The sequence below is a fragment of the Hyperoodon ampullatus genome (assembly GCF_949752795.1).
Source record: "Hyperoodon ampullatus genome assembly, chromosome: 1".
Classification (NCBI taxonomy): Eukaryota; Metazoa; Chordata; class Mammalia; order Artiodactyla; family Ziphiidae; genus Hyperoodon; species Hyperoodon ampullatus.
The window spans coordinates 202,031,462-202,315,380 of NC_136914.1; the positions used below are offsets into that span (position 1 = coordinate 202,031,462).

At 46.3% G+C, this 283,919-nt stretch overlaps 8 protein-coding genes across 22 annotated transcripts in view; 1 reads left to right on the forward strand and 7 right to left on the reverse strand.

Annotated features, from left to right (window-relative positions):
* Positions 1-7,197: 7,197 nt before the first annotated feature.
* POLL (DNA polymerase lambda) lies at positions 7,198-14,696 on the reverse strand (the record flags this gene model as incomplete). Of its 3 annotated transcripts, none has more annotated exons than XM_079709554.1 (8): positions 7,198-8,054; positions 8,486-8,654; positions 10,686-10,814; positions 11,385-11,558; positions 12,527-12,844; positions 13,203-13,365; positions 13,529-13,823; positions 14,561-14,696. In XM_079709554.1, the coding sequence occupies 8 exons, from the start codon at positions 14,670-14,672 to the stop codon at positions 7,690-7,692; spliced, it is 1,725 nt and encodes a 574-aa protein (XP_079565680.1). In that variant the 3' UTR covers positions 7,198-7,689. The 3 variants fall into 3 exon arrangements, with proteins under 3 accessions (XP_079565680.1, XP_079565678.1, XP_079565679.1); XM_079709552.1 differs by having other exon boundaries at positions 7,198-8,099; positions 14,561-14,687; XM_079709553.1 differs by having other exon boundaries at positions 12,803-12,844; positions 14,561-14,672.
* A 1,005-nt stretch (positions 14,697-15,701) lies between these two features.
* DPCD (deleted in primary ciliary dyskinesia homolog (mouse)) lies at positions 15,702-36,418 on the forward strand (the record flags this gene model as incomplete). The annotated part of the gene is made up of 6 exons (XM_079699028.1): positions 15,702-15,765; positions 20,219-20,299; positions 25,919-26,043; positions 26,388-26,521; positions 34,768-34,870; positions 36,105-36,418. 6 exons carry the CDS (start codon positions 15,702-15,704, stop codon positions 36,207-36,209), a joined length of 612 nt encoding a protein of 203 aa, XP_079555154.1. The 3' UTR covers positions 36,210-36,418.
* Positions 36,419-37,064: 646 nt separating this feature from the next.
* FBXW4 (F-box and WD repeat domain containing 4) lies at positions 37,065-121,318 on the reverse strand (the record flags this gene model as incomplete). Its single annotated transcript, XM_079717382.1, has 9 exons — positions 37,065-37,816; positions 38,017-38,158; positions 38,675-38,815; positions 47,865-47,930; positions 93,917-94,011; positions 100,402-100,534; positions 100,971-101,156; positions 104,423-104,518; positions 120,606-121,318. The coding sequence occupies 9 exons, from the start codon at positions 121,316-121,318 to the stop codon at positions 37,697-37,699; spliced, it is 1,692 nt and encodes a 563-aa protein (XP_079573508.1). The 3' UTR covers positions 37,065-37,696.
* Positions 121,319-184,845: 63,527 nt separating this feature from the next.
* Positions 184,846-190,450, reverse strand: FGF8 (fibroblast growth factor 8; the record flags this gene model as incomplete). Of its 4 annotated transcripts, none has more annotated exons than XM_079708126.1 (6): positions 184,846-185,136; positions 185,975-186,081; positions 189,268-189,415; positions 189,673-189,759; positions 190,288-190,324; positions 190,419-190,450. In XM_079708126.1, the coding sequence occupies 6 exons, from the start codon at positions 190,448-190,450 to the stop codon at positions 184,846-184,848; spliced, it is 702 nt and encodes a 233-aa protein (XP_079564252.1). The 4 variants fall into 4 exon arrangements, with proteins under 4 accessions (XP_079564252.1, XP_079564251.1, XP_079564254.1 ...); XM_079708125.1 differs by having other exon boundaries at positions 189,268-189,448; XM_079708128.1 differs by lacking the exon at positions 189,673-189,759.
* A 5,377-nt stretch (positions 190,451-195,827) lies between these two features.
* NPM3 (nucleophosmin/nucleoplasmin 3) lies at positions 195,828-197,815 on the reverse strand (the record flags this gene model as incomplete). Its single annotated transcript, XM_079705298.1, has 7 exons — positions 195,828-195,983; positions 196,154-196,189; positions 196,285-196,406; positions 196,762-196,855; positions 196,963-197,082; positions 197,323-197,408; positions 197,698-197,815. 5 exons carry the CDS (start codon positions 197,813-197,815, stop codon positions 196,294-196,296), a joined length of 531 nt encoding a protein of 176 aa, XP_079561424.1. The 3' UTR covers positions 195,828-195,983; positions 196,154-196,189; positions 196,285-196,293.
* A 2,369-nt stretch (positions 197,816-200,184) lies between these two features.
* OGA (O-GlcNAcase) lies at positions 200,185-224,581 on the reverse strand (the record flags this gene model as incomplete). 4 transcript variants are annotated; one of them, XM_079706274.1, is made up of 16 exons in its annotated part: positions 200,185-200,998; positions 202,440-202,599; positions 203,823-204,015; positions 204,297-204,382; positions 205,075-205,179; positions 206,132-206,217; positions 209,626-209,800; positions 210,192-210,805; positions 211,852-212,010; positions 213,773-214,057; positions 215,725-215,823; positions 217,009-217,180; positions 218,753-218,883; positions 220,425-220,522; positions 220,982-221,033; positions 224,383-224,581. In XM_079706274.1, 16 exons carry the CDS (start codon positions 224,579-224,581, stop codon positions 200,862-200,864), a joined length of 2,751 nt encoding a protein of 916 aa, XP_079562400.1. In that variant the 3' UTR covers positions 200,185-200,861. The 4 variants fall into 4 exon arrangements, with proteins under 4 accessions (XP_079562400.1, XP_079562402.1, XP_079562401.1 ...); XM_079706276.1 differs by lacking the exon at positions 213,773-214,057; XM_079706275.1 differs by lacking the exon at positions 211,852-212,010.
* A 4,722-nt stretch (positions 224,582-229,303) lies between these two features.
* Positions 229,304-246,810, reverse strand: KCNIP2 (potassium voltage-gated channel interacting protein 2; the record flags this gene model as incomplete). Of its 7 annotated transcripts, none has more annotated exons than XM_079717397.1 (10): positions 229,304-229,769; positions 230,987-231,049; positions 231,184-231,288; positions 231,474-231,581; positions 231,703-231,773; positions 231,942-232,011; positions 232,419-232,543; positions 233,201-233,254; positions 234,155-234,265; positions 246,738-246,810. In XM_079717397.1, 10 exons carry the CDS (start codon positions 246,808-246,810, stop codon positions 229,614-229,616), a joined length of 936 nt encoding a protein of 311 aa, XP_079573523.1. The 7 variants fall into 7 exon arrangements, with proteins under 7 accessions (XP_079573523.1, XP_079573525.1, XP_079573524.1 ...); XM_079717399.1 differs by lacking the exon at positions 229,304-229,769 and adding an exon at positions 230,645-230,692; XM_079717398.1 differs by lacking the exon at positions 229,304-229,769 and adding an exon at positions 230,645-230,692 and having other exon boundaries at positions 233,201-233,299.
* A 3,547-nt stretch (positions 246,811-250,357) lies between these two features.
* Positions 250,358-283,919, reverse strand: part of ARMH3 (armadillo like helical domain containing 3) — a gene marked incomplete at its 3' end in the record, with an annotated part of 562,435 nt that continues 528,873 nt past the window's right edge. Inside the window, exons 25-27 of the mRNA XM_079715021.1 lie at positions 280,153-280,231; positions 252,651-252,767; positions 250,358-250,450 (exon numbers count right to left, since the gene is read on the reverse strand). Coding sequence (XP_079571147.1) covers positions 250,358-250,450; positions 252,651-252,767; positions 280,153-280,231 — 289 coding nt within the window. The remainder of the gene's footprint in view (positions 250,451-252,650; positions 252,768-280,152; positions 280,232-283,919) is intronic.

Below are 283,919 nucleotides of genomic sequence, written 5' to 3' on the forward strand. Positions count from 1 at the left end.
TGTGTGCAGGGACATGTGTAGGAGCTGTGGGGGACAGGCTGGGCATGTGTAGGGATAGATGTGAGCTACAGATCCAGGACCCTTGCCTCTAGCAAGGCTGGAGTTTGAGAGTCAATGACCCCACATCACTAATTCCCTGATGGAGGTGGGAGGTTAGGGGGTCCCATCTCAGGGCAAATGGGCATTTGCTGATTCAAAACTCCAGTTCTCAGGGGCAGGGATTGTGTCCTTCAACATTAGCATCAGGAACCTCCACAGACTCTGAAAAGCTCAGGGCTCTTTGCTTTGTGGGAGAAGCAAAGGGAGAGAAGTTAGCAGACAGCCCAGTTAGATCTGGGCTAGAGCCACTTCCATAGGGGGAGCCAGGGAAACCAGCTGGGCTTCCTTGGGTCACAGAGATCTGAGAATGAAACCCAGCTGTTCTCACATGCTGTGTGACTTAACACAAGTGAATGAATCTCTCTGGGCCTCTCTTTCCTCATCTGCCAAATGGGGATAATAGGGCTGTTGGGAAGGTTACATGCTATAGTCCATGTGCAGGGCTGGGTTAAGGGTAGACTTGGCAGGCTCAGAGTCAATCAATAAATGCTGCTGGAATAAGCCAGAAATATGGTGCAGCTAACCCAGGTCTCCTAAGTGGAGACTCTTTCCATAGCTTGCAAAATGTCAGTTGGTCTTCCTCAAAATCCAATGATGCTGGGACCTTCCAGTGGGAATCAAAAACATCTTCCACCAGCACCCCCCCAGGACCCATGAATAATTACTTTTTGAAAACTCTAGTTTGGGGGGAAGGGGAACTCTGCTTTGAAAGTACATTAAATTATCAGCCGTGCCCTAACCACATCCTAGAAGCCTCTGCCTACGCCAGTTCCATAGAGGCTCCTCCTGTCAAGGACCCATTCCTGTGAGGTGAGCTTGCTACTCCTCATTACCCAGGGGTCCAGACTCCACCTGGCAGGAATCATGAATTTAAATGCTTACAAGCGTTTAGTCCCAGGTGAAACAATAGGGAGTAATGAGAACTTTGGCAACTAGGGAGCAGCTCCAGTCAATTGTTGCCATGTGGGAATATGGTGGTGTTGGTTGGGGTGGGGGGAGTAGCATTAGGATAGAGCCTTAGACCTCTCCCAGCTTCATCTCCCTCCCCCATTGTAGGACCCTCCTAAGATACCCTTCCCCTAAGTCCTGCATATTAGGTTTCTATTCCTGCACAACAAAAGTGATAACAAATCACAACTTAGCCCCTAAAAACAAGACCCATTATTTCACAATTCCGTAGACCAGAAGTCCAGGCAAGCTCAGCTGAATTCTCTGATTAGGGTTCCACAAGACCTAAATCAAGGTGTTGGCCGGGCTGGGCTCTTATCTGGAAGCTCTGGGAAAGATCAGCTTCCACACTCATTCTCACTGTTGACAGAATTCAGTTCCTTATGGTTGTAGGACTAAGATCCCCATTTCCTTACTGGCTGTCAGCTGGGGGCTGCTCCCTGGTCCTTGCACAAGTCCCCTTCCATCTTCAAAGCCAGCAAAGGTGTGCTGAATCTTCTGCTTTGAATATCTCTGCTGCCCCTTCTGCTAATAGCCAAAGAAAACTGCTTTTAAAGGGCTCACATGATTAGACCAGAGGCACCCAGACAATCTTCCTTTTGCCATATGAGGTAACATATGGTAACACCTCATCAGAGTTGAAGGCTTTACCCACACTCAAAAGGGAGGGGGTTATACAAGGCAAAAGTCACTAGGGGTTTTTCAGAGAATCCTGCCCACCACACCCAACCTTCAAGATGGGGTAGAAACAGCCCCCGCCCGACCTAGATCCCAGACGTCTGTGAGACATTGAGTCAGTCACCTCCCATTTCTGGTCCCGTTTCCTCACGTGTAAAATGGGGTAACGTGGTAGATAAAATCTAAATCCCTCCCAGGTCTCACATGCTCATTATGAGGCAAGAAGACAGAGAATCTGACCCTTTGGACTGCAGAGGCCCCACTGCTCAGGAACTGCATAACCCTTCCAGAAACACCCCCTGCAGGCCTTCGAAAGGGCCTTAACAAGAAAAGCAGTACAGCCACACAGCACAGCCAAGGTGCTTAGTGTAAGAGGCCCAGCCACCCGGCTGGGCTGGGCTGTAGGGAAGTGGCCACTGCTGTTGGCCAGAGACTATGGGCGCCTGTGAGGCCCCACAGACTAGAATGGGTCCCCCCTGGAATCTGCACAGGGCAAGATAGCCTACACCTTGTCGGTGGGGAAGTGGGGCAAAGACCAGGTCCCCTCCCCCCACCTCTCAACTAGAGCCATCTCCCAAATCCATCCTGTCTGACCCCAGTCTCAGCCTCTGGGTACCCAAAAGGGCCTTCTCGGCCTCTTCCAGCCCCTCCCACCCAGACCTAGCTGGACAGGGGTAGTTGATCCTAGCATCCCGGACCCTCTGGGCTGTTCCTGCCCAGGGAGGGGCCAAGGGTCTCAGGAGTCTCTCATCTGGGAGTCCCAATCAATCACCCCACATTCCCCACCCCAGCTCCCCCCACAGTAACAGAGGCCTCTCTTCCAGGCTCCCCTCCAGCCCTCCCAGGCTCTACTTTCTGCTCTGCAGGCAAGCTCCCCTGCAGGGGTCACCACCCGCCAGGCTTCCACCAAGGCCTGGCAGAGAGGCTGGAAGGAGACCCTCCCCAGCTCCATCCAAGCGCGGGAACTGGGTAGGAGGCGGGGAAATGAATATTAATTTATCATGATTAAGCAAATCTGGCAGGGAGAGCAGATTCCGGATGAGGCTAAAAAGATGAATTTCAGCAATAAAATTAAATAAGGACGGACGGGCGGCCCCTCCTCCCTCCCGCTTTGCTGATCTCTCTCTTTCTTACAATTTATGAGGCCAATTATGAAGATGAGGTTGGAAGTTCCTGGAACTTCACTAAATGCAAACGGCGGTCCCTGCTGTTCCCATCAAATTAATTAACCGCACGCTATTGATGGCCGCTCAAGGCTGACGCAGGCGGCCGGCCCTGCGGCCGCCTCCAGGACACGAGGACTCAGAGTCCGCAGCCCATTGGGCCTCCACCACCTTCTGCAGTCCCTGCCCAGCACCACAGGGGACTCCAAGGACTCCCCTTCCAGCCCCAGGCCCTGCCTGAGCCCTTGATGACCCTGGGGCATGCACACCGAGGTCTAGATTGGCAGACACACTGACACACACCCAGGATGTCCACACACGTGTGTAGATGCAAAATCATGAACCCGCAGCACACAAACACAGGGCCAGGGATGTACTTTAGGCACACAGGCAAATGCCCATGCAGTCAGACACAGGCACAGTGGCAGCTGAGCTGAGGGAACCGGAGCCTGGTGGGTGAGGACAGCAGGGCTCAGGGAGTCTCGCTGTGGGAGGAACATAATGTCTGGGGCCATGGGCCAGCTCCATCAGCGCCAGGCCCGGGTCCAACAGAGCGAAGGGTCAGACAGGTTCTGAGCAGTGGCCCACTGCCTGGTGCCCGTACTGCCCTCCCATGGCATTCTCAGAGCCCTGCCCACAGTCCCTCCACTGCTGGGTCCTCTCCTCACCACTGGGACATTTTTCAGTAGTGTTCCCTCTAGGTATTTCACTAGGGCTCAGCTTCTGCACTGACCTCCAGTGTGGGGGACCAAGGCTTGCAGAGCCCCTGGTTCAGACTATGGGGATGAGGCCTGGCCCAGAATCTCAGGCCAGTTTGGGGACTTCAGCCCTGAGGTTTCCCCTGTTCCAGAGCTCAGAAGCAGGGCTGCCCAGTGGCTCAGGCGTTCTGGAAAACTATCTGGCTGGTGTCCGGACTGAAGGGCAGAGTCGACAGAGGACCAAAGGCCTGGGGGCTGAGCCCATTCTAGGCCTGGTGCAGCTGGTGTCTGCAGCGTATGGGTAGCAGCAAGTGCCCCAACAGCTGTAGCTGCCATGTGAGGTTGATCTCTGGGATGGTGAGGAGGGCCTGGAAAGGGGGTCTTTCCTGTTGGGGAAGTGAAGAGAGGAAATGATGTCTTCTCCAAGCTGTCATTCCTAGTCCTGGCAAGAAGCATCCCATTCTGTTTAAAGGGACAGGAACTCATAACCCTCTTGTGGAGAAGCAGGACAAAGGGCCTGGGTTTCCCATTCCCAGCCCTTGGGTCCTGGAGGGCAGGACATGGCTGGGCCTGTCCACCTTGCAGCACCCACTCCAGGCCTGGGAAACCCTGGCCCTGTGCCCACACCTGCTCCCCCAGGAGCAGCCAGAAGCCAGGAGGAAAGTTTGGCCTGGTCTCGTTCCCCTTTCAGTGCAAGTCTTGGGCCAATGTTATCAATCCAGGCCCTGGGAAAAGATGAGGCTCCCGGGTTGGCAGGGCTGGGGCTGCGTAGCCTGGAGAGGATTGTACCTTAGGCACAAAGTGCAGGGGGAAACGGGGAGGCTCCGACTGAGCACGGGGCAGCCAGTCCATGAGGACTGGGCTCCCGGCTTTGCCTACCACCTGCCCCTCCCCTACTGCAGCCATATAAGGAGGCCCCTCCCTTTCCCCACACCCCACTGCACTTCCAGGGACATCCTCCACCTCACAGCAGGGCCTGCTCACACCCACCATCCCTCTGCTCACTTTGTACAGGGAAAGAACAAGACACACCCTGTCTGTTGGTCCTCTATCGCTGCAGTAACAAATTTCCATACACTTAGTGGCTTAAAACAACGCAGTTATTACTAAACAGTTCTATTGTTTAGAAGCCTGACACAGGTCTCCCTGGAATAAAACTGAGGTGTTGGCAGGGCTGCGTTCTGTTACAGAGGCTCTAGAGTAGAATCTGTTTCCTCGCCTCTTCCGGTTTCTAGAGGATGCCCACATTCCTTGGCTGGTAGTCCCCTTTCTCTGTCTTCAAAGGCAGAAACATCACATCTCTCTAACCTTCTTTTGTCACCTCTCTCTCTGATTGTAACCGGGAAAAGTTCCCCACTTTTAAGGACTCATGATTAGATGGGGCCCACTGGCTAATCTCATCTCAAAATCCTTAACTTTAATCACATCTGCAATGTCCCTTTCTTACCAAGTAGGGTAACATATTCACAGGTTCCAGGGATTAGGCTGTGGACATCTTTGGGAGACTGTTACCCTGCCCACCACACCTGTGGTCTGGCCAGAGACCACTGTGGCTCAGGGAGAGAGTGACGATGAGCTGAGCTAGGGGCAGGAAGTAGGCCTGTGGGGCCCTTCCTCTTTGTTAGGACCAGGTGGTGAGTGGGTGGTAGTTTTGGGGGGGCTCAGTTGCTAGATAGGAGGCCGATTCCCACCAGGGCTTCAAAATTCAGCCTCCCTTTTAGCAGGATGGGGCACTGGGTTGAAAGCCCACCCAGGAACCAGGCTCAGCTCTCAAGTGGCTGGGGAACCCCCCAACACACCCTTTGCTTAGTTTGGACTCAGAGGACTGTCCCCTCTGCCAAGCTGGGCAGCCTTCTCAAGACACAGAATCCCTCCACTAGCTCTTCTCCCGGGCTCCTGTGCCACATTGAGCAGCCCAGAGGACACCACCCGCAGGATGGGTGTCTCTGGAGGGTGTGGGCACTCTCCTTTTTAACCCATGATTTCCTGTTGCCCTTGCCAGGACGTGGGACCAGGAATTTGTACCGTTTGAAGGTGGTCTCCAGAATTCTGAGTCTCCTGGTGGGGGTGGGGGGGGTCCTTTCCCTCCTTCCCACAAGAGATGGCAGGAAAGGGGGCCAGGGCTTGGTACCAGATCCAGAAGTCAGCACTATCCCTCCCTATGGTTCTGAAGACTTCCTGTGTGTAGGGAGGGGTTAATTGGCCGAGTTATCCTGTGACCCACTGGTTCCCTCTTCTCCTAGCCCTGGAGGCCCTACTCCTCTGGGTCTGGAGACGCTGCTGAGCAGGCCGGGGCACTCAAGTGGGAAGCGAAAAGAGAGGAGCAGCAACGTCTGGACACGGACACCCCAGGCTTTGGGCTTCTGTCAACTCCACCCCTTACTGGGGATGGTGGCGGGCACAGAGGGCCCAGTTGAGTAGACTAGCAGAGCTCCTAAGGGGGGCTGAAAGCAGCCCTAACACCTGGGGGGCCCAGAGATGTCCCAGCTCCTCTTTCCACTCCAGGCCCGGGGCAGCCACACCTCCCTGGGAGCAGAAGCTCCGAGGAGAGGCTCGCCCCTCACGAAAGCTTCTGGCCCTTTGATGTGGCTTCTCTGGTGCTGAGCTGTGAAAGGGGGCCTCCAGACTCCCACGGCTTTTGATTCCTTCCCTGGCATGACCCATGCAGGCAAGGCCCCACGGCTTGGACTTCAAGGTTCTGAACTAGAGTTGAGGGGCCCATTCTAAGGTTGCTGGGATCTCCTGACTGAGACCAGGCCAACAAAGGCCAGCTCTGGGACTCTGCAAGTTACCAACAGATGCGGGACTCGGCACCCGCCCCCTCCCTGCCGCACAGCCGGCACACTCAGGTGGAGCCCATCTCTGAGGCCGGGCTCCTTGGTGCTCCTCCCACGCAGCCGCCTTCTCCTGCCTCTGAGATTCTCTATATTGTTCTTGCTGTGCCCAGACCGTCCCAGTGCTCCTCTGCCCTTACCAGATGCTTCCTGTCCCACAAGGGCCAGTCTGCGAAACCATCCTGATGCCACTAGCTGGACCCTCCTAGCTGCTCTATCAAACTAAGCCCCTCAGCTTGACTTTCAGTCCTCTACCAGCCTGGCCTTCTCCCGACACCCAGCACATAGCATCTCCTCTAAAGCAGGTTCCTTAGTTGTCCCCAAACAGAGCTGCTTACCCGTCTCAAATAGGCTATTTCCTGCCAGGCTGCCCCTCGCCTCCTCCAGGCAGCCTTCCCTGACTGCCTCAGCCCCATCAGTGTCTCACAGGTCACCATTTAGTTCTTCCTAATGAGCCTTGCCACCTTTGTTCATGTCCTCAGATAACCTGTTCTAGGGCAGGGTCCACAGGATATGCTGATGGGTAGACAGGTGTTCCTAATTCCCGACTCCATGAATTCTCCCTTTTAATGTCCACCCCTGCCCCCTTCTGAGTTGTTCAGAAGCTGACTCAGGCCCGGCCTGTTTGGAGAACAGTTAACTGGCCTCTCTGGGTTCCCATTCACCTCCTATCTCTGTCCCCACCCGGGAGAAGAAAGGCAGGCAGAGGCTGCAGCAGCTCACAGACACACCAGGCAGGTTGAATGTCAAGTGCACTTTACTGGGTCCCTGGGCCTTCCAATGCTATCCTCATCGCGCCTGGGGTGCCCCTTCCCTACACAGCCAGCTGCACAGGAAGTGGGGTGGGCGGAGGGAGCACACGTGGAGTGGCTCATTCTCCTGCTCTGAAGGGTCTTGGGTAATGTTGGGCCTCAGCTGTGCGCCTCTCCCCTGCAGCCCCCATCCCATGCTAGACCCTCCTTGGGGTAGAGAAGGGGGATGCCTGGGCCTTCAGCACAGGAAGCTGGCCTCAAACCAGGCACCAGTTCCTGCTTAAAATGGGGCAGGGGGCCATGTGCGAAACTCTCCCAGGGGCGATGGTGAGGCAGAAGGGGCAGCACCCTGTTCCTGTCAGGGAGAGGGCTGGGTAGCCCTGGGAGCCAGGCTGGCCTTTTCCATCAGGCCCAGAGGAGCTGTTGGTTGAAAGAGTGAGGTTCAGCCAGCTGAGGCTGGAGGAATGGCCAGGAGGGGCAGCCGGTCCAGCTTGGCAACCCCTCCCCCAGCCGTGGGTCACCAGTCCCGCTCAGCTGGTTCTCGGTAGGGCAGGCCTAAGAACCTGAAGACATCCTTCTCAGTGGGGGTGGGCAGTACTCGGCCAAGCCCCAGCTTGAGGCCTTGGGTGTCCCGGACCACAGCTGTGCTGAGCGCATGCTCCGACAAGCTCATGCCCTTGGTCTTGGCCAGAGCCCGCATGGAGCGGTTGAAGTGGGCAGAGCCAGTGAAGTAGAGCAGGGCACAGGCAAACTCGCTGTAGGGAACTACAATGATGTCCAGTCGTCGGTGCCGCCGCCCTGGCCCTGGGAGCTGGCATACACCCAAGTACTTCTGCTGCTGGCCGTTCTCCTCCTGGCTCACCAAGTCATCCGTCAGGAACCCTGGCCCAATACAGGAGGGCTGTTGGGAGGGCAGGGAGCCAGGCCCTGGGCTGCCCAGCCCAGGGCCTCTCCTGATTATCCTTGGGTCCTCTAGTCCCAGCTCATCTACTTATTTGCTGGGCGACCTTGCCCTCTCCAGGTCTGTGTCCTTTTCTGTAAAACATGCATAGTAATTCCTCTCCAAGTCCTCCACAGGGGCACAGAATGATCAGAAGAGGCACTCAAATTGCAGCTATTACTGAGCACCTCTTGGGAGGTAGGGGAAGCTGATTCATCTCTTCCCTGAAGTGGCTCTGGCCACAGGAGAGAGGTGGAATTTTCATGAAGCAGCCTTCCCCTGCTTCCTGCCTAGAGATTGCCACTTTGAGGTTCTCCTTCCTGGGGGCCACTCCTCCCCTGCCCCCCTGCTCACCCAGGGGTGGGGCTTATACCTCGCTGCCGGAGGCTGTCCAGGAGGCGGCTGAAGATGCCCTGGTGAGACCGGCCATCCGGGTGGGTGACCAGCACGTCCACATCACCGCAGGTTGCCTTCCCCCGTCGGTACGAACCACATGCCATGCACAACAGCCCAGGGTTGAAGGCCTGAGCTGCTTCCCGGACCTGAGAAAGGACAGCGAAGGGGGTGAGGGCTGTGGGCCTCAAGCCCTGCCAGGAATTCATCTCCACAGCAGCGCAAGGGCCTTCCCTGACCCAGGAGCCCACACGCCCCCTCGTGCCCCAAGCCAATCCCTGGATGCATGATCCAGCCTGAGGGAGAGAGCCCCAAGGAACAGAGGCAGAACTCCACCCTGGAGAGTGGCAGTTCTCCAGCTTGGCTAGGACAGAAGAGAAGAAAACGTGTTCACATCACCGGGGGTGGCCTGAGGAGATGAGAAGATGAGAAGATGTGCTCGGATTCTGAGCGAAGGCACCGCTCTTCAAAAGCAGAGAGACCTATCTTCTCTGGGCTTCTGTCCCAACCCATGCACCCAGGTCTGTGAAACTCCACTGAGGACAAAGGGCCAGGTGCCGAGAAGCCCTCAGCCAGGTCTCCACAGCCCCAGGTATCTTTGGATTTGGAGCTAAAGGCAGAGTGTGTGAGTTGGGGCTTGAGGCCTGACAGGTGGCTGGCAGGGCACCCCGGGCCCAGGCCTCGGGGGAGATGGAGCCTAGAAATACAGCTGCATGTGTAACAAAGGCAAGGAGGGAAAGCAAAAGGGAAGCACTTCTGAGCTAATGCCCACATCCTTACTTGGAGGAATGGGGCTCGGTGGGGAGGGAGCTGAGACAGAGGGAACTGTAAGCTGAAGGATCATCCCTCACTGAGAGGGGATAAGCCCATTAGCCTCCACCCCAGAAACACTGAGGTCTTTCATATGCGGATATCACACACACACACACACACACACACACACACACCCGCTTCCACCCCAGGACACTGAGATTTCTGGGGCCCTGGATACCTCAATTCTCCTGACAGGCAGGCTTCGCTAATCCCCTCAATTCCCTTCTTGAGCCTCCCAAGAGGATGGAGGAGGCCTAGGATGAGTAATCCCATCAAAACCTCCTAAGTCTGGAGACCTTAAATGGGGAGAGTGGGCCAGGTGGGGAGCCACTTCTGTTCCAGTGGGTCAGGGCTGGAGGCTCGCTGGGGCATTCTCTATGCCCAGATACCGTGGCTGAGTGACAGGTCATCACTAGCACCAAGGCCTGGTGATGGGTGGACAAAGGGGCTTGCCTGTCCCTCCCACACTAGCCTCAGAGTCCTGTGGCTGGGAGTAGAGCTGGAGGCTAATTTCAACTAAGCTGGGCCAGAGTCTCCAGGGGGTCCTACCCTATCAGAATCATAGACCAAAGTAGGAGCAAATCAGCCCCTACTCCTAATGCCAGCTGAACGAATGTACCCTAGTCTCCCTCTAATCTAGGTTTTATATGAACTGAATCCCTAACCCAACTCTACACCAAACACTAATCTTGGCCGAACCTTATTTCCAGGACAATCACATATTTTAACTAAAAGCATCCAACACTAAGAAAACCCTACTCCTAATTCAGGCCTAACCTTAACTCAGCTCTTGATCTAGCTTTCCTCTAACCCCAAACCTAGTCCTACTGGCACTGTGCTTCTACACCAACCCTAACCCAAACCCTGAACCAGCCTTGGGTGACCTGCAGAAGGTGTGTACTTCTGGAGATATAAGACTTTGTACATTTTAAAAAATTTGTGGAGAGAAAGAGTCCATGGTTTTCATTAGGTTCTCAAAGAAGTTTGTGAATCAAAAAATGTTAAGAACCTCTGCCCTGATCACCCTAACATAGCCCAGTTCAGATCCCAGTATCCTCGAGTAGTTCTGACCATAATCCATCTCTAATCTAGCCGTAACATTAACCCAGTCCTAACACCATTCTAGCACCTAAACCAGTGCTAACTCTGCCCGATACTGAGAACCCTACCGCAGAGAGCTAGTGTTGCAGCCCTTCCCTACATAAGCCAATTGCTCTTTCCCCACTAGTCCCAGTCTCTGGCCCCGCATAGCTTCCTCTGCCTGCTGGGCTCCCCTGCTGAGGGAATCAGGAGTTCTTGGCTTTGAGCCAGGCCCTGACGTTATAGTAGGACCTGGCTCTCCTTACTGGTCTGGGACACCTGCTTACTGTCTGCTCAATCTCTGCAGCCTCCTCCCTGGGCATTCGGTCCAGGAAGTCATCATAATGCTTCAGGCCAATGGCCTGCTGGGTAGTCAGAGAGGCCTGGTTTCGGATGTCTTCTAGGCTCCGGAAACCCTGAAAAAAAAGCCAGAAGGGAAGGCTATGAGGATCCAGGACCAATGAAGAGGCAGTGAGTAAGCACACACACAAGGCTTCCATCACCCCCAGACTCCAAGGAAAGCCTGAGGCAGGACCAACCCCAGGAGCGGTTGGGTCTGTAATCAGTGGGACTTGGGAAAGGCAGGGGGCATGGAAGACACACCTCAGTCCAGCCCTGCCACAATCCTAAAACACTGGTTCATGACTCCATCGATCTGGGGGTGATTCTGGGCATGGCTGGGTTTGGGAACCACTGTTCTGGATACTCAGCCCAGAGGCCTGGTCTCCTCAGGAAGGCCCTTGCTGGTCTGGGGGACAGAGAAATATACTTCTTGTCTCTGCCTACACCGCAGATTAAGCCTCAACGATACCAAGCAACAGGGCAGTTCTGAGCCAAGAGAGGGATCTGCATGGGCCCTGCTCCCTTTGAGAAGTGGTCTCTCTATAGTCTGGGTTCATTGTCATCAAAGCACAGCGTAACAGGACTGTGGGACAGGAGCTCTAAGATACAGTAAAACTGAAGTGGGGGCTGGGACAGGGTGTGACCTGGTGGTACCACATCTGGGCAGTCTTGGTTCCAGCTCCCCAGATGTTGGAGAAGAGCTCTAAGACAGGCACGCTTTCACTGATGTGGTCCAGCTTCCGCAGATGCCCGCTCTCCAGGATCTCTACGATCTTTTCAGCCATCCGCTTTCCGATTCCGGAGATACTGAAGGCCTCCTAGAGGAAGGGGAGGCAGAGGCAGGAAGGAAACTGACTCCTTTAGCAGATGTCTGAGTAAAAGCCAGTACGGCCGGTGGGCAACTGATAGCTGTATAAAGCTTGGGCAGAGTTGAAGATGAGAAGTTTGGATGGAATGGGCTGGGAAACTTATCTGCTGGTTCCCAGGGGGATGGAGATCAGCACAGGAAGCAGAGGAAAGGCAATAATGACGATACTAGTCACCACTGCCATCATAACAGTGGAGCTAATATTTATGAGGCTTTACCCTGTATCAGGTCCTGCATTACAGGGGTCATCTCATTAAGTCCTCATGGGAATACTGTGTCTGTTACTATTCTTAGTCCCTTTTTACTTTTGAGGAAACTGATGCTCAGAGGGTTTAAGTAACTTACTTTAGGCAAGTTACAGTCAGTGAACGATGGGAACCAGAATTCAAACTCTCGTCTGTTGACCTTCAGAGCCTGAACTTTTTTTTTTTTTTTTTTTTTTGCGGTATGCGGGCCTCTCACTGTTGGGGCCTCTCCTGTTGCGGAGCACAGGCTCCGGACGTGCAGGCTTAGCGGCCATGACTCACGGGCCCAGCCGCTCCGCAGCATGTGGGATCTTCCCAGACCGGGGCACGAACCCGTGTCCCCTGCATCGGCAGGCGGACATTCAACCACTGCGCCATCAGGGAAGCCCAGAGCCTGAACTTTTAAAAAACTTTTTATTATGGAAAAAATTCCAAAGTAGAGAGAACAGTGTACTGGACCCCAAGTACCCATCACCCAGCTTTTATAATTATCAAGATTTTGACAAGCTGCTTTCATTAATCTCCCTGTTTTTTTGTGTGCAAGTCCCAAATATCAGAGAATCTCAATCACTCCACCTGATCCCCACTTGTGACTGGTGCTTCCACCGACCTCTGGCCAGTAAAGAGAAGACCCCCCCAGCCCCCCACATACCCTCCCCTGACCCCCAGGTACCTGGTAGGAGGTGACAGGCTTGTGGAAGCTCTTGAGGGCATTAATGGCCTTGGCATAGCCCAGGGCCCTCCACTTGTCCCCCTGAACACTGTAGGCTTTGGCCAGCACTTCCAACTTCTCTGTGATGTGGCGGTTGTAGTTGGTCGCCTTCTGGCTCGAAGGCTGTGCACAGACCCACTTATCCAGGCCCTCAGGGGCTGGGCTAGGCTCACCATCTCCCTCAAGGGGGGTTGGGTAGCGGCCGCTGATCAGGGCTTCCAGATCAGCTGCGCTAACCTGGGTCTCTTCCCCATCACTGGTTTCACCACCAGGGCCGGGCTTGACATAGGGAAGGAGAAGAGACAATAAGTTCATGCCCCCCATGAGGAGGGCTCCTCAGAGGTGGGGGCTGAGTTTCCTAGTCAGACCCAAGAAGGACGCTGGGTCTTCTGCAGCAGATTTGGGTTCCACGTGGCTTCCCCGAGGGCCCAGCCCTAGGATCCCCAGTGATATGTGGTGGATATGGCCTGGGCAAATGCAGGAGTGATGAGTGTTGAGAAGAGTTAAATGGCTTCACAGTAAAGAGAGTCCTCCTCTCTCAGAGGCCTGGGACATTCTGAACAACCACCAGGCTCTCCCTGTTTCTGTGATCTAGTTCCCAGGAGAAGAGAGCTGTGGGGCCTGGGAGGCTCCTCACCTGTGCTTGGAGGCTTGCGACTTCCTCTGCCCTCCAGGAGGGAGATACAGGTCTGGTGGGAGGAGGGGAAGGAGAGAGGGCTGTCCTGAGCTGAGCCTCAGTAGTTCCAGGAGGAGCAGAAGAGTCTTGGTCTGCTTTGCTGAGCTGTGCCTGATCCAGGTACCTGCAGGATGGTGATGGGAGGTTAAGACACCAAAGTCTCACGCTATCTCTGTTCCCAATCCTTCTCTACTCTGAAATGGTGGTTTTTTAATGTGTCCAGTTAAGACGATGAGAGTTTAATAGCTCAAGAAAACATCTGAGGAAAGACTATAGGACCAGCCTACCTCTTGGGGATGAAGATGCTGAATCCTGCTGTGTCCACGAGCCTTCTCTCCTGTAGGCACGAGCTCAGCCAGGCTGACTTCACCAGCTGAGCACCTGGGGGCAGCCAGGGCAGTCTAAGGAGGCGGAGGGCTCGCTCACAGTCCATGCCTTCATCCACCACAATGTGAGTGACCCCTGGGGCCTGGGCAGGGCATATCTGGCCACCATGCTGGACAATCTGCTTCTCAAAGAGTTCTGCCCGGGCTCGCCCAATGCCAGTGGGTACAACATGCGCCCGCACGGAGCTCAGCCACTCTGTGGAGGGGACATCCAGATACCTACTGTCATACTTTCAGACATGATCCCAATGAACCCTTCACAGTCCCCTCTCCCCAGTCGTTTTCCTCCACCCAGACAGCCTGCCTTCTGGGGATTCCACCACAGGCACACAGTTAATTTCCTATGGGCCATCACTTGATGTAAGGGGCAAGGATTCTGATACGTCCTGTTTTCTGATATAACCTAGAACAGTGTCTGGCACCTTGTAGTTACCCTGTAAATCACTTCATTTGATCATTTATTCTTTCAACACATATTAGTAGACACTTATTATGTATCAGGCACAAAGCACATGTTTTGCCATTATAAGCCTCACAGTCTATTAGATTCCCCTCCCCCAACCCAGCCCACCATGTAAGCTTTTGCCATCTATTTGTGAGTTTGGCTGCAAAATAACTTATAAGTCTGGGGACCTGAGAAGGACCCCCTCCCCGCAGCAGCAGGCAACCTCCTAGAGAGCAAAGGATTCTGCCGGTCATTTCCTTAGGGGCCAGGGAGTATTTTCTGATTTATGGAGGTCTCAGGGTGGGATAAAAGATAAAACAGCAAGTCTCCTGTCAAAGACTGGGGACCAAGCCTAGGACAAGGCAGGTAAAAACAAACCTGCAGGCTCTGGGCGGGCAGAGTCAACTGCAATATCTGATTCTGGGCATGAACGATGTAAGAAGCCTCAGGCTCAAACACATGAGGGTTCTGAGGCTGGGTCCACTCACCTTCTGCTTCTCCGTCTTCCCTCTTGGGAATCTTTGCAAGTGCTTCTGATGATGGATTGGTAAGAATTTTCTTCCGCTTGGGAAATGCCTTCAAGATGCCCCTGGGGTCCATTGAGGTATGGCTGGAGCCTGGCCTTTCTGTTGGAGGGTTGATCAGGGCAGCTGTCATATGGAAACCCAGAACTGAGGCCCCCCAACCCCTTTGACTATGAAGGTGGGGTCTCCATTGACCAGGCCTTGGGGACAGTAGCCAAGTTCCCAGGAGTCTCCCAAAACCCAACTGAACTTGGGTGGTTTAGCCTAGCTCTACACTCACCACTTTCAAAGTCAGAGTACTGGGGAAAATAAGGGGAAGAGTGGAACTATTAGGGGAACTTTTGATGGGTACCAAACGATATCATTCCTCAGGGAGTTGCTCTGAAGATTAAGTGTGCAGTGTCTGCTCCTGCTGCATCCCACTTCCAAAAGGCTTTACCAAAACGAGATGCCAGGCTAGGAATGGAGCTCCATCTTTAGGAAGGACTTGGGCTCCCAAAATGAGTGGAAACTGGTGGGGACCTGTATATAATCTTTCTCTACCCCCATCACACACCCACAGAGGAAAACCGGGGTAGGGGGATGGCAGGTGGAGATTAGGAGGCGGGGTGGGGGAACGCCCTGCACCTGCCCTGGTCTCGGACCTCTCAGCACGGGGGGCGCGCAGGCCCGCAGCTGCAGGGAGATGCACGACTGCAGCAGGTGTGGGGCTCCTTCCCGGATTGGGGGAGTCTCGGCCTCACAGCTGGGGGTGAAGAAGACGCTGGCAGGTGTGAGGCACCCGCCGCGAACGCAGCTGGCGCGCTCCCGGGACTCCCAGCTGGGGACCAGGCGAGGGCTGGACTGTCTGGATCCTTCCCTGAGGGCTCCTCCCCACTCCCCAGGTTCGGTGCCGGATGGGGTCAACTTCAGGCCGGACGGGTCACCGGGGGTGGGCAGGAGTAAATTACTTACCAGAGCAGCCAATGAGAGCAGACGAGGGGCGTGAGGGGTTGCGGGGTGGGAACAAGCAAATGTCCAGAACTTCTTCCGGGTCATCCGGAAGTGACCGTAGGCGGAACGGTTGCCGTGGCAGCGGCCGGGCACGCGGCTGGGCTGAGTGAAGATGGCGGGGACGGGTTGGCTGGAGAGTCTGCGGGCGGCAGAGAAGACGGCGCTGCTGCAAGACGGTAACTCGAGGCACCCCGCGAGCACCCTCGTCCTTTCCCCCAGCGTCCGGCCCTCCGCTCTGGCGCCTCCGGAAAGGGCCTCAGCCCAGGACGGCAGGGCTGGAAGGTCGCGGCCTCCGCCTAGGGCAGTTACTGCATTTGCAGATGAGGAAACTGAGGCCCAGAGAGATGAGGTGACTGGAACACACGTCTCTGGACACCCTAGTTTCCTGAATCCGCTCTGAGTTCTGTTACTAATAAATAATAATTCTTTTCACGTTCACCGTCATTTGCTTCTCACCGCTGCCTGAGAGGTGGTTGGTTTTGACCCCATTTTACAGAAGAGGAAACTGAAATCCAGGATTTTAGATCGGCCCCAGCTCCCCCAGTCAGTCATCTGTTGCTGAAAGCAGGCTGGTATCATAGAGAGGCAGGACACCTGGGTTCTAGTTAACGACCCTGCCTTTAATTTACCGTGAGCTTCCCAGTCGGCCTCTTTACTTGTTTGAACCTCATTTTCCTCATCTGTAAAATGAGGTGGATGGATTACCTGTGTTGTCTCTGAGGTCCTTTCCAGCTGTAATGTTATGTTTGTAAGTGAACCTCTAAATGTTCCCTGGGTCTTTAGAGGAGACAAAGCAACCCCCTACCCCCACCTCGTGCTGGTCCTGGAAGAGGTGGGCACAGAGGTATGGATGGAGTTCTGACTTTCTTCCACCCTAGGACTGGCCAGTGCTTCAGGGTCCCTTCCTGGACTCACTTGGCAGCCAGAATGAATTCGGTCTGAATTCCTGTAGCTTTCAGGAAACCAGAAGGGACTGACATCCACAGGCAGAGGCCAGTCAAGAAAGCGTGGAAATTGAAGTCAGCTGGTCATTTGCTCATTTATTCATGCAGTATTTAGGGATGCTTTTTACTGTGTGTCAGGTTGTGTGCTAGAGCAGATAGAAAGAAAAAGACATGTCCCAGGAGTTCACATAGTGGTCAGGAAAAAAATGTAAATAAACAAAAGCGTGTGTGTTAAATAGAGGTTGGACTCTTCTATAAAATGCTATGAGAGCACAGAGGTGAAAATGATTATCTCTTTGAAGGAGGACCTGACAGAAGAGGTGATGTTTATGGGTCCTAAAGGATGAATAGGTGTTTGCTAAGTGGAGAAGAGAGGATAGTTATTCCAGGAAGAATGACTCACGTGTAAAGGCACAGAGGTGTGAAAGTATATGGCTGATTACTAGGGGCATAACAAAACATTTAGTGAGGCCGAAGCATTCACCCAGTCATAATATCTCCCTACACTGTGTCAGGTACTTGGTGCTAGGATGCAAGAGTGAATAAAAGAACGCTTTTCTCAAGCAATGAGGGGAAATGGTGGAAAATGAGGAGAGATTGCAGATAAATTGAGGTATGTTGTGATGGATCTCCTATGCCAAACCAAAGATTCTGAACATTATCTCATAGGACAGTGGGGTTTTGTTTTTATTGTAAGAAGTACATAACATAAATTTACCATTTTAGCCTTTTTTAAGTGTACAGTTTTGTGGCATTAAGTACATTCACATTGTTATGCCACCATCACCACCATCCATCTCCAAAACGTTTTCATCTTCAGCTGCAACTCTATACTCATTAAACACTAACTCCCCAGCCTCCTTATCCTCAGCCCCTGGTAATCGTCATTCTACTTTCTGCCTTTATGAATTTGATTACAGCAGGAACCTCATATAAGTGGAGTATACAATATTTATTCTTTTGTGACTGGCTTATTTCACTTAGCATAATGTCTTCAAAGTTCATCCATGTTGTCGCATGTGGAAATGAGGAAATGTCACATGTCGCTTGAGGAAATTTTGATTTCCTCCCTTTTTAAGGTCTGAATAACATTCTTCCATTGTATTTATATACAATATTTTGTTTATCCACCAGTGTGTCGATGGACACTTGGGTTGCTTCCACTTTTTTTATTGTGAATAATTACTGCTGTGAACATGGGAGTACAAAATATCTATTCTAGTCCCTGCTTTCACTTCCTTTGGTCAAAGGACAGTGTTTAAACAAATATTTCATCAGTCAGGACTTCGTTAAGTTTTTTTGTGAGTAACATCACAAAACAACATTGTTAGTCCCCCCACCAAACCAAAATCAAAAGAAAGAAAACAAACAAAAAAAGCCAAAGGTGTGTATATGCCTTGTCAAACCTCTCCTGTAGACTTACCCTCCTAATGTGTGAGTGGGCGTAGGATGCTACTAACTTCCCGCCAAGAATCACTTCTGTTGCTAATGAGAACCCAATACACTTCTTTATAAATAGTTTATGTTCATTGTGGAAATAAGAAAAATAAATAAACAAGTCGCTGGTAATCCTACCATGCAGAGATAATCACAATTGACATTTCCATACAGAAACGTCCATATTTTTTCCATGCATACAAACTCATACATATATATTTTTTTCTTTCACCAAAATATCATAGTAATAAACTTAAAATTTTTTATATTCACATACATATGTACACATAGAATATGTACACATTCTATGTGTACATATGTACACATATGTACACATAGAATCTTGGGTACGGGAAGATATTCTAAGCACAACTTCTGGATAATAACCACAAAGGAAAAAACAATTGACTATATAAAAATTAAACACTTGTTTGGGAAAACCCACCTTAAACATAGTTAAAGGGCAATTAAAACTGAGAACATTTGCAACATATATGACACGTGCTTAATATATACAAAGTTCAATCAGATTAGTAAGAAAAAGATGAATACCCAAATAAAATAGGCTAAGGCCTAAACAGGTAATTCACTAGAAACATGAACAATAAACCCTTGGAACATTGTTCATCCTTATAACCTTAAAGCCATACAGATATCCTAGTATGGTTATTACAGGATCAACTTTGGCCTCAAATGAGTTTAAGCCTGGGCTGTCATTTCCTAGCTTTATGACCTTGGACAAGTTACGTGACCTTTAATCCTCAATTTTCCTTACTTGTGAAATACAAGTACTGGAGGCACATAGGATTATTCTGAGAATAAATGCAATAAAACGTGTAAAGTGCCTGGCCCATAGTAAGCACTGCATCCTGCCTGCACTTAAGACTGGACTCCAGGGGAGAAGAGAGTCAGGCCAGACACCCTCAGCTACTCACAGGGAGCACCTTATACCCCTGTCCTGTCAGGTTGTCCTGACAGGACAACCTCTTACAGCTCTATGAGCCAAACAAATGAGTAAGGGTGGTGTAACCTAGGGGCCTACTGAGAGGCCCTGCAAATTTGGGGGTGAGTTTCCCCAGAATACTAATTCGGAATGACTCAAGGGAACTACGTCTCAGAGGAGTGAATGGACAGTGAAAAGCCTTGGTAGATCAGATAACAGTTGCAAGTTTTGGCTAGTGACTCCTTTAGCTGGTTAAGGGCCTTGGGACTCTATTCATCAAGCATACGTTAGGTACCTGTCTACTGGGCATTGGTATTGTTATTAGTCTCACTGAGGAGCCTACCTATATCTACTTACCTATCTGTAAAAATAGGGGAGATTATATAGCCACTTTTAAGAAAATGCTTAGTATTATATTACATAGGTGGAAGAGCTGGTCTAAGAGACGCCATTGGGTTCTTCTGTTCTTTCAATGAAAGGTGAAGCAATGTTCATTCACTCTCTCAATCAGTATTTAGTTGAGCTCCTAAAATATGCCAAATACTATACTAAGTGATAGGGAAACCATAGGTAGGGGGGATAAAACCCCTCTTACCTTAGTAGAAGAGACAGGCAATAATCCAAAAATCACACAAATACATGTAAAAGTCATACCAAGGTAAACGCTGTAAGGAAAACACACGGGGACTAACATTGTATGGCTGTGTGATAGGGATGGCCTAGAGATGTACAGAAGAAGGCAGAGTGAGGGCACGGCTGGAGGGAGGCCTTGGTCGGGAAACCCAGTTCAGTATCCTGAGCACATAGGCTTGGTTTAAGGAACTGGGGAGAGAAAGATAAATATGATATCATTCTTGAAACAGATGCTTTTAAAAGTATAGTATGTGATAAATGCTCCACTGTGGATATGAATAAAGCACCAGGGAGGCATAAACAAACAAGTGATGAATTTTGCCAAGGTGGTTAGGGGTGATAGTTTAGGAAGATTTCACAGTGGAAGTGACATTTGAGCTGGATTTTGAAGGGCAAGGAGGAGTTCAGCAGTTGGGAAGAAGTTTGGAGCTATTGCTGGTAGAAGAATCAGCAGAGTAAAGACATGTTCAGAGAAAGCTTAGAAAGGAAGTGAGTCCCAGGACATGTCCTAAAGTGGTGGTGGGCGATGGTTGGCAAGGAGTTCGTGGGAGGCTCTGGGAAGGTTTTTTAACATGCCCAAGGCTGTTAGTGTTTCCCAGGTAGATCTCTTGACCTGCAAGGCCCAAGGCAAGAGGAGGCTCAGGGGTAAGACACCCTCTGTTTTGTGCCTAGGGAGAAGGAAGGTGCACTATTTGTTCCCAGATGGGAAGGAAATGGCCGAAGAATATGATGAGAAGACAAGTGAACTACTTGGTAAGTGACGGGGCCCCCAGCGGGCCCTTAGGAACACTTGGGGTGACCTAAGCACAGGTAAACACGCATAGCTGAGGCTTCAGGGAGGATCCCAGCACCACATATGGAAGCTCAGGGAGACTGAAGCCCTTGAGGCAAGACTGTTCCTGAAAATAATCTGAGGTCAGGGCTGGACACCAGAGATGGAGTGGGCATCCGCTTGACCAGTAAACCTCACTCCACCCCCAGACAAATGAGAGCGTGAGTAATTCTTCTAAGGTGGGAATGGGCATGTAAAGAAACCGTTGGGAAAAAGCTTTACAGAGAAGGTGGAATTGGAAGTAAGCCTTGAAGGCTGAGTAGTGGTAAGGGCAGGCTTTCCCTGCAGTTTTTTTGCCTGTTTTTTGTTTTGTTTTCTGAAGCCACATCGGGAACAAACAAGTATCAGTGGCGCAGCTTTTGACCTTGCCTCAGAAGTGGCTCTATTAAATATGTCCCTCGTTTTGGAGAAGGTCTGAATCAAAGGGAGTAGGAGGTAGAAATGGTGATTTTGCAGCATTGTCACTTTCATTCCTGCAGCACTTTTCCTCTAAGAATACGCTCATGAATAGGGGCCGTAGCTCAGATTTCTGGGAATTATTTGATTTGTTCATTCTCTGTTCTCAGGTAAGCACATCAGCATTAACCAACTTCCCACAGCTAGGTGGCTGGTTCTCTGACCCAGGGCCTGAGGCTGTCAGCAGTGGGAGTTGGTCTCTTTATTAAATTTCACCTGAAACGCTAAGACCAATGATGGAATCATGGGCTGGGTTATTTTCGTGTCATTATTCTTGACTTTAATTTCTTCCTGGGCCTGATCGACAGGTAGTATTGGCGAGGGAATTTCTTTTTCCCTTTTTCTGACAGCTCATAAATGTCTAGAACCGACAACACGGATTACACTGGTTTGCATTCTCTTAGTCTCCAGTCTTAAAATATGTGTCCTGTGCATGTTCAGCCGCAGAGTGGAGTCTTGATCCCTTCTTATTATGAGCTGCTTGGGTTCCAGTCCCAATTGGTTTAGTCTGGTGCTATTAAAAATCTTGATGTGTTTAGCATATGACACTGATTTGGTGGAAACCAGTACAGTAGTAATATCCTCACAAACCATTGTAATTTATAGCGCTCCCAGGGGGTGACAGCCTTGGAATGCCTAACAGGGGTGAGCTTATGAAAGCAGAGGTCACGTGGGCTGACCACCACCATCACCAGGCCGGGGACTAGTGGCAGCTCTTCTCCCCCAGCCCCCAGCATCACCTCTCTTCTCCACACAGAGCAAATAATACAGCTGTCGGGGCTGTGGCTGTAAAAACAAACAAATAAAACCCAAGGCCTCTTAGTTGTGCTTGGACATGAAATTAAAATGAAAAAAAGTCCAGGTCCCTTCATTTGTAGCATCCCACATGAACGTGTCATTTTCCCTCTTGGCAGGTGGAGAATAGACAGTGGCCTCCAAACTCCTTTTTCTTAAAAGTAGAAATGGAGGTTCATAGGAAAACGTTGTCTGACTAAAGTTGACCTAATGATAGCAGTACCGTAACTTTTATTGGGCGTCATGCTAAGTGGTTTACACGAACCAACCACATTACAGCCCAGTGTGGTAGGTTACTGCTGTCTTCATTGAACAGTCGGGGAAAATGGAAGCTTCAAGAGGACAAGCACCTTGCTCAGAATCACACAGCTGGTTAGTTACAGAGCTAGGATTTAAGCCTAGGTCTATCTGATGAAGAACCCATGCTTTAATCCACAAGAACATTCTGTTGGGAGTTGAGGTTATTTAATCCTGTTTTCTTTTCTTACTAAATCTTGTTCTCCCCAGAATGACCTGGGTAGGGGCTGGAGGGAGCAGGACAGAGATGGGCGGCAGGGAACACCCCACTCAAACCACTGGGCCCTTTGAACAGCTGATCCTTTTCTTACCCGTCTCCAACCACCCCACCCCACCTCCACCAGCTTGCAAAATACTGTTTGTTTTTCATTTTTAAGTATAAATAATCCCAGGACCTGAACTGACTTTCATTTGCGCATTCTTTGAAGCAAAATATGGACGGGGTTTTTGTGGGTGTAAATGGGAATAGTTTCCATTTTTTCAGCTAATTGTACAAACTGGATAATTGGCCAAACTGGTTTTCTGTCCGAAAAACCCAGAAAGTAATTTACAGAGAGAATTACCAATAGTACATCTGTCTGGGTCGGAGCTCTTCCGGTTGGTGTTAATAAGCATAGTAGTGTCATATTTTTTTTCTACCCTCTCAATGCTATTCATTCCCACCCCCCACAGTGAATGCTGTATGTGTATTCATAGAGGAAAAAACTGAAGGGCCCCATAACAATGATCGGAACATCAAACCAGCCCTAGAAGAACACAGCATGTCCAGGGGGGCAGAGGCTGAAGGGCAGGCCGTCCCCCAGCGATTACATTCGGATTACCGGCTTAATCTGCTTTGGTATTTGACCGCCAGCCTAACCACCCCAGGCTGCATTTGGAGGATATTGAGCACTTTCATCCCCAAGCACTTCACCGGCTTTATAAATGACCCACTCGATTCCCTTCAGCCTCCTCAGGGATGGGACGTGGCAGCTGTTTAATAGCCACATAGCAATGTTGCAGTGTTTTAGGGCAGAAAAGAAGAATCCTGCATCCAGTTTAAGCTGCAGGGAGTACTTAGGAGAGGGGAATGTAATTATCCACATTGGAAGTGGGCCAGGGCTTGGAGCTCTGGGGAAAGAGGCCTTTAGGACCTCCACTTTCTAGCCCACCTGAAAGATGGGGCCTCCTTTCAGCAGTCTGGGACATCAGCCTGCTTCCTGCTGACTTAGGAAAAAGGCCCCAGGCGCTGCCTCCTTCATATATTCCCCATCAGACCCTTTACAGGGTCATTGAAAGTCTTCTTTCCAAGGACTGGCCCTGGCTCAGCCGGGAAGATATGACAGCGTCCCAGGGAGCTGCCTTGCACACACCAGTTTGAGTTTAACATATAATCAAATCAGAGTGACAGCAGGTGGAAACAGTCTTCTGTTGCCGCAGGAGCTGTCCTTGAGTTCAGGAACAAAGACAGGACAAGAAAGACAAGACAAAATGTATTTGCATGTGTGCATTCATGCCCACGTCCATGGGAGAAATAACAAGGGCGTCACCGATTCATTTGTTGGATCTTACCTCACAAGGGAATGAATATGGAGACTTTCTTCATATTCTAACAAAGAATTTAATTCCAAGGTGTTAAAAAAAAAAAAAAAAAGGCAAAACAGCCAAGGGGCCAAATTTCTGTGACCTGAGTGGCTTTCAAGGTCAGCAGTAAGGAAACCAGTAGCTGACTTTCCTTCTCCTTAGGGTACTCCTTGGGAAGGTTTCTGTTCCAAACCCAGTATTCCATGGATAAAAGAGTAGACAGGAAATCCTGGTATCAGAATTGCCTCTCCTGGCCACACTGGCATCGTGCCTCTGGATACATGATTTAACAGGGTCCATGATTACAGGACGCCTCACTTATCCAGCCCCAGATAGTTAGGTGTTTTTCATAAATTATCAATACATTTTCAAATAATTGAAGTTTTTCCTTTAAATGCTAAAATATAAAAAAGAAATAGAGCTACATTTTTTTTAAAAAGTGAACCTTTTAAAATATCATATACGCTTATTGAATGTTTATAGAATACAAGTTAGCCTTTTACTAATGATTCAAATTCTGGTCTTGAAGTTAGGAGACCTGAATTTTAGCTGTGGTTTTTGCAAGTTAGTGTATCTTTCTGAGCCTTGGTAATTCTTCATACTCTCCCCTGGAGAGCGGTGACAAGGGAGCAGGCAGGGAGGAAATGCTGTTTCCCATTTGAAAAATACGGGTATTGGACTAGATGCTTTCTAAAGGAACCTCACCTTTAAACTCTGTGATGACTGTGTTCTGTTATATCGTGGTCCCGTCAGGGTCTAAGGGTGTTTGTTTGTCCTCACACCAAAGGGTCCCACATCCTTTTTAGTTCTGTCGCTGCCCTTGATGTGAGCTATACCATCATGCTGTTGTCAGTATGCCTGGGAAAAAAATAATTTCCTGCCTTATTCTACACATAGCATTTTATACATGTCTGAGTGAGAATCTGGGAGTGATCTTTCCTACAATAAAGAGTGAGATACATGGGCCTTGTCACAGGAAACCGCCACTTAGAGGCATTTGTCGCTTCTGAATTTGCAACTGTGAACACCGCAACCCAGAAGGCTGGCTTCCAGTTAAGCGAAGTATTACATGAACAGATTTGGATATACTTCTGGTCACAGTCCATTCACTTAAGAGAGAAGAAGTATTTGTGAGAAAAAGAAAAAAGTTGCCTTTAAAGCATATTTCCAAGTTTTACTCTTCCTTATTAATTTGCATTGTAAACTTGGAAATGTGTTTCTAGGGAGAGATTTTGGCCCTGAGACGTAATAAAATCACACTGCAGAAGGCACCAGACCTTATAAAAGCACATATTAAAGGGAAAATTCGAATTGTGCAGCATACTGTTGTGTTCAGCTTGTGTGCCTTACTTAGAGCAGTGAGGGTGTTTGGGTTTGGCACAGCTGCCCAGAAGGTCTCAAAGAAACCCATCCTGAGAATCGCATTGCAGCTCTCATCCCCCGGCCCAGAAAAAGGAGCAACTGCGACAGGATGCCAGGCACTTTCTGAGTTGTTTAGCTCCTCACAGCAGCTTCAGGAAGGCTGCTGGCCTGGAGCAACGCTGGGACTGCCACCTGGAAGACCCCCATTGCTGCCGGCAGGGAAGGAACAGAGGGGTCGCACTCGGGAAAACCCCCTGTGGCCGTGGGCGTGCTGACAGCAGTCACTGTGACAGGGCTGAGCAGGGTTCCTGAGCATCCCAGCAGGGGCTTTCAGTTAGTGTCTACTGAATTAGTCTTTTCACTTAGAATTTCCATAAAGTGTGTGGCTTAATTGAAAAAAAAAAATCTTATGCAAACATCTGGGTTGTAAAATAGAGATGATTATTTGCATTATAAAAGGATGATTCCACTCTACAAAAAAATGTACATTAGATCTTTTATAAATAATGCATTTAAAATATGGTGTGTACCTAAAATTTCCTGTAAATACAACTCTGGGGCTTTTGTTTTAAGCCATGTGCACCTGAGATGAGTGAATTTCTATATTTGGGCTTTCTGAATCATGAGACAAATCTGCCTATCAGCTTTCACCCTCTTAATTCATTTTTCCTCTGCCCATTTTTAGAGGGAAAAATGCATGTCACATTTTTGGGGATCCACATTTTCCCTGTTACTCGTAGCTACCCTTTTCCTAACATTCACATCTTCCCTTTGCATGAAGTCACACCTGGGGGTTTCTAAACTCCACTTGGCACCTTTCAGAGCTTTGTTGTAATTCCTTTTGTCTGGGCACCCATGATATGGGCTTTACAAGTTGTCTAATACTGAAATACTCTCCTGAGATTTCAGAGGTTGTGAGGTCCCTGCTCAGATGGATAAAGCCAGTGTAAAAGCCTGTAGCTCCCACTTTTATCCTGTTCAGTTACCTAATGTGATATCGATGATTCAGCAGAAAGAAGCAGAGTGCCTTTCTTCCCCATAATCCCACTGCTTCCTTCTCTCCTCAGTGAGGAAGTGGCGTGTGAAGAGTGCCCTGGGCGCCTTGGGCCAGTGGCGGATTGAGGTGGGAGAGCCAGCACTCCCAGGAGCAGGGAGCCTGGGGCCTGAACTCATCGCGGAAAGCAATTCCAATGTATGTCTGTCCGTCAGGTGTCTTGGGGAGGCCGGGGGAGTGGGCTGCTGGCCCTCGGGGGCAGGCGCCATGTCTTGTACACCTCCTCATCTCCAGTGTACCCACCTGGACGCAGTGCTCTAGAAATGTTTGCTTGAATGAGTACCCGAAGGGTTTTGGCTTAGTCATCCCAGGGCGAGGGCTCCAGGCCTAGAATGTCACAGCAATGGCAGTATCAGAGGGGAGCTGTGGGGAAGAGCTGAGGGTCTCCCATTGTGCCCCTTGGTAGAGCTTTGTGGAGGGGGGAGCCATCCTTTCCCACCCCCCTCCAAGAATAGTCCTCAAGTTGGCTTTGCCTTCTGCAGCCCATCTTCATGCGCAAGGACACCAAGCTGAGTTTCCGGTGGCGAATTCGAAACCTCCCGTACCCTAAGGATATCTACAGTGTCTGTGTGGACCAGAAGGAGCGCTGTGTTGTCGTCAGAACAACCAACAAAAAGTAAGTGGCAGCTACAGTAATCAAGACAGTATGGTACTGGCACAAAAACAGACATATAGATCAATGGAACAGGTTAGAAAACCCAGAGATAAACCCATGCACATATGGTCACCTTATCTTTGATAAAAGAGGCAAGAATATACGATGGAGAAAAGACAGCCTCTTCAATAAATGTTGCTGGGAAAACTGGACAGCTACATGTAAAAGAATGAAATTAGAACACTCCCTAACACCATACACAAAAATAAACTCCAAATGGATTAAAGACCTAAATTTAAGGTCAGACACTATAAAACCCTTAGAGGAAAACATAGAACACTCGTGACATAAATCACAGCAAGATCCTTTTTAGCCTACCTCATGGAGAAGTGGAAATAAAAACAAAAATAAACAAATGGGACCTAATGAAACTTAAAAGCTGTTACACAGAGAAGGAAATCATAAGGCAAAAAGACAACCCTCAGAGAGGGAGAAAATATTTGCAAATGAAGCAACTGACAAAGGGTTAATCTCCAAAATATACAAGCAGCTCATCCAGCTCAATATCAAAAAATCAAACAACCCAATCCAAAAATGGACAGTAGACCTAAATAGACATTTGTCCAAAGAAGATATACAGACTGCCAACAAACACATGAAAGGATGCTCACCATTACTAATCATTAGAGAAATGCAAATCAAAACTACAGTGAGGTATCACCTCACACCAGTCAGAATGGCCATCATCAACAAATCTACAAACAACTGCTGGAGAGGGTGTGGAGAAAAGGGAACCCTCTTACACTGTTGGTGGGAATGTAAACTGGTACAACCACTATGGAGAGCAGGATGGAGTTTCCTTAAAAAACTAAAAATAGAACTACCGTTCGACCCAGCAATCCCCCTACTTGGCATATACCCTGAGAAAACCGTAATTCAGAAAGAGCCATTTACCACAGTGTTCATTGCAGCTCTATTTACAATAGTCAGGACATGGAATCAATCTAAATATTCATCCACAGATGAATGGATAAAGAAGATGTGGCACATATATACAATGGAATATTACTCCACCATGAAAAGAAACAAAATTGAGTTGTTTGTAGTGAGGTGGATGGTCCTAGAGACTGTCATACAGAATGAAGTAAGTCAGAAAGAGAAAAGCAAATACCATATGCTAACAGATTTATATGGAATCTAAAACAAAAGTGGTTCTGAAGAACCTAGGGGCAAGAGAGGTTTAAAGACACAGACATAGGGAATGGATTTTAGGACATGGGGAGTGGGAAGGGTAAGCTGGGATGAAGTGAGAGAGTGGCATGGGCATATATACACTACCAACTGTTAAATAGAAAACTAGTGGGAAGCAGCTGCATAGCACAGGGAGATCAGCTCAGTGCTTTGTGACCACCTAGAGGGGTGGAATAGGGGGTGTGGGAGGGAGACTCAAGAGGGAGGAGAGATGGGGATGTATGTATATGTATAGCTGATTCACTTTGTTATAAAGCAGAAACTAACACACTGTTGTAAAGCAATTATACTCCAATAAAGATGTTAATAAATAAATAAAACAAATAAATAAACTAACAAATAAATAAAAATTTTAAAAGTAAAAGAAGAAAAAATAAACACCTAATCCCATTAAAAAAAAAAAAAAAAAAAAAAAAAAAAAAAAAAAAAAAGTAAGTGGCATGGTGGGCACCTGCCTGCTTGTGTATGAGCAAGGTGGGGGTGGGGTTTGACCTGAGGTTAGGGCTCAGATGGCTCCCCACCTCAGAGGGCAGAGAAGCCTGCTGTCCAGCTCTGAGGGAGGCAGGAGGGCTTCACTAAAGCCCTGTAGTAGGTGCTAAAAGCTGCAGGGCTTTCTCTCTGCAGGACCAGCTTGAATATTGTAATCAGTTCCACCAGGGCAGGGAAATTTGAACAATGAGTATCTGGCCCAGTACTTGGCACAGACTGGGGCTCAATAAATATTTGTTGGATGAATGAGGATGAGGGAATCACCCGGCCATTGCCTTGTGATCTTAAGTGGTTCTACTGTAAGGTTATTGTGCCTTGACCTCTGGCTGGATCCAGTCCATGATGAACTTGGCCTGGTAACATCACTGTTGGAGCTGGCAGGGAGCCATGACCTGGAAGGTGCACCTGTCTGAGGTGGCAGTTACCGAACTTTAAAGTACTGGTCTGGGAGCAGCAAACCTATCCCTCCCTGAACTGAGGGACAGTGAGCCGGTGCTTTGGCCTCTTGGAAGTCTCTTGCATGAAGTCTCTTGCATTATGTTTCAAAGGGGTTACGAGACTTCCTTTTGCTCCTCTTCTCATGGTCTGCTAGGGGAAGGCAAAATGTGGGGTTGAGGGGACAGAGGTGACCAAAGTGGAGATCTAATCCTGGCAGGGCTGCTTCTGGGCTGATCATCTTGGAAATGCATTGAGCTCGTTTGGGTTTCTAGAGCTCGGACTGATCACAGGTGAAAAGAGCCCTGTGATGACTCGGTCGTGACCTGAGTCAGAGGGATTGCAGAATAGGACCGACTCCCATGAAATAGATTTGGGGCATTGAGATGGGAGGTTTTATGAGTTACTGGTCCATAGACTGTGAAGCCACCCAACATGTCTCATGGGGTGCTAAGCTTAGGCCAGAGGTGTCCCCATCCATCCACTGGTTTACAAGCAGTAAGGAGGACCCAGCTATTTGTCCATCTCCTCAGGTGGTGTGGTGCCAGCCTCCCGTCCCATCTCCCTCAAGGTCCATGATGCCCATGGGGAAGCAGCGTGCCTCCCAGGCTCCCCTGGTGCAGCCCTGGGTTCTGCCCTCCTCTGTGACCCCCACACCCTCTCACTTTGGCAGGGTTAAGTGGTGGGGAAGGGGTAGAGATGAATGAATTAATTTCAGGATTATTGCTGTACACGCAGCCAGCAGCCCCTGAAGTGGGCCTTGTCTATAAATACAAAGTCATAATAATAAGGATTTGCATTTATAAAGCACTTTGAAGCCCTCAGATAAAAGACAGTTTATTCCTGTTATTGTTCTCATCATTAACAGGAGTCAGTGCCTAAAGTGGAATTTAGCAATTTCAGACAACAGAGAAATTGCCTTTAGGAAAACAAACTCCATGCTTCAGCAAACATTCCCAGGCGTAAGAGGCCCTGGGTCCAAACTAGGAACAAAAGTGCTTCTGATAGCACTTGAATCTGCAGCCCAGCAGTTTGTGGAGCTGGCTGCTGCCTCCCTTTTGTCCCCCAGAGGTCACTGTCGAATACGGATATCCAGCAGAAATGTGATTACCAGGGAGTGAGAAAAGAGAGGCTAGCTAGCTCACCAAAAAATTCATCTGCAGGCAGATCCTCTGGGTCCCATCTCCTGTGCGTATTCAGCCATAGGTGGCGCTCTTGGCCAGGCGCTCCGTGGCCAGAGGCCCACTCCGGCGCCCAGGGCAGGGAGAGACCTCTTTGAATTGATGGGTAAGGCCAGGTGGGATGGGAGTAGTGCCCCAAAGGGAGCAGGGCCAGGATTGGATTCCCAAAGAGGGGAGAGGAGTATGTGAGTGCCCACGTCAGAGCCTACAATGAGATCTCAGGTTCAGTGGCCCAGCCTGGCTCAGCACAGCCTTCCTCAGGATCCTCTGCTGGGAGGAAGGTGAGAGAGGCTGCTAAACCCCTAACAGGCTCTTCCTGAGCCTAGTGGCATTTTCATCTTCTACCTGGAGTAGAAGATGTCCTATACCTTTACTACCCCTAAATATACAGAACTCAATAGCTATTCCTTTGAGCAGTGTTCAACTTTTTCAAGATACTTTAAAAACCTGTTTTCTGATCATCACACCATCCAGTGGTGGACAGGGTATGTATTTTTATTCTTGTGCTATATATGAATGATTATGTATCTATAAAGTCAGCATGATGAACTGACTTACTGAAGGGATAGTTAGTGATGGTTTCAGTGCCCAGGCGTCTTCAGTTTCCATCACACTGTGGCTTTTCTGATTTGACTTTCTTCATCTGGAGGTTCCATGCCTGCCCCGATTCTGATATTCTGGATTATGGTTACCAGTAAAAGCCAGAGTTCCTTTGTCTATACCTGCCTTGTCTCTGAACAACTGGGTTGGCCATTTCTCTTGAAGGAATTGATTCCAGTGTATTATGTCCTTGGCCCCAGGTAATAGCAAGGGATGAATCAGGAAAGGAAGAAAGTGCTTTTCCAGGATCCCACTGTGGCACCATCTATTCCCAATAAGAGTGTTTGTGCAGAAAGAAGGTTCTTAGCCTCAGCCTAGAAGCTGGCAGCTATAAGTGGAATGAGCTAGGATGTGGAGTAGGAAGATGTCCTCTTGAATCTGGCCTCTGCCACGTATTACCCATAGCATTTGGGGCAAGGGTTCCTCATATATCATAGGAGAATACTCATACGTATGTCACAGATTATTTTGGAATTATGAAATCGTATATGTATACTCAGCCCCATGCCCGGTCTGAAGCAGGCCCTCAACAATTCTTTGAAAATTAGAACCTGAGGAGAGCTTGGCTGATTTGACATCGGTAATACTAACACTGTGGGAGTGTTAATAGGCATCTCTAGAAAAGAGGATTCTGTGGTCAAATAACTTTAGGAAACTCACTTTGGTAGGACTTCTGAGTGCCTTTAGTATGTGAATGTGCCCTGTGACTCTCTACGAGGGGCTACTGTAGGCAGGGGTGACCAGTTTGCCTGGAGTGTTGATGTTTAAGAAAGAAGGGGAGATTTGCCGACTGATTCTCTAAGGGACGGACTGGCTAGAGGCTTCTCTCAACCACTCTGGCCGAGCCTGTGTGCAGGTGTGCACAGCACCCACTGGAGGTGTGAGGGGCGTGGCCCATGTGACTCCACAGCCATCCTGCTTCTACTTTCAGCCTCCTCCAGAGTCTCCCTCTAAAGGCCTGGCCTCTTGTGCCCTTTCTCAGTTCACTAAAAGGGAGAATGGGTTGGGAAAGGACTGGGAATTGGGAAGGGGAGACAGCAGAGAGAGAGCAACAGGGTGCAGTGGATCATTTCTGAAATCGCCAAAGTGAAGGAGCTGTCCTTTCGGCACAGTCTTGAGAGAGGTAGAGTTGACCTGTCCCGGTCCCTTTGACAGTGACGTAAAGTTCATCTAGGGCAGCTCCTTTATTTTTAGAAAGGAATTTGGAGGAAGAAACTGAGGCCCAGAAGTTAAGTGGCCTGTCCAGAGTCACAGGACAGGGCCAGGAGTCCTCCTGAGAGCCTTTGCTTCCACATACATCTTTTGGACACTTTTACATTCAGAAAGGAAGCCCACTCTGTGTTAGAGGGAGTGCCCAGGAGACCTGCAGGGTGGCTGGGTTCTGGGGGAGACCACCCCCGCATATCTGCCCCCTCCTTGGACAGACGCAGGGAACCTAGACAAGGTAGTCTGTTACTTTGAGGTGAGAATGTAGAGCGATGGGGGGTGCGTCAGGAGATTGGGGGGATTATCACTGTAATAAGGGTATCTCCCTTTACCAGTTTTATGACTTGGGCAAGATACCTAACTTTCCTGTGCCTCAGTTTACTCTTCTGTAAAAGAGGATAACAGAAGCAACCAACCTGGGAGGGTTGTTTTGAGGATTCAATATGTGTTGAACAGGGCCTGGCACAGATTTAGCATTCATAAATGTCACCTTTCACTGTGTGGCTGAGACCAAGGACAGTGAAGGCAGGTGAGAATGGGGGTTGTTGTGCATCAGCGAAAAGTCCACCACACTATAAAGGCTTAGCTTTCAGCAGAAACACAGGGTCTCCTAGGGCAGCGATATGGCCTGTTTCTTCTTCATCCTTAAATCCCCAGCTCATAGCTCAAGGTCTGGGACACAGTTGACGCCTAAGAAATGTTTGCTGCCTACCTAGGGCTGCCTGAGGCTGAGCATTTGGACTTTTCCAGAAGCACAGTGGGTCCCCCTCTAGTCCAGGTGCTTGTGAGAAAGTGAAGCATGGTTCTTCTCAGGGCAAACCCCAAGGCCAGGGATGGAGATAAGGGAGTGTGGGCTGCTCCCTGAGGAGAGAAAGCACATGCCCCATACTCCCTTGAAGACTGCCCATCAGAAGCCCCTGAGGAAAATGGTTTAACCTCAGCCAATAAACTAAATCCACTAGAATAGACTCATAACAGAGCTGAGCCTCCAGACCTATTCTGCCTCCATCCCCCCACCTCGTGAGAGGTGATGGGAGTAGAACAGGGAAGCTGGGGTAAGTCATGCAACTCAAGTTCCCTTTGATCTTGTCATTGCTGTTGGGACCAAGCCCTGGGACTCTTTTTCCAGTCCTACTACCCCTGCCTGGGGAATGTGCCTTGACAGTGCCCCTCTGAGAGTACACAGGTGTGTCCCTGTCCCCCCTCCCCGGCACATAGCCAGGTAGGCAGAAAGGATGTCCCCACGTTCTGCGCGCAGCAAGGCCTTACACAGGCCCCCTGGGTTCAGCTGAGCTGTGTGTGCCCGGCTGCTTCTCTCCCGGTTCTGCTTCTTGTGTATGTTTGCAGGGAAGATGTTAACACTTCCTAACAAGCCTTTGTGTTCATCTAATCTCTGCTGTTTAACCTTTGACTCCCTCCCTATTATCAGTGTCTGCCACCTTTGCTGGCCAGACCAGAGGCCCCAGAAAGAGCCCTCAGCCTGGGCTGGCTAAGAAGAGGATGAAGCCGACATTCCACCCCGGTTTGTAGGCAGATGGATCACCTTTCCCTGGGGCAGAGTTTGGAAAATAAAGCAAACTTGTGGTGCCATTAGGATCCCCCAGCCCCCACTCCTTTTGAACTGTCAGGCTTTAAGTAAACATTCTTTTCCTGCCACGGGTCCCAGCACCTTGGCGGAGAGTGAGGAACCTGGAGGATAGGGGCCCTGAGAGCCTTCACTAAACTGAGGGATTTGGGCAGGGAGAGCAGGGCAGAGTGCTTGCATTGATGTCAACTCTCTTGAGTCCCCAGGGCATCAGGGCTTTTGAAGTGGACTGGGGGTACCTGCCACAACGACCAGGCCCCTCTGACATATTAAAAGCCCTATTCTCTCCAGGCCCCTCACTTGAGTTTGTCTGTACCTGTCTGCAGCGTTTCCCTGCCCAGCCCACATACCCTTGCAGCAGCAGCAGTGATGCCATGCCCAGGTGATAGGCCTGGTAGCCACTGGCCAGGGCCTAGGTCATACTTCCACCAAGGAAAATGCCAAACAAACAGTCCTATTGCTAGAGGTGAGGAGGCCATTGCTTGTGCTCCAGTGTAATAAGCACCAGACCAGGATCAGGGAACTTTAATCCTGACTCTACTGACAACTGGCTGTGAAGCCAGGCGAGATATTTCACCTCTCTGAGCCTGAGTTTCCTCTTTGGCAAAGGAGGTCAAATTACAGACATTATGGGTTGGATGTATCTGCGTTTGTTTTTTGTTTTGTTTTGTTTTTTAGTTTTTTGGCTGTGCCGCGCGGCATGTGGGATCTTAGTCCCCTGACCAGGGATCGAACCCACGCCCCCTGTATTGGAAGCGAGCAGTATAACCACTGGACTGCCAGGGAAGTCCCAGGGTTGTTTTGTTTTTTTACTAAAAGGGATCATTAATTTCTGGACTGTCACCTGCCGATGAGGGGGACCGAGTGTGGTATGTGAAAATGGAGGAGTGGGGTCTCAAGCCCAGCAAAGTAGTCCAGAGCCCCCAAGATCCAGCTTCCTTGATGAGTCACATGGCTTGTTCTCTTAGGGATATTTCTCCTTCTGGATGTACTCCCCTCTCTGGCCTACAAGTAGAGTCAGGCTAACAAGGCCTTGAAAGACCCCAAAGGAGGAAAAGGTAGCTGAGGTCCTCAGTAAAGTGCCATGTAAGTGCCAACTGTCAGTCCCCAGCTTTCAAGGACAGCCCTAGATGCCCTTATTCTGTTTCTTGTTAGCACACATATCCCATTTTCTTCGGGTGCTGAGGAGGTAGGGCTTGCCTGAGCCAATTGTGTATTCCAGGAGGCTTCTTCCACGTGTCTTTGGGAGGACTGAACTTGAAGTATGAGTCACTTTGACCCCTGGTCTAATCAAGGAATTATGACTGGCCCTGTCCCATTGCTGGACTGGCCATAAGGCCTTTCATTCTTTTTCTTCCAGGACCACTAAGCTTTAAAGTACTGGTGTTCTAACTGGCTTCCCTTCTTCCTCTTTGGCTGTGTGGGGAGAATTGTATAGAAGTTTGGCGTCAGAAGGCCTGATGCCCAACTGTTGGGGTCACTTTGTTGGGTGTTCTCATGGCCTCTTGGTGTCCCCACAGGTACTACAAGAAGTTCTCAATACCTGACCTAGACAGGTATCAGCTACCTCTGGATGATTCCTCGCTGAGCTTCGCTCATGCCAACTGCACCCTCGTCATCTCCGTAAGAGTCATTCAGGCTTCTTGGCCACTATGTCAGGGAAGGGCTCCTTCTTCCCCTGCCCACTTCCCATCCTACGGGAATCCTCAGTTCCAGCCCCAGCTACTCCTGGGCTGTGCTTGCTAGAAAACAGGCCTGTCTGCCTCAGCATGGCGTGAGCCGGTGAGGGCTCAGGAGGAGGCTGATTTTAAAATCATCGCTGGAAGAGGACAGAGGGTGATGGGGAGGGGTAAATCCACAGAACTGGGGTTCTAGGTGATCCAAAGGCCTACCCCTACCCAGCCATGTGACCTTGAGCAAATCATTCAACCTTGTAGGCCTCAATTTCCTCATCTTAGAATAAAGCGGGTAGAAGGGGCCGAGAGAGAGAGAGAGAGAGAGAGAGAGTAGGGGGAGAGAGAGTAGGGGGAGAGAGAGTACGGGGAGAGAGGGAGAGAGAGAGTAGGGAGAGAGAGAGAGAGAAGGGAGAGAGAAGGGAGAGAGAGAGAGAGTAGGAAGAGAGAGAGAAGGGAGAGAGTGTGTAGGGAGAAAGAGTGAGAGAGAGAGAGTAGGGAGGGAGAGAGAGAGAAGGGGGAGAGACAGAAGGGAGAGAGGGAGTAGGGAGAGAGAGAGAAGAGTAGGCAGAGAGAGTAGGGGGAGAGAGAGAGAGAGAGAGAGAGGGAGAGAGGAGAGAGAGAGGGAGAGAGAGAAGGGAGAGAGAGAGAGTCGAGTGACAGAGAGTAGAGGGAGAGAGAGAGAGTTAGGGGGAGAGAGAGAGGAGGGAGAGAGAGAGAAGGGAGAGAGAGAGTACGGAGAGAGAGAGTAGGGAAAGAGAAGGGAGAGAGAGAGTGGGGGAGAGAGAGGGAGGGAGGGAGAGAGTCGAGGGAGAGAGAGAGTGTAGGGAGAGAAGGGAGAGAGAGAGGGAGAGAGAAAGTCGAGGGAGAGAGAAAGTCGAGGGAGAGAGAGAGTAGGGGAGAGAGAGAGATTAGGGAGAGGGAGAGAAGGGAGAGAGAGTAGGGAGAGAGAGTAGGAAGAGAGAGAGAAGGGAGAGAGAGAGTGTGTAGGGAGAGAGAAGGGAGAGAGAAGCGAGAGAGGGAGAGAGAGAGATTGTAGGGAGAAAGAGAAGGGAGAGAGAGAAGAGAGAGAGAAGGGAGAGAGTGGGGGGGGGAGAGAGTGAGAGAGAGAGAGAGAGAGAGAGAGGGAGAGAAGGGAGGGGTGATGTGACTGAATCATGTCCTGTCCTTGGGTCCATCCACAGTACCAGAAGCCAAAGGAGGTCCTAGTAGCTGAGTTAGAGATCCAGAAGGAGCTGAAGAAGGTGAAGACAGCACACAGCAGTGACGGGGACTGCAAGACTCAGTAGCGGACCCCCGAGGCCTGCACTTCCAGCGCTGAGTGTGGGTGAGGCTCTTCCCGTAGAGGCCTCTGAGACTTTGAGGCTTGGGCCTTTCAGGCACAGGGGCAGCCTCTTTTCTCCCAGGAGCTGTCCAGGCTCTGTAAGAACTGGGCCTCAGGGCACTCCTAGCCCCTGAGTCGTGGTCTTCTCTCCTGAGTAAAGTAATTCTGAGTCACTGTGGGTGCCCTGCCCTCTTGTCCACCTCTGATGCTTCTGTCCCCAGGGAGGGTGCTGGTGATGACATTTCCTTCTCCTCTAGCCTAGGGACCTTCAATATAGAACCTTCCACATAAAGGGAGGTATGGTTCTTAGATGGAGAAGTGGATCAGGGAGCCTGACCCCAGCAGGACAGGGCGTCTTCCCCAACTTGTTTGCATAAACTCAGAGAAAACCAGGCTGGAAGGGCCCCGTGCTACCTTACCTTGTAGACCCTAAGTGAAGGGTGAGTGAGGAAGAAGTTTTTAAACTGCAGAAAACCTGGAAACAGCCCAGGATATTAAGACGCTGTGGGTGTAAAGCCAGCCTAAGGGTTGCAGCATTGTGGAGCGCTGGAGTAGGGTGAAGGAGGTCACTGCAGGCAGACAGCAGCTTAGCAGCCAGGAGCCTTTCCACAGTCCCCCTCCATACCCCACAGGCGACACCCGCCCAACCACCAGGGCCAAAGGGGTGGAGGGGTTAATGAGAGGTTTTCCTGAAGAAAAGAAACGTTTGTTCTTTGAGACACTGAGCCACGAGATCTTACCCTTCCCTAGCATGCCCAACCCCAAGTTTAAATCTGTTGTTCCTTTTCCCTGGGGTCTTGCCAGCCAGTGAGGAACCAGATCTGTGAACAATCAAGCTTTATTTCTACAAAATGAACGTTTTAGCATGTCTCAACAGCTAGCCTGAGGTTGGGCTGGCTCAGAACTCATTCAAAATTTCGGGGTTCCCTTTGTCCTTTCTTGATTTCAAAGCAAGACCAGGCCACACAATACCCCAGGAATGAGTCCCCAGCCCAAGAGCTTGGTCAGGGGTGGGGTCTGACTGAGGTGGAGGCTGGTGTCACAGCATATTGGCAGCCTCCCCTCTCCTTCCAGGGAAGGGGCAGGAAGGGACCAACTGGGAAGGCTGGAGCACCTCACCTCACTCTTGTGGCGAGCTGGCCCGGCTCTAAGAAGGGGTGGGCCTCTCTCCCCAGGCCAGATCCTTGCTCTGGCCAACAGGGAAGCGAGGTCCGGCTAAGTTCAGCTGAGCAGCAGCAGGTCCCTTCTTTCCACCTGGTTCCTGAGAGGGATTGCACCCCTGGGTAACCCCAGTGCCCAGGAGTCAGCAGCCTTTATCTTAAGGTGCCTGAGTACCATGGTCACAGGTCTAGGAACACAGGCGGGGCCGGGGAGGAGGTATCACTGCACCCTGCAGGCAGCAGAGGTCCCTGAGTAGCTGGCTTCTCTGGCCCACAGGCTGGGGTGGCCCTGTCACGGCGTTTGAAAGTCCAGGCCATGGAGGTTATAAGACAGTGCAGCGTAGAGGTGCCTGGTGGTGAAGCGCAGGCAGTACACAGGACTGCTGAGGGGCGTCGACGTCAGAGGGAAGGCCTGCACGGGAGGGACAGGAGTGGCGAGAGTGTCCCCACTGGGAGCTGGGGGAGCCCAAACCCAGGATTCCCAGGCCCAGTGCCGGGGGACAGGGGCCACTGTAGGCTTCCTCCCACCCCCTCCAGGCACACCCGCTCCCAGCGCAGCCCCCAATAACAAGTCCTGGCATCCAGGAGGCCTGCGGTGGGCAGGATGCTTACGTGTAGGCACGCCCTTTGGCGCCGGTCCCACAGTCGCACGACACCGTAGTAGGAGGAGCCAGTGGCCAGCAGGTGGTTCCCGTCCGTCTGCAGGCAGTACAGCGTGCTGTCGTGGGGCTCTTCCCACTCCATGACACACTTCCTGTCAGGGAGAAGGCAATGCAGGGGGAGGTTTGGGGGTGCCCTCCACCTCCACCCCAGCTTCCCCAGAGGCCTTAGGGAGCCACTCTGGCTGGGAGAAAGAGATGCCGAATCACCAAATTCCTTTAAAACCAGACTTAATGGGGGAAAGCCTCCTCAGTAAAGATCTCTTCCTCAGCAAGTCCCTGGCCCCAGGCAGGTTTATGTCTCGTTTGCGCATCACATGGCTGATGTGTGTCACCAGACTTAAGAGGCAAGAAAGGCCTCGAGAAAGCTGGGACAGAATGCTGAGGGACAGCACCCTGATGGCTCCCGAGGCCCTGGCTATGGTCTCCTGGGTCACAAGGCCAGGGCCGCCAAGGTGGGGAGTCTAAGCTTGATCTGACCTTGTCAGCTGCTCTCTACCAGCCCCTGATACAGAGTCTCTGTCCCTCTCCTTTGGGCCCGCCAGGACTGGAGGGAGGGCCAGGACTGGCGTGGGGTTCTCACCACCCGTCCTCCTGCCCGGCACACTCACCGGACACTGGCTCGGAGGTCCCAGTAGCGAACGTAGGTGTCGTAACCACAGGACAGGAGTGTGGAAGGGGACTCGTACATGACGTCCAGCACCCCCGCCCCTGGGGGAAAGTCACCGCCCAGGTGCGTCATCAGCTGCCCACTGGGAGGAGAGGCAGGGCAGAGGATGAGAGCTTGTCCCACCCTGGCCCACACACATTCTTCTAACCTTCAAATGGCATCAGTTCCTGGGGAAATGCAGCTCTCCTTCCTGAGCTAGAATTAGATTCCCTTAGGAGGGAGGCCAAAGGAGGAGATGCCCTAGACTCCCACCCCTCTCCCCGCTTCCCAGTCCCTGCCTCTCCCCCAGCTGAAGGCCTTAGTCAGCCACCAGCAGCCCCTCCATCACACCTGCACGCTGGCTGCTTGCCGCCCAGCCACTCCTCCTCGGGACGATGAATGGGCCTTGCTGAAGGGGTCGGCCCCCCTCACACACACACACACACACACACGGTTACTTTATACGCCTTGATCCCACAGGTCATGCAGTTCTGCGCTGCCTGAGTCCAATGCCTTAATTCCTGCCTGTAATCTGGGGCTCAAACCTCACTGGGGATAAAGACCACACAAAGGGAGAAGGGGAGTCCCAGGAGATGTTAAAACAAGTAAACACCTTTGTGTCTGGGGAGAGAAATCGCTGAGAAAGCAGCTTAGCAGGCTGGTCCCTGGTGTTCCTGGCCCGGCTGGCCCCCGGCCCGGGGCTAGCACGCCTCTGTGATCACAGCCACCAGCCTGCTGGGCTCCAGCTTGCTCCCCCCACCCTTGCCCCTCTCGGTGGCCGAGAGCAGATTACCGAGAAGAACAATTTCTTTGTGACTGTGTAATTCCCTCCGTGACCGCGGCAGTGGGCAGACCCCTCGCCCCGATGCCAGACCCCTAGCAACCACGTAGGGGGGCCTCCTGGCCCTAGCAACTACCCCTCAACATCAAGTGTACCCGCTAATTCCTGTGGCTAGGGGACGGGTAGAAGCGGTGAGTTTCTGCAGAATAACGGGGGAATGAAGGGCACACGCTCCAGGCCAAATCCCTCAGCTTCATCCAAGAGATGCTGGGCTCTCCCCCGTGACGTGACGGGAGAAACTGGGCTGTGGACACTTCACAGGGACACCCAGGTGAGAGGCCCCGGCACGGGTGAGGGAGGACTTTGTGGTCTCACCAGCCCAGCTTCGGCCCAGGCCAGTTTCACCAGAGAGCTTGAGGCAGATGAGGCCACCAGCCACGTGTATGAACGTGGACCTTAGCTCCAGTCCTTCTACCTCACACAGACTCTCTGACCCTCAACCTCCCTTCTCCTCATTGGAGCCGCCATCTTCCCTGAAGGAGTAAAGGAGGAGGCTGTGGGTTCTTTTCTGCCCAACTCTGCCCACGAGTCCTGGGCAGTGCGGTGACCCCCAGCGAGAGTACTGTTGTTCTCCAGTCAGGGCGGGGGGCGGGGGGTAGGCCTTAAGTCAGGACCCGTGTCCCCAGCCTCCTTCCTCCTCTGTGTGCTGAGGGATCAGACAGAAAGCCTTCTCCCCAGATCAGCATCTCCTAGAGATCACTAACCTCAGCTCCCAAGAAGGCCCACCTTTCCAGATGGGCCACCAGCCATGATTCACCACCCCTGGGCAAGCCAGAGCCCTGAGAGGGCCTGGGGTCATATTCTTTCTGTCTCTGTCTGTCTCGTCCACTGGGTCAGGGCTATTTTGCTCCACAGTTCTCCCTCCTTCCAGATTTAGGGGCCCTGCCCCCTCCATTAGTGAGGCCTTCAGGAATGACTGAGGAGCTCTCCCCTTTAATCTGCAGAAGTAATTTCATGTTTGTCTGTTTGAAATAGAAGATGAAAGGCAGTGGAGATTGGGGGGCGTGAAGCCCAGCATGGCTCTACCTGCCCACCCCTGGTCCCAGGGTTCAGAAGGAAGGAGAGCTGGGCACCCATGGACTGAGGGTCGGCAGCAGAAGGGCCACACCCAGACCGAGTTGCCACCCTGGGCCCCTGCCCAGGCAGGGGGACATCTGAGCCACCGCTGGAAAGTGTCATGCCAGCGTGTGCAATAAGAAACACAGAACTCTACCCTCTGGGGAGACCCAACGGCCGAGCGAGCACCAGCCGCTGGAGGCCAGGACAAGTCCCCAAAGCCCCCTGTCTGCCAGCCCAGCCTGGCCCAGGCCTGAGGAGTTTCTGCCATGTTAGTTCTCTGATTCTCTGAAAGGGCCACACACACTTTAAATGGGCCAATAAAAAGATACAGTTTCTTTTGCCTCTGGGCCTGGGACCCTCGAGGCTCTGTTGTGCAGTGCCTGTGAGGTTAAGTTCAGAGCATAAACTGACACACCAGGCTCTGGGAAATGGCCCGTCTCTTCAAATAGCAGCCCAGCGGTGCCATAGGAGCCCCGCTGGGGCTTTGATTTGGGAAAACAAACAGAAATGGCACCGTGGGCCCTTCGTGGCCCCCACCACAGGACCAATTTAACCAGAAAACTCTAGCTCAACTGCTTTGGTGGAGGAAGCAAGATGAGCTCAACAATAGCCCCAAACTTTGGGGGGAAGGGGGACAAAACAAGCTGTTTGTCTCCTCAGCCCCTCCTCCGGGTTCCTTTTCTTACTGCAAGTGTGTTCTTGTAAAAACGATTAGATTGCAATTTGTATAACGTGGTGACCCCCAAATTCAGACGTTTCACCCCTTTTCTCTGGAAAGAATGTTAAGAATGCCTCTCGGCCTCTCACGGTGGGGGGCGCAAGGGGGGGCGTGCAGAGCCTTGGCTGTCGCACAACTTGTGTGGGAAAGGGGCTGCCGCTTAGAGCCTCAGGCCAAGACAGGAGCAAGGGCCAGCTCTGTCACTATAGAGGGCCAGACAAAAAGTCCATTCCCTTGCAACTCCTGCGCACAAAGCCGGGGCCTCCAGGAGCCACTGAGGGCTGGGGGGCCTCCACCCCAGCCTCCCCGCAGCCTGACTCCAGCAATTCTCTCTTGACCCAGGGAAAGATAAAGACAGATGGGGCTGCCCCTGTGAGCCTGATGAATGAGACACAGGCCGGGGAGGCCTGGCTGTGTGTGGCTTCCCCCAGGAGTCCCCAGAGTACCTGGGTAGGAAAAGCAAGCGGAGTGTGGCCTCATCCCAGGGACCCTTGAGGAGGGGATCAGGTGAGGGAATTGGCGCTCCCTGGCCCATCCCAACCTGCTGCCCAGGCAACTCCACTGAAGCTGGAGGGAAGTGAGATGACAAGAACTTCGTGACAGGGAGGAGGAAATTTAAATAAGATACTTATACCCACCCCCCATCACCATTTTTGTGGGGACAGCTAACTGGAGGTAGGCACTGGCCTTGAAGACCCAGATGCCCTGTCTGGGAGGGGCCCTAAGCACCAGGCTGAAGTTAGGCACAGAGGGGCAGTCCCTGGAAGCCTCCCTCCACCCTACCCCCAGTCTGGGTCCTGCAGGCCAGGGAAGCCGGGTGACCTGCGCCACTGCCTTCCTCCCTCTGAGTTCCCTCATCCCGGCCTCCACACACCTCCCTTGCCTGGCCTGCCTGAGCTCCCAGCACAAGCCGTGGCCCATAGAAAGTCCTCCTGTGCTAAACTGCCCTGAGGTCAGATAACCCTGGCTCCACCTCCTCACCCACATCTAAGAATGCCCGTGGCCCTCACACCATTTACAGCCACTGTGAACACACTGGGTTCCTGATGACGCTCCTTGGAGACTCTATGGGTGTTCATTCCTGCGTCTGTTTGGGTGTGAGGATACCCCATCTGGCACGTGCAACTGCAAAAATGCAACGATGGCTTTTGGTGAGAGGGTGGAAGGGTGGCAAACACTCCACCTTCCTACATCTTCTCTGCCCCCAGGGGACAGGTGGCCTGAAGGTATAAGCTGGACCCAACATGGTCACTAAGAAAATAGGAGGGTTTTGCTCCCTTCTTTTCCTTTCCACCCTCCCCTTCCCTTTCTTCCTTTCTTTGATCAATAACCATTTACTGAGCACCTTCTGTATACGAGGCATTGTGCCTAATAGATACTGCAGGGGGATGTGAGATGAGGCTTTGAGGGAGACAGTGTCCCTTCTTCAAGGAGTTTTCAGTCCAGGGAGGGAGAGAAGTCTGTCATCTATCCAACTAACAATACAAGGGGTGGCTCAGTGGGTACCAGAAGAGAGATGAAACAGAGTTTTATAAGGGGACAGATAAAAGAACATCTCTTCAGTGAGTGACAGGATTGTGACAGGCAGTGACAGGAGATGGGGGACCGCTCAGGTGAAGGGCCAGCAACAACAGAGGTGCAGGGCTGGGGCACCTGGCTTGGCTGGAGGCGTGGGTATGTGAGGGGCACAAGCTGGTGGGATCTGGCTTCCCGACCACGATGGGCCTCCGGGTGCTCACTGCTCAGCTGGCATGAGAGGAGGGAGTGGTTGTCCTCGTCCAGCCCCCTGGTGGGGAGGGGGAGGGAATCAAGGAGACAGACAAGTCTCACATACAACCACAGAGTCCGTGGAGACCAGGAGAAGCCCACCGAAGCTTCGCCTGCCCCAGTCCCATCAGGTGAGCGGGAAGGGCCCTTCCCAAGCACAGGCCTCTCACATGCATGCGTGTGCGCGTGCACAGCCCCAGCACCTGCCCATGCACACGTGTTCAGACACAGTGGCTCAAAGGCCAGGCAGCCGGGCAGCCCACTTTGTACTGCTAACAAGAGGACCGTAATTACAGGAAGGGGCAGCCGGGCAGATAAAAGGATACAAAATTTCAACATCTGTTGCCATAAAGGGATAAGGAGAAGTGAAACGCAAAGTATCAGTTTGGTGTCAGCAGGCAGAGAGCCAATTTCAAAGAGCTGGGGGGGGCGACGACGGAGGGGACAAGAAAGAAAAAGGGAAGGGGTGGGGGGAGAAAGAAAGAAAGAAAAAGAAATTACAGGGTTCCTCAAAGAGGTAAAGAAAAAAGAAAATGAGAAAAGCTGTCAATAATACTTTCAAAGGAGAAGGCAGGTACTTTAAAGAGGGGCAATTCCCATAATCACCCCGACTGAGGGCCAGGCCCCCTGCCCCAGGTGGAGGTGGAGGGCGGGGGCAGAGACAAAGCCACACCTGGGTGGGATGGGCACTAATGGTGCCCTCAGAGTGGCCCAGTCTGCGCTCAGGACACCAGTTCTTTCTGCAGACAGAAAGGGTTGCAGCCAGGCGCCCCTTGTCAGTCCAAACACCATCAGATGTCCTGACATATGTCTCCCGTGTTCAGTCCAGGGTTCCAAGATAAGTTCCCAGCCTGAAGGGAAGCTATACCAGGCCACATGGTGGCCATCAAGGGGGCCCTATGAATGCTCTAAGGGTCACCAGCTCCAGCCACAGGGGTGAGGATCAGGGAGGGCTTCATGGTGGAGGTGCTATTTATGCTGAAGAATGAGCAGGGTTTCAGTAGGCAGAGAGGGGGTATCCCAGGCACAGGGGTCAGCTAGAGCAAAAGCTCAGAGGGGAAAAATATAGGGTGTCTGTCAGAATATGTGAGAAGCTTCTTTGCCCCTGCCTTTGCTGAGAAAGAGGAGATTTAAGGGCTAAGGATGGAAATGGAGGAGTCATGGGGAACTGGGGATGATGCGGGCCTGAAGGGGAAGGGGAGATGAGGTGGGATTATGCAGGGGCCATGAACATGGTCACACACATACAGAGCAGCGCAGTACCTAGCCAAGGACTCAAACCCTCAATGCCCTAGGAGTAGCCAAGTCACCAAAATCCACCCCTACTGACTTCCTTACCCAACAGTCCCCAGGCTGCCTTAGGACCACAGCTGGACCCACTGTGACATCTCCAACGCTGAGATCACAGGCCTCCCCATCCTGGTGCCTGCCTTCCCACTGCCACTGGGGTTGCCCGTTGTGCCCTGGTCTCAGGGCACCAATGGTAGATCCAGCTCAAATGTACCTTCGCAGAAAAGGTAAAATCCACAGCAAGGGCAAACCCAGGAGAAGATCACTGGCTTGATGTGTTGTGAAGCCAGTCAGAACCGCCACCCACCCCCGGGGTCTTCCAGCAGCGGGAGGCATGCCCCACACAGATAACACCTTCCCTGGGGGTTGAGCCAAGGGCCCTGATCAAATGCAGATGGAGAACACAAGATGGGCCTTAATTCCTCCAGACCCAAACTCAGGAACAGGATGGCTTTGGCACAGTTCCTCAGGGCCTAGCTAGGGATACTTCAGTGGTTGGCTATCTGCACAGTCTCTCAGGATAGAGCCCTTGGGGGCCAGGGACTGGACCTGAATGCCATCTATCCTCGGAAGCAGGAACACTCTAGCACATCCAAATTGGGTGAAGGACTCCATCTTTCTTCCCATCTGATTTAGACAGGTTAGAAATCCCCTGTCCTTTGGCCTGTCCCCAGCTCTAGGAGAGACGGGCAGGAAAGGAGGAAGGGAGACGGGGACAGCCAAGTTCCTTACCATCTAGGCAACGGCTTTGTGCCCACGGCTGCTCTCAGACCTGTGTGCTCCAGCTAGCACCTCCCCATCCCTAGCCCAGAGGGAGAACAGAGTCTCTAGGAATCCTGATGAACAAAGGGCTGAGGGAGCCATGGTGACCTTGAAAGAGGTCTCCAGGCACTGTGAAAAGCAGCCTGAGGACCAGTACCCGGAGAGACACAGATGAGGGTGTGCTGGTGCCCAGCAGGCTGCCTGCACCTCTGAGCTGCGTCCCAGCCCCCACCATCATCCCGAGGGCAGCTCCTGGAGGGGCGATGATGCTCTGAGCAAAACTGCCCTTCCAGTACTCCTCCCCCGCAAGTTGTAGCACACACATAAAAGAGAAAATCCCAGAACTCCTCAAGTTTCAGCGGTGACAGGTTAAAAGCAAAGAATCCACACAGCACCAAACACCGCCCCGCAACTGAGTCCTGCCGACCATGTTGCTCCACCTTCCAGATTGGCCTGTCAGTCAGGCTTTGGCGTTATTGAAAGATCAAACTCTGTCCTGCCTGTTCATTACCTTAATCCTATTTTCTACATGGCTTTATTATCTGCTTGGGCTTCTCTGGGAAAGACAGCTACAGACGGTCGTCCTGTCCATCCGTTTCCTCCCACCGAAAGCAGATGCCTCCACCAGGGCATCTTTCCCTCAGTCCCTGCACCACTGGTCCTCCAGGCTTCCCTGGGAATGGAAGAGATGTTTAAGCAAGGCCTGGCTCCTCAGTGGTGAGGAGGGGAGTCTGGGAGCTAGAGAGAAGGGAAAGCCAAGTGAGGCCCAGGGCGGCCTTGCCTCAGGCTGGCGTAAGGGTGCAATGGCTATTTGTTGTCTGGCTTCAGTGAGAACTGAGGCCATAGCTGTCTTGTGCCCATTTTCATTTGGGTCCTTTCTGGGTTCTGTAAAGACCCAGTGTTTAGGGTTAGTGAGGTCTAGGGATTTCATAAGAGAATGCTGTTGAGGCAGCTGGTGCCTTAGAACGCCATCCTGACCATAAATCTGTGCCCAGAAGCATCCCTACCAAGGCAACCACGGGCAGAAGAGGCCAAAGACTACTCAACCTTCAAGATAAAGCTGGGTCACGGTGGGGTGGCGTACACCCTCCCTGCCCCAGCTTGTCCGCCATCCCAGGCCCAGATCAATATTGATGCCAAGCATAAGGTCCAGCTATGTGACTAAATAAAAGTGACTTTCAGCAGAAATGCCCATCTCTGCAACCTCAACGGTGACAAAGCAAACAATCCAGTTAGAAATGGGCAAAAAACATGAGCAGACATTTCACCAAAGAGAATATACAGAAGGCAAATAAGCACAAGAAAACTTGTTCAACATCACTAGCTATTAGGGAAATTCAAATTAAAACCACAATTAAATAACACATCCATTAACATAGCTAAAATAAAAAATAGTGACACTACCAGATGCTGTTGAAAATGTGAAGAAACTAGATCTCTCAGACACTGGGGTCAATATAAAGTGGTAAAGATACTCAAAATAGTCCGGCAGGTAAAAAACTAAACACACACTTACCAATGACTCAGCAATTGTATTCCCCCACATTAATCCCAGAAAACTGAAAACATATGCCCACACAAAAGCCTATACGCAAATGTTCATAATAGCTTGATCTGCAATAGTCAGAAAATTGAGAACAACCCAAACGTCCTTCAGTGGGTGAATGCTGGTCGATGGGGAAAGAAACTTTGGTACATCCATACCAGGGAATACTACTGAGCAATAAGAAATAAAGCACGATTGACACATGAAACAACTTCTGTGAATCTCGAGGTAATTACGCTCAGTTAAAAAAAAAAAAAAAAAAAGCAAATCTCCAAATGTTAGATATATTATTTCGTTTATATAATACTTTCAAAATGACAGAGATGAAAAACACCTAAGTGGTTGCCAGAGGTTAGGGGCAAGGAGCAGTGGAGGAGGGGAGGAGGATGGGTGCAACTATAAAGGGGTACATGAGGGGTGTCTGTGATGGAACAAACAGTTCTTTATCTTGACTGTGGTAGCAGTTACATGACTCTACACATGGGACAAAACTGCAAAGAAATACGTACACACACACACACCACACACAAGTACAATCAGATAAAGGTCCGTGGACTGTACCAACGTCAACTTCCTAGACTTGATATTATGTAAGATGTTACACAGGTGCCTTGCCTTCCTACTTTTGTAACTTCCTGTGAATCTATAATTATGTCAAAATGAAAGATTAAAAAAACCCCAACAGAATGGCAGGTAATCAGATGGGAATGTGTCAAGCCTGCCAAGGCAGAGAATTGTGAATAAAAACTGGATATATTTTAACTGTTCTGTATTGTTCTTCTTACGGATCTGTAGGCCACTTCCAAAATTTCTTTATTTTAGAGAAATCATCTCTGAGGATAGATGGGATTTTATATAGCCACATAGTCAGACACTCCTTAGAGAAGAAGTATCATACGTCCAGACTGTTGTTGTTATCATAAATTCTACATGAAATTATTTACCTATTATAAATTACTTCAACAGTCTCCTCAAGCTAACAAATGATTCCATGTGCGAAGGTGCCACAGCGGAGGCTGTCAGTGGGTTTGGGGGCAGGGTCCTTCCAGCATCCTCCTGGACCACTCGGCCAACTGAACCAGGGGCTGGCTCAGCCAGCTTTCCTCTGCTTCCCAGCCGCTCCAGCCCCACCCACCCTGGAAGCCATGGTGGGCTCAGGAATCTCTTACCTGTTGAGGTCCCAGATTCTTAGGGGTGAGAAGTGCCCACAACAGGCTGTCCCTGTCACAAAGGAGCTGCCAAACAAAAGGAGAGCAGTTAGGTCTGGCTTGTCAGAACTTGTGGCGGAAATGGCTATACAATTGGAAGTGCTGTGCTCATTCTCCAGGGGATCATGGGGTTAAGCCAGGATGAGAGAAGCAGCCAAGAGAGCCATCAGAGAAGTTGTGGGAAAACCATATGGAAGCACAGTGAGGGCTGTAACCTCCCAGAGCTGCTTGGCCAGAGGACCCATGGATTCAATAGCTGAGTTTACTGCTTAGACCTGGTTGGGTGGTCTCTGCCCACCATAAAAATGGATCTCTAGATGTGCAACTGAGGCCAAGGGAGAGCAAGCCTGTTGGGCTTTGGTTGTATGAACACCAAGTTCACGACGCCACACCACAGAAATGGTCTCCTGGGAATAGGTCGCTGGGCGCCAGAAGGGGATGCCCTGGTCAGAGGTGAGGGAGGCTGCGGGGCTTTACCGAAGGTTTTAAGAGCTGGGGGAATATGGTAACATGGTACAAGCACCAGGCAGGTATAAAGGCACCAAACTGAGAAAAGGTGAACTATGAAAGATGGGTAACAACGTGAAAAGGTGAGGGTGGGAAAGTAGGGAATGTTAGGGGCCAGGCAGCCAGGACTGCTGTGGAGTGGGATAGGAGTCAGACAGAGTTTAAAGGATAATGACAGACACTGCCAAGAGGCAGGAGAGAAGGAACACTCAGTATTTCCCAGAGTCTCTCTTAAACCCCTAAAAAGTTCAACATATACAATCTGCAGAGTTTCATTTTAAGTGGAGGCCCAAACCCAGTGAGAAGAAATCTGTGCAATGAGCCAGGCTGGCCATAGTGCTAGGACTAGAACTTGAACCCACATGCCAGACCACTCCTTTGTTAGAGGATTTGGAAGGGGTTGGGAGGGGGAGCCTGCAGGAACCCTGGGCTTGAAAATCTAAACTGGAACAAGAGAGCTGAAAGCAGTTATGTCACTCAGGAGCCCTGGGGCAGGGAAGGGCCATGTCTCTACACGTCTGGGCATGGGGGGAGGAACTGGACATACTAATGACATGTTAGCAATGTGGGACAGCAGTCCATTGGCCCTGGCCTTGCCCAGCACCTGTGGCTCTCTGATCCCAAGCACGTCAGTGGGGAGGTGGATTTCCGCAGTCAGGGCTCTGAGAAGTCGATGGCTTTGGCTTGGCGGGGGGTTGGCCTACTAGTTGCTGATGGGGAGACGTTAGGGCAGGCATTGGCCAAGCCACTGATTTACAATCAAAATTGCAGGGCAGGGATCTATGTTTCAACCCCAGGCTGACAAAAAGGCCACATGAACCACCCTGGAGCATCCATGCCTCAAGTCAAGACTTCTCTAGGGACATGCTCGGTCTTCCCAGCTTCCTCTCAACCCATAGGCATGCCAGCAGCCACTAAACTAGAGCGACATGCTAAAACAGCCATTCCATCATGCCCCAAGTGACTCCCAGCCTGGGAAGCAGCCACTGGACACTGAAGCCCCAAACTACAAAGCCAGGTGTTATCCTCACTTCCCTCCCCCACCAACATTTTTCTCTTGAGGGTAATCCATTAATAACTGGTAAAGCCAATTACTTTGGGTTGGAAACATAATAGCCACTTAGAAATCATTCGAGCGGGCAATCGGGCTCTCCAGACTTTTGAGGAGTAGGGGGCCAGGTGAGGGGCGCCAGAACAGACATACAGACAACTCTTAAGGAGGCCTGTGGCAGGCCTCTGACAGGCAACAGGCCTAACTTAGCGTCAAGGTAAGTCAATGGAGAGAGATGGGAGGCACCCGGAAGCTGAATCCCTGCCGCTCCCACAGCTCTGACCCCCAGCAGGCCGGGCCGGGGATGGGAACACCTGGCCCTGGACTCCTGCCCTCTGTCCCTGCCCACCCGGCCCGGCCCCGGCCCTCTGCCTCCAGGAGGAGGGGCTTTCTTGACTGCCTGGACATGACGGCCATGAATATTTCTTTCCAGAAGCTGCCCTTTTCCCTTGCTTAACCATGTGAAGCAGGGAGGAGGAGCAGGAGGGAGAGGAGAGCGTCTCCCTGGCATTTATGAGGGCTTAAGAGTTTAATCAAATATAACCTCAGTAAAAAAAAAAAGAAAAAAAAAACCACGTATGCAACAGTCAAGCAGATTTGGAGTCAGGTCCTGCTTGGAACGTTCACCAAGTCTCACATCCAAACCACAGGGACTGTCCAGGGACAGGGATGACAAACCTGAGCTAAACAGGCAGAGGCAGGAGCTGCTGGCTGCTTGGTGGCTTGACTGGCCTTCCTCTTAAGTCCTGCCACACCCTGATCTCACCTTCATGAGACAAATGGTATTTGGGGGGTTATCTTCCCATCTTCATTTTGAAATCATGGACTGTCTGGTGGCTCTTGTGTACTCCAGTGCCCAGCACGGCTCCTGGTCCCAAAGAGGTGCCCCAAACAAACCTGTGGGCCTCAATTGAAAGGACCTTCCAGAGCTCACAGCCAACAAGGCTGGGCAAGCTAGTCACACGAGCTGCGGTGGCGGAGGTGGTGGTGGGGTCCCTCTACTTCTTAGAGGAGTAATTCCCAAATCACCAGACTCAGACCTGAATGACACATGACACAGTCATACATCGTTGGAACAGTGAAGTCCCTCATGAGCAGTGCAACCAGATAACAGATGAGAAGTACCAGCAATACCTAAAAATGTCAACACACGCACAGACACACATGCTCTCACACAAGTGCATGCACTCTCTCACCCTGAGGGTCTAAAAGTCATTCTGACTCCACAAACTCTACTCTTTTTGGACCAGAAAGCCCTTACCAGAAGCCAGCCTTCTACAATTTCTGGTCTGGGATCTAGTCCCAGACCTGCCCAGATCCCCAACCTCCCGTACTGGCCTCCTGGCCCCAACTCAGGCAAACCTGGCATCACAGAGATCATCATCAGGCCCAAGAAGTAGACATAGGAGCCCTCACATCAGAGAGACCAGGAGAGTTAGGGGTTCTGGTACTCAAGTTGAGGAATAGAAAATAGCAAGATACAGAACAGAGGAGAGGAAGGTATGAAGGAAAATTAGTTGGGTGTGGGCAGGGCAAATAGAAGGTAGATCCTGCTGCTTCTGCCTTAGTTTAGACCCTCTTAATTACATTAGGAATTGACTGAGCACTTGCTGCGTGCCAGGTTCTTTTTTTTTTTTTTTAATAGGCTCTCAGCCATTTTACTTAAAAAAAATTTTTTTTTAAACTTATTTAATTTATTTATTTTTGGCTGCATTGGGTCTTCGTTGCTGCACGCGGGCTTTCTCTAGTTGTGGCAAGCAGGGACTACTCTTCCTGGTGGTGAGCAGGCTTCTCACTGCGGTGGCTTCTCTTGTCGCGGAGCACGGGGTCTAGGCACGCGGGCTTCAGTAATTGTAGCACGCAGGCTCAGTAGTTGTGGCTCGCGGGCTCTAGAGCACAGGCTCAGTAGTTGTGGCACACGGACTTAGTTGCTCCTCGGCATGTAGGATCTTCCTGGACCAGGGCTCGAACCCATGTCCCCTGCATTGGCAGGTGGATTCTTAACCACTGAGCCACCAGGGAAGCCCGCGTGCTAGGTTCTGAGCAAGTGTTTCAAAAGCGATTCCCTGTCTAATCCTTGTAACTCTATGTAGCAGGTAGCACTTTCCCTATTTGACAGACGAGGACACTGAGACACAGAGAGGTAACGTAACTTGCTCTAGCTCACATAGGGAGCAACTAGTAGGACTAGAATTTGAACCCAGTTAGTCTTAATTCCAGAGCCCAGGTGATTTTACACCCCGTGCCCCATAAGTTCTCTCCCTAGCACCTAGCATCATGCCTGACACATACTGAAAACTCAAATGCTTACTGAATGAACAAATGGACAAGTGAACAAACGACTCCACCTGGAAGAAGAAAGGAGCGACTGTGGGGCTCTGAGGAGGGGCGGCAGAAGGGGCGTGCTCGGCAGCTGTGCCCCGTGGCTGGCCTGGAGCTGCCCAGCTGGCCCAGGCCCCAGCCGCCTCTGAGCTGGGGCTGACACACTTTGGCAAGGGAGGCCACCAGAGCTGTCACATCATTCACCAACATGCCCATCAAGGGTATTCAGTTCTCTTCAACCCGCATTGGCATTTTAATTACTGTTGGGTAAACTAATTTGTACAAATGAAGGCCGGGCTGCCTAATAGAATATGCAAGCTCTCTGACCTCTGACAGGCACTGACACGAGATACAAAGGCCGCCGAGGAAGGCTTTTTATCTGAGCCTTATTACTCTCTATTACTCCAATTAGTCAGGCTCCAGTGCTCCTAATTGGAGGAAAAATTGCAATTAAATCAATTTTTGATGGGCTGCAAGTGGGCTCCCGAACCGCCCTGCTTGTGAAACACTGATATTATAGCAGCAAAGGTCACAGGCTTCATCGGCACCTGGGGACCCCCGAATTCCCTCGGCCCCCTCCTAAAATGCCTCAAGGAAACCTCTGCCCCTCCATCGGCTCGGCCAGCAAGGGTGGGAAGGAGAGAGTCATTAGAACATGTCAGGTCTCATCGCTGTTGCCGCCATCTGCTAACCTGCGCCACTGACATCATTATAGCGGCTAAGTCCCAAAGCATGAATGCAGTGCGAAGGTCACACAAACTCACTGGGTGAGAAGAGGCCAGGAGCAGAAGTGCAAGTGACAGCACTGTGAGGGAGGGACCAGTGGAGTGGGAACAGGAGGTCAACAGAAGTCAGGAAGAGGAGAGACATAGTCCAGGGCAGGTGAAGGGTGAGGCAGCCAGTTCCTAACATCCAGCCAACAGGGCACCCCAGGCCACCCAAGGGGAAGGGAAATAGATGTACTTGGGAAGGAAAAAAAGAAAGACAAAGGAATCTTGTTCTTACCGGCAAACATCCTACCTCGCAGTGGGGAAATATACACCTGAATGCTGTCCACAGACCAGAAGGCCGAGAGTCACATCCGTGATGGGGGCAGGAGCACACTGCGGGGCCTACCATCTATAGCAGTGCCTGCCTGTGACGGCTGGGGAGGGAGTGCATAGAACTAAAGCTTAAGAGCAGGGAGGGGAAGGTAAACACAACTTCATTCATCAAACTAAAGGATAATAAGACCAAGAAGCCTATCTGAAGCTTGAATGAGTAAAGTTTAAGGCAAATGAAAAGAAGTTCCATTTCACATAGCAACTGGCATACCACTACCTCAAAGAGATGGTGCAGACAGAAAATATAAATTCAAAAGAAGGTTAGCCAACTTCATGGGTGATTGAATCGAAATGGATTAAAAGGGAAAGAAGGATGTGCCTTGTCTTCAAGGGGTCAAGACCAAAAACTTGTTGAATAAATGATGGTCCATCTACTTAATGGAATATTACACAAATATTTAAAGTGACGTTCCCAAAGAATACAGACAAGATGTTTATGATACTATTATAAGAAAAAAAAGTAGGGTACAAACAGCATTAACAGAACTATTTTAAGAATAGCTTGTGAGGGGAAGGTAAACACAACTTTGTTCATAAAACTAAAGAATAATAAGACCAATTTTTTTTAATTACAAAGGAGGCAAGAATATAAAATGGGGGAAAGGACAGTCTCTTCAATAAATGGTGTTGAGAAAACTGGACAGCTACTTGCAAAAGAATGAAACTAGACTATCCTATACTATACACAAAAATTAACTCAAAATGGATTAAAGACTTGAATGTGAGATCTGAAACCATAAAACTCCTAGAAAAAAACATAGGACATAAGCTCCTTGACACCAGTCTTAGCAATGATTTTTTGGATCTGACTCCACAATAAAAGCAAAAATAAACACGTGGGACCACATCACACTAACAAGCTTCTGCACAGCAAAGGAAAACAAAATGAAAAGGCAACCTACTGAATAGGAGAAAATATTTGCAAAGCATACATCCAATAAGGGGTTAATATCCCAAATATATAATTTTGGATATATATTTATATTATATATATTACATATATATAAAGTTGCAATTTTGGATTTGGATATATATATATATATATATATATATAGTTGCAATTTTACAACTCAACTGCAAAAAACCAAACAATCTGATTAGAAAATGGGCAGAGGACCTGAACAGACATTTTTCCAAAGCAGACATAGAGATGGCCAACAGGCACATGAAAAGATGCTAAACATCGCTAATCATCAGGGAAATGCAAATCCAAACCACAAAGAGATATCACCTCACACCTGTTAGAATGGCTATTATCAAAAAGACAAGAGATAACCAGTGCTGGTGAGGGTATGGAGAAAAGGGAACCCTCGTGCACTGTTCGTGGGAATGTAAACTGGTGCAGCCACTATGGAAAACAGTGTGGAGTTTTCTCAAAAAAATGAAAAATAGAACTACTATATGATCAAGTAATTCCCTTCTGAGTATTTATTTTTAAAAAAACCCCAAAATACTAATTTGAAAAGATATATGCACCCCCATGTTCACTGCAGCCTTATTTACAATAACCAAGACATAGAAACAACCTAAGTGTGCCTTGGTGCATAAATGGATAAAGAAGATGTGGTATCCGTATATACAACGGAATACTACTCAGCCATAAAAAATATGGAATCTTGCCATTTGTGACATGGATGGGTCTTGAGGTATTATGTTAAGTGACATAAGTCAGGCAGAGAAAGACAAATACTATATGATTTCACTTATATGTGGAATGTATAAAAAACAAGCAAACAAACAAATCAAATCAAAACAAAACAAAATGAAACACCAAGTTCACAGATACAAGGAACAGACTGGTAGTTGCCAAAGGGCTCCGAGGAGGTGGGGGATGGGAGAAATGGGTGAAGGGGGCCAAAAGGTACAAACTTCCAGTTATAAGATAAGCCATGGGGAGGTAATGTGCAGCATGGTGACTACAGTTAATAACACTGTGTTGCATATCTGAAAGTTGCTGAGAGTAAGCCTTAAAAGTTCGCATCAAGAAACAAATTCTTGTAACTATGTGAGATGACGGATGGTAACTAGACTTATTGTAGCGATCATTTTGCACTGTATACTAATATCAAATCATTGTGTTGTACATGTGAAACTAATATAATGTTATATCTCAATTTAAAAAATAGCCTGGGTGTAGAAAAGGAAAGAGTGGAAGGAAACACACTAACATGCTTTAAGTGACTGTGTTTGGGCAACAGAGTGATTAGCAATTCTTTCTTCTTTTAAATTTTATTTTCCAAATCTTCTTTAATGAGCATGTGCCACTTTTTAAAGGGAAAAGCATATTATTTACATCTCGTGAGAGAAAACACAACATAACCAGACATTCCTGCCCACTGACTCACGGCCAAGAACAAGTGGACTCGATAATGAGCTGCCTGCTGGAGCAGGTGTCAGCAATGGTGGTCCTGGCACACCTTGGGCTGAAGCTTTGGGATGGACCAGTAGCCTAAGGTTAGGACAGGAAGCCCCAGATCAGAAGGGAGGGATCTTTCTCCCAATTAGGTGCCGGCCAGTAGACAGCGAGACTGACTCCTGATTCCCACAGCGGGCAGAGGCCTGGAACACCTGTCCCAGTGTCCGTCTGTCTGCCTGCCTGTTTTGTCTATCTGTCTGTCTGTCTCACACACACACACACACACACACACACACACACACCCCACCCCACCCCCAGGCCCCTCTCAGCCCATGTGCATCTGCACAGGATGGTGCAAGTAAGCCACCTAAAAGGTCAGGCTCTGGAAAGAGTGTCCAGAGGCTGGGCCTCCCGAGGCTCACCCTCCCACGGCAACTCTAACAAACAAGGGCAACAAAGCAGGCTTTCTGCTGCCCCACAGAGGAGTACAGTTCAACAGCTGGGAAATTCCTCTATAGAAACACAAAATGTTCATTTTCCATTTTAACCAGTGGTAAAAGGGCAGCCTGGCCAAGCATATAAGACCCTGGCCCAGGCTAAACAAGTGGAGGCTTGAGGTAGCGGCTGCTCTTCCCAAATAAACCAATTCCACTCAAGAAGCAGAAACTTAAGGACCTCCCTGCTGGTTCAGTGGTTAAGAATCTGCCTTCCAATGCAGGGGATGCAGGTTCGATCCCTGGTTGGGGAAATAAGATCCCACATGCCGCGGGGCAACTAAGCCCACACGCCACAACTAGAGAAGCCGACGCACTGCAACTAGAGAAGCCCGCATGCCAAAACAAAGACCCAGCACAGCCAAAAATAAATAAATAAAAATAAATAAATCATTTTAAAAAAATCAGAAACTTGAGCAATGGAAAGGCAGAGTTAATAAAGAGAAAAAATTAACTACTTTAATTAAAAACAAAGACTCACAGTACAATGGAGTAACATATGTTCATTCAATCTATTGAATTTAACAAGATATGTTGGAGAAGAGTTTCTACACTCTATTTTCCATCTATATGGCCTCTAAACACAAGCTTCATCCACTCCCAAGAAGAAGAAATGGCAATATGTTCCAGTGCTAAAGGAAAAACTGACCGGGTCAGACTTCCTGAGAAATGATGAACATTGATTCACAAAACTATGTACCTAACAAGAGGCATGGAAAAAGTAGAAATACATATGGTCTTTATTTGCAGACACTATTAACTGTCTACCTAGAAAATCCAAAAGACTCAACTAAAACTATTGCAACAAATTCCAGAGTAGGATGAGGTGGAGGGCATGCTGTGGATGATAGTGGAAAGGAGTGCAGCCTCAGGGCTGCTGTCTCTGCCACCCAGTAACCATGTGATCTTGCATGAGCAATTTAACTGGGCTCTAAAGCCCAGTTTCTTTATCTATAAAACAGAAATAATATGAGGATCTAGGCACAGGCTTACTGTGAAAATTATATGAGATAAGATGCTTAAAGCAGTGTATGGCACACAGCAAATGCCCACAGATGTGAGCTACTATACACCAGCAATCACCAACCAAAATGAAATTAGAAATCCATTCACAAAAAAGAATTACTTCTGGGCTTCCCTGGTGGCGCAGTGGTTGAGAGTCCGCCTACCGACGCAGGGGACACAGGCTCGTGCCCCGGTCCGGGAGGATCCCACATGCCGCGGAGTGGCTGGGCCTGTGAGACATGGCCGCTGAGCCTGCGTGTCTGGAGCCTGTGCTCCACAATGGGAGAGGCCACAACAGTGAGAGGCCCGCGTACCGCAAAAAAAAAGAAAAAAAGAATTACTTCTTTACAATTTCTTTGTAAAATAGCCAAGAATAAATCTAACGAAACACAACAAAAAACCAAGACAGCCCCATATGAAAATACTCTGCTATATCCTTTACTAATGGACACAGAATTGCTGCATAAGTGGAGAGATATATCATGTTCCTGGATGGGAAGCCTCAAGATTATAACTGTCAGTTCTCCCCTAATTAATCTATAAATTCAATACAGTCCCATCCAAACAAGATTTTTTACTTAATCAGTTGATTCTAAAATTCATCTGGAAGAGAAAATGCACAAGAAGAGCCAAGAAATATTTTTACAAGAACAATGAGAATCAAGTCACTTGACCATGATATCAGTGCTAGAATAGACAAATAGATCAATGGATCAGAATAAAGAATCCAGAGTCATACCCATATATTTGTAGGGTATCAGCAGATCCTAAATGTGGCATTTAAAGACAGTGGATGAAGGGACTTCCCTGGTGGTCCAGTGGTTAAGATTCCATGCTCCCAATGCAGAGGGCGGGGGTTCGATCCCTGGTCAGGGAACTAGATCCCACATGCCACAACGAAGAGCCAACACGCCGCAGCTAAAGATCTCACATGCTGCAACTAAGACCCGGCACAGCCAAATAAATAAATATCTATTAAAAAAAAAATAAAGACAGTGGATGAAAGATGAACTAATCAATAAATGGTATAAAACCATAGGACACACATTTGGAAAAAATAAAATTAGAGCCCTACCTCAGAGCAGACATCAATTCCAGATGAATTAAGGACATAAACATTTTTTAAAACTACACAGAAAACCGATAAATGTGTTAGAAGAAAATACAGGAAAACAGTTTTACAATCTTGAAGTAGGATAGACATTCATAAGACAAAACAAAACTCTGAAGCCATAGGGCAAAGATAACAGAATTAACCTCCAAATTACAAAAACTTCTACACAACAGCAGACACTGTAAACAACAGGCTGAAAGGAATTACCAAATACATGTAGTAGTCAAAAGATTAATACCCAGAACATATAAAGATATCCTATAAATCGCAGGGGGAAAAAAATAGATGAATGAGCAAAAATTTTCAGTGAGTAATTTATAGAAAAATATATATACCTGGCCAAAAAAAACACATGAAGTAATGTTAAACCTCCTAGTAATCAAAAAATTGCAAATCAGAAAACAATGGCTGGATCCCGGGACCCCGGCAGTGGCGGGCTGCACGGGCTCCCCGGAAGTGATCCTAAAAACCTTCCACATCCTTTCTTTTGATACGAAGACCAGAGATCAAGTGGTGGACAATGTGTCTACCCTATCTTCCCAGACAGTCTGCCAGCAAACCATCACTAAAGCTTCAGCTTAGAAGACATGATCCAGTGAAGAATTGGGAGGGAACTTGTTATTGCAAGGAGAAGTAAAACCAGATTATGGACATTTTGTTTTCCTCGCATCACCTTGAGTTAGTGTGCCGATGATGCAATTTACTTAAGATATTTTAAAAAGGAAGACTGAATTATCTCTTCGAAGAAAATGATTACACCCATTCTTTTAATTCTGAGATCCAGAAACTTACTTATTAGTCGTACTAAGCTATTAATAATTTGAACCACTATTTTTATTACTGCTTACTATTCTTTACATGGGGTCTACGATACATTTGGAAATCTGTTGTACAGAGAGTGTGATAAGAAGCCAATATTAATATGCAAATCAATCAATGTGATAAACCATATTAACAAATTGAAGGAGAAAAACCATATGATCATCTCAATAGATGCAGAAAAAGCTTCCAACAAAATTCAACACCCATTTATGATAAAAACCCTCCAGAAAGTAGGCATAGAGGGAAGTTACCTCAACATAATAAAGGCCATATATGACAAACTCACAGCCAACATCGTTCTCAATGGTGAAAAACTGAAACAGGAACAAGACAAGTTGTCCACTCTCACCACTATTATTCCACGTAGTTTTGGAAGTTTTAGCCACAGCAATCAGAGAAGAAAAAGAAATAAAGGGAATCCAAATTGGAAAAGAAGAATAAAGCTGTCACTGTTTGCAGATGACATGATACTATACACAGAGAATCCTAAAGATGTTACCAGAAAACTAGTAGAGCTAATCAGTGAATCTGGTAACGTAGCAGAAATACAAAATTAATGCACAGAAATCTCTTGCATTCCTATATACTAATAATGAAAAATCTGAAAGAGAAATTAAGGAAACACTCCCATTTACCACTGCAACAAAAAGAATAAAATACCTAGGAATAAGCCTACCTAAGGAGACAAAAGACCTGTATGCAGAAAACTATAAGACACTGATGAAAGAAATTAAAGATGATACAAACAGATGGAGAGATATACCATGTTCTTGGATTGGAAGAATCAACATTGTGAAAATGACTATACTACCCAAAGCAATCTACAGATTCAATGCAATCCCTATCAAAGTACCAATGGCATTTTTCACAGAAGTAGAACAAAAAATTTCATAATTTGTATGGAAACACAAAAGACCCCGAATAGCCAAAGCAATCTTGAGAATGAAAAATGGAGCTGGAGGAATCAGGCTCCCGGACTTCAGACTATACTACAAATCTACAATAATCAAGACAGTATGGTACTGGCACAAAAACAGAAATACAGATCAATGGTACAGGATAGAAAGCCCAGAGATAAACCCACACACATATGGTCACCTTATTTTTGATAAAGGAGACAAGAGTATACAATGGAGAAAAGGCAGCCTCTTCAATAAGTGGTGTTGGGAAAACTGGATAGCTACATGTAAAAGAATGAAATTAGAACACTCCCTAACACCATACACAAAAATAAACTCAAAATGGATTAAAGACCTAAATGTAAGGCCAGACACTATAAAACTTTTAGAGGAAAACATAGGCAGAACACTGTATGACATAAATCACAGCAAGATTCTTTTTGACCCACCTCCTAGAGAAATGGAAAGAAAAACAAAAATAAACAAATGGGACCTAATGAAACTTAAAAACTTTTGCACAGCAAAGGAAAACATATACAAGATGAAAAGACAACCCTCAGAATGGGAGAAAATATTTGCAAACGAAGCAACTGACAAAGGATTAATCTCCAAGATATATAAGCAGCTCATGCAGCTCAGTATCAAAAAAACAAACTACCCAATCCAAAAATGGGCAGAAGACCTAAATAGACATTTCTCCAAAGAAGATATACAGATTGCCAACAAACACATGAAAGGGCACTCAACATCACTAATCATTAGAGAAATGCAAATCAAAACCACAGTGAGGTATCACCTCACACTGGTCAGAATGGCCATCATCAAAAAATCTACAAACAATAAATGCTGGAGAGGGTATGGAGAAAAGGGAACCCTCTTGCACTGTTGGTGGGAATGTAAATTGATACAACCACTATGGAGAACAATATGGAGGTTCCTTAAAAAACTGAAAATAGAGCTACCATATGACCCAGCAATTGTACTACTGGGCATATACCCTGAGAAAACCATAATTGAAGAAGAGTCATGTACCACAATGTTCACTGCAGCTCTATTTACAATAGCCAGGACATGGAAGCAACCTAAGTGTCCATCAACAGATGAATGGATAAAGAAGATGTGGCACATATATACAATGGAATATTACTCAGCCATAAAAAGAAATGAAACTGAGTTATTTGTAGTGAGGTGGATGGACCTAGAGACTGTCATACAGAGCGAAGTAAGTCAGAAGGAGAAAAACAAATACTGTATGCTAACACATATATATGGAATATTAAAAAAAAAAAAAAGGTTCTGAAGAACCTAGGGGCAGGACAGGAATAAAGACGCAGGCATAGAGAATGGACTTGAGGACATGGGGAGGGGGAATGGTAAGCTGGGACAAAGTGAGAGAGTGGCATGGACATATATACACAACCAAATGTAAAATAGATAGCTAGTGGGAAGCAGCTGCATAGCACAGGGAAATCAACTCAGTGATTTGTGTCCGCCTAGAGGGGTGGGATAGGGAGGGTGGGAGGGAGATGCAAGAGGGAGGAGATATGGGGATGTACGTATATGTATAGGTGTTTCACTTTGTTATACAGCAGAAACTAACACACCATTGTAAAGCAATTATACTCCAATAAAGATGTTTTAAAAAAAAGGAAAAAAAAAGAAAACAATGAAAAATAACTGCAAACACATATAGCATCTACCACATACCAGGTACTGTTCTAATCACTTTATATAATTAGTTCATTTAACCCTCAAAACATTCCTACAGGGACTTCCCTGGTGGTCCAGTGGTTAAGACGCCATGCTTTCACTGCAGGGGGCACGGGTTCATTCCCTGGTCTGGTAACTAAGATCCTGCATGCCAGCCAGGGTGGCAAAAAAAAAAAAAAAAAAAAAAAATCCTACATATTTGATGATATTTTTCTAGGTATGATAATGGTATTATAATTCCATTTTAAAATCATCACTACCTTTTAGAATATACACCAAAATATTTATTTATATGCCTGATATCTGCTACAACATAATATGGGAAGGGAGTGTGTGAAGCAAAATTGGCCAAGAGTTGATAATTATTCTACTTTTGCATATTTTGAATTTCTGCATAATAAAAAAAAATTTTTAAGTCACTATGAGGTATGTACTACCACTATCATCCCCCTTTTACAGATGAGGAAATTGAGGAATAGAGAGGTTAAGTAACTCTCTAAGGTCACACAACTAGCATGTGGGAAGACTCATGATTTGACCTCAGCCAGTTGGGCTCTAGAGTCCAGTTCTTAATCACTATTCTATACTCACTCCCAAAATTAGATATCATTTTTTACCCTCTAGAGAAACAAAAAAAAAATTTTTTTTAAACCTGATGTTATCCAGTACTGATAAGTGTAAGAGGAAATAGGTATTTATATACTCTGTTTGTGGGGTATATAATCTGATATAATCCAACTGGAGAGCAATGTGGCAGCATCTAAAAACTTTTAAATGTACTTACCCCTCAATCCAGCAAGTTTTTTCTAAGTATCTTTCCTAGAAAAATATCTGACTATATGTACAAATAGGCAAGTACACAGATGCTTCCTGAGGCACTGTTGGTAATAGCAAACCACTGAAAACAGCCTAAGTGTCCATGAACAGCAGGATGGCTAAGTAAATGATGGTGCATCTATATTATTCTGAATTAGAATGCAGCAGTAAAAAGAATGTGTTCTGACAGCAAAGGACCTCTAAGCCACATGGGTCTCATAGGAAGAATTCAAGTTGCAGAACGAATGCATATTGTGAGCCTAAAACAAAGCAAAACCACGTATTTGTATGTGTATACAGATACACATACACACTCATGAAATTATATGATGTCTGATGTTCGCTTCAAATTAAAAGATCTGGAGTGACATATACAGACTTCCTACAAAAAAGGGGAAGGATGGGGGGAGGGGCCACAGGAAGCTGAAGAGAATTTTAATTTTATTATTTTTTTTTGCGGTACGCAGGCCTCTCACCGCTGTGGCCTCTCCCATTGCGGAGCACAGGCTCCAGACACGCAGGCTCAGCAGCCATGGCTCACGGACCCAGCCGCTCCGCGGCATGTGGGATTTTCCCGGACCGGGGCACGAACCCACGTCCCCTGCATCGGCAGGCGGACTCTCAACCACTGCGCCACCAGGGAAGCCCCGAGAATTTTAATTTTATATTCTCATATACATTTATATAATTCTATATAATTTATATATTTTTAAACTGAACTTTTTACAATTGGAACATATTTATATATTACTTATCTAAAATATAAAACAAAATAGAAAATGAGAAATTAAAAGGAGGATGGTAATAAGAATTTCATTTTTAAGTTGCCTGAAAGAAGAGTTGGGGACTTCCCTGGTGGCACAGTGGTTAAGAATCCGCCTGCCAATGCAGGGGATATGGGTTCGAGCCCTGGTCCGGGAAGATCCCACATGCCGCGGAGCAACTACGCCCGTGCGCCACAACTACTGAGCCTGCACTCTAGAGCCTGCAAGCACAACTACTGAGCCCGTATGCCACAACTACTGAAGCCCGCACGCTTAGAGCCCATGCTCCATAACGAGAGAAGCCACTGCAATGAGAAGCCCGTGCACCGCAACCAAGAGTAGCCCTCACTCAACGCAACTAGAGAGAGCCCGTGCACAGCAACGACGACCCAACGCAGCCATAAATAAATAAAATAAAATAAAAAGAAAGAAGGGTTGCATATCACTGGCACCTGAATTCAACGTGATTCCGAATCTCACACAAACCACACAGTCTCATGGCTCCCTCCTGAACCTGGCTGACGCCCTTTGACAGAGACCCTTCACCTGGAGGGCTTCTGAGTGATTAAGGCCTAGAAACAGTTGCCTATGAGAACTCCAGTTTCATCCCTGCTCTTGTAGTATGTACTCCCTAAACTTCTGCTTCACAACCACTCTCTCTGTAAAGAGGTTAACAACCAGTTTCTTCAAACAGGTGAGCTACTTAACTCTGCTGGGAGCCCATCAGGGGGTCAAAGGCATGGCTTACCCCACAATGGTGCCCTGCACTAGGTACTCAAATGACTGCTGCTGCTCTGGCTAGCTAAGCACAAAATATATTTCCAACTTCAAAACGAATCCAATTTTTCCTTTTAGACAGTCCATTTTGTCATCATAGTAGTGGTCATGCCCAAGGCCTGGGTTATCAGGCCGCTAATGTCTTCTCCTGGGCATGGGTGGCCCACATGGTCTGGTGTTACTGGGGAGACAGAGGCCAGACAAGCTCTGGTGCTTTTTCAGGTTTCTTGATGAACATCAGTGGCTGGCATTTGAATAGGGGCATGAGATGGAAGGAAGACAAGAACCACTAGAACCAACTGTGGCCCTATAAACAGAAAGGAAAGTAGAGCTCAACTGGACAGATGCACAGATAACCCAGATACCAACTCAACAATTAATTTTAAAATCTGATTCTTCCTAAACATACCCACATTAACAAACCACAGAGGGACCCTGAGATTCAGACTTGATCCAGATTTGGGCAGGAGCATTAAGTGTTTATAACACAAATAGAGAAGAGAGATGAGGACAGGTCAAAGAGGACTCTGTGTGACCTACGATCCTGAGGTCCTATGTCCCTGACCCACTGTCACATTTAAGCCCAGCAATGGAGTTCCCTAGAGATTGACTGGCCTGGCTCTTATTTTTATTCTCAACATTACATAAGCACCAATGTAGGGTATTTTCATGTGGCAAGCATCAAAGTATAATCAAGACCTTCTAGAATGAGGTTCTCTCTGAGGAATCAAAGGGCAGGAGAGCCCACCCACACTACCCACCACCTGACTGCATGGCCTTCCTCATCCACTGGCCTCATAACTCTGACAGGGCTTAAAGGGAAAGAGCCCCTGATGACTTTCCAAAAAGAAGCCCACAGTGACATCAAGCAAGCTGAAAAAAGGGAGGCAGAGGGTGTGAGTGTTGACCTATGGATTCACCACCACCATGTACATCCCTGGATCACTTCTCTTCCATCAAAACAGGGGGAGGAGAAGGGGAGATGAAGCTCTGTACTCCTCAACCTGGTCTGATTGCTGTCGCATTTTCCACCATTACCCTGAAGGCTATTAGTGGTAGAGGAGTGGTCAAGGAGAGGGAAGCGGGTGTCATGGAAGTTGATAGGCCAGTAGGGCCTGCTATGCATCATAAATTATACACAACAGGGCTATAAAAGTGGGATCCATGAAAAGAAGAAAGGAAAAAAGAAGAAAGGAGAGGACCATGTCTATGTACACAGTAGGAAAAACCGAGCCCTCAAGAAAGAAGGTCTCTATCGTAGAGGAGGACCACCAGCTTGGTGTGAAAATTCAACAAATAACTCTCCTGTCAACTCCTTCCCTGTGATGATAGACACCAAAGGCCCCAGAGTCCTCATGCTGGCACAGACTGAGGCTCACTGTACAGGGGGAAGTGGAAAAATCATACAGCTGGAGATAGTAGAAAAGTAAGAATACTGAGGTCCTTTCCTGCAAGACTTCCATTACAGGGCTTCTCAGGAAGGCGAAGTTCCAAGGAACTTCCTTGTTTCCAGATTAGTTGGCAGCACCAGGAATCCTGAACTTGAACTTTGTTCCTCCCCAAGATTTCCTGCCCTCTCAACAACGGCACTGAGGAGGAGAGAGGCAGGAGTCTCTGTGTTCCATCCTGTTCTGCTGGAGTCCTGGAGCCTAGTGCAGGCCACCTGCTAGTCATTTTCCTCTGGAGGAGGCTCATCCAGGTCAGGTCTGTGCCATTCCAGGACTTGGCTCCAGTCTCTCTCTGCCCCACTGGGAGGGTCCTGGGCCACTGCTCATTTGTCCAACTTACCGTGTCTACTGTCAGGTTCTTTCCCCTATGCATGTCACGTGAGGGAAGCGGCAGGTTTTTCTAAGGACACCATCAACAGCTTACAGAGGCGGAATGTCTACGCAGCAGAGCAGTAATGAAGTGAGAAAGGAGGTAAAAGGCTGTAGTGCCACAGTTCCCTCCAGACTGACTGACTGTGAGAGCTGGCGGCCAAGGCTCTGAGCTCAGTTACCATCCACATACTAGTGCCATCCACCTAGACACTTTGGGACTGGATGTCAAGGAGTAATTTGCCCTTTATGAAAATACCAGACACTGATTGTTCTGTCTGCGCTATATGCTCTCTCCATACAGGTGATCCCTGAAAGACTTCCCATGTTCTTACATACTCTCCCTCCCTGGCCACAGTTAACTGGTCAAGGGGTGGGCAGCTGACCCAAGCAGGGCCACTGAGTCTCTGCCCTAGGGTTTTTGGATGCCAGCCACTCTCCATGACCTAATCTACGAGCTGCCAAACTCAGAAGCTCTTGGCAGAGAAAAAGGAAGGAGCTGAGATCAAAGAAGAAACAGAAGGAAAAAAAAAAAAAGAAGAAACAGAGATGAGCACCCCAGAAGGGTAAGTCCTGGCAGCACTGTGGTCTCTGGGTCCAGATATTCCTGAGCCCTGCTGCATTTGTGCTCTTCCTTTGGCTTGGTTGCTCAGCTTTGCCCTTGGATTTATGAGCCAAACATTCCTAGTTTTATTCAAGTTAATGTGAATTTGGTTTCTGTCACTTCCAACCAATTGGTCCTGACCACTACAGAACCTCTATTCAGTAGTCACTGGGCTTCTCACTCACCTGAATGCCCTCACTGACAGATGACCAAAGGGCCTTGCCAGGCACCTATGGGACACCTTGAGGCCTGGCTAAGAACAGACACCTCGACCATGAAATCAACAGCTGGTGGGTCTGCTAGGAGAGCAGATAAACAGGGCAACACCGTCTGGCCTGGAACTTCAGATGGGGGATGAGGTGTTCTCTTATACTTAGGCCCAAGGAGGGCGCCGGGGAAAAAAACTACTCTCCCACACAGCGGTGGGTGGGGAAGACAGTCTATACAAGAGCAGATAACAAGGATGCTGCTTGAGGGATGGGATTACAGTTTCTAAGGAAGAAAGCCCTGATCTTCAGAGATCTGACCTCTGGGATTCCTTTTTACAGACTGATGAGAGTGAAAGTTCTGCCTGAAACCACAAGGCTCACTCTGACAGGACAGAGTTTGGTCCACTCTCAGACCCTTCCATTTTCAACAACTATGGTGCAAGGCATCTGAGAAATAGGCAGTTTAATGATACTTTCCAGGCACTTACCTGACTTGAATAAAGACACACAAAATAATTAAAATAGTGATGAAAACATAGGAGTTAATTTTACTACACAATTATAAGTTTAAAAATACACACACCCAAAATTAAAACTTTGTAACCCCAAGCAATTCCTTTGTTACACCTTCTTTTATCTCTTTCCTATCTTGACCCAGTACCAATGGTACCAAAACCAAGGGAAAAATAAATCTGACCCTGTGAGCAATCTCAAATATTCCACTGCTGAATCCCTCTGAGTGACAAATACCAAAAAATGAAGAAGGAACCAAGCAGAAAGTTCACACATAGGATGTAAAATTTTGTTTTTCTTAAAAAACAAAAAATAAAACCAAAAAACACACATTCTGTCATACAGAGTGAAGTAAGCCAGAAAGAGAAAAACAAGGACTTCCCTGGTGGCGCAGTGGTTAAGAATCCACCTGCCAATGCAGAGGACACTGGTTCGATCCCTCGTCTGGGAAGATCCCACATGCTGCGAAGCAACTAAGCCTGCACGCCACAACTACTGAAACCCGCGCACCCTATAGCCTGTGTGCTGCAACTACTGAAGCCCACACGCCTAGAGCCTGTGCTCCACAACAATAGAAGCCACCACAGTGAGAGGCCTGTGCATCACAACGAAGAGTGGCCCCCCCACTCGCTGCAACTAGAGAAAGCCCGCGTGTAGCAACGGAGACCAAATGCAGCCAAAAAACAAACAAACAAAACAAAAACACAGACACACACACACACACACAAACACAAATGATAAGCCAGAGAAAGATTCTAAAAAAAAGAAAAAAAAGAAAGAGAAAAACAAATACCGTGTGCTAATGCATATATATGGAATAAACAGTACTGATGAACCTAGTGGCAGAAGCAGGAATAAAGACAAAGACACAGAGAACGGACTTGAGGACAAGGCAGGCAGGGAAAGGGAAGCTGGGATGAAGTGAGAGAGTAGTATTGACATATATACACTACCAAATGTAAAATGGATGGCTAGTGGAAAGCTGCTGCACAGCACAGGGAGATCAGCTTGGTGCTTTGTGATGACCTAGAGAGATGGGATAGGGAGGATGGGAGGGAGGTTCAAGAGGGAAGGGATATGGGGATATATGTATACATATAGCTGATTCACTTTGTTGTACAGCAGAAACTAACATAACATTGTAAAGCAACTGTACTCCAATAAAGATGTGAAAAAAACCCCACATATACCTAAAGCAGTCCCCCTAAAAACTCTCTCACTCTTTTTTCTTTCTGGCCGCAGTGTGGCATGCGGGATCTTAGTTCTCCAGCCAGGAATCGAACCTGTGTCCCCTACAGTGGAAGGACAGAGTCCTAACCAGTGGACTGCCAGGGAATTCCCCTCTCTTACTCTTTTTTTTTTTTTTTTTTTTTAACTGAAGCTGGCCCTAGGTCAGAAAGACATTTGAAGTCATAAATCAGAAATTAAGTATAAGGAAACCAGGGCCCGTTCATGGCCAACCACATTCTGGAGCATAAAATAATAAATAATATCAGATGTTATATAAAAACGCTATAAACATATCACTATATATTGCATGAATAGACACATGTGTACATGTGTTTATGTGTATCTAGCTATATACACCTATAAAAAATTTGAAGCAAAACATGACAAGCATTTGAGCTTCAGGTTCCTCCAAAGACCCATCTCCTTACAGGTAGTTACTGTGTGGAGCCAGACACAGTGAGCAGCTCCCCGTTCCTGCTTCTCTCCGAGCTATTCCACGCCCACCCAAGACCCCCAAATTCCACCCAGTCCTTGCTCTCTGTAAAACCTCACCTCCATGCTCCTGCTCAGGACTTTGTCAGCAGCCCTCATCTCCCCACAGCCAGCCTGAAGGCACCAAATTCTACCTCCTAATGTCCCTTACTAGGCAAATAACTTGGCATATTTGTTTGCTGGGAAAAGTCAACCCCTCGATGTTTCATTTCACCTCTTTGGAGCACTGGAATAAAGGCCAAACACATCAGGAGCCACAGGGAAGCGCTGGGGCCAGGGCAGTACCTGACTCAACGTCACGCCCACCATCAGCACCACCAGAGCCTCCCTTAAAGTACCAACATGTGGGCTACGGTACCTACCTACCTATGCCACCTGTCATCTGTGGGGACACGTGTGCATACACACCTATAAATTACCAAATTACAGACTTCTGACGTATAAGTCTACTGCCCTCCCCAGATAAGATAAAATAAGATCACCTTATCTTTCCAAATGCTGCTTCTCCTTGGGGAGAAGAAATTTGAGGGGAGGGGTTTTGCCAACTGGAGAGTCCCACCATAAGCCATATCAGTCACGCCAGATACCAAGAAAGCATGTGCCAGCCCAGGCCACTGATTCCTTTCCTGCTGAGTCACCATACCTCACCCCCACCCAAGCAACATGAAGAAGAACACTGAGGAGATTAGCAGGTCCATCCTTCACCACCTCCCCCCAGACCATTCTCAGCCCAGGGCCAGTAGGTGGCTGCCGGCCATTCAGCCCTCAGTTGCTGACTATCCGAGGTGGAAAGCTATGCTGTGGCTCGACTCCCAGATGTAGGTATTTGGCTCCTGGGAGGACAGAGAACATGGGCCCAGTCACAGACTTGGGAAGAGGTGCATGCCCAGCTGGGTTGTCTTGGCCTTGCCCTCCTTTGCCGAGAAGGCGCACACAAGTAGACACACACACACAGCCTGTGTTTGCTCCTTTCGGTAAGGGGGCACCCAAGATGCCGCACACATAATCACACAGCTGCACCCACTGCTTGGAGTTTCCACTCCTGATGAGAGGAGAGCAGTCCGTGGGCACATGCATGCCCCACACATATAAACCCCTATGTCCCCACTGCGCCCTGCAGGAGGAGTCTCTCTCCTCAATCTTCCTGGGTACTCGTGATTTTTAGTCGGCCCAGGTGTTAAGCCCCGGCCATTTTCTACCCCCTTTGGCCTGTCTCTGTCCCTCCCTCTGCCCTCCCACGGTAAGTGCTTTCAGGCCACACAATGAGTGGGAGGAGGAGAAACACTTCTATTGAGGAAGGCGTTTTGTTGTTTCATCACTAAGGGGGGGCTGGGGTAGGGGAGGAGGGGGGACCCACAAAATTTCTAATAAGCAGTTTCTCTCCTCAAAGCTAAAATGATTTTCTTTAATTGCTCAGTGGGCCAGTTTATTGGGGGGGGGTCTCTGCACCCCCCCCAGCCTAATTGACTTACTGAAGTTTAACAGGGGCTTTCACCTGGAGAGACTGCAATTATTCCCCCCATCCCACATTCGTACCTGGGCTCTCCCCGCAGGGGGCCTTTGTTCCCCCTAAATACAGCAGTGACACAAATGTCCTCAGCAGCAGGGGAACGCAGGGAAGTGGTAATTTTCAGCCCAACGCAATTAGCTGAGGGCTTTTCAGCCTTCCCCTTGAATGGTGGGGAAACTTCGGCATGTGGGAACGGTGAGCTGGGGCTGCTCGGTGCAAGTCAAACAAAAGAGGCCTCTGAATTGGGCCCTGTGGTGAGCCAGACCAGGGCTGGTGGGGGCAGCTGGGACTGGGGCCTGGACAAGGGACCTACATCGTCACCCACCCAATCTGTGTCTTCCAATCAGGGCCAGTGGCCCCAAATAGCTTTCTGGGAGGCAGAGGCACGCAAGACGGTTGACTTGTACCTGGCACCACAGATCTGCATTTACGAAGCAAAGAAGAAGGAAAAGGTGGTGGATTGAGCTGGGGCGGGACAAGGGGGGCCAGAGGGCCACAGTGCTGTGTCTGTCCGGCTTTCTCCAGAGGTCCTGGGGCTGGAGCTCACATTACGTTTGGGTCTTCACGGACAGCCCTAAATCAGGAAGCTTTAGGGAAAGAGACAGGCTCCCCTGGGAGTGCAGAGACGGGAGACCCAGGGCTCCTCTAACACTTAGGTCTACTGTTGCCGTCCCAGCAGTCCCTACTGCCCAGCTAAGCAGAGGAAAGCGAGTCCTCTGCTTAGGGGTGGCCCTGAAGCTAGGGAGGCACAGGGTGAAAGCAGCTTGTGGCTTACCTGAGGTCAGTGCCAAGGTATCCAAATATGGGCTCCAGCATTGGAAGTAACCACTGAGCCGGCAGCAAGCAGGCCTGCCAGCCTCTCACTACCAGCCCTAGGAGAGCCCTGACCCCAGACCCAGGAGAGAGAGAAGCAGTTCTCCTTGAAAGAATGAAAAAATGAAAACTAGAAACAGAAGGGCTGGGTGACAGATGAGCTGTGCATGGGTGAGGAAGAGAATGAGGAGTTGAGATCCGTGCCAGGCAAGAACACAGGCCTGGGCAGGCAGCACTGTGGGCACTGGAAAGGGCCCGGAGCTGGGACTCAGCAGGCGAGCTTTCAGTGCCAGATCGGCTGCTCACAAGCTGTTTGACCTTGGGCAAGCCTGTAACCTCCCAGGGCCTCACATTTCTTGTCTGTACAATGGGAAACAGTTGTACCAGAGCATTGTTTTTAACTTTTTATAAAAGCAACAGAAAACTTTTGTGAGTTAGCATCTCTAATAGATGTATAAAACAGGAACCAGAGGAGCTGTTCCGGTTGAGCACAGGTGAGGGGTGGGGGCCGAGCCACACCCACGTGGCCTCCAACCTTCCTGCCTTTGATGCAGACCTCAGAGCCCTGCTGGGAAATGCCAGAACCTGAAACCATCCAGGACTACTGTACTACTAACACTCCACTAAGAACATTACGACCCAGCAGAACCCAGGACTCATGAAAAGGAACAAAGCTGAGCTTCCCGTAGCACAGGCCACTCTCTACGGCCCTGCCTCCCAGCTGCCCTCGAGGCACACCAACAGAAGTGGGATCGTGCCCCCATTTGCCATCAAAACCCTCACCACACACGACAGTCTGTGAGAGCCCAGATGAACTATATTCAGGGGCAATTATGTCTGGGGCACCTGGAGCAGTTCCGCATGTGGCTGATAGGCAGTGGTCAGGTCAAACTTTTAACCTCTTTATCCAACATTGAGATCTGGCCATAAACACTACTACAGTATGACATGCTCCCCCCACCCTGCTCCCTCACTGGCCTGGACTAGCTCTTAGGAACGACTGTTCCTGTCCTCACCCCACCTCCAGCCCTGCCGAAAGAGGTTCAAAGTGATTCCCTGCAGAGGAGTCTATAAAGTAAAGGGTGGCTAGTCCAAACACCCACAGTTCAGAGACGTGAAAGTGGACCCTCCCCTCACGCCCTGCCAGCCCTGGAACGGCCTCCTCCTTCTGGGAGCAGCCCATACTGACCACCTGCAGGGGACAAGCAGGCCTGTTGCGCAGAACAGCTGGCTCGGCTCCAGTCACATCGGGCCTGGATTCTGTCTTCCCACCTTCTGCTGCCCCTGCATCAGCCTAATGTCCCACCTGCACAGCCACCTCCCCCTTCAGATGGATGCTCCTGCCCTGGGACTGACCACCACTCTCATGGAACAAGGCCTTGCCTGGGCAATTCCTGAGCTGGAGGCAGGCAGAGATCGGGGCCTCATTCTTTCAACAAGTACCTGAAGGCTATCCAAGCCAGCCCTGTGCTAGGAGCTAGGATGTTCAAGAAAATCAAAACTCGGCTTTAAGGTCCAGCCAGAGAGTTAAGTCTTCAGTTCATTTTTTTTTAATTGGAAACAATTCAAGACAATCAACAAGTTCTAATCCAAAATAAGAGCAAGATCCCTGTGGGCTGAGAAAGGAGACAGGGTAACACAGTGGTGAAAAACCATGAGCTCTGGAGTCAGATGCCGGGACTCAAACCCTGGGTGCATTAATTACCAGCTGTGACTTTGAGCATGTGAATTAACCTCTCTTAGGCCTCAGTTTCCTTGCTTGTAAATTGACAATGGTGACGGTACCTGTTTGGAAGGATTGAGTGAGATATAATTTCATCATTATCACCATCATCGGCTAGGCATTAGAGAGGCACCGGGGACCCTTGATCCTGAAATGGCCTAGTAAAAGGAGCCTGTATCATTCCCCTCCTGAAGCACCAGGAACTGGGTAAGCAGAGAGACCTCGGGTTCCCTGTCCCTCCCTATTCTGCAGACTACTTCAGAAAGCTACTGTCAATGCTGATGACAGACAGGACGAATTTAACCTGGCCAGGGACGCAGGAGATCTTGAGCCAAGCGGGGGCCTTAAAGGGGCAGGCCGGAATCTGTGCCCCCTCAAACTAACCACAGCCCCCTTGGCCTTCTCCCTCGCTCCAGCTCACTCTCTCCCACCAGCCTCCTGGCTGGAATGCAGGGGCCCCTGTGCCAGAAGGCCCAGGCTAGGCAGGAGGCCGGGAGGCACAGGTGGTTCTCAGAGGAGATCCCTGAGCTCCAGAAAGCATTTCCCCCACAGGCCCAACAAAGCTGGGGCTTGTTGTTGGTCAAGACGCCTTTGCTTGTTTGGGCTGCTGCCCAGACGGTGAGGCGGCTGGGGGAGGCCAGGGGACGCAGGGCTGCAGGGCGTGTGTGTGGCAGCGAGGATCGGCCAGCCCTTTTGGCACCAGCTCCCTTCTTCCCTGGGTTTCTCACTTTGTTCAGCACGGCAACCCAAAGGAGGCTGGGGAAAGCACTTCTCACTACCCAGCAAATAAAACCACAGGGAGAAGAAGAAGGATGAAAGGTTTGGGGGGTTTTTAATTTGGTTTTGGGGTATTTAGGTGGTTTTAAAAAATAATAAAAGGAAGTTGCTTCTGCAGCCCAATTAATTTCAAACCCAGGATTCAGATCATGGCCAACAGTGATCTCACAGCACCTGACACATATTATCCCTCTTCTGAGACTTGAAGTCCCAGTGGAGCCAGAGTTGGTCCCAAGAGGCCAGGAGGGATGTTTTCTACCTCCTGGATGGGAGTGGTTAGGGATGGGGCACAAGCATGGCTTCAATCAACCCTCCTACAAAACTCTGGGACTTTCAGCTCCCCAGGTCCACAAACACCCATGCAGTCCTACTAGTCATGGGTATGCATGGCTTTCCAAATGGAGGTATGACACCAGAGGCTGCCAGAGCCCACTTATTCTTAAGAATCATGTCCTCCTAGCCCCAGGCCTTGGCAATGGGCAGAGGAGATTCCAATGGGGACCTTAACTTACTGTTTCCTTCATTATTTCCAGGAAAGGAGCCCTCACTCACAGGTCATTCTGCCTCTGTTGGCTCTCTTCCACTGGGCCCCAGAGCACTGACTCCAGACCTTCCTTGGTCCTACTACCTTAGAGAGAATGAGGGGAGGGATTATTCACACTGGGTCTTTGACAAAGGAGAGCTTTTCACACAGGAGTTTAAGGAGACGCTGGGACTGGGAATTCCTTCCCTAAGCAGCTGCCTGCCATCCCATCCAATTCCTCAAGTCTAGCTCAACCCACTCATACCACATGCCCAACACTTGCTTTGGAACAGATTTTTTCCTGGTGGCATGTTTTTGTCATGCATTTTTGAAATCACAAACTATAAAAACTGTGGGTTTTTCTCTTTGGAAAAACATTAGGATACCAAAAAGCTCATTTGATTGGAAGTTTCCTTTCTTGCCCATTAAGGCACTTGGGATGGGATACAAATCTTTCAGAAGAATAAAAGAAATGACACAGATTTGCAAACACACTTGACAGTGCTGGGGGTTCCTGATTTACTGGCTGGGTGACCCACCTCACTTCAGGCTTTCATTGCTACACAGTACCTGTGCCGCATACTGGGTACTGTTAGCTGTGGCTAAGTTGAGGTATCCTCAGGTCAAAGGTTTCTAGAGAACCCACTTCCCATCCACCTCCCTGCTCCTTCTGTGGAAAAGCCAAGGAGTTTAGACCCTCATGATAAAGCTGCTCAGAACCCTCGGGTCAGCTGCCACCAGCACAGGCCTGGGCCTCTGCCACTTCAACAGCTCCTGCCTCTTCTGTGCTCAGGCCCTGCATTCTCCCAGACGACCACAACTACCCACTGTGACTTGCTTGAGAAGCACATATCTTCTTCCAGAAAATGACATTTCCTTTCACTCCACCACCAATAGGAGGAAAATTCACAGAAAAGGGGAGTCCCATAAAGAAGACTGGGCAAAAGATAATCTGGAGAAAAATATAAGACCTTCAGGAAACACAGTGGTTGCCAGAAACTCAATAACCAGGTCCCTAGCTCCTCCTCCATGCTCTAGGGAAGAGAAAATGATGAAACCCAGTGGCTTTAAGAATCCACATATATGTACACTCACTTATGTCGAGCTGTCTTCTTGAGGTGACCCCGTCCCAGGAGAAGCAGTGACATCAACATAAAGTAATGAAGGTTAAGGCAGAGGATTCCATGTGGATCATCTCAGGTTGTTCTTGCTTGGGGGGAGGGGCACCCAGAGACCAAGGAACCTGCCTAACACCCTGACACACACTTTACAGATGCCTGGGCTCAGAGACAGGTGACAGATGCATACACAGAGAGCTGCGGAGAGAAGGGCACAGAACCTGTGCCTGAAAATTAAAAACCCAGCATTGGCTATCTATTATTCAGTTAATTTTCATTAGGTGCTAATTGCTTCCTCTGATCATCTCCTCTCCTTTTCTTTGGAGAGGTAGAAAGTGCACAAAGGGATACTTTTTCCTCTTTGTGGGGAGAAATGGGGGAAAATTAGAGGGGTCAGAGAGGAAGATAGAAGTAAGCTGCCTCATAAGCACCTGAGAAATAAGGTGCTCAGTGAGCTCGTAAATCTCACCCAATCACCTGAAGAAAGGGATCAGGCCTCCATCAGGGATTAGGTCTACCCACCACAGGAAGACATCCTGTATATTTAAAGTCCCAGGAACCTCAAGGAGGTCGAGCTAAGTCAGAGACCTGTGGATTAAAAGCAAAGGATGGTTTGAGTGGGAAAAAGCAAAAACTCTAGTCCTTTGATGAAGTCACAAGCAGCACTGATTCTAAATGAGATTTTTTCGAACTACCATACGAGCCAGCAATCCCACTACTGGGCATATACCCTGAGAAAACCATAATTCAAAAAGAGTCATGTACCACAATGTTCATTGCAGCTCTATTTACAATAGCCCAGAGATGGAAACAACCTAAGTGTCCATCATCGGATGAATGGGTAAAGAAGATGTGGCACATATATACAATGGAATATTACTCAGCCAGAAAAAGAAACGAAATTGAGTTATTTGCAGTGAGGTGGATGGACCTAGAATCTGTCATACAAAGTGAAGTAAGTCAGAAAGAGAAAAACAAATACCGTATGCTAACACATATATATGGAATCTTAAAAACAAACTGTTCTGAAGGACCTAGGGGCAGGACAGGAATAAAGATTCAGACATAGAGAACGGACTTGGGGACACGGGGAGGGGGAAGGGTAAGCTGGGACGAAGTGAGAGAGTGGCATGGACATATATACACTAACAAATGTAAAATAGCTAGTGGGAAGCAGCCGCATAGCACAGGGAGATCAGCTCGGTGATTTGTGACCACCTAGAGGGGTAGGATAGGGAGGGTGGGAGGGAGACGCAGGAGGGAGGAGATAAGGGGATATATGTATATGTATAGCTGATTCATTTGTTATAAAGCAGAAACTAACACTCCATTGTAAAGCAATTATACTCCAATAAAGATGTTTAAAAATTTTTTTAAATAAAATAACAAATGAGTTTTTGTACCCCTGCTCTTAGGACCCCAGCCATGGGAAAAAAACTCTCCCATGACAAAACAGTACCTTTTCTCAGCTTCCCTAAGAACACTGAACACCAGATAATCTGACTGACTAAACAGAACCTAGACAAGTTGCTTCTTTGAGCAAGCACCCTAGATCAGAGTTTTCTTGGGGACTGATTGTACTTTAGACATGAGCCCTAGGGAAGCAGCAGCAGGAAAAGGAGTCAGAACTTTAAGGCCAAGCTCATCTGACTGACTCAGGTAATCATCCATGGACAGGACCAGGGAGCCCCTGACTGGACAGAAGTTAATATGCATCCCAGCAGGCCCAGTTAAAGGCCATCCCAGCCCAGCCCACCCCTTCCCTGGTCCCAAAGGAGAAGGGCCTATGCTTTCTAGGAAACAGCAGTTGTGTTAGACCATTGCACTGCATCTGAATTCCTCCATTTTGTAATCTTAATACAAAAGTTAAGATGGTCAAATATCAAGTCTCCCAGGATGGCAGGCTTTCTGATCAACATTTTTCTGGTCATTCCAAATTCTTCAATCTTAGTTCCAGAATTGAGGTGCCCACCCCCACCAGGGCTTTTTCACCATTTACTGTCAAGGAATGAGGGTGGACTCTAAGCAATCTCCACTGGTCCATCGCTCCCTCCACCTTGCTCCAAACTCTGCCTGAAATCCCTGGCGCTCCACAAAGTTAGCAAGAGCAATTCCTTCCTCTTCTTCCAGCTTAAATACAATTATACTTTTAAAAGGGAAAAAAACAGCCCAGGGAATCCCCAAAGAGGCCTGCTGCACTCTTCCCCCTTGTAATGAAGCTTAATAATGAAATGCCCCATGCTCCAATTAGTAAGAAATGCTCATTTTCTCCAGCTGAACACCCCCTACAGATACGTCTAATTTGTTCCCATGCTTCCATCTCTCTCCTCCATCAAGTTTGCACTTAAAGGTTATGATCTGTTGGTGCCTCCCAGCCAGGCCCTGGCAAGACAACCTTGGGGAAGAGACGGTGTTTTCTATAACCTTGGAGCCCCAGCCTGACTATCCCTGATACCCCTTCCCTTCATCATCACATCCATACACATAATCTGTCTCTTTCAGGCTCTTTATGAGTTGTCCACAAAATGGAAGAGAACAGAAAGGAGAAACAACATTTGGGAAAGTTAAGGGAAAAGAAGAGTAAAAGAAAAAAAGAGGGGGTGGGTATTGCTGTGAGTGCCCATTTCTCAATGAAAGAAATGTCTTGGCCACGGAGGGACCCAAAACAGGAGCTGCTCTTTACTGGTGGGCCCCTTTGGAACTCAGGTCCCTCAAAGGTCTTGGAGCTCCAGCTTCTTTCCCCTCATCAGGCCTGGTGTGTGACTGGCACCAATTCCTGAGACAGTCTGAAGGGTGCCAACAGCAGCACAGAGGAGCCCCTGTGCTCGGGGAACCCTGGTGGGATGTCTCTCCCAGGCCACCTCATCTCAGGGGCCAGCCTGCATCTCTGCTTTCTGATTGTATGGAAAGTGAGGACACAGTCCCTTTCCAAAAACCTGACTCCTGGGATGAAGGCCCCACCCCCAGCACCACACCAGATGCCAGGACCATGGCCTGGCTATAGGTGTGGGGTGGGCAGGTCCTCCCTGACTCAAAGGTATCCCTAGGTTTCTCTCTCCCCAGAAGTAGAGCAGGCCACAACCAGGCTGATGCTCCCAGAGTCTTCCTCTCTTCAAATCATGCATAATGCATCTTCTCTCCAGCCAGGCTAGGGGCCCAGAATGGGTAAAGACACCTTCTCCCCCGGCTCCTGGCACAAGGCTATACTGCAGCGAGGCAAATGGTAAAGACCGAAGACATCCTGTTGGACCATGCCTAGTGGGTCTACCTGTTACGAGGCCCCAGTTCTTCTCACTGGGGAAAATGCCTCCCCTTCTGTCCCTGGTTTCTAGGGCCTCTCCCCTTAACTGCCGGAGATGAGCATTTGAGATTTGCCGATGCTCCACCAGACAACTTTGCCGCTTTTCTGCCTGGTCCTGTTCTCCCCTGACCCTTACCAATTGCTGGGTAGTCATCTGCAGCAGACTTGTGCTCTCCCAGCACCCCTCCTGCTTGCCTCCACCTCCTCCAACCCCTGGAGACAAGGCCCTGCCCTGGCTCCCTGAGACTCACAATCTGTGCTCCTGCCGTACTCAGTCACAAGGGGGATATAACTCACTTCAAGCTTTACGTGGTAGAACTAACCGTCCCCCTCGGGGGTGGGGAGGGGGGCAAGCAAGCGTGTGCCTGAGCAGCCCAAGGTGCTCTTGTTTTCCAGGCACCCCGTCGTAGTCTATGACAGACGCACGGATGGGGGAATCCTCTGCCAGCCAGAGTTGGCATCTCACCCTATCTCTCAAATCTGCCACTAGCCTCCAGGGCTGAAGACCCTCCAAGAAGAAGAGGCCCTGCAAGACAAAGACCTGAGGCCCCCAGCCTGGCCTCCCAGCCCAACACAGGCCCGCATTAAAATCAACACTCCGTGAACACACAAAACTGACAAGGCAGAGGGGGAGCACACATCGGATACAAAGATCGGGCTCTCGGGAGACGCGGCCTGTTGGTCTCCCATGTTAGCTCCAAGTGACTAAGCGCAGGGTGGGAAATAACGCCATCGTGGCCGCCAAAGCTCCCGCCTGGGCTCCAGGTTGGGCAGCCTTTTCACGGGGAGGATGCCTCTGCCGGGGGGAAAAAAATGCAAGCATTGTGTGGGAGCCATTAATGCGTGAGCCTCTGCATTCCTTCAAGAAGCAGGAGCACACTAGTCCCTGAGCCCCCAGCCCTGTGCCCCAGCAATTGTACAGGCTTGGAACACACTGCACATGCCACCTGGTCCCTCCCCCCAGGCCCCTGGCTCTGTGAGCGGTGGGGAGGGCCCCGCCAAACACCCTGGCTTCATTGTGCCCCAGAAAGAGGGGACTAATTACTCGCCTACACTCTGGAGCGCCCAGGAAGAAAACAGAGGCCAGTGGGGTGGAGAGGGTGGGAAACGGGGGTGGGGGGGTTTGAAGAAGGGAGAGAGAAAGCCACAGGATACATTTCAAAGTTTCTCTAGCAATTTGGGGGTGGGGGAAAGAAAGCCTGGTCCTGATGTGAAATCATACAGAGGTCAGGGCTGGGTCTCCCACCCTTGTGAGAAAGTGGTGAATCGAAGACGGTTTATCAAACGATCATTTTTTTCTTTTGAAACTGGGAGGCAGCAGCTTGGACAATTCTGCAGATGTGCTTGATGAATTAGGGACAAAAATGGCCCTTCTCTGCCCCCCTCCTCCCCTCCTTCTATAAGGGCTCCCATCGGGGGTTGCTTCTCCCTCCACTGCCTCCCGGGCCCTCCCCTCCCTTCTTCAGTGGTCAGCTGAGACCCCACCCACTGCTTGCTTTTGTACTCTTGGCCTTTGGACATACTGACAAGGGCCTTTATGAGACCCCAATCAAGACCCCCATGTCACAGGTACCTAGTAGAGACACCAGACCTTTTCAAACAAGGGACAACAAGGAGAATCGGCGGGCCCATTGTCTCTCCTCTGTGCTAAGTGAGATGAAAGGGGCCCGCAGCCCCCTCCCCACCGCCCGCCTGCCAATCACCTCTAGTTATTAAGGTCACAATGTGTAAATTCTTTTGACCTGCACCTAATCAAAGATTCACCGGCCCTTTCAAACCCGAATGGGGAGGAGGGGAGAGATTCCCTCCCATAAACCCAGCAAATTCTCCCTCAATAAAATTTCTCTCTCTGATTCCTTCTCTGCTTCCCATCTCCACCCCTTCGCTTCTCTTCACTCCGCCCTCTTCACCACTAGCTTCAAACACAACTGACAAGCCCCATGGAATTACTACCCTCAAAAACCCAAGGAGGATTTGAAAGTTTCTATTTAATTCTCTTTAAATAAAACGTTTTTGGACAGGCATAGTTGCCCAAGGAGGCCCAGAACCTGGGCAGTCCCTGGGCTCTGATGCCAAATCTCTCCAAATGGCAAAGTGGTCGACTGGCTTTTTTCTCTCTCCTAAATCAGCCTCTCTTGCTTTGCCCAGGATACCATCATACATGGAGGAAAAAACTGGGATGAATGCTACTCCCTCACATTGTCACTTAGCATCTCTAGCTCAGTTGCTGACCCTCCAAAACCCAGCTTACACTGAGTGGTTTTGTGAACTGAGGTGAAAAAAATTACCAAGCCCAAAGTAGGCAACTCTCAAAAAAAGAAAGAAAACAACCATAAGGTAGAACAACAGAGAACAGAATAGGAGCCAGAGGAAAGAACTTGAGAGAAAGCAAAACCTAGGATTTTTTGTGGTTTGAAAACTACAAAATGCTTAAATCAAGCAAGGAGAATAAAATGCTTGCCAATCTCCATCAATCAATATCAAGCTACGCATTTTTCTCTTACCTATCTTATCTGTCACTTAGAATAGGGACAAGGCATAACAAGCAAGGTAGTGATACTTTATGTAAGTTGCCCCCAAATCCTCATTTGTCTACTGTCTGCTCTTGGGGATGCCTCGCTCTCCCTTTACCTGTCTCTCTCCTTCTTTCTCTCTCTCTCCTTCTCTCTCTGCTCCTACTTTTCCTCCTGCCTCTGTGATGGTACCTTTTGCTTCTTGGTTTCTCCCTGCTCAGCTGTCTTTACTTCTCTCTGAGCTTCCTTTTGGTGCTAATCCCTCATGTTATTTCAACTGTCGTCTCCATGCCGAAGCCCTCCACATCTCAACCCTGTGTCTGAGCTCCAAGCCACCACTCCTGGCTGTCTCTGGCCATGGCGACCTCACTGTCCCTTCACTGCCTCAAACAGAACTCAGTCTTCTCAAAGCTAGGGCCCCCTTCTGCCATCAAGCCTAGAGAGGAACTCAGGCAGGTCTCTCCCCTCTCTCCCCCACAAGCAGTCATGACCACCTACAGACTTTTTCCTGTTTCTCCTGCTGTCCTCAGGAATCCAGTCCGTTACTGCTAACAAAGTGTACTCCGGAAAAGCATCCAAACAGTCTCAGTCTCCCCCGCTCCAAAGTATCCTACACACTGTGCCACCACATTAATCATTTAAGTGCTTCAATCTGGCCAAAAATCTTCCATGGTTCCCTATTATTCTCAGATTAAAGTCAAACTATGCTCTTCAAAGCCCTCCAAAACCAGGCCCCAAAGCTCCCCTCCAGCCACATTGCCCACTACTCCTTTACACAAACTTGTCTGCTCTGAACTCCCAAACTTACCTGCTCTGAACTTCCAAACTTACATTGAGCTTCCCTATCCCTTAGTATGTCTTTGCTCATACCACTCACCTGGCCTCAAGTTCCTGTCTGCAATTTAAATAGAACCATCTTTTAAGTCCCACTTCAAATTCCATGTCATCCAGGAAGCTCTCCTTATTTAACAAAAAGACTACTGCTTTCCTCTGATTTCCTATCCATAACCTTGACAGTTGATGGCACTCACACTGCATATATACAGTGTTGTCTGAGTACATGCATTATTTTCCCAACTGGAATATAAGCCCCTGGATGGTAAAAACTGTCTCTTGTGCTTCATATTCCCCATGCATCCTTGCACACAGCAGTATTCTTTTTTTTTTTTTTTTTTTGCGGTATGCGGGCCTCTCACTGTTGTGGCCTCTCCCGTTGCAGAGCACAGGCTCCGGACGCGCAGGCTCAACGGCCATGGCTCACAGGCCCAGCCGCTCCGCGGCATGTGGGATCTTCCTGGACCGGGGCACGAACCCATGTCCCCTGCATCGGCAGGTGGACTCTCAACCACTGTGCCACCAGGTAAGCCCACAGCAGTACTCTTGATACATCTATAAGGCTGGCACTCAGAGATATGCATTACATAGAAAAATAGTTCTGAGTTTGCCTTGCCTTTTTAAAAAAATTTCAGTATTAACTTTTTTCCCACAAAAGGTCCCAAGTATGAAACCATGATTAATGCTGCAAAAGCAAATGTAAGGAAGGACCTTTTCAGGGTGATGGAAATATTCTAAACTGAATCATGGTGATGGTTGCACAACACTGTAAATTTGCTAAAACTCATGGAATTGTACACTTAAAGTGGGTGAACTTTATAGTATGTAAATTATACTTCAATGAAACTGTTTAAAATAATAAATAAAATAATAAATAAATGTAGGTCCATGTATCCTTAATTTAAATAACTGTAAGGGAAAAAGGAAGGGTTCTCTCTACAGTTACCTGGTATTGAAATAGACATTTAAATGTAATTTATATTTTTTCTATTAATAAAAATAGGCTCATTATAAAAAAACTTAAATACAAAAAAGGAAAAAGAAAGTAAATGTCAGCAGAAATCTACCACATAAGAAATAATTGAAAAGACAGTCAAATAACTATCATACTGCTTTGTGACCTTTTATTTTTATTTTTTATTTTTTTGCGGTACATGGGCCTCTCCCTGTTGTGGCCTCTCCCGCTGCGGAGCACAGGCTCCGGACGCGCAGGCTCAGCGGCCATGGCTCATGGGCCCAACCGCTCCGCAGCATGTGGGATCTTCCCGGACCGGGGCACAAACCCGTGTCCCCTGCATCGGCAGGCGGACTCTCAACCACTGCGCCACCAGGAAAGCCCTGTGACCTTTTTTCATTCAACACTATGTTATGACATTTTTGGGGGTCAATAAGTATGTACATCTATATCATCCTTTTAATGGCTATATAGTATTCTATTGGGTGAATGTAAAATATTTAACTAGACTCCTACTAATGGATATTTATGTGTTCTTAATATAAGTCTTTATGTATACATCTTGCATACTTGTCTGATTATTGCCTTAGGATAAATTTCTAGAAGAGGAATTTATGTGTCAAAAGGTTTTTACATTTTTATTTTGATACTCACTGCCAAACTAATGTAATTTTAAAACTAACTTTTCCTCTCTTTATTCTTAGACTTACCATTACCAGCCTGCAAAGAGGGATTTTCCTGGCCACAAACCTCTAACAAGTGAAGAATCCTTTGAATAATCTTTATTTTTTGTGTTAACTTTTTGTTTTTATTCTCAACCACAGCTTACCGTGGATGCTAGTGAGACTCAAATTGGCCAGGAAAGTAGAGTGCTTCAAACACATTAACCCGTGTGTCCCTCTCTCTCTGCCAGATGTTACGAACCTCACCTTCATGCCCAGCTGACCCTTCTCTTGGGTCACTTACCATAGGACCCACTCCAATCACTCACTTGGTCTTTTCTCATTCAGGCCCAGGAAGAAAGAGGCCCAGCCTTGGCCAGGACAACTAATGCTACCACTGCAACAAAGCAGAAAATAACAGGAGAAAAAGAAGCATTCTGCAAGAGTAGAGCCCTCAGGAGAAAGAGACAGTGGGTCACATGCTCTGAGCTAGGCCCTCTCTGTAGCCCCTGAAGGCCGCGGTGCAGTGAGTTCTGGGTGAGAAGCATGTGCTAAGTGACGGGTGAGTGAATCTGGACAGCGTCCTATATGGAAACTGTGCTCCTGAGACTCCACAGAGTTTTGATCAGGCAGCACAGGACTGATCCAGGGCAAGACTCAAGCTAATCTCTCTCAAAATCCCCCAGTCAACAAAGAAAGGAGGAACGGACACTTATGGTGGCCTCAAGCAGAAAGGGGTCCATTTCACTTTACCTTGCACATCTCAGCTTTCCTTCCCTCTCTGTCCAGCCAGCACATGTCACATGTGCAACAAGCCACACACAAAGGAGGAGAAGTAACCCCCACCGTTGCACGGTGGCCTCTACGACTGGCGAATATTTATACTTGGAAAGCTCATCCTCCACACTGCCTTCTGGCCTCTCTTTGTGTCCTCCTGTCTAGCTCAGCTCCTAGAAAGAAGCCAGTATGAAGCTTCACACCTGACCACTTGTTATGCCAGCATAATGAAAGTGATGCCCATCCCCTGCCTATCCTCATCTCCACCACCACCGAAGCTTCCAGAAGCAACATAGACATAGTGTCTCCAGCCTGAAGCCAAAAGCCACACCTCTCTAGGTGGGGCAGACAAAGGCCGGAAAATCAAGAACAAGGCCTGGTGACCCCACATTCTGCTTCATCAAGCCTGCCCATGGTATTAAGAGGATCAGAGAAAGCAGAAGACAAAGGGCCTTGGCCTTAATGCCTTCTCAAAGCAGGCAAGCTCCTGCCTTCGGGAGGTGTGCTCTTTAGCCCCCAGGACCGGTGTGCACATTGTCTAAAGTGCACCAGCTTTAGACAGGGCTGCTGTTTCCAGCCTGCTGCGAAAACCAAAATACTACACCATGACCACCATGGCCACTGTTCGAGAAGCTGGATTATGGCTTTGCTGTAGGAAGGTGCAGAGGAGGAGAGAGCAGTGCACGCTGAGCAGGGCTGGAGACCAGTGTGAACACAACAGCATAGAAAAGGTGTGTGTGGTGGAGGAGGGAATCACAACAAAATATGAGTTATAGGTTTGTTGTTGTTGTTGTTGTTGTTGCGGTATGTGGGCTTCTCACGGTTGTGGCCTCTCCCGTTGCGGAGCACAGGCTCTGGATGCACAGGCTCAGCGGCCATGGCTCACGGGCCCAGCTGCTCCGCGGCATGTGGGATCTTCCAGGACCGGGGCTCGAACCTGTGTCCCCTGCACTGGCAAGCGGACTCTCAACCACTGCGCCACCAGGGAAGCCCAAGTATAGTTATTTTAATCTCCTAAAAGTTTCTCTCTCAATACTTGAAATCCTCTTTTGCAAATTAAGGCCCTGCTGAAGATTCTGGATGTTATCACATACCAACTGGCACCCCACCTGCCCCTCCTATACTTTTCTGTGCCCCATTCATGTTTTAAATTTGCATTGCAAACTATGAAAAAGTAAAGCTTCCGCAGAAAGCAATTTCCTGGGCCAGCAGCTCTTGGACTAATACTCCCTTTGCAGTTACCAGGGATTCTGCATGCACGTACTCCCTTCCCTCCTCCCGCCAGCCCTCCCCCTCCCCCCACTCCTCCCTCCCTTGCCAGCACCTTCTGCCTGAGCCAAGCCTATCTGACAGGGCACTACAGACAGTGTCACAAACTACCCCCTATGAAAATGCCCTGGACAGAAAAAGGAGCAAGAACCAGCTGGGAAAGAGGGGAAGGATTTGGGGTAGTCAGCTTAACAGAGCACCCCAGAGGCACAGCGGTTTGTCTGTAGTACAAGGCTCATAACTTATACAAAACAGGAAATAAAACCCCTGCCCCCAAAAGTTCACAATCTGAAACTTCAAAAAAATTTCACCACCAGGGAAGTCTCTCACAGAATCTTTACAGGCAGTTTTCCATACCAATGGTGTCAACATCTGTCACCGCTAGTGGTATACAGGGATGTCTACTGTCTTCCCTGATGGTGTGAGGAAAATGTTCCAGTTCTTGGATCCCAGGCTGCTAACCCCCCAAAAGAAACTACTACAATAATGAAACTCACGACACTCATGGATGCAGGGTAACTGTCATAGACAGGAGAATTCCTGTTCTTGGGTCTTAAGGCCATGACCAAGCTGAGCCACATGTGACTGTCCTGAACTCAGAGAGGGGAAGAAATACAGCTGACTCTGTGGACTGCCACCTGGAGGCCCCTGGGACCAGGATTCTGGTAGATGGAAAGGTGGTGGGGAGGAGAAGACACCATTTCAAAAAATTTCATTTGAAATGAAAACAAGGAACTTAAGTCTTGACTCCAAACTGATGTACTGAAATCTGCCCCAAATGGCCTGAGAGCCACCTAATGACAGGAGGATGGGGTGATCCTTCCACCTCTGACATGACCCCCCAGTATACAAAAAACACATTATGCTACTAATCCAGCCACACATTGCCTTTTTCACTCGGGCCCAGTACAAAGGCCTCTCCACTCCCCCACCCACCCCGTCTACTTACAAGAGTGAGCTCCATTGGCTCAAAAACCTAAAAGCACAGATATTTCATGAAGATCCCTCTTTTGACTGATCTGAGTGCTGCAGCTAACAGGTGGGGAAATCTTAAACATACAAGTGTTATCATGACAAGACCACTGGAACGGATCGGTGCCATAAGTCAGACAGGGCTAGAAGTTTCCGCCCCACCATCAGGTTCCTCTTTAGCCTTGACAGATCAAACTCAAGCCGAAGCAGGCTACAGAGATCAGTTCAGTCTCCGAGCCAAAGGTCTTCACAGTGAGGGACCAAAGCTGCCCGGGCTGGGCCTCTGCCGGCCCGTGTCCCAGATTAATCACCACCAGGAGGGGCTTGGACACCAGGCTGCAATCTGAGCCCAGCAGCACCTGCACAGGGGTCACCCCGGCACCTCCCTCACTCCCTCAGGCAAGACTCCAGGGCATGAGGGTGTCCACCTGTTGACTACGCTACTTGGAACAGGCAGGCCAGACGCTTAGCCATCTTCAATCCTGCAGATAAGTCACAGGTGGTTTGAGTTAGCGCAGAAGGTGGAAAGATATGGTGACTCAAGGAGTGAAGCCAGGGCTCCATGAGAAGGAAAATTCTCAGCCTCTGAACAGAAAGAAAGAGAGAAAGGCCTCAATGCCCCTCTCACCACTGTCTAGAGAGAAAATCTAGCTCAAGACCAGCAGTGAGTGAACTAAGCCCTCAGAGGTTATGAACTAATGAGATTCTCCCTGAGTGTCTGGGACACATTCTCGTCAGCTGCAGATCCACTGGATGCTGACAGGAAGGAGGGAGACCAGAGCAGGGATTTCTTTTCAAAACACCCCCAAATGCTGCCCATACACCTGTGTGAAGGAAACGTGGACATAAATTCACTCTGTGAGGGTGCAGGAGAGCTTCCTCTGAAGGCCAAGACCTTGGAGAACAGTTTCCTCAAATGATCTACATCAGTAAGCGATTTCAAACACCTGTACACATAGAGCTGGTGACTATGTACGGTGCATGTACATGTCCGTCCATGCTAGAATGCACTCTTCAGGACCAATGGACCCTATTATAAATTCTTCTCAGATGGCAATTTCTTTTATATTGTTGCTTCTCTAAGTCTACTAGAGTAGGAGAAAGTATTCTTGAGACAAAAAAAAAAAATCAAAAGGAGGAAGATATGCATGAAGATCTGTATCTTCGAACGCTGTGTCCCAAGCACTAACTTGTGATATAAGGAGAAACCACTCGGATGGATGCACCCTTTTCCACCTGCCTCATGCCCCAGGGAAGGAAGGGTGGGAGGGGTCCGAGTCAGATTGAAGTGTGTGTCCCTTGAAAGAGCAGAGAAAAGCACAGGTCAGATAAGAGGAGAAAGAGCTCCTACACAGCGCCTTCATTTGAGGAGGAACACCCACATCCTGACTGTTACACCTTGTACCTCCAGAGCTCCATCTCCAGGAATTCCCTTTGAACTCCCGGCTGCAACCCAGAGTTAGGATAGAGCAGTGGCTACAATTACACACTTGCTTGTGGGGGGGTGGGGGGATGCTGTATGTGACAGGCCATGAAAGGTCCCTGCCTATAAAACAGACTGGAAAACAAACCCTTAATTTAAATGTTAATGAAAGTGCTGTGGAGACATCAGAGGCTTCCCGGCTGCTCAGAGAATAGCTACACCAGCCACAGAATTTATGGCTCCCCTTCACCCTCCTGCCTCCCTCTCTGCCTCATCACCCACTGAAGTTTAAAGAGTGTAAAAAAAAAAAAAAAAAAACCAACTAATTTTAACATTAACTCCATGCTTCCACCTTGGGATGTGATTGCTAAATTATCTGTTGGCAGAACACTGATCAAAGGTGGAAAAACACAGGCACATTGCACACACAACCCAGAAAAGTCAGCTGCAGCTAAGGCAGGAAAATTACCTTCTCTCTTCCTAATGTGGGAAGGGTAGAAGAAATAGCGGTGCAGGTAGGGCCTGGAGCTGGGAGGTGCGGGCAGCAGGAAGAGGAGGAAGACCCTGATCTCCCATGTGTCGGCTCCCCATCTGAGAACTTAGCATACCATATTTGCTAAGTTTGGTCTGTCTCTCCATCAGACTATGCTGTCTAGTTCACTGTTGTTTCCCCAAGGTCTAGCATACTGTAATGCTTAAGAAGTATCTGGAGAGAGAAAGAGAGATAGGGATGGGAGGAGAGATACAGAAACAGAGACAGAGTGGAGAAAGAAAGAATTTAAACAGAGACTGAGGGATGGAAATGTATCCCTGTAGCAAGGGCACGGTCTTGAGGCACGGACTCTATATCCACAGCATCCCGCCTTCCGCAGCAGCACTCTCTGCTTCTAGTTGTAGTGCTTTATTTAAGTCAGTTCTTCCCAACTAGCCAACCTTCCTGGCCAGGGAAGGAGTCGCTCCCACAGATGGGGTCTGGGCCAGCCAGAGCTGGTTGGGTTGCAGGTCTCAGGCCAGCAGCCCAGTACGTGAGCTTCCCCGTGCCCAACATGCCCTGGGTCGTGGCAGAAATCCAGGGTCTTGAGGAAGTGAAACCCACCCCTGTGGCATTTCGTCCTTGCTACTGATGGATATGTCGGCCGGAGAGGCTTGGCTTAGCACCAGCAATGAACTCTAGGGTGGCGGGCGCTGCCCTGAGATTCAGCAGAACCAGACTCTGATTCAGTTGTATCTCTACACTGATCTCTTTCCAATCTTAGGTCATTTTAGGCTGGACCAGTGGGCCCACCTAGCATCATACAGAGCTTCCTTCTTTCTCCAGGCATCATGCAGCCCCTTCCAGCCATGCCAGCCTCTGGTCCTTCCATGCTGTCTTTGTGCCCCAGACTCTCTCATCTAGGGCCACCACATGCAGGAGACTCCCTCTAGTGTGGTCTTCAGCCTGGCAACAGGGGACACTGAGCCACTCCTTGCCTAGAGAAGGTGTCCTTTCCCTAGACAAGCCCCTGACCCTGGGAAGGGAGAAGAGACAGATCTTGATAGCTGTGGGCCAAACCATCAGGATGAGCAGCTACAATGTGAAGCACGACAAAGTCATCCATCAGAGTCTTTCTTCAGGTTATCAAGGTTAGGGATCCCCTTCAGGAACCAGCTCTTTATCACCAACTAGAAAAAGCAAAACTCAGAGGCACAACATTTACTTTTGATTTGTCTTCCCCTAAAAGCACTGAGTGAGTTAGGAAGCCCAGGGCCAAAGAGTTGCTGAACCACTGGGAAGCAAAAGAATCTAAACTAAAAGTTGGCTGCCTCCTTTTTCCCAATCTTTCAAACCTCTCTGTCAGAGAAAACTCCAGATGCAATTACCTTTCACTAAAGAAGGGCGTATTTCAAAAGGCTGGTCAATGTGTCTGCCACACACACAACACACAGTAAACCCTGTAGCCACTGGGAACAAACACCCACTCTCCCCAGAAATCCACCCCCTTACCAAACAGTACACAGTGATGGCTTTCCTTCCAGACTCTCCCTCACCTCTGGGAGAAGTGAAGCAAGAAGGGGCAGCTCCTCCATCAAAACCCCCAGAGGCCACAGCTCACTTTACAAATACGAATCGGTACATTTCAGGCAGACTTGGACTAATCCCCCCCAAAACAAACGGGCCATCACAGTGAGCAAAATTACACTAAATTATATTGTATATTTAATAACACAGTTAAGTCAAGTTTCTACACCTATACCACTCATATGTTTCCCTAATGACAGAGAGAAGGGATTAAAACCCAAGGGTCCTGGGAAGCCTTCCTGACCACACTCACTCACATGATAGCAAGTGATGCTCGGAGATGGGGAAAGGATTCTTCTGAGCACGTCCTTTTTCTTGGAGGGCAATAAATATGGTTTCTGCAGAGGAAGGAGGCGCTGTGGGCTCCTCTCTCTTCCTCTCCAAGGAAAACAGGGCTCCAGACTCATTTCACCATCAAGGCACCCCCCCAGCCAGCTTGGAAGGGCCCTGCAAACCAAAGATCTATGTGCACTGGCACTCCTGGGATGGTGTAAGCATTCACAGCTACACGATATAGCCCAGGCCTTGATTACATACTGCCTTCCTCCCCTCCCCCTCACTATCTCAACTCTGGCCTCCAGAAAGAGAATGTTCCCAGATCCCCACAGAGGCTTTCAAGGGCCACAGCTACTGTCCAAGATTCTGGTGGATGAAGGCATTGCAGTGACGTAAAGGCCTGCCTCGTGGCCCTCCCTCAGCACCACAGCATGTGGCAATAAGCTGGAGACGTGAGCCTCTTCTGCCCCATCCCACATGTGCCCTTCTCTGAGCCTCAATTTCTCCATATGCCAGGAGGGGAATGACCCTCTCCCTTCCTCAACCAGAGACAGACTAGTTTCAGGCACTTAGTATCATCTGGCAACCACTACAGTTGTGCCCCCATCTTTCCCCCACCACTGAATAAGATCCTCAGGAGAGCTACCCCACAGCAAGTGTTCAGTCAATACACAGGGAGCACAGAGGAAAGGGAGTGAGAAAAAAAGAGATGGAAAATAGAAGGGATGAAATCAAGTCTTTAACAGTTCTTCATTTCCTTACTCTGAGTATTTACTAACTTTATTCAGCTAAAAATAATCTTTTAATGGCAATACAATGTACTGCATGTTTTAAAAATTCTGCTTTTCTGTGATACTTATGGAAAAGTGCTCAGAACTCTATGTGACCTCAGGAGATCATATCCTGAGATCAGTTAGGACCCACAATTACACCCAGACGTGTGCCCTTCTACCTCCAGCATCTCAATTCAGTTCCATCTCAACCAGTCCTTTCACTCATCAAACAGCTCCCAGTTGGGCCTCCTCTACAGGAGGAAGGCTACATCTATAAGTCATAAATCCTAAAAGCAGAGTTATTAGTGTTGGGGCAAGAAGATGGGTTGGAGGGCACATAGGAGGTAGAGGGCAAGGTCCTTGCCTGCCACCTTCCCATGAAGCCTACTGGTTTTCCTTCCGTTTTTTGAGTACCTAAACATGCCTCTAAGCACATGACTGGTATTAAATATTATCCTCCAAGAGTGTTTACAAACCAAGAACTCAAGGTCAAGAAAGGAAGAAGAGGTGACATTTGGACACAGGACAGAATACCTGCTTTCTCCCAGTCATAAACACCTCAAGTTAAGCCTAGGGCTTGAAGTTTCATGTTTCATACTACAAGTTTCTAAGTACACACATATGAAAAGAAGGCAGATAAGTCCCAGCATCAAAGATAAATACGATGAATAGCTCTGACAAATTATTTTAAATAGAAGAAAGAGACTGAGATGTGCCAGGTCTCCCAACTGTCCAGGTTCCTTGGAGGACAGCTGCTGCCCACCCACTCTCGTGTTTTTCACAAGGGGTTCACGGCCACGTCACATTAGCGACACTGACGACCACACTCAACAAGAAAGGTGGCAGGGAAGGGAACAGAGGCAGCCATGGAGGGCAGGAAAACCACAGGGGAAAAGGAGAGGAAAGAGATTCCTGCTGAGTCCCCACCTCAAGAAGACTGAAAAAGAGCAGTGTAACTCCATGAGGGACAGGAGAAGCCCCAGGGAAGGGTGGAGACGTGAGAGCAGCTAAAGCAGCTAAACAAGTGCTTTATCAGCTGGGAGAGATTCTGGCTGACACAAGATTCTAGCCCTTTTAGCTTTGTAGAGTATTTTCATATTCATTATTTCAGATCATCTTCACAATAACCTAGTAAGGACTATCAAAGAAATAGTATTCATATTTGACAAATGAGGAAACCATGGCTCCGAGGACTTACCCGAGGCCACCCTGCTGGTTGGTGGCAAAGCAGAACTCTAGTTTCCCAGAACAGACCCTACAGGTAGGAGGCAGTGTCTTCCAAGATTGGGAAAATGGTTCAGTTTACTGAAAGGTCCAAATTCATTGACACAGTGATAAGAAATGGATCTAATGATAAGATGAAACGTTTCCTATCCCAATATATTTTTGGGGTAAGAGAAAAAGAAGCAGAGAGAACACCAACATATACTCTGGTCATTTAGTGTAATGACAGAATCCCAAATACAAACTACTTTTTTAAAACAGTCCAAGACACCATTCGTGGACTTGGGGAAAAGGTCATCTCAAATAACTGTGGGTCATGGAGCTAAACAGCCAGCCAACAGTGAGTGAAAGAATCATCCCAGGGGCAAGAAAGTACACCAAGAAGACATTTAAGGAGAATGTTAAGAAAACATGAGACCTAGGTTTTCACCAAAGATGGGGCATATCAAGGACTTAGCAGAGGGTCTGGCATAGAACATATGACTAATAAATGTTAGCTGCTGGTAACAGTAGTAGTTATAGAGCAGTGCTAGTAATATTAGGAAGCTAGGTCCTTCCTCAAAGCCAGCTTCCAAGTTGTGGCCAAAAAAGCCCCAGAGTCAGTTTATTGTGATCTAAACTGCTTCTCAGTGATGAAGGCAGACACTGTCCTCAACCTTTTATTGACATCATCTTCAACAGCTGCCACGCTCTATTCTGTTAACAGGTAGCCTAACGCATTCCAGAGGAGGTGGCTGGAGTAAAGGAATATGAAGATGGGGATGCTGGGAGAGCCTGTATGTGTCTTTAGCCTAATTCCATGTGCAGGAAGCACATGGACCGTCTCCAGCCTTAAGAGCATCCCTCCACCACCGACCTCACCCCAGGCCACCCCAGTCTCCTGAAGCCAGTGGGAGTCCTCAGGTAACCACCAAGATGAAGTCACCAGCCTACCTGTCACCTCCCACCCTTACCCATATCCAGCACACAGACACCCAAGCTTGGCTAACTGGCTTTAAAGGGGGCAGCATTAGGAAGAAACTGAGGAGGGGCCAGAGCTCAATGGCTCCATTTTCCACCCTCTGCTCCCACACACTTAGGCCTCTCTACTCCCTGCTGGTCTTTCCTTCCCTTTTTCCTAGGATTGCTAGAATGATTTGTTCTGAACAGCGACAGGTTTATAGGTTAGCCGACACCTCCGCTCTGTGGAATTTTAATTAACTTCTCCCATCGTCAATATGCTAAGGAACGGGGTCTCCATTCTCTGAGGTCAGCAATGTGTTTCAGGTCCTGCTATATCAGCCGTCAAATTGAAGAATTAATGATGTGGCTAATCGGCTCTAATTCTTTAGGAAGAAAAAAATTTGAAAGAGAGTTGTGGAAGGGGCAGGAGGAGGGGTGCAGGCTCCTTGGGGTGAGAAGAAAAAGGCTGAAGGGGGCTGAGCCAAGAGGGGGGATCAACTCTCTCATAAAACAAGTGACTGACTTAAACCCGATGTTGGAGGGTAGCAGCCCTACAGCTTTCCCATTGATCATTTGGTGGGGAGTGAGGGGTGAAGGAAGTGGGAGAAGACACTAAACACTCTGACAGAGCAGGTGCAGAGAGGGTGTCTATGTACTCTGCTGGTGGGGAGAGAGGCCCTGCCTCAGTTCAAGAGAGCCTAGAAAGCAGAATTCAGGATGCAAAGCTCATTCAGTCACAGGCAAAACTAGAGAAACACCAGTCAGACCAAAGGGTAGGGTAAAGCCATCATCAAAATTGGCACTTCTGCTATAATTGTCAACGAACCTACTCCACATACATGACTTTGCACGAGGGCCCAACTGGACATGGGCCCCAAGCCTCTCCTGATGACGCCCACCTGACCTCATAAAATAAAAGCATTATTACATGGGATAAAACCATACACCAAAACATCTCCCTTACCTGTGCAATGGGCTGATAGCAATGGACCAGACTCGGTCTTCAGTCTGGATGGTGTGTAAGCACTGCCCCAGCCGGCCTGAGGCCAAAGGCCATACCTGGAAACAGGAGAGGAGATGCTCTCGTTGGCGTTGCCTGGGATCGGGATGAGGGTTGGAAAATGCACCAGGTGGAGTCACTGTTCGTAGGGTGGGTGGGGAAATGGAGAATCCTTTCTATCCTGTACACACAGAGCTCTGGGTAGCAGCAGAGGGACCTCTCCAGCTTCTGCCTTGCCTACTGCCCAAACAGACGCTGGCTCCCAGTCCTAACCACCCTTTCACATCCACCTGAGAGCCCTTACACAGCAGCCAATTGTATACCAGTGAATCAGAAGTTCCACGTTCCTCAGCTGAGACCTGACTGAGAAGCGTGAGCAGGTGAGGCTTGCCTCTCTCAGTAACCTCCCCGTGTTTGTGGATTTTCCTTCTCCTATCTCTCACCAAGATTTTACTTTGGGGAGGTAGGGAGAGGGAGGAAGATCAAGGCCCAGTATGAGAGGACAGAGATAGAATTAGATTAGAATTAGAGAGAGAGGAGTAAAAAGAAAGATCCAAGGGAAGGAAAAATGGAAGAAGAGGACTTCAAAGTGGGAAGGTGGTGTGTTGTTGTTTGTTTGTTGATAATGCCCAGAATCCAGTGCTATTCATGTCAGCAGGGAATTTAGCACCTAGTGTCACCAAAAGTAGCAGAAAAGCTTAACTCTTTTAAGCTTCCATATCTCCTACTGGTTAAAAATATTGCTTGGAGCACATTATCTGGTCCCTATCAGTCAGGAATGTACATTAGCAGCCACTCTGGGCTTAACTCTAATCAACACTCACAGAGCCCTCTCAGCGGTCAGTGCATTTAGAAATCTCCCATTAAGTACAAGGCCCCCTCACCTCACCCTACCCCAGATGACACACACAGGGGACTAAGCCTCTAACCAAACAGAGAGGAAACCTCAAATGTACAGGGCTGTCCCCAGACAGCAGCCAAGGAGGGATCCTGAGGAGGCCAGATGGATCAGTGACCTCTCAAGGTCCCTGCAGTGCTATAAGGGGAACACAAAAATGTCAGGCAGGACCTTAGATGGAAGAACTTTCAGGAAACATTCCTTGAGTTTAAGGGGTAGGTGATGGAGTGGGGGTGGTCCTGACTTCTTAGAATCACATGATATCTCTTCTCTATAAAAGGAGAAAGTGTTTCTTAGATTTTGTGTGTCTATGATAGGGGGAGAAGGGTGTGAGTTACTTTTCCCAACACTGGGAAAAGAAAATAAATTTAACAAGAAGATCCCGAATAAGGAAGGGCAGAAAACAAAGGAAAACACCACAACTTTCCTGGAATGCCAGGATTCTGGCTCATTCTTCTGGATTAGGTCACTTTGGTAGTAACTAGATGCATCTAATGTCCTCTTTCAGACAGCCTTGGCTTGGAAGAGAAGTTTGTCTTTTCCCTGATGCAAACTACCTAGGAGGCAGTTCTTGTTTGGTGTGGGTGACTAGAGACTCTGATTACAAAATCTCTGGGGGCAGCCCTAGGCCTGAATTCACTAGTGTCCTCCACTGAACGGGCTGGTGGATCCCTAGACTGTGAAAACCACAGAACAAGGTTCCTGGTCTCCAGGGGTGGCTCTGGAAGCATGCTGCCAATTTCCCAAGCACGATCTGGGGAAAGTGGCCCTCTTGACCTGCACCAGTAGCACACCATCCGCCAAAACATGAGTATGCTGATCACATCTTAACCTTCAGTGATCAAATTCAAAACAGACCCAACCCTGGAGAAGATATAACTCAGGGGAGTGGGCATTTATACAGTCCTTTTAAAAAGCAGTTGGCAGGCTTCCCTGGTGGCGCAGTGGTTCAGAGTCTGCCTGCCGGTGCAGTGGTTGAGAGTCTCCCTGCCGTTGCAGGGGACACGGGTTTGTGCCCCGGTCCGGGAGGATCCCACATGCTGTGGAGCGGCTGGGCCCGTGAGCCATGGCCGCTGGGCCTGAGCATCCAGAGCCTGTGCTCCACAACCCGAGAAGCCACAGCAGTGAGAGGTCCGCATACCACAAAAAAAAAAAAAAAAAAAGCAGTTGGCAATATGTATCAAGATCCTTAAAATAACCAAAGCCTTCGACTCAGTAATTCTATTGCTGAGACTCTATCCTAAGAAAATAATCCTAAAACGAAGAAAAACCTAAATGATAAAAATATTCCCTGCAGCCTGCAATAGCAGAAAGAGCATACATGGGCTTTAGAATTAGACAAATCTGGGTTTGAACCCTAGTTGCTACTTATTTATCTCTGATGTTAGGGATATTTTATAACTTGTTAGCCTCAGTTTCCTCATGTATAAAATGGGAAATAATGCCTATCTTTTAGGGTTGCAGTGTGGAAAAATGAAGATAAGTATAAAGCACCCGGCACAGCAGCACAGTATTTGGCAGACATTAGGCATCAATAATGGTGGTCCTTATTACTATAGGAAAAAAATAGATACAAACATCCACCAATAGGAAAAATAGTAACTAAATTATGGTAAGTCCATTGTGAAGCCATTAAAGATGACACAAGTAATTTGCAATAATGGAAAACCTTATAAAATAAAGTAGACACAGCAGGGTATATTGGGTATATAAGATATATTATGAATGCAAATCAAAACTACAATGAGATATCACCTCACACAGGTCAGAATGACCATCATCAAAAAAAATCTACAAACAATAAATGCTGGAAAGGGTGTGGAGAAAAGGGAACCCTCCTACACTGTTGGTGGGAATGTAAATTGGTACAGCCACTATGCAGAACAGTATGGAGGTTCCTTAGAAAACTAAAAATGGAACTACCATATTATCCAGCAATCCCACTCCTGGGGCATATATCCAGAGAAAACCATAATTCTAAAAGATACATGTACCCCAATGTTCATTGTAGCACTATTTACAATAGCCAGGATATGGAAGCAACCTAAATATCCATTCATGGAGGAATTGATAAAGATGTGGTATATATATACAATGGAATACTACTCAGCCATAAAAAAGAACAAAATAATGCCATATGCAGCAACATGGATGGGCCTAGAGATTGTCATACTGAGTGAAGTAAGTCAGACAGAGAAAGACAAATATCATATGATATTTCTTGTATGTGGAATCCAAAAAAATGGTACAAATGAACCTCTTTACAAAACAGAAATAGAGTCACAGATATAGAAAACAAACTTATGGTTACCAAGGGGGAAGGCGGGAGAGGGATAAATTAAGAGATTAAGATTGACATATACACACTACTATATATAAAATAAATAACTAATAAGAACCTACTGTAGAGCACAGGGAACTCTACTCAATACTCTGTAATGACCTGTATGGGAATAGAATCTAAGAGTGGATATATGTATATGTATAATTGGTTCACTTTGCTGTACAGCAGGAACTAACAAAATATTGTAAATCAACTATACTCCAATAAAAATTCATTTAAAAAATAGATATACTATGACCATAATTATGTGGGGAAAAATTACCCTAAAGGATAAAATGAGGAAATGAATAAATGTAAAGTGCTTATTAGCACAGTGCCTGGTTACATTCTCTGTTATTATAAAACAAAAAAAGCAAACCTATGCACTGAAAAACACCTAAAAGAAAAAAAAAAAGTTCAAATGTTCCCTCCTTCATAAAATCTCCCCTTCCAAGTCAAATGTGATTTCTCCACCCTCCAAACTTTCTGACCCTTTCCCTAGAGCCTTACAACTTCATAGTCCTGGCCACTTCCAACCAGCTTCATAGCTTCATAGCTAGTGCATGCAGTTTCAACTCCCCTTAAGGAAAGGCTGTATCTTCTTCCCCTTTGAAGGCTCACATACAGTAAGCACTTATCAGAATGAAAGAAAGAATAAAGAAAACGGAAAAAAATGAAGGAATGATCAGACCTGGCCCTGGCCCAGCAAGAATGTAAGCTACCATCCTATCACATCTCAGGATGGGGCCAGCCTCACCAAAGCCCAGAGGGGCAATCCAAGCTAAGTCACAGTAAATCTGAAACTAGGATTGGGGGCAGGGGAAGGAAGCTCTCTGGGCAGTCCCTAGCTCAGAAGTTTTGCAAAGAAAATGTTTTGTTTCCCTTCACCCCAATAAATCTCTTTCCTAAAACATAGTCCATTTTGGGGAACTCCCAAAAAACAGGCTATAGATGTTTACAGACAAACATGACTAAGTTCTTATGTAGGTTCAGGTATTAGAAACCTGTACAAGCAGCTGGAGAATTACAGATGCCACCAAAAAGAAATGGAAAGTCAGTTATAAAAGACTAAATGTGGGTAATGTGAAAATGGTCCAGGAAGATGAAGACAGCTAAATGCAAAGACAACAATAGAAGAAGGGAACAGAAGCAGCATCCAGAAAGCCAGAAAAGATGAACTGACCTGGAGGTCACTGGGAAACCACAAAACAGCTGACTAGCTTCCTGGAGTTGAAGAACCAGGGGGGAGAATTCTGTCACTGACTAAAAAGAAATGCTCAAAAGGAATAGGATCTACTGCAGTGACAATTCTAGAATTAGAAAGTACCGATTTTAATGCTTAAAAACTCTAAACCAGTAAATAATTGTACTTAAAACATGAAACTAACCCAATATCCTAAATAAAATTGCTGTCAATCTTCAACGGTAAGCAGTCTATAGCCCTGAATTGCTACCTGTGGTCATAAAGCTTAGCTGTACACTGCTCTGGGTGTCAGACCACAGAGAAATGGATAGAAGAGATGTCACTGAAGGCTTCACGGGGAAGCTTGAAGCCGTGACAAGAAAATGCTAGAATGAGATGAGAATATCTAGGTCCCACATGCACAAAAGGTTTCTGTGCAAATTGACTTCTGAGCAGTGTAGCAAGTTAAGGTTGGTCTCTTTACAAGGAATGGTACAAAGACAGTGACCAATCAGAAACCTGAAGTAAGTATGGGGTGGGGGATTCGGAAGCAAGAGATAGGAAATTCAGTTTCCATGTTGGTTCAAAAGATTTTCTGGGGTGAGATGAATTGGGAGATTGGGATTGACATATATACACTACTATGTATAAAACAGATAACTAATGAGAACCTACTGTACAGCACAGGGAACTCTACTCAGTGCTCTGTGGTGACCTAAATGGGTAGGAAATCTAAAAAAGAGGGGATATGTGTATACGTATAGCTGATTCACTTTGCTGTACAGCAGAAACTTAATGCAATATTGTAAAGCAACTATTCTCCAATAAAAGTTAATGAAAAAGAAGAAACCTTGATTTTAGACTTCTGGCCTCCAGAACTGGGAGGTAATAAATTTCTGTTGTTTTAAATTAAAAAAAAAAAAAGAAGAAGGTTTTCTGAATTTTTCTCAGGCTCCCTGTGCTGATGCACACATCTCTCTGACAAAATACAAAGTGTAAGGAAAAAATTAGCAAAGGGAGGAGAAACTTCCATAAATAAAAAGGAACATATTTAGTCCTTCTTTTTACATAAATTAGCAACATTTTCACATGAAGGTGTAATCACTAGAGGGAACATGGAGCCAGAAAAGTTAGTAAAGATTGCAACTTCTCTCTCCCGAGTCCCCTCCCTATGTGTCCTAGAGTCCCATTTGCTGACATGGTCAAGCATTTTGCTCCTATTAGCACTGTGGAGTCTCCAGATGCTGGGAAACACACAAGCAAGAACCCATCGAGCTTCCTGCACCATCAACTGAATTATCAGCAAAGTTCCCACAGCAGTCTCAAAGGATCAGGCATGTGTGGGCCCTGGCAAGGGCTACTGGACACAGGGATGGAGAAAGTTCTTCTCTGCCTCATGGGTGAAAGCCTATTTGACCCAGACGTGGAGGAGTTGAGTCCATAAAGCAGGGGTTACACTACTTTATCAGTCTCATTCTGTTGGGCCTTGGCAGATGTCTGACTTTAGACCAGGTAACTTGGCAATGACACAACGAACAATGCCCTCCTCTAGTCGTCTTTCCACTGCTTACTGACCACATCACTCTCCAGAGAAGCAGTAAAAACACATTTTAATTATCAGCCCGATTGCTTATAAACAAGGTGGTAAAAAATTAACCTTCTCAAACAGAGAGTGAGCAAAAGGAGGGAGATTTTAAAATAAAATATTGGGGTTAGAACTCAACCCACAAACTTGAGGAAACTCAGCTCAGGGAGGAAAACCTGGCCAGGCCCTCTGTTTTTGAGTTCACGCCACATTTCAAGTGAGTGGCAAGCTTCCCAGCCACTGTCCACTCCTTTCCCAGGCCAGCTGGCAGGGACATAGCCTGGCATGGCAAGCTGCATGCCAGAGGCACATAAGTGAGTTCTTTATTGTGTCGTTTCCCCCCCTGCCCCAACTCAGTGCCCTCAGCCAATCCTGAGACTCAAGGTCCTATCCACCCTCTCCCACCCCACTCCCTATAGACAGTAGGAAATAACAGTATGTAAGGGGGAGACCACCTCACCTTGGCCGTCCTGTCTCTGGAGCCACTCACAATGATGCCCCCTTTGCAATCCACACAGTTCACCTCCTGTTCATGGGCTGAGTACTTGACAGTGAAGGTGCTATGAATCTTATGAACGCCAATCTTCCCATCTCTACAAGAGAAATAAGAAGCCAACCCCCGAGAGCCAGTTATTCTCTCTGTAGGAAAAGAACAAGTCTACAGAAACAGCCGGAGTCTCCAATGACTTGCAAATTTGCTAAGCTTTAGACAATTCAGCCCAATAAGGTGCTGAGTTTCTAGATACCTTTACTTCTTCAGTATACTTGGGGCTGAACAGAGCTGAGAGACAAAACAAATTTCCCACTTGAGAGTATCAAAACCAGTTTCACTTTTCATTAAAGGCTCTTCCTGTTTTCCTTCTCCAGCTAACCCTATGAAGTACCTGCTTTAAATGGAAAAAAACACTACCCCTTCTTCTAGTCTCCCTACTCATCCCTTTGGAGTTGAGACAGAAAAGTCAGAGGCAGGCAGAAGGTCTCTGAAGAATACTGAGGAGGAGGAAGGAAGGAGAAGCCTGCAGCACTTACCCTCCTGCACTGATAATATGCGAGTTGGCCAGCACGAAGTGGCAAACGTCCTCATCATGCCCGGCAAAGACTCCCAGGGGCCTCCGGTTCAAGCTGGCACCATCTGGGCGGAACTGATAGGCCAGGATGAAATTAGCCTGGGATATGTACAGAGAATCACCCTCTAGCTGCATCCAGGGCATCTGACTGCAGAGATGGAAAACAAAATTTAAGGATCATCAAGATATAGCATGAAGGGACTTCCCTGGTGGCGCAGTGGTTAAGAATCCGCCTGCCAATGCAGGGGACACGGGTTCGAGCCCTGGTCTGGGAAGATCCCACATGCCGCGGAGCCGCTAAGCCTGTGCGCCACAACTACTGAGCCTGCACTCTAGAGCCCACAAGCCACAACTACTGAGCCCACGTGCCACTACTACTGAAGCCCACGCACCTAGAGCCCGTGCTCTGCAACAAGAGAAGCCACTGCAATGAGAAGCCCACGCACCACAACGAAGAGTAGCCCCCGCTCACCGCAACTAGAGAAAGCCCGCACGCAGCAAAGAAGCCAAAAATTAATTAATTAATTAATTAATTAAAAAAAAAAAAAAGAAGAAACCTCCTCAAAAAAAACAAAAAGATATAGCATGAAAATTCAACTTCAATCTTTGGAGAGGCTGACTAATCCCCAACTTAGCAATAACCTGCAAGGTTAAGTCTATACCTCACTCCCCTCCTTCAAAACTACCTACCCTTAGGCTACCTTTAGAAAACTAGAGTTATTGAGCTTTGTGGTGACCTAATCTTCTTTGGACTTTCTAAAAGAAAGTCAGAATAAAAGACCAATTAAATATCACTTTTAAATGGAGAATGCTTGGGAGTTCCCTGGTGGTCCAGTGGTTAGGACTCAGCGTTTTCACTGCCATGGCCCTGGGTTCAATCCCTGGTCAGGGAACTATCCTGCAAGTTGCCCATGGTGCGGCCTAAATAAATAAACAAATAAATAAATAGAGAATGCTTAAGACTTGAATTACTGGCTACCTATACTTCTTGTGGGTAGGCAGAGCAACGAAAATGCAATGATCGAGGGGTGGGGAAGGGCAAAAAGAAACCTTCCACCCAGATGAAGTAATTTTTTCATTCTGTGTCCTCACTGATCTGAAGTTTAAGTGATAAGTTTCAAGGTTCCAGGACCTCCGTACACACCTCTTTCCCAATAGATCAGTTAGGGTGTGATAGAGAAAGGAAAAGAGTGAGCCCAGGGAAGCCCCATTCCCTTGTCCTACTAGAGCAAAAGGGCCTTTTTTTTTTTTTTTTGGCTGTGTTGGGTCTTCGTTGCTGTGCACAGGCTTTCTCCAGTTGCGGTGAGCAGGGGCTACTCCTCGTTGCGGGTTTCTCATTGCCGTGACTTCTCTTGTTGCAGAGCACGGGCTCTAGGCACGCAGGCTTCAGTAGTTGTGGCACGTGGGCTCAGTAGTTGTGGCTTGCGGGCTCTAGAGCTCAGGCTCAGTAGTTGTGGCGCAGCATGTGGGATCTTCCTGGGCCAGGGCTCAAACCCGTGTCCCCTGCATTGGCAGGCAGATTCTTAACCACTGCACCACCAGCAAAGCCCAGAAGGGCCATTTTTAAGTGAAAGGAATAAAGCCATTTAGGAAAGGATGTTAAGGTACTGATTAGATTCCTAGATCCTCACAGAGGATACCTACATTTCTGTATTAGAGGGTAAGTGTGGCAATGGAAAAACATAGCTCCAGAGCAGTCTACTACAGTTCAGAGACTACAGAGAAATAGTTGGCTCTCACAGGCAGCTGATAAAAGAAATATACAAATAGTTAAAGATTCCCTCTACAAACTGGCAGGAGGAAGAAAGGTTAGAAACCACAGGCCAGTCCCATGGCACAGAGTGAGCCTTAAGAAGAAAGAAGACTCTGCCAGACACCATGCTCTCTGGTGGGGACTAAGCCCCTTGCACAAGGTACATCCCAGCAGCCTGTCCTACATCACATAGGGGTCCTAGAGCTACCAGGTCCCAAGCAAAGCATACGGACAGATGATTCATCCCCATTTATAGAGACACCATCTCCCACTGCCAAGCCTGTCTGAGCAAACTGGGCTGTGTTTCTTCCCCAGACTCCTTAATACAAGTGTCATGGGAATGTGGAAAAGTTCTGCAAAGATGGACCATTAAATGCAGCTTGGACTTTGTGGTAACTAGTTTCTGCACATGAGGATTTTACAAGTGTGTGCAAATATTATATGGAACATGTGTAGAGTGTGTACAGATGCCTGCACTCTCTTTCATTATGCACATTCCTCTTCAACATCCCCTTGCACGAGTTTGTGGCACACTCAAGTGGGCAGCAAACAGAGGGGTTTGGAATTCGTGTGTTTAGAGCCATCTGGTAAACAGCCATTGGCCCAGGACAAGAAACCAGGTTCATGCCAGGTGAACAGTGGAGAATCACGGGGCAGGCTGGTAACCATTTTGTGTATTTATTTACCAAATTGCTTGAAACCAGCCCAAATAGAGGTCAGGAACAAAACCTTGTTAGAGAAATAAATTCTTCTTTCTGGTAATAAAAGGCAAAAGTGAGAAGCAGAGGGTAAAGCCTTTTGTCATACAAATCCATCTTTCTACCCTGTAGTTGCTTTACCATCATCACCACCACATAATTTGCAGTAACCCGTGTCAGTGAAAGCAGCAGAAATTGTATACAAGCAAGAGAAAAGGTCATCAGATGAAGAAGCCTGCCTGAACCTATCAGCACAGGTCCAGGTCCGCTGGAATGTGGAATCATGATGTTCCCTATCCATTCCAACCAATCAACAAAGAGCACTTTTTTGGTGGGGAGTCAAATAATAACTATGAAATAATTCAGCATCAATGAAGCATAAAATTTGTGGCATTAGCAGTGCCAAAGCCATTATCTAAATTTCCTGCCATTTTTTTCCAAGCTCTACCTCCTGTAACATACATATCCAAACCTTCAGATCCTATTTTGCTTTTTAATAAAAGTAGGGGAGAGGGCTACAGGAAGCCAAGAGTGAAGATGTAACTCTCTAGAGTAGAAAATTTTAAAAAAAAATTGTAAAACAAGATGAGTTGAAATATTGGCTTCATTTATTTCTTTTGATGAGGTGCATTAACAGAGGTTACCTCTGAGTGGTAGGATTATAGGTAAGTTTTATTTTCTTCTTTAAGCTCTTCTATGTTTTCAAATTTCTACAATAAACATTTATTATTTTTATAATCATAAAAATATGGGATCTGTTAAAATAAATTACATTTTTTATAATCTTTTTTTAAATGTGAAAAATAGTTGTCCCTCCGATGCCCCTTTTGTGGTATTTAAAGGATCACCAGTGCCCCATCACCCAAGACAGGCACATTTATACTCCAGCTAGGACTAGATTTTTCTTTTCCCAGCATTCTTTAATGTCCCAGGTAGCTTTGAAAGAGTCAAGAGGCTACTTACCTGCATTTCCACTTCAGCAGAATCCCCTCTCGGCAGCGCCCCAACCTCCAGTTCTGAGATATCTTCACCCGTTCCTTCACTGGTACACTGGCCATCCTGTGTCCAGACAGAGCAGATAATCCAATCACTACAACTCATTGCCAACCAGAGAAAATTCCCTGGACTTTTTTACAAGTCAGGACTCAGAACATCCAGAAAATATGTGAATATAAGTGAACGGGTTAGGAGACAAGTAAGAAATAACTCTTCTCCCTCCACACTAGGATAATCAAGAAAGCCAAGGAGAACAGCCTGTCCTTTAGAGTGTCCATAGTGATACCAAAGCTATCTAACAGAGAAGGGATGAGAAAGAGTACTGGGACCACTGGTTAACCATGTGGAAAAAAATCCCTACCTCACACCATACAGAAAAATTAATTCAAAATAGATCACAGATTTAAACATAAAATCTAAAACTATAAAGCTGTTAGAAGAAAAAATATAAAAATATCTCTGTGGCTCAGGAAGTAGACAACAGTTTCTTAAGACACAGAAAGCAATAACATAAAAGAAAAATCCAATAAATTCGATTTTATCAAAATTAAAATTTTCTGCTCATCAAAATGAATACACAAGCCCAAAAGTATGAAGAAATCCTCCCTGTACGTGTGTGTGTGTGTGTGTGTGTGTGTGTGTGTGTGTGTGTGTGTTTGAATAAGGAACTCTCTTACATTCTTGTGAGAGATGAAAATGGTACAGCCATTTTGGGAAAAGGTCTGGCAGTTAATTATAAATCCAAACATATACCTATTCTATGACCTAGCAATTACCCAAGAGAAATGAAAGCATATGTCCACAAAAGGCTTACTCAAGACTATTCATAGGAACTTTAGTCATAATAGTCAAAAGTTGTAAACAGCCCAGGCATCCATCCAAAGGAGCATGGATAAACACACTTCGGTGCATATTCATACAATGGAATACTACTCATCAATAAAAAGGAAAGAATTATTGATACACACAATGATGTGGGTGAATCTCAGAAACATTCTGAATGAAAGAAACACAAAACAGTTCATATTGTATGATTCCATTTATGTGAAGTTTGATTAGAAGAATAACTAATGAATGGTGAAAAAATCAGAACAGTATTGACCACCAGGGTGGAGATGGGAATTGACTGGGAAAGAATATGTAGAAGCTTTCTGGGGTAACACTTTATATCTAAATCTTGAAGGAATTTGGGTCATGCAAGTGTGTATGCATTTGTCAAAAACGTATCAAATGATAAACTTAAAATTTGACCATTTCATTGTATATAAATTTTTCTTAAAAAAAAAAGAACCATAAACCAATATACTCTAGTCAATGTTATGCATGCATGCAAAACTGTTTAGAGGTGAAGTGTATTGATATCTGCAACTCACTTTAAATGCATGATAAGGCAAACATAGTAAAATGTTCACTGTAGAATCTAGGTGGTGGGTGTATGAGTGTTCATTATACAATTCATTCAACTTTCCTATATGTTTTAAATTTTTCATTCAAAAAATGTTGAAGGAGAAGTGTCAGTAGTACTTTCTGGGTGAAGGAAGTTGGAGCAGTAAGAGATGAGGGAGCTCAGCAGCAACAAGAATGGCATAGTTTTGGGGTGGGTTGGAGTGGTAGCGGGTAGGGAAAAGAGCTCAAGTCCCTTGTGAAAGTGCACATTTGGACGGAATTCTGAAACTGTGGGCAAGAATTTGAACATTCTATTTCAGGCCCCCATATCTCCCCTGTGTCTCCTTGGCTTGCTCCACTGGACAATACAAGGTACACTGCTTGGGACACAGAGTAAGTAATAACTTGTCATGTCTACCGAGAAAAGGAGAGAAACAAACATTTCTTCCAGTATCTACTATATCTTCACATTTACTACCCTTTACTAAAAGACAGCAAGCAAGTCCTGCTTTCAAGATTGTAAAAGATACAAAGTAAAATTTCAAAGTAAGGAAAGAAATCACTACTTAATTAGTGCTGTTGGGTTTGTATTACATGTCCCAGCTTTATTAGAAAGAAGGGAGGGAAGAAAAATATGCATGCCTAGAAAGAACACTAGAAGATTTCCAGACTCTAAAATAGTTAACTGTGGATAGCCAACTTTGGGTGTTTTAACTTTCTTCTTTGTGTTTTAATGTATTTCCCAATTTTTCTACAATGTAATATTTTGGTAAAGATAAAAATACTCATCAAAATAATAATAATGCTTTTGATAAAACTGGATATCACTAGAGCAAAAAATTTTCATTTCATATCACAATAGATATAATAAATTCCCCCAAAATAAAAGAGTACATTTAAAAGTTTTTTTAACTAAAAGGATTTAAAGTATTTAAATTTTAAATACTGCATAGAAGAAAAAAAGAGATTAAAAAAGAGATTAAAAAGAAAGCAACAGAGCAGGGGAAAATTAACAATTAATGTTATGGGTTTTATCCCTAAAGTTTTATCCCTAAAACTTTTAGGGGACTGATAAAAATCTATCAGGATAACACTCTGTTATCCATATCGAATAGCAGATAAGAACAGTCACATAGGGGCTTCCCTGGTGGCGCAGTGGTTAAGAATCCACCTGCCAATGCCGGGGACACGGGTTTGAGCCCTGGTCCGGGAAGATCCCACAAACCGTGGAGCAACTAAGCCCGTGCACCACAACTACTGAGACTGCGCTCTAGAGCCCGCAAGCCACAACTACTGAAGCCTGCATGCCTAGAGCCTGTGCTCCGCCACAAGAGAAGCCACTGCAATGAGAAGCCCGGGCACCACAACGAAGAGCCGCAACTAGAGAAAGCCCGCAAGCAGCAACAAAGACCCAACTCAGCCAAAAATAAATAAATAAATTTATTTTTTTAAAAAAAAAAGAACAGTCACACAGAGTTCCCATGATAAACACTGGGGAAACATCCCAAAACAATAATAGTTTACAAACATGCACATTAAAACAATTAATATAAAGTATCACCTCACATCTATTAAGTGGAAGAACCACATACTAGCTTTGGTTTGATAAAAGGATTTGGGTTTGTTTATATACTGCTGGTAACACTCTGGTATAGCCTTTCAGAAAGGCATTCTGTCAAGAAAAGAAGTTAAATGATAGCTTCTGACTCAGCATTCCTAACACTATATCACAAAGAAATAATTCAAAAGAAAAATATTTTTTACAAAGATATTTATAGTTGCAGCTGTATATTAGAGCTAAAATCTAGAAATAGCCCAAATGTCTGTCTGTGGGGGAGAACGGTATATTAACACAATGGAACATATTGCTATTAGAAACGACAAATGTAAGCACTGCAAAACATTTTGGAAATTACTGTAACAAGTAGTGGTAATTTTAAAACAAAGTCAAATTTATAAAGGTAAAGGTGAGGCGATACTACATAAAATTATGTCTCCATAAGTAGCTCAGAAGAGGTAAACAGATGCAGTTTAGGAAGTATTTTTTTAAATATGTATCATATAACTGCTGATACTTTGGTCTTTTCATTTACCTTTAACCTTTTAATTTACTTTCATTTAAATAATAAATTAAATGAAGTTGTGAGAAAAGCACAGAATGCAGACATAGGAAACTCGGATCTGGGCCCCAGTTCTGCCTCTTACTAATGATACAACCCTGGTTACCTAGCTTTTCTAATTGTCCATATCCGCACCTATGAAATAAGGATAGTATTTCACACAATTATGGTGTTTTAAAATGACAACTAAAACAAAATACAGGATAAGTTATAAATCACTTGAAAAAGGTTAATTATTTTTACATAAATATAAATATAGTAGTAGTTTATATTGATGAATAGTGACATCACTAAAGCTAATCTAATAATCATTTCTTTTTCTTCAAACTAATTTAATTATAACTCTTAGAAATTGTTCTTCTAATGTCAAACATTAGCCCTCTTTCAGGCTGAGTGATTAGGATTTGGGTACACACATGTTAAAGCTAAAATATATTATTGAATTCTTCCACTGGGTGAATGTGGTCCCCAGTTTCACATTTCTAGAGAGCGACCTACACTACTAGATGGTTAGAAAACCGAGGACCATAAAAGACAGTCAACAGGATGGACCAAAAGAATTGAACTCTTAGTGAAAAAGATTAGACCCACTATCAAATCTTATCTACAAGTCCCTCCCAGATATAAAAGAGGAGATTGTTCATAGTTAACCTCTCCTCTTGAGTTAGGTCTAAGTTAGTAGGTGGAGGTGAAACCAAAAATTGAATATTCTGGATCATAGCAGGAAGGAAACAAGGGAGAAAGAATCAATATATTTCCTGAATTGGGATAAGGACAATACTTCTCTCATCTCCCTGGTCACTTAACTGCCATTTGGTGACACTTTACTAAGGGTCAAAGCACTGCCCTGAGGGCCTGATCACAGAAGCAAGAAACGTTCAAAGTTGAACTTTAGATGCTGCTACCAAGCAGCAGGTGCAGGCATCCTCTCCCTCAACCAACACCATAATCAAAATACTTGGCTCTGGTCTTTCAAATCAAATTTCAACTTTTTAGAAACATTCCATTTGGCTTTCACTTGAGAAACAGTTACACTTTGTTAAAAGCAGCTTAACAACTCAGCTTTTTTTTTTAATCCCTTTTGTTTGTTCAGTTCTTTCTGATGGTTAGTTTCCCTAGCTGGTGGTCAAATCATATCTATATTCTTATTGGCTTCAACACTTGAAAAATCAGAAGGAATAAAAAAAACCCTCTCTCTGAAGACAGGTATCCCTCCCTCCCTGTAGGGACCTAGTCCCTACAACCTAGTCAAAGGGAGTTGGTAGAACAAGTCCAAAGTGCCTGAGAAGACAGGAGCAGGTGCCCCTGGGAATCCAATAAAGACTCTTGCTCCCATCCTTGAAATGCTCTCAGCTTAGCTGTTTCTTCAACAGTTACTGGTATAAAGTGGGGGTGCTTCCCCCCAAAATGATTAGTGCCCTGTAAATAAACCTCTGGCACAGCTATTAATGCATGGAGGAATCTCTAACCTGGCCTGTGGGCCTGGTGGAACTTCCATTTTCCCAGCCCTCTTTCTCTTGCCTCAGGCTCATTTTTCCACTTGGCCCCCCTCCCTCTCAGCTTTCCGGCACTTAGTCACCATTATAGTTTGACTGCATTCCTGGGTGCATGACCTATTTTAAACAAAAACAACACAACATGCACCCACGGTAAGCTATCAGGCCCCTTAAAATCTTGGCAACAGTGAGTCCAGAGGGACAGAAATTAATCTAGGAAGTTATCTAGAGTCCCCTTTCATTTCACCTCTCCTCACTCACACCCCAAACCAAAAGCAAATAAATAAACCGAATTTGAAGAAAAATGGCTGGGGGATGAAGGAGGGGAAGTGTAAGTATATTAGAGAGATATTTACCTGCACAGTCTCTGAGATCAGAAACCTCCTGGATAACAAATCAATTTCCCTCTTTGCCCCATCTTGAAGTTTGATTCCCCTTGATGCCGCCAATGCTGCCTACCTGTGTGACTGACATGATTTCCATAAGCATAACTTCCTGCTGCCTATTCAGTAAAGGAGGGTATCTATCCACAAGTGTAGAACAAGGCCATCTCAAGGGGAAGTGGGCTAAGGACAGGAGACAGGCCTATGCAAAATGATACTTGGGGGCTTGGAGTTTTAACTCAACACTGTCTCGATTTCTTTGATCTTCTTGCTCACCAGAAAGCAGATTTCCCCCCGTATTGGCTATGCCCATCAGCTCTGCTACCAATACTACCAAATCATATCTGTATTCTTATTGGCTTCAACACTTGAAAAATCAGAAGGAATTAAAAAACTCCTCTCTCTGAAGACAGGTATCCCTCCCTCCCTCCCTCCCTGTAGGGGCCTATCACAACCTAGTCAAAGGGAGTCGGCAGAACAAGTCCAAAGTGCCTGAGAAGACAGGAGCAGGAGCCCCTAATGTATGTGTAAGTATTTAAACAGCCCAAGACAAGAAGTTTCTAACTCTTCATTTATACACGTGTTAGACTAAATCCTCCAATGGCCTCAGGAGCAGAGGTCTATAATTAAGGTTCAAAATAAATCAGTGAAAAATCATATATTGTGTTAAACTGCCTATCCTTCTGGCCAGGGAATAGGGAACAGCCTCAACACCCAAGGAGAAGTGAGATTACAGGGAACAGCCCATCATGAGGACAGGACCAAAGGCAAGGAGAGCATGAAGCAGACCCACATCTCCCTTGAAAGGCCTCCAATGTCAGCTCCCTTTACTCAATTCAACCTCACCTCCCATGGCTCCACACTCCGCAACTGAACTCCAACGAAGCCATCTCTCTTTTACATTCATTCCTATCCCCATACCTTCTCCTATATTGCCAGAACCAGCCTACCTTTATCCCTGACAAATGCATGCTTCCCCCTTTGGGCACTAGTCAAATTCACCCAGTTTTCTTCAAAACCCAGTTTAAGCCTCTACTTCCCTGACTCCTCCAAACACTCTTCTCTCACATGAACCCTTAGACTGAACCTACCATAAACTGAGGTACTGTTAGCTTTTCACAGCTGTATGTCTTGTTTGTCCAATACAGTCATAAATTCCACAGGATTGAGTCTTAAAACTCTTAGTACTTCTAAAAGTGTATCTCAACCAGTATGCTGCAGAGCAGTGGTATACCAGGAACCCTGAATAAGTGTGCCATAAAATTTTTAATGATTTATAGACTTTATTTTCATTCAACCAAAGATCCACATTTTGAAGAAGATATCTGTCAGACAAACCACGGAGCCACAATATGGCTCATGACAGAATTTGCTGAGAAAAAGAGAAAGATTGTGTGTTCAGAGGAACATATATAAACTTTACCTCAAAAGTTATAAGAGAACAAGGTCAGGGCAGTAAACAGTTCTACTCAAACAGTAACATACCAAAGAGTGAACAAGTAAATGGACAGGTTTTCCAACTTTCTGAAACCTGCTTTTTTTAAAAAAAAGACATTCATCTTTTAATCCTTTAATGTACTATCAAAAGTTCTAACATCATACAAAAATATGTCTTAGACACAAAGGTAAGAACTGTGGTCCTAGCATAATAGGTATTCTGATAGATACTGCTTAGGTATCTATCAGAAATACAGTTCCCCCTTTGGCAAGTCACACTTTCAACAATATCTATAGATTTTCAGGAGCCTAGACACAGTACCTTCAAGCTCCAAAGGTCCTTCCTAAAAATGTACAGTATACCACATCTTCAGAAATTCAACCAAGCCCTCCAAATTCTTATGCTAGAGAGGCTCAAGGGAAGGAATCTGAACAGATGAAGTATCTTAATGTGGCACCCACATGTCAAAGCTGTCCAAAGCAGTTTCTGACGCACTGGGCATAACCCTTATTCTTTATGTGACTTTAGGATTTAGGGCCGTGTTCACATTCATTTCCTCCTGCTATTGGTCAAGTTCTATATTTGCAGGGCACTTGCCCAGTGTATGTATTCTGCAAGAGGTTGAGATATTAAGCAGGAGAAAAAAGAATTTTATGGTCAAAACATTTTGGACAATACTGAAACAAAATTAAACAGGTCTCTCTAGCACAGGACTTCTCTGAGCCTTTAATTTACCAATGGGCACTGTGAATCCCCAAGAGAAGGGATGTGGAACACAGCATTTCCCACACTCATTTAATCACAGAATCAGTTTTTCAAGAATCCCACAATACAGCTTTCAGAAAGGCTGATGTAGGGGCTTCCCTGGTGGCGCAGTGGTTGAGAGTCTGCCTGCCAATGCAGGGGACACAGGTTCGTGCCCCAGTCCGGGAAGATCCCACATGCCGCGGAGCGGCTGGGCCCGTGAGCCATGGCCGCTGAGCCTGCACGTCCGGAGCCTGTGCTCCGCAATGGGAGAGACCACAACAGTGAGAGGCTTGCGTATCGCAAAAAAAAAAAAAAAAAAAAAAAAAAAAGGCTGATGTAGCACTTTCTGAGAATAAACAACAGCAAGAAAGATGCCACTGTTTTTTGTGAACAGGCCATCTTCTGAGTCATGAATCAGGCACTACCACAGACTCAGAAGTGGATTTTGTTCTCATACCTTCAAAATGACTTTTCCCTGGGCTCTCCATCTGAAATATGAGGAATAATTATACTGCTCTGCTTCTCAGGGTTGTTTTTTATTGTTTTTAATCTTGCAACTGTGTTTCATATTAATCACCAAAGCAGGTTCTCAGCCCAAGTGGCCAGGCTTCAGAAATCCCTGGTGCCCTTCCAGCCTGGATGAAGAGATGGAGAGAACATGAACCAGATGCCACCCAGAAAGTTTTTACTCGTTTCTCCAGAAATCTCCAGTTTCTAGGCCATTATGATAAAGTCAAACCACAGCAAAGATAAGGGATGAATGAGAGGTTCCCCTTTAGTAACTCACTTCTGGAGGGAGGCCCCTTTTAATCACACACACCACCTGTATCTGAATCTTGACTCACCTTTTCAGTGTGGAATTTCTAAAGGAAATTCTAAGAAACATAGGAGATCAAAGCTGGATCTACAGGGAAGAAAGAAAAAGAAGTACTGGAAGAGGACTATTTCCCTTTCTCCACAGAGAAAGAACCAATTACAGAGCTAGTGAGCAGGGGAAATATCATTCCTTTCAGTGAAACAGCTTTCCAGGAAAAGTATCTCAACATATTTACTATAAAACAATTTAATTTCCCTGTCCCATCACCTGCCACCCCATCCCCATCCCCCCCCAAAAGCCCACAGGTTGTGGATTTCCTCTCATTCTTGGCAGAGTTACCAGAAGAAATATAATACCCCCTTCGGACTGCTCCCAACAGCTGCTGGAACAAGAAGGGGAGCTGGAGGTAACCTTCCAAAGCTGCCTCTAAAAATGACCATTCCCCCTGCCAAACCATGTAGCCAGTGAACATAAGACAGCTCTTTTTCTACTTCCTTAAAGGGGAGACCCCAAAAGCAACAGTGTCCCCTAGACCAAAATACTTGCCTCCAGCCTTTCTGTTCTCCTTAACTTGACTCTAAGCTGAAACTTCTAAAACCTATTTCTTCCCTAACATGCACTTCTTTTTTTTTTTAATATTTATTTATTTTATTTATTTATTTTGGCTGTATTGGACCTTAGCTGCAGCATGCGGACTTTTTTTTTTTTTTTTTTTTGGCTGCGTTGGGTCTTCACTGCTGCGCGCAGGCTTTCTCTAGTTGCAGCGAGCAGGGACTACTCTTTGTTGCGGTGCTTGGGCTTCTCATTTCAGTGGCTCCTCTTGTTGCGGAGCACCGGCTTTAGGCACGAGGGCTTCAGTAGTTATGGCACGCAGGCTCAGTAGTTGTGGCTTGTGGGCTCTAGAGCACAGGCTCAGTAGTTGTGGCGCACGGGCTTAGCTGCTCCGCGGCATGTGCGATCTTCCCAGACCAGGGCTCGGACCCGTGTTCCCTGCATTGGCAGGCGGATTCGTAACCACTGGGCCACCAGGGAAGTTCCCCTAACATGCACTTCTTAAAACAATCATCTACTACTTCACAGGACTAGCATTTTTTATTTGTTTGTTTAACCCACCAATATCCAAGTTAGGGTTCTTATCAAACTCCTATTCAAAGTAATTCCTTGTCTCTGTCCACCTCCCCAATGCCACATTCCTCCTGTGCGTGCGCGCGCACGCACACACACACACCCTCCTTTCAGGTCAAAAGCCTTCCTAGAGAAAAGTCTAGGAACAAATTGCACTGGTTGCACCGTACCCCGGCCCTTTTCCCCTTCCCCAACATCATCATACACTAAATGCACCTCAGTTCTGTCTAGAAAACCCCCTTGCCAGGCAGCAGAGAGACTTCCAGTTAGCCTACAGCCTCTCAGCTGAGACCACCAACAAAGAAGTTCACGAATGTCAACTGGGGGCACAGGCAATATCTCTCTTTGCCGAGGAGAAACTGGACAGAGCCTCCAGCATCATTCCCCAAAGGTGACAGCCGGGGTCGAGTGAAGACTGTGAAAATTGTACAAGGGCTGGGGGAGAAAATATAATGTAAGGAATGATTTGGAATCAGGGGCAGGAGGAGGCGGAGGCATGAACTGGCTGACCCCAAATGTCTTTTCCATCTCTAACTCCTATGATTCTTTGACCTCCAATTTTGTGCTGCGAACAAGGAATGGAAAGTCAACAGACATGGTGATGTTTTGAAAGAGCCTGGCAGTCTGCTCTTGTCATTTAGTGGCCTTTGCATGTATTTTTTAAGGTGTCTCCAAGCCCTGTCTTCATTTCACAGTTGTCACCTTTCTCAACAATTTGAGCTCATGTCAAACACCAAAAAAGAAGGAGAAGAAGAAAGAATGTACTGGCAATTAATTGTCGGCTAAAGAGGGGCAGGCACAAAGGCCCATTGGGTGGCCCAGACTCCCAGGGAGGGCAATGTGGACAATTTGGATATAAGGAAGAACTAACTCAAAGTTGAGACAAAGGAGCCAAACCTCTAACAAGAGATAAATTCTTTCTCCAGATAGTCTCATAGTCAGTTTTAGATACAGTTCAAACCTTTACATGATTCAAGATTCATAAACATATTCTTAATTAGCATAACCATCTTGCTTCTACTGATTACACCTGGAGTTCCATCTGAAAGCGGTTCAAATCTGGGCAAGATTGCTGAATAGAAAGGACTTTCCTCAAGGATAAACCAAATCTTTGGATTCTCAACCTCATCTGATGGTTGACACACACACCTGAGATAAATTCTGGAGTTTATCAAAAATCTGTTTCTGTAGATCAGAGTGGGGGGCATGTCAATTTTCACTGGAAATTCAGAACTCAACTTTTTCCTCATTTTTCCAAACAGCCAATCTCGTCTTAAATTTTCAAAATTTATTGGAGCCTGGCCTCAAGAAGAGTCTACCTGAAAGTCTCCCTATTCCATGGTTATAAGTAAGGACCAGAAACTAATCCAATGTCAGAGTCAATCCAGAGTTAAGGTTAAGTTGTCACACAAAGGTAATTCTTTTCTATGTAAAACACTCAAAAATAATTTTTTAAAAAATGTGTATGCTTCATCAGTAACCTCACTGCCAGTTTGATTTCAAGCAGCTCAAGCACAATCTCTACCTAAGGTGAAACGGCTAGACACAGAAAACTGAAACTAAGAAAACTGAGAGTATTGAAGTATTTTCAGAGATTTCATTCAAAATAAATTGTTTATCTTGTAGATTATGAGGACTTTGGATTTCTCCATGATTCTGCCTTGAAAGCTAGGAAATCATCCCCTACTATTCAAGTTTTACAAGACTGGAAAGGATATAAGCAGCTTCCATATTCTCACAGTCTTGGAGGAAAAGGCCTCTTGCATTCCTCCAGTTTGCATTTGGAGGTACTGACTGTACTAGACCATTTCCTGCTTCCACAGGTGTATTGTTTCATTTATTTTAAACACGTAAACTGAACTCACTTTTATTAACTCACAAAACCATTAAAAATAAGGCCTTTCCAAAACAGTTGAAGATAAATACATCCATATAAGAAACCTTTCAATGAACCAGAGAACAAGTAAGTGACTGCTTCCTAGGTAAGGCAGAAAGGTGAAGGAGAGAGCCAAAGCTACTTTAAGTTGCTAATTGTTTTCTGAAAATCACTGTTTAGGCCCTAAAAGTAACCAGTGAGCAATGCCTTCTCTGTTCAGAGTTAGGAAACTTTATGCTTTCTGGGTCAAAAAAATGCTCTTAGGTGCAATCATTTTAAAACAAACAAACACACTCTGCTTATCTGTGTCCATCTCACCACTCTGGACGTTAATCATCACTGAAATAGATACCCCATTCCCCTGGCCTCAAAGAGCTCCAAGCCTACTAGACCCTGGCTGAGGAATGAATGTACATGCCAGGGCAAACACCTCAGAGCCTGACTCCCTAAACACCTATTGTTAATTCTACGCAAATCTATCACAGGCAAATGCAAGAGAGCACCCAGGTAATGCTCAAAGGATATTTAAAATAAAATTCAAGTTTGAAAACATACAGGACTTAATTTAGGAGGAAGAAGATGAAGACTGCAAAAGTATTTTTAAAAATAGATTTACATATATGGATATACTTTTTTCTTTCCATTCTTTGCTCTTGTTAATTTTACAGTATCAGAATTTACAAATAGCACCTTTGCTCTTCCACCTCTCATACTTTCTAACTTCTTGCATTTAGCCCACATTATAAACTGACGGAGTTAAATTTCACTGTTTTGTTCTTGAAGACTGAACTAGCTTAGTTTTGCCCCTACTGTTCAGGAAAAACTTAAAAGACTGCTATATGAAACATTTCCTTGATTTTTATATTAAAGATATTTCTATTCCCCCAGGCTTCATTAAACTTTCAAATAAAACTGATTTTAAACCAGATGACTGACTCAAGCTGTCTTTGTGTCCACTTAAAAAAGAAGTTCAGGATACCTACCAGTGCTCACTGTTTGGGCAGGAGGCCTAAAGGGAAGCAAATTATTTGTTTGTGGTTTTAAAGTGGCCAAAATGCCTTCAAGCACAAGTATAGACCATTAACAAATCACAAGGAACCAAAGCAGTTCATCTTACTCAACAAAGCTATGATCAGTTAGGAACAGCCAAACTGAATGGGACTTGCCCTGGGCCGGAAGGTCAGTAAATCTTACTTTGTGTTTCCGAGAATTCATGAGGCTCTTCGGCAGGGAGTGCAGACCCCAAAGCCCACAGGTTCTGCTGTCATGTTGCAAACATTCAGGACAGGTGAGAGAAGCTATGGGTGTGTGTGTGTGTGTGTGTGTGTGTGTGTGTGTGTGTGTGTGTGTGTGTGTGTGTGTGTGCGTGTGCGTGTGCGTGTGTGTGTGTGTGTGTGTTCTCCCCCACCTCCTGTCTTTAGGCAGCATCTCCAAGTCAAACCATCTTCACTTTTGCTATATAGACTGACTAGAGGAGAAGCCAAGCAATTAAAACGTTCCATTTTACACCAATTTATTGAGTGCCTACTATGTGCTGAACACTGTGCTATCACTTACACATCACAACATTTAAGTCTCATTTTACTGGATATGTTATTCCCATTGTTTATAGATGATAAAACTCCGGGGCAGTGAAGTTGTGTGGCTTCTGATAAAATGCAGTTTTGTGTTGTGCTTATAAAAACTTATCCTACTGTCCAGTGTGCAGTTAATTAGCCCAAAATATGAACTACAGCCCTGCCACTATACAAGCAGCCGTACGTTCATTGAACTTTGGGCCCAAGCTCCCTGATGCCCTAAGAGGGCTGGGGTACATGCCATCTCCCTCCAGGGATGACAAACACCTCTCTTGGTGGCTTATCACATCTCTGCAGCTGTCCAAAAACAGACCACACTGGTAAAGATTCTCTCCACCTGCTGTAACACGCATAGCTTTTCCCCTCAACTCAGAAAACACGAGCAGTGACCCTGCTCTTTATCAAGTGCTGTGGTAAAACAACTTCCCTAGAAAGTTGGAGATACCACATCCTAGGACATAGGCAAGAAATCAAAACACACATGGCTAATAAGTAATAAAGCCAAATCACTTGGCAGTCTCAAAGCACTTTATACTATAAACTCATTTTCATTTTGTTATTATTGCTTACAGAATGCACACTCATTCACATTATCTCTCTTTTAGAGCATTTGAAAAGGAAAGAAAAATAAACATAAATTCTTTCATTTGTTCATTCAATCTCTATAAACAAGAAAGCCAAATTTTGCCATGGCTGACTTGGGTTTCGGGCATTTTAGACAACTTCTCTTCTAGGTCAACTGACATGTTCTTTGAAAGAGTTTTTCTTACAAAAAATGAAGGTAATAAGACTTGCATGCCCCCCAGATCCCAAGGAATCATTATCATCAACAACAAAATCATACTAGAAACAATAAAAGTTAAAATTATCAGGTTCAAAATTTCCAAAAGATTGTAGCAATCCTGGCCATCATTAATAATACCCAACTGGAAAACATACTGAAAAAGAGATTGCATTCACAATAAAAACAAAATGAATAGCGTATTTAGGAATACTTAGGAATAAGTGTAACAACAGACACGTAGAAACCTTATAGTGAAAACCACAGAAACTTTTGAAAAGGCACAGAATTTCTTTTTTTTGTTGTTGGGGTGTTGAGTGAGAGTGAAGACGTCACACACATACAAATACAACAAGGATAATCTAAACCTAACAGATATTAGACTGTCAAAAGGCAGCAATATTTAAAATAGAATGGAAATGGAAAAATACATCAGTGGAACAAAATGGATAGTTCAGATATAGATCCAATATATATACATATATAATATGTATGTATGTGTGACTGTATATACACATAGCTATATAAACTTAATATCTGGCAAAGTAAGCTTTCTAAAACAAAATTTTTTTGTCTTTCTAAAGGGAAAGACAAGAATTATTTAACAAAAAGTGTAGTGGTAACTAGGTAGCTGTTTAGAAAAAAAGAAGGTTGAACTCACCCCTTATACCAAAACAAAAGTGATATTAATGAAGGTGTTAACTATTTTTAAAAATCAAATTTTAGGAAGACCAACAGAATATCAGAGAAGACTTATCAGGTCTGTGGAGAAATCATAAATTTCTCGGTTTGCAGAGGTGGGGGAGACTTAAAAATCACACAAAAACTTACAGATTCTGATATATTTAAATGTAAAACTTCTATAGGCTAAAAACAGTGAAGTAAAAAGAACAAACTGGGAAAAATATAATATTTGCATCAAAGATGACATACTAGAGCCTAATATCTATGACCCACAAGGACTGGAATCCTTTATAACAGTAACTTCAGGACCCCAATAATAAATGTGCAAAGGCTAGGAAAAGACAATCTCACGGGTGAAACAAACACAGGGGAAAATATTTATGCTGGTCAGTGGTAAAGGAATGCAAAATAACAAAATTTTGAGATACTATTGTATGTCCACTAACATAGCAAAGATTTTTTAAATTCTTACATGAAATTGGCTTAATAATTTGTTGCTATTGTCACTGTAACTTGGTACAACACCTTTTTAGAAACCATAACCTTTGATCCAGTAATGCCAATATTGAGAATTTATCCAAAGGAACCAATTCAAAAAGACATATGTATTATACAGTATGTGACATATCTCAATAAAGCTGCTACCAAAAAGTGCACTAAATTATTCATTTCCTTGTTATCTGTGATAGCAAAAAGATGCATACAACCTGAAAGTCTAATATTAGAGGAATGTTTTTAATCTCACGGTACAGCCCACAAACATTTATTATGTACCTATTCTGTTAGGATCAGTAGGATAGCAACTAAGAGGAGGAAGAAGTGTGCAAATGAAAAGTAATTTTTAAAACTGAATAGTTATCTAGAGGTGGTGGTATTATAGCTTTTTATGTTTTAAACCAACTTTCTTTAATGTTGCTATACTGTATTAGAACTACCTTTTTTCTTTTTTAACCCAAATTGGATGGAGTTAGGTGCAACCTGAAAGCTTTTACTCCCCCAATTCCACACTTTTTTTTTCCCCCTCCCTATTAACTGCTTACATGGTTAAGTTTTTCATTCACAGGTCTCAGATCCTACCAAGTACAGGCCAAATTACAATACCACGCCTTCGTGTATAGTCTATACTGTACTCATCCAACCCCCTGCCATAAGCAGGCACCCTTTTTTGTGTCATTCTGCCTCCATCAAGTCATAATATGGTTGACACTTGGACCAAGGGCCTTCTTTTGGGGTGTGAACTCTTTTCTCCATATTCGATTTTATCCACGCCCTGAAGCTTAACAACCCTTGGAAGGGGGTGAGAGGGTGAATGTCCACAAAAACGTCCTGAAAGGCCACATAGTGGATATGGGTCCTACACCTGGACGGGAGGAGGCCTCTAAAGCCACAGACCAGCCGGGCTCCTCTGGAGCTGAGGAACCCAGGCGGTCAACGTCTGAGAAAAGACACAATTAAAAGCTGACGGGAGTGCTTAAGATGGCTAATTGTCAGGAGCCGCCCACGGGGAGGGTGCTGACTGAGGGATGCTGTTGGGAGGCCTCCTCGGATGGGGGCCTCTGAGAGGAGCAGGGTGCTCGGGGAGGGATCGACGGAGGCCGGGTCCGGGCCTCGGAATTCGGGGTGCGACACAGCCCCAGGCCGACCAGGCCGCGGCGCCCCGCCCTTTCCCGGGACGCGGGCCGGCCCGGGGCGGGGAGCGGGTGGGCGAGCGGGCGCTTACAGGTCGGTGCCGAGACGCGTGAAGCCGGAGTTGAGCGAGGCCCGGGCTATCCGGCGCCAGAGCAGGTCGCAGTTGGTGAAGCGCCGCAGCCAGCGGCACACCTGAGCCAGGCGGCCGAGGGCCTGCATGTCCAGGTAGGAACAGATGAGCAGCAGCAGCTCCTCCGGCAGGCGCAGGAGGGCGGGCCCCGCGGCGGGGCGGCAGGCAGGCTCCCGGGCTCCCGCCTCTTCCTCAGCCGCCGCCGCCATGGCCGCCCCTGTACCAGCGAGGCGGCCCCAAGCCTGACCCCCTCGTCCCTGTGCTCTCGCCGGCCTGGCGTCCTCCCGCTGTCCAGTTCTGACCCTCCACTCCTCCTCCTTCCCATCATATCTGCCTTTAGCCTCCTTCCGCGCCCCTGCGCTCCCCTCATCTCCCCTGACGATCCTTCTCGCCCCTTCCTCTACGCTTCCGCCTCCCTCTCCTACCTTTCCCAAGCCTGCCCTCTCTCCCGCCTCGGCCCCCAGCCCCGCTGCCTCCTTCGCCTGTGGCGGCTGCGGCTTCCCTTCCGCCCCGCTTCCTCTTCCGCCTTGCCCTGCTCCTGCTTTCCCCTTCCCCTTCCCTTTCCTCCGCTTTCCCCTCGCGGCTCTCCCTTCCTGCAGTTTCCTCGTCTCCCCGCTCTCGCCCTCGCCGGGCCCGCCGTTCCCGGGGGGCCCTAAGCCGCCCTGGCTGCCCATGAGCGGCCGCGGAGCCGGCCCGACGCGGAGCCAAGCCCGAGCCGCCGCCACCGCCGCCGCCGCCGCCCCAGGAGGAGGCGACACCATGTCGGACCGGGTCACATGGGGCGGCGCGGGCCGAAGCCTGGGCCCGCCCCTCACACCCGCGGCCGTGGAGCGGCTTCGGGGTGCGGGCCAAGACTGGGGAGATGCCCCCTCCCACGCCCCAGGCCGCCCGGAGCGTGTGCAGGAAGCGCAGCTTGCGTTCATCTAGCATGCGAGGCCCGCCGAGCGCCTGGCTAAGGCCGCGAGAGGAGCTTCCGCATTCAAGAAGCACTTAGTTCTAGCCCCTGCCCTCAAGAAGCACACACTTGGGTGGCCTTCCCCCTCTGGTAGCCCTCCTCTACTTCGGCTGATGCCTCGCTTCCACAGGCCACGTACCAGGGCCCCACGAACTGCATCCCTAGAAGTAGGCCGGGTTCTCACACGGGGTGTAAACCACAGTCCTAGCAATGAGCTGGCATTTTAGGCGTTTGGGGAGGTTGCAATCCTCTAGATCCTGAATCCATAACTCCCCAGTCATGTATCAGCAAGTGTTAAAGCTATTAGTCACCACGCAAGGGCAAGTGGATTCTCCAAGGTCATCCAGGAGCCCTTTCCCACACCACCGATTGCATTCACAAGGCCACCAATTTGAAGCTAGAGCTTAGAAGAATCTACTGAAGTCTAGACATGCTGTCCTGCACAGGCCCCTCTAGTCACACGTGGCTTTGGGGCATTGGAAATGTGACTAGTCCAAATCGAGGTGTGCTGTGTGAAAAACCCACCAGATTTTGAAGACTTATAAAAGAAAAAGAATGTGAACTATCTTATTAATAGTTTTATATTAATTACATATTGAAGTGATAAGATTTTTGATACACTGGCCTAAATATACTTTAATGTAACTGCTAGAAAGGTTAAAATTTTACATGTGACTTGAATTTGTGGCCCACATTATTTTTTCTACTGGACAGCATTGGGGGAGGCAGTAAGATTGGGAAGTGGGGGAGGAATATGCCTATCCCTGTCTGTATCCTGTACCCCAAATCCTAACAGGATTTGAGGGTTTTATTTTGTATTTACATCTTAAGATCCATTTTCAGAAGCAAGAATGAATGAGAAATCGACTCTGGAAATTATTCAACACCCAGCATAGGCAAGGAGAGACAGGAGAGCAACGACATTGCATTATGTCACTGCAGAAGCATCATGTAACAAGGTCAGACCGGAATCTGGCTTTGCCCTAGAATTACTTTTTGATCTTAGCAAAACAACAACAAAAAACCCCACCTATCTTGGCCTTTTAGTGTTCTCAGTCTGTAGTGGAGATAATGCCTCTGCCTTACTTTCGAGGGATAAATGAGATGATCCCTGTAAAATGCTTTGAACTCCTCTAAGAAAATTCTCAATAATAGTTACAGGTCAAATCCTTTTACAAAAAATACCCTACAAAAGGAAGAAAAAAAAAAAAAGGTACAACAAAGGCTTTGTGTAGAAAAAGATTTCCAAACCCCAGCCAGTGGTTTACTTATTAAAAGCAATATTTGACACATTTCAGTACAACTAAAGAATTTAGACCATCTCTTAGAAATCATTATAAAGAAATCTACTAATTTCATACTGTTAGAAGGCTGTTGAGGTAGGAAGGCTGAGTATTGAGGTAATATCATCAACTCAACACTTATTGATTTTGCTACAGTTGTGTACTGTGAGCCACTCTGAAAGGGAGAGATGACTATAGCGTATGGTTCCTACATTTTATGTTCATATTTGTATTAAACACGTTTGTAATTTCTTACTGTCTATTTTTTAACCGTTCCTTTACACAGAGTAAAACTAAGTAGTTCATCCACACTGTACCTAGTTTTTAGTGGAAGACTTGAAAGCGCAAAAAATTATTTAATTAACCCAACATAAGTCAAGTCAGTATTAAAATCCACAATCACACAAATGCAACTTATTCTTTACCCCATGTTGCCCTCATTGTTGGAGAAATTAAACCATCATTTAAAATGATAAAATCACCATCTTCCACACCCAAACTGGAGATCAAGTGAACTGTTTAAGCTAGAATTTATGGTTTGCTGATTTACAAAATAAGCCAAGGTACTCACTAGGCAGAAAGGCAAAGCCAAAATGGAAAATTGGCATATATTCTATTATTTGGTGGTGATGTGTATCCCTAAATTCCTGAGCTTAAAAAAAAAAAAAAAACCCTACAGTTTAGTCTCAGCTCAGAGAAGCAGCTAGAATTTTTCATCAACCCTCCCTCCCCCACAAAACAAAACAAATCCAATGTGGGGTTTAAACCAAACTTGGAAAAAACTACATCACAAAAAGCACTTTTAAAATTCTTTTTGGAGACAGGTTATTTTAAAAAATCAGCTGGATGGGAATTCCATGGCGGTCCAGTGGTTAGGACTCCATGCTTTCACTGCCAAGGGCTGGGTTTGATCCCTGGTTGGGGAACTAAGATCCCACAAGCCTCATGGAATAGCCAAAAAAAAAAAAAAAAGGATAAAAATCAGGTGGGGCTGAAAAGATGGTTGGTAACAAAAGTAAATGCATATCTTCATGGGGAACCTGAATAATGTTTTATTATCAAAGAAAATAGATAATGTTAATAGCCAGAAAAGAAAATAGAAAGAGTACACTGGACTTCAAAACATCTTCCAGAAAAGTCATCAACTCCCTTGAAGTTCAAATCCAGGAACCAATCATAGTGAAATAATATGGGGGGGGGGTGAAATTTACCTTGTTTTTATAAGGCATTTTATTTTAAATTTTTAAAATTTGCATACTAATAAGTAAACTGAAAACATTGGACTACTTTTAACTTAGAATGCCAAAAACATGGAATTCATAATATTTTAAAATATAAGACTCAATATGAGTTTTTTTCTTTTTTTCATTGAAGTATAGTTGATTTACAATATTAGTTTTAGACGTACAGCGTAGTGATTCAATATTTTTATATAATATATTTCACTTAAAGTTATTATAGAACTTCCCTGGTGGCACAGTGGTTAATAATCCGCCTGCCAGTGCAGGGAACACAGGTTCGAGCCCTGGTCCGGGAAGATCCCACATGCCGCAGAGCAACTAAGCCCACATGCCACAACTACTGAAGCCCATGACCCTGGAGCCCGGGCTCCCCAACAAGAGAAGCCACCACGGTGAGAAGCCCGCACACCACAACCAAGAGTAGCTCCCACTCGCCGCAACTAGAGAAAGCTTGCGTGCAGCAAGGAGGACCCAACACAGCCAAAAATAAATAAAATTAAATTTAAAAAAAAAACTTCCAAAAAAATAGTTATTATAAAATATTGCCTATATTCCCTATGCTGTATGATATATGAGACAATATGAATTTCACACTGGGAATTTAGAAATACTAATATTAGTTTACTTTTAGAATTTTTAAGTACAGATATAAAGTTCTTTGTGTATGTCCATGTAACTGACATGCATAGTAGTGATTATTGTTGTAGGTAATGTATCATATATGTTTAAGACTGTGGAAAGGCTAGAATTGTGTGTTCCGTCCATTCTTATAAACATAGGTGACAATCTCAGACAGGAGCCTGTTCCCACATCCAGCACTCCTGCACCCACATGCCCCTTAGGTAAGTCCTCAGGGCCCCAGCCTTTAACTTTAAAGGCAGATTTAGTAGGGGAATTATTCTGAGGTGAATGAGAGAGAGTGAGATGATTTTATGAATGACAATTTTCAATGTCATACGTTGGCTCAGACACTCACCATTATTCCTTTATAATAATAATAGCTTATATTTATTGAGCACTTACTATATTTCAGGAACTATCATAAGAGCCTTCCATGTATTGTCTCATATATTCATATCAACAACCACATAAGGAAGATACTATTAACCCATTACTATTAACCCAGAAGATGAAACTGAGGCCTATGGTCACGTTTCCTAAATGACAGAGCAGGTATCAAATCTAAACAGTCTAACCCCAAAGCTTGTACTCTGAACTGTGCCTTCACCATACACAGCAGAAAATGGAATAGGAATAAGGCATTGAATTCAAGGTCCTCTAGGATCCCTTACAACTAATATAGACACACCTAGTAATATACTTTACTTCTGACCATCAGGCAGGTCTGATATCTAAATAAAAGCTGCTTCAAAACAATTAAAGTAGATCCTGCATGTCTCAGTTACTTTTTAAGGGTTAACCATGTAGAACCTACAGCCTCTTATGCTTTTCATAATCTTTTTGCAAAACTTTAAAAGGATTTGTAGGAACTAATATATCTTGCAAAAGAATATATAACTAAAGTTTAGTAATTCCTTCATTTTGCTTCAGCTTCAATTTCGTATGTTAAATTTAAGTAACAATGTGTGTATGGTATGTATTATGAGCCTTTTTTGTAAATTTGTCCCTACCTATATATATTCAAAGTGAGACTTCGTAGAATGATGTTAATAATGGTTATTTTTAGGTAATGGAATTTTGGGATTTTACTTTGTACTTTTCTGTATTGCTTGATTTTTTTTTAATAAGAAGCATGTATCACCTTTACAAAATCAATAAATTCTCTCAAAAAGAAGAATAGAGTTGTCATGCATCCAAACACACCATGCAACAAGAAAGTTGGAGATTTGAAGCCTAGATCATTGCCAGAGTTTTTAACTAGCCACCTAAGTTTCTTCAAACTTTATTTATTCCATTAAAATGTGTATCATGCAATAGTGAAATAATGAACAAAGTAGAGTATTAGAAAGAAGAAATAAGAGGCCTAACAATGAATACAAAACATTTGAGGCTCTCATAAATAGAAGGATCAAGTCTAAAGTGTTGTTTTCAGAAATTACCAGGTTGGTAGTTTATATTCTGAAATCCTGTTAGAAACACAACCAAGATCTGCTCTGTTTTTCTATGAATCCACTATCTTTGTCCTATTCAAAGATAAAATATTTTAATTTCATATGAAACAATTTAAAGTATTGTTTAAAAATAGTTACTTTATGCAGAAAAGACTAGAAGGAAATATGTCCAGATGCTAGAAATGGATGCTGATGAGAGGTGGAGTTATGGGAAGTTCTTTCTGCTGTTGGTTTACACTTTTCTGCATTTTCTAAATGTTCTGCAATGAGCACATATTACATAGATAATCAGTTTTTCTTTTTTTTTTGAATTTATTTTTTTATACAGCAGGTTCTTATTAGTTATCTATTTTATACATATTAATGCATATATGTCAATCCCAATCTCCCAATTCATCCCACCACTACCCGCTTTCCCCCCTTGATGTCCATACGTTTGTTCTCTACATCTGCGTCTCTATTTCTGCCTTGCAAACAGGTTTGTCTGTACCATTTATAGACAATCAGGTTTTTTTTAGGTTCTTTTTAAAAAAATATATTTATTTATTTATTTGCTTATTTATTTATTTATTTATTTAGCCGCACCGGGTCTTAGTTGCGGCACGCAGGATCTTCATTGCCGCATGCAGGATCTTCACTACATTGTTGCAGGGACTTTAATTGCAGCATGCGGGAGCTTTAGTTGCAGCATGCGGACTCTTAGTTGCAACATGCGGGATCTAGTTCCCTGACCAGGGATCGAACCTGGACCCCTCGCATTGGGAGCATGGAGTCTTAACCATTGGACCACTAGGGAAGTCCCCATAATCAGTTTTTTCTTTAAAGAAAAAACCTAAGAGGTGTTTACACATAAATGTAAGAAATAATTTAATTCAATATAATTTAATTAAGCTAATTAATTTTAATATTTTTAAAAGTTCATTTTACAAATCTCTCACACAGAAGAATTCCAAATAATTTGTTATACTTCACCTTCAAGGAGGTGGAGCATAACTACCCCCCCCAAACACACACACACACACACACACACACACGCACATTCCTAAGAGGACTGCATGTGGTGACTTCCTTCCGAAGAATACAATATGGAAAGAGGAGGAAAGAGTAACTTTACAGTGGAGAAGGCTGACAAACACTATTTCAGCCAGGCGATCAACACCTGTTCAACATCAACAGTGGTAAGTCACATTGATAGTAGGTACCCTTGATATACTGTGATGAAAATGGTACTTTACCTCTGTGGTCGTCCTCCCCAAAAACCATAATCCCAGTCTAATGAGAAAAACATCAGACAAATCCAAATTGAAGGATGGTCTACAAAATTACCTGACCAGTCCTCCTCAAAAATGTCAAGATCATCAAAAACAAGGAAAGTCTGAGAAATTGTCACAGCCAAGAGGAACCAAAAGGGATATGACAAATAAATGTAATGTGGTGTCCTAGAGCAGAAAAGAGAAAGGACACTAGGTAAAAACTAAGGAAACCTGGTTAGTCCATTAATCATTACAAACGCACAATACTGATGTAAAATGTTGATAATGGTAGTGTATAAGAACTCTCTGTTTGGGCTTCACAATTTTTCTGTAAATCTAAATATATTATACAAAATAAAGGTTTTTTTAAAAGTTTATTTTAGCCTTCTGTGACTTTTTACAGAAAATCTTTGCAAAACTTGTAATGCACATGAAGGCAGTGTGTTTACCAAGTTACAGAGATTTGCAATATTATGAAACCCTATCCTGTCATCCCAAATGCAAAAGAAAAAAGTAAAAATAATGTCCCATAAATCATCTCCAACAAAAATTAAACTGCTACTTAAGATTTCTAGTTATCCAAATTTACAGCTATACTAGAAAGATTCATTTTCCAAAGGGTAAGATGTCATTCTAAGATACTGTCCTGACTTTACAACTGTGAGAAACAGACATTTCCAAGCACCAATTTATGTATATGTTATACACATATGTACACAAAATTTAAGGACCACATGGCAAGTAAGGTAAGGGGGTGGGCAAGACAGAACTATAAAATGTAACAGTAGGGATAAAAAAGCAGATTTCTAGATTTGCCAGTTAAGTAATGTTATCATTAGTATGAGATAGCCTTCTTATGTCAATAGGTGGTGTTCAAAGAGATTTTGAACAAAATGTAGAGCACGCCATCAGCATTAGGATCTAAGATAATTCATGGGATATCAGAATTTGTGATTTTTCTGATCTCTGTCAGGACACTGAGTCATTTGGCAACAGATGACAGAAGATATAAAATTTGAAAATGAAGGGAACTACAAAATCTTGTGAAATTTTCATGATTATCTGGGGATTTCTTTGAATACATACATAAAAATAAAGTTAACCCCTGAGATAAAATATATACAAATATGAGTTCTTTTTCAAGAAAATAATGATAAGCTCTAGGGAAAAAAATTCTCTTAAGCATCTTCAGTTCTTCTGGAAGAAAGTACCATGTCAAATATGAAATTCTTATTTCTGCTCTATAATTATTACTATTAAAGAATGCCTAACTTCAGGTAAATTTTTTCATTTGAGACATTCATTCCACTGACTGAAACCACAGTGTATAATTTATTTATCTTGTCCTAGGTTTGGGGTCCTGTTAAAAATGTGAAAAACACAAAAGACAACTTTTCTGGAATATCATTCAATTACATTATTTTGAACTGATAGTGGGTTGTGTTCAGTTGTTAAATATAAACAAAAGTTTGGATGTGAATGGAATAAAGATAGGTCTTATTTAATTGGGGGATTTTTACTTTAGTTTTAAAAAGCGTGTATATATATATATATATACACACACACACACACTAAGTAAAGAGAATTATGACCTTTAGACCCATATTTAACTGTTATCCTTTGAGAACCTATGTCACTGCTTCTAAAGAATTATACACTCTATATAATGTGCTTTTCCGCCTTTCTTATGGCAGCTGTTTCAAACCCAAATGGAAAGGTGGATGAGAAAAATCCCCTACATTTGAAACCTACCATGGAGAGAAAAGCAGGAAGAAGCCCAAGCTAGCCCCTGGGGATCTTCCCAGGTTCAGCAGATTGACCTGAAAAAGGAGTACAGCTTGAGCTCTTCTTCCTTAGCAGCACAACCACCGGTCAGAGAGGTTTCCAAACACGTGGAGTTTAGCGAGACCACCTGCTCCTAACACAGGAAAACGGCCACTGGACCGCCAACTCTGTTGCCTCAAGTCAACACCAGCTCCCCTTCACAACAGATGACAGGCTTTCCGCTAGCAGCATCTCCCGGTAAAAGAGTGAGCAAAGAGAAATTAAACTTCACGTCTGTGATAGAAGCTCATGAATTAGGAGTGAAATGGACAGATGAAAAACCCGAAACTGAAGTCAGTCTGAAAGTAGAACCAAACAGTAATTGCACAGATATCAGCCTTGGTGAGACAGAGCGAGGAGTTCAAATCCCCACTTGGCCAGGGCATGGGCCTCCAGGTGCTATGGAGTAAGAAGTAGAAAGGAACTTTTGCCCAGGTGCTCATGCCTTCCTCAAGCATGACCAATCTCAGTGGGTGTGTGGTACAACCCAGGAGGCGTAATCTATAATCTCTCAATGCAAATCAAAACTATAATGAGGTACCACCTCACACCAGTCAGAATGGCCATCATTAAAAAGTTTACAAATAGGGAATTCCCTGGCGGTCCAGTGGTTAGGACTCCACGCTTTCACTGCCAAGGGCCTGGGTTCAATCCCTGGTCAGGGAACTAAAATCCCACCAGCCGTGGTACGGCCAAAAGAAAAATGTCTACAAATAATAAATGCTGGAAAGGGTGTGGAGAAAAGGGAACCCTCTACATTGTTGGTGGGAATGTAAAAAATTGGTGCAGCCATTATGGAAAACAGTATGGAGCTTCCTTAAAAAACTAAAAACAGAGTTGCCATATGATCCAGCAATCCCACTCCTGGACATCTCTCTGGAGAAAACTCTTAATTCGAAAAGATACATGCACCCAAATGTTCATAGCGGCACTATTTAGACATGAAAGCAACCTAAATGTCCACTGACAGATGAAAGGATGAAGAAGATGTGTGTGTGTGTGTGTGTGTGTGTATGTATGTGTGTGTGTGTGTGTATATACACACACACACACATACATACACAGTGGAATACTACTCAGCCATCAAAAAGAATGAAAGAATGCTATTTGTAACAACATGGATGGACCTAGAGATTATCATACTAAGTGAAGTAAGTCAGACAAAGAAAAATATCATATGATATCACTTATATGTAGAATCTAAAAAAATGATACAAATGAACTTACTTACAAAACAGAAACAGACTCACAGACATAGAAGACAAACTTATGGTTACCAAAGGGGAAAGAGGGAGGGAGGGATAAATTAGGAGTTTGGGATTAGCAGATACAAACTACTATATACAAAAAAGGTAAACAACAAGGTCCTACTGTATAGCATGGGCAACTATATTCAATATCCATTATGGATATGGATTATTCAATAAACCATAATGGAGAAGAATATGAATATATATATATATGAATCACTTTGCTGTATACCAGAAACTAACACAACACTGTAAATCAACTATACTTCAATTTTTAAAAATCTATTTCTCAAGATCTCCACCACTCAGACCATGCAACAGAAGGAGAGGAATCACTATGATCGGGCCCCACAGCTTGCCTAGCTCTCCCAAGAGTTGATGTCAACCGAAGTTCAAGTTTCCCTGATTTGAGTCCTTAGTCATGTATGAGATAGCCTGTTGAATTGGTGTTCAGTTAAAGGTGTATAAAGCAATATTTAATATTTTGTAGATTAAGAGAATTAAAATGAATATCAGCTATTAGAAGGAAATTCTCAATTCAGTATCCTATGTTAACCCACATAGGGAAATCAATGAACAATGGAATTTTAAATGTTGAAGTGGATGGGATCCATGATGAGATGAAGAAGAAGTAACTAAAAGTCTTGGCATCACACAACTTCCATAATGTCAGATTTTTGAAAACTATAAACCCATATTCCTTTGGGTAATTTTTTTAAGTTTTAAAGATTTTAGAAAATAAAAATTTTTAATTTTTTCAAGAGCCTTCCATGTTACAATTAAAATCCATGTTACTTATTCAGCAGTACCCATGATAGAGTCCTAGAAACAACCTGAGAAGAAACAAGAATAGAATAGACAGAGAATAGAAATGTTTGGAACAAATGTATTCCAAACTGTTTAAATACATCATGGGATATCCATAGAATAGAATAGCAAGCAGCTGTGAAAAAGAATGAGGGAGATCAGATCAGATGCATTGTTACAGAAGGATCTCTAATATATATTAAATGAAAAAAGCAAAACGCAGAGTGTGGATAATATATTGCCATGGGGGGGTCAGTGGGAAACTATATTTGCCTGCTTTGACTTTTTGTGTGCCAAATCTCTCTGGAGAAATACACAAAACCTAGTACCAGTGTTTGCTTCTAAGGAGGAGAAATGGGTGGATAAGGGACAGGGTTTTTTGGGTTTTTTTTTACTATACACTATTTTATACCTTTTGAAGTTTAAACTATTAACTATTTGTATTACCTATCGAATAATAAGCATTATCTCTAAAAAAAAGGTAAAAGAGTATTTTCAAGCATATTTCGGGAATAGTGAAAGAAATTGCCACTACCTTGCAGTGGCACTACAATGAAGAAGGGGGTGGGGGGAGTAAGCAATATGTTAACTAGGATGTCAGAAGGTAGATCAAAATTAACATGCAGATTGTGAAAATATGACAATTACTGACAGAAGGAAAAAGAATAAAGTCCTCATTGCATTTAAGTAAGCAGGGTTATGTTAGGAAAAAAGACTAAACAGAGATAAAATGCTGGAAATTAAAAAATTATAAAAGTCATTTGTGAAACAAACTTCAGAATGTTGTAATATCATAGTAAAATGTATAAAGAGATTTTCAAATGAACCCCATTAGATCCAGAAATCAGTAAAAACAATTTCTCTTTCTTAAAATGCTTACACAAACACATCCCTAACACACACATTAAGACACACACTGTAAGCAGCCTACGAGACCATTAAGACAATTCTAGACTTTTATAGCTATTCTTTTTTAGGGGTCATTCTTTGCATTTTTACTGCCCTAAATTTACCTCTTCAAGTCACAGCAATGAAGAATTGAGCTTTCTTTCTTTTTTAGTTTTATTTCCAACCGAATCTTTTGTACATTTCTGGAATTTAAGCCACCTATGTTACCGCTACTTATCTATAACACCATTGCTTTGAGGGATTAAAGCAGGTTTCTTGTAATACACTTAGATCAAGAGTTATCTGAGTTGAGAAGAATATCCTGTTTGTGTTAAGGATGGGGAATCTTTATTTTTTTATTTTTTATTTATTTATTTTGATCTTGAGTTGTTTTGATTTCCCCTGAGAGCAGTAATCTTCAGCAAGTGATATTTTTAAAAAGCCCACACACCACAAAACATTCCAAGTGATTTTAACTCCTGAATGAGGTTGGGCTACCTGAGTGATTCTCTCTCTTCTCTTCTTTGGCAGAAAGGATTAGAAACCTCCACAGAACTTGCTCTCTATTAAAGTGGAGTGCTGTGCATTCATTGGCAAGAGGTGAATTGTTTTCAGATTACATGCGAAAGAGTGTGTGTGTTTCTTTCCCACATCAAAGACTTGGATGGAAGCAGTTCTGAGTATTGCCAGGGATGCAAGAATTGGTGCTAAAGTGATTAACAAAATTGCTTTCCTGCAAAAGAAGCACAAAACATTACCTAGGGATTAGAGGAGGAGAGGGCAAGATTAAAGGTGATGTTGAATTTTGGGTGGAATATCTTATCCATCTTTTTCAAATCATGCTTCAAGGATTCTGTGGCCCCTCCTTAAGGAAACTTGAACAAATCAAAGTCTCGCTTTCTCAAGTTTTGTACACGGGGCGCTGACAAGGTAAAATTAAAACTACTAACATAAGCGGCACTTACTTGTGACCTCCATATCTTTATCTCACACCACAAATATGTTTTGAATGTATTTTATTCAGCACACACCAGCAACTCCATTGATCAAAGATTATTTCATTTGTAATTGGTTTGTGTGTCCACCTGTTGGACTTAAATGCTAGAGTTCTATAGAATTTCTGAAGTTGTTCGGTTTTAGTGAATCTTGACTTGATTAGTATACATTCCTTTTTAAACATAGCTTTCACAGTCGAAACCTTCACCTAAACCAAAATGTAAAAAAAAAAAAAAGCCATAGAACCTATATTCTACATAGTGAAGGAAAGATCATACAGCAAACCTCACAATTTCTAGTTTAGGACATTATTTTAAGGGGTCTCTCTGAAATGCCCTATGACATTCTTTGTCACTTAGCATTTTTTTCATCTCTTTCAGAAACTGAATGTAGGCCTCCCTTCTTCCAAGAAGTCCTCCTGACTTTAGAGTCCCAATCAGAGTCAGACAGAAACATATAGGTACATGTAACTGTTCTGGTATGAATAAACTTTTTCTTCCTTTAAAACATTAAGTCCAAAAAAGGAATGAAGCAATTATATGGACAGGTAGAAAAAACATGAAGTTGAGTGTAATAAGCAAAATAAATTCAGAGCAGTATATACAGTATGATACCATTTATGAAAAAAATCTAACACAAAAAACAATATCATAATTCTTTAGGGACCATATACATGCATGTAAAAGTAAAAAATTGGAACAGAATTATATACTTCAATCTCATGGTAGTGGCTGCCTCTGGGAAGGAAGGTAGGAGGTTTGGGGGCCATGATGAAAGGGAATTTTAGCTACATCTGTAATGTTTATTTCTTTTAAAATTTATCTTTAAAAAATTAAGATGATTCACTTACACGCAGTTAAGGCATGTGAAGTGTCACTGAAATTCTGGTCTAAAAGACATGCATTGCATGTAGGGTTTTTTTGGTCTGATACAATGTCTCTCTTTATAACAATAAAACCTGTTTCAAATTGATTAAATAATTCAGGATGGTTGTGGCCTCTTCCTCTCCCACAATACCATCCTCATAAACTAATGTACTGTGGAGGTGGAATTTATCTTTGTGTGTGTTCTGTAAAGAGTAAGAACACACCGCTGATTCTCCGTAAAAAGAATCAATAGATGAATAAATAAATAAGCGTTGTTTGCTTGCTGCCCTGCATGCAATAGTTTGTGGACATTTTCGTTTTGAAGTTGTTTCTTGAGGTTGCCTGTGTGACTTCTTCGCTTTCAGGAACTTGTTGAGAACAATCATTTTTTATCTGTCTTTCCTTTGGGGTCCTGTAAGGTCACTGGACATAAGATAGCTGTGAAATTTGACATTGTTCCAATTTAAATGCTTTACTCCAGCAAGTGCAAGACTGTGGATGCTTCGGTGTGGATTGCCACGGCCAGGCTGTTCCTGAGACTCGCCAGCCCTCCAGGCTTCAAAGCCTGCCATCCTTGATCTCACTAAAGAATGTTTTTGAATTCTATGTCCATCTAGTGGTTGCCTGCAAAGATCTACTTGGCTTTTTCTTTCTTCCTTTTCTTTCACACTTGATCAGTGAGATTCTGTTTGTGATGGGGGTTTTGCCCCCCTTGGTCTTTAATTCTTTCACAGGTGGTTTCAAAGTGTCTATCCTTAGCCCCTGCTTTCTATAAACAAGCAGGAATTCATGAACCGCAGTTACTGATGGCTGTCCTCACGGAGCAATTCTCCTCTTACTTTGAAAACAGGCTGTTTTGTGGACAGTAAAGTACAGTTCTTTTTCGTAGATGAGATTAGAGGCTTGAGGGGAGGCTAGCGGGAGGGGAGTTTTTTCCTTTCTCTTTTTTTATTTTATTTTTTAACTGGAGAGCCTTTGTGATGTAACTCGTTTTAGCAAATTCAAGAACTTTACTTATTTTATACACAGTTGCACCTTTGGTTAAAGATGACATGGCACTAAGTAGAAGATGCTGGGAATTGCTGATTTGCTCATTAATTCCAACATCTCCAGCATCCCAGGTGTAAGGTTAGGAGCTGAAGGTCAGGTGGTGACAGAGCTAATGTGGTTGCATATCCAAGGGATCATATTATATCAATTCTACCTAAGAATTTTGATGTGCCATGGGGGTTGACATTTTCTGTCATTAAATATTCTTCAACAATATCATTTTAATGGCTGCATAGCATTCCACTGAATAAGATGTACCATAATTTACTCAACCAGTTCCCTATTGTTGGAAACAGGTGTTTCCAATGTTTTGGCATTATAAAGAGCACTCCATATTCACATTGTTGAATTTGCTGATAAATTCCTAACAGTGATACTGCTGGGTCATAGGGCATATACACTTGTTAAAGCTTTGAAGATCAGCATCCATTTTAAAATTCAGTTAAAAAGGAGGGATTGAAGGACAGAAAGAATTGCTACTGCAGCTACACACTTAAGACCCCAAGCAAACTACTACTTAATCAGTGGAGAAATTCCCTCACACAATGTAAGGAGTGCACATTGTCTGTTAGCCCTCCAGCAATTCGTCTTTCACCATTGACCTACACTGAAACCTTCAGCTTAGGAAAAGAATGTAGAAGCCTCTTACAGGAAGGCTTGATTCAGTGGTACTCAGGGTCCTATAATAGTCTTTGTGTGAGCACTTTCCTCACTGTAGTTCACTACTGGATCCAGGACCAAGCTGAATCTTTTTCACTTTGCTCATTACTGAAATATGATGCTATCTGTGGGGTGGAAACTGCAGTATTTAAGAGTACTCAGGAATAACACAATTGAGAAAATAAGTTCAAGAGGAGGAATCATTCAGGAATAAATGACAAGGGGATAGCTTTCTCCGTTCTGAACTGCCTAATTATTAGTTGGTACAGCCTATGCCTCCACAGAGCCTTGAACTTGGAAATCCTGGACAATCTTTAGTTATGTTGCTCGCTTGCTCACAGACCTTTGCCACCCTAGGCTTCGTTGTCAGTACAAACCCCTTCACCTCGCCTCAGTATTCTGGTTTACCCTGACCTCTTTCCAGCCTTAGTGCCCCAGCATGAAACCTTCCGTTCCATCCAAACTGAAACTATTTGCTGTATTCCAAACAAGCAGTGTATACTGTGGAAGGACTTTTGGATTTGGTCCAGATAATCTGGATTTGAGCCCTGGCTCTGCCATTGCTTTATTAGGTGACCTTGGGCAAAACAATCTTACTGAGGCTCAGTTTCATCATCTGTAAAATAGGGATGACAAAGCCTAATTCACTGTGTTATTATGTATACGTTAAACTAGAAAACAGCACGTAAAAGAAGTTGCAATGCAGAGCGTGCGGGGAGTGTTTAATAGGTGACATGAATATCTTGTTTATCCTGGCCTCTGAGCATGTGCTCCCACCTGTTCTCTTTCTGGAAAAGTTCTCTTGAATCCGAATCCCACCCACCCATCAAAGCAAATGCATGTTTCAAGCTCTCCCATGAAAATTCTTAGCACTCCTTGACTAGACTATTCATTCAGCAGGCCAATCCTTCTAAATGGACTCTCCTGGGACAATTTTCAGGAGGTCCTGATAACAATTTTGCCCCAACACTAATCATAATTAACGTATAGTACTTTACTGCTTACAACAAGCTATAAGGTCAACAAAATGGATATTATTGTTATTATCATCCCTATTTCTCAGAGACTCAGAGAGGTCAAGTGATTTGTCAAAGGCCACAAAGCTAGTGTATGGGGCTTCCCTGGTGGCGCAGTGGTTGAGAGTCCGCCTGCCGATGCAGGGGACAAGGGTTTGTGCCCCCGTCCGGGAAGATCCCACATGCCGCGGAGCGGCTGGGCCCGTGAGCCATGGCCACTGAGCCTGTGTGTCCGGAGCCTGTGCTCTGCAACGGGAGAGGCCACAGCAGTGAGAGGCCCGCATACCGAAAAAAAAAAAAAAAAAAAAAAAAAAAGCTAGTGTATGGCAGAACTGAAAACTGAACTCAACTCGACTGATTGCAAAGCTCATGCACTTGACCTCACACAATGAAACCTACCTCCTTATTTAACTGTTAATGGACGTTTGTCCCTCTGTGAAGTAATATTATTATTGAATTTTAGGTCCTTGCCTAAGAAGAAAATGGTGGTGTTCTTGGGTATAGTAACCACCTAAAGAAACTTATTTAATGTTTTCAGAGGTGTGAAAGACATGCACATGATATGCCAGTTCTTGGGGAAATGTTCCAGGTCAAAACTTTGTGTAAATTATTTCCCTGGGACTCAGAACGAAAGCTGGGCCTTTGGTGGGAAGACATCCTTTCCCTTATACACCAAGTAATCACAACTCAGAGCAGCCCTCTTAGAAATGATTCCCCCTTGGGACTTCCCTGGTGGTTCAGAGGTTAAGAATCTGCCTTTCAATGCAGGGAACGTGGGTTCGATCCCTGGTAGAAATAAGATCCCACATGTCATGGGGCAACTAAGCCCACGCCGCCACTACTGAGCCCACATGCCTCAATTAGAGAGCCCTTGCAACGCAATGAAAGATGGCGCGAGCCACAACAAAGATCCCATGTGCCTCAACTGAGACCCGATGCAACCAAGTAAATAAATAAATTAATTAATTTTTAAAAAAGAAGTGGTTCTCCCACTGCACTTGCTACCTCTTAGTTGCCCTTCTGCACCACCCCTCAAGGCTCAAGGGCTTCCGCTCAAGGGAACCATAGGTGATCCTGCTTAGAAGAGATTCTAAGGGTCATCCTATCACTACATGGTCCTCCAGCACACCAACATATCTCCTTAGCTACACATTTCATTCTGTGACAGCTCAGCAGACATTCTGCAGATTTAGGGAAGGTGTGAGTCCACAGACACCAAAGCAGAGCCATGTCTTCAGCTACCTCAGTCACTGAGTGAGCTACTGCCTTCTGTCCAGAGTGTCGGTCTTACCTGTTGTCAGTAAAAATCCCTGAAAGCCACATGAATCTTGATTTAACTGTTACCCTCGATTATGTTAATAACAGTTGCTTAAACTCATCTCTACCCTGCCCCCACCTTGGACACATGGGCATTAAAGTTAAATTTGCTGAGTTGCTTCCAGATTTGTTCAATATACATGTATTGAGAACTACTTCCCAGGTACTATGCTAGGCACTGGGGGATAAAAAGGTTGGGGATAGAATCTTCTCATTAAAAAAAAATTTTTTTTATTGAAGTATAGTTGATTTACAATGTTATGTTAGTTTCTGGTGTACAGCAAAATGATTCAGTTATATATATATATATATATATATATATTCTTTTTCATTATAGGTTATTACAAGATATTGAATATACTTCCCTGTGCTGTACAGGAGGACTTCGTTGTTTATCTACTTTATGTATAGTCATTTGTATCTGCTAATCTCAAATTCCTAATTTTTCCCTCCCTAGAATCTTCTCATTTTTCTCAACCCAGTTTCCACTGAAAGCCCCACTTTGTCACAACCAACAAGCATCAAATCAGCAATGAACCCCACGTCACACAGAGACTGTTCATGTTTGCAATCTCGGTGTTTTCTGAAACCAACATTAGCATAAATGTTAACACAGCAATGACTTAATTATACTCTAATTACTCTGAGCCAAAAACGGGAGTTTGATCTCAAGTCACATACTATTTTGGTAGATTGTTACATATAACGCCAGGCATAATATGCCTTCATTTTTACCCACGTCGTCTGGTGAAGCCCTCTCTCCCTTTTCATGGTGCTGCTACCTCTAATTTTCCCACACCCACCATTCTGTCTCAAACACTAAGACCTCAAAAATCTCTCCTCCAAAGATCTTAACCTCAAGACTTACACGTTTTCCCTTATTTCTCAACAGTACCCACCTCTCCCTAGAAGTTCTTTGGCATAACATCAACTCAGTCAAATGAAATAAACAAATATTTACAAAGTGAGGAAGGAGGGAAAGATGGGGAGGGGGACAGCTGTGATTACTGACCCATCCTGCCCCAGCTTTCCCTCACTAAGAGTGTCTTTGGGTACAAGCTCAAAACGGCAGTTAAGATAAAAGTCTAGTTTCTTATGCTTTCCTAGAGACCAGCAATGAACAATTGGGATTTGAACATTTTTTTAAATACCATTTACAATAGCACCAAAAAATATAAATACTTAGGTATAAAATCTAACAAAACATGTACAGGATCTATATGTAGAAAACTACAGAGCACTGATGAAAGAAATAAAAGAAGATCTAAATAAATGGAGAGAGATTCCATCTTAGAAAGTCAGTATACAAAAACTAATTGCTTTCCTATATACCGGGAATGAACAATTGGAATCTGAAATTTTTAAAAAGATACCATTTAAAAGTCTTGTTTCTTAGAGTCATTCAGTTCAGGTGATTAGCACATTAGCTTGGTGGCTTAGCAATTTCAACTTGACTATGTCCTGTAGTCAGAAATCCTGGGATTACTGAGACCTTTCATGTAGTGGCCCAGATCACATCTTAAATTTTGAGTCAAAGCTGTCTTTTGAAGGATCCTAACCATCCCTGGATTCCTCTGAGGTACTATTTGTCAAGCCTTTTTTTTTTTTTCCTCCAAGCCTCTTTCATTTAGGCAGCCACATCTTCCCTACAGGCTCCCATTCCTCATTTTCAAACTTCCCTGCCTCTCTTGCCTCCAACTGGTTACTGAACTTTGGTCTGACACTTCCAAAGGCACCTCCAACCTCCAGCAAGTCATCCTGCCCTGTGTACTGTTTCCCAGCTAAAGTCTGGCTTCTCTATTCCTCACTCTTCTCCACCTCCGTCTCCTCCCGTGCTTTTCCCCAGGGTACAGGTCAGTCCTTCAAGAGTGTACTTACCATGTTTAAATCGTTTTCTCGGAAACAAATATTTGCATATGCAAACCCCACATTTGCCATATGGTTTTTCCTACTTCCCAGCCAGAGGAACTCTCAATTTCATATATATTTTGGGAAATGAAGTTTTCCCCAGATGGTCTCTCCAAAGCACCAAAGCAAGGTCAGGGTTTATGCATTCCTTCAAAGGTTCTGGGCAGAGGTTAGAATTACTCATGTTTTCTTGGTCCCATCAGCAGTTATTTCATCAGTGCACCTGATAATGGGATACAACCTGGCTCTTTCTGAGCTAAAAACACACCAGAGTTTAAGGGAGATGTTGAACCATAAACTGGTATCTTCATGGAAGGGAGAAAACCTGTCCAGTTGCTCAAATAATTTTAAACCAAATCCCCTAAGAATACTTCCACAGGGAGAGAAAAAGAGTTTGAATATTAGAAAGATGATGAACCAGGTGTGCCGAAAAGGTTTCTTAGTCATTCTTAGCCCTAGAAGGGGATGGGGGGGGTGACCCACATCTCTACTGGGAAACATATTTCCCCCTTTTAAATCAGGAAAGAAAAAAACAACAACATAGCCCCAAATAGAGAATGTTTTCTTTTGTAACTGGAAGCAAACATCACTGATGGCTTTAACAGCTGCCTGCCAACATGGCCTGAGAAGCAGGCAAGCTCAAACATTTTTTGAGATCAACACATGTACAGACATACAGTATATTAGGTCAAGTTATAAATCCAGGAATAAAAGAACAAATAAACAAGTTTCAGCTTTCTCTAGGCTTTGAGTCCAATACCAGCTAAATTAGACTCTGAAGCAGAGAAATCTAGCTTCCAAGAAGGCAGGTCTCCCAGGAGTTCAAGTCAAACCTCCCTCTGGTAGGAAAAGAAGGTGCTGTTGTAGATTAACTGGCTGATGGCTGACCAGGTCCAGGCTGATGGCCCTGCCTAGCAGGGGCTTCCCTGTGTCTTAGCCTAGCAGACCCTGAGGATGTCTGCCATTGACTTGATCTTTGACCCCAGTAAATCATTTAATATGCCATGCACCTTTGTCCATATGTTCATGTTTGGTGTAATTTGGATGAGAATTCCAGCAAGTCTGGGTGTGCCACCCATTAGGGCTAAATCTTTCCCTTTGGAGTTTCTAGGAAGAGCCTTCTGGACAGCTGCATTGCAGAGAACCAGGGTGTCTGGACAAACCAAATTGAAATGCCTACAGATGGTGAGACCAGCCTTGCCTTAACTGCGACTGAAAAGCAAAAGAACAAATTTGTTCTTTGGTTACCAAAACTGAGACAAGACTTTTGTGATAGTTTTGCCTTAGGGCAAGAAACCCACTAGAGAGTCATAGATGGGAAATACTTGATTATTCTCCCAATCCCACCACTATACTAGTAACATGACCTTGAGCAATTCACTTAGGCCAAGGTTGTTCACACATTAATTGGTCATGAAATAAATGAAATAGATTAGAACTAAATATTTTTTAATGAAGTCAAGTTGAATAGAATAGAAAATATCAGTCCTTAGTTCACAATAAGTTAACCCCTATTGTATGTGTGTGTGGATGCATGTTTCCTGGGGTCATGATGAATAATAAATTTCTTACTGTGGGCAACAAACAAAACAGCTTCTTAGTGGCTTAGACTGTAGACAGTGGCTTAGACTGTAGGCTTTTGATTTCCTCTTCTATCGAGTGAAAATCATTTTATACATATACGTATATATACATAGATATTCATACACACACACACACATATACATGTATAATGAGCACCACAGTTTGTCAGGCACAGTGGTATGTGACATATACAGGTACGACAAGGCCTTGTCCTCATGGAGCCTCAGCTAGTGGGGGAGCCAGTCATAAAGTAATTACCTAATTATTTAACTAGCATTGTGTGAAGAGAGTGTGTAACACCAGGTTCCTAACCTGGGCTGCAGGATCAGGACCAGCCTTCTTAGGAAGTGACGAAGAAGGAGGCAGAGAGTGATGCAGGCAAATAATGGGGGTGGAGGAAGCATTCCAGGCAGAAGGACCAGCAAGTGTGAGAAGACCCTGAAGACGAAGGAACAGCGTCAGTTCTACCTCAGAGATTTCTATGAAGACCACATGAGATGACCGTGGAAACACTTTGTAAACGATGGAGTGTTGTTCAAATGTGACAGATTATTATTAAAACAATGAATATAAACATGCCTTAAAGATGAGTTTCGTTTCAGCAGGTGGCCCCGGGGCTAGGGTCACCCTGAGCTGGGATGCTGGCACTGTGAGGCTAAGCAGACTCCTGGGCCCACACTGCCACAAGCTGGCCAGAAACTGGATTCCCATGGCAGGTACCACGGGGCTGGTGTGGGCCACCAACTGGGGCTGATTCTGGACTGGGTGCCCTACTTCAACGGCAAGTTTAAGAAGAAAAATTAATGAAAACAAACCCCCTCAGACCCCTCCTCTGATATCTAGTGGTGCTGCCTCCTTCCATCTGAGTCTGGAGCAGCCCAAGCTCTTGGGGTGGACCGACCTCAAGGAAGTCCACAGCGCAACTTAGACTTTCTATAGTTTTGGTGTGTGGATGCACATAGCATTAAACCTTGGTCTGAAACCTGCCCACCTGGACGAGCTCATGCTGGGGCTTGGTTACCTTGACTGAAGGCCCAGGGGCTCAGCTGACCCGGGGATCCTTTCAACTCCAAATCTAGGAGTTTTCCCAATGGCTGGCAGAAAATGTTTGATTATTTAAGATGTTCAGTGGATAATACCTGCACAATGTTTTTATCTATCACTGCCTTAACAAGTTACCCCATGACTTAGTGGCTTAAAACAACAAACATTCATTATGTCACAGTAAAAAAAAAAAAAAAAAAAAAGAGCTTAGTTACCTTTACTAATCTGTTCAGTGACTAGTTGAATACTGCTCAGTGTCAGATATTGTTCTAGATTTTGGGGTTACAGTAGTAAATAAGACAGGACTGTGGGCTTCCCTGGTGGCACAGTGGTTGAGAGTTCACCTGCCAATGTAGGGGACACAGGTTTGTGCCCTGGTCTGGGAGGATCCCACATGCCGCGGAGCAGCTGGGCCTGTGAGCCATGGTCGCTGAGCCTGCGCGTCCGGAGCCTTGCTCCGCAACAGGAGAGGCCACAACAGTGAGAGGCCTGAGTAACGCAAAAAAAAAAAAAAAAAAAAAAAAAAAGAATCCACCTGCCAATGCAGGGGACCTGGGTTCGAGCCCTGGTCTGGGAAGATCCCACATGCCATAGAGCAACTAAGCCTGTGTGCCACAACTACTGAGCCTGAGCTCTGGAACCTGCGAGCCACAACTACTGAGCCTGCATGCCACAATTACTGAAGCCCACGCGCCTAGAGCCCATGCTTCACAAGAGAAGCCTCCACAGTGAGAAGTCCGCACAATGCAATGAAGAGTGGTCCCTGCTCACTGCAGCTAGAGAAAGCCTGTGTGCAACAACGAAGACCCAATGCAGCCAAAAATAAAATTTATTAAAAAAAAAAAAAGATAGGACGGCTGCCCTGGAAAGGTTCCCTTTCAGAGAGACAGACACTAAATGCAACAGTAATTTCAGAGAGTGGTAAAGTGGGGCAGAGGAGTAGAGAACAATGGAGGTAGACAAGAAGGCAGGGCTCTCGGAGGGGGTAATGACCAACTCTGAATAAAATGAGATCTGCCAGGGCTTCCCTGGTGGCGCAGTGGTTGAGAGTCCACCTGCCGATGCAGAGGACGTGGGTTCGTGCCCTGGTCCAGGAAGATCCCACGTGCCGCGGAGCAGCTAGGCCCGTAAGCCATGGCCGCTGAGCCTGCGCGTCCGGAGCCTGTGCTCCGCAACGGGAGAGGCCACAACAGTGAGAGGCCCACGTACCTCAAAAAAAAAATTAGATCTGCCACTTTCTGATGATGTGACCTTGTATACCACCTAACATTTCAGGACTCAGTTTCCTCACCTGTTAAATAAGGATACTTGTACCCATCTCTTGGGACTTCCCTGAGGATTATCTTGCCTGAGACAAGGAACTCCAGGCCTCCAGTACAAAGCTGAGCTGGCATTAAGAGACACTTCATTGCTAGATAATTGAGTGTCTACTGATCTGGTACTCAAGATATTAGGAATATGTTTAAAAAGATATAGAATGACAAGGAGGAGAAAGTAGGTCTTCTATTTTCAGACCAGGCTGGACAAGTCCCTCAGATGGTGTCATTAGTGATCTTCCACTCTGTGCCAGTTGGGTCCTCTGGGAAGCAGATGCTGAGACAGTGAGGTGTGCAAGCAGTGTGGGGTGGGGGGCAATGGTGTCTGTGAAAGGGAGAAGAGGGAAGAGCAGCCCTGGGCAGGAAAAGGCTCTAGAGGAAAGATTGCTGGTTAGAGGAGTCCTACACTGCACAGAAGAGGCCAGGCCTCGCACCCCTGCTATGCTCAGCCATTAGCCAGCGCTGTGAAGAACACGGTTTCAGCTCCAAAGAGCAGCCACATGGTAAGTTCCTCCTTGAAGGGAGATCTGGGTGGTGCACCTCCATAATTGCCACAAACTCCCAGTCTCACACCGAAGACTTTTTGCTGTCAAAGGAACAGTGCTTCCTTGGGAGAGGAAAATGAGGTTTACCCTGACTTGGGGAAGGCTGCACAAAGGAAAAGCACTCCAAGGGTCAGAGAACCCTAAGCCTGATTTTATGATACTCTGTGTCCATTAGGATGCCTTTGACCACAAGTTACAGAAAACTCAACTCAAAATGACTTGAACAATAAAGAACATTTATGGGACTTCCCTGGTGGTCCAGTGGTTAAGAATCCACATTCCAGGGCTTCCCTGGTGGCGCAGTGGTTGAGAGTCTGCCTGCTGATGCAGGGGACATGGGTTCGTGCCCTGCTCCGGGAGGATCCCACATGCCGCGGAGCGGCTGGGTCCGTTAGCCATGGCCACTGGGCCTGCACGTCCGGAGCCTGTGCTCCGCAACGGGAGAGGCCACAACAGTGAGAGTCCCGCGTACCGCAAAAAAAAAAAAAAAAAAAAGAATCCACCTTCCAATGCAGGGGATGCGGGTTTGATCCCTGGTCGGGGAATTAAGATCCCACATGCTGAGGTGCAACTAAGCCCACGCACCACAACTACAAAGTCTGTGAGCCGCAACTAGGGAGAAGACTGGGCGCTGCAATGAAAAATCCCACATGACCCAACTAAGACCTGACACAGCCAAAAATAAATAAATAAATATTGGCTTGGTTCAAGATGGTGGAGTAGAAGGTCGTGTGCTCACTCCCTCCTGTGAGGGCACCGGCATCACAATGAACTGCTGAACAGTCATTGACAAGAAGACACTGGAACTCACCAAAAAAGATACCCCACATCCAAAGACAAAGGAGAAGCTGCAATGAGACAGTAGGAGGGGCACAATCACAATAAAATCAAATCCCATAACTGCTGGCTGTGTGACTCACAAACTGGAGAACAATTATACCACAGAAGTCCACCCACTGGAGTGAAGGTTCTGAGCCCCACACCAGGCTTCCCAACCTGGGGGTCCGGCAATGGGAGGAGGAATTCCTAGAGAATCAGACTTTGAAGGCTAGCGGGATTTGATTGCAGGACTTTGACAGGACTGGGGGAAACAGAGACTCCACTCTTGGAGAGCACACACAAAGTAGTGTGGTCATCGGAACCCAAGGGAAGGAGCAGTGACCCCGTAGAAGACTGAACCACTACTACCTGCTAGTGTTGGAGGGTCTCCTGCAGAGGTGGGGGGTGGCTGTGGCTTACCGAGGGGACAAGGACACTGGCAGCAAAAGTTCTGGGAAGTACTCCTTGGCATGAGCCCTTCCAGAGTCCGCAATTAGTCCCATGAAAGAGCTGCGTAGGCTCCAGTGCTGGGTTGCCTCAGGCTAAACAACCAACAGGGAGGGAACCCAGCCCCACCCATCAGCAGACGAGTGGATTAAAGTTTTCCTGAGCTCTGCCCACCAGAGCAACACCCAGCTCTACCCACCACCAGTCCCTCCCATCAGGAAGATTGCACAAGCCTCTTAGATAGCCTCATCCACCAGAGGGCAGGCAGCAGAAGCAAGAAGAACAATTCTGCAGCCTGTGGAATGAAAACCACATTCACAGAAAGATAGACAAAATGAAAAGGCAGAGGACTATGTACCAGACGAAGGAACAAGGTAAAACCCCAGAAAACAACTAAGTGAAGTGAAGATAGGCAACCTTCCAGAAAAAGAATTCAGAATAATGATAGTGAAGATGATCCAGGACCTCAGAAAAAGAATGGAGGCAAAGATGGAGAAGATGCAAGAAATGTTTAACAAAGACCTAGAAGAATTAAAGAGGAAACACCTAGAAGAATTAAAGAACAAACAAACAGAGATGATGAATAATACAATAACTGAAATGAAAAATACACTAGAAGGAATCAAGAGCAGAATAACTGAGGCAGAAGAATGGATAAGTGACCTGGAAGATACAATGGTGGAATTCACTGCCGCGGAACAGAATAAAGAAAAAAGAATGAAAGGAAATGAAGACAGCCTCAGACACATCTGGGACAACATTAAATGCAACAACATTTGCATTATAGGGGTCCCAGAAGGAGAAGAGAGAGAGAAAGGACCCCAGAAAATATCTGAAGAGATTATAGTCGAAAACTTCCCCAACATGGGAAAGGAAATAGCCACCCAAGTCCAGGAAGCACATAGAGTCCCAGGCAGGATATACCCAAGGAGAAACACACTGAGACACATAGTAATCAAACTGACAAAAATTAAAGACAAAGAAAAATTACTGAAAGCAACAAGGGAAAAATGACAAGTAACATACAAGAGAACTCCCATTAAGTTTAACAGCTGATTTCTCAGCAGAAACTCTACAAGCCAGAAGGGAGTGGCACAATATATTTATCATGGAAGGGAAGAATCCACAACCAAGATTACTCTACCTGGCAAGGATCTCATTCAGATTCAATGGAGAAATCAAAAGCTTTATAGACAAGCAAAAGCTAAGAGAATTCAGCACCACCAAACCAGCTCTACAACAAATGCTAAAGGAACTTCTCTAAGTGGGAAACACGAGAAGAAAAGGACCTACAAAAACAAACCCATAACAATTAACATTAAAATGGTAATAGGAACATATATATCGATAATTACCTCAAACGTGAATGGATTAAATGCTTCAACCAAAACACAGAGGCTCGCCGAACAGATACAAAAACAAGACCAATATATAGGCTGTCTACAAGAGACCCACTTCAGACCTAGGGACACACACAGACTGAAAGTGAGGGGATGGAAAAAGATATTCCATGAAAATGGAAATCAAAAGAAAGCTGGAGTAGCGATACTCATATCAGATAAAATAGACTTTGAAATAAAAAATGTTACAAGAGACAAGGAAAGGACTTCCCTGGTGGCACAGTGGTTGAGAGTCCACCTGCCCATGCTGGGGACACGGGTTTGTGCCCCAGTCCGGGAAGATCCCACATGCCGTGGAGCGGCTGGACCTGTGAGCCATGGCCGCTGAGCCTGCGCATCCAGAGCCTGTGCTCCACAACGGGAGAGGCCACAACGGTGAGAGGCCCACATACTGCGCAAAAAAAAAAAAAAAAAAAAAAAAAAGAGACAAGGAAGGACACTACATAATGATCAAGGGATCAATCCAATAAGAAGATATAACAATTATAAATATATGTGCACCCAACATAGGAGCACCTCAATATATAAGGCAACTGCTAACAGCTATAAAAGAGGAAATCGACAGTAACACAATAATAGTGGGGGACTTTAACACCTCATTTACACCAATGGACAGATCATCCAGACAGAAAATTAATAAGGAAACACAAGCTTTAAATGACACAAGAGACCAGATAGATTTAATTGATATTTATAGGACATTTCATCCCAAAACAGCAGATTACACTTTCTTCTCAAGTGCACATGGAACATTCTCCAGGATAGATCACATCTTGGGTCACAAATCAAGCCTTGGTAAATTTAAGAATACTGAAATCATATCAAGCATCTCTTCTGACCACAATGCTATGAGATTAGAAATCAATTACAGGGAAAAAAGCATAAAAAACACAAACACATGGAGGCTAAACAATATGTTACTAAATAACCAAAACATCACTGAAAAAAATAAAAGAGAAAATCAAAAAATACCTAGAGACAAATGACAACAAAAACACGATGATCCAAAACCTATGGGATACAGCAAAAGCAGTTCTAAGAGGGAAATATATAGCAATACAATTCTACCTCAAGAAACAAGAAAAATCTCAAACAATCTAACCTTACACCTAAAGGAACTAGAGAAAGAAGAACAAACAAAACCCAAAGTTAGTAGAAGGAGAGAAATCATAAAGATCAGAGCAGAAATAAATGAAACAGAAACAAAGAAAATGATAGCAAAGATCAATAAAACTAAAAGCTGGTTCTTTGAGAAGATAAACAAAATTGATAAACCATTAGCCAGACTCATCAATAAAAAAAAGGGAGAGGACTCAAATCAATAAAATTAGAAATGAAAAAGGAGAAGTTTCAACGCACACCGCAAAAATACAAAGCATCCTAAGAGACTGCTACAAGCAACTCTATGCCAATAAAATGGACAACCTGGAAGAAATGGACAATTTTTTGAAAGGTATAACCTTCCAAGAGTGAACCAGGAAGAAATAGAAAATATGAACAGAACAATCACAAGTAATGAAATGGAAACTGTGATTAAAAATCTTCCAACAAACAAAAGCCCAGGACCAGATGGCTTCACAGGTGAATTCTATCAAACATTTAGAGAAGAGCTAACACCCATCCTTCTCAAACTCTTCCAAAAAGCTGCAGAAGAAGGAACACTCCCAAACTCATTCTACGAAGCCACCATCACTCTGATACCAAAACCGGACAGAGAAACTACAAAAAAAGAAAATTACAGACCAATATCACTGATGAATATAGATGCAAAAATCCTCAACAAAAACTAGCAAAGAGAATCCAACAGCACATTAAAAGGATCATACACCATGATCTAGTGGGATTTATCCCAGGGATGCAAGGATTCTTCAATATACGCAAATCAATCAATGCGATACACCATATTAACTAATTGAAGAATAAAAACTATATGATCTTCTCAATAGATGCAGAAAAAGCTTTTGACAAAATTCAACACCCATTTATGATAAAAACACTCCAGAAACTGGGCATAGAGGGAACCTAACTCAACATAATAAAGGTCATATATGACAAACCACAGCAAACATCATTCTCAATGGTGAAAAACTGAAAGCATTTCTTCTAAGATCAGGAAGAAGACAAGGATGTCTACTCTCGCCACTATTATTCAACATAGCTTTGGAAGTCCTAGCTACGGCAATCAGAGAACGAAAAGAAATAAAAGGAATACAAATTGGAAAAGAAGAAGTAAAACTGTCACTGTTTGCTGATGACATGATACTATACATAGAGAATCCTAAAGATGCCCCCAGAAAACTACTAGAGTTAATCAATTAATTTGGTAAAGTTGCAGGATACAAAATTAATGCACAGAAATCTCTTGCATTCCTATACATTAACAATGAAAGATCAGAAAGAGAAATTAAGGAAACAATCCCATTCACCGTTGCCAGAAAAAGAATAAAATACCTAGGAATAAACCTACCTAAGGAGGAAAAAGAACTGTATTCACAAAACTATAAGACACTGATGAAAGAAATCAAAGATGACACAAACAGATGGAGAGATATACCATGTTCTTGGATTGGAAGAGTCAATATTGTGAAAATGACTATACTACCCAAAGCAATCTACAAATTCAATGCAATCCCTATCAAATTACCAGAGGCATTTTTTACAGAACTAGCACAAAATATCTTAAAATTTCTATGGAGACACAAAACATCCTAAATAGCCAAAGCAGTCTTGAGGAAAAAAAATGGAGTTGGAGGAAGCAGACTCCCTGACTTCAGACTATACTACAAAGCCACAGTAATCAAGACCATATGGTAATGGCACAAAAACAGAAATATAGATCAGTGGAACAGGATAGAAAGCCCAGAGATAAACCCATGCACCTATGGCCAACTAATCTATGACAAAAGAGACAAGGATGTATAATGGAGAAAAGACAGTCTCTTCAATAAGTGGTGCTGGGAAAACTGGACAGCTACATGTAAAAGAATGAAATTAGAACAATCCCTAACACCATATACAAAAATAAACTCAAAATGGATTAAAGACCTAAATGTAATACTGGACACTATAAAACAGAGGAAAACATAGGACAAACACTCTTTGACATAAACCACAGCAAGATCTTTTTTGATCCACCTCCTAGAGTAATTGAAAAAACAAAAATAAACAAATGGGACCTAATGAAACTTCAAAGCTTTTGCACAGCAAAGGAAACTACAAACAAGACAAAAAGACAACCCTCAGAATGGGAGAAAATATTTGCAAATGAATCAACGGACAAAGGATTAATCTCCAAAATATATATACAGCTCATGCAGCTCAATATTAAAAAAACAAACAACCCAGTCAAAAGATGGGCAGAAGACCTAAATAGACATTTCTCCAAAGAAGACATACAGATGGCAAAGAAGCACATGAAAAGCTGCTCAACGTCACTGATTATTAGAGGAATCCAAATCAAAACTACAATGAGGTATCACCTCACACCATTTAGAATCGGCATCATCAGAAAATCTACAAACAATAAATGCTGGAGAGGGTGTGGAGAAAAGGGAACCCTCTTGCACTGTTGGTGGGAATGTAAATTGATACAGCCACTATGGAGAACAGTATGGAGGTTCCTTAAAAAACTAAAAATAGAATTACCATATGACCCAGCAATCCCACTACTGGGCATATACCCAGAGAATACCATAATTCAAAAAGACACATGCACCCAATGTTCATTGCAGCACTATTTACAATAGCCAGGTCATAGAAGCAACCTAAATGCCCATTGACAGATGAATGGATAAAGAAGATGTGGTACATATACACAATGGAATATTACTCAGCCATAAAAAGGAATGAAATTGTGTCATTTGTAGAGACGTGGATGGATCTAGAGACTGTCATACAGAGTGAAGTAAGTCAGAAAGAGAAAAACAAATATCATATATTAATACATATATGTGGAACCTAGAAAAATGGTACAGATGAACCGGTTTGCAGGGCAGAAATAGAGACACAGATGTAGAGAACAAATGTATGGACACCAAGAGGAGAAAGTGGAGGGAGGGTGGTGGTGGTGGTGGGATGAATCGGGAGATTGGGATTGACATGTATACACTAATATGTATAAAATAGATAACTAATAAGAACCTGCTGTATAAAAAATAAATAAAATACAATTCAAAAAATAAATACATAAATATTTTTTTAAAAAGATCATTTATAATCTCATACAATAAGTCTGGAGGAAGGAGGGCCCCAGGGTTGTTTAATTTAGAATTCAATGATGTCATCATCACATCATCATTTTGGATGAAGCATTTTTCAATTCTGACATCCTCAGCGTGTCACGACTGTCTCCATTAGCACCCTTCATGATTCCAAGACTGCTGTTGCAGTTCTAGGCATCTCAGGTGGACAAGATACGATCTAGCAGAAGACAGGCCCTATCTTCCCATGTGTCTTTTTTTATCAGGGAATTCTTCTCAGAAGCCCCCCCTCCCCCCACCCAGTGGACCTATCCTCATATCCCATTGGCCAGAATCTCATCTTATACCCACCTGTACTCAAATCACCAGTAAGACCAAGGGGACTGCCATGACCTGCACACCTGGTGGGTCTGCAGACCTGGGATAATGAAGTTAAGAAAGTTCTTTTATTTTTAATACATGACTTTATATACATATATATGTATACACTCACTTATATACACATATATACATCAACTATGTTGAAATACAATCCTCACACTAATATATAACTTTTTTAACTGAAAAAAAATATTGATCCTTAACTTTTTAAAAATTGTGATTGAGAGCTGAGGGCCGGACTCCAGGGAGGAGATGCACCAGCCCCAAGTGACAGGCAGAGCCCCGATGACATTGGAACAGCCCTGGGGCTGAGTGGAGGTGAGAAACAGACTCAGGGAGATTTGGGCTGTGCCTGGGTTCCACAGCCAGCAAGTGACTGAGGCATCACTTCATCCAGTTCTTCTGACTTTAAACCCTTCTGCTCTCTCAAGTGTCGGGTGCCTGCCACAGGTCATTCATAAGGATGTTAATCATTTAGAAGGATGGGAACTTTCCCTACCTGGAGAATGCTTTTTCCTGAACTCACTGAAAGTCTTTTTTGTGTGTGTGTGTGTGTGGTACGCGGGCCTCTCACTGTTGTGGCCTCTCCCATTGTGGAGCACAGGCTCCAGACGCGCAGGCTCAGCGGCCATGGCTCATGGGCCCAGCCGCTTCGCGGCATGTGGGATCTTCCCGGACCGGGGCACGAACCCGTGTCCCCCGCATTGGCAGGCGGACTCTCAACCACTGAGCCACCAAGGAAGCCCTGAAAGTCTCTTTGATTTGCCCAAGAAGCAAGAAAATAAATTCTACACTAAGTGGGAAAATATTCTGCTTGAATAACATATTTATAAGCTCTGGGTGCTGTATCAAATTCCCCACATTGTGGAGAAGGCTGCTGCCTGCTCCCACTGGCAGAGTATGTGGTTGCCTATATAGTGTGTTTTAAAGTTTGCTAGAAAAAGCTTCCTGCCTCTAAGTATGTTGCCTTGGACTCTGCCATTACAGAATGTAACTTAGTGTTAAATAATTTTGTCCTCTATGTTCTTGTGATAGGGGTGAGAACCTCTTTTAAAATCAGAATACTCCTAAGGTGATTTTCAGCTAGAATTGTGTTTGACTTGGTAACAGAGTCTGGATTGAGTTTTACCAGGTGTAGCAGATGCTGCTAGTACCTCACCCATGTCTGTCTATAGGCTTCTCACTGCTACTGAAAATATCCCCAGTCTTTGTCCCAGGGCTTTTTCAGGCTGTGGAAGTATGTTTGGCCTGTGTATACGGCAAGCCAGTGTGCTGGAGAATTAATGGCCGGTAACAGTAGCCCTCCGCCAAGGACGGATGGGATTTCATGGGTGCATGCTCCAAACCCCTCTCCCCTTGGTGGGATAATTCTGGTTATGTGTGCTACATGGTCTCTGGAACTTCCTCAGTGGGACTAATCTCCAGTTTCCCACTGTGGTAACTGAATAGATGACACACCATTTTTGCTTTCCTTCCCTTCCCTGTGTCACTTCCCATCTCCCTACTGGTGTTTCCTGGGATTATTTCCCAAATAAACGACAGTTGAATTCTTGTCTGAGGGCTGCTTCTGCGGAAACCCAAACCTAGACACCAAGAAACAGTAGGAAGGCACAGTTCTCAAAGCATGAAGGATCCAGGCTGCTTCTTCCATCTCCACCATCTTGAGTCTGTGGTTTTCAGTGTCATGGTGGCAAGAGAGCTGCTGCCTCTCCAGGCATTAGGTCCATGTTTCAGGCAGGAAATAGGAGAAGACACCGAAAGCCAAGACAGAGACCAAGACCTCCTCCATCAGAGGTTTTGCCAAGACAGAGACCAAGACCTCCTCCATCAGAGGTTTTGCCATTTTAAACAGGAAATTTTACCTTCTCCAGAAAGTTCTGCCTGCACTTTTTGTCCGAATTGTGTCACCCCAGCTCCCACTGTTAGGGGAAACACTGACTGAAACCGCCTGCCCTGGCCAGGCAAGATAGTAGCCACTTCCATGAGTTATCTTAGAACAGGAGGTCCTGGTTAGGAACGCGGAACTAACAAGCTACCACCAACCAGAAGAACTTGGGAGAGGTCGAAAGGAGAGAGGAAATGCCAGTCCATATGTCCTACCAACCTCCCAGAGTCCTTCTTGCTGGAATCCATCTTGGCTGAGTGATGCACTTGCCACCAGGAAGGACCCTGAGTCAGAATGATCGGCCAGAGACAACCCAGGAACTAATCCCACTACCGTAAACCGGAGACTGCAAGCCACGTAGCAGAGCAGTTCTCCTGGGTTCCCTTACCCTGCTGCTCTCCCCCCAGGCACCCCTTCCCAATAAAGTCTCTTGCTTTGTTAGCAAAAAAAAAAAAAAAAAAAAAATTGTGATTGAATACACATAACATAAAATTTAGTATCTTAACCATTTTCAAATGTATGTCCATTCACATTGATGTGGTACCAACACCACCATCTATCCACAGAACTCTTTTCATTTTACAAAACTGAAACTCTGTACCTATTTTTTTAGAGGAGCCAGCACAGCTCCTCACTCTCCACAGCACCCACTGCTGGGCTCCACCACAACTGAGGGCAGCCAAGGGACTAGCCAAGGGCCCTTTTCACCACAGCCTTTCCTAATGGGCCTCCAGCCTTCTCGGCTGGGCTCAGCTCTGGCGTGGGGGGTTGGGGGCACTCATGCTGCTACCACTGTTGGGCCACCCATGCTAGATACTCACCCTGGGGCTGTCACTCTCAGCTCCAAGCTGCTCGCCCTGGTTTGCCCTCCTGGCTCCCTCCCTATGTGCCTATTAATCAATAACTGCCCCCCAGCCCCTAGCAACCATCATTCTACTTTCTATCTCTATGTATCTGACTACTCTAGATACTTCATATAAGTGGAATCATACAATATTTATCCCTTTGTATCTGGTTTATTTCACTTAACATGTCTTCAGTTTCACGCATATTGTAGCATGTATCAGAGTTTCTTTCCATTTATTTTTATTTTATTTATTTATTTTTAAATTTATTTATTTATTTATTTTTGGCTGCGTTGGATCTTCGTTGCTGTGCCCAGGCTTTCTTTAGTTGCGGCAAGCAGGGGCTACTATTCGTTGTGGTGTGCAGGCTTCTCATTGCGGTGGCTTCTCTTGTTGCAGAGCACTGGCTCTAGGCACACAGGCTTCGTTAGTTGTGGCACAGGGGTTCAGTAGTTGTGGCTCGCAGGCTCTAGAGTGCAGGCTCAGTAGTTGTGGTGCATGGGCTTAGTTGCTCCATGGAGTGTGGGATCTTCCTGAACCAGGGCTCAAACCCATGTCCCCTGCATTGGCAGGAGGATTCTTAACCACTGCGCAAACCAGGGAAGTCCCTTTATAACAACTTTAAATGGAGTATAATCTACAAAAATACTGAATCACTATGCTGTACACCTGAAACTAATATAATATTGTAAATCAACTACACTTCAATTTTTTTTTAAGTAAAAGGATTTCCTTAACTCCATCATCCCAGGCCTATAGAAATAAGTATTCTCTTCTTTGGCCTCCTGAAGCATTTATTCCAACTTGCAAGTATGGCCCACATTGTACTGTAGAGTACAGTACAGTACTGTAGCAGATTTCACACATGACTATCCACCTACCATCTCCCCAGCTCCAAGCCTCCTTCCCCCAGAGAAATAGTAAACTGTGAGCTATTTAAGAGACAGTATCTAAATGTATGCACAGTGCGGTGCTCAAGAATGTAGGCTCAGAGTTCAGACAGACCTGACGAGGAAGCCGCTTACTAATTATATGACCTTAGGTTCTTTACTTAACCTTTCTAAGCTTCTGTTTATCTGTAAAATAGGGATAATAATACAACCCGCACCTCACAAGGTTGTTGTAAGGATTGAGACAATGCCTGCAAAGTATTTAGGATAGTGCTTGGCACAAAGTAAGAACTCAATAAAAGTTTGCAGATATTTTATACTGGAAAAAATAAAACCAACATCAACACCCCCCCACCCCCAACTGGAAGAAAAATTATATGGTGTTTTTTCTAGGGCAGGGATGGGCAGGCTTCAGCTACTTTGGTTTTTCTTCATTCAAAATACCCTACTGGCAGCACTGCCCTGAGCCACAGTCTCTTGTGGAAGGAAGGGATTGACCAGTAAGCGAGTGACCCGAGAGGGTTCCAGAATCACCAAGTTACTTTCCCCTCCCCAGCTCTGAGGGTTCTGTGCTGCTTCTGCTCAGGACTTGCCAGTCCTCCACCTCTTCCCTTCTTTTTTCCCATCCCTCCCTCCCACTTCAAACCCTGGGAAAAAAAATAAAGAAAAGCACACCAACCAAGGAGCCTTTTCACTTCATTGTGTTTTCCAGCTAGACCTGAACAGACATCGATCAATTCAGCCCGCTCTCACCCTCCCTCTTCTCTTCTCTCATGTCCTCTTTGTTTTTTGTTTTTTTTTTCCTCTCAGACTGTGTCTTCAGGCTTAGGAAAAAGCAGTTACCTCCCAGCAGCATGAGGATACAAGAAGCTTCAGTTGCCAGTAGCAAACACAACATGATTGTAACAGGTCCCCCTGGCCCTTGGCGCTTAGAAAGGCCAAGAAGCAATGGAACCCATTTGGATTCTCTGAGAAACTCCTCAGCTTGACCACTTCTGTCCCAACCCAGGCTCAGCTGCAACGAGTCACACAGAAAACCTCAATCTCCCACTTCTCTAGCAAAGAAACTTCTGAAGTCCACTCCCATCCCCAGACAAGAGGTTTTCATTTCAAGTTTGAGGAAATCTGGCCAGTTGGACCTGGAATCAACGAAGATGAAGACGGAATACACCTTTTCCATTTCAAAGCAGCCTAGTGGGATTTTGTTTTTTTCCAACAGGGTGACTCCAAACTGGCAGGACTTTCAAAGCTACAATTTCCATGTCCCCAGCCCTCACTAAAGAAAAATTTCCTGGTTAGCTTGGCATGTGTGGAGGTTTTGGTGTGCAAGTGAGAAACATTTAACAAATAGTTAAACCTGAGCTATGAATCAAATTAGTCTAAACAAGATTCTCCCCCATCCCCATGCTGTACGAGTTACCCTACTTAATTCCTACCCTAGATATATATTCAAAAATAACTACTATTTATCAAGTACCCAGTAAGTACCAGGAACTGAACTAAGTGTTTTATTTACTTATATTGACTTATTTTATCTTCACAACTATGCAAGACAGAAATTTGATTTATTGTTTCCTCTGTGAAGGACAGGTTAAGTAATTTCCCCAAACTCAATGCAGTTCATAAGTGGCAGAACTAGAGTTCAAATCTCATCTCCATCACAATAACATGGATGAATCTCAAAATCATCAATGCAGAGTGAAAGAAGCTGGGGGCGGGGACAGGGGAGAGTATTTACTGTATGATTCCATGCATGTAAAATTACAGAATATACAAACTAATCTATAGTGATAGAAAGCACATCAGTGATTGTCTGGGATGGGGTGGAGGGAAGGGGCACAAAGAATTACAAATCCTTTGTAATCTTTGAATTACAAAGGGGCACAAAGAAACTTTTGGGGATGATGGAAACGTTTGTAATCTTGATTGTGGTGATATTTTCACAGGTGTACACTTATATCAAAACTGATCAAATTGTGCACTTCAAATATGTGCAGGTTAGTGTACTTCAATAAAGTTAGAAAAAAGTACCCCCCAAAATCCCATTTCTTAAATTGTTTCCACAAATGTATTTACTCTTTGATATAATTGATATTATAGGGCCTAGCCTGACTCCGGTTCAGAGTTTCATGCTGTTGTCTCTGGGTCCTGCTGGGGTGAGAGGACCGAGCTATTACTGGCTCTTCTCGCAAGAAACTCCAGTTGCCAGGATTGTGATTCTAAAAACCTTTTGCTCCACTCACAGTTAGACCTAATATAATGTCAGTGTGATTCCAGTGATGATCTAAAGCAGCAGTTCTCAACCTTTTTGGTCTCAGGACCCTTTGACATTCTTGAAAAGTGTTGAAGATCCCAAAGAGCTTTTGTTTATGTGGGTTATATCTACCAATATTTACCATATTAGAAATTGAAATCGAGAACTTCTATAGATAGTTAATTCATGTTTTAAATAATAAACTCATTACATATAACATAAAGGATACATTTTTCTTAAAAATAACTATATTTTCCCAAAAAATTAGTGAAAGGAGAATTGTTTTACCTTTTTGCAAATCTATTTAATTTCTGGCTTCATAGAAGACATAATTCTCATATTTGCTTTTTTATTTAATCTGTGGCAATATCACATAATTCTGGAAAATTCTACCATATACTGGTGAGGGAATAAGAGTGAAATAGGCAAATAAAATCTTAGTATTATTATGAAAATAATTTTGACCTTGCAGACCCCTGAAAAAACCTGGAGGACCCACGGGTCCCCAGAGCATACTTTGAGAATTGCCGATCTAAAGTGTTCAAAACCATAAAGTACTTATTCCAGTTCTTATGTTCCCACCTCCATTATTTTACCTCTCCTCCCCAAGACCCTGTGAAATCCTGAGAGACAGAGGAAGAATCTGGGGCGCAGAGAAGCATCAAATGGAAGGTTGTACTAGTAACTCTCCTTCAAAGTCCTTTCCACCCCTGTGAGTCTGAGGCACGGGCTATTTTTCTTTTAAACAAAATCAAGAGAGCCAAAAGCTCAGCAGGGACTAGAAGAACAGGATGCGGGGACTAAAGCGCAACAATGAAAACATCACAGAGTTTCCTTATGACCCCCTCACAGAAAGAGAAACAGCTGCCTCCTCTCTGATTTACCCCATAGAAGGTGTCAGAAGAAGAACCTGGAGTCCTGAAGACATTTCAGACAGATCTCTGCTCTTACCTGTTCCCTAAACAAGGGCCTGCGTGGGCTAAATCAGCTCTGGTCCAAACCCTCAATCCAGATCAAAACTTTGCCCCCTGCCAGGGGGCAGCGGACAGGCCATGAGCTTAGGAGTCAATCAATGGGAGTGTGAACATTGTTCCTCCTTCTTACTAGCCATGTAATCTTGAGTACAACTTTGAACTTGGGTTCAACTTTTCTGAACCTCAGCTTCTTCATCTGTAAAAGGGGAGTATCTATCATATCTCTCTGAAGGGATTATTGTGTAGATTCAATGAGATAATAATATATGTAAGAGTTCCAACAGAGCACCCGGCACATGATGGAGGCTTACTCTTAGTGACTGTTACTTTTTTTTTTTTTTTTTTTTTTTTTGCGGTACGCAGGTCTCTCACTGTTGTGGCCTCTCCCCTTGCGGAGCACAGGCTCCGGACGCGCAGGCTCAGCGGCCATGGCTCACGGGCCCAGCCGCTCCGCGGCATGTGGGATCTTCCCGGACCGGGGCATGAACCCGTGTCCCCTGCATCGGCAGGCGGACTCTCAACCACTGCGCCACCAGGGAAGCCCGTGACTGTTACATTTTTGCAGAAAAGCAAAGGGCAAGATGGAAATATACAGCTTCCAGCACCAGATAAGCCTAGGTTCGAATCCTAACACGGGCTTTGGGCAAATCATTTCACCCACCTCATAGAGTTCTTGTGAGGACTGATTGAAACAGTGTCTATAAATTGCCTGGCATCTAGCCCATGCCCTGTAGAAGGTCATTGTTATTATTATTGAACATTTGCAGCTGTGGCTACAGGGTCATTAATTTCCAGGGGGAACCCGTCATCCTCAGGATCGGCCCCTTTGTGGTCCAGCCCTTCGCATCCCTGGAAACAGGTGAGGATGGCTGGCTCTCAGTCAGTCCTGATAGGACTTTTCCAAAGGAGTTAACCCACTCTTCACTTGACATTTCCCGTCTCCTAAATATCCACCAACTGGGGATGTTGCGCAGAGGCCATAAAATAATCAGAGAGTTAATGTCTCCCAAGACAGAGGGAGCATAGTCACTGCATGTAAAAACCAGCCGGTACAGAAGAGAAGCTGTACGTGAGCTCAGGATTCAAATCCTGGCTCTACCACGTATTTGCTAACAGCAAAGTCTAGGGCAAATGACTTAGCCTTTGTAAAGCCAGTGTCTCATTTGTTATTGGGAATGATAATACCAGTACTAAACATAAAGAGCATTTAAAATAGTGTACATAGAAAATATTGATAAATTTCACCGATTATTATCACTACCTTCTATTATTGTTACAGCGGCGTTCCAGTATTTTTAAAACAACACAATATGTAGCTCACATTCCCACCTAGACAGTAGGATCACGGAGGGGCAGCACGGTTTTGGAAGAAATTTCCTGTTTTCACTTTATGTACTTTCAGAAGTTTCTTTGGCAAGTACTAACAACTAAGATAACATGGAAAACTTAGCAAAGAGGAGGAGGAGAAATTTTAAAGCTCAAGCTGAGCCCAGCCCCATCAGAAAGTACTAGTCTCAAGCCTCAAAGGACTAGACCATGTGACTGTGGTGCGCTTCCACACTAGGATAGTGGAAGTAGGAAATCCCGTCTGAGAGAACCAACCAATCAGAAGGCACTCGGGTGAGACAGGTTGTTCTGCCGCTGAGACCACTCTGGGCCCTGAGGAGCCGCATGCCCTGCTGAAAGTCACGCAGGGCCCCTGGTGCCTGCACAGTAAGGCTCTTCCTTGGCGAGGGGCCCGGAAAAGAGTTGAGAAAGTGGGAGGAGAAGGGGGGGAGTAGCAGTAGAAAGGTTGGGAGGAGAGCAAAGACGGGGAGGCGATGTCAGGGCGGGCCCCAGAAGTAGAATGCCTGTGGGGTGGCTGTGGGGCAAGATGAGAGGGTGTGAAGAAAAGATTGCACGGGTGACTGGTGGTTCTGGAACCTGTGCAGAAGGGTCTCCTACTCTCTTCTCCAGTGTGGGCTTGAAAAGGATAAGGCGTGATTATTGAGAGCTCACTGAATGCTACTTTATGTACCTTTAATCCTATGAGGGAGGTTGAGTAATTTGCTCATAATTGCACAGTTATTAATTGATGCAGCCAAATTTCAACCTCAGATCTGACTCCTAGATCCCTGGCTGTCTTCTGCGAGATGAGCCAAAGGGCCTTCCCAGCTCCACATCTGTACAAGGGACGCACTGAGAGAAAAGACAAGGGAAGAGGAAAAGGATGGCAGTGGGGGGAGATGAGGGAAGAAGAGAGTAATCAAGATACGGAAAAGAAGGGAAGAGTTTGAGAACAGGAGGGAGATAGGAAAAATGGAGAAGAGACTGGAAAAGGACAGAGAGTTGAGGAGGAAGGGGAAGCGTCAAGGGGGAGCAATAAGAAAGGAGGAATCAGGAGAGGAGAAAAGATGGAACCATGGTGGAACAGGGGGTTAAGCCAGAGGAAGAGGAAGAGGGATTGGGGGTGGGGTCTTAGAGGAGTCAGAATCACCTGGAGTGTAAGCCTCGGAGCTGAAGGAACAAGGGTTGGAGTTTAGTAGGGGTTTGTGGTTTTTTTCTTGCTGCGAAAGTATGGAGTGTGGAGCTGTCAACAGGCTAGTCAGCTCAGCCAGAGTGTCTGATGGAGGGAAGTTGGAACCGAGGTCAGACGGCTTATGGCCTGTACTGTGGTGTCTCTTAGCTGAGGCTGGGTTGCCATGTTCAGCTTACTGGTGTAACAAATGTGTGTATGCACGTAGCACCCTCTTCTAGAGTCACCAGCAGTTTGAGCTGAAGTTTTTCTTTTTTTTTTTTTTTAATATTTATTTCTTTCTTTATTTATTTTGGCTGCGCCGGGTCTTAGTTGCAGCACACAGGATCTTTGTTTCGGCATGAGGGATCTTTAGTTGCAGCATGCGAACTCTTAGTTATGACATGCATGCAGTATCTAGTTCCCTGACCAGGGATCGAACCTGGGCCCCCTGCATTGGAAGCATGGATTCCTACCCACTGGACCACCAGGGAAGTCCCTGAGCTGAAGTTCTCTTCCCTTTGTGGGAAACCAAGCTGTGGTTTTTCAGTTTAAAAAAAAAAAAGTATTTTGTTACTAATGTAATGATTTCACAATGTGTTTATTTTCATTTTTTCTCTAAAGATCTGGACAGATCCTGTGTTTGATCGTAAACACTGTAGACTAGGAAGGGCAGATTTTTCTTTTCCTTCTCGGGTTTTTGCTGAGGCCCTGGGCTTCAGTCTGTAAAAGCAAAGTTATTGGAAGAAGAGGGCATACCAGAAAGGAAAGAGCAATGGAATATAATTCAGCAACAAAAAGGAATGAAAGAACTGTTACATGTTATGACATGGATGAACCTTGCACACATTATGCTAAGTGAAAGAAGCCAGGGACAAAAGACCATATACTGTATGATTCCATTTCTATGAAATGTCAAGCATAGGCAAATTCATAGAGACAAAAAATAGATTAGTGGTTGCCTAGAGGTAGGGGAGGATGTGGGGAATGAGGGAGACTGCTAAAAGTTATGGAATTTCTTTCTGGGGTGATGAAAATGTTCTAAAATTGATTGTGGTGATGGTGCACAACTCCATTTAATTTTAATATATTAAAAACATTGAACTGTACACTTTAAATGGATGGATTGTATGGAATGTGAATTATATCTGAATAAAGCTGTTACCAAAAAGAAAAAGAAAGGAAAGGAAAAGAAAAAGGAGAGAGCAAGGAAGTAGAGGTGGAAAGTATTCTATATCTATTGTAGGGGGCATAGAATGGATCAGTCTAGCTAGCATTTAAGGAAGCAGTTAGGAATAAAGCTGAGGCCCAATAACAAAGGGCCTAGAACTTCATGTCAAAGAGTTTGCACTTGGTCTTATAGCCCTGAGCTGTCCAATATGGTAGCTACTAGCCACATATGGCTACTGAGCACTTAAAATGCAGCTGTTGCAAATGGAGGTGTGCTGTAGGTATAAAATGCACACCAGATTTTGAAGACTTAGTATGAATGAAAGAATGTAAAGCCTCATTAATAATTTTAAATTGATTACATGTTGAAATAATATTTTTGAAATATTGGGTTAAATAAAATACATTATTAATCTTACTTTTTAGAATCATGTTTATTTTACTTTTTAACATGGCTACTAGAAAATACATATGTGGCTTACATTACATTTTTATCAGACAGCGCTCTTATAGATAGTGGGAAGCCACTGAGGGTTCTTGAGTCAGAACAAGGGTTGGCAAATGTTTTCTGTAAGGGGCCAGATGGTAAATATTTTAGGACTTGAGGGCCGTACAGTCTCTGTCACAACTACTCAGTGCTGCCATTGAAGTATAAAAGCAGCTATAGACAATGCGTAAGCAAATAAGCGTAGTTGCATCACAATACAACTTTATTTATGGATGCTGAAATTTGAATCTCATATAATTTTCACAGGTCATGAAATATTATTCTCATTTGGATTTTTTCCCCAATCATTTAAAAATGTAAAAGCCATTCTTAGCCTGTGGGCCATACAAAAACAGGCAGTGAAAGGGATTTGGCCCATGGACGATAGTTTACCCACCTCCGAGTTAGTGTTAAGCTGAAGTCTCTGAAAATCTCTTGCACCCACTGACACCATTGGTGCTCTCCCCACACACAAGCACACAGTGCTTGGAAAATTCCTTCTCCTTTGCAAGCAGCATGGATTCACATAACATTTGATCTGGAAGGGACGGTAGGGATCATGTCCTCCTACTTTCTCATATTACTTTTGAGGAAACTGAGTCTCAAAGAGGTAAACAAGGTCACATTGCAGTGAAGAGGTTCCAAATAATGGGAGCTATTGCAAGACTATTAGGCAGCAGCTGGCCAAAAAAAGAAGGGTCTAAGGTCAGGCTGAGTACCTAGGTCTCATTCAGGGACTCTGCATTCTAGCTCATCCATCTATCCACACATCAATTCTTTCATTCATCACTTATTTCTTGAGACAGTCTGGGTGCCAGGCCCTATGTGAGGCTCTGGGGAACCAGACACAAATTTATTTGGTCACTAGCCTTGAGGAACTCATAGTATAGAAAAAAGATATTTTAAGACATATATCCTGGAAGGATAAGGGTGAGGACCTCTGAGGAGTTATGGCCCAAGCAATGATCAGAAGGCCAAGCAGGACCTAGCTAAGTGAAGGAGAAGGTGGGAAGAGTGTTCTAGGAAAAAGGAACAGCATATGCAAAGGCGTGGAGATGACAGTGCTCAAAATATTCAGGGAACTGTAAGTAGATCAAAGGCGTGGAGCATTAAGTAGGAGATGAAAGTGGGAGGGGTGAGCCTGGAGGTCAGTAGGACCCAGAACATGGAGATCCTCTGTATGAAGTTAAGAAACTTCGTCTTGATCACATTAGGTGGTGAGGAAACGCAGAGAAGTTTTAAACAGTGAAGTAACACAGTCAGACTGAGTTTTAGAAAAATCACATTGGCAGTTTGCCAGGCAGAGAGGAGAGAAAAAGATTCCATGTGGAGGGAACGGCCTGTGCAGGGACTGGAAGAATGCAAGGACCAAGTAACATGAGTGATCTGGTGTGACTCAAGCATGCAGTGCATGACAAGGAGTGAGAAGAGATAAGCCTAGGAAAGAAATTGTACAGATGGTGGAAGGTCTTCAGATTCAGGCTGGGGAGTTTGGATCTGATTCTTCAGGTACCAGGAAGAGGTAAGTCTGTCATGGGAATAAGTGGGAAGGTAGAACATGGACTTAAGGTCAAGTTTTCCTAGCTCTGTCATTTATTAGTTAAGCCTCAGAGGTATAGCAGAGATAATAAAGCGATGAGCATTAGGCAAAATAACGTATAAAAAGTACGTATCAGTTTTTAAGAGCCTGACACACAATAAGCACTCAAAATATTAACTCTAAAACCTATATGGGACAGGTCACATCAAAGGGCTCTCAGCTCCTATGTGAAGGAGGAGGCTCTGGGGTGGGATACCACTGACCTCCTATTTTTTAACTCTGGCTAACTTTCTATTTTTTATGTGGAAAAATCATTGTGGGACCACAACTACACATTTTAGGAGAGTTCTCTTTAAGAAGCTCAGAGGAGGGCTTCCCTGGTGGCGCAGTGGTTGGGAATCTGCCTGCCAATGCAGGGGACGCGGGTTCGAGCCCTGGTCTGGGAGGATCCCACCTGCCGCGGAGCAACTGGGCCCGTGAGCCACAATTGCTGAGCCTGCTCGTCTGGAGCCTGTGCTCCGCAGCAGGAGAGGCTGCGATGGTGAGAGGCCTGCGTACCGCGATGAAGAGTGGCCCTCGCTTGCCACAGCTGGAGAAAGCCCTCGCACAGAAGCGAAGACCCAACACAGCCATAAATTAATTAATTTAAAAAAAAAAAAAAGAAGCTCAGAGGAAATCATACACCTGCCGCTGGCATTATGCATAGATTTCTCTAAAGCAGAGCACAGAAAGCCAGCAGCTGAACTTGAGAGTTCTGGGCAGTCTCTCCAGGACCTGGTGTCAAACTTTGGGTTTGTATAGTCCTCCCAACCCCGAGTTTCTGTGAATTTCATATTCATTTTAACATGGCCTATATGTGCAGAATAGTTTATATATCAAACATGAGAAAGGAAAAATATTTTATGTATATATTTATAAATGCATACAAAAGCTCATCAGATCCCAGTAACTGGTCTTCTCCAGGATAGGTAATGGTGTGCATAGAAACAGAGGTTGGGGGACTTCCCTGGTGGCGCAGTGGTGAAGAATCCGCCTGCCAATGCAGGGGACACGGGCTCGAGCCCTGGTCCGGGAAGATCCCACATGCCACGGAGCAACTAAGCCCGTGCGCCACAACTACTGAGCCTGCTCTCTAGAGCCCGTGAGCCACAACTACTGAAGCCCGCATGCCTAGAGCCTGTGCTCCGCAACAAGGGAAGCCACCGCAATGAGAAGCCCACACACGGCAACGAAGAGTAGCCCCTGCTCGCCGCAACTAGAGAAAGCCCTTGGGCAGCAACAAAGACACAACACAGCCAAAAATAAATAAATAATAATAATAATAAAATTAAGTGGATATTATGATAACGCCCATCCTCTAACAGTGTTCCTATGATGATTTAAATGCAATAATGTTTGTTTAGGAAAAAAGAAAAGAAAAGAAAAGAAACAGAGGTTGGGGGGACACTTACTTCCTACTCTTTGAACTTTTTGAAGAACCATGGATGTGTATTAGCTATTTAAACAAATTAAATTTTAAAAATATAAAAGCACTTCTGCTTGCCTAGGACAGAGGTATACCAGATGCACTGCTTGCCTATGACAGAGGTATACCAGATGCACTGCTTGCCTATGACAGAGGTATACCAGATGCACTGTTTGCTTAACCTCCAGTTTTACCTTCCAGTGCCTTGTTTAGTCCGAAGTCAGAGCAGTGAATGAGAAGGTGACAGTCTTGGTTTCTATCCCTCACTGCAGGGCTTAGAACATTTCTGTGACCCAGGCCTCCCAGCTGGGGAATGGGGAGAGTGGCACTCGCCACATTTCCCACAGGGGTAGCATTGAGAACTGGCTATCTACTGGTAAAGGATTTCAGGATCTGGGAATGAAAGAGAATAGATTAACACAAAATACTCTTGCTTTTTAACCCCACATAGTTCTAGGGAAATCTAATATAAAGGCTTCAGATCCATTTACACTTGCTGCCCTAAAGACGAATGTTAGTGACATTGACAATTGTCATTTTCTTTGTAAGCCTACTTGGTGACTGGGAGCTACAGGAATCTTGCTATATGAGCCTGCTCTCTTTGAACAACAAAGTCTTAGTCTGACCTACCTGAAACAGACAGGAAACCTGCCCATCTGAATTACAGGTCTCAGCTGAGAAGCAAGGTTTGGTATCCACACAGTCTACCTGGATAGCATTTGCCTAACTGGGTCCAGTGACTGTGGCTTATCTTTCAATGAGGTTCTCCCTTCCTACCCTCTGTAGTGCCCTCATCCAGGGTGGGATGCACAGAAGGCATTTAACAAAGGATGGCTGAACTAATGGCTGTCTGGCTGCTTGGCTGACTTGGGAGTGCCCTCACTTTACAGACAGGGAAACAGAGGCACAGAGAAAGGCACTGCCTTGAATGAGTTCCATTATGTAAGGAATCACTGGTTGAGGCAGGAGTCCCAGTTCATCTCTTCTCTTCTACTCATCTGAACAGCTCATCTCTTCTACTCTCTGAACAGAGAATGCTTGGGAAACTCCTACATTTCCATCTTCAAAGTCAAGGAAATAAGAGAAGCAGTTGTAAAACAAGACCTGAATCTAGACAATCCAAGTAAATGACTAAGCCCCCATCCTTCCCCAGATCTGTTTCCCCATCCGTAAAATAAAATAATGGTATAGGTAGGGTGATTGCTCAGGTGTTCCCTCTACTCTGTACACAGAGCCCTATGTACACCAACCACCTTGGACTATCTCTTCCTCCAAGTAGTATTCTTTAATTCCTTGAGTTTCTCAAGAGTTTCAAGGGGGCGCTGTGAATCTGGTTACCGGGCAGCCAGCAGGCTCTCCCTTGCTCGGAGCTGCCCAGCTGCTCCATCTCCCTGCTGGTAACCAAGCCCTTGTCTGCCTTTCGAGCCACCCAGCCCTTTCTTATTGTTGCTGTCTGTTTCCATTTGCTCCTTTTATTCTCCAGGTTTTCCTTGACTCTGATGTTTTTCCCCCTGCTGCACAACAAGCCCTTCTGATCTCTGTGAAAGGCAAACCCGTGTCATTCTTCCAAATCATCATTGTATGACATGTTTTTATATCAGCCGGACAAAGGAGCTATTTGATCAGGGGGTATGGTGTGTGATTGTAAGAAATTCAGCTAGTCGGTGGCAACCATTGTTCCCCAAGCGGCTCCCTGACCCCATTCTGTTCCAGGAAAAACTCCCTGAGAGTGGCCTCTATTCATGGAGTCACACCAGTCCCCAGCCGCGCTCCAGGAGCGCGCTCAGTTCCTAGCGCTGTCACCGATAGCTGCCCGGGCCACCCTTTAACTCTTTCATCAGCATTAGGTTTCCAACCCCACAGCTGTTATCACGGCCGTGAGCTCAGGGGGTTAGAGATATAGGCATGCTCTCTGCTCTCCCTCTTATCTGGGAGAAATTCAACCTTCCTTTGAAATGGTCATTTGGAAATTACCCGTCTGCTGCTTTCAGCACAGCAGGCCTGGCTAGCACGCCCGGCCCTCCTCGGTTTTCCCCCAAGGACAGCCTCCCCAGGTCTGCCAGCTCACAGGCCCTGCTGCTCCGCTCTGGGCCTCCTGGTTTGGAGTCTGGTGGTATCCCATGACTGTTTCTGATTGCCTGAGGTGGGGCCCCCGAGTCTTTGGCAGATTGTTAATTAGCCCCCTAAAGATGAGGAAATACTTCCACACACTAACAAGTATTACTTGCTTGGTCTTCCCTTCCCTCCAGTACATGTGGGGCCCCTATATGTGTAAGGCTTTGTATTGGGTAGTGAGGAGAGACAGAACTATATAAAAATTGGCGCTGAGAACTCAACGCATCAGGGAAAACGAGACAAGTAGACATGTATCTGCAGAAACATCCATAATATTTTCTCATGATTAACGCTGTACCATTAAAACAGTGTGAGATATACCCAAACTATCCTGACCTAACTGCTTGGCACACAAACTACCCAACTTGTTGGAGTGCTCAAAACCACATACAGTTGGGAGCTATGTACCTTTCAAAAGATCCACACACTTAGCTCCCTAAGTGTGTGGATCTTAGCATTATACACATCTGCAGAACAGCGCAGAGAACACTGGAAGATTCTGTGAAGCATCTTAAAACCTAATAGCTTTGGGATTTTCCATATTATCACTATACAGAGACTAGACATGGAGGAACTCACACAAAGCCAGTGGCTGAGCAAACACTCAAACCTAGAGCCTGTGGTTCATTTCTTCCCTGGTTCATTTTTTTCATTCAATAAGTTGCTTTTCTCCAAGAAGCTGACAATAGATCAGACTGTTGCCAGTTCTCTCTAACTTCTATCAGGGTGTCAAGGAGCTCAAAGCCAATAAATGTGCCAACTCAAGAGTCTAGAATCCTAGTTATAAAGCAGAAACTAACACACCATTGTAAAGCAATTATACTCCAATAAAGATGTTAAAAAATTAATTAATTAATTTAAAAGAAAAAGAGTCTAGAATCCTAAATGAGGCTCCTTCTCGGCCATATCCCCCAACAGTGTTTCTGTGCCTTGAGCCAATAGAATGGCCTTTCCAGTAAGAGAATCTTAGTCTGGCTCCTCCATCTCAATTCCCCTTTGGCCCCAGGGCAACGCCCACAATGCAATAGCTACAATATTAACAGCTATCCATAGTGACCAAATAATTTGTTTTCCAAAGTACTAATTCAGATTACAACATAGATGAACCTTGAAAACACTATGCTAAGTGAAAGAAGCCTGACCCATAAGGCCACATATTATATGAATCCAAATATATGAAATGTCAAGAATAGGTAAATCTCTAGGGATAGAAAGTAGATTAGCAGTTTCCAGGGGCTGGGAGGAGGGAGGGAATGGAGAGTGACTGCTGATGGGTACAAGATTTCTTTTTAGGGTGATGAAGATGCTCTGGAATTAGATAGTGGTGATAATTGCACAACTCTGTCCATTTACTAAAAACCATGGAATTAGATAGTGGTGATAATTGCACAACTTTGTCAATATACAAAAAAAACACAGAATTGTATGCTTTAAAGGGGTAAATTTTGTGGCATGTGAATTATACCTCGACAAAAAAGAAAAAAGAAAAATTGGGGGGAGGGTAATACCACCTAAAAAAGAGAGTTTGTCATCCAAACCAGGATCAAGACACTCTGAGGTATTAATAATTACTCTAGGGAAAATATGAATAAGCCAGGATGTATGGTCAGTTCATCTAGAGACAATGAACTTGATCCCTGTGTGCCACCTCCCTTTACATCTTCCCCAAGGGGCCTAAGAATGGCCTAGAGTCGATTCAGTCCAGGATTCCCTGGCCACCGTGGCCCCAAGGACTATGTGAATTCATGTTCTCATTCTTCTTAGCTTTTCTGCTCCTGAATCCCCCAAGCCATTTGAGATTCTGTTTCTTCTTCTTCTTCCATTTATTTATTTATTTATTTATGACTGCGTTGGGTCTTCGTTCTGTGTGGGGGTTTTCTCTGGTTGTGGTGAGTGGGGGCTACTCTTCGTTGCGGTGCGCAGGCTTCTCATTGCAGTGACTTCTCTTGTTGCGGAGCACGGACGGGCTCTAGGCACACGGGCTTCAGTAGTTGTAGCACATGGTCTCAGTAGTTGTGGTTTGTGGGCTCTAGAGCGCAGGCTCAGTAGTTGTGGCACACGGGCTTAGTTGCTCCGTGGTATGTGGGATCTTCCCAGACCAGGGCTCGAACCTGTGTCCCTGCCAATCCCCTGCATTGGCAGGCGATTCTTAACCACTACGCCACCCGGGAAGCCCTCTGTTTCTTCTTGAATGTCCCTCCTCTTTTGTAATAAGCTTTAAAGGTTTTCTCTACTGTGACATTGGACCTCTTTCTACTCACCCAAGATTCATCCACTCATCAATTCATTCAGTTATCAGACAGTTAGATGGTACCCCCTGTGCCAGGCAGTCAGTATAGGGGCCAAGGAACATAGATTAAAAAGTCAAGTTTCCTTCCTTCCAGGAGTTCACTTTCTACTGAGAAGGTTGACATTAAAGTGAAAAGAAGTAGAACCACTTTTGAGATAGAAGAGTGTATTGGGTAGAGGGAGGCCCAAAGGAGCAGTGAGTTAACTCTTCCCAAAGCTGGGGGTGTCTAGATGCCCCCCACTTGATTCCCCAGAGAGACTAGGAATGGGCCTACTTGTGGTATCGCACACGAGGAAAGCAGCTTTTTCTGCTCTTGGTTTCCTCTCCCATTTCCCCACTCCCTCATGGTGCCTGCTCCTTGGTGGGCCCTCAGCCCCTGCAGCACACTGGGATACTACCTTCTGCAGCTCTGGAGCCTCTTTCCTGGGAGTGACCTAAACTCCAACTCAGACTCCCATTCTCTGGATGTCATCTGGATCTTTCCTTCCTAAGTGTACTGTGTTCTTGCCCACTTTTCTGCCCACTCACAAAGGCTTATAAGGTTAAGCCTCTTGACCAGGGTCACACAGCTGGTTAGTAACAAAAGCCAGGCTAGAACCCAGGTTTAGTCCTCGAAGTGAAGTCCTTCTGAGCTTCCAATGAGGGGTTTTATTTTCCTAACAAAGTGCCTGTAACCTGAAGAGGGAAATCCCAGTCAATCTTAAGTCAGTTTTTTGTTTTGTTTTGTTTTCTATGTTTTTGCCTTAGCCGTCAACCTAGGCCATTCCAGGGGTGGCCATAAGTAAGTGATTAGCGACCACTCACCCCTCAGGGGGGCATGTCAAGGTCTCAGCACAAACATCAAGCTGGAACTTCTGATTACTCACAGCCTGTCTGTGTAACCCCCGTCCCTGTGCCATGCAGCTCAGAACCCACATGCCAATGGTGCTTCTAACTAGGCAGAAGGAGCAATGGGATTTGTTCCCACTTAATACAGAAGAAAAGGTTCACACTTGGAGGAGTCTGAGGCAGAAAATCTAGGAAGTTAAGAGCTTGAGTTTTAAATGCCAACAGATATGGGTTTAAAGTGAAAGAAGGGGGCTTCCCTAGTGGCGCAATGGTTGAGAGTCCGCCTGCCGATGCAGGGGACACGGGTTCATGCCCCAGTCCGGGAAGATCCCACATGCCGCGAAGCAGCTGGACCTGTGAGCCATGGCCGCTGAGCCTGCGCATCCAGAGCCTGTGCTCCGCAACGGAAGAGGGCACAACAGTGAGAGGCCCGCATACCGCAAAAAATAAATAAATAAATAAATAAAAATAAAAGACCTGTATCACTAGACTCTCCCACAGAAGTACAAAGAGATAAGTTTAGAAAGTTGTAGCCAGACTTGAATTTTATCCTGTGGGCAAGTGGAAACGGGAGATTTTTGAGCACGCAGGTGACTTGAAACAATCTTTGGCTTTGTTTAGAAATTTTTGTTTTGGCTGCTTTGTAGTAGGAAGACTGCAGAATGAGCCCTAACATTTTGGGGGCTAGGGAGCGGGTCCTTGCCTGCCTCTGCTCTGGCACCCAAGAGAGGGAGAAGTGGGTTTCCTCCCCACTTTTTGCATGTGCTTTCAGTTCATCCCAATGTCACACAGGTTCTGAGGGACTTTCAAAGACTCCAGAATCAGAATTTTATCTTTAACAAAACAGGGCTGAGGTGAATTCCTCTCAAAATTCTTATTGTCTGTAGTATTCAAAACTGGTATTGATCTTGGAATCCAGACTCCTGAATTTTTTTTTAATCCACACTTTTAAAATTTAATTAATTAATTTATTTATTTTTGGCTGCATTGGGTCTTCGTTGCGGTATGCAGGCTTCTCATTGCAGTGGCTTCTCTTGTTGCAGAGTACCGGTTCTAGGCGTGCGGGCTTCAGTAGTTGTGGCATGTGGCCTCAATAGTTGTGGCTCAAGGGCTCAGTAGTTGTGGCTCATGGGCTTTGTTGCTCCATGGCGTGTGGGATCTTCCTAGACCAGGGCTCGAACCCATTTCCCCTACATTGGCAGGTGGATTCTTAACCACTGCGCCACCAGGGAAGCCCCAGACTCCTGAATTTTACCTCTGACTCCTGGTTAATCAGCTGTATGACCTTGGGCAAGTAAGTTTCTGTTCCTTAATGCCTCTTCCTTTCAAACAGGGGGGAACTCTTCCCTCCCAGAAGTTCCCTAGCACCATGTTGGTGCCTGTCTTAGGTAACTTTTTCCATTACATTCTGCTCTGCATTGTTAGTCATTGGCGTGCTTTGCAGATTGGAAAGACTAGAGTCAACAGATCTGGCTTCAAATCCTGGGTCAGCCACTGACCAGCTGTGTGGCTTGGAGACATTATTTAACCTTGCTCAAGTCTAATTTCCTCCTCTGTAAATTTGGAATATTGATACCTAGCACATTGAGTCATTAGAAGGTCCATAGAAAGAATAATTGAAATAAAGTATGTAAACACTGCCTGAAACATTAGGCACTCACTAAAGAATATTTATGTGAACACACTACACACACACACACACAAACACACACGAGTGCACTGTGGTCCTGGTACCTAAGCACTTTGCTTAAAACATTTATGAATATGGACTCAATAACAATGTTGATATTGCATTTATGCCTTGATTTTCTTTTTTTTTTTTTTTAATTTTTTATTTATTTATTTATTTATTTTTGGCTGTGTTGGGTCTTCATTGCTGCGCGAGGGTTTTTCTCTAGTTGCGGTGAGCGGGGGCCACTCCTCGTTGCAGTGCATGGGCTTCTCATTGTGGTGGCTTCTCCTGCTGCAGAGCACAGGCCCTAGGCACATGGGCTTCAGTAGCTGTGACATGCGGGCTCAGCAGCCGTGGCCCACGGGCTCTAGAGCACAGGCTCAGCAGTTGTGGTGCACGGGCTTAGCTGCTCCGCGGCATGCGGGATCCTCCCGGACCTGGGCTTGAACCCGTGTCCCCTGCATTGGCAGGCGGATTCTTAACCACTGCGCCACCAGGGAAGCCCGATTTTCTTATTTTTAAAAGGTAATACTATCTGACTCATCCTCACAGAACAGTTGGAATAAAATTGAAAAGCACACCCATTTTTAATTGCCTGTTTGATATCTGACCATCACTTGTATATGCAGTTTCTCCTACTAGGCTGTAAACTCCCCAGAAACAGGAACAAAATAATTGCTTTCCCTGTGGATGAGAGGTGGAGTGGAGCCTAGGGCTCGGTGCCTGGCAGTGGAAAGAATCTTTTTTAAGCCCCACATTTCACATGGAGCCCGTCCCCATGTTGGGAGGTGCCCCCCTCACTACCCATTCTCAGTTGTCACCTTTGCTGACCACACAGGCTCAACATAGGCATCACAAAAGTTAACTTCAAGTTTGTCCTTGAACATGATATCCTTAGTTTCTTAGTCCAAGCCCCAGTCACTAATGGCAGCCAGCAGCCTGACCTCCAGATGCCCAGATGTTGGGGAAGCGAGCAGGGACCAGCGGGGTCTGTCTACCCACGGGGCAGAACCAGTGCTTGGTGCTGACCCCAAAGGATAGTCATCTTGGAAGTCTGATCTAGAGAGGCCGCAGGTGAAGGGCAAGGCCACAGCCTCTGACTAAGCTCCTGGCCTTCAACACAGTAAAATGACTCCTCCTCAGAGCCCAAAGCTGCCTGCCACTCAGCAGTACCACACGACGACAGCCCAGCCCCCGGGACCCAGCCCAACCACCTTACCTTTTCCCCTTTCCCAGGTCGGATCAACTTCAAGGCTCCTCTGAAACGGAAACATTCTGCTGGGTTGGGATTTGCTGTCCGCCTTCAGAGCCACACCAGAGCAGCCTAGTAGCTCAGCTAAGAGCCAAGTGTCTCAGCCACTTGGAGGGCCAGGAGCTGTTCTGGAGGTGGAAGAAAAGATTCCCCGTTGGCTCCCAGAATACTCAAAGTCCTTGGCCCTCTGAGGTTCCTTCTAACCTACGTTTGAACCCTTAGAGGCAGGCAGGGAGGGGGGTGAGCTTGGGATAATCCACTCGGCCCGCTGAGGGCTTCTTCTTCAGGGCTCTGGGCTCCTGGGCAGAAGGGGGAGGAATCCTTCTAACAACAAGACTAGCATTTATGGAGCACTTCCTCTGTGCCCAGCACTGCTCCGAGTACTTTGTCTGTGTTACCGTTTTGGGCCTCCACCTCTAAGTAGGCATTATCATGAATCTTATTTTACAAATGAGGAGACTGAGCCCCAGAGCAGTGAAATCACTTTCACAAGGTCACCAGGATCCAAACTGGAGAAAGGACCACTCACAGCATTTGCATGGTCACACACGATGGCTTGAGGGGGAAAAAAGAGTTTATTTGGACTTAACTGGGGTTCTTAGGCTCTAATTAGGGATTTGAAGACTTTAGAGCCTGGCGAAGCAGAAGGTGCTTTAGCACTTCAGAGTCCAAAAGCCCTGGGGAGATCTTAGGTTAACCGCTAACTAGCTCTATCACTTGGGGCAAATTGCTTAACTCCTGTTAGCCTTAGTTTCCCCAACGGTAAAATGGCACTGGTCATACTGACCTTACTGGGCTCTTGTGAGGATGAGAAATAACACATGCAGCTCCCTGGCACCTGATGCGTGCTCAGTAAATGGTAACTGAGGCTCTTACTCTTCCCTCCCCTCCCTTGGGTGTCCTGGCAGGCCTGCCACTGACCAACCCAGCGGCCCCTGGAGTAAGTGGAAGCAGCTGGGAGGGGGCGGGGAGGAGGGGAGGAACTGCAGACCAGCCCTGAGGGCCTCACAGGGGATATTGGCCCTAGCCACAGGTGCACCAATTACTCTCCCCTGGAAAGCCTGGGGGTGCACTTCCCCCTCGTTTTCCCATTCGGCTCTGCTGACCTCTGGGTCTGCAGCAGGCGGTGGCAGCTTCCCGGCACCAGTCCGCTGGCTGGTCGTTGGTCTTCAGGTTTCACAGCCTCCCTGAGGCTCCCGGTGCTTTGCAAGTTTTCCCTCCCTTTCCCGGCCGCTTCCCAGTTAGCCTGGGAGCCTCTCCGTGGCAGCTCAGATTTCATTCCTGGGAGCTTTGTTCCAAATGGAAGTTTCTGGTTGGGATAATCCCTGGGTGTGAGTGGTCAGTGCAGGAAGAGATGGGAGCCTCTCTGAGAGGCTGTGGGAACAGGCCCGCTTGTCCAGGTGCTGAAGAGGGAGAGAGCTCGGTACCTTCCCAGCGGGGCCGAGGGGGTGGCCTGAGCCCACCCAGCCCTTCCTCTCTGGAGGCTCCTTGCCACCATCTTGCCCTGGAGGTGCAGAGGACCCTGCCGGGCTCAGGCCCCCATCTCCCTCACCACCTGCCCGAGTGGGGATGTCGGGCACGAAGGGTGGACCTGAGGGGGTCCCGACCCCTGAGCTGCCCACAGCAGGTATCGTTTACATCTGTTCTATGAAATACCCCCCTATATATACAGATTTTCCTCAGAAAATAAGGTTCTGCCGCTAAAAATTTTTTGAAAACAAATAATCTAGGTCAAACTTTTCACCTCCTAGATGACGACACTAAGGTTCAGAAAAGACAAATTACTCTGAGGATTCCACAGCTGCTCATCCTCAGCTCCTATCTTCTGTGAGGGCTTTTACGATTCAGCCAGTGGAGCACCTGGTGCTAACCCACTGTTGTCCACGCCCCGTGGTGCGGCAACCACAGGTTTACACGTCTGCGAACCCCTATACCTGGGGGTGGCCTGAAGGAGGGGCCGTGCCTTGTCCTCTTGAGCTCCAGCAACTCAATACTCTGTGCACGGGCCTGAGCTGGGGCTGAGAGGAGTCAAGCTGAGCTCCATCTGGAGGATCTCCCACCCGACGGCCTCAGAGCCAGCATGGCCTCAACCCCAAGCCATCTGCCCTCCTCCCCGGACCCCTTTCCTCGCCCAAACCCTGCTCTTCCTCTGTCTCGGCCTTTCCCATACCTCGTCAGAGTTGACTGTCTAACGGCGCTGGAAGGGAAGCTTCGGGAGTCAGGGGTCCGTCTCACGTGCTCACCGTTGCCTCCCAACACTTGCTTTAATGCCTGGCGTAGAGGAAGAGGAAGTGCCCAGTGGGTTGGTCATGTATCCGTGTGAGGTCCTGGGGAAGGGAAGAGGCCGGAGCACAGATAAGAAGTCTTGAGTGCTGATGCTCTGTGTTCTCCGTGTGCCTCTCTCCTTGAATTCTTCCCAACTCCAGACATCTCGGACTTCATTCTCCCCCCAGCTCGCTGCTTTTGGGGTTGGGAGAGGGAGGCAAGGCTGGGTCCGAGGAGCAGGGCGGGAAGGACCTGCACAAGGGCCTCAGGGGTGAGCAGGAAGCCTTGCAGAACAACAGCGTCTCTGCGCCCTCGCTTCTCCCAGGTCTCCGAGGCCCAGGCCTCTGGCGGGCACACCTGCTCCGGTGAGTGGAGGGAGAGCGAGGTCAGATTTATGTGCTTGAAGGGCGTGCCCTTTATCTCACTCAGCTTCCTGGCTACCTCGGGCCCAGGAACACAGCCCCCTGAAGATTCGCCCCCCCTCCGGGCTCGTCATGGTGCTGCTTGGATATCATCATGGTGCACACCTGGGCTCCCAGAGCCTTAGCTCAACTGGCCCGACCCCTCCCCCAGAGCCCGTCCCCACGGCAGACACCATGTATGAGGAGCCCTTGTTAGGACACCCTGCAAGACCCCTTACACACTCCTTGTGACAACTCTATAGGGTGGAGCATGTTCCCCATTTTGCAGGTAAGGAAATGGAGGCCTGGAAAGGTTCACACAGTCAGGAAGTAAGTAGCAGGGCCAGGATTTAACTTACTTCCATCTGATTCCAAAGCCACAGCTGATTTCTGGCTGCTCCCAGCGCCATTCCTCTGAATTCCTTCTCTGACTTTCCTGAGGCCTCGGGGGTGGGGTTGAGGGGTGCCTCATTAGTGTCAGTGGTCAGTGCACGCTCCAGGGATGTGGGGGGAGTGAGAGGCGGCTCCCTTCCCTTCCTCTTCCCTCTGTCTGCTTTTTTTTTTTTTTTTTTTTTTTTTGCGGTACGCGGGCCTCTCACTGTTGTGGTCTCTCCCGTTGCGGAGCACAGGCTCCGGACACGCAGGCTCAGCGGCCGTGGCTCACGGGCCCAGCCGCTCCGCGACATGTGGGATCCTCCCGGACCGGGGCACGAACCCGTGTCCCCTGCATCGGCAGGCGGACTCTCAACCACTGCGCCACCAGGGAAGCCCCCTCTGTCTGCTTTTGATGAAACTGCCCCCACCTGGAGGCCTGCTTCCGGCGCAAGCTCCTGGAGAGGGTCCTCCACCCACACAGGACCCTCCCCTCCCTCACACACCTGTGCACACTTCCGTCTTACCGGGCTCCCCGAGGCAAAAATAACCATTCCAGACACTGCACGCTTAGGCCCTGACTCTCCTCATTCAGCACAAACCTTTAGCCTTTCGGTCACGGCTCACCTTGTCTCCAGCTTTTATCCAGAGCCCCAGCTACCTGTCATGCCTGGCTTAGGAGTGGCCCCAGGAGCCACCTCTCCCTCCCCGGGCAGCTAGCGCCTCCTCTCAGGAAGCCCCTCTTCTACTCTACCCAGGACCCTCCACCCCGCCAGGGAGGACTGGGCCTGGCTTAATGGAAGTCACTGGAACTTGAACCCAAGGCACAGAAGTCAGCCCCAGCCCTCAGACGCCTAAGACCCAGCAATACTGACCCGGCTCCCCTATCAGAACTGCGATCAGGCAGACCCTACATGGTGTATTACCCACGATGAATGTTTTATGAGTTTGCTCTTCATTACTGAGGGCTGCAGGAGGCAGGGAGGGGGAGGTGATACAAAAAAGCCCAGGGAGAGACTGGGCAGGGAGACAAGGTGGGAGGGCATGAAATGGCCCAGCGTAGGTTGTGATGGGACAGGGGGATTTCTCTATGAAGAAAGATTTAGCAAGAGTTGGTCACGTTTGTCCAATTGACATGATTAAATGTCGGTGGCTGGAAACAAGGAGGAGCCCAAGAAGGTAGAGGTTTGAGCCTGCGTGTTTGGGAGCTGTGTGCCTGTGGGCAGACAGAGGGACAGCTGGAATTTGGTGTTGGCCCTGGCTACTCCCACCCTTGAAAGTCACTGGCTGGTTCTCCAGGCAGTTGGCTTGGGTATCAGGGCCCAGTGCCCCAGCTCCTCGGGGGCTCACCGTTCTGCTGCTCCCAGGCTCAAGGCCCAGGCGTTTTCTGGTCCTCTGAGCTCAAGGTAGGAGGAGGCTGCAAACAGTGCTGAGTTCTGTGCAGGCTTCTTCTTACTCCCTCAAAGCAGTGTCCAGGCCAAACCCCTGTTTGAGCACCTTCAGCCAGGCCCAAGCTAGAGCCCATCTGATCCTTCATGACTGGGGGTCTGGCCTTAATCCCCAAGTGCCAAAGCTTGGGACCTCGCTTGGCATAGGTTCATACCCTGACTCTCCTCCCCCCATGTCCTCCCCGACCATACGCAGCCAAGGAAGGGAGGGAAAAGGAACGCAGATCCTCAGACCGATCCAGTGGCCGCAACTTGTTTCACTAACATCTGCCATCTGCATTGTTTCATCTAGCATCTGCCAGCCAGGAGGAGGGGAGAATACATGAGGGTGAGCCCTAGGGCCTGGGCAGATGGACAGTTAGTTCTTCAGGGTCAGCAAGAGACCCAGATGGGGAAGGGGGGCAATCAGAGGGACCTTACTGGCACAACCTCCTGCAGTAACGTGGGACTTGGGGATCCCTCGGAGTTCTTGCCAGCTCCCCATCTGTCTTGCTACCACTTACTCCTCCTCTCTCCAGCTCCTAATTCCCCTTCACTCTCTCCTGTTAAATCCTCTGGTTGCTATGGAAACCCAGCGGTGGGGAAGGAAGCAGAATTTTGGGAGGTTCTGAGACGTCCATCCCAACAGGCTCTCTTAGATGCTCCTTTGTCCAGTTTAGGAGACACTTATTTCGGCTTGAGAAAAAGGAGGTGAGCTTGTGCCAGATAGGCTTGGACCCTCTTTTAGTAAGACTGTGATGTCCAGATGGGCTTAGAGGGTCACCCATCCCAGGACCATCCCCAAGTCTCCCTGACCTTCAGGCATTTCCTAAATCCTGACCCAAGTCCCGGATGCAGAGAACCCCCAATGCACCTTCTCCATTCAACAGCCTCCACATCTACTCTCATTTTATTCGTTGATTACCAATGCTTACTGAACACCTACGATGTGCCAGGCACTCTTCTAGTCACTGGATATTCATCATAAGCCAAGTCAAAGTCCCTGCTCTCTTGGGAGGAATAGGCCAACCAAAAATGAGTAGATAATTAAAAAACAAGATAATGTCAGATATTAATAAGTGTAATAAAGAAAAGAGAGCAGAGGATGACAGCAGAGACCTACAACATGAGCAGTCAGCCCTCCAGCAACCTAAAGGAAAAGCATTGCAAGCAGAGAGAACAGCAGTGCAAAGGCTCTGAAGCATATAGGAGCCCGGCTTGTTTGAGAAGCTGGAAGGAGGTGTGGCCGGGGTGCAGCGGATGAAAGGGAGAGAGGTTAAGCCATACAGTTAGATAGGCAGACAGGGCCCAGAGCATTGAGGAGACCTTGCAGGCCATGGAAAGGAGTCTGAATTTAATTCTAGATATGGCAGAAGTAACATGATCAGATTTATGTTTTGGAAATTCTGGCTACTGAGTACAGAAAGGATTGTAGAGGGATATGAGAGGAAGAGCAGTTAGGGGGCTGTTGCCACAAGCCAGACAAGAGGTGATGATGAGTTGGAGCAGGGAGGTGGCAGTAGGTAAACAGAAGAGTAGATGGACTAGATTTGAGTAGTGTTCCAGAGGTAAAGGCGGCAGGATGAGAGGCAGGGGGAGGCTGAAAGAAGAGTCAAGGAGACTCCCAGGTGAAACCAACAACCCCCTTGTTTGCTGGCTGCTTCCTCTTGGCCCTGAGATTGGTCAGGGATAGGAGGGAAGGGAGACAGTTGATGACAGTAAAACTCTACCCAAAGCCCACTTAAAGCTTTGGGCTCAGAAACTGGTGTATTTTTCCTATATCATCAGGACACACAGCCTCTTGGTTTTCCTCCTACCTACCTCATGGGCCACAATATTTGCTGGTTCCCCCCCTTCACCCTGACCTCTAAATGTTTGGAGGATACCAAGGCTCAGGCTTGGCTCTCCCCTCTTCTTTGGCTACGCTCACTCCCTAGGAAATCCATTCCATCCCCTGGCTTTAAAAGTTGTGAGTTGAATACTCCCAAATGTATATCTTCACATGAGACCTCTCCCTTGAATTCCAGACTCACATACAACTGCCTACTCAACATCTCCACTTGAATATTTATTTAGTCAGCTCAGACTTAACATGTCCATAATAAAACTCCTACTCTTCCCCTCAAAATCTGCCCCTTCTAGAATCTTCTCCATCTCAATAAAGGGCCTCTCCATCCTTTCAGTCGCTCAGGCTAGAAACTTTGGAAACCCCTAGACTCTTCTTTTTCTCTCACAAACCACATCCAAACCATCAGCACATCCCTACTTGCAAAAAATGTCCCAAATTCCAATCTCTTCTCACCACCTCCAATGCCCTATCATCCCTCGCCAAGATTACTGCAAAAACTTCGTAACTAGTCTCCCTTACCCCGCTACTGTCTATTCTCAACACAGCAGCCAAAGCAATCTTGTTATTAACAAAACTTAATACAGATCATGTCACTCTAGTGCTCAAAACCCCACAATGGTTTGCTGTCTCATTCAGGCTCAAGACTAAAGTCTTTTCAATTGGCTCTACTTGATCTGCCCTCATCACCACTACTTATATGTCTCACCTGAGCTTCCATCATTCTCCCCACCCCACTACACTCATACTACACACACTACACCTGTATCCTGCCTTCACTCTGCTCTAACCACACTGGCCTCCCTCCTCTTCCCCTGATGCTATAAGCTTGTACTCGCTGGTCCCTCTACCTGGATGGCTCCTCGCCCAGATAGGTGCATGCCTTACCGCCATCAGGTGTCTGCTCCAGCATTAAGTTTTCAGTGAGGCCTTCTATGACCACCCTACTTAAAATTGCTACTACCTTACCCCACCTTCCACACTCATTCCCCCTATTTTTCTCTGTAGTGGTTGCCAGGGTCTGATAAACTATACACTGTTTGTTCTAACCCCACCCACAGCCTCCTGCTACAACTTGAGCTCCATCATGACAGTTTTTGTCACTTATTTCCTGCTTTGTCCCCTCTACCCAGAACAGAGCCTGGCACATAATAGGCACTCAATAAATAGTGACTGAATAAATGAATTAGAGAAAGACCTGCAGTCCTCAAGAGGCAGCCTGGGTCTGGGAGTTAAGACCTGATCTTTCATACTAGCTTTCATGCTGGCTGTGTGACTTCTGGGCCTCGGGTTGTCTATCTGTAGATGGTGGAGAACTCCTGGGGTCCTTTGCTACAGCAGCTTTCTAGAAAGATGCTTGGCCATAGCCTCACCTGTTGCCATTCAGCTGAGGGTAGCAGGTAGGGATGGACAGGACCTGGTGGAGTGAGAGGAGAGACCTCTAGTGCATCCTTTCTAGTCAAGGCTTGGGTGGAGTCATCACTGGCTTTGAAATGAAAAGCGAGGTTCTGGCTTGGATTTGGCTGGGCTCTGGCAGCCCTGGGAGAGGGAGGAATGGGTGAAGAGGTCCAGGCCCCCCTGCTGAGTGGGGACTAGTAGAGGCCTGGCCACTAGGCCTGGGATCCTCCCCATGGAGAGTTGTCCCTGTGAGGGCCTCATGGGGACCACTACTGTAAGAAGAGAAGGAGAGGGGACGTGGGGAATCAGGGTGAGGTCAGAACTGGGGAGAAGGGAGGACTGGAGAGGGCCTTCTGCGTGGGTCACCTGGGCCTGCACACAGATCCTCAGATCCACCGGGAGGCCAGGTCTCCATGCACACCTCAGCCGGCCCCCAGGGTCCTCACAGCCAGCACCCACTCCTAGACAGAGTGGCAGGCCTTTTGGCTGAGGAAAGCCCAGTCCTCCTCCCTTTTCTGGGCCTTGCAACAGCTCCCTGCTTGTTTTCCCTGAAATAAATGGGCTGAGCATATTGGGCCGGCAATAACCCCTTGAAATCAGTTGTTATCACAGTTAACAACCAGTTTGGCTTCAGTTCAGGCTGTTAACTATCAAACCACTAAGTGCCGGTAATGATTGATTCTTGGCCAGTTGCAGCTTGAGTGGGCTGTAAAACCCCATTAGCGAGGGCTCTGTGGAGGCAGCAACACAAAGATAAACAAGGTGGTGGGTGCTCCGGCCCAGCGCAGCCCCACTGCTCTGGGCTCAGCTCCCCAGGGTCCCTGGCTGGGGGTCCTGCTGGGAGTCAACCCCTTCCCAAAGCCTCAGGCCACCTCAAGGACAAGATCACCACCCTCCTGTCCACCTCTACTCCTCCATCAGTCATCTCTCCCTTCTCCGTGAGGCAGGTCCGGCTCTCTGGACAACCCACCTCTTCTCTGTCGTCGCAACCATGGCACAGTTCCACCCCACCACCCTGGAGTACTCAGGCATCCCCAGCCTGTGGGCTTCAGGGTAGCTTTGGCTTAGCCAGTGACCACCCTGGCCCAGCCTGGCCCCACTTTGTGGCCAGGATCACAGGCAGGGAGAGTCTGACATTCCATCCACCCCCCAGACTCCCTCCTACCCTGTGGTTTCCCCCAGGAATTGCTCTCAAACAAATGAAATGTGGGTAATTACTGGGCTGGGGGCTGGACAGGCGGCCGTGCAGATGAAAGCGTTTCCTGGACGGTCTCTTCATTTGCATGGCATCAGAAGCTGCTCAGAAGGTGTGACTTTTCCCACAGTGAGACCCCAGCTCCTTGCACAATAAAGCCAGGCTGCTCACCCAGAATTAATTAAAGGGGGAGGGGAGGGGATGGAGCAGAAGAGGAGGCACTAAGAGCTGGAGCACTATGCACCAGGAGAAACCTACTCTGTCCAGAGCCCTGAACCCCCATAGCAGGCCAGAAGAGGCCCCATGGTACCTCAACCTCTCCAAGGCTTCCTACTGAGCCCTGGGATTCCTGATCCATCTGGATGGCCTGAGCCTGGGATTTGTGGCTGCAACTCTGGGAGGCCCACGTGGTTAGGAAGCCTTGGGTTGCCCTCCACCCAAAGGACCAGAGGCCCAGAGGGAAGAGGTTTCTGGATTCGTCCAGTAACTGTGCTATGGGACCAGCCCAAAGAAGGCAGTGGAAGCAACCAGAATGAGAGCTCAGGTATGATGACTGGGCCAGCTCTGACCTCAGGAGACCTGCTGCCTCTGGGCTTGGGCTCTCTTCCGGGTGGTGTGATGCCAATCTCACCAGTCCACCTCCAAGAACCCACCCCTCCACCCACCACAGGCCAGTCCTCTTGCCCACGCCATGAATGACCTGCTCTACCATTGTCATAGCATGACCTGGTCTTCCTTCATCCATAGCAGTCCTTCTTCACAGGCTAGTCCTTCTGACTTACCACCTGCTGCTTCTCCCCCTGGCCAGAGTTTGAGTTCTGCTCTAGGCCTGTGAGCTTCCCTTCCCGGCCAATGCCAGTTCCTCTCCCTCTAGGCCTGGTCTCTCCAATGTTGGCAGCCTCTCCCTGGACCACAGTCCCCTGGGCTCTTTTGCAGCGCCTGAGCGCAGCACCTTCTGCTCATAGCTTTCTAACCAGATAACCCAAAGTTAACACTTGTTTCATGTCACAACTGTCAACACCAGCCTTGGCAACCCCCCTCCAACATACCTCCACCTTGGACCCCGGCAGCTGCTCTTTTCTTTCATTTTCTGGAGCCTGGTACTCAGAAAGAACTAGCTCTGGCATCTCTGATCTGTCTCCCACACAGACCGAGGCATACACAGAAAGGCACTTTTTAAAGGACCCACTGAATCCATGATTACAACTCCGGTCCTAGCAAAGTCATCATTTCTGGCCCAGAGGTGGCCTGGGGAAGTGTTAGCAATGACTCCTATTAAAAGCCCATGTCTGAGAGGTCCCAGGACCAGCTAAGAGCCTCTTCTTGCTCCTTTCCCTGCTTCTGTCCTCCCAAGAAAACCCCTCCAGCAACGATAGGGACGGCCAACAGGTGTGGATCCTTAGGTAGAAGGGAGGCTGCAGTCAGAGCTGCTGCCTGATTTGCTGCATCTCTCAGCCGCCTGCCAGCTGGGGCAGCACGGGGGGAGGGGGCTGACCCCAGGAGGACTCACTCTCCAACACACATTTTTAATACGCCAGTTAAATAAATATTTCAGTCATTTAATAGCAACTAATACCCAACCACCCTCCACTGACACCCGCCCTTGAAAGATCTGACCTAAAGTTCAGGCTTTTTCCTCCCTGCCCCTACCTGGGGGTGCAGTGGAGCCCCTGGCGGCCTAGCAGTCTTGCCCTGCAGCTGCTAGGGTCTCAGGAGCGCCTCTGCGGGACTAGAAAAAGCCCCCCACCCCCAGGAAACCCCCGCCGGAATCCCAGTCTAGGCCACTCACAGGCCTTCCTGAGAGTTAAGAAGTCAGACGCCACAGCCAAGTGGAATACAAAAATAGAGCCTCTCTTTTGTTTAAAAAAACAACAAAAAACCCAACAGCAAACAATTATCAACAACTAGGGCCCAGGGCTCCCCCAGCTCCTCCCCAGCCTTCAGTAGCGCAGACCTCATCCTGCACCAGAGGAAACCTCCAGCGCTGGGAGCGGCGGGGAGGGGCCGGGCAGGGCCTATCGGGGCTCGGGGGCCCAAGTCCTCTGGCTGCCGCGCAGACTGCGCGTGAAGGGCGGGTAGTTGAGGAACTCGAAGCGCAGGCTCTGCTCTGTGGTGTGATGGCCGCGGGGCAGTCGCTTCATGAAGTGGACCTCGCGCTGGTGCTGCCGAGTCTTGGAACCCTTGCGGGGCCGACCCTTGCGCGTGAAGGCCATGTACCAGCCCTCGTACTTGGCGTTCTGCAGGGCCGTGTAGTTGTTCTCCAGCACGATCTCCGTGAACACACAATCCTTGCCTTTGCCGTTGCTCTGCAGGTAGGGGGGGCCAGACACGGTGTCACCGGGCCCTGTCCAGAACCCGCCCCCATCGGAGGCAGAGGGGAGGCGGCCCCAGACAGCAGGTGGGTACCCCAGCAGATGGCAGGGTGGGCAGCCCCACCCCCTGCCCGGGCACCCGCTCTCTAATCCCTGACAACTCGCAGCCCACCCGGCAACTTCCTGTCCTCCTGGGTAGCAGTGACACATGGCTGTCTACCAAGGGGCTGGGCCCCAACACAGAGAGGCAGAGAGGGGGCTCAGCCCCTGCCTCCCCTGGCCTCCTGCCCACCAGTCTGGCCCAAGCTGCTAGCACCCGTTTCCCCACCTGCCCCCCTCAGCCCCTCAGGATGCCGGCCTGCAGCCCCAGGGCTGCCACCCTATGGGGGAAGGAAGGCCGGTGAGGAGATGCTGAGCCCCAAGCCCCAGAAGCCCAGGAAGCGGGGAGCTCGAGGCTGTAGAGGAGCCGTGACTAATGGGGCCATTTCAGAGCTCCGCCGAGGGGCTGGGCCTGCGGCTTACTGAACATTCCAAATGCTGGTACCATGTAATTGGACATAATAGCAAAGCAATTTGGCGATTTGTTAAAAAGATATATGGAATTTACCAACCCCCCCACGCCCCTTTCCTAGCCTGTCTTCTTCCTCCTTTGCTTTTATAGCTTTTCATCTCTCAGCTTCCTCCTCCCTCACCTCCCCCACCATCCAATCACTAGGTAACCCCAAGGTGGCCCTCTTTCTCTGCCCACCTTGTTGGGATCCTGGAGGAGCTCAGCCAGCCCAGCCTGCTCCCCAGGCCCCAGCCGCCCCCTCCCTTCCTTCTAAGACCTCACCTTGGCAATCAGCTTCCCCTTCTTGTTCATGCAGATGTAGAGGCCTGTCTCAGCTCCTCGGACTCGAACCCGGCTCCCAAAGGTGTCCGTCTCCACAATGAGCTTTGCTGTCAGGGAATGTGGGGGGAGAGTGGTTATTAGCAGCTCCCTGACCCCCAGTGCTCCATGTCCCCATCCCAGCTGGCCCATCCCAGAAGCAACTGCTCCAAGAGCCAGGTACCCATGCCGTGGGCTCCAGCCACTAACACGCTGTGCAACCCTGGGAAAGTCAAGTCTCCTTTCTGGGCTTCAGACCGACCCCTTACCTGGGTTTACAGAAGGGGGGTGGATGAGATCATGGCATATGAACTGGTTTCTGCAGAGGGGTCTTGGAGCCATCAAACTGAAAAGACCCTCTTTTAAAACCAGACTAAAAACTTTTATGTCGAGGCTTCAAGTAAATTTTAATTTGACTAGAATTCCGCTTCTAATCAAAGATCTCTGAGGATTCTTCCAACTCAGAATATTATATGCACGTGCCTCACAGATCATTACAAACATCCGGGGTGCAGTGGTGACCTCCACTCCTGAGGTCAAACATAAAAGCACTCTCTCTTGTTTCTGGCGCCTCGGGTTCTAACCCACAGCCTTGGCCACACCACCCTACCCCTGCTCTGCTGAGAAGCTGATAGGGATGAGACAGCTCTCCCTACACCCACAGCCCATGGCCGGCTGCTTTCCCAGAACCTCAGACACCAGCTGGGAAGATGCTGTCTCTTCCCCATGCTTCCCAGTCACCCCAGTCCCCAGCCCCAGTGTTCAGAAATCAACAACTCAATAATCTTTTCTCTCACCCTCCAGCAGCACTGGGCTTCTCACCCCAGTGACCAAACACTTTCTGTAGGTGAGGAGGAGAGAAGATCAGGTGTGCTTGCCTCTCACTGAGAGCCAGGAGACAGGGAGCTGAGTTCTGTGCCTTCTTCCCACTGCCCTCTCCCCTTAGACAGCCAGCTTGCCACAGAAGCCCCGGTCCCTGTCCACTCTCTGCACAACTCCTCCCTTTGAGGCTGTCACCAAGAAGGGAGTGGGGGCCGACTTAGCTGTTCGGGATGGGACGGAAGGGGCTGGGTCTCCTGCCCTCCCTACTGCAGCATTTTCCCTCCTTGAGAAAGAGGTTTGGGTACTCCCAGGTCTGCCTCCCAGCCTGTACTGACAAGGTGGCACCTTCTCTGCCCCTGAAACTAATGGGAGGTGACGGGCACAGGTCAGCAAGGCAGCCCTCACTGCCCAGCCTGTGACTACCTGCCCCCCTTCACAGAAGCACAGAGCTGGGACCCAGTAGCCAAGTCCCCAGTCTGGCTCCAAGTCAGCCAGGGAAATGCAGCTGTCACCTCCCCTCCCACCCACCTCCTCTTGGACCCAGCCAGTCTGCTCATCCCTCTCCTGATCTGCCTTCCAGGGCAGGGAGCAACTACTTTTAAGGGCCAGGAAGGACACCGACTGGAGGAGAGGGGAGGGGATTCCATTCTGAGGATTCTGGCCAAACAGGGCAGATAGGGGTGGAGCCCACTGTCCCTTCCTGGGGCCCATAAGGAAGCAACTGGGACTTCTCTGCTGTTCTCTCTCCCCCAGACTCTTCCTGTCCTGGCTATACACCCTAAGCCTTTGCTCTTGGGCCCTCCAGCTCCTGCTCACCAGGCAGGGACCAGGGAAACTGCGAAGCCTCCTATAATTGTAAGGAGAGAAGTGGGCATCAGACCTCTGATGTCTGAAGAGGAATTCCCCCATGAGCAGCTTAGCCTCTTCTTCCCTCCCCAAAACCCAAGGATGCTGGACCATTTGTTCCAATGGGAGCAAACCCAGGAGGAGCCAGGCATTCATTCCCTTTCCTTGGAAGCTGAGAAGGGCAGCAAGTAGCCAGTTTGGAGGGACAAAGGGACGGTAGGCTGGCCCTGCCAGCCCAGCGGGGGAGCTCGGCCACCGGGCAGGCCACCCCCAGCCCCACCCCACCGCAGAAAGCCCCCACTCTCCTTCCTGGATGGATCTGGGGAGCTGGGGCCGAAGTTTACGGCAGCTTTCCCGACTGGGCTTTTGGAAAGCTTAACATTTTCAAACCTATTCTTCCACCCCAGTGACAGATTTATCCCAGGAAAATTATGCCTCCTTCTCCAGCTTTGAAGGGAAGTCAGCTACGTCGATGCAGAAAAAATGCAGCGAGACATACTCGATCCCCCAAACTGGCTCGAGAAGAGGAGAAAGTATTCAGGAAATGTTAAAAAAGGTGAAAGTAAGAAGAGTTTTAATCGCTCTGCCAGACGCGGGGGTCTCTCCAGAGATTCATAGAGAACAATCTTGAACCTCTTTTTTTAACATTTACAGACTTGCAACTCCTTTCAAACTCCACATCTGAAAAAAAGCCTCGTTCTTTTTCTGTTTTATATCATTCTTCATTTTTCTTCTTAGCTCTTAAAACGCCTCACCTTTTTATTACATTTTAATAGAGTCTTCCCCTCTCCTTTCATGCTTGTTTAACTTGGTCATTATTTAAAGGTTTTTAAACTCACAATAATCGCTCTCTAAAAACAACACCAGCAGCCCAGAGGGCTTGCTTTTCTCTTGGTACATCCAGGACTCTGGAAATTGGCCTTGTTTCAAGGAAGGAATATTGAATGCTTTAGAAATCAATCAGTCCTCAGCCTCTCCACCTCGCAGTAGCTCCCTGTACTCACCACCCCACCGGCAGCCAGGAGCCCCACTCTGACTGACCGCCTGGGTTCCTGGACAAGTGCAGAGGGGAGGGCCCTTTTCCTAGCCTAGTCCCCATGTGTAACTGACCCTCCTGATCAAAGTATTTAAAGGTTCACAGCAACATCCCCCCAAGCTGGGAGAGCTGAAGGGATTTCTCTCCCTTCTCTTTCCCACTCTCCTTTTGTGGGCCCTGGCGACATATCCTCTTTCAAGAGCTTCCCTTAAACCTGGGCCCCCTCCCCCGAACCCTCTGCCTCCACCTGCAGTGGGGAGGGGTATGAAAGGGGGAGGTGGAAAAGGAGATTCCTGGATTCATTCATCTGCTGGGCAGGGAAGGGGCACCTGTGGGCCAAGTACTCCCCGAGGTCCCTTCCCCAACCCTCTCTTCTCCAGCTGACCCCCAAGATGCGTTTTCGCCTTAACTCCTTCCCTTCTGAGCTGGGGAGAGTGCAGGCCTCTGGCCAGCGCAGATGTGACTGGTAGGTCCAGTCATAGCAGGGCAGCCTGGGGAAGAGGGGCCCGTTCCACAGGCTACCTTTACCCCACTGCAGCGCAGCTCGCCTTACCAAAGGGGTCCCCGTCTTCTGCCATGGCGTTGATGCGCTTGTTGGCCAGGACCTGCACGTGCTTCCCGCTGGTGCGGCTGTAGAGTTGGTAGGTCCGGATGAGACGGCGGCTGAGCTGATCCGTCACCAGGCTCTGCTCCCTCACATGCTGTGTAAAATTAGGTGAGGACTGAACAGTTACCTTTAGGAAATTGAAAAATACACAACACGCCATTATAATGCTACTCTGCCCAGGGGCCCAAGTGGCCCCCATCACCCGGCACCTCCCTCCACTGCCCCAGGCAGCCGGCTGGGGTCCCCCCAACATACCAGCTCAGGCCACCCGCCCCCCACCCCCACCCAGGAAAGTCGGACAGACCCAGCCTAGCATGGATGAGCCCGGGATGGAGAAGCATCTGGACCCACCTGTTGGGAAACACCCTGGGACTCCCGGCCAGCTCGGAACAGGGAAGCGAGCTCCCTGCCCAGCGCAGGCCCCCCGCCCGGGCCTTCCTAGAAGAGCAGGGCGCTTTTAAGTCGGGAGGCAGCGCTGCCCGACCCCTGACATTTATAAAGACAAATACACGGAGCAAATGTTGAGACCGCAGAGGACCTAGGCACCTGATCCTTCGGCCAGTCCCGCCGCAAGCCTCCCCAGAGAGCCGCGGAGAGGGTCCCTGAGACAGTCACCGTACCTCTGACAACGAACGCCCCCGGGCCCCGAATGCCTCCATCCTCGGCGGCCCGATGTGGCTGCCCGCAGAGTTCCCCATCCACCCCCACCTGGCTGGGAGGCGTGGGAGACAGAGCTGGACTCCGAGACCTCGGGTTCTAGCCTCGCCACTCGCTGGCTGTGTGACCTTAGGCAGGCGCTACCTCTCTGTTCCTTAGTTCCCTCCTCGGGGTAGTTAGGGGTTGCATTTCTAAGGTGCCTTCCAGCCCGCCGCGCGGCCGCAGGGTCGGTCCTCTTGCCCCTGCCCGACCTTGCCCCCCGGCGACCCCCGCCGGCTCCGGCCCCCGCCTCCGCGCAGCGCGCCTTACCTGGGCTTGGAGGCAGAGAACCAGCAAGTGCAACAGCCTGTGGGAGACAAAAGCGGGCGGGGAGAGAGGGGCGCAGGGTGAGCGGCGGGCGGGCGGGCGCGCGGCCGGGGGCGCGGGGCGGCGGTACTCACAGGCAGCTCAGCGCCGAGCGGGGGCTGCCCATGGCGCGCGGCCGGGGAGCACGCACAGCCCCGGCGGGATCACGCCGGTGCGCGGGAGGCCGCAGACAGACGAGCCGAGGGCGGCGGCGGCGGAGGAAGGCTCGAGGGCGGGAGCCCGGGCGATCCCGACGCGGCTCCGCAGGTCCCAGGGAATGTCGAGCTCGCCGCGCCGCGCCGAGTGCCTCTGCGCCGCAGCCGGAGCCGGTGGCCGCTGGCTGCTGAGGAGCCGGAGCGGGAGGGAGGGTAACGGGCCGGCAGGGGGGGGTGGGTAAGTGGGAAGGGAGGGGGAGGGGAGGGGGAGGGTGGGGGCGGGGGGCGCCGCACCGGGCGTGAGGGGGGAGCGCGGGGCGGGCGGCCGGAGCCCGCAGCCCCCGGCTGGGAGCGGGGGCCGGGACCCAGCCCGGGGCGGGGGCGGGGCGGACCGGGGCGGGGCGGCCGGCGGGTATGGGATTGGGGGTCTGGGCGAGGGGAGGGGTCTGGGGACCGTCTGGACGGGCGGGGGCGGCCGGTGTGGGCGCCTCCCCCCAACCCCGGCCTGTCCCCTGACGCGCTCTTGGGGTCCAGGCGGTCGGGGATGGGGGGGCGCCTCGGGCCTCCCGCCCCGTGGAGTCCCGAGACCCTCGGCTGGAGCTTCCTGGACCGCCGGTGAGCCCGAGTGGGAAGGTGCCCGGTCTCCACCGTGGCACCCGGTCCACTTACGCCTCAGGCTATACGGTGGTTCTCTGAGCCGCCTACTGTGTGCTTCGCTTGGGCCCGCCGTCTGCAAGTGGCCGCTAACACTGGAGTGAACTGCTGTGCGCTCGTCTCTGGCAGTGCATTGCTTGTGTCGGGGACCCGACACCCACTCCCATCTTTCGGCTGAGTACCCCGCCTTGCCGGTCTCTCCTGTCTCGCTCAGTCTCCAAGAAGGCCCTGAGATGGAGAAACATCTTCTCCTCCCCTTCCTGCCCCCATTATCACCATCACCCCTGCCCCTGTACCCACCCCCGCCCCCATACACACTAGCCTGAAGCTTGAGAGGAACCACAGCCAACTATATGGGAGAGCCCAGAGGTCCCTGGTAAGACCCACAGTCACTGCCACCGCCCTCACCACCCCCCCCCAAAGCAGCAGGCAGAGGGCGCAAAAAGAACTGCTTCAGCTGCTTTTCCTGGGGAAGGGGAAGGGACTTAGATCCAGGTTGCCCAGGCTTTTTCTCTCAGAGTCCCAATATTTGTGCATTGAACAGGTATTTACACACCTACTGTGTACTAGACATGGACTGCTGGCTTTGTGTCAACTGTGGGGGAGAGGTGTATCAAGAAGGTAAGGAGTCGTCTAAGCCTTTCCCAGCCGCTTATTGCTTCCCTCCAGGGGCTTTGGGAAACCCTGAGCCATGGTGCTTCTTTGAGAGCAGCCTGGGTGGGCAGAGGTGCCCTGGGACAGATACTTCTGAGAAGCAGGTGGAGTCACTGATGCTTTGCCCAGCTGCTGGCCTCGCCCAAGACCTCCCCTGCCCTACTGCCCTGGCCATGTCCTTGGGGATTGGGCTGGAGGGGTTGGGGTGGTCCGTTAGTCCGGAGGCAGTAGGCAGCACAGCAAAGTTCTGCCGACCTCCCCTTTCTCTGTGGCCTACCTTTCCCACTCCCAGCCATAACGCTAACACTGAGTGAGGTCTAGATGGGAAAACAGAGTCAGAAGACTTGTCCCAAGATCTCATCCCTCCCCAGAGAAGTAGACTTCCTGAGCCCACCTGTTACCCACCTCCAGGAGTCTGTTCCCGCAACTGGCTCTTGCCCACACAGACTGCCAGGCAAGGACCATGTCTTACTAGCTCAGAAGTTGCAGATCATGGCAGAGAGCTGGGCAGGGGTTGTTCTGCAATTAGTATTCGATGAATGAATAATGGGGAAACTGGCTGAGCATTTAGACCTCAGTGCATGTGGGTCCTCTGCGGGGAGGCTTGCCTTCACCACCCTCCCAACAGATAACAATCATAAGCATCACCATTTACTGAGCACTTGTATTTGCTAAGCGCTGGGTTTGCACCATCTTCTCTCAACCCCACTGGGAGGTGGGCCCACTGGGGTAAGACAGGTGAGGTGGGCTCCAGTGCCCACAGCCCAGACCAGCACATTTCCTTCATTTGAGCGCCTCTGTCTTAGAGGTTGCCAGCCACTTGTTGGGTGTCTAACTCCCCAGCTGCACCACTTCAAGCAGGCAAGATGTTCACCATCTTAACCTCATGCCCTGCACATAGTAGGCCCTTGAAAATGTTTATTTGTATGAACTAAACAGTGAGTGGAGAGATGGGAAGCAGAGCATGAGAAGGGCCTTCTCCTCACCAGGAACCCAGCCCTCTGAAGATAGTCTGATGAGAACAGCAGGGAGCAGGACCCAGACAGGGGTCAGGGCATCCAGCCCATCCTTAGTGTGCATAGTCCTGGAGTCACAACCTGAGTCACTCTGGGCACCTGTCCTTCCCCAGACTGGGGTGGAGATAGTCCAACCTGTCTCCACCAACCCTGGTTTGGAGCCCCAGGAGGTTTTGAAGGAGCTGGGCTGAACGTCAATGATCTTAATCCACCCTCCTCCCTCTCCCCCAGAGGTGAGCAATCCAGGGCCTAAAAGTGTGGAGGTCAGGGTTTGAGTCCTACACCTTAACCTCCACCAAGGGGCCTGTACAGACCAGAATTCCTTTATATTTGGAGAATTTCCCCCAACTGGACCTTTGTCAATTTCGGGGGATTCTTCTCATCTCCCCAAAAGTCCCTGTCTCTAGAAGGAGGGGGGCGGCAATAGGGACACCTCCGCATCAGGTGCCGGGTACTGCCAGGGCACACCCCCGTGAGTGACAGAGGCAAATATTCCATCGGGGCCCCAGCAGGCCGCTCTCTCCTCCCTTGCTCTCTTACTCGCCTCCCGGCCAGCTCGCTCCTTCCTTTATCTTATCAAAGCCCCGTAATTACAATTGCTATTTTGTTTCCTCGAATCTGCAATCAGAGCTCCCTGGCCCTGATGAGGGAGTGCCTGTCAACCTGATCGCTGAGTGACAGCCGGCCACCTTTCCCGGCCGCCTCCACACTCCGCAAACACAAATACACACACACACACACAAACACACACACACAGTGTCCATCGCCTCCTGCAAACACAAACACACACCTCTCGCCAACACAAATAGCCCCTCTAAACACACACCTTCAGCTTCTTTCCAAGTGCATCGGTCGCCCCCCCAGCCCAACCCCGGGCCCCTCAAATCCACACCAACCGGCCGGGGCCGCCCGGACCGCCGCTCGCTCAAACACGCGCCTCCCGCGCCCGGCGTTCAAAGCGCCGCAGACCCTCCGCCGACCGTTCAAATGTAAATCGCGGAGACAGTGTTAAGCACTTTAGGCCCGGGTCTGGGAGTCGTCCCACTTCACCCCCCAAATACAGTCCTGCCCCTCCTCCAAGAGTCTGCAAACCCCGGCGTAAGCCTTCATCCCTCAGCTCTCAGTTGGCAACTCTCCTACTGTGCGCTGAGAGGGCAGAAAGGGGGATCGAGGAGAGGCGGGGTCGGGGAAGGAGAAAAAACAATTCCCAGCTCTGTCCGCCGGGCGCCCCGTCGGGCCGGGATACTCCTGGACGAAGCAGATGTGGATTGGGCCCCCACCGCGGGCAGGAGAGCGCTCGGCGCCGGCCGGGGCCGCGGGAAAGACCCACCAAGAAACCAGCAAAGGCGTACAATGAGCGATCAGCCGCGTCGCGGGGGGTAAATATTTGGGCGGGGCCACGCACAGGGGGTAGATATGTCTGCTGGAGAGGCTTCCCGCGAGGGATGACTCTTCGCTGCACTCAGCCAGGTTACTGCGCCTTCAACCATGCACGTGCCAAGGACTTGTGGAGGCTATAGACGAGAGGAGGAAGGGAAGGGTTCTAACGGGAGCCCTTCCAATGCGTGAATGAACGAACGAACGAATGAAGTCGGCCTTAGTCGCCCAGACCACTGGCGGGGCACGTAGGACCCTGCACCGCGGCGTACCCCTAAGAGCCCCTAGAGAGGCGGCGCGGGAAGCCGCACGGCCACAGGCGGTTTCAACCTCGCCCACCAGAGGGCGCCAGCTCCACCTTCCCCTCTACCTCCTGACCCCGTGCCGCGGGTAGGTGAATGGTTCCGTTCTGGCTGCCCCCTCCACCCCGGTTCCTGGTGGAAGCACTTCAAGAAAGTCCTGGAGAAGAGAAAGGGGCCTGCGACCCTGATCACCGCAACACAGAGAGGGATCATCTTCCCTTATCCTCAACTTGAGGAAAAAACCAGGTTAAAAATCGGACCTGTTTGGTCCTCACCACAGGGAGAAGGGAAACTCCTCCAGGGCTGTGTTGAGGAGGGAGTGCTCTTCAGTGTTGTGGGAAACACTCTCCAAAGTTTACCACACCTGCCCCAATACCAGCCTCTTCGGGTTGTCTAGGGACCCCTCCCACTTGTTCACTCCTTTGCCCAGGGGCCGGTGTGGGAGGGAGTGGAGGGAGTGGGCCGGGTCCCACCAGGCACTGTTCTCTGTCCCTCCTCAGCATGTCTGGCCCCAGGCTGTCTCATGAGGTAACCCTTTGTTTGTTTATGGGGTACGGAGACCGCCCCTCCCACCCCCCAATCGACACAGCTGCTGAACTGCTGACCTCAGACTTGGTCATATACACACTCATGCTCACACCAGGTACATCCCTTTCTCTTCCTGGCACAGCAGCAGCCAAGCCCTAGAACCACCTTATTTCAGGCACCAGAGACCACCTCCCCACCCCCCACAGACCAGGCAGAGGGCTGGGGGGCAGGAACCCCTTAGCCCAGGAGGCTGAATCCCAGGGGCTCCTCTCTACCCCCATATGCCAGGCCACCCAGATTCTGGTTTCCCTGTCACCCAATCTGGCCAGCCCCCTCCATCTGGCCCCTGGAATCAGGTTTCTAAGGGCCCAGGCTGGCTCAGAAATGGCTTGCATGCCTGCAAGGAGGAGCAAAGATTGGCCTCTACCCTACCCCTCACAGGCCCTCTCAGGGCTTGAGCCCCCTCATGGGGCTAGGGATGCACATTCCTCGTGCTGCTTAAGCCCCCTTATCAGTCCCCCTGCCCATCAGCCTGAGTGCTGACAGAGGCCCAGACCCCTTGTTTTGATGCTGATAACCTCCTGGGATGGCCCTCCCCCACCTTTAAGGACTGGGAACGAGCCTGGTGTTGGGAGGTCCTCTTCTAGGAAGGCATTTGGGGCCCAGGCCTGGGCTAGTCCCAGGGCCCTGGGAAGAGCAGGATCCCACATTTCCTCACCCTCCCCCAGGCCCAGGGCCACCCTTTGTGCTGCCACAGTGCCACCTGGTGGTCCCTAGGGGAATGCCACCCCAGCAGGGAAAGAAGCCACACAAATGAGTTGCAGAAAAAACTCCACACCACTTTATTTCAACCTTTATCCAAAAATGTAAAAAATGTTAAAAATGTGTAGTCCTGAGCTTCAGATGCTGACCTCCAACCTCATAGGCAAGTGGGGAGAGAGGGTCAGGATGGAACTTCAGAGTTCCTCCCACTCCTGAAGAAAAGGGAAGCTCTGGATGTGATACAGGATTCGAACACCAGGGCACTATGGAGAATGGGACCCCCTCTCTCCTAGCACCAAACCAAACCCCACCCACCCCACCCCACCACTACCCATCCTCTTCAACGGAAAAGACACAAAATTCTTGAAACTTGTACAGGAACCTGGTGCATGGTGCATGTGGCAGGCAGCTAGCTGACCTGAAGAGAGCAAACAAGGGGTCAGCATCTAGGTCCGTATCTGCTCCTCCTGTCCCCTCCCAGGCCCTGCTGGGCATGCCTCCCACCCAACTCACCAGGGAGGGTTAGAACCTGCCCCCCTGCTTCTTGGCAGGCAGGATGGGGCACAACTCAGCTTCCTCCTCCTCACTGCCCTCTTCTTCGCTCTCCTCCTCAGAAACATCGTTGCTTATAGTAACTGGTAGAGACACACAAGGAGTAAAGGGAGGAAGAGGAGTTAAAGCCACACCCCCTTCATACTACAGGTCATTTATTCATACCCTGTGGCTCTAGGCTTGTAGGGACCCTGACCTCCCTATGGTCTAGGTGGGAAAAACCTCAGATACTAAACTAGGTAACAAAGAGCCAAAGGAGTCCACATCACTGGAGCTGAAAAAGCTGAGACAGGTTCCATGAAGAACGGCTTGAGTAGGACAGTTAAGTGGAGGGCACAGCATACAGGGTCTGTATGGGAACCGCACTGAGAGATAAGGCTGGGGTTGGGTAGGAGTCCTGATGGAGAGTCTACTAGAGGCAAAGGAGAAGACTCTCACCAATCTGGTGCCGCCCAGTGATCCGCACAGGGCCAGAACCTGACTTCAGGCGGAAGGTTACAGGTGGTTGGAGCTGGAAGTCATCCAAACTGAGCTGGGAGGAAGACAAGGATGAAGGCCTGGCCCACCCCATCTTGTGAGAAATCCTGAAGTCCTCAATTCCTATCTCCCAATCCCCCAAGGTATGGCCAGGGAACTCACCATGGGTTGGCAGGACAACTTGAGGTTGGCCACAGGGACTGCGATCTCCTGGTGGTCATGATTCCGGGCCACGACTTCGATCACATTACACTCATCTTTGGCCCCCTCGGTGAGGCAGAGCTGGGAAGGGTACACAGGGCCTCGGAGTCTCCCCAGTGAGGGTGGAGACCACAAACGGAGGCATCTACCCTACAACTTGCCCAGCCTCAGGGGTCCCTGGATCACCTGGCCAGGGCACCCCCATGTGGGGGTTAAGCAGAGGAGGTGACTCCCAGTAAAGCGGGGGAGGGGAAGAGACACGCGGGTAGAGGCCCGCTCAGGTCAACCTATTCCCCGCCACCCCCCTTACCCGCCCCTTACCATGGTCAAAGCCAGCACGTGCTCCGCATCATCCTCTTCCTCTACCTTGAAGGTGAAAGAGCGGGTGTGGCCTGAGAGCTCACAGCCTGGAAGAGAGTACAGGGTGAGTGTGCGGGGGCGTTTCTCCGAATCCCGTTCACGTGCAGCCATGGACTGACCGGCCATTCACACGCCCGCTCCTCAGGAAAACCTGGAGCGCTCAGCCCGGACCCAGCCCAGCACGACTAGGGCACGGGCCTGGCTACCCTCTTCCGCTCCAACTGCCGCGTGAGAGGCCCCCTCCGCCCCCACCCACGTCCTGCACCCATCTGCCTTCCTGTTCCTCAGCCCTGCCTCTGCCCCCGCACCACCCTCAGCTCCTCCTTTCCTCAATACCGAAGAAAAAACTGTCCATAGTGACCGGGGCAGGGACTCGCAGACCGCCGATCCCCCCGGCCCGGGCTCGGCTCTCCTGACTCAAAAAGGCCAAGGCGGCTGCAGCGCCGGCGGCCATGCTGCAAGGGCCGTCTGCGGCTCCGCCCCCGACACGTACAAAGCCGGTGACTCGCGGGGGTTCCGGCCCCGCCTATTAAAGGAGACGCTCGCGAGGCGCCCCCGGTCCGGGGCTCCATCAGCCCAGTCTCGTTCAGGAGCCTCAGACCTGTTGCGTCTGTGAGACCGCAAAGAGAGCAAGTAACATCACAGAAGCATCAACTTCGGACTAATGTCCTTGCTCACTTCAAGACTTTCTGAGGGCGGTTCCTGCCTCCATTTTCTCTAGTTCTGCACTCCGTCTAGTGTCCGCCTCTCCCAATCCAGGGTAAGCTCCCGTTAAATTAAGTATCTGAGAATGGAAACCTTTCTAATTCCCCCAGCAAAGGCGAGATCAGTGCAGTGTTTTTCCTATAAAAGCGAATACGCTGAGATTTGCCTTCCCTTCAAGGGAACCGAGGAGCCTGAAAGACGACTTTCAGCTCTGGGTACTTTGTATCCCAACCACTCCATCCTCTCCTGGATGTACTCCCTGCTCTTAACAACCCTTCAGCTCACTATCCAGATGGTGGCGTATCTTCACTGACCTTCAGATGCTGGCTGGATACTGGTGCTTGCTAGCACAGGACGTTAGCTCAAGCGTGGGACTAATTGCTTATCCTGACAGAGGCTGGCTAGTCCAGGAACATCTTTCTTAGACTCCCGCCTCATAATTTGGGTTACGCCCCCAACTTTCACCTTCTGACCAAATTATCAGGCAACTGTGTTCCTTATTCTATTAGGTGGCAGGAACTCACTCAAACTAGCTGCCCTCATTTACCCCCAGGTTATAATTGTGGCAAGAGGGTGGCTTAGCCAAAGCCAGTCTACTTTTTTTTTTGTTTTGCCTTGAGGAAAATATGGAAGGCAATCTTTTAGTGGAGATGGAAGTGGGAGAGAACTGCCTTTAAGATCCAGTCCCTAACTTGGAACAGCTGTGGAAAGGAGTAACACCTGCTCGGGAATGCAAGGGCAGGAGAAAAGGTAGGAGGCAGAAACAGGAAGGAGGTTTACACAGTACACGATCACACATATTCACTTCAAGTTTTATTTTGCCTCTTGTATGGTCTTCAGATGGTTTTACAGTTCATTTTCTACAGAAACTGAGCTGTGATCTAAACAATCAATGGAATACCACCCAACCGTAATAAATAGTCGTAACAACAGAAGATAGATAGCATAGCACTGAACAATCCTAGCGGCGTGGACATGTTTCATAGTTAGCTCTGTGACCAGAACACCAGCCAAACTTATTAAAAGCCAAGATAAAGCTGCAGCAAACTTGCTAAAAATCCTGATTCCACAGGATGACGACCATGGAATGAATCCTCCAGATAAAATGCTAGAACTGTCCACTAGTGTACAAAATGTAAAGAGAAGACCAAATGACATTAAGCCGTTTTAAACAGTATCTTGTAGAGAACTTCCCTTCATCTCAGCCCTTGAAAACGCCAACTTGCTTCCCGTTGTCCAGCATACCTTATGTATCCTGCTATCAGTTGCAGGTTTCTAACCCTGAATGTGAAGAGGCCTCCTTCGTTCATCTCACCCATTCACACTCACAGGCTTTGGTTGAAAGTCACTAGGTACAATGCTTTAAAAGACTCTTTTCAAAGCCCACACTGATGGAAATCTATGAAAGAAAATATGTTTTAAATTTCCTTCTTCTTGACCCTCCCCGCTCTCAGCTCAAAGTTAAATTGCTGATACAAAACTGCAGGGAAGCAAGATAACAAAATACTGTTACCAATCTATGGAGAAGCCAGCCAGCCTTGATTTAAAAAAAACGAATCCTGAAGAGATCACCTGCTAGCCTCATGCTCAGAACCCTTAAACACACCAAATCTAAATTAAAATACTTGAAAGCTTTCAGAACCTGTGGTTAAAGGAAAGAGAAAAGGGTAACCGTAAGTCATTGGTTAAAGTGTGCTCACTCTTTTAAATTTGATACAAACATGCAAGAACTAAAGACTGATTTAATAAAACCAGCAGTAACAGGTCTTGAAATTAAACAACTGACCTGTGCGCAAATGGGATCAATCAGTCCCTGAACCCTACTTGCCAGAAGTCAAAACTAACATTTCACATGCTGACCTGAATTGAGGTTAATTTCCAGAAGTGACTGCACTTTGCAACAGATTGAGTCCTATGAAGTTAGGCTCTGGTACCCAAAGTGGTCATGGCCTAGCCCTAGGTGGGAGGCACTTCGAAAATAATAAAACTTCTAAAAAAACAAAGACAAAAGTAAAGAAAATACACTTTCCACTGATTTACATATTCAAAGTGCCATCTTGAATCACACCCTTTCATTTTCAAAAGGAAAATTACAAAAACAGTAAACACAAAGGATAGTCAGGTTACAGCTAATTTAGTTTATATACAAAATAATTTACAAGTTTGTCACTTTTAGGCTTTTGCCAAACAACTGCACATTCGTCCCTACAAAGCACAATATGCCTGAACCGATAATGGTCACAAGAGACAACTGGCCAAGGCTTTACAAAAAGCAGAAAAACCGCCCAAACTGAAATCATTTATTCAGCTTAAACTATGCCATAACCATCCCACTTGGACTCTCCACCCTGAAGCCTCTGAAACCAAATCTTTCTCATCTTTGCCATGTCCCCAAAGAATGAGGTACATTGCATTTAATAAGCTGAGGAGGATGACAAATGATTTTGATTACTCTTAGGTGAGAAATGCAACCACACTGGATGCAGAAAACAGTGCTGACTACATTTATTGAAGACCCCCTCCCTATAAGCCCACATAAGAGGTCTCAGCACCTAACACAAGACCCAATAAGGAGGCCCACATCTCTTTCATACAGGATTTACAGCAATACTATCTTTATCCAACCAGCGAGTAGTCTCTAAGCATGATGAGTGAGTTTTACATAGTCCTCTTTGTTTCCAATCTGAATTAGCCGATCTGTTGCCGTTCCAGAGGCTGAGCTGTATGAAGACCCCAACCACCACCCACCAGGTGAAGTGAAGAGACTTCCCAACAGTTCATAGTGCCAACAAACATCACAGGCTCCGACCAAGTATAACCACATCCTTTGGAAATCCTTCCATTTTTGCAATTTCAAAACAGCCTAACTTGCTGTAAAATTCCAAAATTCTTTTATCATCAGGTCTCACTTCACAGAAAGCCCCTCGAGAGCCTAGGGGAAAAAAAAAAAATCAAAATATAAATGTCACTTAATTCGTAGAATTATGAATATGAATTGTAATTAATCTCTAATATATTTCAAAAAGATCATAGTACTGGCTTATCTATACCAGCCCCTAAATTTCATACACTTTTTAAAATTTATATCAAAAGTCAATATTTATATTCATCAATACTGCAGTGATAACTACCTTAAAGTGAAGGATATGTTAACTAGCTTTAATATGGTGATTATTTCACAATGTATTTCAAGTCATCAAATTGTACACCTTAAATATATACAATTCTTAATTGTCAAATATACTTCAAAAAAAAAATTTTTTTTTGCATGGTGAGTAACACTCTTCCCCAGAAAGAAAATCTTTTGGCAAAGAGGTTGTAAGAAACCTGAAGGCAAAGAATACCTCTGTTGAATGTTATAATATATTTATGTAAAGTATCTTTGAGGGACCCACAGAGCCTTTTCCAGCCTATGTCGCAAGCCAATACAACCAGAATGTGTTTTATATGTTAAAGACATACCTCATACACCTGCATGATTCAGTTCCAAGCACAACACTGAGAATTATAATTTCATCGAACAGAGCTGTTTAAATTATCCTACAAAGGGGACACCACTGAATCAAATGATATAAAGATGCAACAAAAGTGCATCCTCACACATCAAGAACCCTCTAATTAGTGCTCAACAAGCTGCCCATTTTTGTATTGCCAAAGGCTAAAAAGTTGTTTTTGTTTTGTGTTGTTTTTGTTTTTACAGCTTTAAAAGGTTGTTTAAAAAAAGAACATGCAGGGCTTCCTTGGTGGCGCAGTGGTTGAGAGTCCACCTGCTGATGCAGGGGACACGGGTTCGTGCCCCGGTCTGGGAAGATCCCACATGCCGCGGAGCGGCTAGGCCCGTGAGCCATGGCCGCTGAGCCTGTGCTCCGCAACGCGAGAGGCCACAACAGTGAGAGGCCCGTGTACCGGAAAAAAAAAAAAAAAGAACATGCAACGGAACACTGTATGTTGCCTTTTTAAAGCCCAGAATACTCAATATCTGGCCCTTTACAGAAAAAGTTTTCATACCATTAAGGTACAGCAAAGTATTTTTGAAGGTTTAAGTAACAAACTCAAAAAACATCAGCGACTCTGCATTCCTAAATGAAGTCTTCCTGAGGTTCGTTTAATTTTCAACTATCATTTATAAGTCTCCTAGCAAAATAAACGTACACTTCTCATTTAATTGGGGCTCAAAATAAGCATTCATAGTGTAAAAGAGCAGTATTTTTCAATGATTAATACACATCCAATTCTTGTAGCACTAATAATTCAAAAGCAAAACCATAAATGGTGGAGAAGGGAATGTAAATTCACTTCTTTCCTTTTATCCTAAAATAGAGTCCTGTCCCGACATAGTCCAAATACCAGCAACTCTACGAATATGTACTCACCATTAGCCTTCAGCGAAGACAGGAGGCAAGCCATCATGCTTTTGGCTACACTTGGATCAGTTACTTTTTTGTGAATATCCATCTTTATCAGAGAAGGGAAGTTGGCAAGGAAAGTTTCTGGCAACACTTCCTGCTCTTCATGGAAACTCAACATAATTTTCTGTAAAATTTAGGAAGAATCTCTTGACTTTCAGTAGCTACTCATTATGAATCCATATATCCCAACTACAGAACTCAGTAACAGAAAAAGGAAAGCAATATTCAATAACTCTTCTGGTAATTATAAAATTACCACATGCAGAATTAATTAGCTTATAATTCTAGCTGAAGCGTTTTTATTTTTTTCAAAGTTTGTCTAAATGTAATGTGGTATACTTATACTGGATTGGATCCTGGAACAGATAAAGGACATTAGTGGAAAAACTGGTAAGTAAGGTGAGCAGTTTATAGCAATGTACCAAAGTTGGTTTCTCATACTAGGACAAATGTAGAAAATGGGTGAAGGGTATACTGGAGCTCTGTATTATCTTTGTAACTTCTGTACATCTAAAATTATTCAAAATAAAAAATAAATAATTCAAAATAAAACAATTTTTTAAAAGTTTGTATTGCACAAAAATGTGAATGTATTTAACAGTACTGAACTGTACACTAAAAAAATATGGTTAAAACAGTAAATTTTATGCTATGTATGCTTTACCACAATTTTTACAAAAAAGTTTATAAGAGACACACTGGTTTTTCTTCATAGGTTCCTATGCTGAGAACTGTCAGATATGGAAAAGCAACACATCAACAGCTCAATCACCAGCATGCTGCAGTCATGTCGATGAAATCCCAAGTAAGGGAGCCTACTCCAACCCAGCCTCTTACTACATAGAGACAATGTCACAAATACTAGTCCAAGTATATTCTCTAAAAGTATTTATTGAAAATAAAAATTATCCTCAAGAAGAAACTATTTTTAAAGTTCATTCCTATTAGTTTTTAATTACCATGAGAAATGCATTATTGAGAAAGTAAGTCAGCTTCATTAGCATGCAAATGAGAGATTTTTAATTACCTAAACTTGCCCTAAGTACCCAAAGAAGAGACCATAACATCCTTAAGTTTGGTGCTTCAAAATAGAAAGGGAGGGAGAAAGAAGGTTCTTTAATTGTCTACATTGTGCTTTTACTTGAGAAAGTATTACAACAATGCTTCCAAATCAAAAACTGTAGGCAACAGTGGAAAATACCATGCTAATAAGAATAAGCCCTAAGAATTCTTCTCTGTGAGAAATTCAGTAAGCACTGGGATTTTAAGATGTATCTGCTTGCTTTTTTAATAAGTATTTTATTTTCTAAAAAATTACCATTGTATAATTCTAAATCTGTGTATTACCTCAGCCTCAGAGAGTTCTTTGTCACCATTTGGTTTGGTATACTTCTCCTGCATGAAGGGAATCCAGGAAATTTTGCATTTTTTAATGAAGGGGGTCACATCTACAGTGCCCAGGGCATAACCACATATGCCATCTTCATCTTCTAGGACAAAACAGTAATCCAGGCTGAGGGAAAGCAGCCCTCCTACTAACCTGCTCACAAGAAAAGAGACCAGAGTGAGTTAAGTTACTAACACAAAACGTTAGAATTCAGTGATGTAAGGCCCAATACACTCGAATGACAATGTGTGTGAACTGCATTTGATGTAAATACAAACTAGAAATATACACATATTAATGCTCAGATTTTATTACAACTGAAGTAGGACTTCTAAAAAACTCTATTTCCAGTCAGCACCTCCCCTCAACCTGATAAACCTGGCTATGAAATGTCTACTCCCAAATCCAACAAATCCGAATACTTCATCACATACTTGTCTCCAATAAGGTCAGGCTGACTTTGAAAAGGTAAACCGACTCCATCGTCATACATTTCTCTGCAAATCTTGTACACGGAAGCCTGAAAATATAATCTAGTTAAGCAACACATCAAGAAAAATGGCAACAGCATTTAACAACAATATGACTCATAAGTCAGAATGGACTTCTAGAAGAGGGAGTAACAAAACGTTTGGCTTGTCATAAATATCACCTCTGCTTTGTTAAATAGAGATTTATTGAGTCATATTTGTAAAGCCAGTAGAAAACAGCATGGTTATAGTAAACAGTGAGAACTGCTTTGCAGGAGATAGTTTTAGACAGTAAGTAGTGGATTCAAAATCCAGCAAACTATGAGGCTGAGTCTCTCTCAGTTTTCTATACATCCCAAATGTTTAAAACATGTTATTGTCTTTAAGCAGGCATGCTTTTTATTTCTATAGCTGATTATCAAGCAGCCTGTAAGCACTTCACAACTGAAAACTGCAGAAAATATATAGGAGAAAATCAGCTGAGAACAACAGATCATTCAGACATCGTTCAGTAATTCCAACTCTGAATACATTTCATGTTTTTTTTTTATAAGAACTGACATGAGATGTTGAGTCTAAACTCCTTCAGCTCTTCTTTAAACACCCCATGTTCAATGTTTTAGTTAAACTTTCTCCATCTAAAGTTTTAAGACATAAAACTGATACTTTTAACCAGGGAGTTCAAAGGAAAGGATTAAGTGTTCACCATAACCATACACCAAGTTGACAGGTAGATGATTACCTCATCTTTAGGGAAGTATGGTCTGATAGTATAAACTTTGGAGGTTGGAGTCAGTGGGGGTGGTTGAAAAAAGAGGTCATTTGCCCCATCAATTGGCAGCAAACGCTGTGGGAAGAAAAAAAAGGGAGATGATTAGTGCTGGGAAGATATTTACTTTTAATGAGTGTGCACTGCAGATTACCAACTTAACATTAACTGGCTACTGCAGGCAGACCTAAAGAAGAGGGGTGTGCTATGCTTTACTAATAAAAACACCTCTTTGCTGGGGGAGGGGAGTGCTTCTGAATAGAAATTACCCAAACTGAGTTACATAGCTTTAGTGGCATACTACTGGGGATTTAAATATACAGTAAAAAAAAAAATTCTATTCCAATTATGACAAATCTATCTTTTAAACCAATCTTATATCGACCATCTCTCACTAAAAGATGGCAGAACAGACTGTCAGGAGGAGAGGTTTGGTCTGAAGAGGGTTATCTGTCCAGGAGACGCTTTATCCCCAAAGCAATGCGCTTCAGTTTGCTGTGCGCAGCAGAGCACCTGTTGGGGGGAGAAAAGCAGAGCGCCTGAAAGTCCATGAACAAACTCCAGCACCAAGTAAACTGCGCATTTTGTTCCAAGTTTCATTCCTGGACTGTTCTTTCAAGTACAAGTATTACTTATAAAATAATTGGGAAAATATCCAAAAGCCCTTTCACCATTCATTTGCATAATCACTCATCCTTCTTGCTCATGGAGTTTCCATTGGCAGACAAGCATGCGCGCATTGTGCATTGCGGGCGCAGATTAAAATGCTGTGCGACCTGCAAAGAAACAATGTGAAGTGTATACCTAGAGCCGCTGCGCTTCGCAGGCGCGGGGGGGAATTGGCAGCATCTCCTTCAGAAATTACTGCGAAAGAGGAGGAAAATTTGATTTAAAATCCAGCTATGTAACTAATTGAATTTGGGACTAGAAAGCCTTCGGCAGACCAATCCTTCCAGCCACCTGATGCGCAACATAAGGTTTCTCATAAGACAAAGAAAACGTCAATTCAGTTGTGAATTCATATTGATACCTGGAACTCTCCTGCTAGACCACCTCTAAAGGCCCAGGGTTCTTGGTCTCCAATTAAGAACTGTGCTGAAGAATGACTACGACACCCTGTTGAGATCAGATCCAAGCGGAGAACGTTACGAGAAAGGGGATTTCCTGGGGTCTCAAACGTCCAACAAACTAACAAACACTTTGTGGAAATAGCTCTCTAACAATAATAATCCAGGGTTTCAGGACAAGGCTGTGATAATAATTTTTTTTAATTTGTAATGGAATTTCAATACTGATGTTCCTTCCTCTGATCAATGAATAATCACTGTTCTAGTGAAAGAGTTCTACCCTTTCTTAAATTATTGGAAGGAAAAAGTGTCAAGTTTGTCTGGGCCACGCTTATATATTCCCTACGTACAGCTGTAAAAATCAAGGCAGCTGCTTGCTCTGTAGCAAAATTACAGTAACTTTAAAGTGAAATGAAGTGAGATTGATGAGACATTTTATTATCACAGCCCATGAAGGAATTAAACTTGTCTGAAGTCACATTTTACATTTTGAGGAGGGGTACAGGGAAGGGAAAAAGGGGGGAAAAGGGGTTAATCTTGTCAGAAAACTAAGGTCAGCAGAATAAGTAAAAGAAATTATACAGTAAGTTGACAATGAAATGCAATGAGTACTTTTTTTTTTTTTTTCTGACAAGGGCAATCCAAATTCAGACTTGGCTAGTAACAGTACCAGTCTGACAGATTCTGAGAACTAAGGAGAGCCAACTGATGCTCCTAATTTGTCCACAGCTAAAACATACTTTTCTTGAAAGTATGACAGTATCTGGCTCCTCTGATCAACCACTATAATCTTTGCAGCGCACTTAGCTCACACATGGAGTGGCAGGCTTTGAGGCCCAAAAGTCAGCATTTAAGGTCACCACTTAACCAACTCCACAGGCAATAAAGGAAGCTAATAATAAGAGATAATTAAAAGCAAATTATAATTGCCTTCCATAGGCAATAAAGGAAGTTAATAAGATAATTAAAAGATAATTTGGAGGCCAAATCAAAATCACCTGCCTAGTCTTCTGACAAGATAAAGCAGCGCAATATAGTTCTTTTCCAATTGAAGACAGCATTCTACCTCCTGTTCAAGTTAACAATCTCATCAGTACAATACATAGTGTGCTAGTCAGACAGTCCCAAAGCAAACCAATTTTTTTGTTGACAATTCAGGCCCATTAAGAGATTATATCCAGGGTTGTCATTTTTCAGGGGTAGGGGTACTTAAAAATATATATATAATGTAATATTTGTAAAATAAATATGAAATAGGGTCAAAATTTAGGTTATGAAGAGAACCTGCCCCATTCCATAGCTCAGTGTAAACTTACACTGCAGGAAAAAACTACACGTCTAAAACTTTAAGATGAGCCAATTTCCCCTATCCCCCACTTTGAGACTACAACATAACTAGCACTTGCAACTATTACAATAAAAAGCTGCATGTACGAAGAGCTGTATAAATGAAAACATGGTTAATGCCTCAGTCGCTGCGCAAACGTGACTTCAGTTCATGCCTACTGCCCTTAAATCTACCTGAGCTACCTCACAGAACCTTTTAAGTTAAACTAATTAATCATGACGCGCTGTGAACATCTGCCGCTGTCCATCCAATAGTAGTAGAACTTGTGCTGAGGATTCTCCCATCTGTACACAATGGGGAAGAAGATAATAGAAGTCGTTAGTAATCAAAAGTACTGCATAGCCACATTCTTTAAAGGACTGAATGCCAGCTGGACTGGAGACTAGAGGAAAACAAAGGGTACTAATCAGTAACTCCCTGAAATTACTACAGAACCATGAAAATACTCTCTTTGTCGTGAGCTGTTGTAAAGCTATGTGGATGCCTAGATGATTATTTAAAGCTTCTAAGATGCTCTGACCTTGAGATCATACAACAGCTATATACAATCTGGGAAAGCTGCCCCCATAACTGCACAGTACAGAGGTAAAGCCTGAGAGGAAAAAGCAGCAATACTGTATATAATCAAGAATTTTTAGTAATTCTTGAATTAAAAGCTGAGTATCAAATGTTTTAAGCAACACTTTCTCAAACTTAATAATCCGGATTGCAAGTTGGAAACTTAAGAACTTCAATCCCTATAAGGGTTAATTATATCCTCGTGGCCAAAAGCCTGGAAGGCAAATGCCATCAGCCAACAATCAATACAGAGGTTTTTCCTAAGCCTAAGGGCAGACGTGTATCATAGAAAAGAGGTATCTTGGAGCCTTTTAACAAGAGGAGGTCAAAATTCTCTTTTACCTGTTGTGCTACATATACAGGAACCCAAAATTCTCCATTTTCTTTTTCCCCAATTTATTTATTTATTTTTTATTTTTGGCCGTGCCTCATGGCTTGCGGGTAGTGCCCGGACTAGAGATCGAGCCCATGCCCCCTACAATGGAAGTGTGGAATCCTAACCACTGGACAGCCAGGGAATTCCCTCTACTTTCAAATTAACAATGAGAGACTCTATTTTTAGCTGCTAATTAGTTGTATCACAGGAAAATTTTTTTTTTTATATTTAAGAGTCCAAAAGTATATACGCAGAAAGTGAGAAATCTCTTTGCTACTACTCCTGAGTTACTCTAAGCTCACAGTGTTTCACACTTCTATTTCACAGCCAAGAGTATGTAACCCATCATAGTATTTGTGACTACTATGAAAACTATGACATGTCAGTTAGCCTTGCTGCCTGCTATGTGCTATGCATAAGTCCATTAGATATTCCTTATAGCTGGACTGAAAACCTGGAAATGAAATGAGATCCCTGGAGAAACTTGGCCATGCTGGTGCTTTTTACCAAGTTTGAGAATTTAAAAAAAAAAAAAAAAAAAAAAATTCACTGTTTTCAAAAGAGAAGTCCATTTAATGAAGCAGAGTCTTCAGAGGATTGCAATTTTTATCCCCTGCTAAAACCAATTACTTGGTAGAGGCATAAAGAAAAAGCTCTGTGAAATAATACCAAGTAGCACCAGAATAGCCTACCACTAAAGCTCGCATGCGCACAGGGGTGGGAGGATGGCTTCCTCTTTCCAGGCCCCCTTAGGTCATTTCAGCAATTCTTCTGTTAAACACAGCATTAATGTCATCAAGACACAGCAAGCAGCAGAGAGCTTACAGAGTCACAATTCATAGTGTCTCATCTCCAAATCAGATAAAAGTGGTATACACGGTTCCATCCAGGAAGCATTCAGTCAGAGCAAGTTAAAGTCAGTACTTTCTGACACATTTTCAAGATATTTATGCTGAATTAGCCCAAGGGAGAAAAATCATCGTGCTCAGTATATTTACTGAGGCTTGCACCTCAAGTCTGTAACAATGGGTACACCTCTGAAATCTAGGCAAAGAATTTAAACACAGTTGGAAGTTCGTCAATTCCCTAAATGTTTTTCTCCCTGTGGGATAATGTCTTTTTTTTTTTAAGGGACAATATATCTGAGGAGAAGAGATTACTCCTGGTATACCTACCTAACCACTGTACAAAAGACTTCACCATAGACATTATACTCTTGATATCCCAAACATAGGAGTACATGTCATAAAGGATTGTCCTGTTGGCACAATTGGAGAGCCGAGTGAACATGCCCATCACTAGTCCGCACATCTCCTCAAACTTGGCTGCCCGCGACCGCCATTCTTCAATCTATTGAGGATCAATAAAAACACTCAAAAAATTGAAAGTTTAACAACAATCTAAAACACAGTTTATAAACTAAGCTGTTTATGTTATCAGGTACCTGCAAATTTATACTAAAAATTAAAGAATCAATGGGCTTAAACTTTTAAAGACAAACAATAAAAGTCTGTCTCCCCAAACTGACAAATATTCCTAAAATAATCAATTTTGACTTTCCTTCATTCTTAACTACTATAAGGTCAAACTAAGGAACTGTATATATCAGATTCAGAAGAGTCCGTACCTACTTTACAGAACACATTCTAAGATGTGGTCAATTCTCATTTAAGACCTCCCCTGTATCAACAGCATGGGGACCCATCCAGGCTAGAGAAACAGGTAAATTAAGCATACTCACTTTTTCAGAGTCTTTTCCTTTACAATTGACACTGACAACACTGCTGTTTGCTCGAAGCCACTGGAACTCCCGTAACATCTGCGCTCCTTTGGGTCCATGCTCATAAGGAAGGTAAAATAGGTCAGCAAGTAACTGCAAATCCTCCAGAGTCACTGGTTCTGCAGTGTACAAAGGCTTCTCATTTGGACCAGGCACAAACTGCTCCTTGTTTGTCTGTTCATCAGTCTGCATCGGGGCAATATCACTAATGCAATCTTCCTGCATAGACATCTCTGGGGATTTTGATTCAGCTATGCTCTCTTTATCAGTGTCCATTGGTTTCAATTCCTCTGCCATTTTAGCTTCAACAATTTCAGTTAGTATTTGATTGTCATTCTTGTGGTCTGTTTCTTCCTGTTTTTCCACTACCATGTCCATGGGTTCCTCATCTGACTGTTTCTTTTCCTCTTCCTTGGTCAGAGCTGTAGGCTCACCACTCAAGGCTGCTCCCTGGCTCATAATGGGCTCCTGGTAAACGGTTGTAACTACAGTTGTGGCATTTAAAGAGGGTGCTGCAACTAGAGGAGTCCCATCTACTACATTTGCTTTAGCCCCACTGTGTGCAACTTGCCTACCTATAAAAACAAATTGCCAGAAAGATAATCAGAATTAGAAACAGAACAAATTAGATCTAGATAAATGTTTTCTTCTTATCATATCTCTAACTAAGAGCCTCGATTTGAGATTCCAAATAATTTGAGCCCCAAGAAAAGTACAATTTCTCTAAACCACTGGGAGGTGGGGAAAGGAAGAGAGGAGGGGAAACACAGATCATAAACATGCCAACACCTATTACTTTCTTTCTTTTTTTGCGGTATGCGGGCCTCTCACTGTTGTGGCCTCTCCCGTTGCGGAGCACAGGCTCCGGACGTGCAGGCTCAGCGGCCATGGCTCACGGGCCTAGCAGCCCCACGGCATGTGGGATCTTCCCGGACCGGGGCACGAACCCGTGTCCCCTGCATCGGCAGGCAGACTCTCAACCACTGCGGCACCAGGGAAGCTCTTTCTTCTCTTTTGAAGCTCTGTATTTAAAAACTACTTCAAAAAAAGATATTTTAAAAACAAATTAGCAGGCTTCCCTAGTGGCGCAGTGGTTGAGAATCCGCCTGCCAATGCAGGGGACATGGGTTCGATCCCTGGTCCAGGAAGATCCCACATGCTGCAGAGCAGCTAAAGCCCATGCGCCGCAACTACTGAGTCTGTGCTCTAGAGCCCGTGAGCCACAACTGCTGAGCCTGCGTGCCACAACTACTGAAGCCCATGCAACTAGAGCCCGTGCTCCGCAACAAGAGAAGCCACCACAATGAGAAGCCCGCGCACTGTAACGAAGAGTAGCCTCCGCTCACCACAACTAGAGGAAGCCGGCACGCAGCAACAAAGACCCAACACAGCCAAAAATAAATAAATAAAATAAATATATATATGTATATATATAAAAATTAGCATTCCATCAAAATAAAAGCTATTTAAGACCAAAAGTAAAATTTAAAAAAACTTATCCTCTAGATTCCTAAATTTCATTTTGCTTGGCAGGCCTATAAGAAGACACATCACAAATGTTCTTTACTTTATGTCTCAAACAATGTGATCCAACCCCCTTACAAAGAAAGGCCAAACTCACTGCTGTACTGATGAGGTACGCCAAATTCCTGCAACCATTCTGTCAAAGCTAACTTTAGAGCCATCTGTGGACTATAGAGTACATCAGTTTCTATATCTTCATCACTGCCTTCATTTTCTAACTTTATCTGGATCGACACAGTACTGTCTTCACTATCAGCTGCAAAAAAAAGAGAAAGAGCACAAAAACAGTTTTCATTACAAAACACTAATTGTTACAGTAAAACCAGAAAAGCAAAGAACTGGAACAAGAACAAACCTTAAGCATAATATGCAAACACAACCAAGACCCTTCACTGAACCACTTCACCTAGAATAGTCATCTAAATGCATTGCTAAATGTAAAATTCTAATTGAAATAATAAACATTTACTTTAGAATCACTGGACAAGTCAGTCATAAATGTCCACTTATTATCAATTATTCGGAATGCAAGGTTAAAGGCACTATACTTCCCATAAAGAAAAGATTCCCTACCCTTTAGGGGCTTATAACTTAAAAAGGCAAATAATTATGAAAAAATAATGGGCAAATTAATAAATGCATTGAGGGGAGAAGAGAAAATTGATGGAGAGCCCACATATGAGCACAGATAATAAGCATATAATGAAGAACCAGGGTAGTGGTAGAAAGAATTAAGTCTGAACTCTCTTTGGCTTGGTATTCAAATCCCACTATTCTTAGCTTTCCTTCTTACTTCCCTGCACACAGGCCAGTCTGGCTAATGTCCACCAGTCGTTAATGTGCTTCATGCTCTGCCTTAAAAGAGGTAGATACTAACAGCCATGTATACAGAGAGGATTGAGATTATATCCCTAACTCTGTGTTTTTTACTGGGGAGAGGAGGGTGACAATGACTGAGCCTTGAAGGGAAGCATTAATTCAATAAACAGAACTGGAAGTAGGGGTACAGAACTGAGAAACAGAACACAACTTTCAACTACATACCACTAAGCACCATAATGTGACATTTCAATACCCCCCAATGGGCCAAAATTCAGGTAACTTGAAATTTTCAGTGTCTAGTATTTTCATCTCTAGCCCACCAACCCTTTAATGCCCAGCAGACTTTACGCATACTTCGACCCAGTGTTAAGTAACTCCTCTTCTATGAAATCATTTACCAGCACTTTTGCTTAGCAGAAGTAATCACTGCCTCCTGTGTTCTCCCTAGCACTCTGTAGATAATTATCTCAGCACTTATCATTCTATAGTACAGTTGCCTATCTGCTTTATCTAACACCAGACTAAATTCTTTCAAAGTAGGGACTATTTTATTCTTTGCATCCTTAGTGTCTGATAAATAGGTGTTTAAATGTTAGGGAATAAACAACTAGTCAGCATTCTCCTACTTGGAACTCAATTAGGAATTTTTCATAAATAATAAACGTTTACTTTAGAATCACTGGACAAGTCAGTCATAAATGTCCACTTATTATCAATTATTGGGAATGCAAGGTTAAAGGCACTATACTTCCCATAAAGAAAAGATTCCCTACCCCAATGTCTAAAATGAGAATATGTTTCATAAATGTAAGCTGAAATTATATATTAAGTAACTCAGAGGAGAATATTTAGCTATCTAAAATACACCATTTAATAAAATCACCTGAAACACAAATTCAATCAGAATTATTCAAGGGATAACAGGAACACTAAAAGACTACCTTGTCTAGTTACTCAGACTTCAAAGGCTAAGTCACATTTTAAAAACAGAGAACTGAGGCCAAGAAGTTATTAAGTAACTTGCGCAAAGGCAGTCCAAGCAGCCCTTTTTCTATCATATACATCTCATTCACAGGACTAAACACCACCTTAAAAAAATCCTCTTAAACCTTGATGACAAAAGAATGCATACTTGCCAATGGTTCTACTTAATCCCAACTCTCCTCCCAAAGTCAAGAATTAAGTCATCTACTTACTCATCACTACATCTTTCCTCACTCCATTCATGTTTGATTTGTACCAGGTGGCAAGGGTGTGGATAGCAACATAGTTGGCTTCAAATTCACAATTTGGATTAGTCAAGACTCCTTTTAACCGTGGGATCAGTTCTGTAGATCTTCCTTTGTATGGGCCCAGAAATAGTCTCTTCTGATCATAATCATTAGCATGAATGTTATCCCAGATTACTGGAGCTCTCTTAATAATCTTAGAAACCTCTTCAATGGACTCTACTGGAATTTCTTTAGAAACAACTTTGGGACCTAGAAATAATGATCACCATTTATTAAAAGACCCTCATACAAGAGAGTGGCATGGACATATATACACTACCAAACGTAAAATAGATCGCTAGTGGGAAGCAGCCGCATAGCACAGGGGAGATCACCTTGGTGCTTTGTGACCACCTAGAGGGGTGGGTAGGGAGGGTGGGAGGGAGGGAGATGCGAGAGGGAAGAGATATGGGGGTATATGTATACATATAGCTGATTCACTTTGTTATAAAGCAGAAACTAACACACCATTGTAAAGCAATTATATTCCAATAAAAATGTTTCAATAAATAAATTAAATAAATAAATAAATAAATAAATCCTCAGAGGAAATTTTTAAACAGAAACAACAAAGACTCTCATACATGGTTCTTCAAAATATACTGCATATAATTTTTTATTTTCCTTGTTATATTTCCTAACAATTTTTCTTTTTAAAACAACACAGCAATATGTCCTTTTACTCAGCTTTATTCCCCTTGCCCTACATTTCCTCAGATCAGATTCCCAGAAATAGAACTAGTGGTTAAAAGGCAGGAATATTTAAGGTTTGGGTAACTTTCCTCAAAGTGATACATCAATAAGAAAGAAATTTCCATGTTAACCATTTTTTACCATTATAATATATCCTCAATTAGACAAAGTCTAATTAACCTAAACCCTGGGAGGATTTCTGCCCTTAATTCTTAGAATGAAAGCTAATACAGCTCATTGATTACTGTCAATCTAGCATTACAGCTTTCATTTTATAAAATACAACATTCTCCTAGTGCTGGGATCAATACCTGTTAGCCCAGATCCCTACAGATCTATTGTTTATCAGTAACTGATATTCAGACTCACTGAAAAATCCTCAAAGATTTTTTTTTTAACATCTGTATTGGAGTATAACTGCTTTACAATGGTGTGTTAGTTTCTGCTTTATAAAACCTCAAAGATGTTTTTAATACTAAGTGAAGAATGTGTACTTTGTAAAAGAAAGAGAATTAATAACAAAATATTCTGGTTAAGGCTCAGGGTTTTTCTTGTTTTTTTTTTTTGCGCTACACGGGCCTCTCACTGTTGTGGCCTCTCCCGGTGCAGAGCACAGGCTTCGGACGTGCAGGCCCAGCGGCCATGGCTCACGGGCCCAGCCGCTCCGCGGCATGTGGGATCTTCCCGGACTGGGGCACGAACCCATGTCCCCTGCATCGGCAGGTGGACTCTCAACCACTGCGCCACCAGGGAAGCCCAAGGCTCAGCTTTTTAAAAGTATCCAATTTGGGGCTTCCCTGGTGGCGCAGTGGTTGAGAATCCACCTGCCAAAGCAAGGGACACGGGTTTCAGCCCTGGTCCAGGAAGATCCCACATGCCGCGGAGCAACTAAGCCCATGCGCCACAACTACTGAGCCTGCGCTCTAGAGCCCGCGAGCCTAGAGCCTGTGCTCCGCAACAAGAGAAACCACCGTGATGAGAAGCCTGCACAATGCAACGAAGTGCAGCCCCCCCTTGCCGCAATTAGAGAAAGCCCGCATGCAGCAACCAAGACCCAACGCAGCCAAAAATAAAAAATAAAAATAAACTTTAAAAATAAATAAAAGTATCCAATTAACCAGAACAACCAACTCCCAAGTCCTAGTTAATTAAAAGTTTTACTGTCTAAATCTTTTAAGACTTACCTGTCCACAGCACCTCAATTCCAGGTAGGAGCTTTTCACCCACAGTCCTTAAATAAGGAGACTGAGACACATTTGGATAACAGAAAGTGCCACAATATTCTGAATGTAGGGGGAAAAATTAATCAGTAAAACAGTCAGGAGTGAAATGGTCATAAGTTTTTGAATAGGGATAAAAATGTCTACCAATTCTAAATTATTTTCATCCAAATGATAAAAGGCCTCCATGTTATGTCCCGAAAGAAGTAAACTCAAGTGGGTAGTTCATTTATGACTCAACTTAAAAAAAAAAAAAGAATCAAATCATAAAATCTGATATTCTTCCTCCAGTATTAGGACAGATCAATCCTTATGGTCGTATGGTCACCAGAAATACAAGTTTACTAAAGAAATAATTAGAATTTTTAGCATTTTCTACATAATTCTGAATTGCCTACATTTCTCAGTTACGATCAGAGGCCAAATAGACTGGATTCATAATATCATAATAGAAAGAATGCAATATTAGGCCCCTGGCTATTAGTACTCAACTACAATTGATTGTAATTTGCAGTGAATTAAGTAATTACCAAGTATGATCTTATTAAACACTGAGTATTCACATAGTATCAGACCACTGAGATAAGGTTCATGGCTCACAATACTCTAAGATAGACATATACACAGTTAGATAAATTCAGTCTAAAATTTCTTAGAACTTTTTAAACTCTTCCTGAACAAGAAATCAAGCCTAGGGAATTTTTCTTATAGGCTGAATTTTGAGAGGCAAAAAAAGAGAAAAAACATTTTCAATGGAAGGAACCAGGGAGAGATGAGAGGGGGAAAAAAAGGAAAAGGGGGAAAAAATTATTAAGCTTTCTATGCTGACTACTGGAAGTTAAGAGCCCAGATGGGAGTGGGAGGAGTGAAAAGGGATACAGATATTCAAGGGCAGAAAAAAGGAACAAGTAGGAGGATATGAGAAGTGACTAAGTTAAAAGCAATGTAAATTTGCTTTTTTCTAGCTTTCATTTTTATAATACTATCCCCTCCTCTAATCCTGAACATGTAATGTTCATATACTTCCAGTACCAAAAAAATGCATAAAATCTTTTGCCTATTCAGTTGTCATTTATTAATCCCTAAAATCTCTCCAATTTAAGATGTGCAGAAATATCTTCTAGAAAAAGAATTCCTACCTTTATATACCAAAGGGAGAGGGGACAACACAATAAAGCCCATACATGGTCTTTTGAAAGTTTATATTTCAAGAAGACTAGTTAAATATAAAGCTATTATATACAATACCTGTGGGACAGAAGAGGAAAGTTTCTGGCTCTCCTAGGTACTGATAAATTTCATTTGTGATGGAGACCTGGGCATGAGCAAAAGAACTGAATACCTCTTTGTCAGCTGCACACATATTATGGTCAATATCATCAAAAAGCAAGGCAAATGACCTGCATCCAAACTGAGAAACCTAGGAAAAGGAAAAAAAAAACAAGATGCTTTACCAGCTCATCTTACAGAGTAAAAAACAAAGGATTTCAAATATTAAAGTATATACTTAATAGTTATACTTAAAAGTCAAATATTTTCCTTAGTAGAATGTTCAATGCCAAGCCATTGTCTTTATATTTTCTATGTTAAACAGCTAGGCAGTTTTGGGACCCATTTTTTCATTTGGGTTTGAATGCAATATGCCAATATGTCTAACAAAGCTTCTATAATGCAGCTTATCCTTCTACCTTCTTCACTGCCAACTACAGAAAACCAAACAGAAAAAAAAAAAAAACCAACCGTGAACAGTAAATAAACTCTAAGACATGACAAACCCAAGTCACCTGTTCCAGTCAAGATATACTGATGCTAATTAATTTCTTTGCACATAACTCTAAGCCATCAATCAGAAAGACCAACATAGTAGAATATGATCAAATAGGTAAATAACCTTTTAAAAGCTTATTCACAGAAATTTAACTACTTTAACTTTTTTTTTTTTTTGGCCGTACCACACGGCTTGTGGGATCTTAGTTCCCCGAAAAGAGACTGAATCTGGCCCCAGCAGTGAAAGCACCAAGTCCTAACCCCTGGACCGCCAGGAACCTCCCAAACTACTTTAAATTTTTTACCAGCCATTTTAATGCCACCAATAATATAATTTTTATTTTTTAAAGGCCACACTGCGCGGCAAGCAGGGTTTCTTAGTTCCCTGACCAGGGATCGAACCCGCACCCCCGCACATTGGAAGCGTGGAGTCTTCACCACTGGACCACCAGGGAAATCCAATATAAACTTTTGCTTAAAGAAACATATATAGGGGACATCCCTGGCGGTCCAGTGGTGAAGACTCCGCGCTTCCAATGCAGGGGGTGCAGGTTCAATCCCTGGTAGGGAACTAAGATCCTGCATACCACACGGCCAAAAAAAAAAAAAAAAAGAAAAAAAGAAAAAAAGAAACATATATATATTTTAAAAAACAGCACACTTACTTTACCAAAAAACATGTGCAGCTTTTATGTTAAGCAGAATTTAGACTCCAATCAGGTTCACCAACAGCTTACACGTTTACCTAGTTTTTCTTCTCATTTTGGAAAACTAGCCAATCATGTCCAAACTAAATTATATCTCTTGTCCATATAACTGAGTGAACCTATTTCTATAACCTCACTCAGAAATTCAGTCAGGCACCCAACAGAGTTTCTGGAAATGTGACTCTGGACCACTCAGAATTTCCTGGAATCTGAGGTAAGTCTCCACCTCAAGTCTATATTAAGAATCTCTGGGAATGGAGCCTATAAGAACCCTTTTAAGCATCACTTCTAAGCACTGTTTTAAGGCAGTGCTTATGCAAACTGAAGTTTGAGAAGCAATGGTACCTCCAGTAAAGCTCTTTTGACTCACTTTAGAAAATATTCCTCTTATCAAAAGAGTTAAAGTAAAAAAATTTGTACAGAAACAAAGAAGTACTACGAATTTGGTTTCCTTTTTACATCATAAAAGCAACTCAGAAAACTTTTAGGGAAAAATAATGAAAAAGTAAGGAAATTACCTGGTCCAGTTTGCGTTTCAATGTAGATACTTCCTTGGGGTTAGAAAAGGTAATATCCAATCCAGGTGAGATAGCATAGATGAACTCTATCTCATATTCCCGTGCAGCAGAGATGAGAGTCATAAGTTGCTCTAAAGAACAGAGTCCATGATTTTAGAAAGCACCACAAAAACTAAAAGAGCCTTCACCTTTAAACTGAAGGTTATTTTCTCCAATTTTCAGTGAGTCAAGAAAAAAAAAAAAAGTCCCTTAAATTCTACAAAATTGTCAGGTCCAATGTGACAATACATAATGGCACAAACCTGATGTGATTTAACGTCACCCTGAACTCAATAAAAGCATTGCCATTTCTCAAAAATACTGAATTAAGCATCAATTCTCTTACTGAATACAAAACATTTTTATTTCCTATAATATTTGAGAGGTATGCTTTCATTTTTGCTGTCTCTGTACAACTGGAATTCCTAAATAAATACATCTACATATAGCAACTTTATAATTTGGAAAAAAAGAAAAATGTGTTCTTAAGAACCAGGGTTAAGTGATGGCCGTAACAATCTTGACATCTTTGTAACTACAAGAAAAATATTCATCACAGTTTTAAGTCTCTAAAATGGGAAAGACAATTTTCCTAAGTAAACTGACATTCCATAATGTCATAATTCCTAAGTAAATTGACTATTCCATACCACAGGATATATCTTTAAATAACTTTCAGTGGTATCTCAAGATAGTCATTTGACTATATTTTGATCATATTAAATTTCATTACCAGCATCACCAGAAAATAATCAAGTTGAAGACACTTAAGTTATATAGAGTAGTAAACAACAACACTAGATCGAGTTTTAATTGCTTTTCATATTTTAAGAAAACTTTCTGCCTTCAGTGCCTTGACTGGGCTCTGTAACCAAATATCTTGTTAGCTACCATTTAATTCCAGGTATGAAAATGTTCCCCCATTCACTCAAGTCCCCAAAGAAAAGCACCACTTGTCTAATTTACTTCTCTTAATTATGAACTTTATGTAACTAACTCGACATAAGAACATATGTAACAAGGATAGTTCAGGATGGTTTTTCACTTCAGTATAGGCCCAGACTAGGGTGAGGCCCTTCTTCATTTTAAATAAAGACAGGACCAGTAACAGAAATCAAGTGGTCAAGACCAAGCCATACTTGAGCCTGAAGCAAAAGGATCAGTAGTACTAACCCTATCTTTATTTAAATTTTGGTATTTTGTTTGTGGATTTTTTGCATTAGTTCTGGTTTTAAAAATGGATAATAAAGTATTATTCATCTTGATTATTGATTTTTGGAGTCCTTTAAAATTTGCACTGCCGGCAGGCCCCTCACTTGCCTTGCCCTAGGCCTAGCCCTGCTTCAGCACCTCTTTGTCTAATGGTCCACTGTTTAGTCCACTGGCAGAAGTTAAAAAGTACAATTTATGACCACAGAACAGGTGAAGTAAGACTGGTATACCTGTAAATCACACCATGGCTAAACACTGTTAGAGCTACTCTTTCAATATGCACTAACACACAGAGTTACCACATAAAAGAAAACTACCTACAAAGTGAAAGTGGAATACTTAATTCTTGTACAACTACGTTTAAAATATAGCTGTTTTCTTCATGTACTCAGAATTTATGGATTAAAAAGAAAAAGATTACCAGCTTCCTCCACTGAATACATCTCTCGCCAAAACATCCTATGTTTGTAGTCATCTTTTGGAGCATACAAATATGTATTTAATTCCCATTTCTGGAGCCTTAAGAGAAGAAAAAATTACATGTATATAAACAGGCAACATGTATAACCTGTAAATCTCACTTTATTTCCTTTTCTTGGAGCAGCTCCGTCTCTTAAAAAGCTAATATTCTGGGGCAGTAGCTTTTAACCTTTTTGTAATCCAGTGGAGTTGTAAAAAATTAAATATTATAAGGAATGTCAACATATTATAAACAGTCTTAAATAAAAATACATCAGCTCTGAGTAAGACAGATGAGCCCAAAACCTATCCAGCTTTCCCAGGAAAGTTTCAGAACCACTGGCTTAGGTGAAGAAGAGGAAAAAGACCAAGGTAAAGTAACTTCTACAACTGAGAAATCATCAAACGGCACCTGGCCTATTCAGTGTATTTCCTCAAACAAAAGGAAATGTTAAAAAAAAAAAAAAAAAAGGAAATGTTAATCGTTTAAGACTCTCCTTCACGTAATAAAAAAATTACCTTCTAAAGAGTTCTTTTCTCTGCTCCATAACCCATGGTCTTCCATAAAATCCTAGATCCAAAGTAAGAATAAAATTATAAGAATGTGATAAACTATCTACTGAGAAAAGCAGGTTACAATACATACAACACCACTTCGTAAAAAATATGTACAATAGACAAAGATCTGAAGGATGTTTAGTAAAACATTAAGGTGTTTTGGGGCGATATTTTAAAGTGATTTTAATTCCCTTTTTGCTTAGGTAAATTTTCTGATTTTTCTACCATGAACACATTATTTATGCGATAAAGTCATCTAAAAATAGCTAAACATCATCTCTTTTCACTGCCAAAGACCAAATATATTTAAATCTAACTTTAAAAAAAATTATCTCAATCTTACAGTGGGGAAAGGGGAAGCAAAGTAACCACAAACTGCTAATAATAACAATTACTACCTAGAAGGAGAGTTAAACCCACTTTTAGAGGGGGAAGGGGCGAAAACAAGTAAGGTAGGGAAAAAACCAGGGACAGAATTAGAAAAGAATCTGATTGATCTAATTTTATGATGGTATTTTTTTTTTTTGGTTCCCAAAATTATAAAAGGGACCCCAAAAATGCCTTAAACTACACTCAACAAATTCAACATTGGAACTGGCCCAAACAGAAAACTCTCAAGCAATCTCAATTCCAGAGCAAATGTATAAACAACTGAAAATTCAAGAACGTGACTCACTCCAAAGTATCCTAGATGGGGGCAAAGCAATAGTAATGCACACTGCAAGAAACGGAACTGCAGAATGATGACTTAAGTAGTGGTATAAGTACGAAACTGGTATTTAGAGCTGCGGCTTGTGCTAATCACACCTTACAGCTTGCCTAACCTTTATTTCCAACCTGTCTCAGTCTAATCATCTGCAAGAGGTAAGGACAACCTCCCAGGAATATCATAAAAATGGTTCAAATTGTGTTTTGAACACATAATGTTCCTTACGCGCGCGCACACACACACACAGTTTAAGAAACTAACTCAAAAACCAAACTTTCTGAACAGTAGTAAGCTCCACTCTAGATAGAATGGTTACTCTGCACCACAAAGACAATGACAGGCCAAAGAAAAATTCGTTACATACTAATATATGAAACTGTGGCACTTTCAATCTGGACAATTCAATGGTTACTCTCTTACAGGTGACTTAAAGTATTAGGTGAATTTCACAAGTCTTTATAGCTTTCCTACAACACTCTGCATTATCATTTTTCTCTTAAAGTAGTAGGTATTAAACTTCCCTTTAGAGCTGCTTCAACATGAAAAAAAATTTTTTTTTCAAGTGACTAACACTTTAATCTTCAGAAATCCTAACTTTGCTCTTTGAGAGTAAGATTCATGGTTTTAGTTAATTGGCACCACAAAGAGGAAGCAGTGCTGTTACACATGAGTTAAAATCAACAAAGGTCTGTCCACAGAACGTGCAACACTACTCACTTCATTAAACTGAACCTAAGATGAACTGGGGACTTTGGTGATTATGATGTGTCAGTGCAGTTCATACTTGGTTTAAAAAAAAGTCTTTAAAAAAAAAAAGAATTAACACTCAGGGTAGACGTTTTTAGCAAAACTTTTGTTTCACTTTTATATATGTATACATATTATATATGTGTGCGTTTGTTGGACTGTGATGTAAAACGTACTTTTTAGATCAAAAAAGTTTGCAGGCCACTGTAGTTAAATTATACTGGCAAATAAAAGCAAATTAATCTCAAAAATAAATAATAAATAAATAAATAAAATCAACAAAGGTCTGTGAGGGAAAGAAAAGCAAAACAAACACCAAAAAAAATCAGGTGCTCAGTCACCAAGAAAACATACTAGGGAATTGAAAGGAGAAAAGACAACAGATAAGACAATTTTAAGTAAACTAGTTCCCTTTTAATACTATTCTGAAAAACAAACCAACTGATCTAAACCACAACTAACTTTTCTCCATAATTACTGAAGGTGTAATAGACAGGCAAGTTTCCTTAGATTCACTTTAGTCTAGCTCTAAAATTTCTAATCCCCCAGCACTCCTTTCCCACCCTCCACCCCAAGATCTTACATAACAAAGTACAGATTCTAGCCCTATATATACATCAATGGATAAATCAAACAAAGCAATCATGTTTTCATAAACACTGACTCCAGTCAAATACACAGGCAGTTTTCCATTCTGTTTTCCCGAAAATTCTGCAAGACAGTTAACTTTGCTGAGCCGTTTCATTCCTTATGGTAGCTGCCAATTAGTATGTTCTCTCCTACAATCAAACTTTATCTAATATAGCATAACCACCACCCATCTTTCAAATGAATACTCCGTGAGTACCAAAGCTCTCAGCCAAGAGGACAATGCTTCTTTCCTTTTCCACATCTTTCTGTTTTTTTTCATAAAGACCAGTATTTTTTAGTGTTACTCCTATGCACACCACATATAGGGGAGAACTAATAAAGTATACAGCTAAGAAACCCTGGGTCACCCAAAATACTTCAGAAAGTTCAAATACATGCTGTACTCCAGGAAAGAGCAATAATGAAACTGATTCATGCTTCGCTTAGAATGCACAGCCCAACATTTGTTCATTACATTCATGAACTGTGATACAATCTTCTGGTCATTTTCCCCAATCACCAAAAAAGTCCATCATTCCTTTTAAATGGAAATGGGAAGGAAGTGAAAAGGGAATTTTTACACCTCTTCTGCAGTCACTAAAATTCCGTATCTCAGATACTATTAAAATCAAAGCTTCATCCCTCAGAGGCAAGGCACAGTAGTTGGCAAAGGGCAATTTTCTAGGCTGCAAATCAATCTTCAAAGGATGGGGGGTTCGGGACTGGCCAGCAAAAAAACAAACAAAAACACAAGAACAAACAAAAAAACACAAGAACAAACAAAAATTCTAAGCAGAAAGGAATTTGTAAAACTGTAAGACGACAGTGCTTCTCTTCACTCCAGCAATACAACTAGCACACCTGTACGGGTAGTCTTTTTTCCAAAGGGTGGGGACAACAAAACTACACACATCTCTCCATTTGAACACAAAACACCCTACGGAATAACATCCCAAGGTACAAAGACGTAAAACTCAGAGCCTAAGACTAGGCTCCTTACACCGCCTCCATTGGAGCATGCCTGGCTCCAAGCCCGAGGCGGGTGGGGTCAGGCTTGTTAATAGCCGGGAGGGAATTCGACGCCGTTTCAGAACGCGAGAAAAGACCTGCCCATCCTCTCGCCTCTTCCCTCATTTCAGCAGGGTCAAATTTCAGACCCAAGGGAATAACCCCCTTTTAGAGCCCCCTCCCCCCTGCAAAAAAGGAAAAAACGTATTACTACTGGGGTGGAAAGGGAGGGAGGACGCTCTTGCCCAGCCCGCGCCACAACGCTCACCTTCCACCACGCCACAGAGGAACCTCCGAGCCCCTCCTGCCGCCCCGGCCACCGCTGCTCCCCCGGCCCCGGTTGGGTTGTCTTCTCCAGGGGCTGGAGCTGCCTGCGGCTCCAACGATGCGCCCGCGGAGGCGGCAGGGTTGGAGTTGAGCTCGCTCTCCCGCTCCTCCAGCGCCGCCTGGCTCTCCTTCTGCACCATCCTCCTGCCCCCGGCCGCCGCCACCTCTGCAGGTCTTCCTTGGCCTCCGTCCGTTGGGCCGCCGGCCCGGAGAGCCCCAGAAACGGCCTCGGCTCTAAGCGCGCGCCCCTCCGCTCTTTCCCCTCCCCCTCTGCCCTTCCCCCTCCCTCGCCGCAGGGACCCTAATGCCCGGATGAGAAGGGCGGCGGCACCAGCGCGAGCCCTTTGTCAGCCGCAGCCTCAGCCTTAGCTGGGGAGCCGGAAGCCTAAGCAGAGAGCGAGGCTGCGACCTCTCGTTCCCTGGAGGCAGGTGGCCAAGGCTCCTTTTCTCGTCCTCAGTTAGCTTCTGCTGCCCTTCCGATAATCCTCGTTCTCCCGCTGCCTCCTCCCGAAGCCCCTGGATCTCCTCCGCTGCTGCCCCTACCTCCCGCTTCCTGTTTATCCGCACTGCGCCTGCGCCGGAGACCGGCTCAGACCGGTCCCCTCAACCCGACTCCCCCTCCTTCTTTTGGGCCAGCCTATTGAGCTTCATTCGGTAGGGGGAAGTAGAACAGACAAGACGCGAAAAGCGGAAGGTAATGAAGGCAGTGGAATGTACCATTTGTATGCTCGCCACCCTCCAGAACGAGCCAGACTCCCTGGAACGGACCATTACCCCACACGAAGAAGGGGAGAATGGGAGGAGGCTGGGTTGGGGCAATAAGGATGTGGATAGGGCGGGGGTGGGTGAAAAAGAGAGGCGTTTACTCTCTCAATGCGCAGGCGCGGAAATCAAGCCTCTAGTTCTTAAAGAGACAGGAAGAAACTGACCTACTTTCTACTGAGATTCTTCTGACAGGTTGGTTCATTACATCAGCCCGATCCAGGCTCGGTTTTATGAAGACAACACTCCAAGAAGCTCAGCTCATTCCTCTGCCTTGAAACATTTTCCCCTACCTCCAGCTTGGCGCTAACCCCTTTTAAAAATTAAATCAGGGCTTCCCTGGTGGCGCAGTGGTTGAGAGTCCGCCTGCCGCTGCAGGGGACGCGGGTTCGTGCCCCGGTCTGGGAGGATCCCGCGTGCCGCGGAGCGGCTGGGCCCGTGAGCCATGGCCACTGAGCCTGTGCTCCGGAGCCTGTGCTCCGCAAGGGGAGAGGCCACAGCAGTGAGAGGCCCGCCTACCGCAAAAAAAAAAAAAAAAAAAATTAAATCATTCCTACATTCCTTCATTCAGCAGACACCTATAGAGCTTGACCCGTGCTGGCCTCTTGGACCACTATGAGCTCACGGCATGGTGGTGCAGACTAGCGAGTACACACATAATACCCACACGGTGTACCCAAGTGTTGTGGGAGTTCAGAGGAGGGACCGACTTCATCTTCCTTTGGGGAGAGGCAGCGGCCATGGCTTCACTTTCGAGCTGGGTCATAAAGGTTAAATAGGAGTTAGCCAGGTTGAGTAGGGGGGAAGAGAAGAGAGCACTCTAGGCAAGTAGAGTACAAATGTAGGAAGGGGCGAAAAGGCCTGGCCTGTTTGGGAATGGGGAGTGTGAAGTGTGTGTAAAGGAGAAGTGGGACCCCTTGGGCTTCAGCATAAACATCATTTCCTGTGGAAGCCTTCCCTGAGCCCTAGATGGGCTTGGGTCCCCTTGCTATATGTTCTCAGGGCTCCCTTTGGTTCTGTCATAATGCACTTGTTGGCTGAGAGATCTGTGGCTACATGTGAGGTATAAATGTGAAATAAGCATCTCAGTCTCATTCTGATTATTAAGACTTAGCATTGTCCATCTTACACTTGAATCTCATATTAGACTCCTCCAGCGATACCCCAACTTGTAGCTCCATGGACTCTTATAGTCCCTCTTCTTTTTAGTCATGGAGTGTTAAGATGGGGGTTAGGAGCAAGTATTTTCTTAGGGGACCCCCTGTGATGACAGTTGGAGGCCATAGCAGCTTCACTGGATATTGTGGTCCTTTGGGGGATTTGGGAGCTGTCATTCCAGCTGACCACAGCCCTCAGTCTCATGACACTTTCCTCTCTGCTTCACACTTTACACTGTGGCAACTTCTAGCAAGTCATCAGCCACAATTTCATCTACTCTCCATAGCCAACACTCTGGGGTCTATGACCCAGGCAAGATGCACCTTCCGTATCTGTACTTCTCAAACTTGAAGGGCAATTCTTGCCACACACTTTCTCTCTGTACCACACCTCTACCCGCCCAACACCTACAGCAGGAATCAGAGCCTAGTAGGCCTACGATAAACATTTGAGGAATGAACAAGATAGGGTCCTGCTCTCACAGAACTTACATTCTGCTTGTGGAAACAGTAACAAATTCAGTACACACACAGGAACTCAGTTTGTGATAAGTGCTATGAAGGGAGGAAATCTAGTGATATGATGAAGAGTAACCACTGCAAGGAAGAGTCTTCTTCAGATGGAAGAATAAGTAATAATCTAGTTAAGCAATGATAGTGGCTTAGACTAGGAACAGCAATGGAGAGAGATGGTGTACCTTTGATGGCGGAATTAGTGATTTTTTTTTTTTTTTCCGGCCCCACCACGCGGCTTCCGGGATCTTAGTTCCCCAACCAGGGATCCAGGGATTGAACCTGGCCCTGGGCAGTGAAAGCACCGTGTCCTAACCACTGGACACCACCCCCAGGGAATTCCCCAGGATTGGTGATGAACTAAAGGGGAGGAGAGGGAAAGTGAGTGAGAGGAAGTAAGGAAGACTCTTACATTTTGACCTGAGCAACTAGGTAGATGGTTTATTGAGATGGCGAGGACTGGGAAGGCATGAATCAAAGCTCCATTTTGAACATGTTAAGTATGACCATTACAGATCCACATGGATATGTCAAATAGGCAATTGGATATATGGGTCTTGGAGCTCAGAGGAGAATTCTGGGGATAAAAACTTAGGAGTCGCCTGCATACAGATAGTGTTTAAAGCCATGGGATTGGATGTGATATGGAAAAGAGGCTCAGGTCTCAGCTGTGGGGCCCAATGTTTAATATTCCAGTTGAGAAGGATGAGTCATCAAGGGAGGGCTGAAAAGGGATGGCCAGAAAGGTAAAAGGAAAACCAGGAGAGTATGAAATACTGGAAGGCAATAAAGAAGAGTGTTTTGAGATAGGGCAGCTAACAACATTCAGAATCCAACCAGTGGCCAGAAAAAAATGATCAGAATGCCAACCTCCTGTTTTTTTCTGATTTCCTAGAAATTCTGGGGTACTTCTCATTTCCTAGAAATTCTCAGCTTCAGACTTCAATTTCCCTTAAGCTTGGATCTACCCTAAAATATAGAGACTGTCTCCATACCTAACCCAGTTATATACATACACTCACCATGTCCATTTATCCAAATCTTACAGTTATTCATACAATTATAGAATGCCTATTATGTGCCAGGCCCCAGGATAGGATGGGGAGGGGGGAAAAAAAACCTAGTCTGGGCACTCAAGGAGCCCTCAGGTGCTTACAATATATCGAAAAAGACAATCACTCAGATAAATATACTTAAATATAGAGGTACAAACTGAGAAGTACCATGAAGGAAAAGTATAGGGCATGAGAGCCTGTCACAGTGTCACCTTTTCTGCATTATGCATGACATGCACAGCATCCATCTTTCACACACAAATTTTTATTGTGCCCCAAGGCCACCCTGAACAGAGACTTGAGGGATTGCGTCCAGTAGTATCAATCAAGTATCAATCCTTGTATAAACTCACCAGGTGACCTTGAGCAAGTCCTCTCCGCTCTTTGGGCCTTTTTCCTCTTCTGTACAATGGAAGGCTGAGAGGTTGACTAGATCACAGGTTCTTAACTTAGGGCCCATGGATGGGCTTCAGGGACGCAAAAATATATGGAAAAGTGTGTTTTTTTTTCTTCTTCTATACAGTGGGCCCACAACTTTAATTAGATCCTTCAGAAGTGTTGTGACCCAAAGAAACCCAAGGACCTAAGGAGCAGACAGTTGTGTGATAATGTGAGCAGTGAAACCAGATGACAAAATGATGGACTCTGGAAGTAAGTTTTGTTTCTTGGACACCCATACCCTTCCCTTGACCTTGTCAACATGTACAGTGTTGGGAGAGAAGGCCTGATCCCCCTCCTATGGATAGTGAAGCTTAATCATCACATAATGGTGCCCTAGAGAAAGGATGGGAGCAACTTACCATTGGCAGCCCCTCTCCAGGAGCAGAACAAAGAAAGGTTCCCACCCCGCACAGGAAGTTTCTATTACCCCTTGTGTCACCTGCTCCACGGTGACCTGCCCTGGGTCCACTTCATCTGCTCCCCCATCATTCTTGGCTGCAGTATAGACACAAATGTACCTCCGTACTAGAGGCAAGGTTGGGATGTTTATACAAAGGAACTTTCATTAGAAACTAAAGGGAATTCCCCTCTCAAAAGAAAGCACTTTGAAATTAACTAAGATGTCTGTAAATTAGAAATTCTGGATTGACTTGTAAGAATGTTTAGCCAAAAGACAGCTTGCTTGGCATAGTCTTCAGTACATCAATCACCTTTCTCTTCCCTGTCTCCTCTAAGGATGTGGGAGGGAGATTCGGGGGCCTCTCTGAGGTCCAGTAGGTTTCCAACCCTTCCAGAACCTGTGTCTTGATCTCCTGCCAAGGGTCGGCCATACTATAGGAAAGGAAGCATTTTCTCTGGAATCCAAAAGGCTGTATGAATTATGGGTTGTGAGTTATGTGCGGGGTAGGAGAGACAAAAAGGCAGACAGAGCCTGTGCATAGCCATTGTGTTTTATTGGATCTGGTGTACTTCTTATTTTACAAAAATTACAGAGGAACCAAAAATGCAAAGCAGTCAACAGTGTTCTGATAGGAAAGGGGGCTCCCTGGGGACCCTCCCCCTCAGATCACAGCTGACTGGGAGAGTGAGCTAAATGGGACAAGCAGATATATTAAGGGGTGGCGGCACGGCAGGGGTGCTGACAGTGGGGTGGGACCTGGGTCCTATGGTCCCTGCCTTCAAGGTGTGCTCAGGGGCATCTCTGGGTAGATTGAATAGAGCAAGAGGAGATTCTGGGTGGGCAATTAGGAGGCTATGTCGGGGCAGGAATAGAGCCTGGGTATATCACAGAGTCTAATAAATGCCCCCACACTGGGTTCAAATCTATGCCTGCCTCCTTCCTTCCTTTTTCTTCTAAGGCATCCACTGTGTAGTCCCTGACTTACTCTATGCCTCCAAGTCTAGAGGAAATGGCAAATGAAAACTTAAGTTGTAGCCATCAGAGAGGGTAGGCTGAAACTTTGGCAGGTATCAGCCAAGACAGCTCCCACCTATCTTCCCTCTGCTGCCACCACCACTACACAAACAGGAAGGGAGGAGAGGAGGGAATTCCAGGGATGAGCCAAACACCAGGATCCCAGACTCTCCTGGGATACTTGGAAATTTTCTGGGGTATTTCCAAGGAAACAAGGTCTTCTGAAGAGGCTGGAAATTCATATTCTGACAGCTTGGAATGGCAGACCTGTAGAGCTCAAAGCTATAGCCTGGCATGCTCTCACTGATAATCCCCAGGCCCTTCTGTTCTCTACCCCAGCTACCTCCTAGGACCTAAGCACTGGCTCAGGCCCAAGATTACTCCCTCTACATTCTTGTCCACCTCCTACAGGGCTCTCAAAGGCCCTGGTCTGAAAGGCCAGTCAGTGACAAGGACAGAACAGCCTTTCTGATAAGGGAGTCTTAGGGGAAATGGTTATGAGATCAGGGATGGGGGAAGCACCATAGCAGGAGACATTTTGTCTAGCGTTGTGGTTTCTCAAGTGGGGGTGGAAGGGGGAGGACCACTCAATTCCTATAGCAGGGGCACCCTCAGCACTGAGTTTCAGGCAGGAAGGGGGAGCTGTTGGGAGTTGGGAACACCCCACAGATACACTCTGCCCACTCTATAGCCCCCTCAGCTCCAGCAATCTGGACCACTGAATCCCCAGGCTCTTGGATTCCTATAGCCCCCAGGGTAGAGCTAGGATGAGGACAGACCTGGGAAGAGAAGGGTGAGGTCCGCCTGGACTAGGGCTACAGCATGGTCCCCCCAGAACAACTGACCCCCTCTCCTGGAGAGCTAGATGACATTGTCAAAGAGCTGCATGGACCTCATGATGTTCTCGTCCTGTAGCCATGGTGGGAGAGAGGCAGATTGGAGAGAAAGAAAAAGAGCTTATCAGAGACAGGGAGAAGGACACTGACTCAGAAATGGGGACATTCAGAGACAGAGAGAGGCAGTGAGGAAGGAGACACCCAGAGAGGTGGGGAAGGGACAGGCCTCCCCAAGTTATGAAGGAAAAAGATTCAGAGGTGGCGGTGAGTTAGGGAAATAGTACTCTGCCCAAAGGAGCCTCCTCTTACATCATTGAATCAGGCCCTGAGTCCAGACCAGGGAAATGTAGAGGGCAGGGCCCTGTACCTTTTGACAAGATTCAATGAATTCCTCAATAGTCACCACGCCATCTTTGTTCCTGTCCATCTTCTGCAAAAAGGTAGTCAGGTAGGGAAAACAGGAGGGATGACAGGAGAGAGGCAGGCAGAACTCAGGTAAGTTCCCTTCTGGGACCTCACCTCCTTCCCTTCACTCTAAAACCCAGCCTACCCAGTCCCAGGCACCTGGAAGAAGCTCTCCACGTGTTCCCTTGGGGCCTCCTCCCGGAGTGCAGGATATGTATACTTGCCCATCATGTCATAGATGGACTTCATGATATCAAGCATTTCCTGTTAGGCCGAGAGAGAAGAGGATCCCTCCTCAGAGCCTCCAGCCTCCAAACTAGAAGGCCTAGAGCCTAGGGCAGACCCCACCCCTTGCTGGTGATGTATATGTGGGTCACATTTCCCTCCTATGGGCCCTTTACACCTCCCCACACACATACAACCCCTCCAGCTGTTCAGTTGCCTTGTACCTCCTTGGTGATGCAGCCATCCTTGTTGAGGTCATACAGGTTGAAGGCCCAGTTCAGCCTGTCATCTGTGGTTCCCCGAAGAATCACTGACAAACCAGCCACAAAGTCCTAGGAAGGAGGCAGGGGAAAATGGGTCTTCTGATACCTTTCACCCAACCCTCTCTCTGGGTTTGGCCTGGCCCTGAAGCCCCAGGAAACATGCTTCCCTGGCCCACAGTCTCCAGCTCACCTCAAAACTGACTGAGCCATCATGGTTGGTGTCAAAGGCGTTGAAGAGAAAAGTGGCATATGTGCTGGAGTCTGCAGGATAAGTGTGGATGAGTAAGCTTGGCTTCCAGACAGGAGAGGACTTCCTACCTCCCTACCTCTATGGGGCTCCTCAAACCCCATTCACTTGGCATTTCCAGCCCTCTCCCCAAGTCAGCCTAGAGATGGACAGCTGCTTCCTCTCAGGACTTGTCCCCTCACCTCCTTGAGGAAAGAACTGGGAGTAAATCTGCTTGAAGTTCTCTTCATTGACAATTCCGCTGGGACATTCCTAGGGGTAGTGTAGGGAAGGAAACCAGACTGAAGGAAGAGACAAAACCCCCTTCCACTCACCGCCCCTCCCCCCCCATGTTCCCACCCAACCCTCCCTGTCCAGAGACTCCCAGAGAGAGGGGAAATCTTTGTGTCTCCAGGGGGCTCACCATGTAGCTCTTCTCCTGGAGGGAAGACTTCTCCCAAGAGCACAAATAAAAAACACAGAACTGACAGACCAATCTACAGGCTCCACCCCTTCTCAAACCAGCAGGAACCCGTATCTAGAAGTTTGGTCTGTGGTGGAAGGGGAGCTGTCCCTTCTCCTCCCCTCCCCTGTCACTCCTCAAAGCCTCCAGGCCAACCTTTCAGAAAAGTCCTGGATAGGCCCTGCCCCTCCCCAGTTTGGTTCAGCTTTGCACTCACGTTTTTGAAACCCCGGTACAGGACCTGCAGCTCCTTGCGCGTGAACTTGGTTTGCTCCTGCAGCTGCTCCAGACCCTCGGGCCGGTGACACACGGTGGACAGTTCAAACTCATCCTCCACGCTGTCTGCGGGGTGGGGGTGGTTGGGGGGGACAGCCGCGCCTCAGGCCTGTCCCCCACGACCCCTCTTCAAAATCACTGAACCATCCATCCCCCCATATCCGACGCCAGAGACCAGCCTGCCAGTTCCCTGGACCCAGAGCCAAGGACATCAAGGCAAGGAAAGAAGATGCTGGTCGGCTTCGAGGTATATCAGCGGGCCCAGGCCAAGGCCAGGCCTGGCCCCAGAGCCCGGGGTCTGAGTCAGCGCTGGCGTTTGGGCCCTTGATCCCTGGTTGGAGGGGAAGGCCCCCAGCCCCGTCTTCGTCCCAGAAGGCCAGGAGTAGGAAAATTGGGTTGGAGAGGGGGCTTCTGAGGGTTCGAGCTCTGGGCCTCCCCTTACCAACTCAGATCCGCCCAGTCTCACCCTTGCCCCGCCCAGATCCTTCCCTCCAGCCAAGCCCCTCCTGTCCCAGCCATGCCCGAGCCATGCCCCGCCCAGCTCCAGCCAAGCCCCCTCCACACCCCACTCCTGCCACAGCCCTAGTGTGCCTTAGAGAAGGCCACCACCCCTGGCCCCGTATCAGCCCCGCCCGTGTTCCCAACATCCAGTCCCCAGGCAGTTGCCCCCACCCCAGGCTCCCGAAGTCCCCCGCCCCCGCCCCCACCAGGAGAGTAAGTCACCTGGGTCCAGCGGGCGGGGTCTGTGGGGGCGGAAGGAGGCTGGGGCGGCTAATGCTGAAGGGAGCGAACTGTCACCGAGAAAGCGGAGGACCCGGCCAGCTGCACACACCTCGCCCCTCACACTCACAGCAAATCTCACAGACCTGCGTGTTACAGTGCACACACCCCAGCCCGCCACGCGCACAGAGGCACACGTAACGAATGAGCACAGACACACACGAATCGGACCCCGCGCACATCCCCCTGCCCTTTTTCCGAATCGACCCCCATTGTGGGACCCAGCAGAATCAAACACAACGACCTTCTCAAATAATGAGTACAAACCGGGCCTCTATAGCTTGCAAAGATGCAGTATGTATAATCCTGTGAGGTGGACAAAGCCCAAATGAGGAAACTGAGGCCTACAGACAAAGCGAGGTCACTCAACTGGGGACCAGGCTGGTACTAGGAAACTCAAGTATCCTGGCATCTGGAGGAAGGCGGGCTCCATCATTACACTTGCATCCATCTAGTCAAGGCACTGGTGACCTACATCTCAAGGCCCAAAACATGCCCTGGAGCGGGGAGGGCGGCCAGACACTAACCCCAGCTAAGCCACGCACAGACCCTCACAGCCGCCTGGTCCTACCCCTGCCACACTGGCCACACTCACACAGGCTCAGAGTGGCCTCAGCCTGTCACATTGACCACGCCCAAACACCCAGATCCTGCCCATTTCGCACACCCAGATGGCCCACACACTCAGGCCCCGCCTCCAAACTGACCACGCCCACATATTCCGCTCTGCGCTGCTGCGTAGCTACGCCCCCTCACACTCCTGGTCAGTCAGTGCCCAGCCCACCTCCGCCACATTGGTCACGCACGCACACACACACACACACACACACACACGCAGGCCGGCTCCCCTCACACCGGTCACACCCCGACACATACTGGCCCCACCCCCGGAAGCACAGGAGAGGCACTTGCTTTCACTGACTGAGGGCAGGGCTTGGGGCCCGCAGCAAGGCAGCAGCTTGAGGAACCGCTGCTTCAGCGCTTTTTTAGTGGGCCCTGGAGGGTGGCCTGGGAAGAGAGAAGACCCCAGGAAGGTACATTAACCCCACTGTCCCTCTGTTCCCTGTAGCCTCCCCACCATCACAGATCAACCCCGGCTGGGGGCGGGTGTTGGGGGAAAATGGGGGGTGGGTAATGGTGAGAGTAGCTGGGGCCAGTTAGAGGAGTCCAGTGGGTTTCACAGGCATGGAAAGTCCACCAAGGTGGCTCGGCACCTTGTATAAAGGGACACAGCTGGGAACAGCGAGGTGGCCGGGGGGGAAGTAACATTGGCCTCAGTCTTTGTTGACCCAGTGTCCTGGCTCCAGTGCTACAGCTGGACCTCTGAGGGTGATGTCCAACCCGGGGGCTGCCTGCCTCTCTCACACACACACAGTGACAGGTGTGTATACATAGTATGATAAATCAGAGTGATGGATGCCACACAAGGACCGCTTGATACCTAGTACCTCATTCATACCCAGTGGCCTCCCAACACATGCACACACACACACAGACATACACACTTTGACCTAGTACTTCTTAATACAAACATATACAAATGTGACTGACCTGGCAAAAACATGACAGACATACATTAGGAACCATACAGGCCATCTTACACACAGCATGATCAAACCACACAAGAACAATGACCCTGGGACATCACATCACAGTGTGGTCACCATGACATATCAAGGTCACCACACACATGCCCATATCATATTGTGACCTAGGTGCCCATGGCACCCAGATACCTCCTCACCCACAGAACCTGCATTTGCCCTGGGTACACCCCCACCTTTCTTGCCTATAACCCCTCATTCCAAGGCACCTAGAATCTTCCTGCCAGCAGAACAGAGTTCTCAGAGAACTCATCCACCCTAAAAGTGTGTCCCTTCCCAGTCTTTTCCAGTATGGCTTACTCTTTAAAGGTGAAATTATAGCAAACTTTGAGGCAATGACAGACCTTGGAGATGAGTATTTTGTTGTAATGTGGGACTACCCAGAGCCCACTGATCACAGTTCCCCTCACTTCCTCTTATTTACACATGTGTCCTACGGCTCTAATTGTATCCCAGGGAGACCCTCCAAGTTCCTGTTTTGTGTCTGTCTCCTGGCTGCACCTACCTCCAGACTCCAGGGCCAGAGCTCACTGGACCTGGCATACTGACTGAAGCTGGCCTCAGTCCATTCCTGGAGGGGCCCAATTTCCTTTAGTTGTAGATTGGCACCCCAGCTCCCTTGCAGGCCCTGCCTCCCAAGCCGGCTCCACCCTCAGGAAGATGTTGTGCTCCCAGAAGGGATCTGCTTGACGTCAGCGCCTCCTCTCCCTCCCATTTGTCCTCTCTCCCCAGGAGCTATGGAGAGGTGGGGGGGAGGCAGTGAGCTGGGTGAGGGATCGATGGCGGCCTGGCCTCTGGCCCAGGGCTCCATTAGCCTGGACTTTGGTTTCCCGAAGCCGATTGTGCCTGGGGCCTCTGGTGGTGTAGTAGCCTCTGGACTGGGGGATGGCTACCCCCACCTCTCCCAACCTCCCCCTCTTCACACATCCCCCCATCTGGTCCCCTGCCTGCTCCAAGGACTCAGTCTCCTCTAGGCTCCTCTGAAGGTGGGAAGAGAAAGGGGGTGCCTTCAGCAGACAGGATGCCTCCCCCCTTCCCACCAATAGTCTAAAGGGGATGGAAAGTAGAGCCCGACTGACTTCATCTCTTCAGGACTGGATGAATCCCAGTTCATCTAGGACCAATCCCTGCGACCCACCCGACCCCACCCCAATAAATCAGCAGAGGATGGAGGGTAGACTAGGAGTTTTCTGCTCTTACGGAATCCTAGAGCAGGCAATTCACGGACCTTCTTCCCTAGCTCCTTTCACATTTTTTCAGTTCTCCCAGGTGTCTACCCTGCAGTCCTCTTATCATGGTTCTTGCCTGTTTTCCTGTAGCCATGCTATGGAGCTGCACAGGTCTCGGCATGAAGAAGAGGGAGAGGCTAAAACTCCCTGGGGAGGCAGAACATGTTCCCCTCTCTACCTCCAGTATCACTCTCCCCACCTGACTTTCGGGTTGGGTGGAGAATTGCCTTCCCACTTCCCACTCTAGACTCTGGAGCCCATTCTGCCCTTAGATCCTGAGAGGACCTGGGAGAGGCAAGGCGGCTTGGGAGGCAGGGTCCCTGATCTGATCCACCCCTCACTCTCCTACCAGATTTGTCTATGAATGTCTCATTCACAGTGATCCCATTCCTGTCCCTCCAGAACCCACCCCATCCCTAGCCTTGGGTATGGAGCTGGTATATCATCAGGGAACTCTGGGAATAGCCACACACATAATCAGATGCCCAAAGAGGCTCAGCCACACACTCTGTGCCCCTCAGGCACAGTCACATCTGCCATCTCATAAAGCGACACACTCTGTCACTCAGACACATTAAATCACACCCGTCACATACACAGGCTCAAGTAGTCATACGTTTTGTCCTTTCTCACACACGTGAACACACAGCTACACCCCCTGTATCTCTCACACACTGAGTCCACACACACCCTGTAACCCACGCCTGCAAGGATGGAGGTGTGGCGAGTCACACACATCTTCAGAGCCGTTGTGGGTCCCTGGCCCCAAAAGGGACTCCCCAGAAGTCTGGTGTTATCTCAGGACCCCTGGAACCTCCTTCCTCTATTCCTGCCTGTCTCCAGACTTTTTCTCTTTTCCCCCAGTTTCCCCTTATCCTCAATCCCAGTCCCCCCATGCTGTACCCCCTCATCACCTCCCTGGCTCCTGGTCCTCTCTCTCTTCACCTCCCTCAGACACCCAATCCCCCAGATTCCCTCCTCGCCTCCCCCAGGTCCACTCCTTGAGTCCCCCTCTTTGCCTCTCCCAGATGTCCTGTTCCCCCAACTCCTCCCTCCCCTCCCCCAGATGTCCCATCCCATCACTAACCTGCTTACCCCTGCAGCCCTCACCCCAGTCATAAAGTCAGAGTAATCTTCTCCCCAGCCCTGCGGGCCACTGTCCTTGTAGCCAGCAGGCCAGACATGCCCAGACACCTGGGTTACCTTCCAAGGAGACAGGCTCAAAGAGGCCAAACTGCTCCAGGACCTTGACAAACAGGGCGAGGACCACAAGCACAGCGACCATCTCCAGCCCTTCCAGGTTCATGGTGGGCCGGGGGCATGGCCCCGCAGGCTGAGGCTGGCCCTCCCTACTCACACTTCCTCCCCCTCAGGCTCCCCAGCCTGAGTAGGACTGCCCGCAGTCTCCCTCCCCCTCTCGCTCCCCGGATCTCCTCCCTCTCCCCCTCCCCCCGCCTCCCCACAGGCCTCCCAGCCACAGCCTCCAAGCCACAGCCTCTTCCTCTTCACGGGGCCACTCCTGCCTATGGATTGGTATCTCCTCTGGAGCTTTTGGTGTGAAGGCTATGGGCCAGGCCAGACCAGAGTAGGGGGGCAGTGCCCTGCCTCTGCCCCTGAGACAGCTTCCCTCAGACACCCTGTGGCTACTCTGTGCCACAGAGAGGGGGCAGAGGGATGACCTGTGCTTAGAGAGAAGGCAGGGGAGGGGCAGGGTGTGTGTGTGCGTGTGTGTGAAACTAGGAGCTGCACATGCATACGTAACAGATGTGTGGGTCAGAATATGTTATGTGTGTCTGAGTGTTTTCTTGTGTGTACATTCCTGTATGTGTATGGAAAGTATGTATACCTCCTCTTACATGTGTCTGTGTTTACACATGATTGTGCACCTGTCTTAGGGGTGTGTGTGGTGTATATGGGTATGTAACCATACCCATATGTGTGTGTGAGAGTGTACTGGAGTATTTCTGAGTGTTGTATGGGGTGTGAGGTATCTGTATTTTAGCAGGGTTGTGGCATGTGGGTCTGAAGATTGGTAGTATGGACGTGTCATATAATTAGGAGTATGGGTCTATGGTGGTTGTGTAATTGTATCTGCATGAAAGTGTATGAGAATATAAGGGAGGAGAAGGTGGTGACCTCTCCAGTCAGGAGGACACCACCACCATCGATTGCGGTTGCCATGGAGACTGAGAGGCGGGAAGCACTCTCTTCCCACAGGCCACAGGGAAACTGAGGCCCAAGGGAGAGAGGATTAGGTCCAGTAGCCTGGGCAGGAAAATAGCCCCTTAGCCCTGTCATGACCCTCTGGGGAGGGGACTTACTGCAGCTGCCTTTGGGACCCAGAGAATCAAGCTCCTTGGGAGAGGAGGGATGTGCTCTTCCTTTTCTCCTGGCAGGGGCCTCACCCAGGAGCTGCCAAAACCCTCCCTGTTCTTTGGGAATCTTTACTGAGCTGATGGAGAAACCCAGAGTAGGAGGGAAATCTGAACCTTCCAAGGGAGCCCCACAGCCCCACTGTATTCCTGGAGCCCCTCCCCCATCTTCCGGTCTCCCTCAAGGTGGTGGTGATGGTGGCGGTGGTGTCTGTAGTGGGGTGGGGAGAGGTTTGCAGAACCAGGGAGCCAGAAGATAGTCTCTGGGTTACTGCCACAGCTGGCTAGGGATTGAGCACTCAGTATGTGCTAGATAATGGGCTAAGTGCTTACAGACATTATCACATTGAATTTTCACAATAAACCTATGAAGGAGGTACTGTTATCCCCATATTATGGGTGGGAAAACTAGACAAAAGTAGCTTAAGAAAATCTCCAAGATCAATAAGTGTCAGAGCTCAATTTTAACCCAGCCTGACTCAGCCTGTGCTCTAAACCACCACGCTACACTGGCTCCTTTCATAGACAGCTTGCCCACACAGGAGGCCCAGTTTAGGGGGATTAACCCAAGGGACCCTTGCCACCTCGTCCAGCTCTGGGATGTGTTTCAGCCTCAGTTGTAGGGTGGGGGTGGGGATGGGGGCTAGTCCCCACCGCTTCATTTGAGTTTCACGGATCTGCAGTTCTACATGGCCACCACTGGGGGGTCAGGCATCCATCTCACACCGTATCTTACCCCTTCCCGCTCCACCAACCCTTCCAACATCCTTGGGAAGGAGGGTATGGCTCTGGCAGGCTTGGTCCTCTGCTTGTCCCCCCTCTCTCCCCCAGGAAGAAGTCAACTCAGGGACTGTTTTTGGAGGTTACAGGTTTACAGATGAAATGAGCAAGCATCTCCCTCTCACCGTCCAAAATCCATACCTGGCATTTAATACCCTTCCCCCACCCTCATGGGCAGATCCCTTTTTTTGAGCCAGTTTCGCCTCCTCACTGTCCCCCAAACACACCAAACTCAGTGCTGTCTCTGTGGCTTTGCTCCTGCTATTCCCTCTGCCTGGAATGAACTCCCTTTTGCTCTCCTATCCTACAGTTCTTACCTGTCCTTTAGAGACAGCTTAAATTCCCTTCCCTTCAGAGCCTCCAGCCCTCAGCAGGCCCCAGATACCTGAAATTCTACGATAGCCCATTGGGCCCTCAAAACTCAGCACCTAAGTCTGTAATGTTATCAGTGGGAACAGTAAAAGGAGGCAGCGTAGCATGGTAGGTAACAGTGTGGGCCAGGGTGCCAGACTCCCTGGGTTCAAATCCCAGCTCTGCCCCTTGGAATTAACTGGGAAAGTTCTTAATCTCTGTGTGCCTCGGTTTCCTACCTCATATGGTTGCTGGGCCCTCCTAAATGAACTAATACATGGAAAGCTGTTAGAATAATTCCTAGCATAGAGTAATTGCTTATAATTGTTTACTGCCACTATTAATAATATTATATTGCCCCTTACATATCTTAGCAATTTAAAGCATTTCCACAAACACTGTTATTTCCATGTCTTCTCATGACAACCCCATGAGGTAGGCAGAGTGAATAGTATTGTGCCCATTTCACAGATGAGGTAAATGAGGCCCAGAAAGGTAAAGGAACTTGCTCAAGGTCACCTAGCTAAGAGGAGATGTTGCAAATTTGAACTCAGGTCTTTCTGGATCAGTCCTGTTTCCTCAATTAGATTCCAAGCTCCTAGAGGGCAAAGATGTTAAAAAATTGGACCTATACAAATTTTTTGGTTTTTTGTTTGTTTGTTTGTTTTGTGGTACGTGGGCCTCTCACTGTTGTGGCCTCTCCCGTTGCGGAGCACAGGCTCCAGACGCGCAGTCTCAGTGGCCATGGCTCACGGGCCTAGCCGCTCTGTGGCATGTGGGATCTTCCCGGACCGGGGCACAAACCCGTGTCCCCTGCATCGGCAGGCAGACTCTCAACCACTGCGCCACCAGGGAAGCCCGGACCTATACAAATTGAATGCCAGGCTCTGAGCTGGTGCCTGTGGAACAAAGGTGAACCAAACCGGGTTCTGGCTCTCCTGGGCAGGGAGAGACAGCCCACTGACAGAACTATAACGTATCTACTCATTCAAAAAATATTTGTTGTGTGCCTACTATGTGGTAGGAACTGTTCAAAGCAGGCCATGAAATGAGCTCTAGTCTTCTAACTGGGAGCCCAGGAAAAACCTGGAGAGGGTATTTTTTTAGCTGGTTCTTAAATGTCTTAAATGGCTAAAATGTCAACAGTCTACCTTAACAAAAGGACCAACATTTACTGAGCGTGTTTTGTGTCCTTGATACTTTACACATGTTATCTCATTTAGTCCCCATAATAGACCTGAGGGGTAGGGTCTATTATTCCTGACCATTTACAGCTGAAATGGTCAGATTGAGTAGCAGTATACCCATTTTGCAGATGAAGGAACTGAAGCTCAGAGAAGTGATTGTCCCAAGATAACACAGATGATAAAGGATAGATCGAGACTTGAACCAGAACCAGTGATCTGCCAGCTCCCTCAGGCTGTCTCTCCAACGTGTGTGGAGGTGTCAAGGAATCCTGAGTGACTGCAGCTTAGTTCGTATTGGGGGAGCTATGAGTGATAAGCCCAGAAAGGGGCAGATTCCATGGAGCCTCGAATGCCAAGCCAGGCTACTTGATTGGAAAGAGGCAGAACAGCAGCATCTCCTTGCTCTCTGCTGCTGATTCACAGGTGGACAGATTGACAGCCGTTTAGCCGGTTGCCCTGTCTGCAGACCCTCCTCTTCCTTCTCTCACCCTCACCCTCAACCTTCAGAGACCTTGACCCAGCCTCACAGGACTCAAAGTCCTAAATCAACCAGGCCTCTGGTGAGAGGATCTGATAGAAGTGAAAGAGCAAGTTGTTTTTCAGGCTCTCTCTCCACCCCCACCCCAGTCAGAGACCTCTCAAGTCTCTGGGCTCTGTGAGAAGGTTGCCCAGGTCTGTCCTCCCCAGGCATCCCTGTGCCACTTTGCTCTTCACCCAGAGGAGTGAAGTCTTAATGAAAACACTTCAGGCAGAGTGAGGGCTGAAGGGAAAACTATCTTGAAGCATTAGGTGAGCCCTCCCTTAGGTCCCTCAAATCTCACCACGGAGATACACCTATCATTTAGCTATTTACCTCCCGAAGTTCAAACCCAGAGAAATACCGCCTAATGAAGGGGGCCCATAGTATGTAACTGTCCCACTTTCCCATCTGCCCTTGCTCCCCTAGTGAAGAACCCAACCAGTAAAGACCCTTCTGTCAGCCCTCCAGCCCCACTCCATCCCCAGCCAGGCCAGAAGACAGAGCAGCCCCCAGCTGCATCAGGTAATTAATGACCTCCCTAGGCCCTGGGGCTATTTTAGGGCCTGGAAGTCACGCCTGCTATGATTGAGAGCTGGCCCCGCCTGGCTCCAGCCATCTGTCACTTGAGACAGGCCCAAGCAGGGGGCTTGGAGGACACATGCTTCCCAAGAGACATCCAAGCATGGCTTTGGCTCAGCCCCATCTCCTCTCCTTCTGGGAGCACATTGTAAGGAGAGGCCTGCTTATACTCCAGGGGCTCAAGGGGATACTGTGCAGAGAGCCAGAGAACTACAGATCCCAGAATGCCACCAGGCTAGGATGTTTTGGTCTCCCCAGGTCAGGTGGGGTGGAGATGCTGGGTTCTGTGGGCCCTGCCCAGGCAGATCTAAGGAAACCCAAGTGGAGGTGTGCATAATCTCAGCAGTGCCATGATATGATACCCACAATCCATGTCATAAATTGCACAAATCCCACACCAAAGTACAACCTTATGAAGTCTATACAGATAACTTAGTGTGACTCAGGAACCCCCACCCCAACTCTAAAGCATAGAACTCCAGGTACATGCAGCCTTAGTGTCACAGAATTCCAGGGATACATAACCCTAGGGGTGCACAGCCCCAGTGATCACAACCCCATTGAGGCACAAACCCCCTTAATACAGACTCCCAGAGATAGACAAAACGGTGACATACAATCCTTATGCCACACAAGTCTATCCATCCATCATGCATAAACTCACTAGCTGAGTTCATGTTGGTCCACTCCCACCTCAGGATTTTTTCCTTCTGCACACTGCCCCTAGTCATCTTAAGATCCCATTAAACTAAGCAATTCGGTAAAGAGCTTTGCCTTTTCCCTGCTCTGCTGCAAGCTTCCTCCCTTCATCCCTGTGAGGGGCCTTGCCCCTTACATCCACCTGCTTGAGGCCCCCACCTCTGCTCTCAGTAAGGAGCCCTGCCCCCTCTTCCACCATTGTGAGGGACCATGATGCCCCTTCTCCTTTCCTCTTTGAAGACCCCTATGTCCTTCATCTTCTCTTTAAGCGACCCTATCCCAAGCTCCACTTCTTGGAGTGGAGTTGGAGTCTTGCCCTTTAAACTCGTTTCTTTGAAGGATCCTGCCCCTTCCATCTCTGTGAGGGGCCCTTTCTCTCCCCACCTCTGTAAGGTTCCTATCCCACTTCGCTTACTTTTTGAGGGGTCCAGCCCTTTCCTCCCTTCCTCATACCTGGCGACAGCGACCCAGTCACCAGCTGGTAGAGGGATCGCGCTGCCTGCCCCAACGGGCTCCGGCACCTGCGGGGGCATCTGTTCATGGTCCTGCAGTGAGCACAGAGGTCAAGCTCCGCCCCCAAGGCCCGGGGCGTTCTGATCTCCGCCCCCAACGGAGTGGGCCCTGCGTGGGCGGCGCGGGAGGGCCGGACCCATAGGACCAGTATCTCAGGCAATAGAGCCTCGTTCCGCTTCCCGTCTTCTCCCGGCCACACGAGGGGAACTCACCCTGGCCCCAGCGCCTGAAGCACCCGCCCCCCAAATTCCCAGACTCGGGTGGGGCGGGGCCGGGGGGGAGGGGCGGCAGGACTCTCCCTCACAGCCTTCTCTGGGAATATTTTCTGAATTTCCGGTGGGGAAGGGGGCACCCACGGTTTTTAAAAAAGGAGCTGGAGAGGGAATGAACATATCTTTCATTGCCCCGCTTCATCCCCTCATTCTCTGCCTGTCACACCCCTCCTCTTGCCATTTTGACACAGAGATGCGAAGGGGTTAGAGGACCTAGTTGTCATGGCAACTCCCCACACTTCCATACTTCCTGGACCAATGGGCGCGAGAGTAGGAGGGAAGAGGAGGAACTGACCAGTGTATTGGAGTGACAAAGGGGCGGCAGGGACGTGCCCTACTGGTCTCTGTCGTCTGGCTCTGAATATCTTTTTCTTGTAACTGTCTTGTGTCCCTGTGTCCTGGTCCGGCGGGTTCACACTCTCCCCTCATATGCCGATTGTCTGCCAGATGCATCGAGGAGAAGACCCCCTACCCACAGTCCTGGCCCTGGACTCATCCCTATCTGGTTATACCCAAAGTGAACCCTTCCAGGATCCACTAACGCCTTTAAACTTCTGACAGAGCCTATGAGTGTCCCACTCTTCCGACTGGGGCCCCGTATTTTTGGCTGAAAATCCTACATTTACGAGGCGAGAGTCACCCCTGAACTCCATGGAACCTTGCCACTTGATTTAGCAACATCCTCATCTGGAATCAGCTCCGCAAGCATGGCTCCTCTAAAACCACACGGGGGCGCGCCAGTCCAGGAACAATATTTATGGCCGGAGGGACGCAACTCCGGAGATCCCAGGCCGGGACCCGAGCTCAGGACTTGGCCAGCCAGGTCCCAACTCTCTCCTCATCTTCTCCAGTCCTTTCCTTGCTTCTGGCTTGGACAGGACCGCAGCGGATCGCTGCCTTTTCCCACCTCGCCGCACTGCCAATAGGTCCTGCCGGGCCCGGAGGCGCTAGATGCGGGGCGGGGCGGGGTGGGGTTCAGATTGTTTTCTCCTAAAAGTCTCCCCCAGATTTGTTTTGAGCCTGGGGTGGGAGTGGGTAAGGAAAGAGGCTGGGGCAACCCAGAATGACCTGAGGTATGACTTTAGCGCCCCCTCCCTGTCAGCCTGATAGGCCGGGATGACTGAAGCCAAGAATACCGCCAGGTCCGATTCCAGGAATCCCGCCTGCACAAGGAAGGAACATTGGGAATTTGGCTGGCCCTGCTGCACTTCCGCCTTGCAAGCGCTTCAGCACCGCGGACAACGACTCCCCATCCGGCTTCAGCTCAGGCACCCACCGCCTTAACACCGGCTTCCCAACCCCATTTATCTCCCGCTGTAAGGTAAGCCCTCCTTCGAAAGGAGAGCTCCTGGTAGTCTTATTTCTACTTCCCAAGTCGCGTGTGGAGCTATCTACAGCGAGGATGCTGATGACGTGGAACACGATTCTTGACGCTTGTCAACATTTGAACTATTTCCCTTGGGGGGCAGGCAGGTGGGAAGTAGTATTTCCCATTTTACAGATGAAAAAAATGAGGCCCAGAGAGCAAAAGTCATACAGAGCTGGTATTCACACTTCTATTCCTGCACCTTCCCGTACAAGGGCTTCCCCACTCCCACCCAATCTCTGATTCAAATAGCCAAGTGGGGAGCAGATGATTCCACTAAAGGGGAGAATCAGTTAAAGCAGGAAGAAAACACTGATTAATGTGGTGCTAATGAGGGCACTGGGGGCCTTACTACTCTCAAGGATCCTGAGTTGGTGAGAACACAGTCTAAAGCAGAGCTAGTCACCTGGACCTTTGGAATCCATCCAGGCCTGAGGCACATCTAGGGCACATCTGGGGCCTGCCTGAGTGGAAGGGCTCCCCCTTCTGGGAGTCTGGGCATAGGGACGAGAACCTCCCCAGGGTGTGTTAGTCGGGGAGACACTTTTTCAAGGCGTTACAACCTAGTCCTCTCCTCATCCCCAAGTCTTAACCTCACTCTCCTCAAGACACACAAGGATCATGGCCTCCCTTCACCTCCCCAGTTTGTTTCAGACACAGGGGAGACAGTCTCCCTACTCCCATTCTCTGTTGGAGTTCTTGGGCAGGCTGCACAATGAGAGACAGAAACACACGTATATGGAAATGTACACAAGGTGACACAGTCACCCACACAAACACGTGGATCTGCCTACCAAACCCAGGAATATGCACAGGCACAGATGTACTGGTCTCACATACCTCCCCAGTGTGGGAGAGAGAGGATGCCTGAGCAGCAAAGTGGTTCGGGGGGATACTTAGAAGGGGAGGCCACATGGCACCTCCCAGGCCTAGAGCTTCTATCTCTGGGTCTGGAGGGGAGGCTAGAGGGTTTGTTTTCCTCTGGGTTTGGGTGAAGTTCTGGGAGGGCTGTTGGGGGTTGAAGGAGCTTCAGTTGTAAGAATGATCTCTAAATACTTTGTGTGGGGGGGTGCTGATCCGATCCAGCATTAACTAAAGCCGCCCCACAGGAGCTGATGACACTCCCGGAAGCCAGGTTGGGTAGATGGATACCAGAGTCCTTCCTTGGGTCGACCCGGGCCCTTTGTGGAAAACGTGGGGAAGCAGTGGTGTGCACTAAAGACCCCCTTCTGCCCCAGGAAGCCAGAGAGGCAGCAAGGGTAAGACATACCATAGACACTCACAGAGCCCCACTGCAGACATCACCACATGAAAGTACACAATCAGTATCAAACACCAATATAACCCGCAGTCGCACAATTAAAACACAACACAACCCACTTTAACACATGCTTGTCCCAGGAGGTTCACAGTCATAAAGTCTTACAAAGAGACATACCACCATAAAGTGAAGACCTGACGCATACTGGTAGTCACATGCCTCTTCATACAGAAAAGCACAGAGTTGCACACAGAACAGAGATACTTGGTTAAAACAACTTCATTAGTACAATCAGGGTCCTACACAACCTCACTGAAACATCCGACAAAGCATACAATTGCACAATCACACGCAATCACACTCACCCTGGCTGTCACCAAGTCCAGGGCACATGGCAACCAGCTGTGGGAGGCGCACACACATATATACACACAGACACAAAGAATGACAGGCACTCTCGCACGTAACACCTCCCACTATAGACACCCTCCTAGCCTTGTGTCATGCATGCCTACACCTGCTGCCTCTCCCCACCTGCCCACGTGCTCTGCCCCCAACCCTTCCACCCCCACCCCGCCGCGGGACCCAAGGCTTTGAACCTCAGTGTCCTGCCGCCCAGAACAGCCGGGAGGGTACTTGGGAATGGGTCAGAGTGTGGGTAAGGGCCTGGCAGGGGTTAGAGGGGCTTAAGGGTCTGGGGGGATGCAATCTACCCTCCTTCCCCCGACCCCCAAGCCACTGACTCACCCGTGAGCTGGTCATAGGATCCGTCCAGGTCTCGGGAATCGGACAAACTCTCCTTACGGCCCTGGCCCCGCATGGCCCCCGGCGCCCCCCTCCCGTCCCAACGTGGGCCGTGGGAGGGGGCGCCGGGTGGCTGGGATAGAGAACTCACACGGCGCCCCCTGGCGGCGTAGTGCGCTGCCGGGGGCTGTGGGCTGGAGAGTCAGCGCTTGGGCTAAGAGCCTGGGGACCGCCGCGGTCTAGGGCCCACCTGGGGATCCTGGGGCAGGAGCGGGAGGCTTGGGCAGTCGGTGAGCGCAGAGCCGGAGGCAGAGTGGAGCGGAGAAGAGCCCGGAGCTGGAGCCGAGCCGCCTCTCCTCCCGCCCCCTCCCCGCGGCTGTCACCGCCACCTCCCCGCTTTGGCGCTGCCGGGATTGGCTCCCCCTACCCCCGCCCCCTCCTCTTTGCAGTTCGGGGGAGGCACCCGGTGAAAGGGTGAGCTGAGAAGTGCGGGGAGGGAGACGAGCTCTCTGGCAACCCTACCCCCTAAACCTGAAGCCCCGGGTCTTGCGGGTGGAGGAGGGAACAGGGCCAGAAAGGCTCCACTAGGAGGAATCCCCGCCCCCGATTCTCAGCACTCCTTCCCCTACCCTCAGCACTGGCCCGGGTATGTATGAGTCCCCTGTTCAGTCTCCCTGTCAGCCCCTATTTTCTCTGTTGTTCTCCACCCATGTATGAGTCTCTTTGGTCCCCACCAGTGCCCACCCTGCTTGAAGGGGGTTAGGGATGCAAAGGTCAACTCAGCCTCTAACGCAGGCTTGTCTCAGGCCAGTGGACTACAATTTTCTCTTCTCTTGGAAGGACCCCTACCCTCACCCACTCCAGGACCCTGTCTGTGGGCCCTATTCACTCTCAAGGTGCCTTCTTCCCTGATCTAATGACCCCCGCTGGCCAACTGGGAAGAAAAAGAAAAGAAAGAGTGAACCAGGTCAGTTTCTCAAGACTTTCTTGTTCTTTTGTTCCTTTTTTTTTTTCTTTCAACTTTTCTGCCCTGCTCTCTTCTGTCACCTGCCCTGTCCTAGATTCCTTCTGTTTTCCAGAAGATCTGGGAAATGATTGAGGGGTTTGGGGATGCAGGCAAGAGTGGGAGAGAAGTGCCCTTGTTATGAGGCCCCCTTCCCTTAGACTAGCTCTTTTTTCTGAAGCTAGCGGCTAGCACAAAGCTCGGCTACCTCCAGCTCCCAGAAATGGCTACTGAACAACTGAGCCTACTAGTCTGATCTCCCCCACGATCCTTCCTGGGCTCCTGGCCCATAAGCCCCCCAACCACCATGAGGATTAGGGGCGGGGGCAATGTCTGATGTGTTTTGATGGTATGGTGGCAGTGTCCCAGGTAATCCTGCCTGCCCAATGACTCCTCTGGAGGAGTGACCTGCTGAGACGGAAAGCTTCAGCTAAATTGACCCCAGCACATTTAGTCTCTTCAGCTGGATTAATTTACAAGCACTTGATTCAATTAACCCAGCAGGAATTGTGGTGAGAGTTCAAGCATGAGAAGTGGACAAGCAGCCGAAGGAAGGATTATGTTTGGGAGTAATGTCCTACTCCTGGCTTTTCCCTGACTCTGGAGGGTCCTCCACAGACCTGGTATAGACATTGGGGCATGGACAGGGCATAGAAGGCTCCTTTTGGGGTTAAATTCTAAGAAAGGATGGGATTCCTATTTGGAGTTCTTAGAATAGGTGTATGTAAATGGGCCAAGAGATGGGATTTTAAAATGGAGGGCAAGGAGTGCTTTGCTTATTGCCTCATGCCCTGGACCTGCCCTTATTCACTTCATATGAAAGGCTGGCAGGAATCTAGAAGCAGCCCAAATAGGCTGGCTGGCCTCCTTAACACCACATTTTGAGGTAAAGGGATTTTCTTCTTCCTTCCTTCCAACCAAAAGGCAAGGGAGGCTACAACTTCTGAACTGGACGGCTTCCACTAGGACCAGGAGACTGAGAAACAGAGCGTATAAGGGGTTCCCTAACCAGATGAGACCAGCACCTGGGAGATTACCTTAACTCTGTCATTGAGAAAGGGGTTCTGGGTAACAGAGATTAAGGGGAAATAGAAAAGACACTAAAAAGACTGTCCCACACAAATCAATTTTTAATAACTTCAACTTGCCACCCGCTTCCAGCTCCTGCTCCTCTGGGGTTTATCACTGTGGAAAACACTAAATGCCCCAGGCTGGACTATCCATCTAGTGATCAGAGATGACCCTGCCCTTGATACCTTAAGAATCTACAACTATACATGGCAGCACGATGGTGGATTCTCTGGAATTTGCTCAATGTTGGAGTCGGAACTCTGGTTCCCAGGGAGAGCGAGTACCCCAAAAAGATTTGAAGCCAAGTGGAATAGCAGCCGGGGAGGTCCCAGACCTGCTCTCACGGCTGGATTCTGGTACTTACTCCCAGATTCTTCCTGTGCTGCTTGCCCCCTACCATCCTGAGGGCTTTAGAAAGTGCTTTAGAAAGGGAGGATCTCAGAGCAGCAGCTACTTCAAAGGCAGCTGTGGGGCAAGAAAGCCTACAGTAGTAGTCCCAAGGAGGCTGTCCAGAGAAGGGACCATAGGCCAACTTCCCAAAGGTCGGCCTCTCCATGATGCTCACCTGGCCTGTTTCAGAGCCTGGCCCCAGCAAGTTCTCTCCCTTCCAGGCCCCAGACCACAGCAGGAACAGATTCCTCCCCAGAGGAAATTCTCACGCAGGCTGGATGTACACAACAGCCGGGTGAGGGGGTGGAACACGTGGAGGGGAGCTCAGCAGACACAAGAAAGGCTCCCAGAGGAGGGGGCAGCGAAGGAGGTGGGGAAACTGCTGGAAAGGGAACCAGCAAAGTAGGCACCTGAGGGCTCCAGAAAACCTGTCCATGTTTATTTCACACACACACCCTAAAGACAATTTAAACCAGATTGAAAATAAAAAGCTAAGGTGGTGACCCTGTAGTGCTTACGAGTCAATGGGCTGGAAGGCAGGGCAACGCAAACAGGTACTCCTGTTGCCAAGAATCAAATCCACAAAGTGGTGGTCAGACAGCAGAGGAGTCAGCTCTGGATTCAGAAAATAGAAAAAACGTATCCCATTCCTACCCCACCCTAAGCCTGAGCTAAGGGTCAAGTGCCGGTGGGGGCAGGGGACACAGATTTCTGGGCACAAAGGAAGCAGAACTGGCTCCCCCTACATCTGAGAGTTAGTCTGTTTTCAGAAGCCTAGGAGAACCACTGACCCCCCCCAGGTGTTGGCATCACCCTAAGGCTTACCGAACAGCTCCTGAAAATTAGTCAGTAGCCACAACTTGTAATCTCAATTGGAAATATGAGGGGTTGTTCAGAGAGCCCACCCTGGAAGTCCCCACATTTCTGAAGGTGTCTCCCTGTGCCCACCCATCCTCTCCCCAAATAAGATTATCCTTGGCTTGCCCATCCTGGCCCCTGCTGTCCGAGCTCCACTGAAGTGCGGCCTTCACCGAGACACCTCGGTGTCTGTGTTTTTCTCCAGCTTTGGGAACAGGCCCTCTCCCCTCGCCCCCGCCTCCAGCCCAGGAAGCCTCATGGGTAAGGGCAGTCAGTGGCTGCCCAGGTATGCATGGCAGCCTCAGGAGATAGTGGAGAATTCCTTGAGCAGGACTTCCTGGCTGAGTGTGTGGAAGGCCAGGTTCCTCCGGACGTTGGTGCTAATGGATCGAACCTGGGAAAAGGTGAGGGAAGGTGGGGGGGCACAGGCAGAGAGAAAACAGGAGAGAGTCCGTTACAAACAGCAGAGGGCAGTGCCTGAAGCACAAGGCCAAGATGCAGTGCTAGAAGTTTCTCTCTTAGGAAATGAACCCTTAACATCTATCATCCCTGCAGGTAAATGAGCAAACAATTCCGTGATAGTCAGAAGAAAACAGAAGTTGAGAGACAGGAATCCTAGTGGATGTGAGAAGAGCATCTGAGCACCTGATGAGGTAGAAACAAGCACAGACAGGGAAGGAGGGCTGAGGTCAGGCCTTTGTCCTTGCCTCAGCCAGGCAGAAGGGGGCCTGATCTGGTCAGTGGTCTAATGGAGGAGGAGAAACTGAGGCCAGAGGACTCATGCTCTGGAGCTACCTCTCTTTGGATGTGTTTCGAGTCTCCTCAATCTCCTTTTGTATTTATCTACTTTTCTGGGTTGGAAAGAACATTTAGACATGCAGCCCTTGTCTGTCACTGGATGGCAGGAGTATGATCCAAGGAGGCCAATAGCCAGGATCAGGTCATACAGCCAGTGAGTCCCAGCTGGGAAAGTAGGACCCAGGTTTCTCAACTCCTAGTCCAGCACTCTCCATTGCACAAAGATGCCTCCCCACTTGAGAGGAAAGTCTAGCTGTATCCTTGCTATGTCCCCACTGCTTATGCTTTCTACCCACAGACCAAGAACCTTGCAGAAGTCCTGCCTGTGTCAGCAGGAGAAAAGACCTGTGGGAAAGGGGTCAGAAGGCCAAACTCCCTGCTCTGAGTGGGTTGTAAGAGGAATCCAGCAGACTCTGGAAGGAAATTCATTCATGGGAAATAGAAGTGAACATCGAATGAGAGACAAAGCAGGGGAGGAAGGAGAAAAAGAATGTGTATCTGTCTTAGGCCCCAAAGCCCAGGGAGCTTTTCTTCAATTTCTGCTTTGCTATGGGAAACTTAATGAAGTCATCAGGCAGGAAGCAGAGGAAAGGGCAGCATGGCAAACAGCAGGCAGCTCAAGCTCATTAGCTCCAAACCTAACCAGACCCTCTTTGCTTCCCTGTGCCAGAGGTACAGATACGAGGAGAAATGAGTAAGGCACAGGCTAGTGCCCAAAAGCCTCAAGAGCTGCTTGAACTCTCTCCTCCACAATCCTCTTCATCTCCCAATAACTTGCTGACCACCCCATAAAAATACTGTACTCTGCTATCTTCTTATTACACTAGTGGCTTCCCTGTTCCCAACTAACTCAGCCCAGAGTATATCTGCCTCATCTTGGGGAAACCCAATAATCCCAGGAATGCCATGTCAGGGTCAGAGTTGGGCTGGGTTTAGCACAAGACAGGTGACCTAAAATCTAGCACCTTCATCATGGACTGGGCATGGGTAAATAAAAGCTGGGCCGATGCAAGTTCTGCCCCAGCAGTGGGAGGTCTGAGGACATGGGAAGTCGGTACACAGGCCTGTGTGCCCTGGTCTCAGCCCCCAGCCAGGATGATCATGCACAACCAGGCAGGTGGAGTGGCAGGAATACAGGGAGGCTGGGCTTTTCCTGAGAGCATCCTCTGAGCACAGGACAGGACAGGGACCACCAACAGGGTAAGTCCAGTTCTGTGGAAATGCTGACTGGGAGATGGAGTAGGAGGCAGAGCAGATGTTCACTGGCTGCAGGCGGCCCAGGGAGGGGCTGCAGGAAGCTGAGTGACTGGAAAGTGGGAATGGGGGCAGGGAGTGAAGACTGGAGAACTAGACTGGAAGGGCACTCAGACCAGGACCCAGTTAGGAACTTAGGAAGAAGTGATTACATAAGGAGGAGAAGAATCAATTACTCTCATTAGTTACTCTGAGGACAGGATAAGGAGTAATGAGCCAGAGCTGCCACTGGGAACACACGTCAAACTCCAGGCCCAGCTGGAGCTGTGCAAGGGCTGTCACCATGGCTGCAGAGGAGAGGTGGGCACTGCTGCCTCAGGCTTCTCACCCTTCCCAGCCTGGCACCAGCACTCTGGGGAGTATCTTCATCTCTCACTGCCTGGTCCTTCCTGGACTGCTTTGGGAGATAAGTTGCAAACCCAATCCAAGCAGGCCCCTCCAATCTTATTTCATCAGCCTTTGCCCACCTGCACAGTAGAACCCAGTGGCTGGGAAAGGGCCCTTAAGAGACACAGGCAGAGATGGAGGCGGGGCACACTCACCAGCTCTTTGAAGAAGGCGGCTTCCTTGTGCTGCTCGGAGTAGCGCTCATACTGGTCCAGGCCATCTTGCAGCTTCAGTGTGAGCGTGTCATAATTGGCTCGCACTACCTCTAGCACCTGGGGAAGTCAAGGGCCAGGTGGGGCTTAGTCCACACGAACCCTGGGTCATTTGGCCCCCACGCCCCTCCTGCTGCCCTACTGCGTTGGATTTAGTCTGAGACAACACCCCCAAGAGACCTTGCTCACTACTTATTACCCTGAAAAAAGCCTGGCCATGGGGAGTGATTCCTCAGGTTTCTGGGGCCATGGTTTTTTTTTGTTTTTTTTTTTTATTGAAATATAGTTGATTTACAATGGTGTGTGTTTCAGGTGTACAGCAAAGTGATTCAGTTATACATATATATAAAAATATATACGGAATTCCCTGGCGGTCCAGTGTTTAGAACTCCACGCTTTCACTGCCGAGGGCATGGGTTCAAGCCCTGCTTGGGGAATTAAGATCCCACAAGCTGTGTGGCGTGGCCAAAATATATATATACACACATACATACATATTCTTTTCTTTACATTCTCTTTCATTATAGGATATTACAAGACATTGAGTATATAGTTCCCTATGCTGTATGGTAGGTAGGACCACTTTCTAATCTCTTCCATCTCCTGCCTTTCCTGACTAGTCCAGCCTGATCATCAGGGCTGTTTACTGCGGGTATGGTAAAGAAGCATGAGAAGAGGTGACAGAACAGTGAGTGTCGGAGCCCCTCAGTATCCCTGATACCAAAGATGCATTCTCAGCCATATCCTGCAGCCTTCTCTGGCCAGGCTGTCAGTTGCTCAGTAAGACTTTGCCAATGTCTCCTTCCTTTTCCTTTTCTGGGAACCACATTTCTTCAGTCCTGGGATGTTCCTCAGCACCATCTGCCACTTGTTTTCATCTCCCAATGCCAACTCAGTCTTCTTATCCATTGCCTGGATGGAACTTTTCAGGCATCCTAGCCTTGGAGTGTAGGAGACACTTTCTAAACTAAGCTAGAGCTTATCTCATCCTCTTTTGTTTTGATGAGGGCTCCCTCCCCTACTATGCCTCTGCTTTCTATGGGGGTGGATTCAGACCTCCACTAACTCCAGGAACCTTGGATCTCTGTGGTTCCAGAAGGAAAGGACTACCAAAGCCAGTCCTGATATGACTTCGGCTTATCAGACCATAAATCAAAGACAAGGACAATCAGTTACATCACGAATATTTAGAGGTGAACTAGCCCAGCCCCCTGCTGCCCACTGTAATGAAAACTATTTTGTATATATCACGTCTATTATTAGCAAGACCAGACTAGTATTTAGAGAGTGTAGTACTATCTTGCCAGCTTGAAGATAATTATATTTGGGTTATACAATGATTAGTTACATCAGAAGATGTAGATCTTCTACATTAAGTTAGAAGAAGTGAGCTGGGTAGAGAGGAGAGACCAGGAGAGTGAATAAATTTTCACTGTGGCAATCTGTGTGATAGCTATTTTTCAATTTGATCTGACCTGGGAGGGAAGTGTATGATGTCATGGAGAGCTCCCAGCTCAGTTGGGAGTCTTGGGAGGAAGGAGTGTGATGAGGGAGGCTTAGCTCCAACAGAACGTAGGGGTGAAGGGAATAAGCTGGAGTCAGGACTGAGCAGAGGGACTGAGAATGGATTCCTGAGGGGTACAAAGGTGCCTCTGGGCTGTTCCCTTCACCAGTTCAGTCTTGTGCCAGGGCAGACTTCACCTAGTGGCAAACACTTCTGCCTGCCAAGAATTCCTGAGGAGAAAGTAGGGATGGAGAACACAGGCTTGTGTTCCTGAGTTTGGGAGGGACAGCTAGGTCAAAGGTCTGGTCCAGATTCAGGCTCTTTCCCTCCAGACACCCCGCTCCTCAAGGTCACTTTGCTAAACTATGTCTTACAGACTCTAGTATAGGCTGGCTCCTTTGCTTCTAATTCCATTTGTCAGCTCTGTCGGCAAGATGACCAGTACCCAGCAACGCCAGTCACCCACGAAGTAATCTGGCCCCCTCATGCACGTGGTCTGTGCTAGTGGCTGAAATATCTACGGCCAAGGTCTTGGCTCAGAAGTAAATGGCTCAAGCCCAGAAAAAGGCAAAATTCCAGAAAAAGGCAAGATGGAACCAGCTCCCAGGAATCAGGCAGAATAAAATAATACATGCTTTTCCAATCCCTGAACTCTGGGCAGCTTCAGCAATGGCTGTGACCCAGCAACCTGGGCTCAGCCTTTCCTAAGGGGTATCAGGTGCCAAAAGACAAATACCATGCTAAAGCTAACTCCTGAGAAGAAGAAACAGCACATCAAGAGATGCAAGGAGAGCCTCAGGCAAGGCCACCCTGATCACCTGGGCTTTCTCTCTTCTTGCCAGGGCAGAGGGGAAGGTATAAGATATTGCTCAGAACAGGGATTTTTTCTTTCCCAATAAAGTTGGCTTTTCCTGGAAGAGCTTAGTTCAGTTTCTTGCAGGGAGGTGACAGCAGAGAAGGCCCCTGAGCTATCAGCTCCTTGGAAGGAAACCAGAGGCCTGGATGGACTTTGTACATGATCTCAGCTCTCCCCTTGTCCAGACATTGCCCAGAGTCGCGTTCTTCCCTGGCCCTTTCTTGTGTTCACCCAGCCCCTGCCATTTCCTGCCCATATCACTTCTCTTAAATTTCCAAGAGAAGAAAACATTCTAAGCTCAGGTCTGGGCCCCAGCCCATTCGGAACTTCAGAGCACTAGGGATACATTCCTTGTCTGGGATCTTCCTTTCTGTAGCTTAAGACTTTAGGACTATGTCCCATTTGGGCCTCCCTCACACTCAACACTGGCCTGGGACATGGCAAGGGTAGTAGTTAGGCAGAGGGTAATATCCCAGAACCCTTGTACCTAAAGGCCTCAGGCTTTACCATAATTTGCCGCCTCAATTTCTGACTTCCTGGCAACTTCAAAGGCCCTTCTTAGGCGGACATCCCTCCCTAATCAATCAGGTAACAGTCTACACCCTAGCACAGCCCACCTTCTTTCACCAGTTGTTGGGCTTGTGGGCTTCCTAGAATATTTCATTTTCTCTGAAAGGACCTCATCTGGCCTCTCACTCTTCCTCTACTTTCCCAAAGCAGCTCCTCCCCAGAACTGGTTATGTGTTTACTGTGTTCAATGTGTTTCTTTTCTCCCAGAAGCAATAAAGGTCTCTCCCTAACCTTGGAATCCCACCAGTCTAAGGACAGCCCTTCAGTGGCATTCTCACAATTAAGTGGCAGTCACGTGCTGGACAGCTTGTAAGAGGAATTCTGATGATAGAGAAGCAAAAAGCCAATTCTTCTTCCTCCATAATCCATATTTATTCTTCCAAATTCAGGATTAGTTAAAGCTAAACAAGAAGCACTGCAGGGACTTCCCTGGTGGCAGTGGTTAAGAAACTACCTGCCAATGCAGGGGACACGGGGTCGATAACCTGATCCGGGAAGATCCCACATGCCGCAGAGCAACTAAGCCCGTGTGCCACAACTACTGAACCTGTGCTCTAGAGCCCAAAAGCCACAACTACTGAGCCTGTGTGCCACAACTACTGAAGCCCATGCACCCTAGAACCTGTGTTCCTCAACAAGAGAAGCCACCGCAATGAGAAGCCTGTGCACTGCAGCAAAGAGTAGCCCCCGCTCACCACAACTAGAGAAAGCCCACGTGCAGCAATGAAGACCCAATGCAGCCAAAAAAAAAAAAAAAAAAAAGCAATGCAAAGATGTTCTCCAATTAAAGACATTGGTGGGTCACAGTCTGGGTCTAGTAGTGCCTAGGCCCTGAAAAAGAATCTCAACCAACAGCTATTAATTTTCAAAATAACGTAGTTAAGAGAATGGCTCTAGAGCCAGCCTGCCTGGACTCACCCTAGCTCTACCACATACTAGCAGCAGGGTGGAGCTGGGTGAGCCCGTTTCCTCATCTGTAAAATGGGGATAATAATAACGTTCATCATATAGAAGATTAAATAAGGTAATATATATAAAGCGCCAAGTATGCTGCTTGACACACAAGCAGTACATAATAACCATAGCTGTTATTATTATTATTATTTTAATTTTACACTGGGTTGAGAATCATTTCATAAGTTTATTTTATTTTTTAATTAATTTATTTTCTGTTTATTTTTGGCTGTGTTGGGTCTTTGTTGCTGCATGCAGGCTTTCTCTAGTTGTGGCGAGCGGGGGTTACTCTTTGTCGTGATGCACGGGCTTTTCATTGCAGTGGCTTCTCTTGTTGTGGAGCACGGGCTCTAGGCACGTGAGCTTCAGTAGTTGTGGCACACAGGCTCAGGAGTTGTGGCTCGTGGGCTCTAGAGCACAGGCTCAGTAGTTGTGGCGCATGGGCTTAGTTGCTTCGCAGCATGTGTGATCTTCCCGGACCAGGGCTCAAACCCGTGTCCCCTGCATTGGCAGGCGGATTCTTAACCACTGCGCCATCAGGGAAGCCCTGTTATTATTATTATTCTTTCATTTTAAAATGACTCCATGAATAACTGCTTTTTAGGACCTGAAATTCCAACCCCTGCCATAAATGAGCAACCTTTCCCTTCTCCCACTTTCTGGAAGAGATCTGTCTTCTACAGGCTTCCCAATGAGGGATTTCTGGTGGAGGAAAGAACACCCTGCTTTAGGGTTTGTGCTTTAGCAGGTACAGGCAGGCTGAGTGGCAGGCTCTCTTCTGAAGAAACAAACATGCTATTACTACTGATTTCCTCACTGAAATTGCATCATAGCTAGATTCTCAGCACCCTGAAGGAAGGCACCCAGTTTTACATTACAGATTTTCCACAAAGCCTAACACAGTCCTAAGGAACAGTAAACATTCAACATGCTTGTGGACTAATTTAGTAACACTCAGGCCCAACCAAAAAGGAAAGGAATCTCTCATCAAGGTTGCACAATAGGGGAGTTCCCTGGTGGTCTAGTGGTTAGGATTCGGCTTTCATTGCTGTGGCCTGGGTTCAGTCCCTGGTCAGGGAACTGAGATCCCGCAAGCTGCGCACGGCCCGGTGGTGGGGGGAAAATCTCATGATAAGATTAGAATTAGACAGTACACCCAGCCAGTGCACTGTTCTCAGCACTCTTATAGGCTTCTAAAGCCCAAGTCCTGCCTTTAAGGAGCTAACAAGCAAATGGGGAATCAAGATAAACCACCATGTAAGGGCATACCCACATATATAAGCACATAAACAGTTGGGCCAGTAGAACTAAGTGTGGTTTGCAGTCAGCTGCATAACTGACCAGTGAATGGGCAGCCTGGTTGAAACAGTATCACATCTTTTAAGACAGGGAAAATTAAGGAATCCAAAGTCTCTTCTCTTTTGCCTACCACCTAATCCTACTCAGCTAATTCAGATTGCAAAATTCTCTCCAGGTGGACATAGCCTAAAAGAGTCATGATGACCAAGAAGACAGTTAACTATCAGGACAAAATATCAGCCATCCAAGAGCTTCAGTTTCAATTCTTGCTCTTTTAAGAGAGTTGAGGGTTGAATCTTTGTAAATGATCAATGTAAGGCTGGGACTCTGGCCCAAGAATAGAAGGAAAAAATGGGGAAAGGGAAGAGAGATGTTTTAGTGGATTATCTTTAAAAATATATTAAAATGCTCACTATAACATACTGTTTCCAAAATCCACTCAGGACTCTACTCTAGGACTTCCCTGGTGGCGCAGCAGTTAAAAATCCACCTGCCAATGAAGGGGACATGGGTTGGAGCCCTGGTCTGGGAAGATGCCACATGCCACGGAGCAGCTAAGCCTGTGCAGCACAACTACTGAGCCTGCACTCTAGAGCCGGCAAGCCACAACTACTGAGCCTGCGCCCCTAGAGCCCATGCTCCACAACAAAGAGAAGCCACCGTAAAGAGAAGCCCGCACACTGCAACGAAGAGTAGCCCTGGCTCGCCACAAATAGAGAAAGCCCGTGCACAGCAACAAAGACCCAACACAGCCAAAAGTAAATAAATTTATTAAAAAAAACCCTCTCCTCCAGTACCTGAAAAAAGAGGAAGGAAAGAAGAAAGAGAATGAAGTAAAATGGACAATGCATATTAATAGTTAATTCAAGGGAAGTTTCTCTGAAAAGTGTATGAATTTTAAAAAATTTAGTTGGGTAACTCAGGGTATACTGTAATATTTTAAAGTAGTTCAGGACTTCCAATTCCACTCATGATGGAGTAACCGAAAACTAGGGAAGAAATACCTCTTTTCATACATTGTATAAAAGGCAGTTCAGGACAGGAATCCTGAGAGAAAGAAAATATAAGGTGAGCATGAAAATCTTGCTGGGCTAAGGAGACACACTAGAGTTTGGAGAGGCAAAGGTGGCTGGCACTTGTGAGGCAGGTTACCAGAAAGAAAAGAGTTAGGCAGAGAACAGAGCTTCAGAAATTTATGTAGGGTTCCCACTGAATCTGCTGCTGAATAAGAATCGCACGTATAAGGTAAAATTCAACCAGTTCGAACAAAAAAATGACTAAGGATCTGTTAGCTGAACAATTCCCAGAGCTCACACAGGACTGCAAGGTGTATGAATTTTGACCAAGCAGAATGAAAAGTACCTGTTGAATATGTATGGCATTCAAAAGAGGCATCAGAACAGTCACACCTTAATTATAGAACTAAACTAGGCCTAGAGTTAAAGGCCACTATAAACCTACCTTAACAAAGATAAAAAGAAATTTCATGGATGAAGGTGGTCAAAAGGTACAAACTTCCAATTATAAGATAAATTAGTACTGGGGATGTAATGTACTACATGCTGTATGGTATGGTTGACACTGCTGTATGGTATATTTGGAAATTATTGACAGAGTAAATCCCAAGAGTTTTCATCACAAGGAACACCCCATTCCCCGCCACCTTTGTACCTATAGGAGATGACTAATGTTACTAAAGTTACTGTGGTAAATTTAAACAGTACTATATGTCAATTATATCTCAAGGAACACCCCATTCCCTACCACCTTTGTACCTATAGGAGATGACTAATATTAACTAAAGTTACTGTGGTAAATTTAAACAGTACTGTATGTCAATTATATCTCAATAACACTGGAAAAAAAGATCACCACATGAAAAAAAGGAGTTTCAAGAGAACACTGGCACTCCACAAATAATTTGCTTACCTGCCTCAATAAAGTCCAACATTATTTAATAAAGATAACAAAATCCAGCACTTAACTATATAACATTCACAATGCCCAGTATCCAATAAAAAATTATCAGGCACGTCTGGGCTTCCCTGGTGGCTCAGTGGTTAAGAATCTGCCAGCCAATGCAGGGGACATGGGTTTGAGCCCTGGTCCGGGAAGATCCCACAGGCTCCGGAGCAACTAGGCCCGTGTGCCACAACTACTGAACCTGCGCTTTAGACCCCGTGTGCCACAACTACTGAAGCCCACGTGTCTAGAGCCCGTGCTCCACAACAAGAGAAGCCACTGCAATGAGAAGCCCGCGCACCACAATGAAGAGTAGCCCCCGCTTGCCGCAACCAGAGAAAGCCCATGCACAGCAACGAAGACCCAATGCAGCCAAAAAAAAAAAAAAAAAAAAAAAAAAAATCAGACACGTCAAGAAGCAGGAAAATGTAACTCATAACCAAGAGAAACATCAATGAATAGAAATAGACCCAGAAATGAAAGAGATGATGGAATTAGCAAGGACATTTAAAAAGCTATTATAATTATGTTCAAGTGTTTAAAGACAACCATGAACATAATAAGGAACAAAGTGGAAGGTATAAGGCACATCACAATAAAACTGCTGAAAGTCAATGTTGAAGACAGAATATTAAAAGCAACGAGAAGGGGGATAAACACATTATGTACAGAGGAGCAAAGATAAAAATTCACAATTCTTGTCAATAACTATACAAGCCAGAAAACAATGGAATGATATGGTGCCAAAAGAAAAAAAATTGTTAGCCCAGAAGTCTATATCCAGCAAAAAAATCTTTGTGAAATGAGGGTGAAATAAAGACCTTATCAAACAAATAATCTGAGAGAATGTGTTGCCAACAGTCCTACAACTAGAAGAGATACTTAAAGAAGATCTTCTGGTAGAAGGACAATTATATTATCTGGATCTATAAATAGGAATAAAAAATACTGGAAATGGTAAATACACAGATAAGTGTAAGAAATTTTTACATAAATTTGAAAACTAGCAAAAAAGATAATTGACTCTTTAAAGCAAAAAATAACAATCTAATGTGAAATTCATAAGAAACCTAGAAGAAAAATGTCTGACAACAGTAGTACAAAGAACAAGAGGGAGACAAATGGAAACACACTATTTTAAGGTTATTATACATTACATGAAGTCCTGTAACATATTTTGAAGGTACACTGTGGTAAGTTAAAGATGCGTATTGTAAAACCTAGAGCAATGACTAAAATAATAAAATTAAGAGGTATAGGGCTTCCCTGGTGGCGCAGTGGTTGAGAATCTGCCTGCTGACGCAGGGGACATGGGTTCGTGCCCTGGTCCGGGAAGATACCACATGCCACGGAGCGGCTGGGCCCGTGAGCCATGGCCACTGAGCCTACGCATCCGGAGCCTGTGCTCCACAACGGGAGAGGCCACAACAGTGACAGGGCTGCGTACCGAAAAAATAAATAAATAAATAAAAATTTTAAAAATTAAGAGGTATAGCTAAGAAGTCAATATTGGACATAAAATGGAATCATAAAAAATACTCAGTTAGAAACCATTTCCACTAAGATCAGGAACAAGACAAGGTTGTCCACTCTCACCACTATTATTCAACATAGTTTTGGAAGTTCTAGCCACAGCAATCAGAGAAGAAAAAGAAATAAAAGAAATCCAAATCAGAAAAGAAAAAGTAAAGCTGTCACTGTTTGCAGATGACATGATACTATACATAGAGAACCCTAAAGATGTTACCAGAAAACTACTAGAGCTAATCAATGAACTTGTAAAGTAGCAGGATACAAAATTAATGCACAGAAATATCTTGCATTCCTATACACTAACGATGAAAAATCTGAAAGAGAAATTAAGGAAACACTCCCATTTACCACTGCAACAAAAAGAATAAAATACCTAGCAATAAACCTACCTAAGGAGACAAAAGACCTGTATGCAGAAAACTGTAAGACACTGATGAAAGAAATTAAAGATGATACAAATAGATGGAGAGATATACCATGTTCTTGGATTGGAAGAATCAACATTGTGAAAATGACTATACTACCCAAAGCAATCTACAGATTCAATGCAATCCCTAACAACCACTGGGATTTTTCACAGAACTAGAACAAAAAGTTTCCAAATTTGTATGGAAACACAAAAGACCCCAAAGAGCCAAAGTAATCTTAAGAAAGAAAAACAGAGCTGGAGGAATCAGGCTCCCAGACTTCAGACTATACTACAAAGCTACAGTAATCAAGACAGTATGGTACTGGCACAAAAACAGAAATATAGATCAATGGAACAGAATAGAAAACCCAGAGATAACCCCACGCACATATGGTCACCTTATTTTTGATAAAGGAGGCAAGGATATACAATGGAGAAAAGACAGCTTCTTCAATAAGTGGTGCTGAGAAAACTGGACAGCTACATGTAGAAGAATGAAATTAGACCACTCCCTAACACCATACACACAAATAAACTCAAAATGGATTAAAGACCTAAATCTAAGGGCAGACACTATAAAACTCTTAGAGGAAAATATAGGCAGACACTCTATGACATAAATCACAGCAATATCCTTTTTGACCCACCTCCTAGAGAAATGGAAATAAAAACAAAAATAAACAAATGGAACCTAATGAAACTTTAAAACTTTTGCACAGCAAAGGAAACCATAAACAAGATGAAAAGACAACCTTCAGAATGGGAGAAAATATTTGCAAATGAAGCAACTGACAAAGGATTAATCTCCAAAATTTATAAGCAGCACATGCAGCTCAATATCAAAAAAACAAACAACCCAATCCAAAAATGGGCAGAAGACCTAAACAGACATTTCTCCAAAGAAGATATACAGATTGCCAACAAACACATGAAAGGGTGCTCAACATCATTAATCATTAGAGAAACGCAAATCAAAACTACCATGAGGTATCACCTCACACCAGTCAGAATGGCCATCATCAAAAAACCTACAAATAGGGCTTTCCTGGTGGTGCAGTGGTTGAGGGTCCGCCTGCTGATGCAGGGGACATGGGTTCGTGCCCCGGTCCGGGAGGATCCCACATGCTGCGGAGCGGCTGGGCCCGTGGGCCATGGCCGCTGGGCCTGCGCGTCCTGAACCTGTGCTCTGCAACAGGAGAGGCCACAACAGTGAGAGGCCCGTGTACCGAAAAAATAATAATAATAATTCTATTTCTATATATTAGCAAAAACATTGGAAGTCAAGGCTTAAAAAACCATTTAGGAAAGATATCCCATGCTCTAGGATTAGAAGAATTAACACTCTTAAAATGGCCTTACTACCCAAAGCAATCTACAGATTTAATGCAACCCCTATCAAATCACCCATGACATTTTTCACAGAACTAGAACAAATAATCTTAAAATTTATATGGAACCATAAAAGACCCAGAATTGCCAAAGCAATCCTGAGAAAAAAGAACAAAGCAGGAGGCACAACCCTCCCAGACTTCAGACAATACTGCAAAGCTACAGTAATCAAAACAGCCTAATACTGGCACAAAAACAGACATATGGATCAATGGAACAGAAGAGAAAGCCCAGAAATAAACCCACACACATATGGTCAATTAATCTTCGACAAAGAAGGGAAGAATATACAATTGAGAAAAGACAGTCTCTTCAGCAAGTTGTGTTGGGAAAGCTGGACAGCCACATTTAAATCGATGAGTTTAGAACACACCCTCACACCATACACAAAGATAAACTCAAAATGGCTCAAAGTTTTAAATATAAGACATGACACCATAAAATTCCTAGAAGAGAACACAGGCAAAACATTCTCTGACATAAATCATATCAATGTTTTCTTAAGTCAGTCTCCCAAGGCAATAGAAATAAAAGCAAAAATAAACAAATGGGACCTAATCAAACTTATAAGCTTGTGCACAGCAAAGGAAACCATAAACAAAACAAAATGATAACCTACAGGCTGGGAGAAAATATCTGCAAGCAATGTGACCAAGGGCTTAATATCCAACATATACAAACAGCTCATACAACTCAATAACAAAAATACAAACAACTCAATCAAAAAATGGACAGAAGACCTAAATAGACACTTCTCCAAGGAAGACATACAGATGGCCAATAGGCACATGAAAAGATGCTCAACATAGCTAATTACTAGAGAAATGCAAATCAAAACTACAATGAGATACCACCTCACACCCATCAGAACAGCCATCATTAAAAAGTTTACAGTGGGGCTTCCCTGGTGGCGCAGTGGTTGAGAGTCCGCCTGCCGATGCAGGGGATACGGGTTCGTGCCCCGGTCCGGGAGGATCCCACATGCCGCGGAGCGGGTGGGCCCATGAGCCATGGCCGCTGAGCCTGCGCGTCTGGAGCCTGTGCTCCACAACGGGAGAGGCCACAACAGTGAGAGGCCCGCATAACGCAAAAAAAAAAAAAAAAAAAAAGTTTACAGGCAGTTCCCTGCAAGTCCAGTGGTTAGGACTTGGTGCTCTCACTGCCAGGGGCCTGGGTTCGATACCTGGTCTGCGAACTAAGCTCCTTCAAGAAAAAATTAAAAGTTTACAAGTAACAAGTGCTGGACAGGGTGTGGAGAAAAGGGAACCCTCTTACACTGGTGGGAATGTAAACTGGTGCAGACACCATGGAGAGCAATATGGAGGTTCCTCAGAAAACTAAAAATAGAGTTACCATATGATCCAGCAATTCCACTCCTGGGCATATAGCTGGACAAAACTATAATTCGAAAAGATACATGCATCACAATGTTCACAGCAGCACTATTTACAGTAGTCAACACATGGAAACAACCTAAATGTCCACTGACAGATGAGTAGATAAAGAAGATGTGGTACATATATATAATGGAATATTATCCAGCCATTAAAAAGAATGAAATAATGCCATTTGCAGCTACATGGATGGACCTAGAGATCATCATACTAAGCGAAGTAAATCAGAAAGAAAAAGACAAATACCATATGATATCACTTATATATGGAATCTAAAATATGACACAAATGAACTTATCTACAACACAGAAACAGACTCAAAGACATAGAGAACAGACTTGTGGTTGCTGGGGGCAGACGGTTGGATTGGGAGTTTGGGATTAGCAGATGCAAACTATTATATATAGAATGGATAAACAACAAGATCCTGTTGTATAGCACAGGGAACTATATTCAGTATCCTGTAATAAACCATAATGGAAAAGAATAAAAAATACCATTTAGATAACATAAAAAATGAAATATTTATGGATAGATTGAACAAAACAGATGCAAAACAGTATGCTAAAAACTACAAAATATTGGTGAGAAAATTTTAAATATCTAAATAAATAGGTATATTATGATCACGGATTTGAATATAATATTGTTAAAGTGTCAATTCTCCCCCAAGTGGATCTATAGCGTTAATTCAATTCCAATCAAAATCTTAGCAGGTTTGGGACTTCCCTGATGGTCCAATGGTAAAGAATCCACCTTCCAATGCAGGGGATGCAGGTTCCATCCCTGGTCAGGGAACTAAGATCCCACATGCCATGGGGCAACTAAGCCCGCGCGCCACAACTACTGAGCTCGCGAGCCTCAACTAGAGAGCCCACGTGCTGCAAACTACAGAGCCCACACGCCCTGGAGCCTGTGAGCCACAACTAGAGAAGAGAAAACCCGCATGCCACAACTAGAGAGAAGCCCACACACCGCAGCGAAGAAGCCCACATGCTGAAATGAAAGATCCTGCATGCCGCAACTAAGACCCGTCGCAGCCAAAAATAAATAATAAATATTAAATTTTAGAAATCTTAGCAGCCTTTTTTTTGTGTAGAAATGGACAAGCTAATTTTACACTTTGTCTAGAAATGCAAAAGACCTCAAATATTCAAAACAACTTTTAAAAAGAGCAAAATCAGAGGACTTATATTACCTGATTTCAAGATTTACTATAGACCTAAAGTAAGACAGTGTAGGGCATAAATTTAGACATATATTAGACCAATGGAACAGAACTAATACTTCAGAAATAGACCCACATATATATGGTGAATTGATTTTTTACAAATGTGCCAAGGTATTTCAATAGGGGAAAGAATAGTCTTTTCAACAAATGACAATGGAACAACAGGATATTGCAGGGCAGGGGGTGGGGGGGTGGGTGGGAAATGGATGAACATTTACCATTACCAAACATTTTACAAAAAATTAACTTGACATGGAGCATAGAACTAAATGTAAAAGACAGAACTATAAAACTTATGGAAGAAAATACAGGTGAAAAATTTCACAACTAGGAGTGAGCAAAGATTTACTAAATAAAACACAATAGCAAAAAGTGTTAAAAAGTTAATAAATTCATCTTTATGGTATTAAATTAAAGTTGGTCTTCATTAAAATGTCTGGACTTTGAAAACACCATTAATAACTTGCAAACACAAGCAACTGGCTAGGAGAAAATATTTGCAATACATATATATGACAAATGACTTGCATCCAGAATATATCGATACAAAAACTCATAAATATTATAATACTCAAATTTTAAAAACAGGCAAATGGGGCTTCCCTGGTGGCGCAGTGGTTGAGAGTCCGCCTGCCAATGCAGGGGACACGGGTTCGTGCCCCGGTCTGGGAAGATCCCACATGCTGCGGAGCGGCTAGGCCCGTGAGCCATGGCTGCTGGGCCTGCGCGTCCAGAGCCTGTGCTCCGCAACGGGAGAGGCCACAGCAGTGAGAAGCCCACGTAATGCAAAAAAAAAAAAAAAAAAAAAAAAAAAACAGGCAAATGATCAGCTGCTCAACATCACACAAAATAAATTAACAGTAATTTTAAAAACTATTATGCAGTATTACTAGAGCACAGCCTACCCACTAGAATGGCTAAAATTAAAAACACTCACAATTCCAAGTGTGACAAAGATATGGAGTAGCTAGAACTCTTATTCATTGTTGGTGGGAATTAAAAGTGGTACAACCACTTTTGAAAACAGTTTGGCAGTTTCTTTTTCTTTCTTTTTAAAAAAATCTTTATTGAGAGATAATTTACATACCATAAAATTCAATCATTTTAAGTGTACAATTCAATAGTTTTAGTATATTCACATAGGGGGCAATTATCACCATGATCTAAGTTTAGAACATTTTCATCAACTTCATAACCATTAGCATCATTTCCCAACTTACTCCCCAACCCCAGCTTTAGGTAACCACCAATCTATTTTCTATCTCTATAGATTTGTTTATTCTGGACATTTTAAATAAATGGAATCACACAACATGTAGTCTTTAGTGACTGGCTTCCTTCATTTTGCATATGTTTTCAAGAATCATCCATGTTGTAGCAGGTGTCAGTACTTCATTCCTTTTTATGGCTGAATAATATTCCATTGTATGTATGGATGTATCACATTTTGTTTACCCATTCAGTTGCTGGTTGCTTTGGTTGTTTTAGTTGTTTCTAGTTTTTGGTTATCATGAATAATGCTATTATGAATATTATTTGTATACAAGTCTTTGGGTGGACATATATTTTCATTCCTCTTCGGTAAACAGCTAGAAGTGTCACAATATGGATGAATCTCAGACACAACAGAGTTTACGTGAAATTCTATAAAAGACAAATCTAGGGACTTCCCTGGTGGTCCACTGGGTAGGACTCCGTGCTTCCAGTGCAAGGCACCCGGGTTTGATCCCTGGTCGAGGAACTAGATCCTGCATGCATGCCACAACTAAGAAACCCCCATGCTGCAACTAAGAAGTCTGCATGCTGCAATGAAGATCCCACGTGCTGCAACTAAGACCCAGTGCAGCCAAAATAAACAATAAATAAATTTTAAAAAGAAAAGACAAATCTAATCTATAGTGATAGAAATTACATCAGTGGTTGCCTAGGGCTCAGATATGCAGATAAGACTAACTGTAAAGGAGAACTTTTATGAGTGATGGAAGTAAAAGGTTCTATATCTTGTGATGCTGATGATTACACAAATATGTTTTATTATATGTTAATTACATCTCAATAAAGTTAAGTAAAAAGTTAAGTCCAGTAAATCATGACTAGGCAAAAAAAAAAAAAAAAAGTAGGGCCATGGCAGTAAACTTTGTCTTTTTTTGGTCTTACCATTCCATTTTTGGTTGGGGCAAGAATGATTCAGACTGAAATATCAGTATCTGTAAGCCAGGAGTTCCTAGTATTTCCACAAGGCCAAAGATTCCCCTCATTGTGCTACTCCTCCCTACCTCTCCATCCCTGGCAATCCTCCCTGACAAATTAAAGGGACTACAGGTAGCAATCAACAGTGTTTGAAATCATTTTCAGCTGGGCAGTAGCCACATGAGGTTTTTTTAAGTGGGTGTACTGTAGATGGATCTTTTGACAAACTCAATCATTTGCCAAGCTCAGGAACTTATAGAGTCCTACCTTTACCAAGGACATCTAATGAAAGTTCCACTTTTGCCTTTTTTATGAAACTGAAGCAGGGGTGAAAGATATGAGACGATCATGGCTCTCCTTGTGGAAACTCACTCCAAATAAGGGTTATCAGCCAACCACTTACGGATTTATAATGAGGTATTTTTTCACTAGGGTACCTACAAACCTAAACCTTCTTAGGTTTATAAAAGGCTGGGGGATGCTGCTACAAGCACGCCAAATACATCAGCTGAGTGAGGTCTACAGGAGGGCACAGAAGCAAAGGTCTAAGCAAGAAATTAGTGATCCTGATTCTTACACTGTGAGGTCCTCAAGGGCATGTATGATTTTTGCATTTTATATCCCCTGGCTTGGCACAGAGCAGAAACCTCTGTCCTTCTGCACAGAAAAGAAATAATCTGGGGGATGTGAAGCTGGGGCACCCATTCCTTGCTGCACAAACCAAGGACACCCAGAAGCAGAGAATTCTTAGACAAAAGCAGGTTCTGAGAACTTCCTTGGGAGGCAAGAATTGATTCTTTTTCAGAACACTTTAGCTCAAAGTGGCTGAAAAAAAGAAAACAAGCCAACAGTACAGGAGCTAGAACAAATAGTAACCTGATAACAAACTCATAGACCTCAATTGAGTGAGCATCCTTCCCCTCCACTAGGGGCTTACAGTGACTTTCTATCCAAGATAACATGAATATCTCTCCAGGGCACAATCATCCAATATAATTGTTTGGAAACAAGGATACAAAAGGTGGACACAAATCTCTTATGATAAAAAAGATGATGCCTTTTAAAAGATAACTATTTCCTCTATACAGCCAACTTGTATATAATATGCAGAAGATTTTTTTCCCCTATTTTCGTCTCATATACTTCAGGACCAAACTCAATTTCAGAACCAATTTTTAAAATTAATTAACTAATTAATTAATTAGGCTGCGTTGGGTCTTTGCTGCGTGCAGGCTTTCTCTAATTGCGGCGAGCAGGGGCTACTCTTCGTTGCAGTGCACAGGCTTCTCATTGCAGTGGCTTCTCTTGTTGTGGAGCACGGGCTCAAGGCGTGCGGGCTTCAGTAGTTGTGGCACATGGGCTCAGTAGTCGTGGTTCGTGGGCTCTAGAGCACAGGCTCAGTAGTTGTAGCGCACAGGCTTAGTTGCTCCACAGCATGTGGGATCTTCCTGGACCAGGGCTCGAACCCGTGTCTACTGCATTGGCAGGTGGATTCCCTAATGACTGCGCCACCAGGGAAGTCCCTTCAGAACCAATTTAAGTTGGCCAGTTCTCCAGTCCATCCATGTCTTTCAAGCCTGCTACCAAACAAAGGGCTCTTGACTGCCCTGAAATTTATTGATCTGACAGGTTGGCTCTGCCTTTCAGAAAGGTTGACCAGATAATGAAACTCACAGTGGGTGATTCGTGAAAGGCCATCAGTTTGTTAAAGGAGTGGTGACAATGACTTTCTTTAATTTGCCTGGGTAGTTGCCCCACCTCCCTGACTTGATTTGGTTGAAGCCCTAGAAACCCCCTTGTTTCCAGGGGTGAAGCTTGTGAAGCTTTTCTTTGCACTAATTACAGATCCAACATGCCCAGGTCCTTACCCTGCACAAGCAAGGTATGCAATCACACCAAGAGGCAGCCAAGATAATAGCGGTGGGGGAACATGATAGACATGTTTACCAAATATTGCATCAGGCCTTCTCCCTCTCTATGGCTTACTGCAGGCTGGACACTCCACCCAGCTGAAACCAAGAGGTAGATCTCTGTTCTCCCTACTTGAGCTTTCTTTTCTTGGAAATATATCACATCTCAGGGAGGGAAAAAGAAAACACCGTCTCTCCGACAATCTGATATGGGGTCTCTGCCTCACTGCCAGGCCTCACTTATCTATCCCTCCTTAACAGACAAAATTCTTTAACAGAAATCCCATTTGTGGGCTCTCCACAGTTTCCCTTCTAGCTGGGTGGGTCATTTTTAAGACTGTAACTTCTTTTTGAGCAGGGTCACTATGAAAGGTCAAAGTACTGTTATGGTACTTAGCAAAAACATTTCCAATTCACACAGCTTATAACAGAGATAACAGTTTGCATAGTGACAGTTCTGGCCTCCAATGTTACTATCACAGTGGCAAACCATACTCTTCCAAGCACACCTTATAGAGTTTTGAGCTACCTCCTGGGAGAGAGGTTGCAATGGAAATAAAACAAAAGTACACGAAGATCTATTTGGAAGGAAGGAGGTGGCTAAAAAACAAACTAAAGGGACTTCCCTGGTGGTTCAGTGGTAAAGAATCCGCCTTCCAATGCAGGTGACATGGGTTCAATCCCTGGTCAGGGAACTAAGATCGCATATGCCACAGGGCAACTAAGCCTGCGTGCCACAACTACTGAGCCTACATGCCTCAACTTGAGAGAGAAAACCCACATGCCACAACTAGAGAGAAGCCCGCACACCGCAAGGAAAGATCCCGCATGCCGCAACTAAGACCCAACACGGCCAAATAAATAAATAAACTGAAGAGTGAAGTCCTACCTGTATATCTAGTAACTGGGATAAAGGGTCTTTCTTACCTTAAACCAAGAAAGCAAGGGCTGCTGTCTCCTGTAACCTCTTGAAAAGCTGACAACTACTGGAGTTCCTACGAGCTCCAAAGCTACTCCTCTCATGCACTGCCAATGAAGTTTCACCGACAATGAAGCCTGACTGAGGAAGACCAGAAAGTTTATGTGATGGGCATTTCAAAATTCATACTTAATTGAAGAAAATGCTGACAGTGGCAGACATGAATAATAAGCTGGGCTCTTCACCAGTGACCTCTGCATTCATCTAGCTTGGCTGTGGGACATTAATTTTGAATCTTCATTTTCCCTTTATTTTTTTAAACAAAATGGAACTACCACTTTAAAAATAATTAAAATTCAGTGTGCTACTTTTTTGGTTTTGACCCACATAAATATATTATCTTTAAAAGAAATAAGTACATAAGAACTTTAAAAAAATTCGTCATCTTCCTTTGGTGTGTGGAAAAGCTTTATTTCTCATAGTGACTTTTCTGACATGCTTGTATGGAATAAAGAGACTTTTCCCTCATTTATAAAGTTATCATACTGGGCCAGGAGCCTCTACTTAGGCATTTCTGCCTAACTGGCAGGCAAACTCTCCAGGCCCCTGTTCAGTACTTTCTTTCCTTAACCGAATGGGCCGCGTTCCCAAACCAGGACCTTTCCCCACCCCTTAGGAATGAGCCCTGTTATCCCCATTCTCTCTGTTTCTGCCTGCACCTTCCTATCCTGACTTGCCTCTTCCTTCAGGATACTTGACAAACCCCAGTTGTCTCACGTGCTTCAGCCAATGAAAAGCTCAGACTTTGGTGTCAGACTGACCTACGTTCACACTATGGCTTTACCACTAACAGCTGTGTGATCTTGAACAAATTACTTAAGTCTCTTTAGCATCGTCATCTATAAAATGAGGATAACTGTACCTACCTCAAACAATTGATTAAAGAATTAATTACATAGCCTAAGTAAAAGTGCCTAGCTCAGAAACTCCTAGTTGTTCCTTTCCTTTTATCTATTTGTGTCCTTTTTAAAATCCAAGATACTTTCTTCCCTATTCAGAGGAGCTAAAATCCAGCTTTCTCCCCTGTCTCTGGTAGTGCAGCTTACCTCTTGGTCCAAGTAAGAGAGTGGACATCCTAGCAGCACATAATCAGCTGACCTTCTTAAGTGGACCTTCTCAAGATGCCCTATGTAACATAAAGTTGATTTCCAAGGTTTATTAGCAGCTTGTAGGAAAATCCCTCTGCCTCTGACTTTGTGTCTTTCTGCTTTGGTGAATCCAGTGAACAAATAACTCATATCAAACTTTTTCCTGCCAAATAGGTCAACTGAAATGTCAGAATCTAAACAAAGACACCAAGAGAGGAAGGGCCAGACAGCCAATGCTTGTGTCACATGCTCGTACTCAGAGTTCCCACAGCAACCATCACTCAGGGTTAGAGAGAGGCAGTGCAAAACTACAGGCTGTTGTACAAAAACACAATGCCAAGTACAGGAAACTGAGTTATGGCTACCGTGAGAGTCTTAAATCTCAGCTCACCAGCATATGTCTCTGCCAAGGCTGCCTTGCATGGTAGCCAAGGCCCTGTTTTAAGATGAGAAAACATAACAAGGGCTCTCAGAATGGGCTGCTCAGAGGACTCGATTGCCCTGGGAGGCAATATAGGTGGCTCCATGGGGAAAGTGACCCACACTCACCTCCTGCTCAAAAAGCCCTGCCTCACAGCTTTACAGCCCCCTTCTCTCAGTCTTCCTCAACAACCAGTGGTATGCTGGAGCTGACTTACACATGCTTGGCCTGTGAGAGATGATTGTTAAATTTTCAAGCACTGTGAGAGCCACTTGGCTTCACACCATGTAGCCATGGTGGGAGCATTCACCCTCAGCACTACAAATCAGCCCCCTCCAACCACTCACCTCCCTACCAGTTGTTAAACATTTACTAGCACCCCAAGGGCCAAGAACTCTAAAGTTGAAGTACCAGGCTCCATTTTCCTCATAAGCCTTGAAGCTTTTAGGATATTTCCCCAAGATCTTTCTGTGCTTCCTCCTAGATGTTCACAAGTAACGGATGCCACCCAGACACACTAACAATGTTTGCCCCACAAACTAGGGCTCTCCTCTTATTAGCATTATCTCATTGTTCTCTGGGAAAATAAAGTTAGGTTTCGTTAGGATCTTTAAACACCCAGCAGTTATTTATAGTGGCTATTATCTTAGGATCAGGAGAAAAGCAAAAAGGGTTAGAAAGATGACTAATAGATGAAAAGAAATACTCAGCTTCCAATGCAACTTTCACTCAATCAGATGTGAAGCATTTTTTGTTTCCCTAATTGACTTTAACCTACTCCTACAAATGAATGATTCTCTGTTTCATCATAATACTTTCAAAGATACCTCTTATAACATACGACATTATACAGGGCCTCCTCTGAAACCAAAATCCAAAGCCTTAGTGAGAGTGGAGACTTGAAGAAATAATGGGAGGCATCTGGTGACACTGTCCTATAGTCCTGTGGCACATGGGGGTGCCAGCAGACCACCTTTGTGATCTTCCCGGAAAATTCCTAAATTTGTATGAAAAATTTTTAGCAAGCCCCTGGGGCACTTGGTTTAAAGGAATACCAGCATCAAGATAGGTTTGCTCATGCTTAGAAACAAAAAGTAGAATGGTAGTTGCCAGGGGCAAGGTGGAGGGCAGGGAAAGGGGAGTTGTTCAATACACAGAGTTTCAGGGGTTTTTTTTGTTTTTTGTTTTGGCTGTGTTGGGTCTTCGTTGCTGCACGCAGGCTTTCTCTAGTTGCGGTGAGCGGGGGCTACTCTTTGTTGCGGTGCGTGGGCTTCTCATTGCGGTGGCTTCTCTTGTTGCGGAGCACAGGCTCTAGGCCTGCAGGCTTCAGTAGTTGTGGCATGTGGGCTCAGTAGTTGTGGCTCGCGAGCTCTAGAACGTAGGCTCAGTAGTTCTGGTGCATGGGCTTAGTTGCTCCGTGGCATGTGGAAGCTTCCCAGTCCAGGGCTCGAACCCATGATAAATTGCACAACATTGTATATATTAACACTACTGTAGTGTACACTTAAGAATGGTTAAGGGCTTCCCTGGTGGCGCAGTGGTTGAGAGTCCGCCTGCCGATGCAGGGGACACGGGTTCGTGCCCTGGACCGGGAAGATCCCACATGCTGCGGAGCGGCTCGGCCCGTGAGCCATGGCCGCTGAGCCTGCACGTCCGGAGCCTGCGCGTCTGGAGCCTGTGCTCCGCAACGGGAAAGGCCTGCTTACCCCAAAAAAAAAAAAAAAAATTTGTTATGTGTTTTTTACCAGGAAAAAAAAAGAGAGAGATAGGTTTGCTCAGTAGGTCTAATCATATGCCTAGTAGCAGTGAGGCTGGCTCATACTAGGCCTTTGAGATGAACATTTGTGAACTGAATCAAAGGCAGTACAATTAGGACAGGGATGAGGTCAGTGCACTAGGGTTTATGGAAGATGTGCTAACAATTTAAATGACTGAATCATATTTCTAAGGCATCCAGCCCCTGGGTGCCCTGGGACCCAAGGACAAGGCATAGAAACTCTGGGACTCTTCTCCACTCTTTCTGTCCTTTTCAGGTCCTGGCTTTGAGTACATTTTACAATCTGTGCCTCTCCATTTATCCAATTCTTATCCTTCCTCTTTCAAGGCCCAACTCACTTCTTCTCTCTTCCACATGGCCTTTCCTGACCATCACAACCTGCAGAGATCTTTCTCCAACAGGAACCCACAGATCCTATTGCTAGTACTGGTCGGCTATTGATAATAAATTGCCTTAAGCCATCTTTTCCACTTACTCCAACCTTTGAGAACAAAGGCCCTTTATCATACCTCTGTATCCCTCAAATGCCTGGCTCAATCTAAAGCACAAAGCACTAAATGCTAAAATACTGATAGCTGAATGAAGGCTGAAGAAAGTAAAAGTGGGCCATTTACTTGTTTTCCAATGGGATATTTCAATGGCACAAAATTGCTCATGAGTGTGACTGAAAGCTTAAGGAATCAGGTGCTCAGGGAAGGTTTTGACTTGAATCCTAAATTGCCACTAGGTACTCTAGATATTCAGGGCTCTAGAGAATCTTCTGTAAAGTTCTGCTATGAATCCCTCTTTTGCCTATAAGGAAGTTAGAGCTGATATAAATCAATGTCATAGCATTTGCAAACCAAAACAAATAGTGAATAGTCTAAAAGGTGCTTAAGATCTTCAGTGGGCATTTTCAAAGGTCTGATGGTTTTCGGGGCAAGGAAAGTATGAGGTACTATTCAAGACACCTAAGCCAGTGATTCTTTAAAAAAAAATTGTGTGTTGAAGGGGTCAAAGGCTGACTGAGACTTTTAAGAAAGATGGACCCTCTTCAAGAAAAAAAAAAGACATATGCATAATTTTACACAATTTCAGTGCGCAGTAATTTTCTAAAGCCTATTCTTGGACTTCGGGTTAAAAACCTGTGAGCTAGTATTCCAAAAAATTTCATGACAGATCTCTTGAGTGTAGACCCAATTCTAGTAGGATGCAGCCAGTAATAAAAAAGTATTTTTCCTAATTTGAAAAGCAGGAATAAAGGACAGGGAGTATATAAGAGTTTAGGGTAGGACAGGATAGGGAGGAGAACCCACTGAAGAGCTCTTCTATTTTAACATACTTATCTGCAGGGAGCACTGCATCATCAAGACAGTATATCCTCAAAGCATCCAAACCCAAGATTTAGTCTGGGGTCTAGAGTTTCTCTTAAATACCTTCCTTCCACATTTATTTAGTAGAAACAAAAGAGTCATTGGGATTTATCTATGAAAATGCCACAGGTTGTGTGACTCAGCTGTCCTCGGGAGAGAATAAAAATCAGGGTGCGTGTCACTGGTAGGGATAGGGGCATACCAAATGATTCTACCAGCTAGGGACAGATGCTTACCAACAAGCCGTACTGAGAAGAGAAAGGAGCTAAATCTCAGCTGAGGGTGGGCAAGGGGCCTGAAGGTCAATTTTTATAAGATGTACTAAAGACAAGGAAACCTAGTAGGGAATAAACTGGGAGTAGTTTCACAGTTCTTGGAAAAGCAAGTTGTACCTTCTCCATAAACTTTATTCATAAAGAAACGTGAAATACAAAAAGCGGTCAAAGTGTCCTTACCAAACACCATATACAAAAATAAATTCAAAATAGGTCAAAGACCTAAATGTCAGAGCTAAAACTATACAACTCTTAGAAGAAAACATAGGGGAAAAGTTTCATGACACTGGATTTAGCAATGATGACACCAGAAGTACAGGCAACCAAAGAACAGACAAACAGGACTTCATCAAAATTGAAAACTTGTTCATCAAGGGACACTGTCAACATAGTAAAAAGGCAACCCACAGAATGGGAGAAAATATTTGCAAATCACATGTGTCTGATGAAGGATAAATATCTAGAATATATAAAGAATTCCTAAAACTCAACAACAAAAATCCAAACAACCCAATTAAAAAATGGGCAAGGGGCTTGAAGAGACATTTCTCCAAAGAAGATAAATGAATGGCCAATAAACACATAAAAAGATGTTCAACATTAATAATGATTAGAGAAATAAAAATCAGAACCATAATGAGATACTACTTCACCCCCATTAGGATGGCTATTATCGAAAAAATCAGAAAACAACCTGTGTTGACAAGGATGTGGAAAAATTGGAATGTAAAATGGTGCAGCCACTGTGGGAAACACTATGATGGCTTCTCAAAAAATTAAACATAGAATTAACTACCATTTGATCCAGCAGTCCCACCTCTGGGTATATAAACAAAAGAACTGAAAGCAGGGATTCAAAACACCAACATTCATAGCAGCATTCTTCACAACAGCCAAAAGGTGGAAACAATCCAAATGTCCATCGATGGTTAGAAGGATAAACAAAATGTGCTATACACATACAATGGAATATTATTCAGCTTTGAAAGGAATGAAATTCTGATACATGCTACAACATGGACGAAACTTGAAGACATTTTGCTAAGAGAAATAAACCATATACAAAAGGACAAATATTGTATGATTCCACTATCTGTGAGACCCCTAGGATAGTCAGATATATAGAGACAAATAGTAGAATAGTGGTTACCAGGGGCTGGGGGTACAGGAAATGAGGAGTCATTGTTTAATGGGTTTAGGGTTTCAGCATGGACTGATGAAAAAGTTCTGGAGATGGATAGTAGTGGTGGTTGTACAACAATGTGAATGCACTTAATGCCACTGAAATGTACACTTAAAAATTATTCAAATGGTAAATTTTATGCAGATTTTACCACACACACACAAAAGGAGTCAAAATGAGCAAGCTTCACAATCAACTCCAGACAAATATGACACCTGTGTATACAAAATAAAAATGCACGCAGTTTATTACACTAGAAAATGAATGACCATTCAGTCATGCTGAGGGTATTAACTGATTAAAAAGCTTTGCCCTCCATGAAGCCAATGAGAAGTAATAAAAAATGTCATCTATCTTCTGGACATCTGAAAAGAAACCCCAGTGTGAGAGATTGGGCTTTGTTTATTAAGCAATAATGGATTTACAAACATCATCTTGAAATGCCTCAAACACACACTAGAATGTGTCTCCGGGTTGCCAGAACTAAACTTCTTGCCAGAAGAAAATGGCAGCCTAGGCAGGCAGGTCTAGCAAAGAGCCCTCTCTTGTCTGCTATCTTACTAAATGCTATAAATCCCAGTTAATGCCTATCCATGGTCTTTAGGTTTTACTTTAGGAGTACTTTAGGGCTTCCCTGGTGGCGCAGTGGTTGAGAGTCCGCCTGCCGATGCAGGGGACACGGGTTCGTGCCCCGGTCCGGGAAGATCTCACATGCCGCGGAGCGGCTGGGGCCGTGAGCCATGGCCGCTGAGCCTGCATGTCCAGAGCCTATGCTCCACAACGGGAGAGGCCACAACAGTGAGAGGCCCGTGTACCGCAAAAAAAAAAAAAAAAAAAAAAAAAAAGAAGGAGTACTTTAGAATCTACTTGGGGATTAAGTTCCTGATTTTTTCTTTCTACTTAGTTTGCTGCTAACAACTGCAGGCCCTATTTTTCTTTTTCTTTCTTTCTTTTCTTTTTTTTTTTTTTTTTGGCCAAGTGGCATGTAGGATCTTAGTTCTTCCACCAGGGATTGAACTCAAGCCCCCTGAATTGGAAGTGCGGAGTCTTAACCACTGCACCACCAGGCTCTATTGCATCCCAAAGCCAGTTCTTTGAGAAGCTGTGAATACACTTCACATTAGTGACATTAGCATTAATGTTCATAACTGAGAGGAGAGAAGTGCTCCAACACATGTTGGAGATTAACAAGGAGTCAAAATACTTTTAATCTGATATGCTGAGAATAAAACCAAGTGCACCCTCATGCTGTCATTTATTGCCCTTCAGAGTCAGTTAGGGAAGAGAAGCAACAACTATTTTGAGGACAGTTTTGAAAAGGGTCCCAGAATAGTTGTCACCCCTCCCCCGCTACCCAAGTGAAAAGAGTTGTTAAGAGAGGTAATGAATATACAAAAACTCCATAAGAGCAAGGACTACACTTAGATTATTCACCACTGATCCCTACTACCCAGGACCACACTTTGTATACAGCAGGCATGCAATTATTTACTGACTAAGAAAATAAATCTTTGAGAGCACTATCCCTTCCTCATTCTCAAATAGGGCTGTGTACTCTCCCAACTCTATAGAAGTCGCCTCATCTCTGGCTTGTGGACTCTTACTGAGAGTCACTTTCATCACTTCATTTAACTTTGAAAGAAGTTGGAGAAGGGTGAGGACACGTGCTTGCTAATCATCCTTTTCCAGATTGCCTCATGCGCCAGAATGGATTTTTATTATTGGTCTGTGGCTGCTACTGCTGTAGGAAGATTTCAGCCTGACCTTCCCAAGCTGCTGGGGGATGAATACTGCACGTGGCTGACTGGGAAAATGTGTCTTCCTTTTTTTTTTTTTTTTTTTTAACGCTTTTAGACTAACCAGAGCTCACTGTGGTAAGAAAGTCACCCATTCTTTCACTATACAAAACTCAAGATGTTGAATTCTTTTGCATAAAAATGATATAATAAAACTGATCTGAACTGGTCCAACAGGGAAAAGGTAGGATCTTGAAGCACCTCACAGAGAGCAGTGGCATCAAAGTCCTATACAGGACTTAGGACTGCTCCATAGGCAGAAGAGGAAAAAAGAAAATGAAAGCCATTTATCAAAGCGGTTTAAATAAGAGGATGGATTCTCACAGCTGGCCTCACAAAAGAGAACAAATATGTCAAGGGGAATAACTGATAGACTAATTGAGTCCTATCCATCTGGCTGAGGAAAGAGCCACTGGTGGGAATACTGAGAAGCTGTCTGTTAGGCAAAAGGCTTGCTTGGTGCCTCATTTGGTGAGCAGAACAGCTTTTAGGAACACGGAACACACAATCACACAACAGCTAGCTGGCTGGCCCTGCCAGCAAGAGGCTCAGTGGCAAAAAAAGGGAGCGCAGAGCATAGGTGTTTTTTTTTTCAATTGGCTTGGAGCCTATATCTGGACTCTCACCTCATGAATACCCAGGCCCTCCAACTTGGGAGTAGGTGGGAAGGAAGGAAGATTGTGTGAATACATGTCTCATTTTGTATTTTTAAAAACAGGACTCAAGAGTCTCATTCTGAAACATCAAGTTCAATACCATGCCACGCTAAAGCCCCATCTGTAATTTTATATAATGCAGGGCCGAGTACAGGCATTTTGGGAGAAGAGGAAATCAGGCCAGACTCAAGGAAAACAAACACACAACACTATCTGCATCTCCAACTTGGTCCATACCACAGAAAAACCTGCTCCAAAATAACTGCTCAAGGCAAATTAGAACTCAATTACTAAGGAAAATCTGCCCCAAGGAGGGCTCATGTTTTAAGGAGCCAAACAGCATCAAATTAAGCTGAACTCAGGGTTTTTCTAATTGGCAGTTTCAACCATTGCTAAGTTTTCATTTCTTATGTTCAAAAGTCAAAATGACTCTCTGCCTAAAATTAAAAGAAGAAATGCCATATCACCCACTCTAAAATAACAATTCAAAATTTCACCTACATATCTTCTACATAATTAAGCAAACCCTTCATATGCCACAAAAACAGAAGCCATCATTCTATTTAAAGTACTATCAACAAATCCCTTACTAATTCCTCTTAGCAGCCTAGCTCTTGCCACTCCCATTAGAAGCTCAGTCATAGAATCCCTCTGCCATCAGAGAGGGCTTGATGCTAGCCATGAACTAGGGTCACTATGAGGAAAGTAGTGGCTTACCTGCTCCTCCGACAGTTGGGATATGTGATTCACAGCAGCGTAGGATTCAATTTTGGGGTTAAAGTGGTTGATGATGGCTCTGAAACAAAGAATTAACATTAATATAGCACCAGATGGAATAAGAGGATAAATGAGTTAAAAACAAGTATCAACTACCTTCTGGTTTAAAGTATGAGAGCATGGGAGTAACTGTCAGAGAGTAACTGTCCTCTTAGGAACATGAGGTCACACGGGGTGAACTGATTACTTTAAAATGGGAAGGGTTTAATAATTTATTAGACAGAGAACAGAATCAAGCATCTCTGCTCTGCAAATGAACTAGGGAAAAACCTCACAACCAAACAAAAAACAAAACCAAGCATCCTTTAGACAAGAAACAGGACCCGGGGGGCTGTCCACTAGGGGGCCCTGGTGTTTCAGTCAGAAAGAAAAGTAGTAGTTTGCTCTACTCTTACTTGGGAGAACAGGGCATTCAGTAACACATAGGCTAAATACAGTCTCCGAAGAAGCTAAGCTTTATCAAAGTCTACGACCAATCATCATATTTGTTAGTTATTATTTCAAACCAAAATTTTATTTCCAGCCATTCAAACCAAAATCTGAGCGTTGTTTTCAAACACTCCCTTCTCCACCACTCTGTCACATTCAAGGTCACCAAGTCTTATCAAATCTACCTTTTAAAAACCTCTGAAATCTGAAATAAATTTTCCTGAAACAAATGTCTTAGTATAGGTCTTTGTCATTTCTTGTCTGGTACAGCAGAAAAAGCACAGGTTTTAGACCAGAGGTTAGCATGGGTCCATAGTGATATAAAAGTGATTAAAGAAATGTGGAGAACAGACAAATATTTCTAACAGAACAATTTCAAATAACATGTGTAGATACTCTCCTCCTTAGGAGGTGGAGTTTAATTCCCATTCCCACTGAAAGTAGGCTAGACTTATTTCCAAAGAAGAGTAGCGAAAGGGAAAAATAGTATCTTGACAGTAAAGAATCCTAGCGAATACTACCTTAACCAAGCAATGAAGGTGAATATCACCAGTGATGTCATGTGGCTGTCATGTAACGCCTGGTATGATCTGATGAGAAGGGCACTTCGCCTCTATTATATACTTTCAAAAATCCATAATCTCAGAATCTAATCGTGAGAAAAACATCAGAGAAACCCACACTGGGGTACATTCTACAGAACACCTAGCCAGTACTCCTCGAGACTGTTAAGGTCATGAAAAACAAAACTTGAGAAACTGTCACAGACCAGAGACCACTGGGGAGACATGACAACTAAATGCAATGTGATAACTCTGAATTGGATCCTGGAACAGAAAGAGGACATTAATGGATAAACTGGTGAAACCCACATAAAATATGAAGTTTAGTTAATAGCAATAGATCAATGCCCATTTCTTAGTGTTGATAAATGTTCCATGGTAATGTAAGATGGGGGAAACTAGGCTGAGGGGCATACAGAAACTCTATGCGTTATCTTTGCACTTTTTCTGTAATTCTAAAATTATTCCAAAATAGACAGTTTATTAAAATGTGTATGTCTGGATAGCATAATAGAAATCAATATGTTCTTTTAATATAACTTACTGATAGTAAAGGATTATAAAACCATTTAATCTAATATAAGTATAAGCCAGAAACTTCAAAAAAAACCCCACTATGGTTTGGAATCCTAGTTTGACCACTTGTTTTCCTGAACGATTTTGGGAAGCTGTATGTCTCACCAGAGGAAAAAAACTGGAATAATAATATCTACTTTAGCAGTTAGCACAGCATCTAGGAAGGGTACATTGTAGGCATACAATAAATGTTTGTTGAAAGAGTGAACTAAACCTTAAGAGGATTCTTGCAATATTTATATAACAAAGCAATGTCAAATATCTAGCACAACGCCTGGCACAAGCTGGTGCTCAATAAATATTCAATGAATGAACAAATCAAATAGGACAGACATGGGTCAGAAGCAAGAGGCAAGTTTTGCTAACTTATTTTTCTAGAGGCTAGGACGAAGGGTAGAGATGTTATCTGCAAGTTAAGGTTGTGGGGCTTGGTCTAAATCCCAAATATCCATTGTGACCAAGTGGGGTGTCAAATATTTTTCTCATTCAGAAGGCAACGTTTGGGGGTATTGGCAAGGATGACAAGAGTCCAGGAGCAGAAAAGAAAACCAGGAGGCTAAACCCAATGAGAAGATGGGAGGGCAGGTTTAGGGAACTGAGAAACCCACCAAACCTAGCAGCAGTACTAACTTAGTTAACCCAGTGTAGAGTCTGGGTCATAGGGTCCAGCATGCAAAAGTGATGGGATTGAGGAAAGGAAATACAATAGACAAATCAATCTACAATGAGATCTCAGTTATTTTGGAAAACAGAATCTGCATTCTGTAAATACATCTATTTCATGCTTTTGTAGGTTTTTTTTTTAAGTTTCCTTTAAATTTCTTAGTAAAAAAATTTTTTTGAGAAAAATTCTGACTTGGACTTCCCTGGTGGTGCAGTGGTTAAGAATCTGCCTCCCAATGCAGGGGACACAGGTTCGATCCCTGGTCTGGGAAGATTCCACATGCTGCGGAGCAACTAAGCCCGTATGCCACAACTACCGAGCCTGCGTGCCAAAACTACTAAAGACCACGTGCCTAGAGCCCGTGCTCTGCAACAAGAGAAGCCATTGCAATGAGAAGCCCGTGCACCACAGCAAAGAGTAGCCCCCGCTCACCACAACCAGAGAAAGCCCGCACCCAGCAACGAAGACCCAAGCAGCCAAATACATAAATAAATTAATTAAATTAAATTATATATATAAAAAAATCTTGACTTGACTGAACTAGGATTTTTTTGTTTTGTTTTGGTTTACCTAGGTTTGGAAAACAGAGAACTCCAAAAAACCCTAATGTCTGTCTGGGTGGGATGGTAGCAGCCACTGGGGCCCAGCTAGCAATCCAGAGAAGCTGGTGAAATTTGGACAATTAAATAATCCCTGGGAATGGAACAGATCTGAGGAATCTCTATCTGAGGAATTTTCTTGCCAAGAAATAAAGCAAGGAAGCAAGAAAAGAGAGAGAAAGGAAAAAGAAAAAGAGGGAAGAAAGAAAGAGGGGGGCAGGCGCTCAGAGCAAGAAAAGGAGGAGAGAGGAAATGGGGGAGAGAAAGAAAAAAATTGGAAGGTACTATCTTCAAAAAGTACACTTATTGGGACTCCCCTGGTGGTGCAGTGGTTAAGAATCTGCCTGCCAATGCAGGGGACATGGGTTCGAGCCCTGGTCTGGGAAGATCCCACCTGCCGGAGAGCAACTAAGCCCGTGCACCACAACTACTGAGCCTGCACTCTAGAGCCTGCGGGCCACAACTACTGAAGCGCGCGCACCCTAGAGCCCGTGCTCCACAACAGGAGAAGCCACCGCAGTGAGAAGCCCATGCACCGCAATGAAGAGTCCCTGCTCACCGCAACTAGAGAATGCCCGCGTGCAGCAACGAAGACCCAACACAGCCAAAAATAAATAAAGTTAAAAAAAGACTCTTTTAAAAAAAAAAAGTACACTTATTTCCTTCCCTTCTCACCATTATACCTGCCAAGTGTCAGTTGGGTCTGTGGATGCCCTGTGCTTGATATTGCAGGGCATATATGCTAATATTGTTTGGGCAAACTTATCCTGAGGGTATGACAGATTTGCCAGTCTGAGAATTTATATTTGGAATGAAGATAAAATCATCTTCCAACCCGCCCTGTGACATTCTCGTCCCAGAGCTTCAGACCAGCAA